This window comes from Mesocricetus auratus, unplaced genomic scaffold (assembly GCF_017639785.1).
Source record: "Mesocricetus auratus isolate SY011 unplaced genomic scaffold, BCM_Maur_2.0 Super-Scaffold_6730, whole genome shotgun sequence".
Classification (NCBI taxonomy): Eukaryota; Metazoa; Chordata; class Mammalia; order Rodentia; family Cricetidae; genus Mesocricetus; species Mesocricetus auratus.
The window spans coordinates 14,365,656-14,651,320 of NW_024429184.1; the positions used below are offsets into that span (position 1 = coordinate 14,365,656).

The window sequence follows — 285,665 nt, forward strand, 5'->3', positions numbered from 1 at the left end:
GGCAGGGATTGAGGCTTCTGATTACCCCACGTGTAGCCTTCACCACCTTCAGCGTTTACAGGACACTGGAAGCTGTTGATGCCCATATCAGATCTGAGGCCCCTCCAGATAAGAAGTGCCTGTCTCTGGAATCAGGAGGTTCCGAGAAGGAACACCCTGTCACGGGAGCTCTACCCTGGGTGGAGAAAGGTTCTACATCAATGCACAAGCTCAAACAAAGACACCATTTTCATATTCCACTAGTGCACAGCAACATACTGAACATGCTGCCCATGAACATGCTAAAAAAGGTACTAACTCTCACCAAACACCTATTCCCACAAACACCGTGCTTGTCGCTTTTACATACAGTCTATCTTGTGCACTGGCCATTATCTTTATTCTCCTTTGACCCATGAGAAAACCGAGACTCCGAGAACGCAGTGGCACAGCCAGTGGAGATTGACGCACTTCCCAGGGTCTTCTGCTTGCAGAGGGCTGCCTGCTGGGCGCTTCCTCCAGGCGCCCCTTCTCCCATGACCTGAACTCTGCTAGCCTGTGATCATCCCATTCCCTGACCTAAAAATCATCTCCCCTTTCCCACCTGTTGCGAACCTCGCCTTCCCTCAACCTGCCCGCACACCAGCTCCTCCAACTCTCCAGGGCGCATCCATAGTCCATTTTCACAAGCCGCAGCGGATGGAGCCCAGAAGCCCATGGTGTAATTCTGTACTGCTCACAAGAACCTCAGCTGGGGCAGTGAGGGAACCTGTCAGTACTTTTCCTCATTTCTCTGCACTGAGTAGTGAGAAAGTACCCGAGAGCCAAGCACTGAAGGAAGAAGAGGATGGACTCAAGCTCATGGTTGAGTACCTCTGGGGTGATGAAAAGGCTCTAGGCCAATTAGTCTCAAACTCCAGTATCACCGGGAAAAGACAAACTTGGGTATCACAGCCCCACCCAGGCACAAGCATCCCCCAGCCTTCTGGCATCATAAAGTGTGAAACCTAAAACCAGGATGTCTAGGGAGGAAATCAAGCAAAATTGCTTCCATGAGATGTCTCTCACTGGGGAGACACTAATTGCAGCACAAAGACAAAGCTTGCCTTCCTCCGCACACGGTCAGCTGTCTCAACTTCGCTCTGGCTGCACCCGAGCGCACCAGTCCTGGAAGTCAGGACCTGTCCTTTCTGAACTGTGGACCTCTCCGGCCCCGTGGTCCCGCCACACCCACCAGGGAGCTCTTAGTTTAGAGTGAGTCTCCATGTCCTGCATGGGAGAGCATCTCAACCTCAACCTTAGGCTGGAAATAAACATCCGCAAGCAACCTTCAGGGCCCTACAACACAGCATTATCTCCCTCCCTCAATTTTGTGAGGTTTTTGCAAAAAATAACCGCCTCACAAACAGAAACATTTCCTGATCTATAAGCCACTTTGAAAACAAATCATTATGCTGTTGAATATTTTATGATGGGCCAATGCACCGGAGGAGGCAAGGCATGCTTTCACCAACCCTGCAAATGTCTATTTTGAGTCTCCTGGAGCAAACTCCAAATGCTTCCTTTATTTTCCAAACACCAATTTGTAGGTGCTGGATAGGTTCTTGATGAATTAATGGCTCCGCCCAAACTGACGCTCCATGGTAGAGCTCAAAGAGTCCCCTTCTGTAGAGCTTCAGCTAATCTATCTCAATGTACATCTCATCAACACTACTTCCACTCTCCGTGAGAAAGGTGCCAAAACCCCGTGGACTTGCCCAAGGTCACACAGCCTGATGGCCCCGGGACACCTAGTCCCCTTGGAGCGCCTCCGTTTCCGGAGGCTGTCACCACACCCGTCCTAAAGCTCAGCCAAGACTGCTGAGAGTTATTGACGTGACCCTCTCACCCCAATACTGACTTCTGGGTGTTTCCAACCTTCCTCTCCAAGCCCCACGAGCCCTGGAACTGAAACCCTCTCCGGGTATCCCTCCACTCAAAACAGAGCAATACAGACCTGACGCTTCAGCTGATCGACCTGGAGAACAGCTCAACCCACTCTGGTCCAGGTGTGGCCGTGGAGGTCATCACTCTGGTCCAGGAAGGGCTCATCTGAGGTCACTCAGAAAGTTGGCGCTGGCGGCGGCCGCACCTGAACCCAGGTCTGCCTCCCGGCTGGCCGCTCCTCCCACTAACTACACTGTGCAGACCTCGGAAACTTAAGGCACGCGGGTCCCATGTAGAGTGAACCGCTGCAGGTCCCAAGCAAGCCGGCGGCCAAGCCACGGGCGCGGGGAGTGAGGACGCGAGGAGCAGCGCGGGTCACCTGGAAGCGCAGCGTGGAGGACGGCGCGGAAGAAGCCGAGGGGCAGCTCCCGGAGGCGCAGGCCTGGGATGTGGGGACTCGGGACCTCCCCAAAACTTTGCGGCGGCGCGGGGGCCTCGCCCTTACCTGCAAAGGAGGCGCCGCCCGCGTGCACGCGGAGCCGGCGGGAGCAGTGGCAGGGGCGCCCCGCCCAGCGGCGGCCACGGTAGCGGGCCGGGCTCGGGCAGCGGCTCGGCTCGGGCTCCGCCTCCCGCGCCGCGGCTGCAGACGGAGGGGGGAGACGCCGGGCCCGGCTGCGCCCGCGCCGTCTGGCGGCGGCAGGTGCTGAGGCTGCAGCTGCGGGGCCGCCAGCTGCCGGCGCCGCGACCCCCGCCCCGGGGGAGGAGCCCCGCGCGCCGCCCAAGCGGGCTCCGGAGGTCCTGGCCCGCCGCAGTGGGCGGTCCTGCTCCCACCCGGCCCTGCCTCCTCTGGCCACCTCTAGCTCACCCGCCCGCCCGGGGACACACAGCGTCCCCGCGGGGCACACTGAGGCCAGGAGGGGAAAGGGACACCCCAAGGTCATTCAGACCCGCGGCCAGAGCTGGAACCCAGAATGATCTCTTTCTAACCTCTGTCTTCCCAGCCCTCCTACCTCGAGGCAGGAGACCCTGGTGAGCACAGAGGACCTTTATTGTTCCCTATGTCTCCCCACCATTGGTCCCCAGTCTCTCCTGCAGAGGGAAGTGGAAGGGAGTGGGCTCTGAACTCACGCCTCTTCTGATCCGCCTAGCCAAGTCACCCAGGTCCTATGTCACCACCATATAACCTCTCTCCACACACAAGTCTCTAAGATGCAAGAGCTTATGCTGTGCTAGACAATGGAAGCGTGGCCTCCAGAAAAACATGGTCCTTCTTTCCTAGACGGTACAGCCTAGCCAACTTAATAAAGTGCTGATCTGGTGTCCACCCATAGCACACCCAGCCCGCTGAAGGCCTGCTAGAGGGCATGCTCTCTGGACTACAAACTGGACCGCCGACTGGAGTTGGCCAATAGAGTGTGGAAAGGCTTTCTAAGCAGAGAACCAGAGCAAAGACCCCAGGATGTGGCAGGTTTCAGAAACAGGGGCACAAGTGGAACTGAATTGAAGAATTAGAGGAGGCTGTTCCTGGTTAATAGCTATCGGATTTTGTTATTGGTGGTGCCGGTTCATGGGAGGAGTTTTGACGATGGAAGGGGCTCCAGCAGGTTGTCAAATTTGACCATTCTGCAAATCAAATGGAGCATAGACAGACGGGATCCTCAAACCAAGGTCGGGTTGAGGAAGCAACAGATCAGCTCTTGACCCTTGGAAACTAGTCGTGCCTGGACACTCCAGCACCCAGCAGGTCCCTAGCTTCCAACCCCAAGTCCAGGCCACTCTCTCCTGAGCAGCTCCGTTTCTGGAAGACCCATTTCCATGGGTGGATGCTGCTCTTTCCTGTTTCTGTTCTAGACAGGTGTACAAAGTCATGCCCCAGGGTAAGCACCACTGCCGGAAGTGGGTAGAAATGGGAGATTCAGAAGCCGTGGTGGGTACAAAGTCAGCTTTAGGAAAATTAAATATATTTCACAATAGCCTACATACCTACAATTTATAATAAAGTCTAATTGAATGACTATGCCATAGATGAAGATCGATAACTACATTATGCCCATAGCACAGATTAAACACCAAACAGGGCTCCTGTCAGACAGGAAAACAGGAGCTCAACCCTGTTGTGCAGCAAGAACAAAATTTTCCCATCAGGTCTGATCCTGTGCGTCCCAGATTTCCCAGCTGCCTAGGTCAGAAGAGTCCTTCAAACAGGGCTACATCTGGCTTCAGAGACTCCACTTCTGAGTGGGTCACCATCCTGGCTGCTCTTCTCCAATAGCCTCTGAGGGTGTTTCTCCCTAGTCTGCCAGCCTGGTAGACCCCACAGTTCCTACTTGCTGCTTGACTATCTCTCTCTTTTCACTCTGTAGCACAATTCGTTTTCTTGATTTTATTAGAACCTATTTGTCGTACAAAGCGAAGGGGTTCATTATGACATTTTCAGCCAAATAGTTCATGTTTACCATATTCACCACCTCCTCCCTGTCCTCCCTTCTAGTGGGTTCTCTTTATCTCCCCAGATAGTCTCCCATTTTCTAGTCTGTATGTACATATGGAATCTAAATCACACACACGAGAACACATTGCCTTCTGCATCTGGCTTCTATGGACTAGTGACTCAAGTCCAGCATTCTTTTGTGCTCCAAACCCAGACAGGCGAATGACTGCCTGAACACCTCCCATCTTCCCACAAGCACCAAAGCCAAAAACCGAAGGGGCGTTCTATTCTTCCTGTACATCATCCCTAAGTGGTCACTAGGTCCCGCCCACTCTCTCTCCTTGACATCTCTCACACACTACTCCTCTTCATCCTATTGCCCTTACTTCAGTTTATAGCCTTCTTTTTTAAAGGATTGTGCGTTTGGGTTTGTTTGTTTGTTTGTTTGTTTGTTTGTTTTCTGAGACAGGCTTTCTCTGTGTAACAGCTCTGGCTGTCCTGGACTCATTTTGTAGACCAGGCTGACCTCGAACCCACTGAGATCTGCCTACCTCTGCCTCCCACATGCTGGGATCAAAGGTGTGCGCCACTGCCCAGCATTGTAGGATATTTGTACAGTGTGTGAAAATGTATTGCTGTGATTGATGTAATAAAAGGGTGAATGGTCAATAGCTGTGCAGGAAGTGTAGGCAGGCCTTCTGGGCACAGGGAGAGGAAACAGGAAGAGATAATCAAGAGCAGAGAGACACCAACAAGACACGGAGGGAGTCGGACACACAGAATGAACCGTAAAAAGCCACGAGGCAAAATGTAGATTTATATAAGTGGGTTAATTTAAGTTATAAGAGCTAGTGGGACAAGCCTAAGCTAAGGATGAGCTTTTATAATCAATAAGAAGTCTCCCTGTCCTTATTTGGGAGCTGGCGGTACAGAGAACGACTCATTGCAATTGGCACCCAATGCACACACAGAGCCCACACTCTTCACATTCAGAGGTGTGGCACTGGAGCAGCCAGCACACTGGGTAAAAATGCCTGCCGCTCCTCAGAGCTGGGGCAGAAAGCACAGCTCCCACCCAGTATCCACTGACATGAGGTCAGGCCCTCAGAGAACCAAGGGGGCGCGGCCAGCAGCTAGAGCCACAAGATGGCTGCTTAGCAGCTTAAGATTTGTCTCCAGGTCAGAAAATACTGCAGTTGCACAGAGAGTCAGGTCTAGACTGAGAAAATCTCTAAACAGATATAGTATGCTTTAAAAATGTGCTTAGGTGCTGAAGAAAGAAAAGAAAGTGGGTATAGACCGTCATAAAATAGTTTAAAGATAATAAAGTGAAATTTGTTTGTTTGTTTGGTTGGTTGGTTTTGCTTTTCAGGACAGGGTTTCTCTGTATTGTTTTGGAGGCTGTCTTAGAACTAGCTCTTTTAGACCAGGCTGGCCTCGAACTCTCAGAGATGCCTCTGCCTCTGCCTCAAGTGCTGGGATTAAAGGTGTGCACCACCAATGCCTGGCTTAAGGTAAAATCTTTAAAAAGAGAGAAAGGTAGTATTTTAAAATGCCACATAAAGATGGGAAATACACAGGGTGTCTTGATCCTGTATGCTGTTTTGTTGGCACTGAATTTTTTGAATTCAATAACAGCAACAAAAAACCTACTGCTGCTAAGAGACACTGGATTATAAAAGAGACTCCTGAATTAAATCAGCCTATATACTTTAGGGATGTCTTGGCCTCAGAATGTAAGCTGGGAAATGTATTGTGTTGGGGGAGAAGTTATACTTTTGTTTCCACAGGAAATGAAAACGCTGTGAATTTCTTCAAAGTTAACAGAGAGCAGATTTGATCGGGGGAGACTTCCTGAAAATCTTGGCTACAGACATAAAGAAATAAACCAAGAAAAGCTACAAGAGAGGTGGTGAATAAGCTGACATGGGAACAGCTCTGAGACTGGATGAGACATGATAAATCTTGTTGGCTACAAAATCCTCATGACTATTCATATGGCATGGATAGAGATTTGGTTATACAGTCCAAATATGAAGTTGACAGATGCCTTTTACCTGCCCAACCATTAAAAAATCATCTTTAGCTGACTTGTACACACAACATTCCATACTTGTGTTAATTCAGATATGTATGTTACCTTTAACAGTTTGTGTGTTTCAGAAAGAAAAAAAAGACCAGCCGCCAACAAAGACAAGTATCCCAGGTGATCCAGCTTCTCAGAATGCCTGTTGCAGTTTCCTTAAACGTATGCATCCAGAACAACTTCAAAAATGCAAGCTGAGATGGTCCAGCCTCACAGACTATCCAGTCAAGGCTTCAGATAAGCCCTACACTTTCCTATCACATAGACTGGACAACAAATAATATAGTTGGTTTTCTCAGGACTTGATCATTATCCCAATTTTCTTAGGGTTCCCTAAAAATGCCATTGACCCCCAGACAGGAGGAACATGATGCCCATATTTCAAAGAGGTGGGGTGGATAGTTTTTGGCCATTTGGTGGGGTATGGATGTTTGTGGTCATTTAGGGAGGTTGGCTGCAAATTGTTGCTGATCATGGTAAGGGAGGAAACTAAGCAAGGGAAGTTGGGTCCAATGATCTCTTTCTGAAGGCAAAAAGGGGGCATGTAGTATAGAATGATGAGATAAAAAGGTGTATTGCTGAATCTACTTTTGAATAACCACTAGTCTCAAATATTTTACATTGGTATGAGTTTTTGTATATTGATACAAATTAAGGTTATTTTGGTATACTGCATGATAAGGGTTGTCCTTCTATATATATGTTTCTCTTATTGGTTGATGAATAAAGCACTATGGCCAATAAAGCAGGAAATATAGGCAGGGCTAGGAGATAAGGAGAATTCTGGTAAGTATAGGCAGACAGCAGATGCCATATGAGACTGGGAAGGTAGGATGTGCCGGACCCTTCTCCAGTAAGGTAAGACCATGTGGAAATACTTAGATTAATAGAAATGGGTTAATAAATAAGACAGAGCTCGCCAATAAGAAGCCCAAGTCACCAGCCAACAGTTTTATAACTAATATAGCGTCTGTGTGTTCATTTGGGGCTCAAGGGCCACAGGACAGACTGAGACAGAAAGCTCTCATTACAACTGTATATATGTTTCTACTCTTGTTTAAGTTATTGTACCTATGCCACTCATTTTAAAGTGTAATGTATAATTAAGAAATACAGGTTAGTAGTCATCTATAATAATCAAATTTGCAATTATGTTAGGTATGTTTTCAAGGTCAAACATATATTTTAGATAGACAAGTGGTCTTCAAACACTTCAGAGAGCTACAGAATACAGCATTTAAGATGTTTTAATAACCTAAGGCTTTTCAAGACAGTGAGACATGTCTGCTCCTGGTAGCACCAATTTACTTCAAAAAAGTATGATGGGCATTGAAGAACCTCCATATAGAGTTTGATTTTATTGTGATAAAATTAGCCACTGGGCAAAAAACTACCTTTGCCTCAACTGCTGACAGTATGCTGTCCAAACTGGACAAGTGGAACGAAAAAGAAAATGAATGCCAGATTTTGCCAAGACAAGGTATGACAGTCCTTCAAAATTCCTGCTTCAGGTAGTGCACACCTTTGATCCAAGCACTCTCAGATGGCAAAGGCAGCCTAGTCTATGAAGCAAGTTCCAGGACATCCTGAACTGTTACACAGAGAAACCCTGTCTTGAAAAACAAACAAAAAAATCCTGCTTCACAGAAAAATTTTTCAGATATGCTAGGCCTGTAGGTTGAAGATGGATGCTCAAATGTTGCAGAGGAACCAGATGTCTCTATTATTCTATAGTTTGGGAAGTTATTTGCTCTGCACTTCCTGTTTACTCAGATAATATTATATCCTTCTTGGGTCTTGGGAGCTGAAGATCAGTTAGTTATAATTGCAGTTTTCAGTTTTACAGGCTTGAGAGACATAAAAGCTTAATTTGTTTATCTAAGAAAATGTTTTAAGTCTAAAAAGATAGTTTTGGGTTGGTAATGCAAGTTAAGATAAAAAGTAAATAAGGTACAAACCTTTGGACTCACCATACAGGATAGATAATGGAATATTTTCTCTGAATTAACCAAATACGGACAGACTGGACATTGCAAATGTAAGTCTTACCTGATAATTGTTCTTATTGTATATAGTTTTACTATGTTATAATTAAAAACTTTCCTTTCTATTTAGACAAAAGGTGAGAAATTTGGGGGGAATATTTGTATACTGTGTGAAAATGTGTTGCTGTGATTGGTGTAATGTAAAGCTGAATGGCCAGTAGCAAGAGAGGTAGGGGGACTTCCGGCACAGAGAGGAAGTAGGAGGAGAGGTAGGTGGGACTTCTGGCACAGAGAGGAAGTAGGAGGAGAAAGCCGAGGCTCAGAGAGACATCAAGGAGACATGGAGGACATATAGAATGAAATAAAAGTAAAGAGCCACCAAGCAAAATCTAGATTAACAGAAATGGTTCATTTAAGTTATAAGAGCTAGTGAGAGAAGCCTAAGCTAAGGCTGAACTTTCACAATTGGCAAGAAGTCTCCATCACATTATTTGGGGGCTGGCAGTACAGAGAAAGACTCTTTACAATGGTGTGTGTGTGTGTGTGTGCGCGTGTATGCATATGAACATGCAGATGCCCATGGAAGCCAGAAGCATTGGCTTCTTGGAGGTGGAGTAACAGGCTGTTATGAGTCACCTGACATGGCTACTGGGAGCTGAACTCAGATCATCTGTAAGAGCAGTGTGCACTCTTAACCACCGAGCTGCCTGTCCAGTCTTACTGCTTCTTACCAGGGTTGTAGTAATACCTCCTAAATCACCACCTTCTCCTTCATCCTTCTTATACTGCCACAGTGTCTAAACACAATCTAACAAATCCCCTCTCCTAAAGATTCCCCTGATGTTCCTTCTCTATCTATTGACTCTTTTTTTTTTTTTTAAGATATGTCTCTCTCCAAAGCCCTGATTGGTCTAGAGCTCACTATACAGGACAGGTTGACCTGGAACTCTCACAGATCGGCCTGACACTGCCTCCGAAGTACTGGGATTAAAGGTGTGCACCACCACACCTGGCAATTAAGTCTTAATGCCCGACTACACCTGCAGGCCCATCTGCATACGCTGCACACCTGCCCACCAAACACTTAGGTTCCCAGGCTACATCATGAAATAAAAGGCATGACCTTGTGTTCGCTTCAGCTTCACATATACTAAAAGAATGAATAATATAGAGGAGATTAGCATGGCCCCTCCAAGAGGATGACACAAAAATTCATGAAGCATTCCATTTAATAACAAAAAGAAAAAACACCAGTTTTGTGTTAAAAATGTGACAAGATCCAGGGCATCTGGGTTCAAATCCCAACCCTGTGTAATTTTGGAGAAAGTTCTAGAATCTCAGTTCTGGGTTTCTTCCTCAGGAAAGGGAATATAACAGGAACAACTGCAACCTGGCAGTGACCCACATTCAGCTGTGAGGCAGGGGCATGGCCTGTGAGCCAGCATTGTTAGTGATGCGTATAGCCTTTAACTGCTTGCAGCAGTGTGGCTTGTTCTGCTTACCCCACAGAGAAGGGAGCTGAGAGGCCGATTAGAGCAGCTGCCCTGAGACCCACGTGGGGTTCAGAATGTCTCACAGCTAGAGACTTGGCACCAGTGCTCACCACCCACTGGAAAGCCTCCTCAGTTCCCCCCGCCTGATACACAAACTCATCCTTTGACTATTTTCTGCTTCCTCAAGCCCTGCTAGTCTCCATCTGTGCAGCTGGAAAGTGCACATCTGTCAGGTAAAGCCCCCCCACACGCTCATTACAGTGGTCTGCTAGCATGTCTGTCTTCTTGGGACACCCTTGTGAAAGATAATGCCTTATTGAGTTTTGCCTTCCTAGTATGCCATAAATACTTCTGAGTGAATGAATAAATCAGCAAATAATATATATATACATATATTATATATTATTTATATATATATATTCCGAGTATATATATACATATATACTCGGAAAGAGTCTTGCCCTAACAGCTGTCATTTCAATATAAATCACTCAGTCTTCTCTGTCACCCAAAGGAGACATTTTTGATGAGAGGACGGCATCAGAAATCGCCGTGTTAATACACAGCCACACACAGCAATACTGGTATTTGGTTGTGCCTTTCCCTCTCAGATGTCTCTGCCTTTTTTAGAGACACCATATAATAACCCATAATGAGACTCTGTGTTGCATCCTAATAAGACTTCCTGACTAAAACATCTGATGTTTTAACTTGTTTCCCATAAATACCATTTCAACTCAAAGCTTGTTCTCTCGATGGCAGTGAGGGTGTCATTTGTCATCAGCTAAGTGCCCATACCTTCCCTTTATCTGTATTAATCTCCTTTGCATTCAAATACTCCTAAGAGCCGACTTAATAGTGAGCTTTTCTACCCAATTTCCTCCTTAGGATGCCCAGCTCCTCCTGACTGCACGTATATTGTTCCCAAAATAGAATAGTTCACTGCTTCAGATTTCAGTTTTACTGTCTACAGTGGTTTAGGACACAGAGTATTCTTCAAAATAGTCAAATCACTTAGGGTTAGAAAAACAAACAAACAAAAATCTGACCCCACGATTTCAAATGGAGTAGTATTTTAAAATTAGACATTACAAATGTTTAATTTGTATGCCAGAATGCAAGTATATTGATAGTTTTAATCCTTTCATATCAAATGCTGAGAAGCAGGATGGGTAAAAGAAATCACAGTGGCTTGAAGCAGGACAGAAAGAGATGTGGCATCGTGTCTTCCCCTGCATAAATCCTCTCATGTTGGGGAACTCAGTGGAAAGGAGAAGTGGGGTTCAGTGATCTGCAGGTCTCTTCCAGGTCTAAATGGCATGATTCCTCAGTGGGTTTCAAGAAGTCTTTCATTCACTTGGTGAATGCCCATCATGGACCTATAAGCCCTTTGAAGTGGGATGATTTTGGATAACTAGATCCTGGATGACTGGATAAGAAATGGAATAGTTTGGCTAATATTCAAATTCTTCTTAATGAAGAACTATAAAAAAGGCAGTTGCATTGGGACTCCTGTTGTAGAGTGTTAGTTAAAGATGTTACATTTGTTCATACTGTGAAACACTTGTTTAGTGTTGTAAAGATGTGTTGCATTCTTTTATGTTGCATCTGTTTAACTCTGTGAGGCTGTGTTACTTTGCCCGTCTAAAACACCTGATTGATCTAATAAAGAGCTGAATGGTCAATAGCAAAGCAGGAGAGGCTAGGCAGGGTTGGCAGGCAGAGAAAATAAATAGGAGGAGAAATCTGGAACGAGGGGATCAAGGAGCAAGAAAATAAGAGGCCAGCCACCCAGCCACACTTCCAGACAGAATAACAAGGAAAGAAAAGATACAGAAATAGAGAAAGGTAAAAGCCCAGAGGTAAAAGGTAGACAGATTAATTTTTTTAAAAGCTGGCTAGAAAGAAGCCAAGCTAAGGCTAGGCATTTATAAGTAATACGTTTTTGTGTGATTTATTTGAAAGCTGGGTGGTGCTCCCCCCAAAAAAAAAAGAGCCAAAAGAGTAAAAGACCAAAAACCAAAATACCAAAACCCAGAGTCTTGTGAACTAGACCAACACATTGTTAAGAGAGCTGCGGGTGACCATTGGAAATAAGACCTGTCCCACGCAGCATCGTGAGCACACCTCTGTCTTGCACTCACAAGGATGAGGGATAAGAAGCCTAATATCATAACACCAAAGAGACACCCATATATAGCATATCCCTTCGCTGCCATGTGGCAAGCCACTGCTCTGGGCTACAGCGTCTCCTCTGTTAAAAAAAGAACAGTGTCTGATGACTGTCCAGACCCTGGGAGCCCTTTGCTGACTGATATTTGAGATTAAGGAGTCTAGAGTTAACGTTATTCAGTCACGACAAGAGGTACTGCTGTGCTCTGCAGACGGAACCAACCAGGCAGCTGCCATGAAGACTGTGTGATAGCCTGGAGATAAGGAATTATTGCTCTACCGGGGGAAATGTTGACATTAAATGCAACAGTTGTTATCCCCCAGATTCAAGAATGAAGATGCAAACATCCCTGCTCACTTCTGAAGAATGAGTCATCTAGTCATAAAGTCCTAAGAGCTGGACTAGAGAGCCTGTTACCGTTTGAATGGGAAATGTCCCCATACAGGCTCACCTTTTAAATGCTGATTCCCCAGCTGATGGTACTGCTTGAGGGGAACTTTAGAAAGTAGGTCCCTCAGTGTGGCCTGTGGATACTGCAGGCTGGCCCATGGTTCCAACATGCTCTCTGATGTCTGGTCCACAGTGATGTGAACAGCTGTTTCCACCACATTTGTGCTGCGACAATCCACATCATTCTACCAAGCACATGAGGCCATGGGCAGAGCCTTATGAACCACGAATTAAAACTAGCATTTCCTTCCTCATGTAGTTTCTGTCTGGCATTTTGGTCACCGGGATATAAAAACAATCAGTCCAATATCTCTTATTCAAGACAGGTTTTCTCTGTCTAGTCCTGGCTTTCCTGGAACTAGTGCTATAGACCAGGCTGACTTCAGATTCAGAGATCCACCTGCCTCCGCATCCCCAGTGCTGGAATGAAGGTGTGTGCCACCATACCTGCTCATTATGTCCTCCTTAGTAGATTGCGGAGTCTTCTATACCCCCGAACCTTCCTAATCGTTTACTGCAGTCACACACTCATCATGGCCCCCTTGCACTTCCTTTTCGTTGGTGGGTCTGGAGCACACATCTCCTTTCTGGACTGCTTCCTTAGCTCTTATATAAACCTGTTTGTGTATATTTCTTTCCTTGATGTTCCTTGATAATACTGGAATCCTAATCTTTTGCTAATGCAATGGACTTAATGACTTGGAAATAGAGGGAGAAATCGGGACATTTACATAGAATTGAGAATGACTCTCACAAGTTAAAAAAAACTTCAAGGTCTTTATGGCCTTCACCAGGTGCACTTTGATCTCATTCCTCCGGTGATAGGTTTGGGGGGACAGTGTTGAACAGAGGAATGGATCCAGCATCTCCTATGCTGGTTTTTTGTTTTTTTTCTCTTGGTAAGATTCCCTTTACTCTCCTAGTTTGGTGTTTGGGATATCAGCTCCCAGGAATGCATGCCCTAGAGGCTGTGACTGTTCTCTTGTGTTCCTAATGTGATTTTGTCCACTTCCCACAGTCCTTTTACTACAGGGAGTTCTACTCTGGATATACTTGGTGGTGACAAGTTCATAACACCAGCCTTCTCCCTACAACCTCCAGGGACGGATGCTACCATCTCCCATCAATGCTTTCATAACTCCTGTACTTCCAAGGAATTCTGCAGTTGTCAACACCCTACGTCAGAGCTGTCCTCTCATCGCGGTCTTACCAGCTCCTTGAGTGACTTGGGACAACCCCCCCCCACCCCCTGTCTTGCAGACGAACAAAGGAGTCAAGTTCACAGGGGTCAAATGTGTGCATGGAGTTGCAGAGCTTGCTAATGGGGTTCAGATCCAAGTTTATATGAGCAGCAGGGTTCTTGTGCAGGAAAAAGATGACTGTAACCAAATCACATTATGGAGACATTCCCTAAGTCACCTGAGAGTGACCATCCAGAGGCTTCTCTTTAGATAGGAGGTTGCTGCCGACAGCTGAGCTCATTGCTGAGGTAACTAGAGAACTCAGGACACAGGAGCCTGTAGCTGGGGACTACAGGACATGTGGGGGGGGGGTGCCCAGGGAGGTAGTCAATGTAGAACCATGAATTTGCTGCTCTACCATCCTGTGTAAAATTTCATGGTGAATCAAGGTCCAAGACCCTAAGCGATGGCTGTGGTGTTTTGTGTATACATGGTCCCTGCTCATATATGTGGATACAAGTTCCCTGTTGGTGGAACTGCTTGAGAAGGATTAGGAGGTGTGGTCTTGTTGGAAGAGGTGTGTGCCACTGGAGCAGGCTTGGAGGTTTCAAAAGCCTATGCCATTCCCAGTCAGCTGTCTCTGTTCACACCTGTGGGTCTAGATGTAATCTCTCAGCTACTGCTGCAGCGTCATGCTCTCCACCATGAGGGTCCTGGACTCTAACCCTCTATAACAGTAGCCCCACATTAAATGCTTGCTATTATAAATTGCCTTGGTCATGGTGTTTTATTACAGCAACAGAAGAAAGAAACTAAGACAGTGACCTACCTCACTAGCATGTTAGCAGTAAAAGCTGTCCATCTTAGAGCAGCTTGAGGTGGACTATTATCAAGAAAGGAGAGATGGCTCTGTCCTCTTGTGAACAAATATGATTCTACAGAGACCCACCCCCAAGAGGGAAATGTTACAAGTAGGTCAAACTGCCTTTCCCAGAGCCACTACTAGCTGGCACAGCATCTTTACAAGGATTAGAAAGGGTATCCAGGGACTGGAGTGCTGGCTCGATAGTTAAGTCCTCTTGCTGTGCTTCCAGAAGATCTGGCACCCACGTGAGGTAGGTAGCTCACAATCACTTGCATTTTTATTTATTTATCTATTTATTTATTTTATTTAGAGACTGGGTTTCTCTGTGTAGCTTTGTAGCCTGTCCTGGAACTTGCTCTGTAGACCAGACTGACCTCAAACTCACAGAGATCCACTGCTTCTGCCTCCAGTGAATCCAACCCCCTTCTTCTGGCCTCCATAGACATCCACAGGCATCCCACCACACACACACACACACACACACACACACACACACACACACACACACACACGGTATGTACACACATAGGCACATGTACGCACATAAATGAAGAAGAGAAGTCATTCACTATCACATGCCTTTGTGAAAATGAGCTAATAATGTAATAATGCCCCCTTCCTTTGGTCCGATGCTTCTCCGCCCCAGGGCACCCAGCTAGGCAAGCACACTGTAGCTCCTGCTTCTGCTCTTGACCAGGCACCCTGTGAAGCAGGCGATACAGTGGCGCACAGCATCCAGCCCCTCCCCATTCATTTAGGTGCTGTCTGGAGACCCTAGAGGTCTCTCCTACTTCATCTCAGCCTGGTGAGTCCAAAAGTCACCTTGTTACCCACTAAACCACCGAAGAAGTAGCGTCTTTCTTCCCTTTCTTGATTCTGAGAGCACACCAGGCCGGCCGGCACAGGCACTGATGGGAGGAGGCGCGGTAGAGCAGACACCACTGAGGAGAGTCAAGTCCTTGAATGGATACCATCAAGCTGGTAACCAGAGGAGAGGCAATAACCAGAACCACATGGATATAGGTATTCTGTCTCGTGAGAAGAAAGAACATTTTGGTTTGGTGTTGTTCTTAAGACAGGGTCCCATTCCACCCAGGCTAACCTGGAATTTGCTCTATAGCCAAGGCTGATATTGAATTTGTGTTGTTTTCCTACTTCTGTCTCCCAAGTGCTGGGCTTATAGACAGGCACCACTATGCCTGGAAAAAGATACATTGAAAACAAACAAACAGCAGGGCCGTTGGTGGCAAAGACTTTAATCCCAGCACTTGGGAGGCAGAGGCAGGCAGATCTCTGTGAGTTCGATCTACAGAGTGAGTGCCAGGATAGGCTCTAAAGCTACACAGAGAAACCCTGTCTCGAAAAACAAAACAAAACAAACAAACGAAAACCAACAACAACAACAAACAAACAAGCAAACAAAATACCAAGAAGAGTTTCTAAAGAGACTCAAATAGAGATGGAAAAGAAATGATCGGAGTGAGGATGCTGGGGGATGAACTTGAGTTCTCTGCAAAACCAACAAGTGTTTTAACTGCTGAGCTGTCTCTCCAGCCCCCTACAGCTTAAATGTAAACATTTAGGCCATTCGTGGTGACACAAACTATAATTCAAATACCCAGGAACCTAATGATCACGAGTTGGAGTTAACCTTGAGTCACCAAAATATAAAAATAAAAATTCACCACTTCAAACGTGGAAGTGAAAATCAGAGTGGACACCACTAACGACTAATTCAGTGATCTGGAAGGTGGAAAGGAGAAGCATCCCACCGTGCAAACAAGGACAGTAAGTGCAAGCATTGACAATACTCTGCAGCTGGAGACCCACCAATGACAAGAGTCTCAAATGGGGCAAAACTAAGAAGGACACAGAGCTGTCACGAAGAGGAAAATGGAAGCATTTTAAGAAACAGGAGTTACCAAATAAAAATGCATTGTTTTGCTGTGTTATATTAATTGAAAACACAACCCTAGGATGTCTAGTCCCAGATAAAATGAGAGAGACACCTTTTTCCTTCTAGATACAGCTAAAACCCCTAAGTATAATATGTAAAGAGCACGTAGAAATGTTAAACATTATAAAGAGAAGGCAAAAGAGCAAAGAACTTCAGGACTCAGGGTGATGAATTCTTTCCTACAAATCTCAGACAGAGCACTAAGGAAACCAACAAGCAGGAAACACAGGGGAGGAGGGGTGGGGGAATGAGAAATAAATACACAGAGACAGAGACAGGTCCTGCGCTCTGTAGCCAAAGAGATAGGAAAGGAAACCTAACAAGACAGAAAGATTAGTGACACTCTCCCCATTCTAGATAAACACCATGGGGAAAGTGGCCCACAACCCTCTCCTGCGTCTCTCCACACTAGTCGGTGGGAACTTCACTAGCCTTGCTATGATTAGTTCCACTTTGCACACCACATCAGGGTGCTCTGGCGGGGCAGCCGACTTCCCCTCCCGCCCGGTGACAGTGTGGTGATGTTCTTTCCCTGACAGTCAATTATTACCTGCTACAGTAGAGGTAAGATTCAGATCTCAGGATAAAACTTGAATGTCCAAGATCTAACTTTAAAAAAAATCAGCCCCAACCCCACATCTGACAGAGGGCTTATCTCCAAAATACACAAAGAACTCAAGAAACAACACATCAAACTACCAATAATCCAATCAAAAACCAGAGAATTCTCAACAGAAGAATCTCAAATGTCAGAAAGACACTTAAGGAAATGCTCAACATCCTTAGTCATCAGGGAAATGTGAATCAAAACAACGCTGAGATTCCATCTTACACTGATTGACTAAAATAAAAAACACTGGCAGCTTATGCTGGAGAAGATGTGGAGTAAGGGAAACACTCCTCCATTGCCAATGGGAGTGCAAACTTGTACAGCCACTGTGGAAATCAGTATGGCTATTTCTCAGAAAATTAGGAATTAATCTACCTCAAGACCCTGCATATACCCAAAGGAGGCATACTCACACCACAAGGACATTTGCTCAACTGTATTCACAGTAGCATTATTCATAACAGTCAGAACAACCTAGATGTCCCTCAACAGAAGAATAGATAAAGAAAATGTGGTATATTTACACAATGGAGTAATACTCAGGGTAAGAAACAATGGCATCTTTAAATTTGCAGGCAAATGGACAGAACATAAAAAAAATCATCCTGAGTGGGGTAACTCAGACCCAAAATGGCAAATATAATATATATTCACTCATAATTGGATACCAGACGTAAAACAAAGCATAACCAATCTAAAATCCACAACCCCAGAGAAGCTAGAACCCTCTTCCAGAAACAGATGGAAGCAGATACAGAAATCCACAACTAACCATTGGGTGGAGCTCCCCGAGTACAATAGAAGCAAGGGAGGAGCAATAATATAAACAAAGGAGTGAAGATCATATTGGGGAAACCCACAGAATCAGCTGACCCAAGCTAGTAAGAGATCACTGACTCCAAACTGACAACTGGAGAACCTGCATAGGACAAACTAGGCCCCCTGAATACTGGTGACAATTGTGTGGCTTGGACAGTATATGAGGCCACTGGCAGTGGGTCCAAGATCTAAATATAATGCATAAATTGACTTTGTGGGACCCATTCTATATGGAGAGACACCTGTTCAGCCTCGGAATGGGAGAGTGCTGTGGTCCTGCCTCAACGAGATGCTGGGACAGACTTAGTTAACTTCCTAAGGGAAGCTTTACCCTCTCTGAAGAGGTAGGTTAGGGAGAAGTAGGGGGAAGCAGAAGGAGAGGAGGGAGAGGGAACTGGGATTGGAATGAAATCAGTCAATCAATCAATGTTACCTATCATAACAACAACAAAAAAAAGACGGGTTTTCAGCTGAATAAGAAAAAAGACAGCAGATGCCAAAATGCACATTTGCTAGGTGTTGGGATTATCATGAAAATGTTCAACATACACACTTAAAACTTCTCTGTAAAATAATGAAAACATACAATTCCAGCCCTTTTCCCCCTATCCCTAGGGAAAAAATAAATACTGAGATCCAAACAAATGTTACAGAACTGGAAATTTTACTGGTAGAAATTATAAATTCTGGCAGGCATGGAGAGAGGGCTAAGTGTCCACACTGCTCTCCCAGAAGACTTGAGTTTGGTTCCTAGCACCCATATCAGGCAGTTCACAATGACACGCAACTCCAGCTCAGGGAATTTGACAACTTCCAGCCTCTGAAGGCAACTACGTTCATGTGCACTAACTGCCCCCATACACATAGTTAAAAATAAAGTAATTTTTAAATCTTTCTGGGAGATGCATGCCTTTAATCCCAGCACTTGGGAGGCAGAGGCAGGCAGATCTCTGAGTTCAAAGCCAGCCTGGTCTACAGGGTGAATTTCAGGACAGCCAGTGCTGAAAAAAATAGACAGAGGAAACCCTGTCTTAAAAAAATCAAAAGAAGCCAGGTGGTGGTGGCACATGCCTTTAATCCCAACACTCTGGAGGCAGAGGCAGGAGGATCTTTATTAGTTCAAGACCATCCTGGTCTACAAGAGCTAGTTCCAGGACAGCCTCCAAAGTTACAGAGAAACCCTGTCTTGAAAAACCAAACCAAACCAAAACAAAACAAAAGAAAAAAAAAAAAAACAAGCAACAATAACAACAAAAACTGACTGACTGGCCAGGCTCAATAACTGAGTAAAAATAATAAAGGGTAAAAAAAAAATCAGTAGATCAATAGTTGTAGGGAGAGATCTTACGTATCCGTAGTGCTAACCACGCCCATGTGGGTGTGTTCATGGAACACAGAACGCATGGGGAATAAAGGAGCTGGGGAAGGAAACACTCTCTCTTTGGGTTTCAGTTTCAGCCTGCAGAGCAGCATGTGGACTTTTGGTTCTAGACTTTCTTGACTTCTCACGTAAGTGATTTCTCTTTGAATAAAATATCATAGAACATCTCTGTTTTGTGTAGTTTAATATTTCTGCATTATCTGGTGTAAGAAGTGGGATTCACAGGTATGTAGATCTCTCCCTACAAATAGTCTTTTTCCTGAGCAATTCAGAAGGAAATAGAATGAAGAAGAAAAATAAGTGATAGATAGATAGATAGATAGATAGATAGATAGATAGATACACACACACACACATACATACATACATATACACATACATAGGTAAAAGCAGAATTATGCTAACAGTCACAAGATCAGATTCCCAAAAGGAGTAGACAGGGGAGAACAGTGCTGAAAAAGAATCCTAAGGAATACCTCTTGATAGGCTATGTATGGTGGTGCATGCCTATAATCCCAGCACTCAGGAGGCTGAGGCAAAAGATCACAAGGTTGAGGGCCAACCTGGGCTACACAGTGAGTTCAGGGCCAGCTTGAACTACAAAGCAAAACTATCTTTTTATTTTATTTTTTATTTTTTGGTTTTATGAGACAGGGTTTCTCTGTATTGTTTTGGAGGCTGTCGGTCCAGCCCGGCCTCGAACTCACAGATATCCACCTGCCTCTGCCTCCCGAGTGCTGGGATTAAAGATGTGCATCACCACCACCTGGCTGACTATCTTTTTTAAAAAAATCCTGAAACTCCCCCAAATTTGGCAGAAGACAGCCTACAATCAAGAAGTCAATATCAACCCCACAGGGATAAAACCAAGAAACCTATTTCAGAATATCACAGTTACACTGAAAATGGAAACCAGAGAAACAGTTTCAACACTAAGAGGTCTGACACAGGGATGTCAGTCAAATGACAGTGGTATTCTCAGATGAATTATGGTAGCCAGAAGAAGATGGCACAGTAATTTGCCAGTGTAGAAGGATTTTCATACCCAGGAAAAATATCTTCAGAAATGAAGGCAAAGAGGAGGGTGAAGTAGCCTGGGGATCATAGACCTCCTGTAGAGGATGATTACAGGAAATCCTTGGGATAGAAAGACAAAGATAAATGAAACAAACTTGAGTTATCAGTAATGGAGAATGAATCACAGCAAGGGTTAAGAAAAAAAAGTACTGGACAAGGGGCTGGAAAGATGGCTCAGTTGTTAAGAGCACTTGTTGCTCTTTCAGAGAACCCAGGTTCAGATGCCAGCCTGCTCATGATGCCACACATAAACGCAAAACACTTGTATACATAGAATAAAAATATAAAAATAGTGGCTATTGTCGTATGTTTTAATTTTCTTCTTGACTTTTAAGTCAAGACAGTCCTGGTTCTGGGGTAGAGACAGGAAGATCCCTAAGGCTCACTGACTGGCCAGCCTACTTGACAAGTTCCAAGCCCCCAAGAAACCCATGACAAAGAACAAGCTGTCTGGGGTCTGAAGAACAACAGCTGATTGACCCATGCCCAAAACACCTGGGTTCTGTCCCTAGCACCACATGCACCAGATGTGGTGCACATCTGGAATCGCAGGACTCGAGAGGTGGAGATAGGAGGGTCAGAGGTACAAGGTCACCCTCAGTTACATAGCAAGTTTGAAGTTAACCTGAAATAAATGAGACCCTATCTCAAATATAAACTATATTGAAGAGAATTTAAAAAGCTGAACACCAGCAATGATTTACTCAAAATATCATTTGGAAATTGCATTGGAAAAATTTTAAAAGTACTGATTCCTAATATTTGTCAAGAATTGTTCTAAGCAATTTTTTATTATTTCATTTAAGAACCACAGGAATTATATATAGTTAGAATTTTCATATTGTTTTTGTTTTCATTTTATGTGTGTCGTATGTACCTGTTCATGGTGGCACAGGCACAAGTATGTATCATCTCTCATGTACATGGGAGCCTGAGGATAATGTTGGGTGTCTTCCTCTACTCTCTTCACCCGACTTTCTGAGACAGGGTCTTCTCTGTATCTCTAGCCAGCCTGAAACTCATGCTATAGACCAGGAGAATCTCAAAGGCAAAGAGATCTGCTTACCTCTACCAGTTGAGCACTGGGATTAAGGAGGAGGCCACCATGCCTGGCCTAGTCACCTTTCTGTCCCTTCCTTCCTTCCTTCCTTCCTTCCTTCCTTCCTTCCTTCCTTCCTTCCTTCCTTCCTTGCTTTTTGAGACAGGGTATCACTATGTAGACCAGGCTGGCATCAAACTCAGTGATGCACTTGTCTCTACCTCTGAGTGCTATGATTAAAAGCACATACCACTGCTGGGTGTGGTGGCACACAACTTTAAAACCCTGGACTAAGGAGGCAGAGTCAGTGGGGTCCCTGTGAGTTCCAGGCCATCTGGTCTAATTTAGAGTGAGTTTCAGGACAGCCAGGGTTGTTACACTGAGAAATCCTGTCTCAAAAAACAAAACAACAAAAACAAACAAAGCATACACAACCATACCCAATCCACTCACCTTATTTTTTGAGGCAGGGTCTCTGACCTAACCTAGAGCTCACGGATCCCGCTAGGCTCAGTGACCAATTAGCTCTATAAAACCATCTCCAACTCCCCTAGCCCCACCTCCCACTCCAGGGTTACAGACACCACCACACCTGGCATTTAACGTGGGAATCCAAACTCTGGACCTGGTGCCTTACCAACTGAGTCATTCCCCCATCTTAGAGATATAAAACCAGTGCCAACCTTACAGAGGTGATTCAAATAGTAAGTAACTGAGTTCCTTCTGGCTGTCTACTGAAGGATACTAAAGAATGAATCTGAGTTAACCATCTGAAGAGAGAGAAGATGTACATCTTTTGGGCAGAGAACAAAGAACCTATTGAGGACAGAAAGAAACCTCAACTGTGTGGCATGTATTTTCAATATTTCAATAATTCTCACAATTATTAATTTGCTCAAGATCACCCAGCCAGCAGGCAGTGGAGTCACAATTTAAATATGGTTCTCACATGGCACCCTCATAGATCAACAGGCTAGAATGACCTTGAGGTATATTCCCATAGTATTGTCACTGTCATATTAGCTGCCCTATAATGACCCAGAAAGTAAGACCTCAAAAAAAGGGCTGGAGAAACCATCCAGTGGTTAAGAGCACACTATACACCAGCTGTGGTGGTGCACACCTTTGGCGGATCTCTTTGAGTTCAAGGCCAGCCTGTTCTACAGAGCAAGTTCCATGACAGCCAGGGATGTTACACAAAGAAACACTGTCTCAAAAAACAAACAAACAGGTGCTAGAAAGGTGGCTCAGAGGTTAAGAGCACTGGCTGCTCTTCCAGAGGTCCTGAATTCAATTCCCAGCAACCACATGGTGGCTTATAACCATCTGTAATGAGATCTGGTGCCCTCTTCTGGCATGTATATGTAATAAATAAATCTTTTAAAAAACAAGCTAACAAACCAAATAGCACATACTACTCTTCCAGAAGACCAGAGGTTTGTCCCCAGCACCCATGTCAGAGGACTCACAGGCACCTGCAAGTCTAGCTCCAGGGGCTTGACACCCTCTTCTGACCTCCATTGGCACCAGCATGCAGGTGCACAAAGACACACACACACACACACACACACACACACACACACACACACACAAATATGTAATCCATAAATAAAAATATGTCTATAAAAAAGGAAGTCAGGAAGAAAGAGAGAAAGGAGGGAGGGAGGAAGGAAGGAAGGAAGCCCTCCTAGAGAAAACGCCTTATCTTGCTCTCTGGGTGGGTTAGCCCAGCATACCCAAGCCTGAGTGTCTCCACGATCAAAGAGAACAGGGCTGCAGCCGGATTTCTCTAACTTTGGTAGGGAGGAGTCAACTACAAACCTGAATGGACAGAAATGGGCATGTGAGCTGGTTCTTCTCCTTAACCCTAAGTTCTGAGAACTGGGCCCTGTCCCTCGGTGTGATTAGTAAGTCTTAAAGGCAGGGATGGGGGTGTGGATTGGTATTTCTCTCTAAGTTCTGAGAGCCTGCCTCAGGGAGACCCCGACATGGGGAGCCATTTCTCGGTGTTCTCTCCTATCTTCTGTGTAGGACAGAAGAAAGGAGGGTGACCTAGATTTTCCTAAAAACAAGGCTTTGTTCATGTTTTGCCGCGATGTACTGTGACACTGTGTTTCAGCCTGTTCTTTGAATCAGAGGAATGTTCAAGAAAGGATCTGGGCTGCTGGGTCAGACATGGCTTGAATCTTAACTCAAGTTCTTTCCAGCATGTGTCCTTGGACGGATGTGGGCTCCGTTTTTTTCATCATAACAGAGATAATGCTGATCTCTGGGTGCTGTGAGGGCTCAGGAGGGTGCCGCACACACCCTCATGAGATCTGGGACGCCTTATTTAGCTTTTTCAAACTCCTGGGTCTGCTTTGCACAGTGCTTAGTCTTCCCTCCCTTCTTCTTCCCTTCCTTTTCATGTACTCTTACCGGTATTAAAAGAGATGGAGCCTTCTTGCAAATCAGTCCTAATGGTTCCATAACAGAACTGTTGGTTTATGAAAGAGCACACACTTATCAACGACAGTGAAGATGTACTTTTAAAATGTCAGTACTGGCCAATGCCTGTTACACATGCCGTTTTGCATTGAAAACAAATAGTAAGTGTTCACAAAGTTGTGAGAGGCAGCGGACGACGCCAGTGAACCAGTGTTTTCCAGACACCAGCAGAGTGGTTAGCGTATGTACTCACCCCTGATGTGACAGCAAGGACAGGACCTGCCCAAGCTCAAGCTGCACAAAATCCCAGCACGGCATAAAGTCCGGTCACCAGGAACGTCTGGCAATTGATAGCTTTGATGAGAGGGTGAGTCCGTTTTCCTTAGGGGTGTGATGGGGAGAGGGGGACCACACTCCAGGGGATGACCCCTTACTGGAGTTCTACAAACAGAAAAAGGATGGGAGTCACATTAGCAGGGATGGATCTGGAGGAGGTGGGGAGAGAGGGTGAGTATTATCAAAATGCATTGTTTGAAAGTGAAAAGAAATATTTAATTTAAAACTTAGTAATACTTCGTGTATCCTCCAGAAGTTGGAGGTACCAGCTGACTTTCCAGAGCCTAGGGGATATCAGGGCATGCTTTCCCAGAGGCTAACGTCGAGGCAGACTTCCTATAATGGACCAGAAATTCCTGCCATTTCTCATGAAGCTTAATGGGAAAACATTTCAGAGCATATGCTACTATGTCAACTGATACTAATTTCTCCATTAGTGCAGCTCACAGGGAATTTCAGCCTAAGCCTAAAGCAAGGCCACTTGGGAATCAGAACTAGCTACTTATAGCCTCACCCCTCCCCACAAGTCTGTTCCGTTTAGTCTTCCCCTCCTCCACCAATCCAATCAGGAAGAGAAGGGTCGGGTGCGTCAGGGATTGTTGGTGCACGGCTGAACTGCAATCCTTTAAGGCACACCACTTGGATGTCCTTCAAAGCCCTTGTGCAAGCAACCTCTCCTTCAGCTTTTACAATACTCCCCATACTGTTATCACACTTCTTAGAGGGGCAAGGCGAACATGCTCACGTGTAGAAGCAAGGGAGCGGCCGTGTCCAGCCCACTGAGCCCCACCTCACGCTGCATGGGTAGAGGCGTCCACTTGGCCTGACTGGGGCCCATGCATCGCCCTGCTTTGTTGGCAGGAACCGAGGTGTGAACCAAAGTAAGCACATGCAAGTTCATTTACCTAAGTAAAGTTGACTAGGTGCTTATGACCAAGGCTCTGAGCTAGCTCACTGGGGTAGAGTAGTGTCCTGGAAAGAAAATGGGGTTTGGATTCATGTGGCCTGTGTAAAGGTCACAAAATGCTAACTACTGTCGCTGAGAGGTGTTATGGAGGACACAGAAACCGATTAGACATGGCTCTGGCCTTTCAAAGGCCGTGATGAGAAATACAATGTGTGCTTTCAGGTAGCTGTCACGGAAGCAGAATACAGCCATTGTCATCGGTGGGACAGCGACACTGTGGCCAAACCGCAGTTGTGGCTCCCAGGATGGGGAGCTGATTCACCAGGTTACTAGGGGGCATTTTCAGTTTTCAAAGGCAACATGTCAATACACAAAATCTACTGAGCCTGTGCGTGCTAATAGCTCCAGGGACTTCACCATTTCGACACTGGGTCATGCCTGTCTTTCCTGTGCCATTGTGTCTCTGTAAAGCTGGATTTTTTGTTGATTGCTATGACAGAATGGGACAGGAAATAAAAGCAAGAGCCAGTCAAGCTCTGGGGTTTAGGAAGGTATGTTGCTCTGACAGATACACAATTCCGTTTGTGAATGGCAGGGGTGATTTTAAAGTGAGACAAAACAGGCTGGAGAGATGGCTCAGCAGATAAGAGCAGGTTGCAGAGGTTGCTGGCTCCATTCCAACAACCTGTTTCTTACTCCAGCCCTGAAGGACATTTGCCCCCATGTGCCGGTGCTGCCCACCACACACAAATGCATACGTTTTTAAATTAAAAAATGAGATGAACAATAATGTTTTCAATGGATTGCACTGTTTTCTCTAACAGTTACTAGGACTTAAATAAGTTACGATGAAATTGTCTAACTACTTAATGTATGAAACTGCTAGTTATTCTTGTTTACTCTGAGATGGGGACCCAGGATTCTGAAGATAGGGAACTAACAATCGAGGCAGTCGGATGTGGTGACACACCACACCTGGAATCCCAGGACACGGGATTTGGAGCAGGAGGATCAGCTCAAGGCCAGCCTCAGACACATAAGCAAGTCTGGGGCCAGCCTGGGCTACATTAGACCCTGCCACAAACAACAGAAAAGGCTTTAAGGCAGGTGACTGACTGAAGTGAGGTGCTGGAACACACCATCGCACCTCTGCCCCGGGAACTCTAAGGCCTCACCAAGTGGAGCTCTTCCAGAACTGTTGGTGAGCACAGGAGGTTCAGACCTCATTCTCTTGCTATGAGGAGCAGGCACAGATTAGGAGGACACCGCTCATACAGCTGTCACAGACAGTGCCCTCGGCCTCCTGTACCACAGGCGGAGGTTGCAGCCCTTCTTTGGAATAATTTCAGCACGACAAAATGATGCTAAGTACAAGAAATGTTGTTAAATGGGATCCACTTTTGAGCATCTGCGGGCAGACTTCCCAGCGTGACAGGTGGACAGCACTTGCCTGCTACCGTAAAGGTGCTTGCTGGCTGGACCACACAGGCAGGGCTGCCTGGAGTCTTTTCATTGAAAACACAGAGCTGATGGGACAGCTCCACAGTCGTGAGAACTTGCTCTTGCAGAGCACTGATGTTTGGTGCCCAGCCCCGCAGAGTAGCTCTCAGCCAGGTCCATAGGAGCTGAGGGTCTCTGACCTCACAGGCTCCAGGAAAGCACACAAAAAATAAAACTTCTTTAAAACTAAAAACAAAACAAAAAGCCCAGAGATGCTGTGGTCTATTTAAAAGCTAGCATCCAATGGCCTCTTTTCTCTTCCCCAATCCATTTCCACTCATCCTCTCTCAGGGCGACTGTTTGCCCTACAGCATCGCTTTACCCTTGCAACTGCCCCATCGGAGTATCTTTTCATCCTGAGAAGTCTGAAAGGTAGAGGAATGTGGTGATACAGCTCGCATTTCACAGATGCACAAAGCGAGACCTGCAAAGGCTGACTTGCAAACATTTGCCTACTCTCTCTACCAGTTACTGAGAAGAGGAGAGGCCTTTCCTCAATAAGCAAGCATGCTTCTCACTATGACAGTTCAGATGTGGAGTGTGCCCCGCAGGCTCACGTTTTGAACACTTGAACACCTGCTGGTTGCAGCCTTCTGAGAGGGTGCAGGCCAGCTCTGCTCCTGGCCCAGGCTCCCTGCTTCTGGGTAACAAGCTGCACCTCAAGCTCCCACTGTCACAGACGAGGTACCACTCACCATGCCTTCCCCACCATGATTGACTGTGTCCCTTGAACCGTGAGGCCAAATAAATCCTTTATCCCTTAAGCTGATTGCGTCAGGTGACAGTCACAACCATGAAGAACACAAACCAATGCACCTAACGGTGGCACCAGCTGGCATAACACATTAGAGGGTGTGGTGGTTTGAGCGAGAGTGGCCCGCCCATGCTCGTGTGCTTGATGAATACTCAGTCCCTGGTTGGTGGACTGTTTTGGGAAGGATTAAGAGGTGTGGTTTGCCAGGGAGGGATATGAGGTTTCAAAAGCCCATGCCAGGCACATTCTCTCTGTCTCTGCCTCCTACCTACAGATCAGATGTGAGCTCTCAGCCTCTGCTCCAGCGCCACGCCTGCCTGCTTTTGGTCATACTGCCCACCATGATGGCCGTGAACTCACCCTCTGAGACTGTAAGCAAGCCCCCAATTAAATGCTTTTCATAAGTTGCCTTGACCATGGTGTCTCTTCAGAGCAATAGGAAAGTAGCTAAAATAAAGGAGCCCTCCCAGCCTACAAACCACAACCCCAGAGAAGCTAGAGCCCTCTTCCAGAAACAGATGGAAGCAGATGCAGAAATCCACAACTAACCAATGGTCCAGGCTCCTGGAGTACAATCGAAGTGAGGGAGGAGTGATAATATGAACAAAGGAGTCAAGACCATGATGGGGAAACCCACAGAATCAGCTGACCCGAGCTAGCGAAAGATCACTGACTCAGGTCTGACAAATGGGGAATCTGCATAAGACTGAACTAGACTCCCTTAATATAAGTGACAATGGTGTGACTGGGACAAAATATGAGGCCACTGGCAGTGGGTCCAAGATCTAACATTAATACACAAAAAGAGGTTTGCCAGTTTTCTTACTGTATGGAACTGACAGGTTTCAAGACATAAAGTTCCCACCAAGAGGAATTTAGGGTAGAGTGAGCGCTGACTCTCCATAGGCAGTGTGAGCCAGTTTCCACATCAGATGTCTGATTAGAGCTTCCAGATGTCAAGTCACCACCTGCCCTGGTCTATGGGATCAAGTCACCCCCATGTACTCTGTCCAAATTACTAACTCCTGGAATGATATTTTGTGACTGTTTGCAGACTATGATTAGTCAGTGGACCTCCATTGAGTCAATGTTCAGAGGGCACCCAAGATGTCTTCTGTGTTGTGGACAGCAGTTCAGAGTGGCTTGATGAAGTTACTATACTCTTAAATCGATGGGTTTGCAATGACCAAAATGAGAAGATCAACAACCAATCCATCTGAGAAATGATCAGGGATGACGGGAGCACTCCACCAGTAAAGGTGCCTGCCCCTGAGCCTGAGGACCTGAGTTCCATTCCCAGGATCCACATGGTGGAAGGAGCCAACTGACTCCAGTCTCATAAAGTGTCTGTGCACAAGTCGTCCATACACACACACACACACACACACACACACACACACACACACACACACACACGTGGAAATAAAAAATGTTCAAACGACAGGACATAGATAATTTATAGTGAATCGATTATGGGGGGGTCTAGTAGCTGTGGAAAGTCCCAAGCACACTCATAACAAGCAGGGGCTGAAGAGATGGTTCAGAGGATGCAGACTCAAATCCACTCGGTGGCTCATAACTGTCTGTTACTAGCTCAAGAGCACTCCCCTTTGGGGCTTACAGGTACTGCATGCAGGTGGTACACAGACATACCTGCAGGCAAAACACCTATGCAAATCAGATCAACTTTTCTTCAAGTAAAAGAGACATGAGTTGTCATATGTTATCAGTCATAACAAAGATCAAAAGTATCCAAAGCCACACTGTATTGTTGGGGATCTGCAGACACCAACTCCTGTTTACTTTGCTGGTGGGAGGGCAAATTGATAAGATCTCTATGGGAGAACAATATTATAGTACACCATTTAGAAAACACAGAAAACTGTAGAAAAGAATATTCAGTCTTACCACAAGTCACCATTTTTCTATTTTATTTTCTTACAAAGTTGAGTGACAGGCATCGTTTTACATTGGAGTCTTACGGCTGAATATCATAAACTAACGTTTCTTTGTAGTAATGTTTTTTTTCAAACAGATGATTGTAATATTTCATAATGGTCTTTCATAGAGATATATTATAGATTCAACCATTCAACTATTTTTGATATTCTTTTCTACTTTTCCCTAAACAGCACTGTGATAAACATCTTTGTTCATATCAACATCTGCTTTCCTGATTATTTTGAAATAAATTCTAAAGGCAGAATTCCTGAGTCAAAGGACCTATTAGCCAGGTGGTGGCTGCTCAGGTCCTTAATCCCAGCACTCGGGAGGCAGAGGCAGGCAGATCTCTGAGTTCTAGGCCAGGCTGGTCTACAGAGCTAGTTGGAGGACAGCCAGGGCTACACAGAGAAACCCTGTCTCAAAGTTAAAGTGTGTTCCAGTAGGGATATATGAATTTATTGTGCATGTATTGATTCCCATTTCACATCATCTTTGACAAGCAGGGCATTATCATTTAAAAGTACTGGTAATTAAGTAGGTACAAATGAACTCATACATTTAATTTTTTATTTATACATATTTGATTACCAGTAAAGCTACATGCTTTACTGGTCTTTACGTGCTTAATAATGTTTGCAATTCTTTTAAAATTTTATTTTATTTATTATTTGGGTTTGGTGTGTGTATGTTCACGTCACAGTGTGCATGTGGGTGTCAGAAGACAACTCTCAGGAGCAGGCTCTCTGTTTCCACAATGGGATCAGGGGGATCAAAGGCGGGCCATGAGGCTGCCACAGAGAGTACTTTTACCTGCTGGGCCATCCTGTCAGCCCAGGATCAGAAATTCACCTGTGGAAGTCTGTAGTCCAATCAGGAAGCAGACAACAAGGCACGGAGCAGTGAGGGATGTGACAATAACGCGTTACTGCTAGCTAAGTGTCAGTAGCATCAGTTACTTCTCTTTTCTTTCTTTCCTTCTTTCTTTTTTTTCAAGACAGGGTTTCTCTGTGTAGCCCTGGCTGTCCTGGAACTCTCCATGTAGAGCAGGCTGACCGCAAGCTCACAGAGATCTGCCTTTTCTTTTTTTTTTTCCCTTCTCTTTTTATTCCCACTTACTTTTCTATCGCAGTAATAAACACCATGGCCAAGGCAACTTAGAGGAGAAAGGTTTATTTGGCTTGAGGTTCCAGAGGGGAAGAGACTGACACCGCAGGGAAGTGTGGCAAGAAACGGGCATGGTGACTAGAGCTGGAAGCTGAGGGCTCACGCCCTGAACCACAGGCAGGAAGCAGAAAGAGCAAATTCAAAATGGTGCCAATCTTTATCGCTCGAAGCCCGCCTCAGTGGCACACTTCCTCCAACAAGGCCACACCTCCAAAACCTCCCAAACAGCACCACCAACTGCAAACCATGGGTTCAAACGCCCCAGACTATGGGGGACACTTCTCCTTCAAACCACTACATAGTGGCCTGTCTGTTATTATTGCTGTTGAGTTTTAGGTCTCTCAGGAAACATTCTCACAGGTGTCATGATGGTTGTTTATAAGTACCTATAAGTATGTTTATAAGTTTATAAGTTGTTGTTTTGTCCATGGAGCCAACAGTGAGGAAAGAACCCACAGGTGTCTAAACAGTTGCTTTTGTGTTAAAAACTGCAGGTTTTTCACGATCCTTCAGGAGGTGAAGAGAGCTGGACAGGGTCCTGAGATGAAGTTATTAGACCAGATTAATTTAATATTAAGTGGTGTTTAATATTAAGTGCTCTCTAGTAGTTAGAAAATTAGACCATCTGAAAGGGCCTGGAGGGACACGTTCCATTTCTTTCTGTGTGAGGCCAGGTTAAGGGCCAAGAATTCTACACGCTGTTTGAATATGAAATGGGCCCCTTCCCCCACTGGCTCATAATCTCAGTGCTAGGCCCCCCCAGCTGGTAGTGCCATTTTTCAAGGTTATAGAAACTCCCACCAGTGAGGCCTGGGCTGAAGGACTTAGGTGACTGAGACAGGCATACTACTTATTATCCCAGACTGCTCCTTGTTCTCAGCTTGCTGTTCGACAGCGAGTCAACCAGCTCGCTCCACGACACGGACCCACCACCATGGAGTCTAATTCATGGAGCCAAAAGTCCACGACCAAACCTTCTGAAACTGAGTCACAGTAAACCCTGGCTCCTGTGGTCTGGTCACATCAGGCACAAGGGGCATCCACTTAGCTCTGGGCTGGAGTTGGAATGCCTGCGTGCTGCTGTTTGCCCAGTCTCCATCCAGACTCGCTTGTTCTGGAATTTGAAGCAGTCTCAAATGTCTCAAGGACATATCCATCACTGAGATTCTTGGGGCAGAAAGCCTTAGCTAAGGTTACTGTTTCTGTTTTCAAGGGAAACAACTCTTTGAGGGACGGGGCAAGTTACAGCTATAAGTCTGCAATGGCCCCTTAGAAGACAGTACCCAAGCAACAACAGCTGTAATGGTGACCCTTATCCAAGGAGATCCACTCAGTCAGTTTCAAGTTCTGATGTCCTGTGGTAATTCATGGAAAGTCCATCTGTGCATTCTAGGCTAAGACAGGGACGGTCTGGAACAGGTGATTCCACAGACCATAGCCTGTGGGTGGTTACATAGGCTGTTCTCAATAACCAGAAGACAAACCTGACTTCCTGCTTGCCTCAGAGTGTATTAGTCATTCCGCCTTTGCAATGTAGGACACACACCTTTGGTTTGCTCACAGGTGGCCCTGAAGCTCTAAAATGTGGACCCAAGTAGCAAGAGTTGAGAATGTTCTGCTGACACAGAAAAGAGCTGTAGAGATGGGGTCTGGAATGGGAGGGGGTGCAGAGAGAGTTCTGGACAGCCAGGGCTGTTTCACAGAGAAACTCTTGATGTGGAAGTCCTGTGTATCTGTCAATAAAGCACTGTTGGCCAATAGGGAACCAAGATAGGTGGGACTAGGAGTCCAGGAGGACTCTGGGAAGGAGAAACATAGAGTCAAGATGTAACGCCATGGGGTAGGAAGCCCGGAAACTTCTCCGGTAAGAGAAATACTTAGATTAACAATTATGGGGTAATTACTTAAGTCAGAGCTAGCCAGTAAGAAACAAGCAAGGCCAACAGCTTCATAATTAATATAGCCTCCTGTGTGTTCATTTGGGACTGATGTGGCTCTGGAACCAGGCTGGCGGGAAGGCTTCCCTTTACAAACCCTGTCTCGAAAAACCAAAAAGAAAAAAAATTGATTGAGCCAAAATAAGACAAGAAGATTTTAACACAGGTATGACATGGGATTGGGGAGTTGGCTCGGTGGGTAAAGGCCTGATGTGTGAGCGTGAAGACCTGAGAGCAGAACAGTAAGGGAGGGGAACGTCTCATTAGCCAAGCAGTTCAACTCTTAAGTGAAAAGGAAGTACCAACTAGAGTATCAGGACTTTGAGAACTCGAAGTTGCTGATATCACACGGGGAGACACAGCTTAATGTTATCCGCCCTTCACTGCAAGAACATCACTGCATTCAGGATGATGCCACTAGACTGAACCCAAGTCCAAAAAGGCCCCTGGGTTCAGCTGCCAGTTTTGCAGGAACTATAGAGGGTAAGGGAGTGCTGTGAGCCAGATCACGAGAGTGAAACCAGCAAAGCCAGGAGGCTGGAAACCACAGTTCCAGTGGTTCAAGTTTCCCAGCAGATAAGCTAAGAGGCAGAGACAGAAACGGAGCAGGGCTGGGGGAGGGGCTGACTCAGTGACTAGTGCTCTGCCAGGGGACCCGGGCTTGGTTCACAGTGCCCATCCCTTTGAGCAACTTTTAACTAACTGCCTGAGACTCCAGCTCTGGGAATGTCTTCCAACCACTTACAGGAAGTCACAGAGATACACAAAGGAAAGGAACAAGGAGAAGCTAGTATCTTTAAAAAAGAGCTAGAATGCAATTGTCAACTTTTAAACTTTTGGGTCAACCTCCAGCACGAATACTGTATTCATGTCCTTTCCATCCTCCCTTCCCCCTCTAACTTCTCCCGTGTCGTCCCCACCCCTCCCCGCTACATTACTTCTCAAATCCATTACCTTTTCTTTAGTTGTTACATATATGTACATATATTAAAATGCAGTGTCTGGGGACATAGAATTGGATGATGAAATTAATAAGAAACACAAAGAATGATCTCAGATGAGAGGAACCAGCCAACAGTGGTTTGTGCCCAGAACCCAGAGTTTACGAGGCCAAGACAAGAAGATTGCCATGAATTCAAGACAGCATGAGGTATAGAGTGAGCTACAGAGTGAGAAACTGCCTCAAAAATAGATACCTCAGGAGAATACTTTCAAAGAGATGAAGCTGCTGGCTAGAGAGACAGCAGTGGTCAAGAACAAAGACTGTCCTTCCAGAGGACCCACACAAAATTCCCAGCACCCATGTGATGACTTACAACAATCTGTAACTCCAGTTCTAAGAAGATGATGTCTTGTGGCCTCCAAGGGTACCAGGAACACAGGGTATACTCAAACACATAAAAAAAGGAAGGAAGAAAAGAGAGAGAGAGAGAGAGAGAGAGAGAGAGAGAGAGAGAGAGAGAAAAGAAAAGAATAGAAAAGGGCTGGGTAGTAGAGGCACACACCCTTAATCCCAGCACTCGGGAGGCAGAGGCAGGCGGATCTCTGAGTTTGAGACCAGCCTGGTCTACAGAGCGAGTTCCAGGGCTACACAGAGAATCCTGTTTCAGGGGGAAGAAAGAATAGGGAAGCGCCAGCTTCCTTGATTTTCATCCTTGCACACTAAATGCACACATTGATGATCACACTGCACCCTTTAGTTATCCGCATCCAAACAATAATAAACAATACAAAGCATATGCCCCACTCTGCCCTTCGGTAGCTGTGGTAAACCCCATGGCTGGGGGAGAAGGATTGCTTACAGGTGCCATCATCCTGAAGGGAAGCCAGGGGCGGAGCTCACGCAGGAAGCTGGAGGCGGGAGCTGCTGCAGAGGCCATGGAGGGTGCTACTTTCCGGCTTTCTCCTCCTGGCCTGCTCAGTCTGCTTTCTCACAGAACCCGGGACCACCTGCCCAGGGGTGGGCAGCACCACACACAGTGGGCTGGGTCCTTCCACATCAATAAGCAACCCTGAAAATGCCCGCAGACCAATCTAATCTGATGGAGACAACACCCCAGCAAAGGCTTCCTATTCCCAGGGAACTCTGGTTTGTTGACAGATACTAGCCTGCACAGTACACACAGTGATTTCATTTAATAACATTCAAAGCCAGACAAAGCTGCATCTTCTTCGGGTAAAGACATTGGCTACATTTAGGAAGGAGGCAAAGAGTTCTCAGTTTAGCCGACTTCTTACCACATTGCTGGCCACATGAGTGAATTCTTTCCATGAGTACAGATGAGAACAAACTGATCCACCGAGGCTTGGTGCCACCATGACTGACTCTGGATCATCTGTAACCCGCTGACCCTCAAGTTTCTGATGAAGTGCCTGTGCTGAGGCCTGGCCCACTTGTCCTCAATGGCTCATTGGCACCTGCTGCTGGGGGTTGAACTAAACTAATCTCTTCTCTGGGAAGCCAAGGGTACCGAGCACCAAGACCCCCCTCAAAGTCATTTTATCCTCCTGTCCGCACACTGAGCTGAGTTTGTGGGGTTACTGAGCTGAGTTCCATAGCTCCTGTGCTCTGGTCACAGAACCCAACCGCAGAGTTCCACATGGCAGAAACTTCAGCAGGGTGAATCTCCCTCGCCAGAGCCATCAGGGACAGATGCTTGGTCTGTTCTCAAGCTGGTGCCTCCCCGTTGTGTTCTGAGCCACCCTGTCTCATCTCCGCTGTGGTTCTGTCTGCTCTGGTCCTCAGGATTTCGCCACTATCAGTCACGTTTTGGCCTCTGAGCTGTTCTCTGATCTGGAATTTTCAGTCTGGAGTTTGTAGTCCCAGCTGCTCAGGCCTCAGGGCTGGTTCAGTTCACCCTTGAAATAGTTGCGTTGGCTTTAGATGTCCCTGAGAGCACTCCTGGATCTTAAAGGGCTGAGGACAGCTAAAGCCACCTGACTCGGTCTCTCCTCAAACCCAGACCGCCAGGGCCTGTAAGGTGGCTCAGCAGACAAAGGCTTGCTGCCATGCCCTACAACCCGTGTGTGCAAGGCATTTGGGCACGCTTGGTAATAATGAACAATTTTGAGAAAGAGAGTGAGACTGTGTCTCAAACAAACAACTATGAAGACGAGTGTGCATTTGAGAACAAAAGATGTAAAGATTGCTGAGAATTCACCCTCAAATTCTCTACACTTCGTCTCTGCATCAGGTCAGGCCACAAGAAAGCTAAGCATCTTGCTGCTCCATAGAAACAATTTCATAGAAGTTTGATTTAATAAAGAGCTCCTATAAATAAATAAGGACCAGCTAACTATCCAATAAAAATGGATAAATAATTCACAATAAGACTTCTAAATGAATAAAAAGCCCGTACCTCCCTCCTGCCATCTCCTCTCTTAGCAGGCCCATTTGGGTTTTGGGCCCTTTAACTGGTGAGGGCTGGGACAAATAGGAACATTTAACTTCAAGGAGCCAGCATGAAGCTAAATTTCTTACATGGAAATGAGAAAAACTGGAGAGGGTCCCAAAGCATAGAAAGCCAGAGATAGCAAAATAAGTATTGTGAATGGGACAGGGAAAAGGGAACTGTACAGGGAATGTAATAACATTAAAAGCTAATTCAAGCCAAGCATGGTGTGTAATCCTAGCACTCTAAAAGATGAGAAAGGCCAGCCTGGGCTATATAGCAAGGTTGTCTGGGGTGAAAAAAGCTGATGGGGCTGGAGCTGGCTCAGAGTTTAAGAGCATATACTCTTGTAGAGACCTGAGTTGGTTGCCAGTGCCCATGCCAGGGGGCTTACACGTGTAACTCCAGTTCCAGGCAATCTGATGCCCTTTGCTGGCCTCTGAGAACATTTACACTCTTATGCACATCCCCCCCACAGACACAGACACATAACTAAAATAAAATAAATCTTTTTTAAAAATAGTAAGGGGCTGGGGAGATGGCTTAGCAGTTAAGAGCACTGGCTGCTTTTCCAAAGGATCCAGGCTCCATTCCCAGTACCCACATGGCACTTAAAACCATCTGTAATTCAACAGTAACCAGGTTACCACACGCATACCCGGTACACATACATGCAGGCAAACACAAAAGTCATTTAAAATGTTTTGTGGTTATAATATTAATAATAATTCATGATTCAGTCACGCTTACTTTGCGTGTACAAGTCTGGCACAAGATTCGAAAAAAAACAATAAATATAACTTATATCAGGAAGCTAAAAAAGAAAGAAAACCATATGTTCATCTCGACAAAGAAAGGGAATTTGATAAAATTTAACATCTGACAGTCTGGATCTGAATTGTCCCGAAGGCCGTGTGTCAAGGCTTTGGTCCCCTGCTTGGTGCGGTGATCAAGTGTTGGAAAGCTGGAGTAACAAGAGCCAGCAGGTTTTAGGTCACCAAGGGGATTTAATTAGGACACCAGTCTCTTCCCTCTTCTCTTTCACTCACGTCCTGAAGGAAATAGCTCTGGTCTGCCATCACTCTTACCAGATATACCTCAGGCCTAGAACATCAAAACCAATCAGCAACAGAGAGAAACGCCAAGATGTCAGTTCTCCCAGATAGATGTATGTGTAGGACCAACACCCTTGCCGGATTCATGTAGAAACCATCAGATTAATCCTAAAATATGAAACTAGAAATTGAAACTTCTTTTTTAAAGACCAAAGTTAAGGGCCAGGAGATGGCATAGCAGGTACAAGTCCCTGTGCAAAATGCATGAGAGCTCAGAGCCCCCCAGAAGCCACACAAAGCAGTTTGTGGTATCGTGATCTCATCACTCCTGCAACAGTGGAAGAGGAGACAGCGTCCTCCGTAAGCTCACAGCCAGCTAGCCTGGGGCACACAGAACAGCAAGGAAACAAGTTCTGAAGGCAAGGACCAACACCATAGGCTGTCCTCTGACTCCATGTCATATCCACATGTATGAATATGTACACATACACCCATACATACTAAAAAAATAAATAAATATTTTTAAAGCTAGGAGTTGGACATGGTGGTTGTCTTAGTTAGGATTTCTATATAGCCACATTCTTCCATCCTTGACTCTAAAGCCAGAACCACATGGCCAAAGCTGCCAAGTTCTGTGGCTTGCTGGGGCTGGAACATGGCCCCCTCTTTCAAATATATCTTCACAAGATTTCTGTTTTCCATGGTTTTCTTCACTGCCTAAGCTTGGTTGTTCTGGAACTTGCTCTGTAGATCAGGTTGGCCTTGAACTCAGAGATCTGCTAGATCTGCCTTTTGAGTGCTGGGATTAAAGGTGTGTGCCACCACACATCTAAACTTTTAATCCCTTTTCACAAATTGGAAATTTAGCTGGGTGGGATCTTTCCCTGAGGTCACCATTCCCTTTATTCCATCTCTTAATCTGTTTGTCTCCTTGAACACAGGGTTTAGCTCTATTTCACTTTATGGTGCCCCTTTTCCTAACCTGTAAATTTTGTATTCTTATTTGCTCAGCTTGCTCCTTTTCATTATAAATCTCCATCAAAGTTAACAACGATAACCACACAACAGAGTCTGTACTAGGCTCTTTTTTTTTTTTTTTTTTTTTTTTTGGTTTTTATGAGACAGGGTTTCTCTGTATTGTTTCGGAGGCTATCGGTCCAGCCCGGCCTCGAACTCACAGAGATCCGCCTGCCTCTGCCTCCCGAGTGCTGGGATTAAAGGCGTGTGCCACCACCGCCAGGCTTGTACTAGGCTCTTTTGAGATTTCGTCTGCCAACGGAATTAATCCCAAACCTTCACTTCAGCCTCAGGCAGACTTTTCAGGTAAGAGCAAAAAGCAGCCACATTGGGCACCAAAATATCCCAAGACCAGTCTCTAGGCCACACGCTAACTTTCTTTTCCTCTGACGTCTCTTGAGCCAGGCCCCCATGGTTCAAATCACCCCCAGCACCACTGTCTTCTATGCTCCTACTAGTACGGCCCCTTAAACGGCACTTCACTAATCCACAGCCCCAAGGTTCACATTCCTTCAAACAAAAGCATGGTCCAGTCTATCACAGCAACACCCCAGTCACTGGCACCAACTTCTGTCTTAGGGTTTTTATTTCTGTGAAGCGAAATCATGGCCACAGCAACTCTTTTAAAGAAAAAAAAACCCACACATTTAATTAGGGTGTCTTACAGTTACAGAAGCTTATCTACTATCATCGTGGTTCAACATGTTGGCGATGGGCATGCAGGCAGACACGGTGCTAGAGCCAAGTTTGGTACAACTTGATAGGCAGATGCCTGGAAGTGGTCTGGGTCACTCGTGCTGTGGCGTGAGCACATATGAGACCTCAAAGCCCTCCTCCACAGTGAGACACTTACTTCAAAAATGCAATACCGACTCCAACGAAACCACAATGCCTAATAGTGCCACTCCTTTGGCTGACTTCATTTCAAACCACCTCAGCGGTACACTGCTACAACGCCAGGCCTTGTGAGGGGGAGGCAGGAAGATCAAGAGTTCTAGGTCATTCTTGGTCTCGTAGTGAGACAGATCAAGGACAGACTGGGTTTAATGAGATGCTATCTCCAAAGACAAGTAACAGCAGCAGCAACAACAAGTTGGAGGACTTATACTACCTGAATTGTAGACTCACTATAATACTGAAGAAATTGGGAGAATAAAATGTCAGGGAAGAGTTAAACATCTTCATAAACAAGACAGAATGGAGTCAGAGATGGGCCTCCATATGTGTTTAGTTGGCTTTTTAAACAAAGACAATTCAATGGGGAAAGATAACCTTTTCAGCAAATGGCTAGACCAAACAGCAACAGCTCAACGCTTCCTTGTAGCACAAAACAAAAGTTACCTCAAAACAGAGCATAGTCTAGGCTGGAGAGACGGCCTGGGGTGAGGAGCTCTGGCTGCTCTAGTCCCAGCACCATGTGGTGACTAACACCTAGTGTAAGTCTAACTTCAGAAGACCTGGCACCCTCTTCCGCCTCACTCCCAATGTCGGTCACATGGTGCGCATACACACATGCTGGCAAAACACTCATTCACATAAAAATAAAAATATATAACTCAAAACATGTTTAAAAAACATAGTCCTAATTTTAAAACTGAAAATGATAAAACCTGTAGAAGAAAACAGAAAATCTTGTGACCTTAGATGAAGCAAAAATTTCTTACAAAGAATGCTGAGAAGAAAACCCATGAGAGGAAAACTGATAAGTAGGATTTAACTAAAATTGAGATTTCCTGGTCTCTGAAAGACCCCGATAAGAGAATGAAAATAAAGTTATAGTCTAAAATTGTTTCAAATAAAATTCTAGCACAGGACTTATACCCAGAATGTATAAAGAACTTTCCAAGCTCAGTGGTAAGGAAACAACACATTTAAAAAATGGATAAAGGATTTGAGCACAGGACCCACCAATGAGGTAACAGAGACAGCAAATAAACACCGAAGATTCTCAAGTCCTCAGTCAGCTGAAATGCGATGCTGTGTCTGTTGCAGCACCACGAATGGCTGTGCCACACACCGGTGCAGACATGCTACAACTGGGGCTCTAGCTGTGGGGCAGCAAATGCAGCCACCCTGGGGAGGGCTCTAAAGTTTCTTCAAAACTGAGAAGAGAAGTGAGGCTGGCCTGGTGGGTCAGAGGGTAGAGGTGCCACCAAGTCTCAAGACCCGACTGGATCCCCAAGACCCGAGTGACAGAAGAACACCAGCTTCAGGAACTTGACCTTCGACCTACACACACACCACACACACACACCACACACACCACACACACCACACACACCACACAAACACACACACACACACATACCACACACACACCACACACATACCACACACACCACACACACCACACAAACACACACACACCACACACATATACACACACCACACACACTCCACACACAGACACACCACACATATCCACACACCACACACACAACACACACACTACACTTACATACACACACACAACAACAACAACAACAACAACAAAATGTTTAAAATTTTTCCAAAATTTACTTTCCACACAGCTTGTCTTAGTAAATAACTGGAAGGGTATCTAGACAGACAGACAGACAGATAGATGAGACTAGGGAGATGGTTCAGTAGATGATGTGCTTTACTGTGGCATATTATTTTAGCTAAGCAAAGATGTGTTTCATTTGTTTACGCCATGGAATATTACTTTATGTAATGGTGTGTTGTATTTGTCTATGCTGCTTTTGTTTAATGGTGCAAGGATGCGTGTTTAACTATGTAAAGATGGGTTGCATTTGTTTCCCCTTGCCTGCCTAAGGCTCCTGATTGGTCTAATAAAGAGCCGAATGGGCTAGGCAGTGGTAGAGGCAGGTAGATCTATGTGAGTTTGAGGCCAGCCTGGTCTACAGCTTGAGTTCCAGGACAGGCTTCAAAGCTACACAAAGAAACCCTGTCTGATTCTGCAGGACACAGAAAAAAATGACTGACAGACTGCCAATGCAGATGGACAGTTTAAAATTTCCTGCTTTGCTGAGAAGTCTTCCAGACACACTGTAGCCTATGGGCTGAAGATTGATACCCCAACATTACAGAGGAACTTCGGGTGACTGTCCATGTAGCGAGATGTCTCTGTCAATTCTAGTGTTTATGTATTATCCTTCTATGGTCTTTGATGGAGTTGAAGACAGCTAGTTATAGTTATAGTTTTCCTTAGTTATGATAAAAGATAAGCTACATATAAGACTTTAGACTCACACGGATAGGATAGATGATAAAATACTGTCTTTAAATCTTACTAAATATTTTTTTTTTGGTTTTACGAGACAGGGTTTCTCTGTATTGTTTTGGAGGCTGTTAGTCCAGCCCGGCCTCCAACTCACAGAGATCCGCCTGCCTCTGCCTCCCGAGTGCTGGGATTTAAGGCGTGCGCCACCACCGCCTGACCAATCTTACTAAATATTAATGGACAAAATATTGTAACTGTAGTTTTTGCTTGATAACTGTTCTGTTATATATAATTTGACTATATTAAAGTTAAAACCTTTCTTTTTAATTAGACAGAAAAGAGAAGATGATGGGGGAAGTCCTGTGTATATGTCAATAAAGCACTGTTGGCCAATAGGGAAGCAAGATAGGTGGGACTAGGAGTCGAGGAGGATTCTGGGAAACAGAGACACAGTCAGTCACAATGTAGGACATGGGAGAAGCAATATGTGGGCCCTTCCTCCGGTAAGCGAAGACCACATGGAAATACTCAGGTTAGCAATTATGGGTTAGTTACTTAAGTCTGAGCTAGCCAATAAGAAATCATAGCAAACGACCAACAGCTTACCAGCCAATAGTTAGGCAGGAGATGGACAGGCGGGACTGGCAGGCAGAGATACATTGCAGGAGGAAGAGAAGAGAAGACAACGCCCCCAGCCAGCCACAGAGAAGCAGTGAAAGTAAGACATACAGCAAGAAGAAAGGTAAAAGCCCCGAGGCGGAAAGTAGACAGAGAGAAACAGGTTAACTTAAATTAAAAGAGCCAGCCAGAAGCAAGCCTAAGCTAGACTGAGCAGTCATAATTAATAAGATATCTCCATGTCATGATTTGGGCTAGTTGGTGGCCCAAAAGAAAAAACCTCGTACAGTGCTTCCTGGGCAAATGTGAAGACTCAAGTTCAAGTCTCCTTTAAAAGCTGAATGGGTGTGGTGGTGGTGGCCTGCCTGTGATTCCTGCTCAGGTGAGGCAGAGTCAGTGAGCCCCCAAAGCAAGCTGGGAGCTCTGAGTTCCCCAAAGACTGCTTTGACATAGAGGTAGAGAGCAGTGGAGAGAGACAGGAGCCCCCACCTCCCACCTCTATATGAATGTGCACACGTCTGTGAACACGCACACACACTCAGCACACATGCATAAGAGATAAGACAGACTGAAAATAAAACAGCATAAACCAAGAAGGAAAAGGATGAGTTTCAGAAAACAGAAGAAAGAGCTCAGACAGCAGAGAGTTGGAGGGGAGTGGACAATGGCAGGACCAGAAGCAGGCAGCATATCTAGAAAACCACTGTATAGATGAGCTGCAGGTATATCCGTTGACTGCAATAGCCCTGTTGTAGAAATCTGGGTTCAGGAAATTTGATTTGAGTTTGGCCAACATCCTCTCCTTGGAGGACTCACTCTTTCCTTATTCAATAGTAATCTTATTTACCTGAGTGTTGTTGGGGCAGCTGAGCCACCACCTGATGAGCACAGAACTCAGTCTCAGTGTATAAACTACAGCGCTCTGGCCTGCCACTGTGACTGGTTCAGGTGGGCATGGTCCCAGGCAGCGTTCCCCTGAACTTCTTTCTTCTGGTGCTGCTAAGGAAAAAGCAAAAGGGGCTGGAGAGATGGCTTAGCCATTAAGAGTACTGGTTGTTCTCCTCAAGTACCCAAGTTCAATTCCTAGCACCCACATGGTGGCTCACAACCACCTGTAACTCCAGTTTCAGGGACTCTGGCCTCCCATTCTGGTCTCTGGTGCACCTATAAACATGCAGGCAAGACACCGGTACACATAAAATAAACAGATAAGGCTTTTAAACGCCTTGACTCTGGTTTCTGACATTACCAGCCCCCAGTCACTGTAGTTATTTGTAGGAATAACTACCAGCACATGTGTAACGCTAGAAAAGTGAATGCTGGTTTGGCAATAGAACATTGTTAAGTTATCACACAGCCATTAAATGGTACAATAGACACTATTACAAAGAACAATGCTATGGTAAATGGTCTGAGAGTATTGTAAGTAAAGACTGTGTGCAAGTCTATAATCCCAACACTCAGAAGCAGAGGCAGGAGCATTGCTGCAAATTCAAGGCCATCCTGATCTACACAGTAAATTCCAACTGGGCACAAGCTATACAGCAAGACCCTGTTTCAACAAAACAAAACAGAAGTCGATACTAACACAGTTTATAATGCTGCTTTCAGAATTTCGAATAGCTTCTTTCTATGCATATGAGTACAAATGACCAGCAACTTTATTTTTCTTATTCTTCTTTTATAGATTTATTTTATTTTATTTTGCATATGTTTGCTTTCAAGTATGTAGGTGCACCACCACGCGTAGCTGATACCCTCAGATTTCAGAAAGGGCATCAGATCCCCCGGAAATGGCTTACAGAGGGTTGTGGGACACCATGTGGGTACAACCACTGCTGTGTAAAACACTGTGACCAGAAGCAGCATCTTACAGCTTACAGTCCATCACTGAGGAAGTCAGGGCGAGAGTCCTGAGACAGGACCAGAGCGGAGACCATGGAGGAGCGCCTCTCTCTCCCTGACTTGCTTAGCTTGCTTGCTTATATACCCCATACCTGCCCAGGGGTGGCACTGTCCTCAGTGGGCTGGGCACTCCCATATCAATCATTAACCAGGAAAATGCCCCCCAGACCTGCCAGCAGGCCAATCTGATGCAATCATCTTTCTTAATCAGACATGCCTAGGTTTGTGTCAAGTTGACAAGAAAAAAAAGGAAGAAAGGAAGAAAAGGAAGGAGGGAAGGAGGGAGGGAGGGAAGGAAGGAAGGAAGGAAGGAAGGAAGGAAGGAAGGAAGGAAGGAGCGAGCACATGGGTCGTCAGGCTTGATGGCCATTGCTTTAGCTTCTGCACAATCTCGTCGGCCTGGGAAACTCTTCACTTTACTGCTGTGAAGATATTTGTCTCTTGTGACAGACTGACAAGCTGCTCTCTCTCAGTTAACCCGAGCTATCTAGCTCTTCATGCATCTCTTTCACCTCGGCTGTCAATAAAGCAGGGTTTGCTTTCAGTGGCTGGTGACGGCGACTCTCTCTGCTGGTAACAAGCTCCATGGGTTCACCCTCCACCTCTCCTTCACACCCCTATTTGAGGCTTCCCCGTCTCCGGAATGTTCTCCCAGTTAAATTCACTATGACATACAAAACCACATCGTCTGATCACAACCCAGCCTGGCTGCATCCCTCACCCCGCCCCCCACACTCACACACACACTCACACACACACTCACACACACACATACACACACACACACACACCCTCCTGTGGCTGGTAAAGATTTTCACACCCATTCCCAATGTATTTTGCATTTTAATGCCTGACCTCTTCCCTTTAACTATTTTTTTAAATCAGCTTTTGCTGAAGTACAATTTACTTATCACAAGTCTATCCTAAAAGCCTTAAAACAACAACAACAAAAACCCAAACAATAAAAACAAAAACCAGGGCCTCATTATCCCAGGCTGGCATCAAACTTGCTTTGCAACAAAGGCTGACCCTTAACTGCAGTTCCTGCCTCCCAAATACACAGCACCATACCTAGTTAGGGGCTATTAGGCCTCCAAGCAAACATGCTGTCAGCTGACCTACATGCCCATAAGTGCTTTAGCATGTGATGTACTTTCCCTCCTTTTCCACTCAGTGAGCTCTTCTCCCTCCCTCCCTCCCTCCCCCTCCCCCCTTCCCCCCCTACCCCTTTGTTCTGCTTCTTGCCTCACTGTATTCCTGGCTGGCCTGGGACCCAATACATACACTGACCTTAAACTCACAGAGATGCACCTGCCTCAGCCTCCTGAGAGCTGGGAGTAAAGGTGTGCGCCACCATCCAGCAGCCTCCTCTGCTTTTTAAAGAGCCAGGCCGTGTCACCTCCTCCACAAAGGTATCTATGAAGCCCAGGCAGACTGAATTTATCCTTTCTGTTACTTTCTACTTGCCTCCATTAGAGCACTTAGCATGTTACATTGTAATTGTTGGTGTTACATCCTCCAGAATGTGCCCACCATGGGGTCAAGGATGTGAGTCTGAGGAGTTTTCAACCCACTACACCGTCTTCCAGAATGAGTCACTGATTGGAAGTAAAGCTACCTAGGGGAAGCTGCTCCTGCCAGCAGTGAAAGGCACCTCTGTAAAGGACCTGCTGGTCCCTTCCTGACTGAGCGTGAGAGACGGCCTGGGCTGTCGTGTACACTTGTGAAGAAAAGGAAGGAAGCCACAGAACATACCAAGGGCTAGGCTGTTCCTTGGAAGACAGACCACAGGAAGTCCTCAAATATCTAAAGATGTATCAGTGGTCGCAGGGATTGTTCACAAGAGCGCTTAATGATCTTCCAGAGGCCCCCAATTAAGTTACCAGCTCCCATGTTGGGTGGCTTACAACCACTATTTAACTATAGCTCCAGGGACTCTGACACTGTTTTCTAGCCTCTGCAGGCAACACCTGCACATACACACACACACACACACACACACACACACACACACACACACACATTACTTCTTAGTTAGGGTTTTATTGATGTGAGTAGACGTCGTGACCATGGTAACTCTTAGAAAGGAAACATTTAGTTGAGGCTGGCTTATAGTTCAGAGGTGTAGTCCATTATCATCACGGAGGGAAGCAGGCAGCACACAGGCAGACATGGTGCTGGAGAGGTAGCTGAGACTTCTACATCTGGATCAGCAGGCAGCAGGAATTGAGAACAACATAGGGCCCCGCTTGAGCATTTGAAATCTCAAAGCCCACCCCCCCCCACCCCTGTGACAGGCTTCCTCCAACAAGGCCGTGCCTCCTAATAGTGCCACTATGAGCCTACTGGGGGCTTTTTCATTCAAACCATCACAGATACATACATGCATACATACATACATACATACATACATACATACATACATACAATTTTAAAAAACAGTAGAAGTTGTATTAGGAGCTAGAGAGATGGCTCAGCAGTTAGGGACACTCACTGTTCTTCTGGAGGTCTAGAGTTTGGCTCCCAGCACCCTGAGGAACCCATAAGAGGAGCAAATTAATTGGAAAGGCTTAGAAAAGAGATAAGAAGAGGAAGAAACAGGTTGTGGTGGTGTACCGGAAGCAAAGACATCACCAAAGCGGTGCTTACACCTGTGCTTCAGCCTGGAAACCCTCTCTGATACGGAAGATTGGCACTGCTCTCTTTCTGGGAGCGTTTCCTGATACACGTTTCACCTTTGTTTTCGTTTTCCAGTGATGTCTCATTTTAGATAGTTTCATGGGCACCAACATCTCACTGGGTTTTGACTCTTTTCCAGGTTTATTTTTCAGTCTGAAAGTTCTATACATATGCATGGAAATATGTTCATTCCATATCATCAAGTAAAGCATCCAAAGTACAAAGAAGTTGCTGCCATACATACTTAGGGAAAAGAATTCTTAATTGTGTGAACTCAGGTGTGGAATCTCAAAAACTTCATGCTTTTTTTTCCCCCCCTGAGACAGGTTTCTCTGTATAGTTCTTACTGTCCTGGGACTAGCTCTGTAGCCAGGCTGGCCTCAAATTCAGAGATCTGCCTCTCTTTGTCTCCCAAATACTGGGATTAAAGGTGTGTGACGCCACTGCCCAGCTCTTAATGTGTATTTTTGTGTAGTGTGTTTCATTTCGGTTTTGGTTTTTTTTTTTTTTTTGAACTCACATTTCACCCACATAAAGGACTGAGGATATGGGGGCTGGAGAAGTAGTTCAGTGATTAAGAGCACTGTCTGCTCTTCCAGAGGACCCTAGTTCCATTCCCAGCCCCCACATAACAGCTCACAAATGTCTGTAACTCCTGTTCCAGGGCATCCAATGCCCTCACACAGACACATACACAGGCAAAATACAAATGTACATAAAATGGAAATAAATGTATTTTTTAAAGAGAACTGAGGATGTTTGTAATAAGCTAAGACAATTCAAAATTAATTTGCAGGCTGGGGTGGTGGCACACACATTCAGTCCCAGCAGTCTTGAGGCTGGATCTCTAAGAGTTAGGCCAACCTGGTCTTTATAGTGAGTTCCAGCTCAGCCAGAGCTATATAGTGAGACCCTGTCTCAAAATAGTAGTAGCAGTGGTAATAGTAATAATAATAACTAATTATTTGTAGCCAGCTTACAAGGGCAATGAGGCATCTAAATGCTTGATGAACTATAAAAACAGATGAAAGTCTTGAATTGCCTCTAGGTTTATTTATGCAGAGGAATAAGACTGGTCAGCATTACAGAAGTACTAAGCTGAGCAGAGTACAGTGTTACATGCCCATGATCGCAGCATGCAAGAGGCTGACGCAGGAGAACCAAGAGTCTGAAGACAGGCTGTCTCCACATTAAGGCATTGGTTTTTATAGTTGCTTTTAAAAGCACTAAACTGCAAACTAAACATAAAAATTCTGCTTTTTCCATGAGACTTGATTGCCTTTGGAAAAGCATCAGACATCAAATGTTTTCTGAACAAACTCACAGCACGCATGTAGTGTGTCTCTGGAGAACAGGACCCGAGCCTCTCCTAGGAAGCAGCCCCAGCTCTGCCCTAGTCTGGCTTCTGAGAATTCGAGGCTCAGGGTCCCGACCTCTGCCTCGGTTCTCTGTGCCTGTTGTGTAGACGCTTTGATTGCTTAATTTACGGAACAGAAATAGACGGACTCCTCCCTCAGAATTACCTATGGGGGAGGGGCTTCCTAAAAGGCAGATTGCCGGGCCCCACCCCAGAGCTCCTGATGGAGCACTATCTATCGAATCCCTACCAGGTGTTGATGCTGGCTCCGGGACCACACATTCACACTCTGGAATCTGGCTTAAACTTTGTGCCATGAAAAAGAACCTTGAGCACTAAAGAGAAAGGAGCCTGCAAAGACCTCCACTAAGCTTATGAGGAAGCCACGGGAGCCAGTCTCTTCTGATGAAATCAGCTCCAGGCAGAAGCTACAGCGGTTGCAAGTCCAAAAAGGAGCAGAGAGGTCTGATGAGCACTTTGTACCTATCCAATTTGTTCTATTTAAACCCAGTCGCTAATGATCAAAAGAGAACTCTTAGACCGCGAGGCTAATTAGTGAAACAAACTCTCTAATCTAAACCTATTATATGTTTGTTTTAAAGTTTTCGTCTCTCCTTCCTCCCCCTTCTTCTCTGTGTCTACATCCTTCAGAGCAATTTGCAGGAAGATTTCCCCAAAGACTAAGAAATGTTTACAAGTTCTCTTTTGTCCCGAGTCCAAGCATCTTCATATTTTCCGGTAAAACACCCTGCGGCTGCTGCCCCATCCATTACCACAGAGGCAGAGGAAGAGAAGGAGGCTCGGATGGCGCTGGGCGCCCCACTCCGGGCCAAAGCTCAGTAATCTTTCTGTAGAGTCTCAGTTCACAGCAAGTTCCTGGTAAGATGCCCCGGCAAAGGGCTGCTAGTCTTGAAGTTCTTTTCTTCATTTGACTCAGTTTCCCCAGGGTCTGCCTCAACAGTAACTGCCAATCCTTGTTTTCCTGGTTGGTGTCCTGTTTCTTGTCTGATCTCTATGCCGTTGTAAATCATGGTTCTCTGGGTACCTGGTTCTCATCCTATTCATTGTTTAGGAATTCCGTTAATGTTAATCTCATTGAGCTGAACTTAGGGCCACTTGGGTTGCCAGTAACCTTCAGGGCCTCGAGGTCTTGCCATCACTCTGTGGCCAACATACGCTATAGATTTTCCCAGGCAAAGCCTGGCAACTTCACCACAGCACCAGAGTACCATCCTTAGCCACCCAGCACCTCCAAATGAAAGAGATTAGAGTAACGTACCAGATGAGATAAATTTTAGTTATTTGAAATGAAAATCCAACAAAAGCAGAGAACTGTACCTTTTTTTTTTTCGGACAGGGTCTTGCTATGTAGCTCGGGGTGGCCTTATACTCACAATCCTCCTGCCTCAGACTCCTTAGTGCTGTGCCTGTAGGTGTGTGCCCCTGTGCCCCGCTAATACTTAAGGCTCGCTAACACAGTGATGTGGCATGGTGCCAGAGATAAAAAGAACAAAAATTATAATTTTGTGGGGAGAGCTGTTTCGGAATTTGAAGGCAGAGACTGGAGGAGAAAAGGAAGCAAGGAGGTGTCCTGGCATCAAACATGGCCTTTGAAGTCAGGAAGTGGAAGGCAAGAAGCATTCTGCAGTTCACGGGTCAGGCCAGGGACTTAGGATAGGACGCCAGGGTTTCCCGTGGGACTGCGAGAGCTGGAACAAGTCACCCTGGGGAAGTACAGAAAAGGGGTCCTGGGAGGTGGGGGGCCTGGCAACAACTACACAAGTCTAATTATGCACAGCGCTGTATTATGTGAAAGAGAAGAGAGGCCAATCCAGTGAGCTGCTGTCTAAACCAGTGTTTCCCAGACTCGGTCTGCATGGAATCTGCAATTCTTGCTAGAACTTGGCCCCAGAGCCCAGGCCCCAGAGGTTCTGCTAGAGTAGGTGAGTAGCAGGACGCAATGTTTGCATTTTCAGCACCTGTCCTTATAATGCTGCTGGTTTGAGGAGCAACCACACAGCCCACATAGTGCTCCCAACTCAGGAAGTACCTGTGTGGAGGACTCGTCCCCACCCGACTCCCTGAGATGGATGCACAGGGGAAACAGACATCTCACCACCACTTAGTTTTCTTTTCTCTGTGCCCTACACCTGCAGTGTCTTCAGTCCTTTCTAGAATATCTGCCACTCCTAAGGCTAACATGACCTCTTGCCAGCATGTTCCAGTAACTTCCTTCATGATCTCCTAGCCCAGTGGATTTCAACATTTCTGATGCTGTGACTCTTCAATACAGTTCCTCATGTTGTGGTGACTCCCCCAACCATAGAATTATTTTCGTTGCTATTTCATGGCTGTAATTTTGCTACTGTTATGTATAGTAATGTAAACATCTGTGTTTTCTGATGGTGTTAGGTGACCCCTATGAAAGTTGTTTGACTCCAAAGGGTTCGTGACCCACAGGTTGAGAAACACTGATTTAGAAACTGCTTACAGTTCAGGAGTGGTAAGCTGTGTGTTAGCTTCATTTATTTATGCTCATGTCTAAGACCAAGGAAATGAAAACATGCCTGAGTGAGCCAAACTCTCTCTCTTTGATTCAAAGCAAGCAAGATACAGGGAGTTCTCTGCCTGCATCCCACCCAACAAACATCTCCACATCAGAGACACAAAGTCACTAGGGATGTGCTAGGGATGGAACGGCCCTTCTGCCAGCCCCTGAGGATCAAGCCAGGGAAAGTAATCACAGTTCGAGCTGAGTCGTCCACACATGGCATTTTGAGATTTCAAACTGCAAGGAAGGGCTTGTCATCTCCTCCAAATCAGTGTATGTCAGTGTTCTGAAGGAAACCAGATGTTTCTGGGTAAGGAATTTGAAGTTCAGACCTCGGGTGTTTGTCAAAGTTACTAACCAGGTATCACTCCAGAACAAGAAGTCCTTTGATGAGTCTGATTACAGACTCCCCCATTTTGATCCAGAGGACTGTATTGTTGAAGGATAGAGAGTTTCATGTAACCCATTCAAAGTGGCAGTGGTGGCTCACACTTTTAATCCCAGCACTTGGGAGTGTTCAAGGACAGCCTGGGCTACAGAGCGAGTTCCAGGACAGCTAGGACTGTGATGCAGAGAAATCCTTTCTCAAAAAACCAACCAACCAACAACAAATACAAACAAGTAAACAACAAAGAACAAAGTGGCTCTGTGAGTGGGAGCGGTCATGCCCGGACAGTGGGGAGGGGAGCGTTCTTGGAAGTCTTTTCAAGTCTCTTCAATGCCATGACTGTCTAAGCGGCCCTCTGGGCCAGACTGTGCCGGCAGGGTGCGGGACAGCAAAAACAGAAAAGGAACAAAGCTCCAGTCCTTTTAGTGGCTTACACCAAAAATTAACTTGAAAAACAGTGCTGCACCCTGCTCCTTTTCAGGATGACCTTAGAGAACAGATTGAACTAATGTCATCAGTTTACAAATAAAGTAAAATTCAACAGTTAAATCACGCTCCCAAGCTTGTGCCTCACCTTCCATTATTTAGATTTCACTACTGACTTTTATCATCAAGTGTATGATCACTACCTCTGTCTAAAATCCCCAGGACTCAAGAAGCTCCAAGACTTCAGTGTATAAAATACGACATAACCAAATCCTCTGATTAACTCCCATTTGGGTCCCTTTCCTTCCCTCGTGTACATAAATATACACATATAGAATTAAAATCTTCAATATTTACTCTTTTTTAAATACTTGTATCTTTTGTTAGCGGACAAGGTGTTAAGCTTCACCATGTCATTTTCAGATATGACTTATTTTATTGAGCCTCTTTCTCTGCCTCTTTTCCCCAGTAGCCATTCTCTGCTTCCATGTTCCGTGTTCTCTGACCCTCCCCACTCTTCCTCAACAGCTTTTCCTCTCCTCTCATGGACCCTTTCCTAGTTTCATGGCCTGTACCCAGATTCATACCCACAAACGCACATATCCAAACATTAGATTTTCAGATTCACATATGAGAGAGAGCATGGGGATTTTGTCTTTCTGGGTCTTGGTTATCTCACTCAATTTAAAGATTCATCCATTTCCTGCACGTTTCATTATTTCATTTTTATTTGTGGCCGGATACAGCTCCATTGTGTAAATGTTCCACATTTTCATTATCCATCCATCTGTCGATGGACATCTAGGCTGACTCCATTTCCTTTGTTATTGTGAATAGAGTGGCCATTAACATGGATGTGCGAGTATCTCTGTTGTAAGATACAGAGTCCTTGAGTTACATTGTAGGAATGGTATAGGTGAGTCATATAGCAGTTCTATTTTTGCTGTATTTGTGCAGAGATCACTCATATATTTTGTTTCTCTTGCTCTGCACCGTGACACCTCTATAACTGTATTACCAGGTCACCTCGCCAAGTGAGTTTGGCCAGTGAAAGGAGCCGGTGGGATAGAAAAGGGTGAAATCTGAGAGACACAGTATTTCTTATTTCCTCATTGCCTTTCCCATACCTCAGCACCTGCTGGGTGACCCTCCTGCTGGGCCCGGCTCTCACCGGAAACCGGGAATGGTGTCCTACTCTTGCTGTGAGGGTGTCTACGGCTGTGAAGAGACACAGTAACTCTTAGGAAGGAGAACATTTAACTGGGGTGACTTACATCTTCAGAGGTTCAGTTCATTATCATCATGGTGCGACATGGTGGTGTGTAGGCAGACCCGGTGCTGGAGAAGGAGCTGAGAGTCCTATACCTGGACTCGAAGGCAACAGGAAGTGGTCTGAGTCACTGGGTGTGATTTGAGCATATACGAGACTTCAAAGCTAGTGCCCTGGACCCTGCCTAGGCCTCCAGAAATAGTTCCTTCTTTAAAGTCCTGCCAAATCACCTCAGGTTCTTTATCCTGTTGAGACTGAACTACAAACACTTCTCATAGCCCCAATCCATAAAACTAATTCTACTGCCCGGTGGACAGCAGTGCCATTTGTTTCTGTCAACTTGAAACAGCTACAGTTGTTTGGAAAGAGAAGATCTCAAAACGGCCTCCATCGGATCGGCCAGTGGACACATGTGGGGCATTTCCTTCACTGCTGATTGATGGAGGAGAGCCCAGTGCATTGTGGGTGGTGCCACCCCTGGGCAGGTAGTCCTGGGGTGTATAAAAAAGCAAGCTGAGTGAAGCCGAAGAAACGAGTCAGTAAGCAACTTTCCTGCATGGTGTCTGCTTTGGTTCCTGCCCTTCACAATGAACTACAACTGTTAGGTGAAATTAACCCTTTCCTCCCCGAGTTGCTTTGGGTCAGAGTTTTACAACAGCAATGGAAGACTAATTGCCCACAGCCACAATTCGCTAATTCCTCCCTTTTGATGTTTGTCACTCCAGCATTTATTGACCACAATTATACCTTGGGCCCTCCCTATATGTCCCAGACCTCAACTTGTGTGATAGTCTGCCTCTTAACCTGCTCCCATCTCTTGAGCCTTCCATCCCCAGCCTATAGTATCACAGCCAGCTACCGGGCTGAATCTCCCACCCCGCGTTCTGATCACATGACTCCAAGTGTCTACAGGCCAAAGCTCCAAGTCCCCAGCACAGGCTGCATGGCTCGTGCCTATGGGCCCCGCTGTATCCATTTTCCTGTGTTTTGGTGCCTCTGGTTCCCAGCTCCCACCAAAACAAGACTTCTGTTTTTAAAGGGATTTGGGGAAGGAAGGGAGAGATTTTAAGGGGGTAATGGAAAGAGAGAAGGGTCGATAGAGTTCTTGTGATAATAAAGCAGAAGGGACTAACGGGCGGGACCAGCTGTAGCAGGAGAGGGGATAAAATAAAAGCAAGTATGACTCACATCTGAGGACACCATGGTGAAGCCCATTAATGGATGCTAATCTTCATTTTTGTCCATGTTCCGTTCCCTCACCTACGTCTTTCTCCGAAACTCTTCTCACTGTTTTATTATGTGCGTGCCTACGTGCATACATGAGCACCAGAGGTCAACTCAAGAGTCCACTACTACTGCGGTCCAACTTATTTTCTGAGACACAATCTCTCATCAGATGTGTAGCTCATCATTTTGACCAGGCTGTCTGGCTAGTGAGCTCTAGGAACCCGCCTGGCTCCCTACCACCCCCCAGCACTGGGGTTACTGACCCTTGCTGCCACACCCCACTTTTACGTGGGTGCTGGAGACCTGAACTCCTCATGTGCCCCTTATGCACGACAGCCACTTCGCTGACTGAGCCGTCTCTGAGGCCTTGGATGTTTCTATTTTCTTTCTTTTTTCATTAATTTATTTTTATCTTATACTCATTGGTGTTTTTGCCTTCAAGTATGTAAGGGTGTCGGATTCCCCTGGAACTAGAGTCACAGACAGTTGTGAGCTGCCACGTGGGTGCTGGGAATCGAACCGGGGTCCTCTGGAAGAGCAGCCGGTGCTCTTAACCACTGAGCCGTCCCTCCAGCCCTTGCTGTCCTATTGCACCTAGCACGCCGAACCTCAGAGTACAGTGTTCTGTGTCCATCCTGCCTCGCACCCACCCTACGCATCTTTCCCTCCTGTCTAGTTGACGGTGGTGCCTCCAACGCACACGTGCAGCACAGTGCAGCATTGGTCTCAGCTCGTGTGTCCCGGATGAATGCACCTAATTTAAGAGCCTCTCAGCACCTACTGTCATTTCTACCTTGTGGTCGGGCTTCTAAATATCTGAAGGGTCAGCCGGGCGGTGGTGGCGCACGCCTTTAATCCCAGCACTCGGGAGGCAGAGGCAGAGGATCTCTGTGAGTTCGAGGCTGGGCTGGACCAATAGCCTCCAAAACAATTCAGAGAAACCCTGTCTCGTAAAAACCAAAAAAAAAAAAAATCTGAAGGGTCTACTGAATAAACAAGATAATGAATACTAAGTGGACTGCATAGAATCTGTGATTTGACAATTTTACACGACTATTTGACTATTTTACAAAATATATATATATACATATATATACATATGTGTGTGTGTATGTATGTAATTTTGTCATTCGCCATTGGGAAAAAAGCTCTCTTTGGGGAAAACAGTGCCACATACATAAGCATTTTTAAACCAAGCATGCCGAAGCTGAATGAGGGCCTGGAAGACGTTTCTGAAGGACAAGTATATTTGTGCAGCTTTGAAACATCCTGCTTCTTTCTCATTTCCTATCAGTTAGTCCCATCCTCTCCTTGCATCCAATTTTGTTTAATGAGGCTACTGCAATGTATTTATTTTTGAGTGATTGAATTTAGAAAGACATTCATCTAACACGCAATTGCTGCTGCAAGCTGAATCGCTGAATCATAGCAGGGATGACGGCATTAATCTGGGGACAGCTGTTTCTTATCATCTCGCACATAGAAAAAGCTCAGGCCAGGCTGGAGTTCCTGCCTCAGGTGCAGGAGAGACCTGACAGGCTCTGAAGCAGAGGTTGGATGTGAGGGTGCACACCAGAAATCCTAGCGCCTGGGAAGTGGACATATGAGGATCAGGAATTTAAGGTCAGCTACATAGTGAGATGTAGGCCACCCTGGGTGAGATCCAGGAGACCCTGTCAAGACAGGAGCATCAAGGAAACAAATACTTCTGGACAGGTGGCAGCTGACAAAAGTTCCTTGAGGGACTACACTTAGATTTTCAGAGCGCTAGTGATGTGTGAGGGTTGTTACTGATGGGAATGCTTGATAATCTAATTATGTGGTAGCTTGATAAGAACATCGGAAGCATTTGGGCAGGTCATTAACCTTTTGATAAGTCCCCAAGCCTGCTGTCATTATTTGCAGCTATTTAAAAACAAGGTGGGCAACACTGGTGCACATTTGCGTGGCTCACCACAAGCTTCCACACATTCCATCTCAAGATAATTAAGCAGCCGCCCACACGCCCAGAGCTCACAGCCGGCTATGATTTGCCTCTGTCCCCCGCTCCGTGTGTTAGAAACTTAATCGCCAGTGTCAGAGTGAGGGAGCCGGAGGCCCCCGAACAGATGAACGTCCTTATCGTGAGTTTTCTTGAGAGGGGAGCCACACTGTTATGGACGTGGATTTCCTGTGTGCTTCCTCTTTCACGCGTTTCTGCCCACTCCCTGCTGCTCTCACCGGGATGCGACAGCACGAAGACTCGCCAGAGGCAAGCCCTCACGCTTGGATTTCCCAACTTCCAGAATTATAAGAATTATCTTCTTCATAAATTGCCAAGTCTATGATATCCTGTCACAGCAACACAAGCCGCACTGATACTGTCAGACTGAGTACGGCGCCCAAGGTTGAGGATTCCCTTCCAGAAACAACCTTTGCGGTCTTGAGGCAGGAGGTTCCTCCCAGGTTCTAGAAATCCCTGTAGCCCATGCCCAGCTTCTCCTCTGCCATGGTCTGTTCTTTCCGTCTTTCAGAGCTTGAAGGTGCTGCCCTCATCAGCTCCAGCAGGAGCCCAAAGCTGCTCCGAATTCTGGGAGTGTCAGCCCAGGTCCCTCACTGGCTGTTTTGTAGAACTGCTCTTTCCTGGTAACTTCCCAGAGCAAGAGTCAGACCAGTCCCTGGGGCCTCAGCTGCAGGCCACACAGTTCAGACTCCCAGTGGCCCTGGGAGTGATGTGGGCTTATGTATGTCCCTTACATGTTGGGACCAGGAGTGGACCTTGGCACACTAGCTGCTGCCTCCAAGAAATCCTCTTTTGACCTTTGGCATAACCAAGATATATGGTGAGAGGGTTCAGTGGGCAAAGGCACGTGCTTGGTGAGGCTGGTGACCTTCATTCAGTCTTTAGAACCTATGGAAAAGTTGTTCTCTGACCTCCATGGCATCTGTGCTCCTATGTGCCTGGACACACATACATACACACACACTCACAGACACATACATAGACAGACACACAGACACACACAACACATGCACACACATGCATGCACATGCACGCCCACACAGACACACACACACACACACATGCGCGCTCACGCACACATGCCTTTTAAAAGTCGAGTTTGAGTCTAACACCCTGCCACAAGTCACTCCTTATCGAGTGAATGCCTGACGACAGTCTGACCTAATTCAGGTTTTCTCTGTCCCCTTCCTCCTTTCATATTCCTGATACCAAACTTTACATATGAAGAACCCCTTGCTTCTTTTCCATTTTTCCTCTACATAAATCTCTGGCTGTCATTTTAGACCTACGTGAGAAAGGGCTGGCATCTTTTTTTAAATACCAAAATAGATAGCAAGCAAACTAAAAAGAAAAAAATCCAAGCTGATAATAAATAATGAAAATGTTGGATGTCAGTTTGTCTTAAAAAGCTTAGGGGTTTTGTTTGTTTCATATGAAGCATGGAAACAAGTCCTCTGAGAAACAGTTCTTCTAAGTACGGTGGTAAACACACTCTGAAATACTAACTGAGAGGAAGCAGTGTAGCCTGTACTTATGGTACACAGGCCTGGTGTTGGAAACAGCTGAGGCAAAGCAGGGGCCAGCAGCTGACTTCATTATCACCAAGAACTCAGCATTCCTATGCCATACTGTTGCGCAGCATACACACATACATACATATATATATATTCTATTTTGAAAAGTATTTACTTAGTTTGAATAAATTAATTGCAAATAAAAACGAAGCTCCAATATATAACCTCAATAGAAATGACAGGAGCAAACACAACACAGGACTCAATTTCCTTGCATTAGTCACAAAGCATGTGGCCAAAGAACTTAAAAATCTATTAAATTTCTTTGAAAAAAAGGGTTAATAAGCAGCAGTTACTGATACATCACAGCTAACTTATAATACAAATTTCTTGACATCCATTCCCTGAGTGAACCCAAATGATCATTTTAAAAACAAGCAATTTTGACAATCAAATCAAATAGAATAGTTCATGGCTTCTAAGTGACAGTTTTTGGTTTTACTTTCTAAAAATTCAAAACATTGATGTAGTAAGACAGAATTGCTTTGAGCAGTCTCACACAGAGCCAGAGCCTCACAATTTCAGTTAGGCTGGCCCGGAGTGCTCAGGTCACAGGCACACATAGGCTGGCCCGTGAGTGCTCAGGTCACAGGCACACGTAGGCTGGCCCGTGAGTGCTCAGGTCACAGGCACACGTAGGCTGGCCCGTGAGTGCTCAGGCCACAGGCACACGTAGGCTGGCCCGTGAGTGCTCAGGTCACAGGCACACATCCGTGTCTGGCTTTTGCATGGGTGCTGGGGATTTAAACTAAAGCCCTCATGCTTGCCCAGCATCTGATTTTTCTTTTCTGAGACAGGGTTTCTCTGTAGTTTTGTAGACCAGGCTGGCCTTGAACCCACAGAGTTGCCTGCCTCTGCCTCCTGAGTGTTGGGATTAAAGGCGTGTGTCGCCACCACCCAGCAACACAGCAAGTGATCTTGTCCACTATGTCCTGCCCCTCGTGCTGTTTTTGTTTTTGAGGCAGTCCTGCTTTGTAGACCTGGCTGGTCTGAGGCTCACAGAAATCCTCTTGCCTCAGTCTCCCACTTGCTGTGATTACAGATGTTCTCTCGAGAATTTCTGGAGTTTCTGTAACATTTTAATTCAATCATATGAAAAGGATGCAATAAAACAGTGATTGAGAGGAATGCTCTGAGACAGCTTCACCAGACAACCGGCACATTTAACAGACTTTCTCAAGCATCATGTGACAGTTGTTAACTTACAGAGCCCTTAAATAATTATCTCAGGCCAGAAGGTGGTAGCACACACCTTTAATCCCAGCACTCGGGAGGCAGAGGCAGGCAGGATCTCTGTGAGTTCGAGACCAGCCTGGTCTACAAGAGCTAGTTCCAGGACAGCCTCCAAGTCACAGAGAAACCCTGTCTCGAAAAACAAAAACAAGCAAACAAACAATTCAGGTACTTTCGTTTTGTTTTCTAAAAGTAGTCTTTATCACCAATGGCTGTCAATTATGTAGGGTTTTCTTTATGTCCAGCCCTGGACTGAGGTATTGGTGGGACGCGTTATGTAACTCTCGGAGCAGTCCCTGTAAAGAATGGACTGTCTGTCCCCTTCTACACAAGAAGAAGCGCGCCTCCTTGACAGGCCCCTGCCTTCGCCTGTGGGCCGGGGAGGCTGCACTCGGGTAGCATGCTTGGCTCTTGGGGATGCCAGTGCCCCTGCTGCTTCCGCAGGCTGCCTGCTCTGATCCGGAAGCGCAGCGTGACTGTGACACTGCCATTGTGCCATTTTGTGAGCCGTGGAGAGGGAAAGACTTGCAGCCTCATCTGGAACCTTGGGGACATCTGCCTGGTGGTAAGTGAAAGGCCCCTCAGTCACAGTGGCCCTGTGTCAGCTGCCAGCCGTCTCCTAATCCTCCCCTTCCTGGGGGAATGTGTCCCAGCACCGGGGGATGAGAGTGACAAGTGGACCCAAGAGTACCAGACTTTCCCCTCCTTACTAGACAGACAACAGATACCTTCCGTCTACCAAGGCGATCCGAGGCAGCGTGGCAGGGCCCGCGTGTGGCTGCCCCGGCCTGTCTGCTCGTGCTCCTCCGCCCATGCAGGAACACATTTCCCTTACCATCCTCTTTCCTCTCCCACAAACATTTGCTGAGCAACTGTTGGGCCCCATGGACCAGGTATAGGAATGCGACAGCAATGAAGGTTTGGTCCTGCCCTCAAGGATTCTCAGTCTGGTAGATAAATCAGAAAAATAAACGTGTAATTAGCTTTTCCCTGGAGTTCTAGCTACTCAGATGGCCAAGGCAGGAGAATCAGTTGATCCCAGGAGTTCAAGGCCAACCCGGACAACTTACAGATGCCGCGTTTATAAACACATACATTCATGCATACATACATAAGCATCTGATAGTACTGGGCCTTGAGTAGCACAATGGAGACAAGCAAAAGAGGGGATACAAGTGACAGAGGATGAAGTGGCAGGGAGCATTTGCCAGAGAGAAATGAAACCCTTCCGAGTCTTCCCTGTTGGAAATAAATTGTATCCCCACTCCAACCTGAATTGTAATCCTCTTCGGATTTCTGACATGGAGCCCTGGGGGCATCGTAGCATGCGTTAGTCGCCTTGGGCTACGTTTATTTCCCATTCCATACCATGCATAAGTGCTGTGCTGGGTCGAGCTGTGTGAGTGGAAAATGACAAAGCCAATCCCAGAAGCAGAGAGCCGCTGGATGAAGGGACAGTGGAGGGCGCTGCGGGCACAGACACAGCCCTGGAGGCGGCAGCCCCACGTGGGGTGCTTAGAGGAAGACTGGGATTGCAAATGAGCTTTGAGCGAGGCTTCCGGGGTGCATGGGGTCCACGGTGTGACAGGTGGTGAAGGCTGGAGTGTGGGGTCCACGGTGTGACAGGTGGTGAAGGCTGGAGTGTGGGGTCCACGGTATCACAGACAGACCTCAAGGAAAGCCTGCATAGACTCATTTGGGTGGATAATGGGTTTTGTGATGTTGATAATACATCTACATTTACTGTGTGGGCCATGGTAGCAGCAAGTGGGGGAAGTATGTGCCCAGGTCTGTTTTGCACAGATTGTGACTGGGAAACACAACACAAGATTTCCTGCCTGGGTTTCACGCATGTTTGTGAACATGGAAACACGTTAAATAATTACTTTCACAGGATGAATTTCTGCTTTGCAGGTGTTTTATTCTTGCTGTTTGACCCTTGTCACCTAAGCCATCCAAGTTCAAGGCACAGGGCATCCCTGCCCAAGTCTGTCATTGTCTGGCATTCTGTGGCTCCTTAGAACAGTCCTCAGTTGCCTCACGTGCCCTTTCAATGGGTCTGCAGCTGTCAGTACTGACAGACTTGATTTCCTTTCTGGAGCTGACTGGGACTGACCCACCCTGTCCGGCTAGCTCTGTCATCTGGAGCATCACCCATAGACTGAGAAGATTCCAGAGCACGCCGAGCTCCAAGGTATGCAAAGAATGGGCCCTTCTGGGAAGCCCTGAAGACGGAGGACCCCACGCGCAGCAACTGTCAGTGAACTCACTCATGCTCTCTCCAGGCAAGCACTTCTAAGAAGAGCTGGGAGAAAGCATAAACTGTTGGGGCTGCCTAAGTGCGACCAAAGTTCTGGGTGAAGCCTGATGTTTATGTCAGGTGTGTGTGTGTGTGTGTGTGTGTGTGTGTGTGTGTGTGTGTGTGTCTGTGTGTGTCTGTGTGTGTCTGGGGGTGTGTGGGTGTGGGTGTGGGTGTGGGTGTGTGGGTAAGAGGACAGCTTCTGGGAGTTGGTTCTCTCCTTCCACTGTGTGGGCTTCCGAGAGTTGAATCAGACAGGCTTGGCAGCAGGCACCCTCACCTGCTGAGCCATCTTTTAGTTAAGGTGAGGCTGGTAAGATGACTCAGTGGGTAACAGGGCTTGGTATGCAACTCTTGTGAGCCCTCGATGGAAGGAGAGAGCCAACTCCCCAAAAGTTACCCTTACACACACACACACACACACACACAGATGCACACACACATGCACACACACCACACTCACACATGTGCACACACACACGTGAGCACACACGCACAGATTCACACATGCCTGCACTCACACAGATGTCATACACACACACCTACACATACAATAATAAAATAATAAAATAAACATTTGAAAAATGGTCAAGATAATGTATTTGGCAAATGACCCATCTCAGAAAAGGAGCTTAAAATGATGGAGATAATAAGGCCTCCTGAATCCAATCAAGTGCTTAGATGGGACTGAAAACAACTCCAATTTAACCATGATAATGGCTAATTTTCCTGAGCATTTCCTAAGTGCAGACAGCACTGTACCCAGACTGGTCAGCATATTTTCTTTTGTTTTGTTTTGTTTTGTTTTGGTTTTGGAGACAGGGTTTCTCTGTGTTGTTTTGGAGGCTGCCCTGGAACTCGCTCTGTAGACAAGGCTGGCCTCGAACTCACAGAAATCCGCTTGCCTCTGCCTCCCGAGTGCTGGGACTAAAGGCCTGGGCCACCAACGCCTGGCGGCCAGCGTATTTTCTAAGCACTGTCCTTATATTAATTGGTCTAATCATCACAGTAGCCCTGTAGGAGACTTCCTGCACCTCACGGTAGGCAGGTGTATTTGAACCCAGGCAGTCTGACTGCCACACTATGAAATGCAGCCCTCTCCTACTTTCTGAGTTCAGAGTGCCTTGTGCTCTCTTTGAACTAACCGTCAGGACTGAACAGTCTGAGTCCTTCCTGTAAGTGGCCCGGGGTGACCTGTGAGAATGGTTCACTGCTCCCTTTATCCAGAAAACTCTATAAAGTCACAAATGTATGTAAATGAAGAATTCACATCTTCATGTTCATTTTAATGACACGTGTGAAACTGCCCAGGCTATCAAAGCTATGCATATCTGAAAAGCCACCAAATATCTGCACACTGTCACTTTAAAACTCCGTGTTGTGCCGTTCTTGAGGTCTAATGGTGGAGTTAGAAGGAATGCCGGGCCGAACAGTAGAACTGAGCACAAAGAGTGCTGAACTTTTGATGAACATGCTTGAGAAGGCAGAGGCTGATGCTGACTCTCCAGCCACTGAGCATCTCCAGGTGACCCAAGCACCCAAGACGCATGGCTGAACTTGAGAAGCATGGTCAGGTTAACCCACGGGTGAGCCCTCCTGCCTTACAGAGTAAGGTTTCAGGGATAGCAAGCTGCCCCTCCCTAAGGAGGAGGCTGCACCGAAGCAGACTACATCCCATGAGAAACTGCACAACAAACATTTTTGACACCAGAATAAATCTAGCATAACAAAAATGCAAATAAAAGGAAAAAAGTTCAGATTATGACATCTTTTTTTCTTATAGATTAAATCGTTGGGGTCAGCACAGCACAGCGTCATTATCTTGAGGTTTTGTTTTTGTGTTTTGTTTTGTTTTAAACAGAGCTGCCTTGAAAACCCAGTCCCATCACACATCAGTGTCCATGTTATGCTACTGAACAGCTAAGGATTTCAATTAGAGTAAGAAATCCCTAAGCTTGTTGCAGGCAAAATGAGGTTCCTAGTCCTGCATCTGGTACAGCGTGGGTGTTCAGTAACGACCCGCGTCTGTGCTGTTTGGGGAAAGCAACAGAGGATGTCCTAATTTATCCAGAGAGCCAATCAGCCTTAGAGTCACTGTAGCATACTTCGGTTCTCTCTCTCTCTCTCTCTCTCTCTCTCTCTCTCTCTCTCTCTCTCTCTCTCTCTCTCTCTCTCTCTGTCTCTCTCTGTAACAGGATCTGTTTATGTAGCCCAGGCTAGCCTTGAACTCATGATCCTTCTACCTCCCCCTGTGCTGGTTTTATACCAAGTACCTCCTCACATGGCCACATGGCCACCCTGTCCCTAGCTGTTGTCTCACAGTTGGGACAGATGCTCCAGTCTAGGATTTGGTTCTTATTCCTACTGTGTCTGGCCCTGCTGCCCTCTGAATCTGTATTTTTGGGGAACAGGGATAGGACTGCACCCTGTTAACTAAACCCTAGTCTCTCACAATTCTCATGCCAAGTTTCAACACTTTATGTCTGTGCTCGTCCTTCCTATGGCCAAATTCAATGAGTGTTGTACTTTCAATTAGGGGAATTAACAAACAGACAAACAGACAATCCCTCCCAGATGTGTGTCAGCATACATCAGTAATCCCATCACTCAGGATCCTGAAGCTGAAGGTCTTCAGTTTGAGGCCAGCCTATACCGCATAGTAAAACCCTGCCTTAAAAGCAAATAAACAGCCAGGTGTGCTGGCACACGCCTTTAATCCCAGCACTCAGGAGGCAGAGACAAGCAGATCTCTGAGAGTTTGAGGATAAAATCTCGGACATGAGTGTTTTAATTACAAAGAAACAGGTGAATGGAATGGGGACTGATCATTCCGACAGAGGTAAGTAAGACTGTCCTAAGCCACCTGAGGCTCAGAGGGGCCTAGAATCCCCAGGCTGTAAAGTGTTAGCATCAGTGAGCAATTCTGAAAGAGTTAGAAATGAGATTGTCCTCTGAGAGTTAAACTAGAGCATCAACACAGAATCGGTTAGAGCAGGGATCGGCTAAGTCTCCTTAAAGAAGCAGAAGTTCTTAGACTGGGAAAATTTGATGAAATCGGAAGGAAGGCTCGGCAGATCCCACAGCAGAGCGGCTGAGTTCGAAGGAGGTGAAGATGGTAGCCGTGGTGATTCTGAGATGAGTATCTTCCCATTACAGAGATGGAAGCCAGATGCCTCAAAACGTTCTTTCAATGTTTTCCCCATTTTAGTCCAAACTTACCAAGCAAGCTAATTATAGTTCTAATTCTCAAACTATGGCTTTAGATCCACCTACAGGACACGAATACATGGGCCAGTGGATGTGGGTGTCCTTTCCCAGTTGAATTTCTTACTGTGACTTGGCAAGCTGACAGATGATTGGAGGAGTATTCATCCAGAGCTGGAATGCCTCGTCCTAAGACTGGAGCATTTGATTTTCTTTTCCTTTAGGAAGCTGGTATCTAGGTTATAGACAGCCACATTGGAAACTTAAACCACTAGGTACTGATGAATCACATTTCTGAGCCGCCTGGATCAAAAGCCAGAGTCTGGATCCTGTGGTGTCACAGAGCAAAGTCATTGACATAATATTCTACAGTGGAACCTTTGGGGAATCATTCCAACTGGCCTTTTCCTGGGGCCATTCAGTCCTTGTCATCATTCACACTGGTTAAAAGTTGGATTGAAAATGGGTGAATAGCCAGGCGGTGGTGGCGCACGCCTTTAATCCCAGCACTCGGGAGGCAGAGGCAGGTGGATCTCTGTGAGTTCGAGGCCAGACTGGACTGACAGCCTCAAACAATACAAAGAAACCCTGACTCAAAAAAATTGGTAACAAAAAAGAGGTACTGGTATTAAGTAAAGAAAAAAAAAGACAAAGGTATATGGAATAAAAAATTTTTGTTTACATTTAAATTCTATTTTGTGAGTCATCTCTAAAAACTTTTGGCCAAAAGCCTGGCCTCTCCACCTTACATCTACAGAGTTACAAGGAGTAGGTACAGCTGTACCCCATGACTGTAGCTCAAATGGAGGAATGATAAAGAACATACAGGACTTTTAACCTTTTTAGTTCAAGAATTGGCTGGAGTTGTTCTTTTACATAGATTTCAATTAAGGAAGCTTCACTGCAACAGACTAATCATGACCTAGGGAAAAAGGATGACTAAAAGATGCATGTATGTTCTGAATGTATGGTGTGGCCACACCAGTATGTATGAAATGTGATTATGAATGCGTGAGTGTGAACTCCTTATATGATTAAAAGGATACTTAAATCCCTTCAAAAATAGTTAAGAAGCTACCTAGATTGCTTTAAATATAGCCAAAAGGAACATCCAGCCAGTCTGTTAATGTTTTAACAGAAAAATTTAAGATGTAAATGAGGCCTTGTCAGCTAGTGAGAGCCCTGCAGGTTAGATTGGGAAAGACTACTCACAGACTTCCAATAATTTTCAAAAGTTATTTGGACACAGTATAGTTTACAATTTTTGAGTGATTTTTAGAAGTTTTTGGGAAATTTAATGGCTATGTCCCTTTTAATGGGCATCTACAAATAATCTAAGTAGTAATCCCAATTTACCTAGATAGTTAACCAAGGAGGGTAAACAAATCCTTCTACTGTTATGGTCCAGCTTCAACAGTTCAAAAAAAACCTTTTTTAGAAAATAAAAAAGGGGGAATAATGCCCCCAGTCCCCATATGACTCATCAAATAATACACTCCTCATTTAAAAATTTTATAATGTGAATGCCAGTGAGCTTCAGACAGATTCTGGCATGATGGAACTTGAGCAACCATTGCTCAGGTCAAATGGAGACATCCATGCACTAGACAGTGGAGAAGACCCTAATTTGGGGTCGAGGGCATGTTTGTGTTTTCTTGCAGGAAAAGAATAAAGCTTCGGCAGCTGTCAGACCATTTAGTGAGATGCATGGAGCAGAGAAAAACTGGACCTGAGACCATGGGAGCCTACCTAAGCCAGTCTGAGTGAGATCTCCTAAATCAGTGTTCCTGACCCTTGATGTCATCGAATCTACAGCCCAGGAAAGAAAGAAAACAGTCGGTTCGAGATTTCCAGTTTCTCAACAGACCTGCTGCATCAACCTTCTGGACCCATGAGTTTTCATTGTGAAGCCAACAGAGAAAAAAGGACCCATTTAAAACATTTGGACATTGGTATGGACTATGATGAGTGACAAAAGCCTCTTTTCAGTAATTGAACAGGACATGGTCACTTGAAATATCAGACTTGGTGGTTCCTGTATCTGGAATCATGCCTAGGCCAGTGCATTTTTCTGGAGAAATGCAAATTGTCCTAATGCGACAAAAAGGAGACTTTGACTCAAGTCGCATAATCAGCTGACGTTAAATCAACAAACTGCATCACCACAGGAACAAATTGGTACTCTGTGGATAGTGCAACAAGCCTATTGTTCATATTTTTCATAATACTACATGTGTAACATCAATGATTGTACCTAATGTATCTGTGCAAGTGCACTTTCTAAATGCTTTCCTGAGCAGATCTTGAAACGATTGTAAACTTTATCAAATTGTAAATGTAAATCACATGCGGGTTACCCTTGTAACAGAATGTAAATCACGTGCAGGTTACCCTTGTAACAGACGAAGGCTGGTAGAATGTTATGGCCCAGATCTGGTGATGGGTACGGTGATGGAGAGGCGCTATGTCAATGGGGGTCCTAAAAATGGTGGCAGTGGCAGTAGGCATTCTGGCTTTATGCTGAGCTCAAATGTGCCTTGTTCCAGAGGCAAGAGATCCGTAACCAAGTATTACTTAGCCTAGCCCATGGCAATCCCGATAGCCGTGAAGGTTGGTTACAGATGATTTAAGGTTGGGGTGTCTCCGACGACGGGCAACCTGTGGGGAAGACCCCTCCCACCTAAGACAGGGGTTCAAGGTCCCCCAAAGACGGGCAAGGGAGGGTGACCCTACTTGACCTAAGCCAGGAGTGCCTCATTTGAAAATAAAAAGGGGTGAATTGTGGGAACACCAGACCTTGAGCAGAGACCCACTTCCCCTTCTGCCTGGGAGTAGGCAGCTGTAAGACAATGTTTACTAAAAAACATGTTTACGAAAAAGAATACAATGCCCGGAGCAATAAGTTCCTGGAAAAGGCCTTCCCACGGAAACCACCCTGACCTCGACCTTGTCCAAAGACTAACCGCACCTTCAAACCCACACACATCCACCTCTGGTGTCAGAGCAGAACCAGCCATGGGAGAGGAGAGAGCAGAAGCTTCTCTGGTGGGAGCCTTTCTTAGGAAGTTCTCTTGAACCTTTTTGGAGTCTGTTTAAAGTTTTCTTTATATCGTTGAACGAGTCTCTGTGTTGTCAATCCCCGACACCCTCCGCCCGTTCTCGGCCTGTGTCCGAGACACCCAACAGAAGAAATGAACCTGCCCTCCCCCATACAATTCAGGAATCCCTCCAAAGTGAGTCAGGCCCCTCTCCTAGAGATTCCAGCATGCCCTCCCCAATGTGGTCTTCCCGTTCTCCTCTACACACACTCTGAATTCTGAACTTGGTTTCTTTGCTATGCTGTTCATCTGCGTCACAAATATCTCCCTCCCCTCCGTCCGCAGCCTTGCACACCAAATGCCATGTTCACCCGAGGCTTGGAACCGGTGGCCTCACATCTATTTCCATAATTGCTGTCCCATCCCACGAGTTCCTTACCTTCCGCCCAGTCCACTTGCTGTCAGAGTTTGCTGTGGCAGACACCATGAGCAAAGGCACATCGGGAAGGAGAGAGTTTACTTCAGCGTATGGTCTATGGTCATCACTGAGGGAAGCCAGGGCAGATGTTCAAGGCAGGAGCTGATACAGAGAGCGGCCATGGCGGGGTGCCACCTCCCACAATGTGGTAGGCCCTCCCATGGAGGGGTGCCACCTCCCACAATGTGATAGGTCCTCCTCAATCAACCAGCAATCAAAGACTGCCCCCGCTCCAGACTTGCCTACAGGTCAATCTGATGGAGACATTTTCTCAGCTTGTGTCAAGTTGAGAAAACAAAAACAAAAACAAAAGCAACAACAAAAAACCCGACCAGCATTTGCATTTTCTATCTTTCTTAAGTACTGCTGTAAGGACATAGTTCCCAAGAATTGCCAAGATAAAAGTCCCTGTTCTGTTCTGAATATTCTTCTTTTAAAGGAAAATCTTCCTGGAAAGTCAGATTCATTCAGTCTTTCATTTATTTAGTCAGTCACTTAGCAGTTATTTCCTGAATGCTCGAATGCGCCAGGAAATGAGATCTAATAGCAGAAAAGCCTGGGGGGGGGGGCTCTTCCTTCATGCAGCTTGCAGCCTGTAGGGAAGTCAGTCACCAAGAAACCATAAACTGCAGCTGTGAGAGTATCTGTCACCGCACACAGCACTGGGAGATGATGGAAGAGGCCTTCCCAGGACCAAAACCCAGAGGAGTGAGGCCAGAGGGAGTGGGGGGAGGGGAGTTGGTGAAAAAGTGTGAGCCGCACACTTCTAGTGGCCTGTGTCACCGAGCTCCCTCAGTGCCGGGACTTCTAGTGGCCTGTGTCACCGAGCTCCCTCAGTGCCGGGACTTCTAGTGGCCTGTGTCACCGAGCTCCCTCAGTGCCGGGACTTCTAGTGGCCTGTGTCACCGAGCTCCCTCAGTGCCGGGAACACATTTACAAATCTCTTTCCTCTGTTTTGTAGTCCAGGCAGACCACTCCACATACACTAACAATTCTCACGGTAGGATACAGTTTGCTGTCTTTCAGCTTTCTTAGTCAGAGTTACATTCCCATTAAACCATATAGCCGATTTGTTTCCAGCTAATGTCCTCATGTCATTCTCAAAGAGAACTTGAACATCATGTTTTAGGAATTCTTATCTACCATCTGTGAGGCACAACCATCTTTGTCTTGTTAATTGCTGTATTCCTGGTGCTGTATGGGTGCCACATGGTAGATGCTTAGTGTGTACTCACGAGAAGGAGGGAGGACATGTAGGATGGATGACTGTAGACCAGATGGATGGATTTCATTGTTTCAGAGAGAAGAACTCAAAAGCATAAAGGTTGCCTAGGTCACATTTAGGTTCCTCTGTCACTTAGGACAATGTCCTATGCAGAGTAAATAATCAGTCAGTGCCAGTGGTTGCTTTATCTTCCAGCATCCTTCCTGTTCTTGAGATAACAACTGCCTCCCCACTGCTTCTGGCTTCTCCCTCTGGACCTGTGACAGAAACTCCACATCCTCCACCCCAAGTTAGCCCTCTGACACTGGTGACACAGTGGCTAGGTTCTCTGGGGCCACTTATACACAGAACAGCATGCCAGTGTGGGCTCAAGCATTTTGAAATACTCTAAAGTACTCCTCACATACTTCAATGGAGGACACACCCATATAACCTTGTAGGGTGTTATAAACTCCCTCTGGGAGTCACTGTGCAAACAGGTTCTCTCTCTCAGTCAGGAACCCAGGCCGGAACTGACAACGATAACAATAATTACTGTTTACTTCACAGTTAATTATACTTTACCTGTTGATCCACATAACACAACTGGGATGTATGAGAGTTTCCTGGCCTATAAATGGCCAAAGGAAGAAGGGAGAAGGTCTTAAGGGTCTATGCACGCCTGTCGCAGATGCTGAGGGGAGAAGTAGTGTGAGAAAGTCTCAGTACCCTGAGAGCCAAGACCCAGGCTGACACATCTGCAGTCACCACTGGCCATTCTTGGCTGAGTGAATCACTTGGGTCCAACCTCATTATAACCAGAAACATGAAGTCCTGCATCTTCTAGGGCAAGGGGTCATGGGAGAAGGGCATGCAGCTCAGACACTGAGGGTGTACAAGGTGCCAACTCTATGCCACGGCCTGTGTACTATGTCAAAAACTATTCCCAGGACAGAAGCCAGTGTTAGCTGAACGTAAGTTTTGTTACACATGGATTTTATTGTTGTGGGATTTGCCCTAGTCTTCTCAGAATGGGTACACTTGGCTCACAAAATAAAGAGTCTACTAAAGTAAATGCATGGATTTTCTCTTAAGGGTTTCATTTTTATTGTAAATACACAAGACATTTCCAGTTATTTTTCTTGAAAACCTTCTCTTTACATTGGATTTTCAAGTGGAAGGCTTTCTCCAAACATTGATTTTGGGCTGTGTTCTCTCTCTGTCTCCCCCCCCATTTCCGCCCCTCTTCTCTGAGTGTGTGGGTCTGTGAGTGTGGGTATGTATGTTTGAGGCAATGTTGATGTTGCCCAGGTTAGCCCATCATTTGTTACATATACCAGGCTGGCATCATCAGGTGTTCTGTCTACCTCAACCTCCCCAGTGCTGGGATTATAGATGTGAACCACCATGTCTGGCCAAGCAGATTCCAGTCATTTAATAAACTGGGGACATTCACATGTGGACTTCTCCCAGAAGAAAACACAGAGTCAAGCCAGAGAAACACAGTAGGTAAAGGTGCTTGCCGCAAAGCCTGACATCCCGTTTTTGGTATCTGAAATCCACACAGTGGAAGGAGAGAAACAACTCCAGAAAGTTGTTCTCTGACCTCCACATACATGAATTTTAAAAGAAAATAAACTCATATATGAGCAAAAGATTGCATACAATTTCAGGATCCGTGAACCTACAGATAAAAACATCTAACTTCTCACATACATTGTTGGTGGCAATGAAAATTGGCACAAAGGCTTCAGAGGAAAAGTTGGCATTATCAATATTACAAGCACACACACACCCTTTGACCTCTACTTTTAAACATTATCCTGCAAATATATTTTCACATTGGCAAATGTGTTTCCCATGAAGACAACTGCTGCAACATTATTATAAAAAAAAAGATGGGAGACAAATTCACTGCCTCTCAATAGAGGACTGGTCAAGTATATTTAGTATACCCACAGACTGAATACAATGAATCATTCTTTCTTTAAAATGAAGTTTTAATTGTGTGTGTGTGTGTGTGTGTGTGTGTCCATGTAGTCCATTTGCTTGGATGTATATGTGTTTAGCGCTAACCATTTGGGATTGGGCAACCTGTCAAGAGCCTTATCCCTGCAGAAGACTGATCCTCCCTCCCTGGGCAACCACTGGCTGTACCTGTTCATTCAGGAGCTTTGTCAACTTTTCCCTGTCCAGTCCCAGTGCCCTCTTCTGACATCCGTGGGTACCAGGCACACACATACAAACATACAGGCAAAACATTCGTATACATAAAACAAAACAAAAAAGCTTTTAAAAAATAAATTGGTAGCACTAATAGCTTCCAGAAAGGAATTGGTGGACAGAATTGAAGGAAAACTCTTTAATTGTGAACTATATTCCATATGTGAAGTTGTGTATAAAATATTCACACAGATTAAAGGAAAATAACAATCAACCACTTTTGTGCCTGCCTCTTAGGTTAAGAAGTAGCATAGTGCCATCCCCAGAGCTGCCCAAGAGTCCGTCTCTCATCACCTCCCTGAGGAAGACTTTCCGAAATTTGCCTGTTCAATTCGAATGTTTTAGTACAAGTAACACACTAAAAATGCATATCTGTGTGTGTGTGTGTGTGTGTGTGTGTGTGTAGGCCAGAGGTCAATGTTGGATTCATATCTCAATTTGTCTCCACTTTATTTTTAAGATGGGGTGGGGGTTCCTTCACTGAACCTGAGGCTCTCTGATTGGCTAGACTGGCTGACCTTTGAACTCCAATGACCCTCCAGGCTGTACCTCCCAGAGATGGAACTTCAGTACTTTTTACAGGAGCACTGTGGGTATGAACCCAGGCCCTCATGCTTGTACAGCAGATTTCACATCTAAGCCTTCTTCTCAGCCCCTAAAAATTCAAATTTGAAAGCCCCCGAATTCCACGTCTCAAGATGGTGACTGAAATGTATAGAAAACATGGTGTACTAAAAATACAAACTCCATGTAAGAACCATGAATGTGGGCATCCTAAATTGTAGGAAATAGGCATCATATCATCCAGTACATACATGTATACATGATAAAATCATATGTATCCTACAAATGTGTGTATATATGATGCAGAAGAATTGTGAAGTAATAGAACTGATGTTGTTCAGGACTTAATAGACAGATTTACTGGAAGTCACTAAATCACACAAAGCAAAACTTAGCTGAGGGCACATTGCCTCCATAATACCCTCAAAATAAGCAATGTGCTAACCAGGACTGTCAGACATGGCAGAAATTTAGGATGCCAGGATGCTAATGTTTGTTCACCAACATTGACCTCCACTGAGGCTCCATCCCCATAAACAAAAGGAGTTGGCCCTGAGGTAGCAGCCATTAGGCCCATCCCCACATCAAAGAGCATACCTCCACAGGCAGCTCAAGGGGGCAGAGTCACAACCAGGGTTAAGTCCTAGTCTGCCATAAAGCCCCCAGTTCTCCTCTTGAGAAAAGCACAATTCTTCCAGGTGGCAAGATGACCCCAGGTAACAACTCTCTGAAGGAGAACAACACTGGCATCTCATTAGCTTATGAGGCCAGACTTGCAGTCTTCGGCCTCTGTTTAACTTGTTCAAAGGAGGCAGCAGCTATAGAATGCTGAAGCCTAAGGCGTAGGAAATCCTCTGTTCAAGGCTGCCTCCTCTTTGGGCTTAACCAGAGCCAGACACAAGCCATATTAAGGAATTTTTTCCTTTATTCCTCTCTAAGTATGTGGGGGTGATTTCTCACTGGGAAGGCATGTTAACTTGATAACAATACTGGCTATATATGCTAAACCTAAGTTCTGTAGTTGAAGCTTCAGAGGTTATGCCTGACGTTGCCATTTAGTATTTGTGTAAAATCAAGAGAGTCTTACTTCCTTCTTTTATTCAGTCATTCAACAAGGTGAGTGCTCGTCTATGCACTAAATGCTCTCTGGCCACAGGGGATACCATGGTAAGAAATCAAAAAAAACCCCTGCCCAAGCAGCTCACCATTCTGCTGGAGGGAAGCAGACAATACATAAGAAAGCTACATGATGGCCGGGCCGTGGTGGCGCACGCCTTTAATCCCAGCACTCGGGAGGCAGAGGCAGGCGGATCTCTGTGAGTTCGAGGCCAGGCTGGACCGACAGCCTCCAAAACAGAGAAACCCTGTCTCGTAAAACCAAAAAAAAAAAAAAAAAAGAAAGCTACATGATGAGTCTGGGGAACTCGTAGTATGTATTGGGGAACTGGAAACAAGAAACCTGTAAGCCAAATCAGGTATCTGAGTGGACCGGTCTAGGAAAGTGACATTGGAATTAAGACCTGGGGGTGGGGGGTGACTAGTTCAAACCCTGTGGCTATGGGAGTAGAAACAGATCCAGGCAGAGTGACAGAGGGAAAACAGAGGTGACAATTCTGGGACAGGAGCAGACTTGGCTTTCCCAAGGAGAAGTCAGGCCAGAGTTGCTGGAACCAATGAGGGAGACAGAGCGAGCTGAGGAGGTCAGAGAAAACTGTGACGTCAGATAAAGCCCCAGGGATTTTTAACAAAAATCCCTGCTGCTGCTGTGATGAGCATAGGCGTGGAGGGCCCGAGAAAGTTACTTCCATCATCCAGGTTAAGACAGAGAGGTTGGTTTGAGCCAGGGTAGGAGCTGGGTGGGGGTGGGAAATGGGGAGGTCTGTCAGAGTCCGAATATAGTTTGACAAGATATGCTGACCAGTTTGGAGGTGGGGCATAAGGGAAAATGCTGAGTCAAAAATGATTCTGAAGATTTGGACCTCAGCGGCTTAAAGGCAAGAATTGCCATTACCTGGCATGAGGACATCTGAAGGGGTGTGGATTTGTCAGAGGCAGGAGAATGAGAAAGGAAATAATAGGAGTCAAGTTTGGGGTAGTTTTGGTATTTACATTTATTTACTGTGTGTGTGTGTGTGTGTGTGTGTGTGTGTGTGTGTGTGTGTGTGTGTGTGTGTGTAAGTCGCCCACATGCCCAGGGCACTCACATAGATCTCAGAGGACAACTAGCAGCCATACACTCTCTCCTTCCACTATGTGGGTCCTGGGCATTGAATTCAGGTCATCATCATCAACTTGGCAGCAAATGCCTTTTCTGTTGAGTCCTCTCACTGACCCACGCTTGGGACACTTCAAGATTGTAACATCCAAATGAATGCATAAACAGAGACATTGCAAAGACAATCGGGTGTTTGGTATAAGGCTGAGGTGTGGTAATACCCATCTATAAAACTGGGATATAACACATAATACCCATGTCATAAGAATTATGGGAGAGTTAAGAGAATGCCTAGAAAGCTCTCAGGGCAGGCAAGGCCTAGAAAACAAAGATGCCTAACGTGCATTTTAGCTGTTTTTACTATAGAGTTTTGGATCTACTTGCCCTTGGACTTGGTGAGATTGTTTGTTTTCCTGCTGGTGCTTCCAGCGAATGACTTGTAAAAGAAAGCAGGAGTCTCTGGGGTCACTGCAGCGTCTTCAGAACTGGTTTCCAGGCACAGCTAACATGTGGAAGGGATTGCATGCAACTGAATTCTTCACAGGGGCGCTACACCAAGCTTCCTAAACAACCAGTGTGGAACTTGACTGACCCAGAAATTATGCACATTTTGGTGAAGGGTGGAGATGGAAAACGAGACTGTTCATGAAGGGAAAACAGAATACCAGGAAGAACCCTGGGGAAGATATTCCCAGCGAGCACCTGTGGTCTTTGTGACACAGGAGGTTGAAGAGGAATAATCCCTGGGAGCCCACTATCCTGTCTAGACTTTAATCACTGAAGATGTTATTGCAGGTCACAAATTTATCTGGCTTCTTCTAAAGTTGGTTCACAAAAGTTATGACCTGCATTGTCCTGGGATAGCAAGCTTCTTGGGGGAACTTGCTCTCTTGTATTAATTTCTTCACCATTCTTTAGCTGTTCGTGTTGGAAAGATAGACAAAAGCTGTTTTTTTTTTATTATGCAATGTAAGATCTTTGAAGCCAACAAATGTTTTAACATCACAACCTAAACCACAGGGTTCTTATTTTTATGTCTCTTTGAGTTCTAGCCATAAATCCATGAGTGTGTAATTCTCTTCTATGTCTATGACAGGCCTGGTGCTAAATAATTGTCTCCTAATAACCCTGTTGTCTGTATCTGTAGCTGAAGGAAAGGGGAGGGTGGCACAAACAACGCAAAATGTAACAAACTAGATGGCAGTGTCGGGTAAGATCACCCTAAATTGAGCCAATAAAACTAAGCTGATGACAGAAACAATGATTTGTATCCTGCTTCTGATCAATTGACTTACGTTTTAGCTTTCTATTTCTGTTCAATTGACTTGTGTTTTAGCCTTCGGCTTCCACACAAGCTGAGGTAGGAAAGGACAGGGTTCCTTTTGCATGCAGGCATCGTGGTGACCGTGGAAGCAGCTAGCAGGAAGCACTTAGACCCCAGCGTCTCTTTATTTTTAAATCTTAGAACGCAGGCCTGCCAGGAAAAGACAAGTGTTTCCGTTGCTGTTCATAGGTATCCTTATTCCATAATGTTCATCCAGTGGACCTGAAGATTCTCCAAACCATCTCTAGCTTTCAATTGGTGGTCAGTGAGATAAACATTTAAAAGTCCACTGAAGGCAATAATGCGACCTAGAATTAGTCTCCCCATACAAACTGGGAGCGAGGTTCTAAGGGCATTTGCAGAGTCCTACAGCTAGCTAGGTGGCCCTGGTCATATCAGAGTGGGGAAGAATAGGCTCTATCTAATTCTGTGCTTGTGCACAGTGCAACATACATGGTCTGGTGTAGAGTGAGCTCCCAGGGTGTGATGTATAATGACCGAGTTGCTTTTGCACTTCCCTGGACTCTGGGCAATTAAGTGCTCCTGGCTTTCCTCTCCCTTCTAGTGACCCGAGGGAAATACTGCCCATGACCCTCCATTAGCATGTTAGACTAGGTTTCTGCTGCCAGCCCTTAGGGACTGGCTTGCAATCTTTATCTCCCTAGTGTGCTGCTGAGCCCAACAGAACCTACCATAACTCTAGGTGCTAGGTCAGGGACGAGGTTGAATTTGCTGGGTTCTGTTCAGCTTTGGAACATGCAATCAGGCCCCTTGCCTTCCAGCCTCAGGTTGTGTGCTAGAGACACAGACATTGAGTCATACACAAACTTGAAAGATTATGACAACATCTAGGTATAGTGATTGGTTGTGAGAGCTCTCCAATTGAACTACCTAGTCTGTATCCTAACTCTACAAGCTACCCCGATTGTCTTCAGGTGGACACTTAACCTTTCTATCCCTGGGTTTTCCACTTGTGAATACTTCCAGAGTATCATCGTGATCACTATAGTCAATGATTTTGAACCGTGCCTGGCACAGAGCTCTCAATTATATTAACTATTGCTAGTTGCCTATTTTGACTCCTCTTTCTAGGGCCTCGAGATGACTCCATTTTCTTTCACTCTTGGTTCCAGTTGTTTTCTCTCCCCATCCCCAGGACTTTTTTATTTTGCTTCTGGCCCACATCGGTGTTGGTCCTCTAAGAGCGACATCCAGCCACCCTAACATTCGGCTGGTGTCTTTTCTACTAGAATTCAAATTCAAAACCTTCAAGATGACAGGCAAGTGACTCACATGAATCATACATAACTATTTTTATAAAGAACACCGGATCTGAAAGGAGTTGCCCGAAGCCAGGAAGCTTTAGACCTCTGTACTGCCAGTTCTTTCAAAAAGGTGGAAATTCTGCCGGGCGGTGGTGGCACATGCCTTTAATCCCAGCACTCGGGAGGCAGAGGCAGGCGGATCTCTGTGAGTTCGAGGCCAGGCTGGTCTACCAAGGGAGTTTCAGGACAGCCTCCAAAACAATACAGAGAAACCCTGTCTCGTAAAACCAAAAAAAAAATGTGGAAATCCAGATGCCAGGGAACAGAAAGTCTTCACAGAATTTTTAGCCCATGATACTGTCCGTGATGACTTATTCATGTTATTTCAGAGGTTTTAACTACCCTGGATATGATATGGTCACAGAGTTAGGCAAATCGTCTCTCATTTCTTTCCTTTGTGAGACAGAATGTCACTATGTAACCCAGCCTGGCCTGGGACTTGCTATATACTCGAACTCACAGTTTTCCTGACTTAGCGTACCAGTACTGAGATTATAGTCCTGTGCCACTATGTTGAGCTAAATATTGACTTTCCTTGTACTTCCAAAAAACCTTTAATGCACTTGCCAAAGCCATTACAACCATCCTTAAAAACTTAGAACCACCACAGGCTGAAGCTGTTCCAGTCCTGGGTCCAAAAGTGTGAAAGTCAGTGCATAATAGAAATACCTGCACATCCGTGCTTACCATGGCTCTATTAACCACAGTCAAGCTACGTGATCAGCCCACTTACCAGGCAATCACACACACACACACACACACACACACACACACACACACACACACACACATTGGAGTTTTAGGAAACCAAGAAAAACAATGAAACCGTCTTTGGGAAAAAAAATGATCGAAACTGAGGAGCATGCTGTTAAGTGAAATAAGCTATCCTGAGGAAGATACACACCCACATGTTCTCCCCTTAGAGATGGAGACGTGGAAGGAGAAGATGGACCGTTAGCAAAGGAAGAAACTCAGCAGGAGGCAGGAGACCGCACTAGAGAGTAATGGGGGTGGATATGATCAAAATAGTGTATAAAATAAAAACGAAATCCATTATTTTGCACAGTCAATATGCACAAATATAATTGTTATTATAAAAATAATAATTAAGACCCATTTTTAAGCTACTTGTAACCAATGATCAGGTAAATTTCAAAATAAATAACCTTTTTTAAAAAATTCTAAATTTTTTCGAATTCTAAATTTCTATAACTTGGTTGTTCATATCCTCAAGCTACAACTAGCCATAGGTCACGGTTTCAACGGTTCAACTGAAGAACACCCAGCCATGTTCCAAGCGATACAATACATAAACTTCAGTATGCAACTGGACAATTTCAGCGTTCAAAGCAAATGCTTAACATTCTCAGCTGATACACATACAAACTTCTCCCAAATGTGATCGTTATATTATGCACCACACATCTGCCACTCAGTCCCTAGATAGCTTCTTTCATTCAGACTCCAGTTAGAGTCTTAAGACACCATGGTGAATGGTGTGCAGCTGTCCTCAGAGCTCCCTACGTCCAGAATGCCTAGCATGGTTTCCTGTTGCTGAAGACATCTGCCAACTTGGAACCATTGGTCCGGTTGCCACAGGCTCTCAAGACACACTTACTTGCTTGCTCCCACAGCTGTCCACAGACTTCACGCCGATCACCAATCGCGAGTCCTGGAAGGAACTTCAGAGACTGCCCAATCCAACCCTTCATCTTACAAACACGGTCACTGGAACCCACAGGAGGTAGACACTTAGCCGAGGTCACTCAGCTCATTGATCCAAGGGCTCAGGACAGAATTGCCCAACTGGAGATTCGCCTCTTGTGTGTCATTCTTCTCCCAACCCGTCCTTCTGCTCTCCACCCTCGCTGGCTGTTAAACACTTGGCACAGTCCACACCCTCCTGGGGTGTGCCGGCAGGCTTGCCAGTCCCGCTTGGAGTGAGCAATCCCGGCTCACCTGGAGTGAGCAATCCCGGCTCACCTGGAGTGAGCAATCCCGGCTCACCTGGAGTGAGCAATCCCGGCTCACCTGGGGCTCTTCACCCACAAGGGGATGAGTGCGGAAGTGTAAACGCTGTGTAGGTTTTCGAGAGATGTTGTGGTCTATCCATCACTGTGCCTCGTCTGTCTGTCATGCTGAAAAGCAAGATGCGCCCACACGTTGTTTATGGCCTCTGAGACTTTTCAGTTCTCTCCTGCAAATTCCAGTGGGCTTACAGTGAAAACTTCAGCACTGGCCCCTCCATCGTTTTGTATAACAGCAGACTTAGGAGACACTGGGCACTTACCATTTGCTAAGCACTCGGCTGGCTTTGGAGACACAGCAATGAGAAGGCATTATGGTGGGTGCATTCATACTGAGACAGGATTAGGCATAAGTCTTATAGGCATAGAGAAGCCGTCACGGATAAGCATACAGGAAGGGCAGATTCTTCATCCCCTCCCCCCTTCTTTTCCTCTTCCTCTCCCCATCACCTCTGCTTCTGTGTCTTGGGCTTCTTCTTTTTAAGGTATTTTTAAAGATAAGGTTTCCCTGTGTAGACTTGGATGGCCTTGAACTCATAGAAATCAGGAGGTGTTGGGGGGGGGTGACAACTCTGCTCCTGTGAATTCGTGAATGCCATTATAAACAGGACCTTCAGGAGGGGCCTCTCTCTGGCCTCCCTGCCCCTTGATGTGAGCATGCAGCCAGTCCACCAGGCTCGCTGCCAGCGCTTTGATCTTTTGCTCCTGTCCAAGACAGAGTAAACACCTGTTCTTCATAAATTACATAGTTTCAGACGATCTAGAGTAGCGGCCCTAAGAGGGCTAAGATGGAAGGGAAGGTGATTGGTTCCACATTGAAAAGGTGATGTGTGAGGTACTCGTAGGCCGGTGGACAGGACAGTATGGATAGCCATCAGATGAGCCGGGTGTGATGATACTCCCACACAATGCAAACACTTGGCAGGTAGAGGCAGGAGGAACAGGGGTTAAAGGTTAGCTTGGCTACATGAGATCCTTACCCAAAACAAATCAATGAGTACATTGGTTGTATATGCAGGTCTGTGTTTCTGGAAAGAAATGAGCTAAAGTCATGTGGCAAATCACTATTAAGGATGGCGGTTGAAGCCAGGCTAGACTGTATATTTGTGCAGAGAGGAGGATCCAGGAAAGGACCTAAAAGCACACTGAAGAAATGACTAGAAGGACACGTGTAGGAAAAGGCTGCAGAGCATGGTTGGAAAGATCAGAGAACGCGGAGAACAAGGAGAGGAATGCTTTTTGGAAAGCGTTGTGTAGCCTGTGGTGTCTAAAGCCAACGACAAGCTGAGAGCTTCAAAAGTCCTTCAAGGTAAGCACTTTCAGAGAGAGGATGGACCCGCAAACCAAATCTGTCTTTGAACTGCAGAGGGAACAGAAAGCAAGGCTTCGAGGCTATTGGCATATGTGATTCCTTCAAATGTCCTGTGAACTGGAGGACAGTGATAGCCGGCGCTGGAAAAATGATAACAAATATTGTTGTAAAAACGATCCTTGTTCCATTTTGAGTGTGACTGAGCCATGATTCATTTTCCTTACTGAAAAATTATTTATTAGTAGTAGCTATCACTTATTAAGGGTCCACCATAAGTCAAGCACTTTAAAAACAATATTTTATCAAGCCCTCTCAACAGCACTTTGAATGGATACCACGCTCCTCTGTTACAGATGAAAAAACAAGAGCATAGGAAGGCTCATATCTGACACAAGCGTTCAGCTTCACAGAGGGGCAGAATGGAAACCCAGCCTTTACCTCAAGAGTCTGCCCTTCCACTGCGGAGACACCCCACCTCTGCATTTCATAGACTGAAGATCAAGACTAGAAAGGGTGGCCAGAGAATTCCATTTGTCGTGGGGAGGACCATGGACTAAAGAGATGGATTCCCAGGCCCACACTCTTGTTCCACATTTCTGGGTAGGAATGGAGAGTTTCTGGCTTCGAATCCCAGAGTCCCAAGTAAGTCCCTTTGAGGCCGTGTGCATGTGCACCAATGTGTGTGTGCGAGTGTAGATGCAGAGTATATCATTGTTAAACAGGAAAGTTAAGGTTGTAGGCTAGAGGCATGACTCAGTGGTAAAGAGCAGTGGTTGCTCTTCCAGAGGACCTGGGTTTAGGTCCCAGCATGGTGGCTCACAGCTATCTGGAACTATCACAACTATCCAGGGGATCTGATGGCCTCTTTTGGCCTCAAAGGGAAGCAGGCACACAGACAAACATGCAAGCAAAACATCAAAACACCTACACAAACAAAAAGTTTAAAAAGAGAAAGCTAAGGTTGTGCATAAGGGAAAACTACAAAAATCTACAAGGATTTTGCAAAATGTAGTTTATCCTGGAGAAGCATGTTTCAAGGGAGATTCCAGTCTCCTTATGGAGACACAAGGGAAGTTGGGACAATTTCTGGCAGACAGTTAGGAGGATATAACTGGGTGAATAGCATGGAAAGACACACAGAACTTGTCCCAGAGAGTTGGGGAGTCCCCAGAACTGGAGGTGCTCACACAAAGGCAGGGGTGCTGAAGTCAATAGCCAAGCACCAAAGACAGCTTACACTGTGTTTCCCATCTGAGCCGGGAAGCAAGGCTTCGCGTTAGGACTGGCCTTTGTTCTACCCTGATGGGTTCCAAACATCATGAAACGGAATGACCAGCGTGCTCTTCCCTTCACTGTCTGTGTAATATGGAGCAACTGAACTCTGACATGCTGGGGAGCGGGGAAGCATTTGTATATATTTTGATTGTGCTCTAACAAATAAAGCTTGTCTGGAGATCAGAGTGCGGAGCTAGCCACGCTAGTTAGCCATAGGGTCCAGGCAGTGGTAGCACACACCCTTAATCCCTGCACTTGGAAGACAGAGGCACATGAATCTCTGTTAGTTCAAGACCAGCCTGGGCTACATGAAATTGATCCAGTCTGAAAAAGAAACAGAGTCAAGTGGTGGCAGCTCACACTTTAATCCCAGAACTAAGGAGGTGGAGACAGTAAGGGATATGGCTGGGCAGAGAGAGGAGCATGAGGAAGGCAGAGACAGGAGCTCAGATCATTCAGTCTGACGATTCCTAGAGACAGGATCACCACTTCGGTCTGAGGATTCAGTAGAGGTAAGAGCTAGTGGCTGGTTGCTCTGCTATTCTGATCTTTCAGCATTAACCCCTAAATCTGACTTTGGGTTTTTATTATTAAGACCAATTAGAATTTGTGCTAAATGTGTTTCTTTTCTAAGATGAGACAAGTAGTGTTTGCCTTTCATAAGACTTGTTTTTGGTTTTTCGATACAGGGTTTCTCTGTAGCTTTGGAAGTTGTCCTGGAACTCACTCTGTAGACCAGGCTGGCCTCGAATTCACAGAGATCCGCCTGCCTCTGCCTCCAAAGTGCTGGGATTAAAGGCATGCGCCACCAATGCAGCTCTCATAAGACTTGTTTGTCATGCTCTAAACATCAGAGGGAGAGTGTGGGAATGGAAACTTGGAGAAACTCTGAAAGGGTTACTATCAATATAACAATAGCGGCTGTGGTATTATAGGAGATTGCTTTCTTCCTTTCTTAATTCCATATTATTATAAAACAAATATGAGGGGCTGGAGAGGCCACTCAGTGGTCAAGAATGCTTGCTGTTCTTTTTTTCTTCAAGACTGGGTCTCATTATGCAGCCTTGGCTGTCCTGGAACTGACTCTGTAGATCAGCTGGCCTTGAACTCACAGAGATCCACCTGCCTCTGCCTCCTGAGTGCTGAGATTAAAGTGTGTGCCACCACACCTGGTGGCTTGCTGCTCTTATAGAGGCCCCGGGCTCTGTTCCCAGCACCCACATGTGGTTTGACAACCACCCAAAACTTCAGTTCCAGGGGATCAGAGCCCTCTTCTGGTATCTGAGAACTCAAGGCATGCACGTGATGCACATACATGCATGCAAACTTGCCAAACACTCATGCACATAAAATAAGAATAAATATATCTTAAAGTAAATAAATATGTATTTTTGATTTAAAAATGAGAGATAGAAAGCATCATATGGGTTTTATATAATTATATTGTTATAGATAAATAAAAGCAATGAAATTTAAAGATCATAGTTTAAATTGTTTTCATTTTATTTTTATGTGTATAGGTATTTTGCCTGCACCACAAGCACACAGTGTGTATATATACAAGCATTCATACAAAGAGTAGAATCCCCTAAAACTGGAGTTACAGGTGTTTACCAGCTACCATGTAGGTGCTGGGAATCGAACAAGGATTTTCTGGAAGAGCAGCCAGTGCTCTTAACCACTGGGTCATCTCTCCAGCCCCAATAATACTGTTTTCTTTAAATGTGTATGTGTATATGTGTGGTGTATGTATGCATGTACATATACATACATGTGTACTTATGTATACATACTATGTATACATACATGCTTGAGTACTTATGGAGATCAAATGTCAACACTGGGTGTCTTATTGCTCTCCTACATTTTACATTTATTTTTTATTTTCAGGGAACAGCTTGTAGGAATTCTTGCTTCTACCATGTGGATCCTGGGTATCGAACCCAGGTCACTAGGCCATCCTGCTTGCCCTCTCAACCTTATTTTCTAAGACTGTTTAAGACTGGATAACCAACAAGCCCCAGGAATCCTCCCTCTTCTCTGCCTCCCAATGCTGGGGTTCCAGACTTGTGTCACCACACCCATCTTTTATATGAGTTCTGGGGATCCAAACTCAGGCCTCCATGCTTCAAGGTAAGTTCTTCACTCACTGAGGCATCTCCCCAGCCCTAGGGGTCATTCTTGACTCCTGCAGATGACTAGCTTTTCCATCAACAGATATCTAGAGAAAGGAAATATGGAGCACACACACACACACACACACACACACACACTGGACTTTTGTTTACCATAAAGAAAGGTGTCTCTTAGGAGAGTGAATGGAAACAAAGAGCATCTAGTTAAGTAAGATAGGACACACTCAGAAAGACAAACGTGAAACTTCTCTCTCTAAAGATACATACATACATACATATGACATGAAAGTAGAAAACAGACTATTTTATTTGGGCAGGGGAAGGGGCTAGTTTGACTGTGGGCACAGGAGAGAGCAGTGGGGTAACGCATTGTAATAGTAAACAATACATTTAAATGAAAGTGTCATTATAAACCCTTTTCTTTGTATGATGAATATGCACTAATAGGGCTTCTCTTAAATTAAAAAATATGTTGGGCAGATCTCTGTGACTTCAAAGCGAGTCTGGTCTAGTTGGTAAGTTCTAGGTCAGCGAGAACTGTATTGTGAGACCCTGTATCAAACAATCAATGAGAAAAGCGGATTGGCAGATAGCTCAGTGGGTAGGGGCGCTTGCTGCCAAGACTGAGGACATGAGTTTGGTCTCCAGGACCCTCAGGCTTGGCAGACATGGCACTCACACACTGCACCATCTCACTGGACCCCTATTGTCCTCAGCCAAACAAAACCAAGTTTACCAAAGCTGTAAGAAATAAGTCCTTATATAGAAATATAATAAATACTATTTGGAATAAATTTCTTTTGGGGATTATTTCCTTTCAGCCTAATGCATACATTGCTATTCACTCACTCATTCATTCATTCGTTCATTCACTCAATGGGTAGTAAGTTTTTAATCACATATAGACACTGGGAATCTCTAGTCTCACTCTCCCATTCTAGACCCTGCCCAGATGTTCAGCTGGGCACCTGGTCCCCACTCCTCCCATTCCAGACCCCATCCCTCAGCCGCCAGTTCCTCCCTTGAAGTTGTGCAAGACCACGCCTACAGGGTATTTAATACCTGGTCACCAGACCTGCCATGTGCTCTCTCTCCTGCCTTCCCAGGAGTCACCTGGGAGTTGCTTCGCTCTGTTTATTAAATAGTCTTATTAATTCTGTTTGATTTGGCTTGTTGTATCGGCAGAGGATACCCAATAACCGGGGATCCAATACTTATCAATAAACACATGCCCTCAATGGTCGGAGGACTTGAGAATGACCAAATACACTCCTTACACTTGTGCTTCCAGGGTTCTTGGAAAGGGACCATATGCTTATAAATCATTCAGATGGTGAAGGCCTCACTATGAAAACAAGAGCAGAGTGTTCTATAAAGAGGAAGCCGGTGAGGTGAAGTCCATCAAAACTCTCTTCATTCTTTGAGGTTCCAAAGGGCCCCTTCCTGGAGATGTAAATCTCTCACTAGGTAGCAATATCTGGAAGTATGATGCCTTATCTATTGGGTGAGGGTATGAGCATCTATCACAGAGCAATCTCCTGGTTACTGTTGTTTGATACAGGGTCTCATTACACAGCCCCTGCTGGCCTGGAACCACTATGCAGACACAGATGTCAGATCTGTCTGCCCCTACCTCCTGAGGCGCACCATCACACCTGATCAGAGAAATCTCCTTAAACATCCTTGTTTGTTTGTTGCTGAGGGCGTGAGTATAGAGGTCTTTTCATCGTGTGGGACCTGGGTCATCAGGCTTGGCAGGAAACACCTTCACCTGCTGAGCCACCTTGCTGACCCACATGGCACTCTTTGAGAGCCCAAGCCTCTCTTCCTTGTCCTGAATTCTGTTGATTCACTTTGAGTCCTGAGTAGACTTCAAAGTCAAGATTATTTTTATGATTTTGATTTTGATTTTCTTTGGTATAGGGGTCTCATGTAGCCCGGGATAGCCTTAAATTTGTTGTGTAGTAGAGAATGAACTTGAACTCTTACTTACTCTTCCCTCTCCCAGCTTCTACTACTAGGAGTAAAGGAATGCCCCCACCACACCCGGAAAATGTCCAGGGAGTGCTAGAATGCTCTCCTCTCCTGAGGAATGAGGAAGGATAGACATGTAGCAGAATAATAACTCAGTCCAGATCAGCTGCCAGCATGGGTGTGGGAGTGTGGAAAGCGTTACCCTCAGCCTGCTGCAGGGTAAACCCTGCCTCTCCAAAGATGGAAAGAGCCCCCATTCCTGCTGTCCTCATCTCTTGGGGGAGGACTGTCAATGAAATCACTCGTTCTAGCGGGCTATGATGGGAGGAAACCCAAAACTAGAGGTCAGAAACTCACCTAGGTCTCTCTTTCCTTAATTAGCTCCTCTCTGGGCCGCAGTTTCCCTGTGTGTTAAGTAGAGAAGCTGAACTGTCCAGAGAAGTCTACAGTTTTCTATAGACCACAAAGCACAGGCTCACTGAGATTTCATATTGTGTTCTTTCCTTGATCAAGAATCATCAGTGACTCTCTGGCCATGCACATATAAATGCCTCCCCAGTGATGGAAATATAAAACATTTAATTCCCTTACAGTTTGGTCGTACACTCCAAACACTTACATGAGAGTTGTCTGGGAAATTGAGTCAAAGGAAATGGCTCCTAAATCCCTCCTGGGATCTAGATGGAAAACAAGACAGGCTATGATGTCAGCTGCTGCTTCCTCTGTGATCAAACTAAGGAACACAAACACCAATATTAAATTATGTGTGCATACTTCTTTATTTTTGCGTCTCAGTGCACTTCACAGGAAATCCTTTGCCCTTAGCCTTTGGTTCATGTTATAGAAAGAGGGGAAACATGGTGAGCTTGGAAATATAGCATTTTAGAGTTAGAAGTGACTTCAAAGATGAGACTCAAAGCATTCGGCATCCAGATGAGGGAAAAATAATGAGGAGTTGAAGATGTGAAATGACACCATCCAATGATGTGAAATGACTTCTGGAAGCATCATGTTTTTTAATTTGCCTCACCTAAACCCTCTGTGTATTGGATGACACCATCACCTATATGCTATATAAATAGATATATAAATAAGAGCCAGGCGGTGGTGGCGCACACCTTTAATCCCATCACTCGGGAGGCAGAGGCAGGCGGATGTTTGTGAGTTCCAGGTCAGGCTGGACTGACAGCCTCCAAAACAATACAGAGAAACCCTGTCTCGTAAAAACCAAAAAAAAAAAAAGATATATAAATAAGCACTATTTAAAAGCCTAAAATGGGGATCCTGTTTTTATGGGTGTTCTCCAAGACAATTAGAGGGGCCATGCAAAGGGGAAAGGCCAAGTTCACCATGATGTGTGTCCTGGACGCAGAAACAATCCCCCTAGACCTGATGCACACTAGTAAACTGGGCTGCACTAGTCAATTAATGCCTCTCGGTCACTTGAGGCACCAGACCTTCCTAAGGAATCTTCATACAAATTACACTGCCCTGGGGCTGAAGAGGTGCCTCAGAAGCCAACAGCACTTGCTGCTTTTGCAGAGGACCCAAGTTCAATTCCCAACACCCACAAGGAGGCTCACAACCATCTGTAACTGCAGTTCCTAAAGATTCAACACCTTCTTCTGACCTCCTTGGGTACCAGGCACACACATGATGCACAGACATCCATGCAGGAAAAACACTCATAAAATAAAAGTAAATAAATCTAAAGCAGGCGGATCTCTGTAAGTTCAATTCCAGCCTGGTCTGACATAAACAGGTGCCTCTTGAATTTAACAACTCAAGTCTCTAAAAATCTACACTTTTTTCAATAAGCATATTTTTTTGCTAATTTAATCCATTCTGTGAACCAAAAGGAGTTCAGTATAGGAAAAACAAAGTATTTCCACATCTAAACACAGTCTAAGCTACTAGATATGTAATTATTTCCTTCCCAATCTGTTTTGCTCCACTTTTCAGATGGATGAGATCAGCTTATTGATTTTTGTTTGTTTGTTTGTTTTCAGTGACAGGGTTTCTCTGTGTAACCCTGGCTGTCCTGGAACTCACTTTGTAGACCAGGCTGGCCTCAAACTCAGAGGTCCACCTGCCTCTGCCTCCTACGTGCTGAGAATAAAGGCGTGAGCCACCATGTGTGGCAAGCTCTGATTATTGTTCAAACTGGCTGTTTTGTTATCTGTTTTAGTTTGGTTTTATTGATGTGGTAAATGCCATAACCAAAAGCAACTTGGGAAAGAAATAATTTATTTCAGCTTACAGCTGTACTCTGTCACAAAGGGAAACCAGGGTGGGAGCTGGAGGCAGTGACGGAAACCGAGGGCCTGGAGGAGGGCTGCTTGCTGGCTTGTTCAGCCGGCTTCATCACACAACCCAAGATCAGCTGTGAAGGAATTGTACTGCTCACAGTGGGCTGGGCCCTCCTACATCAACCTGTAATCAAGAAAATGCCCCCACAGGCCAATCTGTTGGAGACATTTTGTCATTTGAAGTGCCCTCTTCCCAGATGACCCAAGCTGGTGTCAACTTGACACAAAATCTAGTCAGCACACTGCCTGACCACAAGTGATGATATTTCAACATTCATACTCTCCAGACTACTCTGCCCTCAGTGATGCAATTAGAATTCAAAACACACGATCTTTCCAGGCTCCTTCCGAGGGAACTCACTCGCTCAGCAGGGCTTGGCTGGAGCTTTTCCTTGGGAGTCAGCCCCTCCTACACTAGAGCTGCTCCTGCTGGTCCACTGTATGAATTATAGATGCAAGTGTTCATTAAAGCTCGAATAAGCAGACGAGGGATTTTTTTTTCTCCCTAACCCCAGGGTCTTACACGCTGTCAATCAGGAAGGTAGACAGTTATGCTAACACTATCAATTGCTCTCATAGTAAATGGTTGTTCTTTTTTTAACCCCAAATTCATTGTTGCTACACAACGCACCCTCAAGACAAGACAACCTGGCATTGAATTATGTGAAAAATTCAGCTTCTGATTTCATGTCTGAGAACTTAAACAGTGCACTTGGTTTCCTCTCATCTGTACAATGTTAGTCAAATTAAATGTGGCTCACACTTGTGATATTCCAAGGTCTGCATCAGAATATAAGAGTCATCTAACTCCAAAAAGGAGGATACGGAAACGATTCCGGAAATGTTAAAGCTTCAGTCTCTGGGGTTCTAGATGTCAATAAGGTATGAAATGCACTAGCTGAGGACGGTAACCTTGAACTCTATTTTTTGGGGGAGGGTTGTTGTTTATCTTGGGGTTGTTTGTTTGAGACAGCCTATCTAGCCCAGATTGTCCTTGTATATGACTTTGTAGCCCAGGCTGGGCCGCAAACTTGCAGTGACTCTACAGCCTGTCTCCTGAGGGCCGAGAGCCTTCCCACCTTGACCTTCAACTGTTGATCTTCCGCCAACCCTGTGCTGGGATCACAGGCGTGCGTGCACCTCTGTGCTGGCTAGGTTTTGTCACCTGGACACAAACTAGAGTCACCTGGGAAGAGAAAACCTCAATTGAGGCCTGGTCTCCACCAGACAGGCTTGTTGGTGGTTTGTGAGGGGCATCGTCATAACCACTAATGGACGGAGGAGGGCTTAGCCCGCTGTGGTCCTGAGTTGTAGAAGAAAAGTAGCTGCTGGGACCAGGGCAAACTAGCCCGTGAGAGGAGCACCCCTCCTTGGTCTCTGCTTCTAGCTTCTGGCTTGAATTCCTGCCTTGGCTTCCCTGGATGATAGATTGTAACAGGTTAGGTGAAATAAACCTCCTCCCCAAGTTGCTTTGGTGGTGTTTATTACTACGGAAAACAAACTAACAGCCCAGGCTTCATGCATGCTAAGTAATCGATATGGAAAATGAGCTACATTGGCAACTAAGTTTTTTCTGGCTAGTGTGTTTTAATTTTCAAATCTAGGAAATGAAGATTATAATGTGCAATTCACGAAGTACTGTGTCGGGTACTCCATAATGCTAGCTACTATTATTTATGGTGTTACATATGCACAAGCCTCCCTACTAGACAGCATAAAACAACTTTACTGGTAGCACTGCCGGTTCCAGCCCCGCGGTCGACTACCTAAGAAACCACCGAGATCCACCAAGGTTCCAAGATTTGAGACTTCGGCCGCCCCCTTCTGGTCTCCTTGCTTCATACGCACGCGGACTGGATGAGGATTGACCCTTGCAGGTTCCCGTCACAGGACGGAAACGAGGGTGGGACAGGAAGTAGAGTCTGACTGAGTTCGGGTGGAAGGCGGCCACAGGAGGAGAGCAGGGTGCAGCGCCTGCAAGCTTTGGAGAGAGAGCCGCAATGTTCCGGATCGAGGGTCTCGCGCCGAAGCTGGATCCCGAGGAGATGAAGCGGAAGATGCGCGAGGATGTGATCTCCTCCATTCGGAACTTCCTCATCTACGTGGCCCTGCTGCGAGTCAGTGAGTGTCCTTCGCGCCGTGGCCATGAGGCCACGCGTCCACCCCAGCCCTGCACGCGGCCGTGGGGCCTTGAGTTGTGCATCCTAGGGAGGGCGGGGCATGCATGCCCAGGGCGGCCCGACCGCGTGCCCTCTGGGGGTCTGCGGGTCCTGAGAATGTGCCGGGGGATCGTGGTGGCCGGGGGCGCGTGGCTAGGTCACCTTTGCTCACTTAGACCTCCGGGAGTTATCCGGTGAACCAAACCCTGGTTTGGCCAACCTAGAGACGGTCCCCGGGAAGTGGCTGACCCAAGGTCATCTGGAGATTGAGAATCAACATGAGCTAGAATTCCGAGCTCTTAACTCGGTACCACGCACTTTCTTTCGGTGCTTGCCTTTGAAATCCGAAAAAATGTGCTTTCCTTGTGTTTGTTTGTACAGAGGCTGAAGTAAGTAGTTGGTTTTCCTTTTCCTGAAAGATGAAAAGAGAAAGGCGCTTGTAGAGCTACTGAGATTTCACCACTGGCAACAACTTAATTTCCTTACTTGAGCGTTGTTCCTTTTGCAAGTGAGAGCTTGAGTTCAAGGGGCACACCAGGGTTAAAGACAGACTAACAAAGTAGAAAGTGGATGGTTAACTGGGTTAAGGCACGTGCCGCCAAGTTGGATCCACAGAAGAGAGCCGAGTGATTGTACTCTGACCTCCACATCTGCACCAACGTGTGCACGCACACCAGAATACACACAAATAAATAGCAAAGTGCATTTTGTAGCCCTGGCTGTCCTGGAACTCGCTCTGTAGACCAGGCTGGCCTTGAACTCACAGAGATCCGCCTGCCACTACCTCAAAATAAGGATTGCTTGTTTTTTAAACAATTAGTTCTCGACGGGCATTGGTGGCGCACACCTTTAATCCAGGACAGCTTCCAAAACAATACAGAGAAACCCTGTCTCAAAAAAAAAATAGCAAAAACCAATTAGCTCTCTAATGATATAACAGAATTGACTGACCCTCACGCCCTCCATACAACATCCTTCTCGTTGTTCGGTGCTTTGCATTTACCAGCATTTTTAGAGTTAAGCGGCGCCTGGGATTCACGGAGGTGGAGGGCTCGTTCATTCAGTGCCGTTTTCTCCCGGTGTTGCTGGCCTCTCCAGGAGAGGGCATCATGGAGATCAGAAACACCCAAGTCATCTTGTTCATCCGAAGCCTCTTGACACTGCTTCTCAACCTTTTCTTAGAGAAGAGCTGCCGAGAAAGCATTAGCTTAGTGATCTGTATCTGATGTGCACCAACTTAGCACTCTTCAAAGAGTCCTATTTGTCTGCTAGTCTTGTACGTGAGCCACATGCCAGCGTGCATCTGCACAGTCCAGAAGGGGCGTCGGAACCCCTGGAACTAGAGTTAAACAGGCAAATTGTAAGCTGCCAGGTGTGGGTGCTGGGACCAGAACTCTGGTCCTCCTGATTGACAGCAGACAGGCTTTCTGCTGGGCTGTCTCGGTTCTAGTAATGATGTCACTTAGTGTCCCAGACAGTTCTGTGTGTGCCACTTAACAAACCAGCAGAGTAACTGGTGTGACCTGAAGGACGCAAAGGACAGGTAGTCTCTGAGAAGACCCTGTGCTTTCTGCCAGTTGGTTGCTTGCCCAGGATTGAGATGTGAACCCAATGCCCATTTGTTTCCGCTAGACTTTTGTTCTGTTTAGGTCAAAATAACTCCCCAGAGCTAGAGATACACCTTGGTAAAGGGCTTGCCTGGCCTGTGCAAGGCCCTCGGTTCAACTCCCTGCACTGCAAAGTCAAAGGTCCCCACGGTAAGGGACTGATATTTACAGCCGTGGAGGAAAGGTTGGGGGGGGGGTTTATGGTGGAGAACTGAGTGACACTGGAATGCGCTCAATCACTGTTTAGGAGTTGTTGCCAAAACCATATTTCATAAAGTTTCTTTTACACCCAGTTGTATAATTCTGCAGTATAGCCTGTGGACTCAGAATAAAACCTAATTTGGGGTTTTTCTTTCAGCTCCATATATCTTAAAAAAGTTGGACAGCATATGAAGATTGGAAGCACACGGATGCATGGCATGAAGAATCTGGTGACAGTTTCTCCTCCTGTCTGCAGATGAATCGGCCCAGAAAGGTGTAAGACTGATTGAATAGACATAAAAACTCTACTTGTTAAGACCAAGTCGGGCCTTGAGAACTGATCTTCGTAGCTGAAATATAAAACTCTTTGGGAAGTGCGAAATGATGTCTTGTGGTCTGGTTGCCCTTGGGCCTGTGAGAGCCACCTCTGTGAGGGTTGATGGAATTGTAAAAACTATCAAACTCTAAGGGGCTTATGTCTGAAATGGTACTGTCTCGGCAGTCATTTCTGTTTACAACTTCTGTATTTGTGAAGAGTTTGTTTGATGGAAGTCAGCATACACCCACAATGACATTTAAGCACAGAACCGTCGGTCTATATTTTTAATAAACACTCTGATGAAAAAAGCTTAGGTTCTTGGGGGGTTTTTTTGATCCCACGTTTTGCTGGTGATGGCCATCCCTGGTAAAACCGCTGCAACACTGAAGCTATTGCTCCTGTAGAGAGTTTCCTTTGAACTCTATGTGGCAGTGTGCTTTCTTGCCAAATTCCTAATGGACTGAGCTCACTGCTTGATGCTGAAAATAGAACCACCATGAATGGTGGGAAAATGCTGTATTTAAAATCAAATATATTTCTCTGGGTTTGTTGGCTGAAGGGGGCAATGTTCCAACTATCTATGCCCACGTTTTACCGTGGTTTTTTAAGACTGTTTGTGCTTTGTGTATATGTGTCTGCCTGCATGTATATATGTGTACCATGTGGTGCCCCTGGAGACCAGAAGAGGACATTGGATTCCCTAGAATCGGAGCTGCAGCCCCACCAGCGTGTCCCCTGGTAGCATGCTGCTGCGGCCGCCGTAATTTCTGGTTTAGTTATTGCCCGCTTGCTACTGGCGTATTGACAGGACTTTGTTCAATCTTTATACCCATCGTGCATGCTTGTCACTGTCTCCCTGTGCGTAACCCAGTGTGATTTTGGCTGGACTGATGGTTTTCTTTTCCTACACATTTTTTCTTTTAACCCCTAGGCTTATTTTTCCACTAAATGAACTAACCTTTCACCAGGTACCAAAGCTGTTGACATCATTTGGTGTGATCAGGTGCCATCTTCCCTAGGGAGTCTTCCCAGAGCCTTTGCTTCTCTGACTGTATGGCTGTAACTTGAGGACAACCTTTTCTTATCCCAAATTGAGTCTCCTGTCTGCTAATGTTTGCTTTCATGGAACCCTGGCTGGTGACATGGAAGGTAAACATTTTTAGACCTTTCTGACCTGATAGTTGCTTTTTTTCTAGTCTCACCTTTTTGCTGAATGTAGAGCTCTGGCTTGGAACCTTCATACTTCAGTATTTTAAGGCATTGAGACATTGGCTGTGGGTTTGAGTCTTCTAAGAAATGAAGCCATTCTGACTCCTGGTCTCTCTTTGAGGCCTGATTTTTCTCTCTGAGAACCAAGGATCTGTTGTCCTAGTCTTCTATTCCACAGTGACACACTCTAGTATGTGTTTAATTCACTGTACTGGGCACTTGATCGCTGTGTTAAAACTTGAAACATATCATCCATTAGTTCTCATGAGTTTTGTGGTTTATTTGTTGGTTTTTTGTTTTGGTTTGGGTTTTTTGAGACAGGGTTTCTCTGTGTACCCCTGGCTGTCCTGGAACTATGTAGACCAGGCTGTCCTCAAACTCAGAGATCTGCCTGCCTCTGCCTCCCAAGTGCTGGGATTCGATGCTTGCACTGCCCTCCCCAGCCCCCCTCCCCTGAAATTTTGAGTATTTTTTTGGTGGTTTCTTTCCCTCCTCTCTTTGTAGAGACAAATAACACAACCGTTATGCTTTCTTTGTCCTTCATAGTCTGGTGTCTAAAGTGGCTTTTGTCTGTTTTTCATGTTAGGAGACTGAGTGGGTGGAGCTTGATGGCCTTAGGCTCTTAAGGGAGATCTTTGGAGGTATTTAATTGGCAAGAAGGTATGTGTCGATACTTTAGGTATTTTCTATTAAGCTGGTCATTCCTAAGAGAACATGCTTCCGATCTTGTACGTGAAGAAGGTAGGCCTCGCTAGGATTCTGGGAGTCAAGTGATGGGTGAGGGCTTAGGTGAGGCCCCAGGCAGAGGGAGATGGCCACCTTGTAGAGGTTGCTTAGCCCACACCTGAGAGCTTAGACCTTCCCTGGCTAGTTCTTAGCTTAGTGACTACCATTTCCGAGACTGTACAATGGGATTCTTTTTTTGTTTCATTTGCTTTTCCTACTGCTGGCTTTTGCTTTCCAGCTTTCAGCTGCTGTTTCATGCCCTCTCATTTGAGATTCTAACTTTAACCTGGACAAAACCCTTTACTGTTATCCACTGGAATCTCAGGCGAGTGCGTGTGTTCAGCTCGCCGCCTTTACCCACACAGCACGCGTGTTTTTAGCCTGTTACTCGGTGTTGTGTGTAGTAACCTACATCCCCTCCTTAGCTGCAAGCATGCAGTTTGTAACACCATGGTGTGAACACTGCCCCAAAGAGAAGTACATTGGATTTTGGGTCCTGGTCCCGGGGCTTGAGATGCTGAACCTCTGAATTCTTTTTCAGTTGTGGAGTAGTAGAATGCCGGTCAAGGGGAATAACTGGCACTTGGTAAGCAATAATTACTGATGGTTGGTCTGATTGCATTTGCATTGGCGGATGTGATAGGTGGCATGCCAATCCTGATGTGTACTCAGACTTCCGGAATTATCAGGCACTAAGTAGACAAGCGTGGTGGCACCCATCTGTAATCCCAGCTAGAAGGATTTTAGTTTGGGGCCCACCTAGGCTGCCTGAAAACAAACAACAAAAATCACTTAAATTCATTACCAAAACATAACCTTGACCAGTCAGCATCTTTTAACAAATGGAGGAGTTTAGGATCAAGTTTCAGTGTGGCATTTAAACAGCTTTCCAAGTCTCGGGGGACTTTTGATATTTGTGTGCTTTTCCTAAAGGAAAAGTGTGGTTGCTGCTGGGGATTCTAGTGTGAGTTCAGCCTGAAATAAGAAAGTGTGATGTGGCCAGGCGGTGGTGGCACACGACTTTAATCCCAACACTTAGGAGGCAGAGGCAGGTGGATCTTTGTGAGTTCAAGGCCAGCCTGGTCTACAGAGCAAGTTCCAGGACAGCCAAGGAAACCCTGTCTTGAAAAAAAAGAAAACAAAATGTGATGGTCAGTTTTCAGTAAGTGGCTTGTTTTAGCCTGCTGCTACATGGTCCTGGTGTACCTTGAACTTTGAATCCTGCACCTCTGTCTTCCAAGTGCTGGGTTACAATTCTGTGGCCAGCCTGTAGTAGCTTTTTTTAAATTCTGGCTATACTAAGAGTGTTCAGTGCTTGGAGCAGGCAGTTCTAAAATAATACATTAGAAAATATTTCGGGGCTGGAGTGATAGCTCAGTGGTTAAAAGCATTGACTGGGGACCCAGGCTCAATTCTCAGCCCCAAATGGTAGGTGTCAACCTTCTGTAACTCTGTCTGGGAGTCATAATCTAATGACATCCCTGGACACAAAACCTACACGTGATGCAGACAAAACACTCATGAGCATAAAATAATTTTTTTTGAGATAGGGTTTCTCTGTGGCTTTGGAGGCTGTCCTGGAACTAGCTCTTGTAGGCCAGGCTGGTCTCGAACTCACAGAGATCCACCTGCCTCTGCCTCCCAAGTGCTGGGATTAAAGCCGTGTGCCACTAACACTTGGCTACAAGTAATTTTTTTAAGGAAAATATTTAGACTGTGTACATAGTTGGAGTATGTAAAGAAGATTTGCATTTTGTAAACATGAAATTGAGGACATTGGGGGAAATGGGGAAGAGAAATCTTAATTCCTTCTAATTAATAAGGGGGCAGGACTTCTGCAGCTAATTTAATGCTCTTCATTGCTAACAGTACATTAAGAAAACACTTTCTTTGCCCCTTGCAGTTGGGATAGCAATAGCTTTGCTACACTCAGTAGTTCTTGGTTGACAAACATGAGCCTACGTTTGGAGTGAAAGACAGGTGCAGAAATCTGAACTATTTGCTTGCTCGATTCAGAAAAGAAACCAGCTGACATTTGACCTTTTTTTGTCCTGTCATGCTTACTTCATAATATCTGCATACAGCGCAAGCCATCAGAAAGACCACACTTGGCAGGACTGGCTAGCTTTGCTTTGGGTTGAATGGTAAGTATTTCAGACCTTCGGGCCTGCACGGACTGGTGGTCCAAAGGAAGACCTGCTACAGATGGTCAAGACAGTGAGGCAAGTTTCGGAGCTGTGGTAGAAAAGAACACAAACACAAAGTTATCACTTTGATTGGCACTTTCCAAGTTCCGCGTGAGAATAGCAGCACATTTTATTTTACATGCATTTGGTTGTTTTTTGAGGCTGGTCTTAATGCATCCTCGGTTGGCCTCAAAGCCACTCTGTAACCAAGGAAGATGCTCTTGAACTTCAGATGCCCTGTTTCTTCTGCCTCTCAAGTGCTAGGATTACTGGCATGTGCTACTATCCCTTGATGTTGCAGTGCAAGGGCTAGAACCCAGGACTTCACAAATCCTAAGCAAGTGCTTTACAAACTGAGCTACAGCCCCAGTCCTAGTATATTCTAAACACTCGTGTTTGTTTGTTGAAAAAGAACTCTATTACAAATGCACCTTTGCTGTGAACTATGAATAGTGAGTAGGCATCAGAGCCATACACCTGCAAATCAAAGAATACATGCTCAGAGGGAGTTGGAAGGGTGATTATATCCTGGCACACTGGGTAGTAAGCTCTGAGTGAGAGGAGAGGTTCAAGTCTAATAAGGAAAACAGCACCTGTGCTGTTACATAAGTTCCAGACGTCATGTGCTGAGGTGCCTTCCAGAACAAATGGCACACTAACGTCACCTGGGAAGCTTTTAACAAAGGCCTCTCAAAGCAGTCACTGTGGAGGAGACCAGAAATCTGGTTTTCATAAGCATTCAGGTGATCTCGTCTCAGGATCTGCTCTGGAGAACTGATAAATTTCTATTGACTTACGGTCTTTTCCAGTTATAAAATTACATGATTGTTCAGAAATAAGCCAAAGGGAGAACTGAGTAGTTGCGGATTTCATTAGTAAAACTGTAGCATGAAGGACTGCTGGGTAGGACTGCACACACCTGTGATCCCAGAGCAAGGTGGGCAGAGGGGGGCTGGGGGGTCTGCACGATTGAGTCAGCCTGAGCTGCCTAGCAAGACAAAATAAAAAGGTCCTCTGCTCCGACAGCGGCTTCAGGGTTAGCCATCTGGCCCCAGATGTGTGGGGTGATGGGTACTGGAGACTGGAAACCAGGCTTCTAAAGAGACGGCTGCAAGTGCTCAGCCCACAGACCGTCTTAGGTGCCCGAGAAGCTGGGATTGTGTTGTCTGTTTAGGCAGGGTCTTCCTACCTAGTCCTGGCTGTCCTGAAACTCACCACATAGACCAGGCTGACCTCAAACTCACAGAGATCTGCCTGCCACTGCCTCCCGAGTGCTGGGATTAAAGGCGAGGGTCACCATGCTTGGGTGAGAAACTTTTTTAATGCATTTCTTTATCGCGTATGTGGGCACACTGAGTGCAAACACTTGTGGAGGTGACTTTGTGGGGCTGGTGTTCTCTTTCCACCACGTGGGACCCGTGGAACCTGAGCCCCAGGATGGCCGGCAAGCACATGGACCTCGGTTAGAGCTGTTTTTACAGATGGAAGGGGTGTTCTTTTCAAAGAGTAATTATCCCAGAAGGCAGAGTAGGAGTGCCACGTTGAACATGAGAAGGAGGATGCCTTCTTGAATCCACAGCTGTGACCAAGACAGGCTGGGCCAGGGAGGGAGCCTTCCACTTGAAATTAATGTGGATACCCTCTGGGAGATGGCTAAATAGCAGTAAAAAATTTGCATGGTCTTTTCCCTGATGGGGGAAGTCCTGTGTATGTGTCAATAAAGCACTGTTGGCCAATAGGGAAGCAAGATAGGTGGGACTAGGAGTCAAGGAGGATTCTGGGAAATAAAGTGAGGAGCATCATTGAGATCCCTGGAGAGAGGGTGCAAGTCTGGCATTCTCGGAAAAATAAGTCCTTATAAAAATACATATTGGTGGCTGGGCAATGGTGGTACACGCCTTTAATCTCAGCACTCAGGAGGCAGAGGCAGGTGGATCTCTGAATTCGAGGCCAGCCTGGTCTACAAAGCCACACAGAGAAACCCTATCTTGAAAAACAAACAAACAAATACAAAAATATGTATTGGTGATTATGGGTTAATGGTTAAGTCAGAGCTAGCCGATTAGAAACCGTAGCAAACGACCAACAGCTTCATAATTAATTTAGTGTCTTGTGTGTTATTTGGTGACTAAAGCGGCAACGGGACCCAGGCGGGAATCCTGCAACTTTTCCGTTTCCAGAAACTGCTTTATACAAGTTCTGTTCCACATTTCTCTGTTACATCTTAACAAAAGAGTTGAATAAATGACAACTTGAATTAAAGGGGAAGAATACTAACGTTGTGGGTGCATCAAGAGGTAGGAGGATGACCAAGAACTCAGCCATTGTCTTTGTTAGGGTTCCTATTGCTGTGAAGAGACACCATGGCCACAGCAACTCTTATAAACATTTACCTGGGGCTGACTTACAGTTTCAGAGGTTCAGTCCATTATCCTCATGGTGGGAAAACATGGCAGCATGCAGGCAGGCATAGTGCTGGGGAAGGAATTGAGAATTCTATATCTGGATTAGCCTCTGCCTCCCAAGTGCTGGGATTAAAAGGTTGGCACTGTAGGTGTATCACTGTGAGTTCAAGGATACATAGTGAGACACTGTCTCAAAGGAAAAAAAATAGAAAAAAGAAAAAGAAAGAAATGTTTCAGGGGATCCAGCAGACATTATGTCACCCTCCCCCATCATTTAATTTCCGATTACCTCATTATGTAAATTCCTGTGAGAACCAAGTGCAGATGGATGGGAGAAGATGGGCGTCTTCGGCTGGGGAAGCAGAGAAGGCTCTGTTGAGAAGATACAGCAGGTGGGGACCACTAGCACTTTGCCAGAGAAAGAACGGAGAGTGAGAAAGCTGATGTGGAGGTGTCTGAGAAGGACTGGTGAGCAGAAGAGCCCTCAAGGCCTTCAAAAAATGCTGATCTGGGTTTTCAAGCTTCACTCTCACACAGATCCCATGTTGACCTCTGCTGGCTGGTGTGTGCACTGCAGTTCTGGGTCCCACAGTAAGCCACCACCAGGCTGGCACCGCCAGATCGGCCCGCCTCTGCCTCCTGAGTGCTGGTTGATTGAACTATAGGCGTACACCAGCACTGCTGCCTCACCCACGGTTCTATTAGAGACTGTGATAGTAAATTTGAAATGAGACAGTTCTTCAGGCCAGTGAGATGGCGGGAGAGATGGCACTTGTTGCCAGCCTGAAGGTCGGAACTCAACTTCCAGGACCTAAGTTGTGGAAGGAGAGAACTGACTCCCAGTAGTTGTCCTCTGACCCCCCCCATGCCATAGCACACCCCCACACGCATACAAACACAGAAACCCATGAAAAGGGAAACAAAGCGGAAAACACCATACACTTCCCCTACCCTGCTTTGTGGCCTCCCCAGAGTCTAAGCAGCTGCTGCATCCGTGTTACAGGGTTCTAAGTATGTGTGTATGGTGCCAGCTGTCTACATTAGCGCAAATCCACAAAAAACACGGAAGCCACATGCAAAGCTACTGAAGCATTAGAACATTACAAAAGCATTCACACACTTTGTCTTTTTTTTGTAAGAATGTGTGTGCAAACTGGATGTTGGTGGTGTACACCTTTAATTCCAACACTCAGGAGGCAGAGGCAGGCAGATCTCTGATTTCATGGCCAACCTGGTCTACAGAGTGAGTTCCAGGATAGGCTCCAAAGCAATTCAGAGAAACCCTGTCTCAAAAAGAAAAAAGAAAGAAAGAAAAGAAAAAGAATGTATGTGCAGGGCTGGAGAGATGGTTCAGCAGTTAAGAGCACTGACTGTTCTTCCAGAGGACCTGAGTTCAATTCCCAGAAACCATATGGTGGCTCACAACCACCTTGAATGAGATCTAGTACCCTCTGCTGGCCTGTATACAGAAGGCTGTATACACAATAAATAAATTTTAAAAAATTAAAAATCTTAAAAAAAAAGAATGTATGTGCAGAAGCTGGAGAGATGGCTCAGTGGTTAATAGTACTTTCTACTCTTGCAATGAACCAGAGTTCAGATCCCAGCACCCACAATGGATGGCCCACAACCATTCTGACAACCACTTCTGGCCTCCAGAACACCTACACACACTGACACATAAATAAAATAAAATCTTTTAAAAAAAATAGATGTTTGTACCGTGTGTGTGTGTGTGTGTGTGTGTGTGTGTGTGTGTGCATGGTTGTGCAAGTGTGAATACAGGCCTGAAGTTAAAGTTGGGTACCATCTTCAATTGCTCTCTATCTCATACGCTGAGGCAGTCTCACTCGACCTGGTACTAGAGTTTAGTTCTGCTAGCTGGCCTGCTCGGGAGAGTCTGCACTCCTGGGCAGCAAGTGCTTCACTCTCCAGAGCCATCCTCCTAACCCATCTTTTATTCTGATACAATATTCCTAAAGTACCTCTTGAGAAATAAGACACGGACTAGAGAGATGGCTCAGCGGTTAACAGTGTTTACTGCTCTTTTAGATGACCCAGGTTTGTTTCCAGGCACCCATTCACTGCCAGTCTAACTCCAGTTTCAGGAAATCCAGTGCCCTCTTCTGGGTACCACAGGCAACTGCAGGTGGGCACATACCCACATACAGACACTTTCACACACCCAAAGTTAAAACAACAAACCTTTAGAAATGAAACATGCAAGGCTTGGCATGGTGGCGCACACCTTTAATCCCAGCACTCAGGAGACAGAGACAGTGGATCTCTGTGATGCGAGATGAGCCCTGGTCTATATAACAAGTTCCAAACCAGGCAGAGCTACTTGGTGAAACCCTGTCTCAAGCAAACTAAATACATCAAACAGGCTCCTGCGTCGGATTGTAGCTCAGCAGCCAAGAGTCTGTGTGGTGTGCTCCACACTCTGCTTGATCCTCAGCACCACAGAAAGGAGGAGGAAAAACCAGCTATTTCATTCTGCTAAAGCTGCAGACAGGCCTTAAGATACCTGCTAGTCCACTTTTTCTCAGTCGCATTAGTAGTTTTCATTTCCACTCCTGTCTTTAAAGACCAAAAATGAAAATGAGAGGTTTACGTAGAAGAGGACTAAGGACACGAGTTTCTGCTGGACCAGAGGATCAGAGCTCAGCTCTCCCTCATTGATCGTAGAAAAGTTGGTGTAAGTGGTGGCTAGGAGTCTGTAATACAGCATTGGAAAGACAGAGATAGAGGGTGCCAAGAGTTCAACGGCCAGCCAGTCTAACCTAAACAGTGAGCTCCAGGTACAGCACAGATGCCATGTCACAGAAAATAGAGGGGTAGGTAGCACTGTGGCCAGGGAAGCAGGTGGGCTAACTGTAGACCTTCACCTCTCCCTCCTCTCCTCCAAAACCAATCCCGTCTCGCCCCCAGCTCTGCAGCAGACCACTGTCTGTGGCCTCTCCTCACTCTTGCCCCCATTTCCAGGGACTAAACAGATCCTGGTGGAACACCCTGCTTGCCTCCCTCCCTAAATCCCCACCCCAGTCTACCACTATTCCTAAGGGTCAGCTTTCAATACCCAGAAACATATCTTACTTAGAATCTCAGCGGCCACACCTATTAGGATCCCAGAAGAATTTCCCATCAGGCAACACACAGCCACCAAACTCTCCTAAGTTTTTTTTGTTTTTGCTTTTTTGGTTTATAATGTATACAATGTTCTGCCTGCATGTATGCCTGCAGGCCAGAAGAGGGCACAAGATCTCATTACAGATGGTTGTGAGCCACCATGTGGTTGCTGGGAGTTGAACTCAGGACCTTTGGAAAAATAGCCAGAGGTCTTAACCACTGAGCAGTCTCTCCAGCCACACTCTCCTAAGAACCAGAGAGGGCAACAGAAACCAAGGGATAACACATGGACCTAGCAATGACAAAACCAGATATCAGCACCTAGAACTACAATCTTCCCAACCCCAGATGCGTAGATGTCATTGTAAAACGCAATAAAAGCCAGGACATTGTGTCTCCACTAGATCCCAGCAACCCTGCCACAGAAGGCCCTGAGTATTCCAACATAGCTGAAGCACAAGCAAAAGACTGTAAAACAGCCTTTGTTAAAGAGGAAATGAGTGAATCCCTTAAAGGAATCTATAAAAACACAAACAGTGGAGGAAAATAAATAAAACCATCCAAGACCTGAAAGTGGAAATAGAGTCAATAAAGAAAACCCAGGCTGAGGGAAATCTAGAAATGAAAAGCTTAGGAACTTGAGTAGGAACCTCAGAGGCAAGCCTCACCAACAGAATACAAGAGATGGAAAAGAGAACTCAGCCATCAAAGGCAGGATAGAAGAAACAGATACGTCAGTCAAATAAAAGGTAAATCTAAAATCCTGACACAAAGCATCCAGGAAGGTCAACTCTAAGAATAATAGGAATAGAGGAAGGAGAAGAAACCCAGGTTTAAGGCACAGAAAATATTTAAAAAAAAAAAAAAACCAAGGAGATGTCTTCAAAGTACAAGAAGCATACAGAACACCAAATAGATTGGACCAGAAAAGAAAATCTCCTTGCCAAACAATAATCAAAACACTAAATCTATAATACAAAGAATATTTAAGGCTTCAAGGAAAAAGACCAAGTAATATATAAGGGCAGATCTATTAGAATTACATTTGACTTTTCAGTGGAGACTCTAAGAAACCTTAGATGCCAGCTTAGACTATTATACCCAGCAATACTTTCAATTACTATAGTTAGAGAAAATAAGACATTCCTTGATAAAAACCAAATTTAAGAACTATCCATCTGCCGGGCGGTGGTGGCGCACGCCTTTAATCCCAGCACTCGGGAGGCAGAGGCAGGCGGATTTCTGTGAGTTCGAGGCCGGGCTGGACCGATAGCCTCCAAAACAATACAGAGAAACCCTGTCTCGTAAAAACCAAGAAAAAAAAAAAAAAAAAGAACTATCCATCTACAAATTCAGCCCTACAGAAGATGCTAGAAGGAAAACTCAAACCTAAAGAGGTTAACTACACCCAAGAAAACACAAGGAATAATCCCAGACCTAAACAGCAAATCAAAAGGGGGAAAACACGTACATATAAAATCACAGTCGCAAAACAACAAAAAGATAAGAGGAATCAACAATCATTGTTCATAGATATCTCTCAACATCAAAGGCTTCAATTCCCCAATAAAAAGAATGAAAGTTATATGGGCGATGAGGCGCACGCCTTTAATCCCAGCATTCAGAGGCAGAGGCAGGTGGATCTCTGAGTTCGAGGCCAGCCTGGTCTACAGAGCAAGTTCCAGGACAGCCAAAGCTACACAGAGAAACCCTGTCTCAGAAAAACAAAACAAAATCAAAAGACAAACAAAGACACAGACTAACAGAATAGATGCGAAAACAGGATCCATCCTTCTGCTGCATTCAAGAAACACACCTTAACATCAAAGATAGACATTACCTTGGGATAAATGTATGAAAAAGGATATTCCAAGTAAATGAACCGAACAAATAGGTTGCTTGTAACCATTTTAATATGTGACAAAATAGAATTCAAACCCAAATTGACTAGAAGAGGTAGGGAAGGACACCACATACTTACCAAAGCAAAAATCTGCCAAGAGGACATTGCAATTCTTAAGTCTACGCACCAAACTCAAGTGCCCCCAAGTTCATAAAAGAAACACTGCTACAGCTTAAATCACATAGTGACCCTGACACACTGATAGAGGGAGACTTCACATACCCCACTCTCATCAATAGACAGTCATCCAAACAAAAACTAAACAGAAACGCTGGAGCTAACAGACATTACAAACCAAATGGGCCTAACAGATATTTAAACAACATTTCACCAAAACATGAAAGAATAGACCTTCTTCTCAGCACCTCATGGGGCTTTCTCCAAAATTGACCACACATAAGCAAGTCTCAATAGATATGAGAAAATGGGAAAACACCCTGCTTTCTATCTGATCCCATGGATTAAAGCTGGATATCATCAACAACAGAAAGTTTGCAAACTCTTGGAAACTGAACAACTCACATCTGGATGAAAAATGGATGGAGACAGAAGTTAGGAAAGAAATTACTGTGTTGGGTAGTTTTATGTGAACCTGACACAAGCTAAAGTTATCTGAAAAGAGAGAACTTCAACTGAGAAGACACTGCCCTAAGATCTGCCTGTAAGACATTTTCTTCATTAGAGACTGATGGGCCCAGTTCGTTGTGGTGGGGCCATCCCTGGGCTGGTGGTTCTGGGCTCTATAAGAAAGCAGGCTGGGCAAGCCATGAGGAGCAAGCCAGTAAGCAGCACCCCTCCATGGCCTCTGCATCAGCTCCTGCCTCCAGGTTCCTGCCCTGTTTGAGTTCTTGTCTTGACTAACTTCAGTGATGAAGAGTGATATAAATAAAATAAACCCCTCCCTTCCCCAAGTTGGATTAAGGCGCTTCATCACAGCAAAAGTAACCATAACTAAGAAAATTAAAGACTTTCTAGAGGTGAATGAAAATGAATACACAACATACCCAAAACTTATGGGGCACAATGAAGGCAGTTCTAAGAGGCAAGTTCATAGAATTAAGTGCCTACATTAAAAAAATAATTGGAGAGATCTCCTACTAGCAACTTAACAGCACACGTGAAAACTCTAGAACAAGAAGAAATTACACCTAAAAGGAGAAGACAGCAAGAAACAATCAAATTCAGGGCTTGAATCAATAAAATAGAAACAAACAAAAACAACACAAATAATCAATGAAACAAAGAGTTGGTTCTTTGAGAAAAACAGTAAGATTGACAAACCTTTATCCAAATTATCTTAAAGGCAGAGAGAGAAGATACAAATTAACAAAATTAGAAATGAAAAGGGGGGCATAACAACAGACACTGAGGAAATCTAGAGAATCATAAGGACACACTTTAAAAAAACTGTACTCCACACAATTGGAAAATCTAAAAGAAATGGGTAACTTTCTCATTACATACCACTCACAAAAGTTAAATCCAGGTCAGATAAGCAATTTAAACAGACCTATAACACCTAGAAAAATAGAAGCAGATAGAAGCAGTCATTAAATGTTTCCCAACCAAAAGAAGCCCATGGCCAGACAGTTTTAGTGCAGAATTCTACCAGACTTTCAAAGAAGTTAATACCAATACTCCTCAAATTATTCCATCAAATAGAAACAGAAGAACATTGCCCAATTCATTTACATGACCATAGTCACCCTGAAACCCAAACCACAAAAAGGCCCAAAAAGAATTATGGGCTGGAGAGATAGTTCAGTGGTTAAGAGCACTGACTGCTCTTCCAGAGGACCAGGGGTTCAATTCCCAGCACCCACGAGGCAGTTCACAACTGTCTGTAGCTCTAGTTCCAGGGCACCTGAAATCCTCACACCAATGCACATAAAATAAACTTTTTAAAAAAGAAAAAGAATTACAGGCCAATTTCCCTTATGAACATAGATGCAAAAATACTCAATAAAATACTTGTGAAACAAATCCAAGAATACTTCAAAAAGAACATCCACTATGATCAAGTTAAGCCTCATCCCAGAGATGTAGGGATGGTTCAACACACATAAATGGATAAATGTAATCCACCATATAAATAAACTGAAAGACAAAAACTACATGATCATCTCATTCGATGCAGGAAAGCCCTTTGACAAAATCCAACACTCCCTGATGATAAAGGTCCTGGGAAGATTAGGGATACTAAGGACATACATTTAAAAAAGGCAGTTTACTGCAAGCCCACAGCCAACATCAACTTGAATGGAGAGAAACTTAAAGCAATTTCACCAAAATTAGGAGCATAACAAGATTATCCACTCTCTCCATATCTTCAATACAGTACTTGGAGTCTTAGCTAGAGTAGTAAGAACTGAAGATGATCAATGGGGGTACACATTGGGAAAGAAGAAATCGAAGCATCTTTATTTATGATATGATAGTATGCATAGTGACCCTAAGATTTCCACTGGGAAGTTCCCACAGCTGATAAACACTTTCAGCAAAGTAGCTGCATGCAAAAGTAACTCAGAAAAGTCAGTAGCCCTCCTATACACAAATGACAAATGGAGTAAGAAAGAAACCAGGGAAACAACACCTTTCACAATCGCCTCAAATAGTATAAAAATATCTTGGGGTAACCCTAAACAAGCAAGTGAAAGACTTGTATGATGAAAATTTCTAGTCATTAAAGAAAGACACTGAAGAAGATATCAAAAGATGGAAAGATCTCTCATGCTTATGGATAGGTAGGATTAATATAGTAAAAAATTGGTTATCCTACTAAGAGCAATCTACAGATTCAATGCAATCCTCACCAAAATTCCAACACAATTCTTTACAGATCTTGAAAGAATAATTTTCAGCTTAATATGAGAACACAAAAAAACTCAGGTTGGCTAAAACAATCCTGAGTAATAAAAGAACTGCTGGAGGCATCACTACCCCTGATTTCAAGTTGTGCTACAGAGCTAGTGTAGTAAAAAGAGCATGTTGATCAACATGAGTTGAAGGCTCAGACCAAATCCCATACCTATGGACACCTGATTTTTGATAAGGAAGCCAGAAAAAAAGACACACTAGCAAAAAAAGATGGTATCTTCAACAAATGATGCTGGCCAAACTGGATGGCTTGCGTGTAGAAGACTCCAAATAATTCTGTGCTTATCACCCTGCACAAAACTTAACTCCAAGTGGATCAAAGATCTCAACGTAAAACCAGATACACGGAAGCTGACAGAAGAGAAGGCAGGCCTCTGGTGGCAGCCGCAGGGCACACCTTTAATCCCAGCACCTGGCAGTCAGAGGCAGGTGGATCTCAATCTACCTCAAGTTCCAGCTATACCATGTTCATTGATAGTCTATTCATAACAGCCAGAAATTAGAAATAACCATAGAACCACAGAGTGTGTGTGTGGAGTAAAGGACTAAGTATGATACATCTCCCCAGGAAACGGAAATAGAATAGATAGTTAAGGATCAGTGGGGGGGTTGGAATGGGAGGCGCAAGTGGTGATGGGGAAAGAAGGGAAATGAGGAGAGAGACAGCAAAAAGTAAGGTCCATTTGAGTGGTAATATGACAACCTAATACAGTAGAAGTGACCTAAAATATAAGTATATATGGAGGCAACCTAAATGAAATTGCCAAATAATGGGGAGACAGAGTCCCAATTGGCCATCTCTTATCACCAAATGAAGCTTTGGGAATTGAGATTGAATTACATCTAATTGAGTCGTGGGAATCCCCAAACAACCCAGGATGTTGCCAAGACTCTAAGGCTTCTCTTTACAAACTGACAGCAAGACCCCATTGCTGAAGACAAAACCTGCACAACTCATTGAATGTGGAAAACTCTAGCTAGTGCCTGCAAAAGCCCTTGCTCTGACATTCTAGCAGCTTTGATACAGGAAGGTACTCTGCAGGCCACTAAAAGAGAAATGTAAGCACCACGCCAGCTACAGACCCTTTATCTACAGGTGTGCTGCCTGCCAGACATCCTGGGACAATAGAGGCACGAAGCTTGTGGGAGTGACCAACCGGCAGCTGATTTGACACAGAACCCATGCCTGACATTGCTTGAGTGACAAAGAACCGGAGACTACATATAGCCCAGGGACCTAAGGTAAAACCAAATACTACTGGTCTTTTTTTTTAAAAAAAAAAAAGTAGTATAAAATGACTCCTAATGGTTTTCTGCTATACTTATAGATCAATGCCTTGCTCAGCCACCAGAGAAGTTTCCTTTGGCAGCAGAGGGGCACAAATACAGAGACCTACAGGCAGACATTATTCGAGAGTGAGAAACCTTAGAACACTCAGCCCCAAACAGGATGTGTACACCAAATTCCTCACCCAGGGCCCAGGGAATCCTTAGCAGAGGCTGTGGAAAGAGGGTGAGAGCCAGAGGGAATGTACAAGAAAGCAAGGGCCTCTAAACATGGTCAAAGCTCATATGAACTCAGAGAGGAGGCAGCAGGCACTGGTCTGCACCAGGCCCTCTGCGTGTATATCACGGTCTCTAGACATGGTCAAAGCCCATCTGAACTCAGAGAGGAGGCAGCAGGCACTGGTCTGCACCAGGCCCTCTGCGTGTATATCACGGTCTCTAGACATGGTCAAAGCTCATATGAACTCAGAGATGGAGGCAGCAGGCACAGGTCTGCACCAGGCCCTCTGAGCGTTTTTATGGGATTCCTGAGGGTGAGAACAAGTGGGTCTCTGACTCTTTTTTGTTGCTGTTGTTTGTTTGTCCAACTCTGATGTGGGTAGCTTTTGTTTTATCTTATATGTTTTTGGTTTGTTTGTTTTTTGAGACAGTGTTTCTCTGTATTGTTTTTAAGGCTGTCCTGGAACTCGCTCTGTAGACCAGGCTGGCCTCCAACTCACAGAGATCAGCCTGCCTCTGTCTCCTGAGTGCTGGGATTAAAGGCGTGTGCCACCACAGCCCGGCCTCTTATCATATTTTATTTTGTTATGTTTTTATTATTATCCCTAATGAGAGACAAAAGGGAGTGGATACGGATAGGAGGGGAGATGGGGAGGAACTGGGAGGAATGGGGGAGGGGAAACTAATCAGGATATATTGTATAAGAATAATTTATTTTCAATAAAAGGGAAGAGGGGGAAAGGTGGAGAGCAACAGAGAAACATGCTCAGTGGTGACCCCTGCCCCACCCATGCACATGCACAAACACGCACATATACCACATGCAGAGAAGGAAAGAAGAAAATCATACAGCAGATGCATACTATTTCTGCCTTTGAAACTGGATGTTCTACTGACAGCCGCCTCCTTATGCAGCCACTCAAAATGTTTATTTTCAGCTCCCATAGAAATTCAGTTAAGAAACTGATACAGAGACATCAATACGTAATGTAAATATTGTGGATTGTTGGAACACGAAGATAGGAATGTGGAAAGAACACTAGAATCTGGAGTTCACAGTCCTGGGTAACAGCTTCAGCACTTTAATATAAATTTTGTGAGTCTGAATTTTTAGCTGCAAACATCAAAATCCAATTTTGGCAGTCGTAAGGAAAATATTTCACTAAAAAGATAAAAGGAGCTTCAGGATCACCAGAGAATCAGGTTTCCTGGGAGATGGGGTAACTGGAACATCTCTGTCTGTCTGTTGACCATTAGGTGCCACCACCTACTCTGAGGGACGCAAGCTCACAGCTTTCCTGACGGCTGATGATGCGCTACTTCAAGTTGCTGACAATGTTCCAGAGACATTGTTATGCGGCATGTAGGTCTCAATTCTGTAAGGGGAATATTTGTTTGTAAAATTAGAACTGCATGGAAAGACACAGAAGGCATCTAGAGTCTTCACTTCCATAACAAAAACACACAGTTTGTTTCTCACCCAGCCCATCGGGGATGATCCCCAAGTGTAGGAAGGAAGTTGACATCTGCAGGTGGCCAAAGGAGATGACAGCTGCTGTGTTTTTGGAAAAATGACTCTGCCTGAGTCTAATCTTTCTGTAAAGAAAAGGTCCACATGGCTGAGGAGACTGTACATTCGCTTCTCCATTTGCCATGAGTAGGATTTATGTGCCGGGCTGCTAAGACGAGCATGCCCACTGAGGTCAAATGAAGGTGAGAAGTCAGCTGACAGCAGGGACAAACACGGCGCACATGGTGGGATGGAACCGGGTACCCGACAGAGAGGGCAGGCACACGGGAGCAACCGACTGCTGACAAATGTTCTTGTACGCCAACATACATGCAGCCAGAGCACCCATACCCACAAAATGAAAATACATAATCTTAAACAAACACCACTGTTTTGACATAAAAGCCCCTCACGTGGCACGTGGCACCTGTAACTCTGACGGAGAGGACAGGCAGCATGTATGGTAGACAGTCCACCATTCTCCTTTGGAGGTCCCAACTCTTTTACAGAAACGCCAAAACAAACAGTGATGTTTGATGTCACAAATGCAGGAACTCAGGGTTTTCATTGCTTATTGAAATCCATATCCAGCCTGCTGGTTTCATACAATGGGGTACTTTCCAAAGGATTAGACATGTGACTGGTTTACCAGTCATCAAAAGCAAGCAACATCACCAAGTTTATTGTAGTATGAGTTCATCCTGTTTTTTGCTGGACTTGACCTAAGCGTGGCCTTTCCACTATATCTGTGGGCCTGGTGCATAGCTCTCAGTCTTTAAATTGTTTTTAGGTCCAGGTGTTTGGTTTGGGCTTTAAACAAAGGAGGAGTTGAGGGCTGGGGTGTGGGTGAAGGGGAGAGCACTTACCAGTATGTGCAAGACCCTGAGTTTACTCCAACCACTGGAACACAAACAAATAAAAACCCCTACAGTTTCAGGAACGTGGGCCTCACCCCATCATGTCAAATTCATCATATAGTAGTGATAGATGAAACGTGTGTTTTAACACTTTTTTTTTTTTCTGAGACCTAGGATTTGCCAGAAGTCAGTAGAACCACCGGGGTCTGGTGTAGAAACTTCTCAACATTCTTGGTGAGTTAGGTTTCTGCACTTACAGTCTCTTCTATAATGCAGACGTCTGAGTCCAATGCCTTTTTTATCTTAAACTTATTTTATGCATATATGTGTTTTCTCTGTGTGTATGTTTGTGCATCAAGTATGCCTGCTACCCCCAGGAGACCAGAAGAGGGTGTCAGATGCCCTGGAATTTGAGTTACAGAGGGTAGTGAGCAGTCATATGGGGGCTGAGAATCTACCCTGGGTCTTCTCCAAGAGCAGCCAGTGCTCTCAACGGCTGGACCGTCTCTCCTGCCCCACCCCCACCCTTACCCCACAGATGCTGATAAGCATCACAAACTTAAGAAGTTCACAACTGAGTTATTGGTCCTCTGCCTCTATGTTCCCCTTACAACAGTCCCGTTTCTGCAAATGGCACCTCCTGGATCTGTGGTAGTCGCTAAAGCTAGAAGATTGAATCTCCTCCAGTTTTTCCAGAACAACCCAAATTTGACTGTGCTACAAAACCGTCTCAGAACCGCGTGTCCCCACATCCACGTCAGCACTTCAGCGGTGTCCAAACACTCATGTTCTCCACCCCTTCAATGGCCTCCACGCACATAAAAGAAAACCTTTATGGGACCTTCTGGAATACCACCCTTTGATATAAGACAGAGCTGGGGTGGATGGGTGCACACGGCTGGAGAGGCAGCTTAGTGGCTAGGAGGTGTATTTATTGCTCTTGCAAAGGATTCACTTGTTGGCTCACAACTCCCTGTGTCCCAGTTCCAGCGGATCCAGCTCCCTCTTCTGGCTTCCAGTGGCCCCTGTAAGCACAGGGTGCACATAAACCCAGGTGCACACCCATACACATAAAAATAAAATAACAATACAACTTTGTTGTTAAAAAAAAAAACCACAACACTCTGTTTCTCTAAGGAGCAATCTTGCTTCCCTTGACTCACGAGCTTTCTCACTAAGGCTTTCCCTGCTCCTTTCCACACAACTACTCTCTTCAAGTTCCTCAACCCCGGGTTTTAAACCTGGGCCCCTTTCACGTAGTCCACATAACTTTAAACACAAATGAACTTAAATAGCGATTTGTGTTTACCGTCACCATAGAATGGATTTCAGAACAGGAGCCATCGCAGTCTCGTGCTCTTGGGTCCATAACTAGTAGTGGCAGCAGCAACTGCTACACATCATTTACAGACATCATGCATTGTTATACCAAGAGCTTTCCATGTAACCGTCCCACGGCCCCAGTGTCCTTCCTTCCTGACTTCTAGCCAGGGTCTGTCTGCTCAGCCGGTTAACCCAGCTTCTCTGTGCTCATCCGCACGGAGCTCAGGGGGCTGTCAGGCTAATGGTGCAGGAAAGGATCGGCGTTGACCCCTTGGGATCCTCCTGCAGTTCTCTCCCACGCATGCTAGTCCTGCCCCTTCGGAGGCCACGCTCGCCCCACGCGGAGCCCCCGAGCTCCGCCTCGCCTCCAGTCTCCCGGCCGCGCGCTCACAGCCGAGCTCCACCCCCGCATCACGTGACGGCGGTCGGGGGCGGGGCTCGCGGCGAAGTCGGTCCTCCTGGCGGCGCGCCGCAGTCCTTGGGCAGCCCTGCGGCTTCCAGGGCGTCGCGGCCGCGGCCCCGCAGCGCCGCTCCCAGAGGTAAGAGCGCGGCTTCCTCCACGCTCCCCGGAGGCTTCCCGGGAGCCCGCTGATGCTCCAGGCCACCGGCCTTTCGGTCCTGCCGCGGGCCAAGCCTGTGGATGGGGTGCGGGGACCCGGCTTGAGGGAGTGCGGGGGTTGGGGGCTTGCCCCCCCCAGCTCCAGGAGAGCCGTGCCTTGGTCCCCACTCCTTCCCCGGAACCGCCCGCGGTCGCCTTCGACCCTAGGGTTTTGCGAGTGTGCGAGAGAATTAATTCTCCTTTGCGGGTTGAAGCCTTCAGCTGGGATGTCAGAGCCAGTGTGCAGTCGGGCACCCAGTGGGTCTGGTTTTAGCAAATCGCGGAGACTCGGTTTCTAAAATCTTTGGAAGAAGAGGGATAACCCCTGCCCGGCCCCCCTCCTGCACCGAAGAACTGATGGCAAAGCCATTCGATGCGCCAGAGCTCCCGAGTTGGTTTTAGTCCCACCGCCCACTAGCCAGCAACCTTGAGCCACGTCGATGGCGCTTCTGTTGAAAGTAGAGGCAGTACTTCGGCCAGAGGTTGCTGTGAGGATTAAGCTGAAGAGATGAGCACAGTGCGGGCCAGAGGGCTCCTTAGAGCATGCTCTCGGCATGAGCATTATTAAAATAGCAAGCTAAGGAGGACTCCAAGAGAGACGTCTTTCTTGCCGTAAGCGCGCCGTCCACTCACTGTGTATGCGATCCTGAAAACAGTGCCGGTTTTGGCTGTAGAACCTTCTCCCTTCCCAGGCCCCCTTTGCCTTCTGTTTCCCATTGGCATGTGAACCTGTTGTTCCTACCGAATGAGTCAGGCAGGATGGGAACGCTAATTTACTTGAGCAGATGGGTATCAGATTCCCTCTGAGGGGAAAGAAAACTGCCAGGCTTGTGCTCCCACCAAAAAAAGCACAGTGGAGTGATTGACTGTCTCCTGGAAGATGCCTGGGAACCCATGTAATCCAGCTGTCTCCAGCACATAAGGAAACGAGCCAGGAGGAGGCCAGGACTTTGATTTTGCTCACACTTCAACACTGTTGGCTCTGGGTAGTAGTAGAAAGAATGCGAGCGCTTCCCCATGCTCATTTATCCCGGCTGCATGTTTGTACGTCGACAGGGAGCTGGATGGAGATAAAGCTATGGACCAGACAATGGTGTCTGCCCCCCCCGTGAAGCTGTCTCCATAGCTGACTATGTTAGTTTGAGATTATATAAAAGTCTATTTTGTGCGTGCGTGTGTGTGTGTGTGTGTGTGTGTGTGTGTGTGTGTGTGTCCCTCTGCTGGGTCTCAGTATGCTTTATGATAACAAGTTCCAGCTCCCAGGGAGCTAGCCTCACAGCAGCTGGCCCCAGGGGACCTGCACACCAGAGAGGCTTGAATTGTTTCATGAACCTTGTCAGGTCTCCCGGCCTGGTGGAAGCTTGGTGAGATCTCGAAACTGGAGCAAATGGTACTTTGTTGAAGCTTTTAGGGACGGATTTCCTCAGGCCTAGAACGCCTGCGTTTCTTTGTTTCTCTGGTTTCTGGCCTCTTCTTGTAAAGAGAGCAGCCTTCAGCATAGTGCCTTCATTTGGTTTCCATGGTTATCAGGGGAATTACATTTTCATGATAGCACCAGTAGCTATGGAGCTGTGTGGCCAACCACCAGTCACTCTCCCGCCAAGTCCTCTTTCTGGTTTTGTTTTTCAGCTGTAGTGCCGACATCGTCTCCCCTCCTTTCTTCCCTCCCTTTCGTCCTTCCCTTCAGCAGTGACAGTATGAAGGGGGATGGCAATAAGAACAGTCAAAAGAGAGACAGACCTTGGCCTGGGAGATGGTAGGATCTTTTTTTGGCCCAGCCCACCGATGGCGACGCAGTGCTGTGGCTTGGCACTGAGGGCGTTGGCAGGTGTGAGGGGCAGGCCAGTGGCCCTCTGGAAAGGGTAATGGTGAGCCAACTTGAGCTCTCATAGGCACAGTGACAGAGCCCTGGGCAACGAGGAACACCTCACCCGCCTTTCAAAGGAGATGAGGAAGAAAGGTGTTCCTTTAGTGGACCCCAGTCAAAGATAGCACCGTAGCGTTTTGTTGCCTGAGTTTGCCGTAATGGGTGAACCCTCTCCTCGAGTCACTTATCATGAGCTTTGTGCTGCTGCTCTCCCTGTTTGCCTGACTTGTTCCCATTCCCCTGACATAGCATGAAGGGCTAGAGAGACACTTGTTTGGGATCCATCTATTTCAGATTAGATATTTAACCTGTGTGTCTCCTTTCTCAAGTTGGGCACTAGTGCAGTCACACATTATTTTTCCAAGTACCCTCCCAAGTCTTCCAAAACCCTCATTAGTGAGGCTTCTAAGCCCTAGAGGGGCTTCTGTAGCCCAAAGAGGTCCTCTCAGAGGAGTGAGAGCGGTGAGTGGTGTACCCAGATTGTTACCTGGCAGCTGTGCGGTGTCGCTGTGGAAGAGGTGCTCTGCACAGCTCAGGGATGTGGTAGCTGCTGCTCAGTGCCCTTAGGGCTCCCCTGCTCGAATCTGAGGTTGCAGCTTTTTTTAGTTCACGCTCATGTGCTTAGCTTTGTGTTCCCCGAAGTCCCGCTTGTTGGCCCTTACCTTGAGTCTGCTGTTTGGCTGGCTTCTAGCTTTCTGGGGTCACCGTAGATCACCGAGAGTCTCCTCTTTCCAAGCCTTTTATCTGAATTAAAGAGCTGTATCTCCATCCTTCCCTCCCTCCCTCCCTCCCTCCCTCCCTCCCTCCCTCCCTCCCTCCCTCCCTCCCTCCCTCCCTACCTCCCCCTGAGCTTAACCCAAGTCCTTTTGGTAAACCGGTTCCGCCTTGTCCCCAGGGTCTTAGCTAAGCAAGTTCTTACCTAAGATTCTCAGGGATGGTAAATTTCAAGAAGATGCCACCCTAGGACTTTGGGTACCTCTTCAGCCTTGTTTTCTAAGTATAAGAGGGGTGTTGGTGATTCTTGGCAAAGCACACATCTGTTCCCAGGTGACTGTTTCCACTTGCAGTCCTAAGAGGTTAGGCAATTGCAAACATCCCCTATTAAGACAGGGTGGTGCATGCTTGCAGCCCCAACTCTGTTGTGTAGGCAGGAGCGTCAGAGTTTGGGTCCACCTAGGCTATATGAGACCTTGTTTCCAGAAAAAGGAAAGGAAAATAGGCTTTACTGGAAGTGGAAATGTATTTGGCATATACTCTGTTAGGGATTTGGGAGGCAAGGTTTCAAATTAAAAACAAAGGAATGTGGTTGGTAGGGGGACACTGTATTTCTTGAAAGGCTGAGGCAGGAGTGTTGCTTGGACCTAGAAGTTAGAGTCAGTGGCAAGATCTCAACTTAAAAACAAAAGGCTGGTTACAGTTGTTTGGGTTTTTCTTTTTATGACAGTTCTTGGGTTCTTTCAGTTTTTCTAAGAATCAGTATATTTATCTTTGTTTTGAATGTTTTTTACTCTGAAAGATAAAATATACAGATGGGGTGCAAATGTACAGTTTAGCAAATAATTAGGAGGGAAATGACAGTGTAAACACTGCAGCCTCAGGAAACAGCGCATGGTCAGGGCCTCCTTCAGACGTTAGCCTCCTCCCTGAGAAGCTGTCATGCTGACCTGCAGGTGGCCATCATCAGTTGTGTGGGTGTCCCCACACAGTGCCACTGGTCACCCTGTCTGCATCTTTCGTTTTGCTTCTTTTGCTCTGTGTATCACTTGGCATGCAGCCATGTGGTAGCCTCATGTCCGTCGCTAACGGTAACGTGCTGGTGGGAATAGGTCACAGTAAGTTCAGTTAGCATTGGATGGACACTGGGTTGCCAAGAACATTCTCAGACACACTCTGTCTCTTTTAAATGGTGTTTACTCGTTCGTTTGTTTAGTGGCAGGGGCGTGCACACGTTGGTTCTCCTTTCATTGAGCAGGTCCCCGGGATGGAACTCAGATCATCAGTCTTGCTCCTGAGCATCTCTGAACACAGATCATCAGTCTTGCTCCTGAGCATCTCTGAACTCAGATCATCAGTCTTGCTCCTGAGCATCTCTGAACTCAGATCATCAGTCTTGCTCCTGAGCATCTCTGAACTCAGATCATCAGTCTTGCTCCTGAGCATCTCTGAACTCAGATCATCAGTCTTGCTCCTGAGCATCTCTCTGGCCCTCCTCGGGCATACTCTGTTGTGCGTCTGAACAAACTTATTTAGGTTACATTCATCTGCATAGAGTTGCTTTGTTAGAGATGGTAGCATGTCCTCCCCACCCCCACCCCAGACGTACACAACTTGATTGGTTTGCTTCTTGATACAAGATCTTAACTGTGTAGTTCAAGCTGTCCTGGAACTCAGTATGCAACCAAGACTGACCTGGAGCACAGAGCAATTCCCCTGCCTTACGCCTGTAGCCTGGATCTACAGGTATGAGCTATTATGCCCAGCTTCTAAATTTCTGTCTTGCTAGCATTTTGTGAGTCCTACTCCCAGTCCTTGGAGATTCTTGCATCAGTCAGTTTATTTAACTAATTCTTGTGTGTATAATATCTCTTGAGGCCTTAACTTGCTTTCCTTGGTTATTGCTGATATTGAGCACTTTTTTATGGCTAATGGGATAGCATCTTTGTGAAATGCTCAAGTCGTCAGGCTTGCTCTTCAGTGTGGCTCCAGGTTGGCAGGGTTGGCAGGCACTTTATTCACCGGTCCATTCAGCAGGTCCTGCAGGTTCTTTAAGTTAAACACACACTAGATCCACATTAAATGAAAACATGCAGTGTTTGTCTTTCTAGGTCTGGGTTGCCTTGCTTAGTATAATTTTTTTCAGACTCATCCATTTACTTTCATTGTCTGTAGGTGCCATGTTTTCATTATTGATGGACATCCAGGCTGTTTCCGTGTCCGTTCTGTGGTCAGTAGAGTAGCAGTGACCATGGATGGGCAGATATTTCTGTGGTAGGGTATAGAGTTCTTTGGGTGTGTCTGGGATGGTATAGCTGGGTCGTGTGGCAGGAATATTTCTAGCTCTTTGAGGAACTCCCACGTTGATTTTCATAGCGGCTGTACCACCTTGCTTCCACAACAACAGTGAATGAGGGCTTCTCTCCCCATACACCCTTGCCAGCATTTGTTTTTTTACTGTTAGCCTTTCTTACCGGGGTAAATGAAATGTCAATGTAGTTTTAATTTGCATTTCCCTGATGGCTAATGCAGATGTTAAATACCTTAAAAGTTATATCTTAGACATTTATATTTAAGGTGTTTTTAATATTAAGCTGAGGTGATGATTTAAATATATCCCACATAGTCTCAGGCATTTAAATACTTCCCCATCTGGTGGCACTGTTTGGGGAAGTTTAGGAGGTGTTTCCTTGTTGGAGGAAGTCTGTCACTGGAGGTGGGCTTTGAGGATTTAAAGACTCACACGCTCTGCTTCCTACTTGTGGTTTAAGATGTGAGCTCTCAACTTGCTGTTCCAGCCAGCACCCTACCATTGCGGACCCCAACTCTGTGGAACCCCAAGTCCAAATAAACACGCTGTAGTTTCCTTGGTCATGGCGTTTTATCACACTGGGCTTCACTGTGTATCCCAAGATGACCTAGAATTTGCTATGTATACCAGGCTGGTCTTGAACTAACAGAGATCTACCTGCCTCTACCTCTCAAATGCTCAGATTAAAGGCAGGAACTACCATGAGTGCAAAAATGTCATTGTCATCACAATCTTCTTATCATCTTCTGTTACATTCAGAGAGAGAGAGAGAGAGAGAGAGAGAGAGAGAGAGAGAGAGAGAGAGAGAGTGTGTGTGTGTGTGTGTAAGTATAACCACATGTGTGGAGGTCCAAAGACAGTTTTCAGGAGAGGGCTCTCTCCTTCCACCTGTGGGTTCCAAGGATGGAATTCAAGTTACCAGATTTCATGGCAACAGCCCTTACCTTCTAAGCCATTTTCCTGGCCCTTGTATTTCTTCTTTGGAGAAGTCTTTTTTTAGTTTTTCAAAATTGGGTAATATGTTTTCTTAATGTTTAGTTTTCCTGAGTTCTTTGTATATTCTAGACACCAATTCTGTGTCAGATGTGTATGGCAGAGATTTCCCCTCCTCCACATTCTGTAGGTTGCCTCTCAGTTGATTAACAGTTTCCTCTGCAGTGTAGAAAGAAGCCACCGGGGCCCCATTTAGAAAATCTTTACCTAAGTGTGTGTGTGTGTGTGTGTGTATGTATATATATATATACATATATATGTATATATATATATATCGGCAAGTATACTCCCTACTCTCCTTGTGAGTTTTCAGAGTTTTAGGTCTAACATTGAGATTTTGATCCATCCAGACTGTTGTGCAGGGTGACAGATAAGGACCAACTTTCCCCCCAAGACTCAGAGGACATCTCAGAAGACTTTGGGGAGGACCAGGGTGAAATAGTTTATTCTGGATATGACAGGACTCATGTGTGCATGGACCTGCAGCAGCACTGTTAACCTGATAAGGTCAATGTAATCAATATTCCATTGTGTAGTGGGAAGGGCTCCAAGCCTGCACCTTTAGCTGAGGAGCTATTCACAGTTGATGGCTTCTGGGGAAGGGTAAGTCAGTTTTCTTTTAAAAAGTCTTGAAGCCAGGCTGTTGTGACACACACCTTTTATCCCAGCACTAGGGAGACAGAGGCAGATGGATCCCTGAGTTCAGGGCCAGTCTGGTCTACAGAGCGAGTTCCAGGTCAGCCAGGGCTATGCAGAGAAACCCTGTTTTGAAAAACTGGAAAAAAAAAAGAAGAAGAGGAGGAGGAGGAGGAGGAGGAGGAGGAGGAGGAGGAGGAGGAGGAAATAGCTTCTGATAGGTTTGTCAGTGGACTGTTCCACACCCATGCATGTGTGAGAATACCAGACTCCCAAGTGCTGGGACTTGCCTTTTTTGAAAAGAGAACAAGGAGTTAGGTGGAGGTTAGAAGACTTATCTGGGAGGCATGGGGTATGAACATGGTCAAATACATTTGTCTTAGTTACTGTTCTGTTGCTGTAAAGAGACACCATTACTAAAGCAGCTATGACAAAGGAGAGCCTTTAGTTGAGGGCTTACTGTTTCAGAGGGTGAGTTCATGATCATCATGGCAGTAGATAGTGGCAGGCAGACGCGGTGCTGGAGAGGCCGCTGAGAGCTCACATCTCATCTGCAAGTTGCAGCAGAGGGAGAAACAGACACAGAAAAAAAACACACAGGGCCTGACTGTGGCTGGCATGGGCTTTTGAAACCTCAAGCCCATCCCCAGGGGCACACCTCTTCCAACAAGGCCATGCCTCCTAATCCTTCCTAAACAGTTCAACTAGGGACTAAGCAAATACATGAGTCTGTGGGAGCCATTCCCTTGCAGACCACCGCAACACTATATACATGTTTTAAATTCTCAAAGAATTAATAAAAATACTAAAAGAAAAAATCTCAGGCTAGCAAGATGGGTGAGCAGATAAAGGTGCTTTCTGCCAAGCCTAACACCCAGTCCAACCCCTAGGATGGGACTCACTACCACAAATTGCTCTCTAACCTCTACATATATGCTATGACAGATGCCTCCCTCCAAAATGAAGTAAATAAATGTTTTTTTTAAAAAGAAAGAAAATCTTTGTCTCTCTGAATCCCTGTCTTGCTCACTCTAATTTGGCTGCATTCTTCAGTCCCTCAGGTGATCTCTCCTGAGTTTCCCCCTTCCTGACAAGGGGCATGGACAGTTTGTCTTTGAGTCAAATCTCTATTCCGTGTGGGTAAGTCCTGGCTAAGTCCCGTGAATGTCAGCCTATCAGGACATACTAGGCTTGGTGTCACAGTCCTATAATCTCAGCTGCTTGAGAGGCCTGCCTGGGCAGCAGAGAGAGCTCAAGAGCAAAGAGGAGGATCACAAGTTCAAGGCCTGCCTGGGCAGCAGAGAGAGCTCAAGAGCAGCCTTGGCAATTTAGTAAGACCTTGTCTCAAAGGAAGGGGACTGGGAATGTAGCCTAGCATGCACAAGGCCCTAGGATCATTGCCAGTACTCAAAAATGAATGTATAAAAATGAGAAGGAACGGCTCCTGGGGCTTGCATGTGCAGTAGGAAGTTTGAGGTCAGTCTAGGCAATACAGCAGGGTCCTTTGTGAGAAAGTAAAAGGCTTGGTAATGTGTGTAACTCTGTGGTAGCAAGCTTGCTTAGCATGCCCAAGGCCATGGGTTCACTCCCTAATGGTGCCAAAAATAAATAAATAAATCATACGGAGTAAAAGCGAGAAGGGGGTGGAGCAAGTCATTGGTGTGGCTGAAGGCCTTGTGGCTACTATGAATCCAGACTTTCCACCATGTTCTGGAAGGCCCCAGCATTAGGTCCTTAAGTTCTTGCCATGCACTCTTAGTTGTACTTGAAAAAGAAAAACAAAACAAAAAATATCTAGAATTTGATATTCAGAACTTGGGGCCCATGCCCCCCCCCCAGTGAATTTCTGCTGCCAATGCTGTTGTAACCATCCTGTTAAGAATAAGAGAACTTACTCTCATTTGATGGTCAGGACCCAGGAACCCCCTTACCTCAGTTAGAATAAAGAATTATTGGGACTGGAGAAATGGCTCAGTGTTGAGAGCTCTTGCTGCTCTTTCTGAGGACCTGAGTTCTGTGGCTCTTATTAACTCCAGTTCCAGAGGATCCAGCGCCCTCTTCTGGCCTCTTCAGGAATCTTCTCTTAAGTGCACATACTCACAGAGAGACAGACACATAATTAAAATAAAACTCTAAAAGAAAAGGCAAAACAAAAACCCTTGACAGCGTTGCTAGTGAGCAGCTGATCACAGGCCAGGGAGGTGGACAGTCAGCGCTACTCCCTCTGCACCAGATGCTCCGGTTTCTTCCTAAGGAGCTGAGGAGAATGACTCAAAATGAGGAAGGCATTGGACTTGGGAAAGCATCACAGGAAAGCAAATCTACCACCTGCTGTGTGTCAGGCTCATGGTAGCTGCTTCCCAAACACTTCCCCCCACCTAGCAAGTCCCCAAGGTAGTACTCCCTCAGTTTTACAGATGAGGAGGGCAGCCAGAGAACAGTCTGGCTCCACTGAGTGTTTAATGCCACCAACAAAGTAGCAATCACTTGGTGTGGAATCGCCTCAAGCTGGGCGTGATCTTTGAGAAGTGGCTGGAGCTGTTTGTGGCTGGCTGGGAGGCAGAAGGTGGCTATCTGGTAAGGTGTAAGTTGTTGGGCCCTACTGGCCCTGCAGGTAAGGTGCCCTCCTAGATTTTTGGAGATTTTGATTTGCAATTCTAAGTCTTTAGGCTTCCTAGCAGAACGCTGTCAGTCCAAGTTAGACATTTGATGATGCCCAATAATAATTGCAGGACCACTGCCCCAAGGAGAAGATGGGACGTCTGAGTAGACTTCCTAGGGGAGGCCTCACCCTCTCCGGGGAGCAGATGGGAGGGGGGAGGGGGATAACAGGAGGAGAGGAGGGAGGGGAACTGGGATTGGAATTAATGAAAAAGTGAAAAAAATGCAGGACCAACTTCATCTTTGTTGTGGTTGGTGAGTACATGAAGGCTCCTGTGCCATCACTAGCCATGAAACCCAGCATTGTAAAAGGGACCTGGGCAGCAGATGGTTGTACTCCAGAGACTTTGGACTTAGCCCAGGCTAGGAATCCATCCAGATATGTTACTGCTAGAGACTGGGCATGAGGTTTGCTTTGCAGTTTGTGTTGTGAGCGCTCACCAAGGTGACAGAGCACTTGAATAAAGTAAGCCCTCAAAATACCTTCCTGGTGGGTGTGGCTGACCACACCCACACTCAGGGAGGCAGAGGGAGATGGGTCTCGTGAATTAGAGGCCAGCTTGGTTTAAATATTGACTTTCCAGGCTAAATGGGGCTATGTAATAAGACTCTGTGTCAAAAAACAAAACAAGAATAAACAAAACCCCCCAAACACTCCCTTCCTCGACCTTTCAGGGTTGTTTATTACGTTTGTGAGAATCAGGGTTAAGGGCCAGTTGAAAGGATTCCCTGATGCATGTCCCCTCCAGTGAGCAGGCCTAGGCTAACAGAGAAGAGTGACAGGGGGCCCTGCATGGCCTGAAACACTTAAAGCCCCTGGCTTTGATGAGTGCAGTGTTCTGAACATAGCATCTGATTCCAGCGCTGAAAGTACCGTCTCTGAGACCAAAGAGAGCTGAGGCTTGAAGAAACGATAGAATGCCTAGCTGAGACATTTGCCACCCTCAGAGCTTTAAGGTTTTTTTTTTCATTTCCAAAGTCTGTGGATGTGTGTGGGCACAGGCCTGTGGCTCAGATTTCAACTAAAATCCGCAAAAGTGGAGACATCTCCTTTGATTTGGGGTTTTAAATCATTAATCTATTACAGTTGCTCTGCTGTACAGTTTGTGCTTTGTATGCCTCACAATGTGGGTGGAAAAATCTTGTTTTCCCTCGACATGGACACTAAAGGTTTGAGCTGCCCACATCCTTTGTTCTTATTGATTTTTAAAATTAAATCTGATCTCCTAGCACTTGGAAACTAAGGTGCCCTCCTGTAAGTAGGCAGCAATTAGCTTCAGACTCACTGTCCCCCTGTTTGCCACCACCAAATGCTGGAGTTGCAGCTGTGTGCACCCTGACGGGTCACTTTTGTCATTATCTGATCATAGAACATGAAAGCAGAGTTCAGTCACTGGGCCTGAAGGTCAGCCAGTGAAGGGGAGGTAGGGCCCAAGCTAGAGTGTGGAGCCATAGGCCCTTCTTGAAGGGGTCATTTCACCGTGGTATGTAGAATCTTCTGTGCAGGACTTAAGAAAGCTCCCCAAACTAGCTAGTGGCTCCAGTTGAGGCGTCCTAGGACCAGCTGGCTTTTCTGACTGACCCTGGAACTCTATCAGTCTAAGAATGGCTTTTCCTCCAGGTTTTTCTGACCCCCGGTTTCTGTACAAGCGTTCTTCTGGTCCTTGACTGGTGGCCTTACTCCTGTTCACATTTCAGGCACTCACTCACCCATGAAGCTCGCTTGCTACCCTGATTCTCTCTCTCTAGGAGTGACTTGGGCAAGTCCCTTGTCATCTGAGTCCTCTCGGGCGGAGTTCCTTCATACATCTCCACAGTGAAGACAGCATTCCTTTAATCAGGAGCTTCTCAGCTTAGAGTCCACACAAGTTCCTTGGTGATCTTGTTAAGATGCCCTATCTGGGACTGGAAAGATGACTGAGCAGTTAAGAGTGCTTGCCGCTCTTGGTTGGGCGTGGTGGCACGAGCCTGCAATCCCAGGACGCAGGAGGCAGAGGCAGGCAGGCCTCTGAATTCCAGGCCAGCCTGATCTACAGAGTGAGTGCCAGGACCGCCAGTTTGGAGACAGAAAAACCCTGTCTTGAAAAATTAAAAAATAAATAACAAATTCCTGGCTACTCTTGCAGAGACTCTGAGATTCATTTCCCAGAACTACACAAGAGCTCACAACCACCTGTAAGTTCACTCCAGGAGACCTGACACCCTCTTCTGGCCTCTGCAGACACCTTCACTCATGAGGTATATTTTTATACAAACACACATACACACATAAACAGATACAAATAAATCTTTTTTAAAACAATGCCACATCTGATCGAGTATGGACATGGTGACACCCAAGAGTTAGTGTTCTTACAAACCTCTAGGTCCTAGGAACGCCTTTTTGAATTGTATCACTTCAAAGAGATATGAAGAGAAAAAGATGAAATAATACATTGGGAAAAATAACATTTTATTTGAGACAGGGTGTTGCTTGAATGTAGCTTAGGTTGGCCTAGACCCAGTGATCCCCTCAGCCTTCTCTTGGTGGGATTTCGGGTGTGTCTGTTATTCTCTCAACAAGGTTTTCCTTCTCTCAAGACACTGAGTGCTCTTCCATTCATACTGTGTTTTGCTGTGGTTTTGTGATGGATGGCATTGTTTTGGTTAGAGGGCATAGCGGGTTTTTTGTTTGTTATTTTATTTTGGGAGAGGGGTTGGTAGATGAATCTTTGTGTTCTGTGGGGTAGGGGAACAGGACCCTTATCTGCTCCCCCACTGAACCATGCAGCTACCACATGGTCTTAGACACGGCGAGTGTTGAACACAGGCTTGGGTTTTATTTCCTTGTTACACAGGCATCTATGAGGCAGTAGTTTGAAGTCTCAGCAGTGTCAGTTCAGTAACAATTTATTTATGCAGTGGGCAGAGTTCTGGGCCGATCACACACAGTAATACAGAGTTCCTGTTCTTCATGTGCTCACATTTCACTCAGGAACGATAACAAGAGGAGGAAGTCTCTAGTCTCTGTTTTGGTGAGTGTCTGTCTAGGTGGGCACTCTGGGGTCAGGAACTGAAATGTCCCAGGTTCTGAGGTCTGGATTGACAGAAAGCAGTGGGAAGACAGACAGCAAAACCAAAGAGCAGAGCCTTCAGGCTAGCACTTTGCATGGGGAGAGCACTACAGTGCCCGAAGTCTGATATGTCCACTTTGTCCTCTAAGACCTGTTGTATGTCCTGTACCTGTCATACCGGCTGAGGTCACCAGACTTTTCTCTGTCCTTCTTCTGTCAGTAGAATATCATCTCACACTAGGCCTCTATTCAAGGGCACTTCCCCAGAGACTGTCCCTGACAGCCTGTCTAAAATAGTCCCTCACAGTTGTTCACACACACACACACACACACACACACACACACACACACCCCTCCTGCTCTTTTCTCTGTAGCGTTTGTGTTAACATTTGCTTAGTTTCTTGCCTGTCTCTGAGGATAGGGACTTTGTCTTCTTTATTGCTTTTCAATACTTGGAACAGTGCCTGGCTCAGAGTGGACAATCAAGTATTTGTTAACCAAACGTCACTTTTCTTTTTAAGAAATTGTCAAAATCTGTACACTGTGGCAGAAGAGCCATCTGGTGAGGTGTTTGTCTTGGTTCAGGGGCCTGCTCAGAGCTGCAGTCCTGGGACAGAAGTGCACTCTTGCTGAGAGCCACATCTGGTGGGCTTAGCTCCTAGCAGGAGGCCGCTGCCCCTCTTCCTGAGCCTGGGGATACCAAGTGGCCTGGACGCGTGTGGCTCTGTCCAGTGGGAGGGTGGAAGAGACCACAGAAACCCTGAGCTCACCTCGTAGGGACATGTTAGACACGGAGGTGTTGGGAGCCTGTCTCGGGACCTCCTTTCCCACACTGTTTTCCAGTTCTTACAGACGTCATGCTACAGGGCTCTGGGGACTGTTGTTGCTGTTTAATTCGGTGCTCAGAGGCCCCGGGGGCAAAAAGGAAAGGCAGAACTTGTAGATCATGCTTTTAAAAGTGTTACCTAGTTAGAGAAATCCCCTTGCTGCATGGCTCCCTGTGGACGAATGTGAAGGCGGCATACATAAAGCCAAATAGAACACCAGGGACGTGACAGTGGAATGCAAGGGGACCCTTACCTGAGCTCCGGGGGGCCCTGGAGGAAGAACTATTGGCCTCAGCTTCATTCTAGATTCAGACCCACTAGTGAATCTGGAGGAAGGGTAGAAACTGGCTGTGTCTCAAGAGACCAGCAGCTAGACTGTTTCCTGAACCTCAAACCCAAAGCCCTGGTGGGTTCTGTGTGAGATGTGGTCTTTGTTTTCCATTCCTATAACACAATATCTGAGCACAGATGATTTAGAGAAAAAAGTAAGACAGATTTACTTAGCTTTTGTCCAAGTGCATGGACACATGGGATGTGCCTGTTCCTAGGTGCTTGAGAAGCTGAGACAAGAGGATCAGTTGAGCCGGATAGCTCACCTTGTGTACAAGATCCTACTTTAAAAAGAGACCTAAGAGCACAGTGTCAGCATCTGCCCCAGGAAAGGCCTCTTGTTCCGCATTAAAACGGCAGAGGCCTTTGCATGCCGAGATGGCTAGGGAACGGTCCCTAATGTCACCGTGGGCATCCTACTCTGACAACCTCATCTAGTGGTAATTGGCTCCCAAAGGCACCTCAGGTGCCACTGACATGGCTTTGGAGATTAAGTGTCTAGCACATAGATTCCCCCCACATTCTGAGGGGAGACGTTATCACTTAATGTTTGCAAAGTGGTGAGTTCCCACCTTCACCGTTGCACTTACCTCCTCTGGATCTCCTTAAAACACAACTCGGCTCAGGCCACGCCCCTCCTGAGAAACCTGTGCTGGTTCCAGCTGCTGGGTGTCACTCGAGGTCTCTGGCCGTGTGGACTGTGTAAGAGTATAGAATGTGAGTGGTTCCAGGGAGGCAGAAGTGAGACCAGCTGAGGAAGGAACTAAGAGTGCTTCCTCACTGAGGTCCCTGAGGAACATCCACGGAATGGGCAGCCTCGGGGTTCCCAGAGGCTTTGCCTTTAGAGCAGCTGTTCTCAACCTGTGGGTCTTGACCCCTTTGGCAATCTGCTGTCTCCAAAGATATTTGCATTTTTATTCATAACAGTAGCAAAATTACAGTTCTGAAGCAGCAATGAAATGATTTTATTGGGGCAGGGGGGTCTCCACAACATGAGGAACTGTATTAAAGGGTCAGCATTAGGAAGGCTGAGAACCACTGATGTAGAGCTTCCCTGCTCTGCTAACTGGAAAGGACTGGGCTTTCCTATAGCAACAGACTGGCCCCAAGGTCTCAGCACCTCCAAGGTCTCAGACCAGGACTGAGAGCCACCCACCTCTGCCTCCTGAGCACTGAGACAAAGTGTGCCTCCACTCCAGGGTTTTTATACTCTTTGATTCCTTATTCACGTTATTACTAGAATTTCTGTGTAGAGATTTCTAGATCCACCTCATTATGCATGGAAGGGGATCCTCAAAGCTTCATTTATATGGTAAATTTACGTCTGGTTGAGGAAACCTGGGGTGGAGACTTGACGGAGATTCACCTGTACTCATAACTAGTATAGTAAGCCTGTATTTTGTGCTCAGTTTTAGATGGGTTTTGCCGTAACTGAATCTTTGAGCCTTCGTAACTGAATTGGGGCCTAGGGCATTCTTTCTTTAACAGGCTGCTATCATAATGATGAGAAACCCTCCTGGGACAGAAATTGGTGTGCTGGTGCTGTAGTATATCACATGGGCCACACAATGAGTTGTCTGGGTCACACACTTTTACAGTAAGCTAGGTTGAAGCTGTACTTAGCATGAGCAGTGGCTGTAATTTGGGTTGTGATTTGGATGTCTTTTAACATCTCTCCTAGGAACGGAATATTAGCAATAGGTCGCAGAGGGACCCCCCTGGACAGACGTGGCAGGCTGTATAAATTAGGATTAAGCTCTCACTCTGGAGCACTTGTCTTATGTAGAAGGAAAGGACTCACTGGATGAGGCATTTTGGAAAGTGCACCCCTACCTAGCATGCAGTGCTCCTGAAAGGGGAGCACACAGTTAACTCGGGAGAAGCAGTATGAGAAAGCGGGGTGCCAAGGCTAGGAGACCAGGGGTGTACAAGAAGGTCAAAGCCCCAAGAATGATCAAATGCTCTCCCTAGATGCAGCAATTGGTCCTGATTCAGATGATCACAGGCTCTTAGAGATGTTTACGTGATGAATAGTTGCATATTTCAAACGAGAAATTTATGGGGATGTGGAAGCTCTGGTGCTTTCAAATTTAAGTCACAAATAACAAAGAACGGTGAAGTGAGAAGCAGCTAGGAGAGTCTTTATAGGGAGAGAGAAAACAAAGAAAAATGGGTGGCAGGGGACCTGTTAAGTGGGAGGAGCCTGAGTCTGAGATAGGAAGCAGAACTGTGCTGTGTGGGTGTCAGAGCTCGGTAGAAAAAAGGAGAAAGTGAGATCCCAGGGGGTGAGGCAGGAGGTTGTAAACTGAAGTCCTGCCTGGCAGTTTAGTGAGACCTTGTCTCACAGTGAAAAGCAAAAAGGGGCGAGGATATGAGAGAGAGAGAGAGAGAGAGAGAGAGAGAGAGAGAGAGAGAGAGAGAGAGAGAGAGAGAGAGAGAGAGAGAGAGAGAGAACGAGAACTATCTTGGTATTAATAACAGAAATTGGATGTGATAGGCTTATGCCAAAAAGGAAACTATTTACTTATTTATGACAGAAGTCTCATAGCCCAGGCTGGCCCTGAACTCCTGATACTCCAAGTACTTGTATTAGAGTTCTGGGTGACCCATTCTAAATGGGAATTTGTTAGAGGGGCTTGGAGATAACAGCACTCAAAGGCCCAGGGTAAAGCTGAGCATTGAAACCGGCACCATGACGTACAGAGAAACTGTCCGTTGCTTGCAATGCTCTCTCGAGTTCATTCTCTCATTGCAGCTCAGCGTCTACTTCCTGTCCCCCATGGAAAAATGATTGCCAGCACCTACTCAGGAGTTTATTGTTAGGAAAGAAGTGCTGGTGTCCCGTCATCTAAGAAAGAAGTCAACTGCTGGAATGTCAACTCATGTTCATCTAGAGAAGGTCTCAGCGGGCCATTTGTGTCTGTTACAGCCCATCAGATGCAGCCAGAAGGCTGGGTATCATTCTGTTATGTACTTTTATTTTTAAAGAGACTCCTGACTCTGTAATCATGTGGTATAAATTGTTGGTGAGAGGGAAGGATATTTTCCAAAGAAATCAAGGAGGCAGACAGTGGGGCATCCAGCCCTGTAGATGCTTAGGATATGGTTACATCAGGGAGTAGCTGAGCAAGGACCAAAACCCACACAGCCTTCCTTAGGGAAACACAGTGATTATTTGATCTGGGAGTGATAAAGGAAAGACAAATAGGTACTTAGTTCTTGTTTGTATTTAGGGCATGTAGACTCCAAGCACCATTGTAGCCAAAGATGGCCTCCCTCTGGATGAATCCAAGCTCCATTTGGTAGATCCCAGTGGTATCCCAGGAATCTGGATTCCATACTTGCAGGATACATGCACCTGTCATCGGGCTCTTTTCTTCTTTCTTGTCTCCATAGTTCATCTCTACTCCTTCCTGCATGGTTGTTATACTTGTAATGATTTGAATGAGAGTAACCCTCATGAGATCCCCTGTTGGTGGCACTGTTTGGGGAGGCTTAGGAGGTGTGGCATGGTTGGAGGAAGTATGTCACTGAAGGCGGGATTGAGAATAAGGGTGTGGAAAACAGCAACTCTCAGAACTGTTCAGACCTTGGGGATCCAGCTCAGTATTATCAACTAGGCTCGTGACCTTTCAGTGATACTTTGGCAAAGAACAAGGCTGGTCTACTAGTGTGACCTGTTAAGCTCCACTTACATGTTTAATGGCTTTTCTGATCCAAAATTCCAAAGTCTTCCACATTCCTCCAAAAACCAACATGGTCAGGTCTGTCGCCACAGTGGTGCCAACTTCTGTATCGGCTGCTTTTTCTTGCTGTTGTAAGACGCCCTGGCCATGACAAATGACAGAAGGAAGGGTTTATCTGGGCTGTGTTGCAGAGGTTAGAGTCCATCAGTATCATGGTACGGAAGCAGGCAGGCAACAAATGGCAGCTTGAAGTGCAAGAAGGATACAGAGAGGGTGAACTCAAAATGACACAAATCTGTAAACTCTCAAGCTCACCTCTAGTGACACTTAATCCTCCCCAAATGGTGCTACCAACTCAAGACCAAGCATTCAAAAATCTGAGCCTATGGGGCCCTTTCTTATCAGACTACCAGATTCTTCTCCCTGGCCCCCACAGGATTAAAGCCATATCAAAATATGAAATACATTCAATCCAGCTTCAAACGCCCATAGTCTTTCAGTCTCAACACTGTTTAAACGTCCAAAGTCTCTTCTGAGACTCATGCAGTCTCTTAACTGTAACCCCCCAGAATCAAATCACATACTTCCAGCATATGATGGCACTGAGTATATATTACCATTCCAAAAGGGAGGAAAGGGAGCGTGGTGAGGAAACACTGGACCAGAGCAAGCCTGACACCCGGCAGGTTAAACTCTGAATCCTATAGTTGCATGTCTGATGTCAAAGGGCTTAGGTGGCTCCATCCTCCTGTTTTGTTGGCTGCAACAGTATCACAAGGTTTTCTTCACAAGGTGGGGACCCTGGTTGCCGGGAGTTCTGGGGTCATATTCTTAGAGTACCTGACTGAAGAGACAAGAGACTAACCTCCTGATGGCAGGATAGATGAAAACCTCCACAGTCTGTAATAGTGACTTTTCTTGTCATTCTGACCAAATACCTGACAGAAAGAACCTAAAAGAATTACTTATTTTGGCTCATGGTTTAGAGTTGGCAGTTGCTTTTAACTATATGTTGTTGGAGGCTGAACAAATGGCCCATCAGTTAAGAGCACTGGCTGCTCTTCCAGAGGTCCTAAGTTCAATTCCCAGCACCACACGGTGGCTTACAGCTAGCTATCTGTACCCATCACATCAGTTCCTCTTCTGGTATGCATGAAGACAGCTCTCTCATATTCATAAGATAAATCAATAAATATTTAAAAGAACAAGAAAACCTATATGTGATTGAGCAGAATATCAAAACAGAGTATGGCAAAACAGGGGTTTGTCTGTTTGTCTTGAGACAGGGTTTCGTTATGTGGCCCTGATTGTCCTGGAACTCTCTGTAGCCTTGAACTCAGATCCACCTGCCTCTGCTCCCAAGTGCTGGGATTAAAGGCGTGCGCCACTATAGCTGACTTATTGAACAGGGTTTTGTTGTTGTTTGGTTAGTTGGGAGTTTTTTGCTTTCGGGTTTTTCGGGGTTTTTTGTTTTGTTTTGTTTTGAGACAGGGTTTTTCTGTTTAACAGTCCTGGTTGTACTGAAACTCACTCTGTAGACCAGGCTGGCTGGCCTTGAACTCACTGAGATCTACCTGCCTCTGCCTTCCAAGTGGTGGGATTAAAGGTGTGTACTACCACTACCTAGCCTAGAACAGGTTTTTAAGAGTATATTTATTTTTATGTGTAAGTCTGTATGTATGCATGTTCTTTTTTTTAACGATGTGTTTATTATGTATAAAGTGTTCCGCCTGTATGTAACCCTGCAGAGGGCAGCAGATCTCATTATGGATTTTAAGCCACCATGCGGTTGCTGGGAATTGAATTCAGGACCTCTGGAAGAGCAGCCAGTGCTCTTAACCTCTGAGCCATCTCTCCAGCCCATATACATGTTCTTGTATGCTATGTGAGTGCAGGTGCCTGTGGAAGCCAGAAGAAAGTGTAGAATGCCCTGGGGGTGGGATTACAGGTGGTTGTCAACCATCTGATGTGGGTTTTGGAATCTGAACTCAGATCCTCTGGAAGAGCAGCAAGTGCTTTTAACCACTGAGACATCTCTCTAGCCTAGAGCGGGTGCTTTTACCTTATGACGTATGGAAGCAGAGAAAAAGAGTATTACCGGAAGAGACCAGCGCAAGATATATCTCCAAGGACATGCTGCCAGGCCCTGCTTCCGTACTAGACTCTACCTTTCACTACTTGCCACAGTGCCATCATAGAATGAATCTGTTGAGGGACTAGCATGCTGAGTAGGTCAGAGTTCTCCTGACCTTCTTATCTCTGGAACTGCTTCACTGATCACTTAGCTGTTTCTTCATCTAACCAAGTTACAATCAAAATTAGCCATTACCGATTCTCCTTGAGGAAATGGAACCCTCTGATTGGCTGTGTCTTGTTCACTTGCTCATCCCTGGGGTCAGGAGGTGTTATTTTTAAAAAGGAAACAGTAAAAAGGGAGTAGACATAATCTCCTTCTGTGTCTTTCTCCCAGGTGACCATGGAAACGGGCGGCCTCCCCCTGGAGCTGTGGCGCATGATCTTAGCCTACCTGCACCTGCCTGACCTGGGCCGCTGCAGCCTGGTGTGCAGGGCCTGGTATGAGCTGATCCTCAGCCTTGACAGTACCCGCTGGCGGCAGCTGTGTCTGGGCTGCACTGAGTGCCGCCACCCCAACTGGCCCAACCAGCCCGATGTGGAGCCTGAGTCCTGGAGGGAGGCCTTCAAGCAGCACTATCTTGCCTCCAAGACCTGGACCAAGAATGCGCTGGACTTGGAATCCTCCATCTGCTTCTCTCTGTTCCGCAGGAAGAGGGAGCGCCGCACCTTGAGTGTTGGGCCGGGTCATGAGTTTGACAGCTTGGGCAGTGCCTTAGCCATGGCCAGCCTCTATGATCGAATCGTGCTGTTCCCAGGTGTGTACGAGGAGCAAGGTGAAATCATCCTGAAGGTGCCAGTGGAGATTGTGGGCCAAGGGAAGTTGGGCGAGGTGGCCCTGCTTGCCAGCATTGACCAGCACTGCTCAACCACACGCGTGTGCAACCTTGTCTTCATGCCGGCCTGGTTCTCACCAATCATGTATAAGGTGGGTGCACCTCAGATGCCATCCGGTCCCGTCCCCACAACCTTGGCCTCAATAGTGTGTTTCCCTTTTGGGTTAGGGTTGAGAGGTTGGTAGTTAACTCCTGTGCACATAGTCCCGAGAATTGAACTAGTTGAGAAGTGGGCCATGGGTCAGTACAGAATTATGTTTTGTACCTTATTTCCTTCAAAGCCACATTAGAAATGAGAGATGGGCCGAGGACAAAAAGTTTTATGCCCAGTGAGATGGCAGAGTGGACAGCATGGTGGCAGGACACTAGCTGCTCACAGCAGCATGCCCAGAGAGCCGGCAGTGACCCTCGGTACCAGTACCCTCACCCCGTGCCAGAGTCTCTGCTTCTCAAGGGTCCCTGGAGGGACAGTCAGGAAATACTAGTCCAGCTGCCATTCATTAGCGAAGAGCAATTGTGTTCTTTTTTTAAAGATTTATTTATTACATATACACCAGATTGAATTGTAGATGATTGTGTGAGCCACCATGTGGTTGCTGGGAATTGAACTCAAGACCTCTGGAAGAACAGTCAGTGCTCTTAACCTCTGAGCCATCTCTCCAGCCCCCAAGCAGTTGTGTTCTAAACGCAGCACTTGTGGAGGAGCGGGTGACCTTGCAGAAACGCACGGAGCCTGTACACGGGCTAGAAATGTTCCTGTCGCACGCAGCCAGGCTTGTCTCTGCTGGAATGATCAGGGTGTGCTTTACATGCAAACAACCTCACTTCCTCCTCTCCACAGCCCTAGCTTTATACATGAGGGAAACTGAGGCCCAATGATAGCAGCATAACCAAGGTTTCAGTCTTGTGATCAAAGCCTTATTAATAATCAAGACAACCTCCCATCTAAGCAGACATCTGTGGGGATCGGTAGCTATGGGTCCATTGACCACGTGAGGGGTATTGGCTATGATTCCCTTGGGCAGGTGAGGGGTATTACAAAAGTCAGAGACCAGATGCTAGTCAGTTTCCCAGGTGGGTAATCAGCTGTAGCTCCTCAGGAGACAGGTCTGGCTGCAGGCTTCTTACAGCCTTCTGGTTAGTGCTTCACATTGTGAACGCTAGGTCCCTGTTAAAAGGGCAGGAGGTCTGAGATGTCCTTGCCTGGAAACCGAAAAGCTGGGACAATTTCACAGAAGTGTTCGGTGATCTCTTAAGAGAACTTGTACACCGACTGCATCCCCAGGAAACCAAGAGGACTGAGTAGGGAAGAAGGTTTCCCTGGCAGCACGGAAGGCTGTGGAGCCACACGGAAGCACCTAGAGTACCTGGGGTCAGGGACGTCACCTCCTCCTCTGAAAATTGTCAAGGCTATCACTGATGGAGAATGTTTTTAATTGCTCAAGGGGTAGGTCTGCTTGGGTTAGACTCATGAGACGCTCCTTTGTTTTACGGTGGAGATGTATCTGGTGGAGTTTATGTGAATCCAGAAAAGGGTGCAGTCTGACCTCCCCAAAGCTTGTCTGTCACTCAAGCCCAGGGTCCCAATTGAATTAACAGGCTCAGTGCTTTCCCGTCCTACCCCCAGACTCCTGAGGGCCTTGTGTCTTTGACCTCTGACCATAATAGTTAACTGTCACTGAGTGCCAGCTTTGTGATATATAAACTAGCAAGCCCCTTGCTACAGACAGGGAAACTGAGGCTTAGAGAGGCGAGGCCATTTGTCCTGGCTCACACACATGACGCGGCAGAGCATACTCCACCCCTGGCAGCAGTCCCCGTCTTTTCTCTGTGAAGATAAGACCCGCCATTCGCTCTTCTCCACCACACGCCATAGCTGCACAGACTGCTCTGTCCTAAAGCCTGTGGCTGGGCCAACCCCAGAGCCTGTCCCAGTCAAGGCAGTGCTCAGTCCCTTCTCGCATGACCTCTACTGTGGCCTTTAGAAGGATAACGGATTTAGAAGGATGCAATGATTGACAGTTTTTCTTGTGCCTCTTTGATGCAGACCTACTCCCAGTTCCTTTGAGTGACAGCTGACGTAGCAGCCTTTTACAGAAGGGTAGGACGTGAAACCGAGGGCCTTTCTGTCTCTGCCCTCCTAGAAGAATAGCTTGGGTGATGACCATCAAAACAGAAGTTTGGCTTCTTACCGTGTCTTCTCCTTCTTGTCCCCCAGACCACATCAGGTCACATCCAGTTTGACAACTGCAACTTTGAGAATGGACACATCCAGGTCCATGGCCCGGGTACCTGCCAAGTGAAATTTTGTACCTTCAAAAACACCCATGTCTTTTTGCACAATGTGCCCTTATGTATGTTGGAAAACTGTGAGTTTGTGGGCAGCGAAAACAACTCTGTAACTGTTGAGGGTCACCCATCGGCAGATAAGAACTGGGCCTACAAGTACCTGCTGGGCCTAATCAAGTCCTCTCCGATCTTGCTCCCTACAGAACACCGTGATTTTTTAATGTCCTTGGACCTAGAGAGCCGGGACCAGGCCTGGAGCCCAAGGACCTGTGACATTGTCATCGAGGGCAGCCAGAGTCCTACCAGCCCAGCCTCGAGCTCTCCAAAGCCAGGCTCTAAGGCTGGCTCCCAAGAGGCAGAAGTGTGCAGCGATGGGGAGAGGGTGGCCCCCACTCCAGAGAGCAGTGATGGTGGTCTGAGCCCCAGCGGTGAGGACGAGGACGATGAGCAGCTCACGTACAGGCTGTCCTACCAGGTGCAGGGCCCGCGCCCTGTCCTGGGCGGCTCCTTCCTGGGCCCTCCACTGCCAGGAGCATCCATTCAGCTGCCCAGCTGCCTGGTGCTGAACTCACTGCATCAGGAGTTGCAGAAGGACAAGGAGGCCATGGCACTGGCCAGCTCTGTGCAGGGCTGCCTCATCCGCAAGTGCCTCTTCCGGGATGGGAAGGGTGGCGTCTTCGTCTGCTCTTACGGCCGAGCCAAGATGGAAGGGAACATCTTCCGGAACCTAACTTATGCAGTGAGGTGTATCCACAATAGCAAGGTACTGTCCCGACGACGGGCACGGCAGACTCAGGCTTCGCTGGGCGACCGTTGCGGAGAGATGAGTCATCCTTTTCGGGGGGGGGGGCTCCTGGGACTGTGTGGAAAGGGGGTGATGAGCTATTTGCATTTTTCAATGATTTTCAAGCTTATTAGATATACTTGACTTCCTGTCCATCATCTGAGTTGGATAAGACAAACTTCTTCCCATTTCTCAGAAAAGAAAACAGAGGCACAGAGAGGGAAGGAGTCTTACCTGGAGTCATTGAGCAAGTGTGAGACAGAGCCCAGGTCTTGTATCTCCATTTATGTGTCATTCTCCCTGCAGACATGTTCCCTAGGAGTTTGTAGAAGAAATAAGTTTGCTCGTTTGGTGTCTGGTTTCTTCCCCATAGGGCAGAGATTTAGAGACACGTTCACTGCCTTCGTTTTAGAATCCAGTGGGATGTTTGGAAGGGGGTTTCTGCAGGAGTAGGAGGACTAGAGCAGAGGGTGTAGGGTAAGGGGAGCATGTGTGCTGGGGAGAGGGGGTACATTCTAGAAGCAAGATCATCCTGTTCTGGGCCTGTTTGTGGGGTTGATTTGCCCACGCACCTGGAACATGTTGAAAGGTTGTGGGGCTGAAGAGATGGTTTAGTGGATAAGAGCACTTGTTGCACTTCCAGAAGTCCCAGATTTGGTTTCTAGCACCCACGTGGTGGCTCACAACCATCTGCAACTCCAGTTCCAGGGGACCCAAAGCCCTCTTCTGAACCCCATGGGCACGGCAAGCACATACATACGTGCAGGGAAAACACCCATACCCATAAAATAAATCTTTGAAAAACACTAAGACAGTGCTGCAGGGAGCAAGCAGAGTCATCTTGTCCGGAGTCTAGAAAGGTGGGCATCACCCGAGGAGCAGCCTGCCAGCGCTGATGGGATTACTGCCTTGCGGGCGGAGTCACCCTGAGTGCTGAAGAGCAACCTCCATGTCTGCTGACAGAGGGTCCTGAGGGGTGGGCAGAAAGAAGCTTAGCTATGCAGCTGGGCTGTGACCCCAGCTCCCCACCGTTTCACTGTGAATTACCTGCACTTGGATACTGTGGAAAAGAGTGTTTCCGTGTGGCTTCTCCCTGAGATCTGAGGGTTCAGTGCTGTGACATTAGCAGAAGTGCTCATAAACTGGTTGATAAGCATTATACAGAGTCCATTGTGGGGCTTAAAGGCTTCTAGAGTGGTTAATTACAGTTGTATTTTAAGTTACCAAGCCCACTCCTAAGGAAGTTCTTAGATGGTGTTACCACAGAAACACAAAATACTATATTATAAGGAGAAAATAGATTTTTTTAAAGGAAGAGGGCCTAGCATGGTGTGTATATCTGGAATCCCAGTACATGAGAGGCTGAGGCAGGAGGTCCACCACAAAGCCAAGGCCAGCCTGGGTTACATAGTGAGACCTTGTGGAAGGAGGCTAGTTAACTTTCACAGGTCCATGACAAAAGGATCAGGTTTGGGCCCTCAGAGAGGACTTCTCTCTTCACACAGTTATTGATGGCATGGCTGTGGAACAAAATGCTGGCCCTGCTGCCCTTGCTTCCTTCAGGTGTGGTGAAGATGATGACAAGGTCACATGCAGAAGCATGAGGTTGGTCATGGAGGTGATGCCTGCAAGTCCAGCACTATGGAGGTTAAAGCAGGGAGGTCACAGATTCAGGGCCAGTCTCGGCTATGTATCTAGGCCCTAATGTCAAAAAAAGAAAGAAAAGAAGGGGAGGAAGGAAAGAAAGGGAAGGGGAGCTTAAAAGTGCACCAGGTACATAGCAGGCACTCAGTAAGCCATTTTTTTTAAAGGTGACAGCGGTCTAGTTGAGGGGTTCTCTGATAGAAGTACCAGCGGTGTGGCATAGGAACCTGGAAGTGCGGGTGCTTCCAGGAGCCAGGACAGGTCCTAAAGTAATGCCCTTGACTCAAGCTGTGCGGGAAGAGTAGGAGTTGGCCGGGAGAGCAGTACAGAAGGTGAGGGAGAGAGCCTGCAGGAGGGACACAGCACCACAGGGAGTGGTGAGCTCCTCAGCAGCTGTGCTGGGAGGGGGAGGTGGGATGGGGAGGTGGCAGGAGGAGTCCCGGAGGGAGCCTGGTAGAGCTTGGAATTCTGGAGGGTGGCTGAGAACCACGGAGTGGCCTTGTGGTCAGATCTGCCATACAAAACTCACTCTGTGGGGCTCCTACAGATGGAAGGGAGGGGAACAAGGCTGGAGGTAAGGAGGTAACTATGGTCCAGAGATGGAGAGGAGGGCACAGGCAACCTGGGAAAGGAAGGCCAGGGGAAGGATAAGCGAGAATTGAAGCCTAAATTTCTGGCCCGAGTGCACCAGGCAGTGGTAGAAGGAAACATGGAGGTTAGGGTGTAAAAAGAGAGTTGAGACAAGTGACACCTGACAGAGGTGCCATCTTCTCAGCCTGGCATGTGGAGAGGCGTGTGCTGACGTGCTGGGAGCACTCCGGAGCCATGGTTTGTGCAGGTCGTGGTTGGAAGCATCAACAAGGACAAATGAGAACTTACACAGCCTTCACCGTAGCTGTCTTGAGCAGTTGCCCCAGGACACATTTGGCAGGAGTCATGTGGCCAGAAATTCCTAGTTAGTTTCTAGCAAAGAACCTAGAAGCTGATTTTCAGGGATTTTGTCTAAAAAGGAAAAAAGTCAACTTGTGCTTGGAAGCCACCGTTATGAGTGCTGAGTGGCGTGAGCACTGTTAAGAGAAGCTTTTTCTTTTGCTAGCCGCTTTGGTTTATCCCCCGCCAGTCACCTGGGCTCTGCCGCGCCAGCCTGGTTTTAGATCCGCTTGAGTCTCAAATAAACACACAGGAGGCTATATTAATTATGAAGCTGTTGGCCTTGCTTGTCCCTTACTGGCTAGCTCTGCCTTAAGTAATTACCCCATAATTGTTAATCTAAGTATGTTTCTTACCGGAGAATAGTTCCCGGCTTCTTACCCCTATGGCGTCACATGTCGACCCTCTTGTCTTTCTCCTTCCCAGAGTTCTCCTGGACTCCTAGTCCCTCCTATCTAGGTTTCCTATAGGCTCAACAGTACTTTATTGACAAATGCACAGGACTTCCCCCAACAGCTCCTCTTTTCTGTTTAAACAAAAAGAAAGGTCTTAACTTTGACATAGTCAAATCATATATAACAGAACAGTTATCAAATAAGAACATAGTTACAATATTTTAGCAAGATTTAAAGAAAATATCATCCATCCCATCCTTGTGAGTCCAAAGTTCCATATGTAGCTTATCTTTTATCATAACTAAGGAAAACTATAATTATAACTATCTGTCTTCAACTCCATCAAAGACCACAGAAGGATAATATATAATCACTAGGATTGACAGACACATCTTACTGCCTGGACAGTCACCTGAAGTTCCTCTGTATTGTCGGGGCATCCATCTTCAGCCCATAGGCCACAATGTGTCTGGAACACTTCTCAGCAAAGCAGGAAATTTCAAACTGTCCATCTGCATTGGCAGTCTGTCAGTCATTTTTTTGTGTCCTACAGAAAGTCCCGTAGACACTTTCATGCAGCAGGAACCCTGTAAGACTGAGTTTAGTAGTCACATCCCTATGGGTCCTGCATGTCCAGATTATACAACAATAGTCAAACAGTCTAGGCAAGAGCAGTTTCTTGACCAAATGGCTAATCTTGCCATGTTGAAAGCAAACTCCATAACAAGTTTCTTCGATGCCCATCTTCCTCTCAGACGTAACTGGTGCTGCCAGGAGCAGACATTTCTCATTGTCAAGAAAAACCCTAAACCATTTTAAATGCCATGTTCTGAAGGTCTTTGAGAGGTTTGAAGACTGTCCATCTCAAATATATTTCTGTATATCTAGAAACCTAACTTATGTAACTAGAAATTCTATTATAAGTAACTATCTATAGTCTGTATTTAATTATGCATTACGTTGTAAAAGATCAATATAAGCACAATACTTAATCAAGAGGAGAAATATAAGCATCACAAAATTGACCTTGATTTTGTCTCAATAAATGAAAAACAATACCCATACCATAATTCCCCTTTTTACCATTACAAAAGATTGGCTGTGATCACTAGCCAATTATAAACAATCCCATTTAAATGAAAACAAAGATTTATAAACAAGATGGGAATTGGGACGTCGCTCATTCCAAACTGCTTCCTGCTGGAAGGGGGCGCTGTTTATACCATGGGGATCATGACAAAACTCAGAAACCTGTATAAGTCCATATTTTCGGGGTCTGTAAGACTGCATCATCTTCGCTGTTTCGATTGTTGGAACACCTGGTCCACTGCTTCCGGGGATCTTGGTTCGTCAAACCACAAAAGCCTGGAAGGAATCCTTAGCTTTTCATTTTCTGTAGAAACATAAATAAAAACTCCTTTTCCGAGTAACATATCCTTATGCTTAAATTTTGAAGTCAACGTATTTTCAAAAGATATAAGTTGTATTAATTTAGCAGCATTTATAATCAAGTGTACTTTAGTAGCAGTTCCTTCCTGAGCAAGCAAAAAACGGAGAATAGTTCCAGGCTTCCTACCCCAATGGCGGTTACATCTCGAACCCCTCGTGTTACTCCTACCCAGAGTCCTCCTGGACTCCTAACCCCACCTATCTAGATTCCTATTGGCCAGACAGTGCTTTATTAGCATAAGACTTCCCCAACAAGCACGAGCAGGAGTTGTAGGTGGGAGGGCGGGGCTTGCTGGGCAAGTTCCTGAATTGGGAGTCAAGGTCTTGATCAGTGGCCAGAGGGCTACCGTTCCCTGGTCCTAAAATATCCCAGCAGGATGACAGCTGGAGCCCTGGTTGCTTGGGGCTCCAAGAAGCCCAGTGTTTTGTGTAGGCTGTAATTCCTAGTTGGAAGTCAGGTGTCTTATATAAGACACTAGTAACATTTAGTATTGCATTTGGAAATGGGCATGCTCCTGTGGTCTTCCTTGGGTCAGACTTGGCACAGATTGAGCTGGTTTGGATGGTGGTGGCGTTGTGATTGGCTTCTGTTTTCGTCGCCTTTGCCTTGTGCTGTTTACCTCTGGGTCTTTGCTTTGTTCCTGCCCTGTCTTCCACCCTCCCAGTACTGCATGACTGGTATTTGTCAGCCTGCAAAGGAGAGCCGGGCAGTGACAGTTCCCCAGTGTTGTGTTTCATCTTGGTCTGGGTAGGTATCATGTCCTTTCAGTGGTCTTTCTCATCCCTAGCACCAGGGGATTTCCTAGCGGTCTGGGACCAAGCTGACTTTCCTCCCACTGCCCACAAGTTACAGACAGAGCCTGAGTCTTGAGCCACCTGTCACTAAATTATCCCAGGGGTATCTGTTAAAGCATTCAGTTCTTGTGTCCCAAAACGAAGAATGGAACCAGGGACACATGGTTGGAATTAAAAAGTGTATGTTCCATAAGTGCTGAGTCACGACCACACGAACCCTTATTTGCACTGTCTCTCCCGTGTCTGTGTGTGGTGGGGCTTCTCTCGAAAAGTGTTCTATTGTATGAAGCCCGGGTGGGGAAGGGCCTCCAGTCTCCTCCTGTCAACCAGCTGCACACCCGGGAGTAACACTAGCTCTTTCCTGCACACCCGGGAGTAACACTAGCTTTTTCCTGCACACCCAGGAGTAACACTAGCTCTTTCCTGCACACCCGGGAGTAATACTAGCTTTTTCCTGCACACCCGGGAGTAATACTAGCTTTTTCCTGCACACCCGGGAGTAATACTAGCTCTTTCCTGCACACCCGGGAGTAATACTAGCGTTTCCCTGCACACCCTGGAGTAATACTAGCTCTTTCCTGCACACCCGGGAGTAACACTAGCTTTTTCCTGCACACCCAGGAGTAACACTAGCTCTTTCCTGCACACCCGGGAGTAACACTAGCTTTTTCCTGCACACCCGGGAGTAATACTAGCTCTTTCCTGCACACCCAGGAGTAATACTAGCGTTTCCCTGCACACCCGGGAGTAATACTAGCGTTTCCCTGCACACCCTGGAGTAATACTAGCTTTTTCCTGCACACCCGGGAGTAATACTAGCATTTTCCTGCACACCCAGGAGTAACACTAGCTCTTTCCTGCACACCCGGGAGTAACACTAGCTTTTTCCTGCACACCCAGGAGTAACACTAGCTCTTTCCTGCACACCCGGGAGTAATACTAGCTTTTTCCTGCACACCCGGGAGTAATACTAGCTTTTTCCTGCACACCCGGGAGTAATACTAGCTCTTTCCTGCACACCCGGGAGTAATACTAGCGTTTCCCTGCACACCCTGGAGTAATACTAGCTCTTTCCTGCACACCCGGGAGTAACACTAGCTTTTTCCTGCACACCCGGGAGTAACACTAGCTCTTTCCTGCACACCCGGGAGTAACACTAGCTTTTTCCTGCACACCCGGGAGTAATACTAGCTCTTTCCTGCACACCCGGGAGTAATACTAGCGTTTCCCTGCACACCCGGGAGTAATACTAGCGTTTCCCTGCACACCCTGGAGTAATACTAGCTTTTTCCTGCACACCCGGGAGTAATACTAGCGTTTTCCTGCACACCCAGGAGTAACACTAGCTCTTTCCTGCACACCCGGGAGTAATACTAGCGTTTTCCTGCACACCCGGGAGTAACACTAGCTCTTTCCTGCACACCCGGGAGTAACACTAGCTCTTTCCTGCACACCCGGGAGTAACACTAGCTTTTTCCTGCACACCCGGGAGTAACACTAGCTTTTTCCTGCACACCCGGGAGTAACACTAGCTTTTTCCTGCACACCCGGGAGTAATACTAGCTTTTTCCTGCACACCCGGGAGTAATACTAGCTTTTTCCTGCACACCCGGGAGTAACACTAGCTTTTTCCTGCACACCCAGGAGTAATACTAGCTTTTTCCTGCACACCCAGGAGTAACACTAGCTTTTGTTTTCCCACTCTGCTCCTTCCTCCACTTACCCCACTACTTAAGGCAAGTTCTGTGGGAAGTCCAGGCCGGGTGTGCTGACTACATTTCTGTCAACATAAGCTCGAGTCATCAGACAGTAGGGAACCTCAAGGGAGAGAATACCTCTATGTGGTTGGGCTATAAGCAAACCTGTAGGGTATTTTCTTAATTAGAAACCCCATTCTGAGTATTTCCAGCCCTGGGCTGATGGCCCTAGGTTCTGTAATAAGAAAGCAGATTGAGCAAGCCACTGGGAGCAAGCCAGTAAGCAACATCCCTCCATGGCCTCTGCATCAGCTCCTGCCTCCAGCTTCCTGCCCTGTTTGAGTTCCTGTCCTGACTCCCTTTGATTATGAACTGTGATGTGGAAGCCAAATAAACCCTTTCCTCCTCAACGTGCTTTTGGTCACAATGCTTCGTAACAGCAATAGAAACCCTAGCTTAAGACAATGGGTGTGGCACCATACTCAGTGTCTGCCCTGCTTGCCCCCAAGCCTGTCCTGTTCTATTATACTTTGGTAGAGTTTTGTTTTTGAGACACAGTCTCACTGTGTAGACACAGCTGGCCTCCGAAGTGCTGGGATTGCAAGGGTGTTCATTCCTCCACACCCACCTCAGCTAGAATTTTACTATAATGAAATGTATATTAGTAGAATAGTTTATCTTAATATAAAATTATTTAAAACAATATGAGTGTGTTTATATTTATTATGTACAAGAAATTGTAATAGGAAACACATCCCTTTCTGTAGGAGCTATGTTGTGTTGCCTTGTTTAAAGAGCTTCTTAACACCCAAATTTCTGACACTCTAGTTTGGTGTAGGAGGTCTTTCTGTTGTTCCACTGCTCCCCCAATAATGACATGAAGACATATTATTAATTATGAAAGCTTGACCTTAGCTTAGACTTGTTCTAACTAGCTCTTATAACTTAAACTAACCAGTTTTAGTAATCTGTGTTCTACTGTGTGGTTTTTAACCTCTCTTTCATTTTGGATGTTTGGCTTCTTCTGTATCTTGCTGGCATCTCCCTTGTGTACCTGGATTGATCTGGAGTTACTCTCTGTGCCAGGAAGTCCTGCCTAACCTCTCTTGCCTAGCTATTGGTCTTTCAGCTCTTTATAAAACCAATCAGGTACCTTAGGCAGATACATATCTTTACAGTGTACAAAAAAATTATCCCACAACATTTCCCCCTTTTGTCTAATTAAAAGGAAAGGTTTTAATTCTAATACAGTAAAAATTATATACAATAAAAATGATTTGGGACTGGAGAGATGACTCAGTGGTTAAGAGCACTAACTGCTCTTCTAGAGGACCTGGGTTCAATTCTAAGCAACAACATGGTGGCTCTCACATGTTTGTAACTCCAGTTCCAGGGGACCTGACATCCTCATATAGACACACACACAGGCAAAACACCAGTGTACATTTTTTAAAAGAAATGATTATTAGGTAAGAATTAAATTTACAATGTTCAGTTCATTTGTATTTGGCAAATTCAGAGAAATTACTCTTATCTGTCCTAGCTTGATGAATCCAAAGTTTTATACCTAAAACCACTTTCAATCATAACTTGTATTACCAACCTAAAAATATCTTTTTAGACCTTAAAACATTTTCTTAGATAAACATGTGTCTCGGTCTTACAAACTTTACATCTCTCTTGTGAGTTTCTTTTTTGAATTTGCTAACAAGGAAAACTGACTGTAATTATCTGATCTTCAACCCCATCAGAGACCAGAGAAGGATCTAATATTACCTGGGTAAACAGGAGGTGCAGAGCAAGCAACTTCCAAAACTCTACAAACAATGGAAACATCTGTCTGTCTAGACAGTCACCCAAGGTGCCTCTGCAACATTGGGGCATCCATCTTTGGCCTAAAGGCCTAGGATATCTGACTTTTCTGTGAAGTAGGAAGTTTGGAAGACTGGCCTACCTTGTCTTGGCAAAGTTTGACAGTTGTCTTCTTTTGTGTCCTGCTTGTCTAATTTGGACAGCATACTGTCAGCAGTTGAGGCAAGTGCAGTTTCTTGCCCAATGGATAACTTTGTCACAATGAAAGAAAATTGGTGCTTCCAGGAGCAGACGTGTCTCACTATCATGAAAAGTTATTAAATGTTAAAACATCTTAAATGCCATATTCTGTGGATCTCTGAAGTGTTTGTAGACCATCTATCTATCTAAAATATATCTCAGACATTGAAAACATACCTAATATGACTAAGCTTGATTGTTATAGATGACTAACTACTGACCTCTACTTTTTAGTTATTTTAAATAGTTGATAGTAATAGCTTTCAAGGACTAGAACTTTACATTTATTAAATGAGCTACATAGGTATAATACCTTAAACAAAAGTAGAAACATGTTCTAACAAAAATAACCTTATATTTTATGGTTATCAATTTACCCATATCCGTACCAATGTAAAATACTTTATTCATTCATTCCTATATCCCCACTGTTAGGATAAAGCTCGAGAGGGTCCTTGCATGGGGGGACCATGGCAGGCAAGGGTGACCCAGGTGGGGGACAAACACGCCAAGAAGACAGAACTTAGTGAGGAGCTTCATTAGAAAGGGGAGGGGGGGGGAAGGAAAGAGAAAGGAGGTAAAGAGACAGAGACAGGACAGAGGAAAGGGCAGAAGAGGGAGACAGGAAAACTCCTGTCTGCCCCAGGGGAACCGTGAGAAGGAGAGAATGGGAAGAGAGCTGGAAAAGAGCAGAAAGAGAAGAGGGCAGAGAGAGAAGAGCCCGACAGAGAACAGAGCCAGAAAAAGACCGTGAGCGGGTGGAGGTCTGTCTTTTAAAGGGGTCCTTTGCATCTGCGTGCAGACTAGAACTCATGGAACCCTGGGCTGACCAGGGTCCTGCCCGAGTGCATTCTGCCAGGTGACAAGGGCAGGCCAGCATAGCGCCTGAGTCCTTACACCCACCCTCCATTTTCTCTTCAGAAAGGGATCCCTGAATCTAATCTCCTTTGTTTAGTTTTTTTCCTGACCATGACCAATAACAACTTGTAACTAACCCTCTAAATGATGATAAACATCCATAACCCACTAAATGACCAAAAGTCACTCACCCCATCTTGGGAATGTGGGCGTCAATTCTCTAGATTGTTTCCTGTTGCCTGGATGTGATGGTATCTTTAGGGGACCCTGAGAAAATTGGAATAATGGTCAAGTCCTGGGAGAGCTAGCATGATCATTTGTTGTCCCAGTTTCTATGTAATGGGAAAGTGCAGAGCTTATCTGAAGTCCTGGCGAGACTGGTCTGTGAGGCTGGACCATCTCAGCCAGCAGCTTTGAAGTTGTCACCTGGGTCACCTGGGTCACCTGGGCTACTTGTCTCCATTGGTTTCTGGTTCTTTTTTTCTTCTGAAAACACACAAACTTTTAAAGACAATGTACATATCTCCATTAACACAAGTATGGAAGTATGCTAAATATTATTTTCTGTTTTCTATTTGAGTAGGTAAAAGGCATCTGTCAACTTTATAAGTCTGTTTTAACTCCATAACCAAGCTGTAATATAAATCTCCATCCATGCCATATAAAAAGTTGGCAAGCAAGTCATGGGGTGTCATCTAGTCTCAGCTGTTACTATGTAGAGGGATTAGCGTATATGTCACCTCTCATAGTTTTTCTTGGTTTCTTCCTTTGTGTCTGCAGCCAAGATTTCAGGAGGTCTCCCCTGATCAAATCTGAGGCCTATTAATTTTGAAGGAATCCACAGCTTTTCATTTCCCATGGAAACAAAGGCATAATGTCTCCCCTAACACATTTCCTGACTTCTACTCTGAATTTAAGGCATCCTTAAATATAAAGGCTGGTTTAATTTAACGGTTTTGGTCTACACCTAATGTCTTCCAGCAGTGTTTGTCCTTCTTTCATCAGCATTCAACAAATTCAAAGTCAACAAAGCAACATACAGGAGCCAGATGCCTTGTGCATTTTCCATCATTATGTGCCTTATTCCTTTTATATTACCTTACTTTTAAAAAAACTACATTAGTTTTAAATTATTTTTTCTTTGATTGTCTATACCCATTTTCTCTTCTTTTTTTCCCCCTCCAATATCTAAGCACATTTTGAAGTACCTGTTTGGAAGTTTTTTTTCCACCAAGACCTGGTTTTTGTTGTTAGTTATTTTTTCTTGTTTGTTTGGAGGTTTGTTGTTGTTTGTTTTTGTTTTTTGCTCATCTACACTGTTTCTCTGACTGCATAAACCAAAACTTAACCTGCTAGGTCCTTTGCTGTACAGCTAGCTTAGCAAATGGCGATGGTGGCTGGCGGCTGGCTCCACCCACTTTGGGTCCACTTTGCCCAGGTCTGGGAAGCTGCTGTGTCCACGCTGCAGCAGACAGTTTCTCTGTAGTAGTCTCCTGCTGGTAGTGTCCCATTCAAGTGCTCTGCTACATAGCAGGGCCTCTTAAAGGAGCCTGCAGATGCCAGGGAGCCACTTCTAACTCTGCGTTCAGAATCTTTTTTTTTTTTTTTTTAGCTTTCTCGGGCCATATGCGGATTTACGTGCCTCACATGGGGCTCCAACTGTAGGAAGTCTTTATGTCGGCCGCCAGCTTCCCAATAATGACATGGAGACTTATTGTTAATTATGAAAGCTTGGCCTTTAACTTAGACTTGTTCTTAACTCGCTCTTATAATTTAATCAGCTTTTGTCCATCTTCATTCCACCATGTGGCTTTTCCCCCTCTCTTTTATTTTGTATGTCCATGTCTCACTGGCATCTCCTCCCACCTAGATTTGTCCTGAGTTCCTCTTTCTGCCTAACCTCTCCCGCCTAGTTATTGACCATTCAGCTCTTTATTAAACCAATCAGTGCCTTAGGCAGAGACACATCTTCACAGTGTACAAAAAGATTATCCCATGACCGTTTGGAGTTTCAGTACTTTTTGTATACTAGTAACTATACCAAGAAAATGCATAGTTATCAGGAACAGGCATTTTTCTTACAAAAACGAATTTGTATATGTGTGTGTATGTGCAGGTGTGGGTTGAGCTCTGGTCCTTTTATCCATGCAGCAAGCACTTTACTGACTAAGCCATTTCCCCATCACTTAACTAATGTTTTTGGTTTTAAATATTCTCCCTTAACCACTTTTGGTTTTCCGTTTGTCTTTTGTTTGAGACAGAGTTTCACTGTATAGCTCAGGCTGGTCTTTAGTCTATCACCTTCCTTCTCTACTTCCCCAGTGGTGGGATTAAAGGCATGCATCACCATACTCAGCTCTAAATAATATTTTTAAATTAAGAATTGGCCATTGGCCAGAAGCGATGGCACATAGCTGTGATTCCTGGCAGAGTGAGTTTGAGGTCAGCCTGGGCTGCATTAACACTTTTTTTGAATGCAAGATCAAGAGCATGAAGTTGGAAGATGAGTGAAAAAAAGAAAGAAAGAAACAGGAAGGACATGCCTGCCCCTGGGTATGCTGGAAGGACAGTTTATTGTAGATAACAGGGAGAGCAGAGACCTCTGGGAGAGTCCACAGTGAGGATGACCCTGAGTTGGACCATATGAGGAGAGAGGGGCAAGCCAGGAGACCAAGAGGCCAGGAGGGTACAGGGTGGGCCAAAATGGAAAAAATGCTGGGTAACCAAAATGTCTGGATTATATAGGGAAGGGCAGCTGGGGGAAGGGCATCCCAGCCTCTGGGCTGGAGAAGTTTAGGGTAGAGGGCAGGGTATGCCAGCCAAAAGGATCCTGTAACAGTTGGGAACTGAGGGATGCTGGGAGAACCTGGTGGCCAGGTCCACTTGGTATGTTAAGTAGGCACCTCGGGCCGGGCATTGGTGGCACACGCCTTTAATCCCAGCATTCGGGAGGCAGAGGCAGGCGGATCTCTGTGAGTTCGAGGCCAGCCTGGTCTACAGAGCTAGTTCCAGGACAGCCTCCAAAATAATACAGAGAAACCCTGTCTTGAAAAATCAAAATAGATAGATAGATAGATAGATAGATAGATAGATAGATAGATAGATAGATAGATAAAAGTAGGCACCTCGGTTAGCTCCTTGTCCTGAGTTTGAGACCTAACAAAGAGCTCTTGGTCTGTAAGCATCTCTCCATCCCATCATTTATTATGAGGCTTGAGCCCAGCCCCAGGCTTCTGAGTTTTAGTAAAGCTCTGGCGTGAAGTAAACAGCCCTCAGGGCAGTGTCCCACTGGATAGGGAGATTGTGTCCTCTGAAACAAGAGTGGAAAATGGGGTGCACAGAGAGGCACCCCTCTTTCCAACTGGGAACTGCTGGGACCATGTGGGAAGGTAAAGACTTGCATGTTCTTGTAGGGTTTGTTATTATTACAACACTGTGTGTGTAGGGTATGTGTGTCTGTGTGTGTGAGTGTGTGTGTATGAATGTGTGTGTGGTGTGTGTAGGGTATGTATGTGTGAATGTGTGTGAATGTGTGTGTGTGGTATGTGTGTGAATGTATGTGTGTGTGAATGTATGTGTGTGTAGTGTGTGTGGTATGTGTGTGTCTGTGTGTGTGTGATATGTGTGTGTGATATGTGTGTGAATGTATGTGTGTGTGTGTTCGTGCATGTGTGTGTATGCGTGTGGAGGTCAGAGTCTCTGGGGAGTTGGTTCTGTCTTCCCACTATCCTGGGAATTGAACTTCGGTTGTCAGGCTTGCCAGCAAGTTCATTTACCCACTAAACCATCTCCTCTGGTAGATTTTGACCACCCTTTGACACCTCCCCTCCAAAGAAAATTTTTTTCATCTCCTGTTTAGATCGTCATGCTCAGGAATGACATTTACCGCTGCCGGGCGTCAGGCATCTTTCTTCGATTGGAGGGTGGAGGCTTGATCGCTGGCAACAACATTTACCACAACGCAGAGGCTGGCGTGGACATTCGGAAGAAATCCAACCCACTCATCCTGGTACTTTTCTCTGTCCTTTTGTCGTTCAGTCTGTCTCTCACTTTTTAGAAACCTTGTCTGAGGATGTTTAAGTATATCAAATTGGTTCCTTTTTTGTGTGTTCTCCTGACTGTCTTTCTGAATGTATTAGTGATGACTTTGGGGAGGTCACTTCCTGAAATCATCACACCAATAGATAAAACGCTGAACAGGAAAATTCCTCAGAACCTCCTAAGAACTCATCTCCCTGGCTTTGAAACTGATTCTCATGAAGAGGTGTTATCTTTCCTACATGATGTGTGACTCTAAAACCAAAACCGACCTGCTCAGTGCATTCTTTGGAGAAAAGGACAAGGTACTTTACCCTCAGGGTGGTTTTGTAAACGTGAGAGCATACGGAGTTTGGTTTTGCGGGTTGGTAGGAGGATACAGACAGGTTTTCTTGCCATTCAAGCTGGCCTCAAACTTACTACATAGCGGAAGCTGACATGAACACTTAATCCTCCAGCCTCTGCCTCCCAAGCTCTGGAGAGTATAAGCATGGCTTACAGTTAGGGTTTTTCCAGCATAAAAACTACATAAAATCCTTGAATACTGGGCTGGGGAGATGGCTCAGTTGATAACATGCTCTCCATGCAGGCATGAAGTCCTGAGTTCAGGTTTCCAGCATCCACATGAAACATAGGCACGGGGCCTGGAAGGTTGTCTCAGAGGTTAAGAACTCTTGCTGCTCTTCCAGAGGATGGGTTCAGTTCTTAGCAGCCACAGCTAGGAACTCATAACTTCTGTAACTCCAACTGCAAGGAATTGGCTACACCTGCATGCATATGACACATATGCACTGTGTGCACGTGCACACACACACACACACACACGAACTTAAAAGAAGGAGAGGCATGGTGCTACACCCCTGTAATCCTCGTTTGGGAGATCCCTGGGGTTTACTGGTCAGCAGGTCTAGTCCAGTTGGTAAGGTCCAGGTTACCTGAGAGGCCAAGCCTCAAGGGATAAGTTACAGAGTAATGGAGGAGGACACTCAGCCTCAGCCCCTGGCCTCCATGCACAGCCCACATTTATACATGTGCACAAGCACATGTATACTGCACACACAAAATCCTTGCTTATGTGACCAGTGTATGAGACATTGGTTCCCTCTGTTCTGACGTTTCCAGAGACTTCCAGAAACTGGGGAATTGTGAGTTTAGAAAGGTGTGTGTGACGCTCATCTGTGTACCATATGCTTGTAAAGCTCTCTGTACATGGTAGTCATGACTGGAGTCTGCTGGCCGTGGGGTGGGCGTGCCAGCGGCAGAGTGGGGTCCCGGTGTAGTGAGATGAGGTGGGGTGGTCCTGTTACATATACCTGCCCCTCTAAGCTTTTCAGTCTTTTGGTGGACATCTCGGGCAGTGGCTGCCTGTGAGCTAGCCAAACCCTGCAGAGATCTCAAAAGAGAGCAAGTTAGGGAAGCATGTAGCCCTGTAGCCTGCTGTGGTGGTTACCTCAAAGTCAAAACAAGGACAGCCAGGCAAAGGTTAGCTGAGCAGGTATGGAGTGAGTGCGAGGCGTTTCTAAGATGATGCCCTCCGTGAGCAAAGGAAGCTTTGAACACTCTAGAAAACACTCCAGGAACGGGTACACTCCCAGGCCAACTCCCCTAAGGACACATTTTATTTTAAGGTCATAATTTAAGAAGAAAAGATGGTAAGCTCACTTTGGACACACTTAGCTCAAGGCCGTGGAGCACATGCTCAAAAGGTTAAAATGATGACAGGAACACCTGGACATGCTTTGATTTCACCACAATCTGTTGAAGATAAAGGAAAGAATGATCTGAAGGCACATTAGCACAGGAGTTTTCCTGCCTTGATTAATGGCCAATAGCAAGATACGGTTAAGGCTTTGTGACGTCATTGTTTGTCTGGTTGGTTTGGGTCTGAGTTTTGTTTTTTGTTTTTGAGTTTGTTTGTTTTTGAGACAGGGTTTCTCTGTATTGTTTTGGAGGCTGTCCTGGAACTCGCTTTGTAGACCAGGCTGGCCTCGAACTCACAGAGATACGCCTGCCTCTGCCTCCCGAGTGCTGGGATTAAAGATGTGTGCCACCAATGTCCGGCTGTTTTTTGTTTTTTTAAACGGGCTTGGTATACAGCTCAAGCCAGCCTTAGACTGAGATCTTCCTGCCTCAGTGCTGGGATTACTGCTGTGCCCAAGCTGGGCAACCTGGATTGTTCGGAAGAGTTTGTAATCTCAGCACTGGGGAGGCAGAAATAGGCAGATCCCTGGAGCTCACTAGCCAGCCAGTCTAGCCTGCTTGGAGAGTTTCAGTCCAATGAGAGACCCTGAATCAAAAAAACAGGCTGGGTAGCTCCTGATGCGTGGCACGAGAGGTTGACCTCTAGCATCCACACTCATTCACACGCACATGTACACGTAGACACATGCACACACTTATACTTCCACACACATAGTTAGAATGAGAAAATTTTGCCAAAATTTTGTGAACTTAAATTATTCAGTCTCTAACTCCCCTAAGAGACAGCAAAACGAGGGTTCAGATCATCTTTGTCACAGATATTTTGTGCAGGCCCGGGCCTGTTCCCCATTGTACACAGAGGAGCAGAAGTGAGTCTCCTCAGCATCCTGCACAGACAGACCTCTGGTCTTTCTCCACGAGGCAGGGAGCCCCTCAGCCCTGCATCCTCTCACCGGTCTCCCCTGAAAGAGGACCAGAAGCTGATGGTTCCCATGCCTCTGTGGGGGTGGCCTCCACAGGACTGCCGTGGGCCACACTCTCTTGTCCTGAATTGACGCCCTTCCCTGAGGAGTGGGCACATGTCCAGGCGGGTGTGGCCTGGCTAGATGATTTTGTACTGGGCTTGGGGAGCTCTGGAGAGGCTCAGACACTTTCCGTAGCCTCCTGCCTTGGGAAAAAAGTGCAGAACCCTCAACGGCAAAGGCCACGTAGCCCTGCCCCAAGGCTGCAGGGAGCACTCATCCGTCCTCACACCCTGCCCCAAGGCTGCGGGGAGCACTCATCCGTCCTCACACCCTGCTCCAAGGATACAGGGAGCACTCATCCGTCCTCACACCCTGCCCCAAGGCTGCGGGGAGCACTCATCCATCCTCACACCCTGCTCCAAGGCTGCGGGGAGCACTCATCCGTCCTCACACCCTGCCCCAAGGCTGCGGGGAGCACTCATCCGTCCTCACACCCTGCTCCAAGGCTGTGGGGAGCACTCATCCGTCCTCACACCCTGCTCCAAGGCTGTGGGGAGCACTCATCCGTCCTCACACCCTGCCCCAAGGCTGTGGGGAGCACTCATCCGTCCTCACACCCTGCTCCAAGGCTGTGGGGAGCACTCATCCGTCCTCACACCCTGCCTGCTGTTTGCATGCACACACCTGTGTGAGGAAGGCAGCTGCGCAGCTTAGTCCCTTTGCTGTGTGCTAGGCAACTTCTGAGGTGTTCTTGTCGTGGCGCGCCCACCCTGGTGCAGCTGTGGAGTGGTGCTTATGCACTCTCTGCACCCTGACGTGTTGGATCCGCCTGCCATGTCTCCCTTTTACTTGCAGTGTAACCAGATCCACCATGGTCTTCGATCTGGCATTGTTGTCCTCGGCAATGGGAAAGGCGTCATCAGGAACAACCAAATCTTTTCCAATAAGGAGGCTGGCATTTATATCCTGTACCATGGAAATCCAATTGTGAGGTAGGCACTGCTCTGCCCAGACTGTCTGGCCCTTCCGAGGTCCCTTACTCCCCTCCTCTGTGTCTTTCTTCCATTTGAAAGCCCGTTTGTTTACACCCTAAATCCACCCAGCAACACAGCTGCCCTGGTGCTTCTGACTTCCCTTCCAGAAGGCTAGCTGTGCACAGGCATTCTGCTGGGCCGACACTACTGTGCACTTCTAACAGAGGAAACAAAGGCAAACACTGCCGACTGCTCCTTGGGAGCTGACTCTAGTATGGAATGAGTAATGGCAATTGCCAGTAAGCCTGACAAACTGAGTTTGATCCCAGGGACTCACAAGATAGAAAGAGAGAATCAACTATGGCAGGTTGTTCTCTGAACTCTATAGGTGTGCTGTGTACAGACACAAACAATGAATGAATGAATGAATGAATGAATGAATGAATGAATATGTAAAAGAAGGTGACCCTGGCCTCCACATGATGCATGCTATGACCTTTATGTGCTGTAGGTCATCAGTGGGAAGGGAGCAGCATTATTGGGTGTGTCTGCCTTCCTAGCAGTAGCGTGGGGCTGTCGAGAGGAGCGAGTCATTCTAAGAGCACGTAGGGAAGGCCTCACACTGAAAGACCTTTCGAGTTGACTTCAATGGCTGGGTAGCTCATGGAAGAAAACTTGACCAGCATGCACCAGGCCCTTGAAGGTTCAGTCTTCCACACTCTAAAAGAAGAGGAGGACTTGAACTCGCGCCATTCCTAAAAACAAGACAGCAAGAGAGGTGACCACAGCACAGAGCCAGGGGCCCCTCTGCAAGAGCAGGAAGCGCTCAGCACCTCTCCTGTCCCCGTTAGTGCTTTAAAATCGAGGCTGTCCCAGTGAGCCAGTGCCCTGCGGGCATTGGAGCATGACCTCTGTCCCCAGGGTATACATGGTGTCTCTGCTGCAGCATGCGTGTGGAAAGAAATGCCAAAAGCCATTGTGTGATAGAGACAGGCCGGGTCGGCCACGCTCAGGAGGGTGCACTAAGGTTTGGAGCAGAAGCGTCAGTTGCGTCCGGCTTTAGGAAACCTGGTGTCAATCAGTGCGCAGCAGATGCACTCTGTGGCGCTCCCCCTGCACTTTTCCGTATGAGTTTGTCTAAATGTTGTTGCCTAGGTAAGTACCTGTGTCACTTGGGGAAATTCCGGGTCATAGCCAACTCATTGTTCTCCATGCTTTATCTGGTCCTTCTACTTTTAGGCAGATAGTATCCCATTGCTGAAGACAGTCTACATAAACATTTGCTTGTGCTGGGAAACCATTAAAGAGTTTCAAATGAAGACTCACAAGTCATCCTGAGGGGATAGGCTGTGCTTTTATCCCTCCACATTTCTTTGTTTTAGGGGGTAGGGTCAGGAGAGGGGAGGGGACACAGCAAGAGTCCAAGAGTCCCAACTGAGGCATCAAAGCACTAAAAACTGTAGTACTCTAATCATTCTAAGAAAGCTTGGTACAGCATCCTAGGAACTCTTCATACTGCCAAGACTTGCCCTGTGACACATGCACCATGGTGACATGTGTGTCAATGGTTTGTGTGTTAACTGATGCAGTGCAGAAAAGCCATAGAGAGTTGGCTATCGTTGTGCTGAAGTCCAGAGTTGTGAGTTTTAGTTTTGGGTCAAGCTATCCCAGGGCAGATAAGGATTTCCAAATGCTTAGCTTACGGGATTTCAAAGGGTGGCTGTTCCCTATGGACATGGGCCACTGGGAAACCTACTAAGGAAGGCCGTGGGCCAGTGTGATGGGTCTGTGGGTAAAAGCACTCACTATGTAAGCCTGACCTGGGCTTGATCCCTGGAACCCATAGCGGAAGGACAGAACCAACTCCCAAAGGTCATTCTATGACTTCTGTATGCATGCTGTGGCATTTGTGCACATGTGCACACGCACACACACACACACACACACACACACTCAAACAAGTAACATTTTGAATGTTTTAAAGAAAGTCACCTTGAAGCATGATGTAGGTGTCTTGGTCTCACATCCTTCCCTGTCTTGTATTTTAGCGGAAACCACATCTTCAAGGGGCGCGCAGCTGGCATCGCAGTGAACGAGAATGGCAAGGGCCTCATCACAGGTACGTGACAGGAACTACTATAGCTATAGCCAGCCAGTACAGGTGGCAACCAAGTCACCATCCCCTGGCGTCACCCCCACCAGCTTCAGACCCTTACACCACTCCTTTGCTTACCCTAGACCTCCTTCTGTGATTAGCAGGTGGTCCTTCAGGGGTACCAGTTCTGCCGGGGTCATGTTTCTCATGGGAACTCCCAGCATAGCATCGGGGTAGTGCCATCTCTGCCAGCTGCTGGACAGCTGGCTCACACTTCCAGCTGCACCAATTAAACGGGTGTCTGCTCTGCAAATCTGTCTGCCCAGTTCTCGCATGTCTGATATGTCTCCGCTCATGCCACTTCCTGTGGGAAGCCTGCCCTAGCTCCCCTCCTCTATAGATGATGCCCACTGTGCCAGGACACCTCCTCTGCTGAACATGTTATAGAATTTCTTAGTTCTTCGTTTTGTCACATCTGCCTGGTATATCATTGGAACCTGGAATTTTTTTTCTTGTTTTTTTTTTTGAGACAGGGTTTCTCTGTGTAGTCCTGGAACTCTCTCTGTAGATCAGGCTGGCCTTAACCGCAGAGAGTTAATCTGCCTGCCTCTGGGATTTAAGGCATGTACTACCACTGCCCAGTGTGGAGCCTGGAATCTTGATTGCATGTAATCATCATTTACCACATACTCATAACTCAGTTGTAGACCACTTGCCTAGCATGTGTGTGGCCCTAGATTAGATCCTACCATTGAGAAAAAGGAAAACAGACAAACAAAGCCACTTGCCGAACACCCGCTATGTGAGCCCTTGTCCCAGTGCTGGATATGGAGTGAAAAGGAGACAGGCAGTGACTCTGCTCTCAGGGATTGAGTTTTGAGGAGAAAGCATATAAATATGTAAAGGCATATGTAGACACCCAAGTAAGAGTGACAGTCATTTGCATAAGGTGATAGAAGGCTGTGCAGACATTGAGAGCATATGATCGTGCTAGACTTCTCTTCAAGGATGACACATAATTCAGATCCTGAGCAACAGAAGTCTAGTGAAACAGACTTTCACACCTAAGCAGGACTGCTTGTAGGATGGAGTATGAGCAGAGGGTGAAAAGTATGGCATAGGGTTGCAGAGGCAGAAAGGGCCCATCACTTACTTCAGCCAGTCAGTGATGGCATGCCCCTTTAATCCCAACACTCAGTTGGGAGGCAAGGCAGGTAGATCTCTGTGAGTTCAAGGCCAGCCTGGTCTACAGAACGAGTTCCCACACAGCCAGGGCTACACAGAGGAAAAACTGTCTTCAAAAAAAAAATTAAAGAAAGTATTAAAGAAAAGAAAAGGGGACCCCAGTCCCTGTAACCTGTCTACTTTGTGCCTGTGCTGAGGCAGCAGTGTCCAGGACTCCCCTTCTGATGTCCTAGGAGAGAAGGGGCGGGGCAGGGCAGGGAGGTCAGAGTGTAGGCCTAGGCTGAGGGCAAGCATATGGGGGTGGAGCTCTTCCTCCTTGGTCTCAAGGCTGCTGGGTAGAGTGGGTGTGGAGACACAGGAGCGTGCAAGACAAGCAGAGCCTTTGTCGTTGGGAGAGCAGGCGAGTCCCTGAAGCAGCCGCACGTAAGCTTCGGGGTGCGGACTGCTGGCAGCCCAGGTGTGAGTGTCCTGCTCCGGGTGAAGGCTGGGAGTGCTTTTTTTTAGCTGTCCTGTCATCATGGCCTGCACTGGAGCGGCTCTTGGGTACTGACCTCCCCACCTCTCCCCACAGAAAATGTCATCCGTGAAAATCAGTGGGGAGGGGTAGACATCCGCCGCGGCGGCGTCCCTGTCCTCAGGAGCAACCTCATCTGCTTTGGCTACTCAGACGGCGTTGTCGTGGGTGATGAAGGCAAAGGACTGATAGAGGGAAACACCATCTATGGTGAGAGCATGTCCCCGGGCAGTGTCTGCAGCCCAGCATGCCCGGGACGTGGAAGCCCAGGTTTCAGCTTCCGCTAGTGGGTTCTGAGAAGGTCGTCACCTCTTCCAGGCCTCAGAGACTCCTTTGTAAACAGATGTGTGTAGTGTCCGGCCTCTGAGCAGGAGGGGCTCCTCCGACATCTCCCGACCCACTTTGAGCCCACAGGTCAGCAAGCAGTGTTCTAGCCCCGTGTAAGATAGTAAAAGGTGGGGTGTTGTCTGCTACAGTGGCCCACACGAGCTCCAACTCATGGGCATCTGACTCCTCCCATCCCTTTGACGCAAACAATGGAAAACTCAACAGAAAAACAGGGTTATTACAGAAAATACTGTTCTCGCCATGTGACTTTGTGCAAATAAAATCTGTAGCTGGGTTACTCAAGCCCAGCTGTGAGCGTTGTCACATTTAACCTCCAGTTACCAACCCCAACTTACAGATGAGGGCAGAGGCACAGAGTTAGGTAAGTCACTCAGGGTCCCAACCAGGAAATGGCAGGGCTAGGTTCACACTGAGCCTGCTCCCTTGGTGACCCCTTTGCACTGCCCCAGGGACTTGGCAGTTCTCAGAGCACTTCACGTCCTAAGGAATGATCCTAGATAGTGAGGTGAACTGGCCATTGTCCCTTGTGTACAAAGGAGATTCCCATAGCCAGGACTCCGAGGTGACTCTCTCAGGACCTTTTATTTCCCCCCTCGGGTCACACTGGGTGCTGCTTCACCTGCTCTTGGGTGTCGGTGACAGGCTCCTTTTCACTGTCCCAGCTAACAAAGGCTGTGGTGTGTGGATGATGTCCTCCAGCCTGCCCCATGTCACCAGCAACCATGTGAGCTACAATGGGCTGTATGGAGTGGCAGTGTTCAGCCAGAAGGATGGCTCTGGCGAGTTCCCTGGGGGCCATGGGGCCCAGGAGAACTTCAGTGAGGACGGAGATGCCATCCTCTGGGAGACAGAGCTGGAGAAGGAGGATGACCCACTGCGCAGGTCCGTCACCATAGCTCTCGTGGAGTCTAACAGCATTAATCACAATGGAGGTGAGTGTACCCCAGCCCCTGCGGTCCCTTCCATGGTCCCAGTGTCCTGGGCTCTCTGCACTGCTCCCAACCTGTCCCTCTGGCTTCATTAGCTGCTTAATGAATAACTCAGCCCCTGGCCTTTTCCCCAAACTCAAATCCCTTTCTTCTTACCTCTGCCCCTCTGGCTTCACTAATAGGCTGCTTTTGCCGGAAATTCCCACACCAACGAAGACTTCCTAGTTGCAAACACACTCCCTCACCCTTTCTTCGTTGGATTTATGCCCTAACCCATACCCAGTGACGTGGGATCATAAACGTCTTAGAGACGTCTTATAGAGCTTTGCTTTCTGTATAATTTCAGATGGTTTTGTTTTTATGTGTTGTATCTGCATGTGTATCTATATACCACATTCATGCCTAATGCTCATGGAGGTCAGAAGAGGGCCCTGGGTCCCTCTGGAACTGTGGTTACAGATGGTTGTGAGCTACCGTATGGGTGCTAGGGCCTGAACCCGGGTGATCTGTAAGGACAACAAGTGCTTTGACCCCTGAGCCACTCCCCAGCTCCATCCAACGGCATGTTTTCTGGGGTGAGATCCCAAGTGCGGGTGGAATAAAAAGATAGATTCGTGGGCCCTGGAAGGCTCTTTCCTCTGGAGTGACTTGGAGCAGTGAGATCAGTAACAGCAGCCCCAGGGGAGTGAGTTCTGCCAGCACACCCCAGTAGAGGACTCCTTTCATGAAGCCCGGCTGCCTGGTGGCACAGGCTAAGCCGTGTAAGGTGACTCTTCCAGGCGAGGGAAAACAGCCCAGGTGCCACCAAGAGGCTGGCTCAGACTGCTCTTGAACCAGCCCAGGTCTTGTCTTCTGCCCTACCCCCTCCTGGCAGTCCCCTTACTCCTACTGCAACCCTCCTGCCCTATTAGCATGAGGCTGTAGGAGACCTGGGGCTTGGGCCAGAGGACTGTTGAACCTAAGGAGTCTTCTTACAGCCTGTGGCCCTGGCCACCTCAGCAGGGACTCCGTGCCTCTTCCCTGCCATCCTGGAGCACACACTTCAGGCGAGGCTGTTCCTCCTGACTGGCATTGTCGGGGTTGACCCCGGGGTCACCTCTGCTCTTCCCACTCCATACTCTGTAGCGTCAGGACTCTTTGTGCAGAGCAGCGAGGCCCTGCAGGTCATCACCAATGTGATCCATGCCAACGGGGACAGAGGCATCACCATTGTTCAGAGCAGCCAGCTCACGAGGGTGGCCAACAACAGCATCTCCTGCAACCGGCAGAGTGGTGTCAAGGTTGAAGCCCAGTGCAAGGTGGAGCTCCGGGGCAACGGGATCTATGACAATAGAGGCCACGGCATCATCACCAAGGGTGACAGTACTGCCGTGGTGGAAAACGACATCATTGGCAACCGGGGCAGCGGACTGCAGCTGCTGCCCAGGTCTGACACTAAGGTCAGTGTATGACGTGTATGTGCAAGGTGCCAGCAGGGCTCAGGCCTGCACACTTTGCTGAGAAACAGAACCCTCAGCACTGTAAGGAGAAAAACGTGGTCCACAGCGGGGGAGCTTTCACAGAGGGGAGCATATAGGCTGGGCCCCAAAGGATGGACAGGAGAGTCATGGTGCTGGGAGCCTTCCGGGTGTCTTCTTAGTCTCTATGTCAAAGTCCCGGCTATCTCAGCTCTTTCCCTGACAGAAAAAGCTTGCATGGACCTTCTTGTCGTGCGGTATGTACTTGCCAGGAGAGCCCGAGGGCCTTCGCACACGCTGTGGTCTGTGTGGGGAGTCTTCTTAGGTATTCGTAGCCTGCCTGTTGCATTTTAAAGAAGACTTGCTGAGTTGCCCAGGCTATTTGGCGTGCTCTCTTTTGGACTTTTGGGGCACAACCACCCCAATATCTGGAGCGCTTGGCAGTGCTTACTGTTTTCTTGCCTGTCCTGGCACATGACACTGAGCTCTGAGCACCTTTAGGTGAAGCACTGCATGGTGCCAGGGCTTCACGGTAGAACCAGATAAGCCAGTTCCCTGTGAGTATCCAGCGGTTCTCAGCTGTGCGGCTTCACAAGGTTCACAGTGTGCAGCGTGTGGGCAAGGGATAAAGAACGGGGGGGGGGTGGCTCTTCTGAACCCTTGGGAACAGAGCAGGAGGTGCACTCTGCGGGCTCAGTCAGGCTGCAAATAGGCATGGCTTCTGGCACAGTGCCCTCCTCTGATAGGCCTTTACATGCTATTCCTTTTTCTGGAAAGAACTGTCCCAGCTCAGCCCTCCTGCAGCCTGTTGGTCAGCCCTAGGACACAGTGGCCCCGCCAGGCCGCCCTCTCTGTGCTCCACCAGAGCTCCTCTTGCTCTGTGCTGACTGCTCTAACACACTTGGACTCTGTGGTTATAGCAGTCATGCAGCGTCTACCAGTCTGTGACAAGCCCTGGCTGCTTCTCCCAGGTACTGAAGAACCGGATCCACTCCTTCCGTGCCTACGGCATTGCAGTGCGGGGCCGAGCTAAGGCCCTGGTACAGGAGAACATCATCTTCCAGGGCAAGACCAATAAGACCATCTTCCAGCAGATCACTAACAACCGAGAATGCATCATGCAAAACAACAAGTTCCTGGTCTTCAAGAAGAAGTAAGTCCGCCATGGAGATGGTACCTGGGTAAAGTTGTGAGCATTGCTGTGTGAGCATGGGGACCTGAGTTTGAATCCCAGCACCCAAGCAGATACTGGTTATGTTGTCTCGAGCCTGCTCCTTCATTTAGCTGAGAGTACCATGTAGTTGGCCTGGTGCATTGCTTGTGAGCACTCTTTCTGTTGCAGTGGGTTTTATTATGCATTTGTATACATGTGCCATTAGTACATTGCTCTCCCCACTGCTTGTCCTTATTCCTGCACCCCTCTCCTGGCCACCTCTGTCATCCCAAAATAGTCCCCCATTCTTTTTTGTTTGTTTCTGTTGTGGATAATTTATTTAGTCACCTTAGCCCTCTAAGATAAGGAATACAAACAAAACTTTGGCAAATGGTTCATGCTTTTAATTCCAGCACTGGGAGGCTGATTCAGGAGATCACCAAGTATGAGGTCAGCCTGAGTTACGATATCTCAAAAAGTGTGAAGATACATTTGATACTGTGACTAACACTGTCTAGTTGTCAAGGCCTGAATTTCACTCAGAGATTGGCAATGTTACTAATTTTGTGAGTGGTCTGTGGGAAGCAGTAATTGTTTTAACCTTGTAAATGTTTGGGAAGATGTTGACCCTGAATGTCTTAATGAAATTCCAAGTTCAGTATTATTCAGATTTACTGGAATATAGCTTTGTTCATTTACTGATGCCTGTCCCTGCTTTTCACACACAATTGCAGCACAGTTGTAAAAACACGACAATGTAAACTGTCTTAGGGTTTCTTTTGCTGTGAAGAGACACCCTGAACATAGCAGCTGTTACAAAGGAAAACATTTATTTTGGGCTGGCTTACAGTTCCGAGGCTCAGGTCATTGTACTCATGGTGGGAATCATGTCGGCAGACATTTATTTGGGGCTGGCTTACAGTTCCGAGGCTCAGGTCATTGTACTCATGGTGGGGATCATGGTGGCAGACAGGCAGGCGTGGAGCTGTAGAGGGAGCTGAGAGTTCATCTGGTTTCAAAGACAGCAGGAAGAGAGTGTGAAACACGCTGGGCCTAGGTTGAGCATCTACACCTCAGAGCCCACCCTGAGTGACACACTTTCTCCAACAAGGCCACACCTCCTAGTCACACCAGTCCTAATGAGCCTATGGGGGCCATTTTCCTTCAAACTGCCACATTCCACTCCCTGACTCAAGAGGCTTGTTGCCATATCATAATGCAGAGATGTACTAAGTCAGACTTTAAAGCCCCCATAGTCTATGACAGCTTCAACTCTGTTTCAAAGCCCAAAGTCTCTTCTGAGACTCTGCAGTGTCTTAACTGTAACCCCCTATAAAATCAAAACGAAGCTGCAGATCACATAGTTCCAACATTTAATGGCACAGGATATACATTACCATTCCAAAAAGGGTGGAAAGGGAGCATAGCAAGGAAATACTGGACCAAAGCAAGACCAAAAACCACCTGGGCAAATTCCAAACTCTGCATCTATCTCCATGTCGGATGTCAAAATGCTCTTCCGATCTCCAACTCCCTTCATCTTTGTTGACTGTAGCACACCTCTGTCTCCTGGGCTGTTTCTACTCCGTTAGCAGCTTTCCTGGGCGAGTACCCCACAACTCTGGCATCTCCAACATCTTGGGGCCTCCCAGATTCACCTTCACAGCTTCACTCCATGGCCCCTCTAGGCCTCTACGCAGGGACAGATCTGATACAAAGCCTGAGTGGCTTTCCTTAGTCTCAGAGGGAGAAACTATAGCCTGTTTGTCTATCCTTGACTCTAAACTCAGAACCATGTGGGTAAAGCTGCCAAGTTCTACTGCTTGCTGGAACTGAAACATGCCTTCCTTGTTCAATTAAGTCTTCACCAGATTTCTGTTTTTGATGGTTTCCTTGACTGCCTAAGTTTGGCCATCCTGGAACTTTTTCTGTAGACCAGGCTGGCCTTGAACTCTGAAACTTGCCTGCCTTTGCCCCCTGGGTGCTGGAATTAATGGTCTTTAGTTCCTTTTTACAAGTTGGAAATGTAGCTGGATAGAATTTTTCCCTGAAGTCACCGCTCCCTTTGCTCCATTTAATATCAAGCTTTTCTTTAACCTGTTTGTCTCCTTGAACATAAGACTTAGCTCCATTCTCCTTCCTGATGCCACCTTTTGCCTCAAGCTGTACATATTTTATTTTTCATTGCTCAGCTTTCTCCTTTTCCTTATAGATCTGCATAAGAGTGAACACTAATAACTACATGACACAGTTAATACTAGGCTGTTTTGAGACTTCCTCTGCCAAATCAACCAATCCAAAACTGTTCAATTTAGCCTCAGGCAGACTTTTCAGACGAGGGCAAAAAACAGCCATATTCTTAGCCAAAGTGTCCTAAGAATGGTCTCTAGGGTACTTAGAATATTCTCTCTGAACCGTCTGGAGTCAGGTCCCCACCTCAGTATCCCTGTCATCGATGCTCCTACTTGTGTGGCCTATTAAGCTCCACTTAAAGTGTTCAACTGCATTTCTAATCCATGGTCCCAAGGTCCACATTCCTTCAAACAAAAACATGGTCTGGCCTATCACAGCAACACCCCAGTCCCTGGTACCAACTTCTGTCTTAGTTAGAGTTTCTGTTGATGTGAAAAGACACCATGACCACAGCAACTCATTTTTTTAATTAATTTATTTATTATATACACCTCCAGGCCAGAAGAGGGCACCAAATCCCATTATCGATGGTTGTGAGCCACCATATGGTTGCTGGAGATTGAACTCAAGACCTCTGGAAGAGAGCAGCCAGTGCTCTTAACCACTGAGCCATCTCTCCACCCTCCCCCCACAGCAACTCTTTTTTAAAATTATTTATTTATTATGCATACAGTCTTTTATCTGTGAACATGCCTGTACCCCAGGAGAAGGCATCAGACCTCATTATAGATGGTTGTGAGCCACCATGTGGTTGCTGGGACTTGAACTCAGGACCTCTGGCAGAACATGCAGTGCTCTTAAACTCTGAGCCACTGTTCTGCTTGATTCTCCCTTTTTCTGTCAGCCCCCTCCACAGCAACTCTTAATTGGGGATGACTTATAGCTCAGCGGTTTAGTCCACTGTCGTCGTGGTATGAAGGGTGGCAGAGTGTGGTCGATGTGCTGAAGAGGCAGCTGAGAGTTCTGCATCTAGATCTGAAGGCAGCCAGCAGAGACCGTGGGGCACACTGGCCCTAGCTGGAGCATAGGAAACCTCAAAGCCCGCCCCCAGAGACACTTCCTCCAACAAGGCCACACCTCCTGTTAGTGCCACTCCCTATGGACCTGTGGGGGCCATTTTCTTTCAAACCACCTCATAAACCCAAGATATTTGCTGTCTGGGCCATTATAGGAACTTCATAGACCTTTGGTTTTAAACAGCAAAGTCCTAAACTTTCTGGAATGTTCTGAGCTATTCCAAGACAGCTACTATCTGGAAAACTGCTCTTACTTTTTAATTAACAAGTACCCAGCCATATGTAGTGCGCAGCTATCACCTAACACCTCTAAAAATGATAGCTGGAGGTGCAGCTTAGTGGCCCTGGGAGTGAGTCCATTGCAGCCCTGTGCTCCAAAGCATAGCTGAACTTAAGCTTTCTCTGGGTACCATCGTGGCTCTCAGTAATTCTCTAAGACAGTTTTGACTTTGCCTTCCCATCTGAGCTGAAGTATTTAATTAGGCCTCCATCTGAAAGGGACTGCTTACATTACTCAGAAAAGCACCTGAAATCCTGATGGAGTTTTTACCCGACCACACTGCTGTGGGTCACTGCCTCCCTATGGGAGTGAGGACCACCCTACTTTGAAGTCATTCTGGGCTGGCGTCTCCGGAAATAGACAGCTGGCTATTCTGCACATGCTCAGAGCGCCACAGGATACAGCCAGGTGGAGGCCACCGAGAGGCCCGTTTGGAGTCACCTGTCTCCTCTGGTCTCACCGTGTTCTCTTTCCTCCCTTCCCCATCCGTAGGATGCCTTCCTCCTCTTCTCCTCACATGGTCCCTTTTCTTGTGACGTGACAAAGTGCCTGTCGAAGGAGGCCTAAGGAAGGAAGGGTTATTGACCTCACAGTGTGAGAGCAGAGTCCTTCACAGGGGAATGCCATGTGGGGAGTCAGGTGTAGCTGTGTCTGTCAGCAGGAGCATGAGACAGCTGTCACATCCTGCCTGCTGTCAGGAGGCAGACGACAAATGCCACTGTTCTGCTTGATTCTCCCTTTTTCTGTCAGATCTCAGCCCTTAGGATGGTGCCACCCACATTCAAGCTGTGTGTGCCATACTCCTCAGACTTTCCTGGGAACACCCTTCCTCAGATAGACTCAGATAGGTCTGTTTCCTAGACTTTCCTGGGAACACCCTTCCTCAGATAGACTCAGATAGGTCTGTTTCCTAGACTTTCCTGGGAACACCCTTCCTCAGATAGACTCAGATAGGTCTGTTTCCTAGACTTTCCTGGGAACACCCTTCCTCAGATAGACTCAGATAGGTCTGTTTCCTAGACTTTCCTGGGAACACCCTTCCTCAGATAGACTCAGATAGGTCTGTTTCCTAGACTTTCCTGGGAACACCCTTCCTCAGATAGACTCAGATAGGTCTGTTTCCTAGACTTTCCTGGGAACACCCTTCCTCAGATAGACTCAGATAGGTCTGTTTCCTAGACTTTCCTGGGAACACCCTTCCTCAGATAGACTCAGATAGGTCTGTTTCCTAGACTTTCCTGGGAACACCCTTCCTCGGATAGACTCAGATAGGTCTGTTTCCTAGACTTTCCTGGGAACACCCTTCCTCGGATAGACTCAGATAGGTCTGTTTCCTCAGACTTTCCTGGGAACACCCTTCCTCAGATAGACTCAGATAGGTCTGTTTCCTAGACTTTCCTGGGAACACCCTTCCTCAGATAGACTCAGATAGGTCTGTTTCCTAGACTTTCCTGGGAACACCCTTCCTCAGATAGACTCAGATAGGTCTGTTTCCTAGACTTTCCTGGGAACACCCTTCCTCAGATAGACTCAGATAGGTCTGTTTCCTAGACTTTCCTGGGAACACCCTTCCTCAGATAGACTCAGATAGGTCTGTTTCCTAGACTTTCCTGGGAACACCCTTCCTCAGATAGACTCAGATAGGTCTGTTTCCTAGACTTTCCTGGGAACACCCTTCCTCGGATAGACTCAGATAGGTCTGTTTCCTAGACTTTCCTGGGAACACCCTTCCTCGGATAGACTCAGATAGGTCTGTTTCCTAGACTTTCCTGGGAACACCCTTCCTCGGATAGACTCAGATAGGTCTGTTTCCTAGACTTTCCTGGGAACACCCTTCCTCGGATAGACTCAGATAGGTCTGTTTCCTAGACTTTCCTGGGAACACCCTTCCTCGGATAGACTCAGATAGGTCTGTTTCCTAGACTTTCCTGGGAACACCCTTCCTCAGATAGACTCAGATAGGTCTGTTTCCTAGACTTTCCTGGGAACACCCTTCCTCAGATAGACTCAGATAGGTCTGTTTCCTAGACTTTCCTGGGAACACCCTTCCTCAGATAGACTCAGATAGGTCTGTTTCCTAGACTTTCCTGGGAACACCCTTCCTCAGATAGACTCAGATAGGTCTGTTTCCTAGACTTTCCTGGGAACACCCTTCCTCAGATAGACTCAGATAGGTCTGTTTCCTAGACTTTCCTGGGAACACCCTTCCTCAGATAGACTCAGATAGGTCTGTTTCCTAGACTTTCCTGGGAACACCCTTCCTCAGATAGACTCAGATAGGTCTGTTTCCTAGACTTTCCTGGGAACACCCTTCCTCGGATAGACTCAGATAGGTCTGTTTCCTAGACTTTCCTGGGAACACCCTTCCTCGGATAGACTCAGATAGGTCTGTTTCCTCAGACTTTCCTGGGAACACCCTTCCTCAGATAGACTCAGATAGGTCTGTTTCCTAGACTTTCCTGGGAACACCCTTCCTCAGATAGACTCAGATAGGTCTGTTTCCTAGACTTTCCTGGGAACACCCTTCCTCAGATAGACTCAGATAGGTCTGTTTCCTAGACTTTCCTGGGAACACCCTTCCTCAGATAGACTCAGATAGGTCTGTTTCCTAGACTTTCCTGGGAACACCCTTCCTCAGATAGACTCAGATAGGTCTGTTTCCTAGACTTTCCTGGGAACACCCTTCCTCAGATAGACTCAGATAGGTCTGTTTCCTAGACTTTCCTGGGAACACCCTTCCTCGGATAGACTCAGATAGGTCTGTTTCCTAGACTTTCCTGGGAACACCCTTCCTCGGATAGACTCAGATAGGTCTGTTTCCTAGACTTTCCTGGGAACACCCTTCCTCGGATAGACTCAGATAGGTCTGTTTCCTAGACTTTCCTGGGAACACCCTTCCTCGGATAGACTCAGATAGGTCTGTTTCCTAGACTTTCCTGGGAACACCCTTCCTCGGATAGACTCAGATAGGTCTGTTTCCTAGACTTTCCTGGGAACACCCTTCCTCAGATAGACTCAGATAGGTCTGTTTCCTAGACTTTCCTGGGAACACCCTTCCTCAGATAGACTCAGATAGGTCTGTTTCCTAGACTTTCCTGGGAACACCCTTCCTCAGATAGACTCAGATAGGTCTGTTTCCTAGACTTTCCTGGGAACACCCTTCCTCAGATAGACTCAGATAGGTCTGTTTCCTAGACTTTCCTGGGAACACCCTTCCTCAGATAGACTCAGATAGGTCTGTTTCCTAGACTTTCCTGGGAACACCCTTCCTCAGATAGACTCAGATAGGTCTGTTTCCTAGACTTTCCTGGGAACACCCTTCCTCAGATAGACTCAGATAGGTCTGTTTCCTAGACTTTCCTGGGAACACCCTTCCTCAGATAGACTCAGATAGGTCTGTTTCCTAGACTTTCCTGGGAACACCCTTCCTCAGATAGACTCAGATAGGTCTGTTTCCTAGACTTTCCTGGGAACACCCTTCCTCAGATAGACTCAGATAGGTCTGTTTCCTAGACTTTCCTGGGAACACCCTTCCTCAGATAGACTCAGATAGGTCTGTTTCCTAGACTTTCCTGGGAACACCCTTCCTCAGATAGACTCAGATAGGTCTGTTTCCTAGGCTATTCTTGGCTATCAACTAACTACATCTTTTTTTTTAAGATTTATTTATTTATTTATGTATACAGTATTCTGCCTGCATTAGGCCAGAAGAGGGCACCAGATCTCATTACAGATGGCTGTGCGCTACAATGTTGTTGCTGGGAATTGAACTCAGGACCTCTGGAAGAGCAGCCAGCACTCTTAACCCCTGAGCCATCTCTCCAGATGACTACATCTTAAATTAACTAAAATCCAAATGGCTGGGTACACCTGTAAGGAATCTTTTCTTTTTTTTAGTTTAAATTTAAATTAGAAACAAGGTTGCTTCACATGTCAATTCCAGGTCCCTCTCCTTTTCCCTCCCCTCCTCCCGTGCCAGGAATCTTTTCTTAATTAAATCTTTTGAGGTGGGAAGACCCACTGTTAGTCTGGGCCACAGCTTCTGGTGACAGTCTATATAAGGACATGGAAAAGGAAGCTTTTGCTTTTTGCCTTAGCGCTCACTGGCAAGTCCATTCCTTCCCTGGCATTAGAGCCTATTTCTTTGGGGTCTGACAGACACTGAAGAACAGCTGAGGTATCTAGTCTCAGACTGAACAACCACTGGATTGTTGGACCTTCTGTTAATAGATGGTATTGTTGACTAGCTGGACCACAGTCCTTAAGCCAGCCCATTAAATCCCCATATATATGTATGCATGTGCATGTGTGTGAGTGTGTATGTATACATATGTGTGTATACATACATATATATATATATAGAGAGAGAGAGGCCACAAAGGAAATGAAGATATATATATATATATACACACACACACACATATATATATGTATATTCATTGTATTAAATTCAGTCTTCTAGAGAACCCTAATACATTAAGCAATTCTAATCTAGTCATGTTGACAATGGAGACTAGTTATCATAGTCTCTTTTCTACTTTTTTTTTTCCGAGGCAGGGTTTCTCTGTCTTGTTTTGGAGCCTGTCCTGGAACTCACTCTGTAGACCAGGCTGGTCTCGAACTCACAGAGATCCGCCTGCCTCTGCCTCCCGAGTGCTGGGATTAAAGGAGTGCGCCACCACCGCCCAGCCATAGTTGTTTTTATGTGTACATTTGAGTGCCGCATGTGTGTCTGCCTCATGTGTGTGCCTGGTGTCTGCAGAGGCCAGAAGAAAGTTGGATCTCCTGGAAGTCGGTCTTTTGTTGTCTTGTTTGTCTCTATAGCCCTGGCTGTCCTGGAGCTCTGTAACCAGGTTAGCTGGAGTAGCGGGATTAGAAGAGTGCGCCACCGTGTCCTGCTTCACTCACTCCTTTTCACGTCTAGTAGGTTCTACGCACTGATGCGGCAGCTTGTTTGCCTGCTCATCGCCTGAGGGCTTTAGGTGGTTTCCAGTTTTTTGTGATGAGAAATAAGGCTTTTGTACCATTCATGCTCACAAAGCTGGTGTGTTGGGGTAGGAGGGGGGAGGTAGAGATAAAATCCACTGATTCATATTCAGATCCAGAAACTTGGGGAAGTTGAGGGCCGCAGAGGAAATGTGACCAAGATTCCGTGCAGAAATACAGCAGAGATCTATCTGTCCCTTAGTTTCTCACTCCACCTGGCTGTGCTGTCACTGACTTAGGAGATAAAACCCACACTGAGGTTTCAACTCTGAGATGCAGAGAACTGGAGCCAAAGGTGGACACGGGCATCCGCCTGGCACTCAGCCTCAGGGCTCACTGGCTGTCCCTCTGCACCCTCAGGTCTGACACTTGGCGCCTGGTGAATCCACCAGCACGACCTCACCTTGAAAACTCACTCAGGGGCTCCTCTGCAGCCCACGGTGGGCAGAAGGTGACAGCCATGGCGACCAGGATCACAGCCCGTGTGGAAGGTGGTTACCACAGCAACCGCAGCATCTTCTGTACCATCCTGTAAGCAAGAACACCTGCCTCCGGTCCAGGCCCCCGGTGGGTGCTCAGAACGAGAGGCTACACCTTGGATGGAGGTTATGCCTAGGAAGACTCCCAGCTCCATCCCCGTCCCACACACCACCACTCCTGAAAAGAGGGTCCTAGGCCTCCTGGGGACTAAGATCAAGGTACCTCTAAAACCCATTAGCTCCACAGCCTTCAGCAGGAAGAACCGTGGAGTCATCCCCCCAGGAGAAAAAGGAGTAGCGATTGGGCATGTTTCCAGTGGCCCCAGCACTTGGAGGTCTGGAGAGCTGGGCGGGCTCAAACAGCACGTGTAGCTTGTAGGTCAATTATCCCGAGCTACAGAGAACCTCGCTCCACACAGACCAAACCTAGCCGCCTCTCAGGGAAGAGAGTACTTTGATCAAGGGAAGAAACTGAGGTGAGGTGGAGACACTGCCCCTTTCCTGGACCTGCCCCTCGTGGTCCCCCCCGGGGTCTATACCAACCTCCCAGCTGCTTCTGGGGCGGCAGTGTTTTCACCAGACAGTTCTTAGACTGGCACATGGCCCTGTGAGCAAGGATGGGGATTAGGGGAAGGAGCTCCTCCTGGAAAGCTGCCCCAGGAACGAGAAGGGGACGTGCTATAGATAAGGGGACGGGTGGCTGCCTTCAGCTGTGCAGGCAGGTGCTGGGCTGGGCCGAATGGGGACGAACAAAGCTCCACCGTCCTCACGGAGTCCCCCAAGTTCAGAGCATTAGCTCAGCGCCTGCCGGGATTCCGATCGTGTGGACACACATTCCAGCTGCCCCTGCGAGCTCCAGCCTGTGTGACGGAGGTGTCCTCCGCGTGTCCATACCCTCAGATGACCGGCTGCCTTGACCAGCCCTACCACATCCCCACTCTGTGCCTTGGCTCGCGCGTCTTCTTCCTGGCATGTCCCTCCCAGTCATGCCCGTATGTGCAGACCCCACCCTTTCTCAAGGGTTAGCTCGGACACTGCCATCGCCACGTGACCCTCCCCTGCGCCAGGTGATAGTGTTACCCACCCCACCCTGCTCCCTCTCAGGGCACTGAGCACTTTCTGGGTCCATACCCTGTCCTGCCCCTTTACCCGTGAACTCTGAAGATAGTCACCTTTGTGTGTCCTTCAGTCCCAGCCAGAGCCAGCCAGGGTTGAGTCAGTGATGAGAAGCTCCCGAAGGCCTTCACTAGACTGTACTGTGAATGTGAAAGCTTTGAGAGCCAGGCAGGCTTGGACCCCACCGTGGAAGGGGCTGCACGCAGGGCCAGCTGCGCCTTGATGACCCCTTTGCCACTTGGCCTTTACTGCGGGGCCCTCACCAGCCTTTGGGGTCACTGTCCTGCACTGGCCCAGATCCCACGCTGGTTCTCTGAAGCCCTAGGTGCTGCTGTGTTGGGCGGGTGACTTCTCTCTCCCTAAGCACTCTGGGACAAGAACACTGGTCTTTCCCATGTGTAGTGCTGTCCATTGCACTTGTTTGGTGGCCCCGATGTGAGTCGCTGTATAAAATGCTGCCTTTGGTATTTTGTAAGAAATGATTTTTCTGTGAACCAAGTACTTACAAAAATCTCAATAACCAAAATAAAGTTCTATATATTTTAAAGGATGTGCTTCCGGGGTCTTAACTTGGTCCACACATTTGCTGGCGTTCCAAGTGACCAGCAGACCTCCCCTGAGGTGCCATTGAGACTGCAGAACGTGGGACTCCATCCTGTCAGCTTGTTCCCACCATGGCTCAGAGTTCAAAGCCGAAGGGCTGTATCTCAGGACCTCTATATCATTCAATAATAGTAACTCCAGCCCTACCCAGGGCCATTCTGAAGACAAACGGTGACTCTACCTCCATGTGGTCACCTGGTGAGCAAAGGGTTTCGGAGGAAGAAAGGCCGTGGTTATCCCTTCCTGATTTGGCTCTGCTGTGCTGTAGGAGGTTGTTTATTTAGATCCACTGCCAACCTTAGGGCTGGGAGCCTCCTCAGCCCCGCTCTGCTCGGTCCTCTCTCCTACTGCAGGGCCTGTCTAGGTCCTCCTTATAAACCTTCATCCTTTAAGCTCAAAGTTTAGCCTGATGTGATCCTTTGACCTGAACTTCCCCTACCCTCCCAAACCCTGCACAGAACCAGCAGGAGAAACATCTGCTGTTTGTAACCACAGAACACCAAAGGAAGGAGATGGACTCAAACCTGGACCATCGCTTTAATTTCTGCATGAGAGGCACACCAGGGATGCTTCAGGCACGAAAACCATGCTCAAGTAAGGCCTGGGGGTGGAGTGCAGCAGTCCTAGGCAGGTCCAGGAACCACAATCCTCCTGCCTCCGTCTCCTGAGTACTTGGGTTATGGGTAAATAGCACAGCTTCCAGTCTGCCTCCCTTTCCACAGCACAAGTGGGAGTGCGCAGAAGCGGCTGTGATAGGACCAGAACAACCCATCTGGAGAACTTCTAGGTCATCTTCTTCCGCTTTGACTGGCGATCCGAGGTCTGGGGCGGAGGCAGGGGGACAGACAGAGTGCCCAGTCTGTGATCCTCTTCTCTGCCGTCTGCCAGAGTCACCTTTCTTTTGGAGACGCTCAGCCTCATGGCTTTTGCGATCTCAATCATCCTAAGGGACAATCAGCACAAATGGAGGGTACGACGCTCCGTCTGACAGGAGCAAAGCCTGCTGTGCTCTGGACCATGCAGCTGGGTCTCTGCCCCCCCCCCCCCCCCCCCCGGACCCACGGAGAACCCTCCCCGGTCACAGCAACTCAAAGCACACAGGGCTATTCAGAACAGAGAGCCGTGGGAGGCTCAGGCCTAACGCCCAGGCACACTCTTTGGGAGTGAGATCTTGAAAGTCATTACTTCTCCCGATCTTAGATTCTTGTTGTTTTTGAAATCAATGAGGGCCTGTGAATGAGTTCAGTGTCATGCCTTGCAGAGAGAAGGCACTCACCAATCACTCATTCATTCATTGAAAACTGAGATTTTTTCTACGAGACACCAGTGTCAGCAGGGTCTCATGCTCTGGGCAGGAGTGGGAATCCACCCAGGTGGCTGCAGGGCCCAGCATTATTCTACTATGCTCACCTTTTCTCGCTGAGTTTCAAGTCTCCCTGCAACAGTGTCAGGTCAATCTGGAAGTTATTTATGTGCAACGCGAGTATGATCGCATACGCAGTGATCTTGGCCTTCATAGAACTTGAAATTAAGTTCCGTAGACTGCAGAGTCAGTGGCAATAAAGGAGAAATGAAGTTAAGTTCCAAGTGCTCAATAAGAACACCAGCGCCTGGTCCTCTACAGTCATGTTCCCAGTTTGGGGAGCGGGAGCATCAAGCCATATGACCTGTTCTTTCCAAAGTGCCCAAGTCTCACAGTGACCATTGAGTCAACCATGTTTCCCCTAAGAGACAGAGAAAGCCCTGCCCACACTTGCCCTAGGTGGTGCCGTAGCATCACACTCATGAAAGTCCTCTGTATGAGGCTGTTACTGTCTGTTCTGCAGCCTGCAGGAAAACCACCCCAAGCCCAGTGCTGCCCCTGCTGTTTCCAAGCACAATCGGGAGCAGAAAACACAGCCCCATCAAACGAAGCCAGGATGCTCCTGGAATTTCTAGGTCACCATGCTGGCTGCTCTTTTCTATAGCACTGTAGTCATCAGTAAGCGTCACTGCGGGGTGCCCCACAGCCAGACACAAATGCACACTCCCAAGGGGACGGTGTATGACCTACATGGACCTCTGGACACGGAACTGCACCCGAGCCCCCGCCCTTCCCTGCCACCCCCATCTGCTTTCTTCTTTGTAGAGCCAGACCCTGACCTGCCATTGTTGTAAGTCAAGCAGGTGAACTGCTTCAGCAGCTTGCTGTTGATGATATGGGGGATCCCAGGTCCTAGGGCGCCTAGAACACAAAGTTGCACTGGGTCATTTTCCTGGAAAGCCCATAGGCCACACATCCACAAGTGGGTGGGCGGGGGCTGTAATGACCAGACCACAGAGAAACAGGGCCCCAAGATCCAAATCAGCCACTTTCAGGTCAGACACACACAAGAGGTGTTTGTGAAGCGGGCATGAAAAGACAGAAAAAAACCGACTGATGAGGACTGAGAACACACAGCAAGATACTGGGAAGTAAAGAGATTGCAGATGGAGCCAGTGAGACGTTTCAGTGGATAAAGATGTCCCACCAGATCCCATCCCCAAGATTCACATGGATATAGAGAAAGAAATGATTCCAAAATTGTCATCCGACCTTAGATACACTTAGGCGTGTACCCCACACACTTAAGTAAATCGAGGGTGGAAGGCAGGAGACTGGAAATGAGAGTTAAGGAGAGGCACACCTCCCTCCTTGGTGCCTTTCACAGTGGCAGCGAACAGACACACCCCATGCGTCTCCTGCTGGCTTTCCAACTTGGGGTGGGTATGAGTATGTGACCACCACATACGGTTCTAGAAACAAGTGGAGCTGGAATTTTAAACATTACAAACTGACTCAGTGTGAAATAAACTGTCACAACTCCCCACACCCGAAAAAAGAAAGAAAATACCAAGCATGGTGGCTCCCAGCTCCCATCTCAGCACTCAGAAGGCAGAGGCAAGTGCATGTCTGTGAGTCCCAAGTCAGCCTGAACCGCACAGCGAGTTCCAGGCCAACCAGGGCTGCACAGTGAGCCTGCCTTAGACAAAACAGCCTGCCCCAAGCTTCCTCTTCTGGTTCCTCCTCCTTAACTGAGGTCTGTTCTAACAGCCTCGCTTAAATTACTCATCTCATTTGACCTGGATACTGTGTTTTACCCAACAAAACAGAAGCAGTGTGTGTGCTCTCTGGAAGCCCCATCCAACCCTGTCCCCATTTCTAGAACAGAAGAAAAAAGCACAAAGAAAGGCGAGCCCTGCGAGGCTCAGGCAGGCAGCGGGGTCAGGAGGAAGGGCAGGCTGCACAGAGAGGGCCTGGACAGACATCCATGGGGGTGACGTGAGAACCACGGACAAGTAACCTCTGGAAATAAGCAGGATAAAATGCCTGCGGGGGCTTACTTTTTCCCTTTATTACTTTCTGAGCTCGAAATCTGATGAGGGCATCTAGAAACCAGATGCTTCGGGCTTGCCGGTCTCGACTCTCCTCGTTTGATGGTAAAGACTTCAGCATTTCTATGACGAAGGAACAGTGTCTGAAACAAGGAAGGGAAACAGCTGCACATGAGGGAAAAGCAGGCTGTGAGGAGGCACCACCAGCACATTGTCCCCGTGCCCTCCACATACTCTTGAGCAAGCTGCTAGGGAGACTAGCCCCAGCAGGGTTCACAGGTTTTGACTGACAGACAAGGTAGAGCAACAGTGGAGGATAATTCCTAAGACCAACCTCAGACCTCCGCATGTACACGCACCCCACACACACAATCTAAGATTGAAAAGAGCGCTGGCTCTCACTGCTCTTGCAGAGGACCTGGTTTCTTTGACAGCGCTCACTGCTGTAACTACAGATCTAGCAGATGCAACGACGTCTCCTCTTGGCACCCATGCCCACATCAGATACATATAAACATGCACAATCTTATAAACCAGAAGAAAGGAATAATTAGTAGAAAAGGCTCACGACTAAGAAATAATCTAACCATCATCTTTTTAAAAAAGTTGTTTTAGTCGGGTTAATCTCTGTTACTTAAACTAAATGTACAATATTTAGAATATGCATATTTAATTCTAGAAACGTTTCCGAGCATGCTGTCACAGCTGTCACTGTGATTGGCACCCATGCCAATGCCAGGCGCCAGCCTTTGGGCATTGCCAGTGATAATCAGCATCAACACAACAGTGGGGTCTGGAGCTAGCTTTGGTGCCAGGCCCTGGATTGCAGGACCCTGCCACCATCTCTCCAGCTGTAGGCTCTACACACGAGCCAATCCTCTTCCTTGAATCTGCCCACAGCCTGAAAGCCTAGTGTCAAAGGTCGCTCCTCCATCCCACAGCTGAGCAGACACCTCCCCACTGACTCAGAGTGCCATCAGCAAGGTCTGTCTCTGTGTCCGACTCCTCTTTCCCATCCTGACTCACAGATGCTCCCCCTGCCCACCTGTTCTCTTCGATCATCTTCAGTATGTCTTCTGACGTGACCTTTCTGAAAGCTTCTGATGGGCTCTCAAGAGCATCATACTCAGCCTGGGACAGAACTGGTTGCAGGTTAAGAACATGATTGACCAAAATGGAAACCACTGAGCCAAGTCATCTCCGGGGCCTCATTTCCCAGGTAGGAGAGGCTAAGGCCCATATAGGAAGCAGGGTGGGGTGCAGAGACCAGACTCTTGGACCCCAGCCTAGGGGTCACTTCCTGCCTGAACTGCTCCCCTCCCCTTCATTACCAGAGCTCTGTTAGCATTCTCCAATTAGCCAGACCCACTGAGCAGTGGAGTTCTATATTCTAACCCTTCTTTCAGTATGTCTGCTCTAGACTTTGATACCAACCAACTCTAAGGTTATATTCTGACTATTTGTGGAGAATGACCCCCACAGGGCTAAGCTGTGCCCATTTGTCCTGTTACTGAATAATGGGCTTGAGTCCCGGGAGTGGGTCCCTCCACTGATGAGGAAGCTGAACTGATCTATCAACCTCTTGTTAACAGCACTGGGACAGGGTAAAAGCTTTGGGTGTTGCACTTATTAACGTCACAGGACTATGACCACCCTTACACAGCCTGGTTCTGCCAATGGATACAAACATCTTAGCCTGCAAATTAGGCACCTTTCCAATGCAAGGATACTGTCTTCAAATCTGTACACGTCTTCAGGCTTGGTTGCATCAGCATAGCAGGGAGGAAGGTAGAGGGAGTCATCTTGCAAGTCATCCTGCATGGCATCGCTGACCAGAGCTTTCAATGGAGGGAAACTGATGTGAGTGTCACCCCGTCTGGCTGCAAGCTCCCTAACACTCCATGAACCCTATGCAGTGGAGACCACATGGTCCAAAACTCAAATCTGAGATCTGAACTAATGCTCCAGGAGTCCCAGCCATGCAGAAGGTGGATACAGCGTGTTTGCTCTCAACTAACTCAGAATAGAGTTAAAGAGAGGCGTGCCAATAAATAATCACTACACATCAGAGAAGCTACAGCCATGCACCAAGAGCAAGGCTTGCACATGTTCCTTCCCATGCCTGAGGACAGGACAGTGTCACAGTTTCTAGTGCCTCCACAGTCATTCCTGAGCAGGTCCTCAGCAAGCAGCAAGAAGGAATCCAGCCTTCAAGGCCACCACTTGCATATGGAGGCGAGTGACGGATCTCAAGTCTTTGTGGGCACACTCTTTACCCATGCTCCCTCTGCTTACCATTCACACCCTTTGTATCAATGATGTTCTCTGCAGCTTTAGTAACTGTGAGATTCAAAGATTCGCTGCCAACTTTGTTCATTCTCCGCGAGTTCAGAGACCGCTTCTGCTTGGTGCTTCCAAAGGCTTCAATGCAAGAATCCAACTGTGTAAGAAACACACCCAATCAGTAAGGACAGACTGGGCAGCACGACTGTTCCATGTATGTAAGCACAAGCATGCTCTGGGCTCCCTGAGCCAAGATTACATCACTGTCAACCAGGCTTTCTCATACCTGTCCACCTCACTGTTCCACTTCAGAACGGGGGTTTGGTGTACTGACTCCCAGTACACATCTATAGTTAGTTTTCCATCAGGACAAAAAGACAACCTGACTAGAATTAGGGCTGGTAAATCTGTGGCGCACAGCCTGCCAATCTGCCACCTGCTCCAGTAAGGGACATTGTTAATAAAACACCCATTTCCCTGAACCACAGAGGACTCTTCTCTTGCAACGGTCCAGCAGCACTGAAAGTTCAGTCTGCCATCCTGGGGTGAGATGACTTCTCTAAGAATCCTTCCTCTACACTGAGAAGCTCAAAGAACTTACTTTGTTTACATGAGATTCCAGGTATAACCATCTTCTACAGTGTGGACCAAAACCTAACACATTTTCTGCTACACCTCCATCAGCCCAGAGAACAGGGTGCAAACACCAACATTAGCTGTGTTTACCTGGCCAAGGCAGCAGCAGGCCTGCTCCCTGGAAAGCCCACATTCAAGAGGGCTGTGACACTGATGGGGAGACCAGGCCCCGAAGGAGCTCCCTTAACTGCCACTCACCTTTTCCCTGAAAGTCTTGGTCTGGTTCTCCGGAGGGGGCTCCTGCTCAATAGCATCTTCTAAAGAAACACAGGAAGAAAGCACACCATAAGAGACCCACAAAACACACGACAGGAAGAAAGCACACCGTGAGACTCACAAGTGAGTATTTTACTGTTTTTTGTTTTGGTTTTGTAAATGGGACCTCAGTATGTTGCCTAGGATGGTCTTAGACTTGTGAGCTCAACTGATACCCTGGTCTCAACCCCACAAGCAGGGGGCACTGCAGCCGACTGTGCTCAGCTCTGCAAGGCCTTAAAATATTAACAGCAGTTAGTATTTATTTAACATCTAAGAAAAACAGATTTCCTTATTCCGAGATTTCCCTAACATGAATGTACACTGTGAATACTGACTGTATACCTCAGTGCACACGTAAGAGAACCGGGTAATGGGTGTCCTCTGCTCCAACCTCTTAGTTCACAAACAGAGGAAATGAGGTCTGCAGACACAGTGACTGGCCCAGGCATTTTCAGGCCAGGCCAGAGGGAACGGAAACCAAGTCCTTGACTCTTCCTGTAAGTAGATTTGCTTGTCTAGTCAAAGACCTAAAGGCAGGTGTAAACATAATGTGGATTTTCACTCTCCAACTTCCCTCAGAGTACTCAAGGAGTGAGCAGCATAACCCGGTGGGCAAAAACTCTGCAATGGCCTTGTACAACAGCAACGACCTGGTAAACCCCAGGCTGAAGAATCAGCGGAGTCATAATGAACCATGAAAAATAATAAGTGACTATTTCATGGGAACATAGATTTAGCTTATTCCACATCCCATGCTCCAACATAGTAACTTCATGAAGCTTTCACAGTGACAGAAAAAAATGAAAGACAGAAATCAAAACACTTCTCACTTACCTTGATGGGTATATCAGTTAGATGAGTTACAGAAAAGTAGCAAAAGTGTGATTGGGGTTGCCTTTAATCCCAACACCCAGGAGGCAGAGGCAGGAGTATCTCTATATGTTTGAAGCCAGCTAGGTCTATATAGCAAGCTTCAGCTAGGAAAGGCTACATGGTGAGACTGTGTCTCAAAAAAATAAGTAAAATGAAGCAAGAAAGGAAAAAAGTGATTATCTCTGTTAGAGGCCTCAGGGGCCATCTTACAACAGACTTTCTTAGCTTTTGAGTTGGTAGACACTCAATTGCCTGTTCACACATACCAAAGGAGTAGTCTATTAACCAGGTGGATGTTAGGCCAAATACAGAGGTAGGCAATGGTTTGCTATTAAAGAGATTTAAAATGACCCAAGGTAATTTGGCCCTGGACTTGACATTCCAACCTCTCACATCACTGAAGTTCTACTCTGGAAATCGGCATCAGCATGTGTAGCTTCTTTCCAGAAACTTCCTCTCACAGCAAGTTTTAAAACAATTACATTTGGGGGGTGTTATGAGAAAGAAAGCTTTTCATGTCTGCCATACTGTTTCAGTACATGCTTCTCACATGGTTCATTCATGGTGATTCCCCAAAGAAATACTTGCTTAAACACTAATATCAAATGATTTAATCAAAGTTTTATTCCTAGCCTGACTTAGATATCAGCATAAAATACAACCACAGAAGATGGCCAAAAAATACAGGGATAATAATGAACATGTAGCTCCAGTGTACATCCATGTACATGGACCCCATTAATAAGTATTACCCCAGACTTACACCCAGAATGCCAGAAGGGAACTTCAGCTAGTACATGAAGCTCTTCTCTGAAATGGTTTAAAGCTGGCCAGCTATCTCTTACCTTGCCACTGAACAGATGAGCTAAGTTATTAAAGATTATAATGCCCATGCGACTATACTCTGGGTCTTATTCTGAAGATCAGATAGATGTAAAGGGAGTTAGAAAGGGTTATGAAAATCTCAAACATTAATTAAACGCAAGATGATGCAGTTAGTCTCTGGTATCTGAAAAGTCTGAGTTAGCTCAACAGCAGGTCACTGGCTCAGCCAGGTTTCAGCACTGTAGAAGAGGAATAACACGGAAAAAAAAAGCCAGGTTTCAGCACTGTAGAAGAGGAATAACACGGAAAAAAAAAGCCAGGTTTCAGCACTGTAGAAGAGGAATAACACGGAAAAAAAAAAGCCAGGTTTCAGCACTGTAGAAGAGGAATAACACGGAAAAAAAAAAGCCAGGTTTCAGCACTGTAGAAGAGGAATAACACGGAAAAAAAAAAGGCCAGGTTTCAGCACTGTAGAAGAGGAATAACACGGGAAAAAAAAAGCCAGGTGGTGGCGGTGGCGCACACCTTTAATCCCAGCACTAAGGAGGCAGAGGTAGACCAATCTCCTTAAGTTCAAGGCCAGCCTAGTCTACAGATCGAGTTCCAGGACAGCCAGAACTACACAGAGAGACTCTATCTCAAAAAAAAAACAAAGAAAAAAAAACCAATTAGAGTACACATGAAGTAATCATGGTGCTTATGAAAGGTGTTCAGAATAGTGGGGAGCACACAGCAAGGACCCAAAACTAAATCTGTGCATGTGTTAGCCAGACTTGTAAACTATTTACACAGAATACAAATGTGTCTCGTCTAAACACCTCAGAGTCTGAAGAGATGACTCAGCAGTTAACAGCACAAGAAGCTCTCAAGAGGACCCAAGTTCAGTTCCCAGCATCCATGTGACAGCTAACAACCATGCGTAACTCCAGTTTCAAGGGCTCCAACTCCTCTTCTCTGGCCTCCATGAGCAATTCATACATGCGGTACACAGACACACATGCACGCGATAAACCATACAATGTGTTAGAGAGCTTGCTATCCACACATGAGGACCTGGGCATGAATCCCCAGAGCCCATGTGAAGTTGGGCACGGTAACACGCATCTGGGATCCCAGAGCTCCCATGGTAAGATGGGAAGCCGAGACAAGAGAACCCCAGATGCTCAAGGGGTAGCCTACCGGCCTACTCAGAGCCAACAGACACAGTGTCTCACACAGGTCGGCCAGGGCAGGAGAGGCTCTGCTCTGACGTCCATAGGTGTGCTGTGGCATGTGAACACCTGTACTTCCACACAAGAAGAATTAAGAAAAGTCTGTGGTGGGAAAGAATGTACTATGAGATACCTCCCTTAACATTCTGTACTGATGACTATTCATCTTGCTTTAAAGGCTGGTTTCGGAGACAACATCTGTAAATGCTGAAGAGAACCTCCCTCACTCCAAAAAAGGTAATAATTAAATATATATATATATACATATATAAAACTTTTCAAATAAAAAAAAAAAGAAACAGCCGGCATTGGTGGTACACACCTTTAATCCCAGCACTTGGGAGGCAGAGGCAGGCGGATCTTTGTGAGTTCCAGGCCAGAGTGGTCTACAGAGTGAGTTCCAGGACAGCTTCCAAAGCTAAACAGAGAAACCCTGTCTCGAAAACCCAAAAAGAAAGAAAACAAAAACACTTGGCAAGAAGGCACCCTATTATGTCTGAGGAGAAGCTGTGTTTGCCAAGCAGACACCAAGTTCTGAGTTCACGCCCCTTCATCACACAAGCCTGCATGGTGGCATGGTGACTCAGCACTCAGCTGATGGCAGGAGGACCAGAAATCCAGTGTCATCTTCAGCTACCCAGCAAATTCAAGGGCAGCCTGAACTACATGAGCCCTTCTCTCAAAAAGGTGTATGTGGGGGAAGCCATTTAGAAAACAAAAATGAACTAATCCAAGAAACCCAGACGATGTCGCCTTTAGCTGAGTACTCATTTCTGGAACCTACCAGCAAACAGTGGCTGCATGTTGAACAACTCAGCATCATACACTTCCATCTGGCCAGAGGTCTTATTCAGAACTCCCACAAAGTGTCTGAGTGAAAGGGAATAATACAATAGTAGTTTAGTCAAAAGGTCGTTATATTTACACAATCCTCTCTCTGCTATTTTCACATTCCTAGCTTCTCTCAGTCACTTGCTCACATGTAACAATAATCCCTGCACGGAGAGGGAGCAGTAGGTGAGGAAGACGGAGGAGACATAAAATGATTGTGGCCTGAAAAAGCCACCAGACGGTTCTGATAACCAATCATCCTTAAAACCCTCCTGAGGTAATAAGAATCTAGAATAAGAAACAAATACAAGCACGCCTTTAATCCCAGCACTCCCAGCACTCAGGAGGCAGAGGCAGGAGGATCTCTGTGAGTTCGAGGCCAGCCTGGTCTACAGAGCGAATTCCAGGACAGCCTCCAAAACACTACAGAGAAACCGGGGGGGGGGAGGGGGGGGGTTTAGCACACTGTGTTACTGAGGGGTGTGGCCCCCAGGGACTCTGAAAGGCCTTCACTGTGGTGCCATCATGAGATCCCATCTACACCGCATCAGCCTGTGAATTAAAGACTCCTCAGGCTGGATGATGCTGTTACACAGAAGACACCGGAGGAGCAAAGGGCAGAGTTGCCAAAGTCATTCACTTCACCAGTGACATTGCTGGAGGGCTGCTCTGTTCCAACCCAGTCGCCCTGAAGATACCAAATCCTCTTGTCCCAAGGCAAACCTGAGGCTTGATCACGTTCTAAATCAGCAGACATAGATGTCTTTCGGGATAGGACAGTCACACATAATGTCATAATAAATGAGGTCTTTAGGAACTTGCCAAATGCAAGCCATCTCTTCCTTTCTAAGAGTGTCTACACACCGAGTATATGGAACTTGTGAGTTTAGAAACACAAGGTCTTAGCAAACCTGCAGATGTCCCCAACTACCTCTAAAATGAAGAATGAAGACGGTGACGTCTCTGTCACCACTACAACCCTCCTACACCCTTGTCACAGCCCAGTTGTCCGTTACCTGCAAAGAGTGTTGCATTTGAGGGCGCCAGTCCCAAAATTGTTTCCAACGTAGGAAAGCCTATCGGTCTCAGCTGCCTGAAAAACAAGGGAGTGTCCAAATTACAATCAGCATTGGAGGGCATGAGCATGGATTCCTTTTGACATGGGCAGAAGCCTTAGAATACAGCATCAAAATGACCAGCCCTAGATATCCTCCAGGGGGTGATCTACCCCGGCATCTCTACAGAAATCTAGGGTGTCTCTGGGGGACCCCAAATACCATAAGGAAGCTTCAAAGTAATAGGTAAAGTTCTGGCGGGGAGTGACCCCCGGGACTGCTAGAAATTAAAAAGCTTCAGGCTGGGCGGTGGTAGCACACGCCTTTAATCCCAGCACTCAGGAGGCAGGGGCAGGCGGATCTCTGTGAGTTCCAGTATAACAGAGCTACACGGATGAATCCTCTCTCCCACACATGTGAAAAGTCATCGTTTCACCCAAAATCTTGCACCGGGGTGCAGCCTCAGTCCCGTTTGCTACTCCTCCTTTTCTCCCACATCTGCCTTCTGGGTCCTGCAGAGCCCAGACAACCTGTACAGCTGCAGCACTTACCAGGATCCGCTGATTCTTCAGCCTGGGGTTTACCAGGTCGTTGCTGTTGTACAAGGTGAAGCGCATGTTGCCTGGATTCCGCAGCTTCCCGTTGGAGAACTGGACTGTAAGTGTAACCCAAGAAGGAGCTGAGAGTGGGACCAGCAGAGAGTGGTGGCGAGGAGCCGCACTGTGGTTGGGAACCCACGGCGAAGGCAAGAGAGCTCGTGTCCCACTTTTAGGGGGACTGAAGGAAGTCCTGGTCCAGTACTAAAAAAGGAGTTGGGGAGGGGGTGGCCTCTGGGCAGAAAATGACTGAGGGAATGTCATTAACTGGCAGAAGAGAGAGGAACTCTGCCCCGTGGGGAGGAAAATGGGTGGATGAGAGACCTGGTGAAATGGCCAAGGCCTGAGAAGTGACCTGGATGTGAAGTCACGACAGGGGAATGGGAGGATGGCAGTGGGCAGGAGGGCGCCGTGGTGCCCAGACCAAGGGGATAGGGCTCCGCGGAACTCCGCTCCGGTCCCGCGGTCTTTACCCAGCACGGCTTTCTGCCTGTCGTCAGGATCCCCACAGTACTGCCACCTTGCACTCTGTAGCTCCTCTGTCTCCATGTCTCCACTCTGGCTGTCCAGCCTGGAAGACTCCAGGGTAGCCATGAGCTCGCCGGTTCACACGCGGACGCATACACCGGAAGTGACACTTTGGGTCCCTCCCAGAGCACGCAAGCCGCGAAACCACGCCCCCTCGCTCCGTCCCGGACCACTCTTGGCTCTTTCCGCGTGGCCACGCCCCCCGGTAGGAGGGCCTCTGCGAGACGCGGTACCTGATTGGCCCCCCCGTTCAGTCACCGCTAGCCAAACGCCGTGGAGCTGCCTCTGACTTAGTATCTTCTAAGTAGAGGACTGTCTTTCTTCCCACCTTACCAAGACCCGAAAAGGCCAAGTGGGAATTTAGAATACTCAGACATGAAGTTCTAGAGCGCCAAGCAGATGTGGCAGAGGGACAGCTGCTGCTCGGTAGAGCTTCCTGACCACACAGTTGGAGAGCTAGCCCTATACATCTCCCACCATGACATCTCTGGTGGAGGCGTTAATGTTGTGCCCTAGCCAACTTCAGGAGGCTAGAGCATAAGGAGAGACACAGAACTCGGGCCATCTGGACAAAAGCTTTTGAAGTGGAGCAGGAGAAAGTCTTGGCTGACGGACAGATTGGACAACCCTTTTCCCTGTGGGGGGCTATCATAGCAAAGGGCCAGAGCCCCTTTGCCCAATACAGGTCATGGCTCATTCATCTCTGCTCTCCAAAATACTGTCTTTTGAGAACCGCATTCCCACCTCAACACCCAGACAATTACAGTGACCCTAATGTCTGCATGATCCTTTGCCACGCTTTCCTAATGACTCCATTATAAAAACTGCTACATTGTGAGCCCGGGGTGGTGGCTCACGCTTTTAATCCCCAACGCTCAGGAGGCAGAAGCAGGCAGATCCCCGAGTTCAAGGCCTGTCTGGTCCACAGAGTGAGTTCCAGGACAGCCAGGGCTACATAGAGAAGCCCTGTCTGGGGGGGGGGGGATCCAAGAACGATTCCCCCTGAGCATTTAAATTGTCCACCTGATAACCCACTCACCACTGAAGACTAGACTTTCCGATGGGAACCTTTTGCCAATAGGACATCCTCACCGAAAGTCCTCTGCATTGGCTGCTGGGCTACTGGTGGGAGAGTGAAGATGCCCGGAAATATCACGGGCAAGACAGGCATTCTGTCCAGGAAAGGAAGTTTTACAGATGGGGAGCTGGATCAGAACTGTAGTGTATCTCAGTGTTGTTCAACTAGTTAACAGTGACTCAAGATACTCAGACAACATATGCATACGCGTACATTAAATAGTAACTGATATGGGACGGGATGCTGGGAGCCTTGTTCAAGTAGAGATGTAAAGTCAAAAGTTCACAGTGGCCTCGTTTGGGTTAAAAGCATGGATTACTAAAAGTACACAAAATTTACCATAAGAGTCTTTACTTCTTAAATTTAGTCTGAAGACCCAGAGACACCTGGAATTCTCTGTCTTTTTAAGCCAAGGAAAATTTAAGGCAAGGGCTGTGCATTTCTCCTTTTTTCAGGGCAATATCCCCATCTGCTGGTGCTTCTGGATATCGCTAATGAAGGTGGAAATGCAAGGGAGATCCTGGTTTGAGGCGGTTTATCCAGAACTCCAAAAACAACTTTTTTAAATCTATTTTCTCATTTTCCTTTCTTGTTCTTCTTCCTCTCTTTTTCTTCTATTCTCCTCTTCTGTGTTGCCTTACTCTGTATTCTCCTCTATCCTTCCCTTCTCTTCTGTGTCACCTGAAGCGGGCTGCAAGAACCCCTGTAGACAGGGCTCAGTAAGGCTGGCTTCATAGTGGGCAGGGTTTTGTTTCGTTTTGTTTGTATGACGAAACTACCGCAGCTTCAACCTATAGCCGGAGCTGAGATCTCCAGGGCCGTGGAGAGACCAACCAGTTGATCTGCCGGAGCCTTGGGAAAGTCTCCTCCTCCTCTTTTTTGTCTCCCTGCTCCTTCCCATCTTCCATGCTTTCCATTCCCCTGCCTCAGCAACTGCTTCCAGCCTCTCAGCTGTGCCTCACACACCAGCATTTGAAATTTTTTTTTTATCCCGGTTACCTCTGTGAGCCATACGTCAATATTCCTGTATCCGATGTCCCACGTGCATCTCGGGCTAGACAGCATGGAACAGAGTCCATCCTCTACATACCGCCATGTGCATTGTTTGTTTACTTGTTTGTTTACAGACAAGGTCTGGGTATATGCCCCTGGCTGTCCTGGAACGAACCACAAAGACCAAGCTGGCCTCTAATTTGGGGCAATAGTACCTCTGCCTTCTAATATTTAACTGATTGTGTTCATTTCTAAGTATTTCTACTTCTTGATGAGCTTTGGGATAGCAGTAAGCAAAACAGTAACTTTTCTTTGATAGGTTCTTACTTTTTTTTTTTTGGTTTTTCGAGACAGGGTTTCTCTGTATTGTTTTGGAAGCTATCCTGGAACTCACTCTGTAGACCAGGCTAGCCTCGAACTCACAGAGATCTGCCTGCCTCTGCCTCCCGAGTGCTGGGATTAAAGGCATGCACCAACGCCCAGCTTGCTAGGTTCTTACTTTAATTACATGCATTAAGTAGCCCAGCTTAACTCAGAACTTGAGATCACCTTGCCTCTTCTGTGGATAATCAGGGTTATAGGTGTGTACCAACACACTCAACTAATGATAACAAAGAAGTCACTTTGCTTAAGTCACAACATTCTTGTTTTATTTTTTAATTATTATTATTTGGAGACAGGGTTTCTCTGTGTAACCCTGGCTGTCTTGGAACTTGTTCTTTAGACTAGGCTGGCCCCAAACTCAGAGATCTACCTGCTGCTGCCTCCCAAGTGCTAGATTTTTATTTTTATTTTTTTGTCTTTTCAATATTTTTAAATAAAAGCAAAGATTCACGAACAGTGAGGTAGCTCAGTGGGAAAAGGCAACTGGGTTCAATGCCCAGGTCCCTCACAGTGGAGGGAGAGAAGCAACTCCAGCAAGTTTTTCTGCTGTGTGCTGAGGTACATGGTGCACACACATGTGCACCCACATTTGCACAATAAAATAACAGTAATAAAGGATGACAAAAATGTAAGACAAAAACAAAGAATCAGAGCTCTGTGTCAAAGCTTGTTAAACATAGTATTCTCATTTTCCTGACACTTATTAAATTATCCAAACAATTATTAAAGCAATGCATATTAGATGTAGAATAATAGGAAATACAGAAAATACAGAAAGGATAATAAGATTGTAATAACACCTGATCCCACAGCCCTTTTAAGACAGCCATTGTTAACATTCCGTTTCATCCCTTGGGTTTACCTCTGTGCTATGTACTTTTTTTTATTCTTTTTGAGACAGGGTCTTACTGTATAACCGTGATTAGTCTGAAACTCACCACATAGACCAGGCTGACCTCAAATTTGAATTCATACAGATCCATCTGCTTCTGCCTCCAAGTGCTGGGATTAACTTGTGCAAGCTACCACACCTGGTTGTAATTTTGGTATTCCATTGTATTCAACTCTGTATGCTCTCTCTTTCTTTTTTCTTTTTTTTTTCTTTTGGTTTTTACGAGACAGGATTTCTCTGTATTGTTTTGGGGGCTGTCGGTCCAGCCCTGCCTCGAACTCATAGAGATCCGCCTGCCTCTGCCTCCCGAGTGCTGGGATTAAAGGCGTGCGCCACCACCCGGCTCTGTATGCTGTCTTAAAAAAAAGATTGTACTTGGGTGAGGGATGGTAGAATATACGCGACATGAAAGAATGGGGAGAGAATATTGGGAGCTAAAGGTTCAATCTGGGATGGGGACTGGAATGAGGGAAAGGAAAGGCCGAGCCTCAGAGGTTAAGATAAACGAAGGATGTATGAAGAAGTCTTAGAAACCCTATTAGCTTGTGAGCCAACTAGAACATAATTTTAAGGGTTTATTTGTGTGTGTGTGTGTGTGTGTGTGTGTGTGTGTGTGTGTGTGTGTGTGTGTGTGTGTGTGTGTGCCCCTCTGCCTATTGTGTGAAGGTGCCTGATGAGGCCAGAAGAGGGTGTAAGGGCCCTGGAGCTGGGGGTGAGGCAGTTGTGAGTCACTTGGTATGGGTGCTGAGAACCTAGAGTCCTCTGCAACAGCAGCAAGTGCTTTTAATCACTGGCCCATCTCTCCAGCCCACCAAACTTTCTTTTTCCTTTTATTTAATCTTCTTTTTTAAAACAATGCTGCTCCTGGAAGAGGGATTATTGGATAAAAATCTCAGTGCCTGGCAACAGCAGGTCAGCCTGGTCTACATAGAGAGCTCCGGGCCATCTAGGGCTACATAATTAGACCCTGTCATTGAAAAGTCCATCCCTGAGTGGGGAAGGACCCTCAAGGCTGAGGAGCTATTCACAGTTGATTGGCTGCTGGAGTACGGGGTGTGGAAGAGTCACTTTCCTTTAGGATTATGGCTACTGGTAGCCCAGTGCATATTGAACTGAAGAAAGCAATTATAAAAGGAGGACATCTTAGGAGATGAGATGAGGTTGTCCTGGGGGGAGTTGGGGGAGGACATGAGTCATGGATAGGATCAAGATAAATTGTATACATGTATGAAATTTGCAAAAAATAAATACACATCAAAATTAAAAATAAAAAACTGTGCTGGATTCAGTGTCTTATACCTGTAATCTCAGTTCTACAGGCTGGGAGTGGGAGGGTCAGCTGGGCTTATGAGAACCTCTCAGAGGCAGAGAGAGAGAGAGAGAGAGAGAGAGAGAGAGAGAGAGAGAGAGAGAGAGAGAGAGAGCGCTCAAAAATGACAACTGAAAGTTGCTACAGTGGTTACACAGCCAAACCCATATGTGAACATTTTGCCATTATGAGCATTATTTTGGTGATCATTTTGCACAGAAAACTTAGCAATTTTTTCTCCCCCTTTCATTTTTCTCCCTTCATTCCTCCATCCCTCCTCCCTCCTCCCATCGTCCCCCCTTTCTTTCTTTGAGACAGGATCTCCTGTTGCCTAAACTGGGCTTGAACTCTTGATTATCCTGCTTTTGCTTTCAGATTGTTGGAATTATAGGTCAGCATTGCCACACCCAGACTAGGACTTTCATTAACAATTCAGAAAAAATATTTTTGAAGATTTTTGGGGGGTTTTGTTGTTGTTTGTTTAATGTACATTGGCGAGAAGGTTTTAGGGAGCCAGGACTGAAGGTTTTCTACCACTGAGCATCCAAGCTCTGCCCCCAGCCCCCAGTGCAAGTTATTGGTCTTATTTATTTTGGGGGTGCTAGGGATGGAGCCAAGTGCATGTTAGGCAACATTCTACCACTGAGTTAAACCCCCAGGTGACCTTAGGTTTTTTTGCTTTTTGTTTTTTTGTTTTTTTTAGATAATATCTCACTCTGTAGTCCAGGAGGGACTCAGACTTCTAATTCACTTGCTCCCAGAGCTCTGTGATTATTACAGGGGTGTAAACCCATCGAACCAGGCTGGTTTTATTGTGGATGTATATGATTTCACCAATGACAGGAAGGCATTGTATGCATACTCCACTATTTAAAACCCTGTACACACATTTAGATGGTATCATTCTTTTCTTTCAGCTACATGTTTCACAGTTTCTATATTTCAGTTGCCTATGTTTTTAGAAAGAAATCGCCAGCAAGATGAGCATGTGTGTTTTACATTTTGAGACATTTCTTCAAAGAGCATCAATGATAATAGGAGGGGACCTGATTTACAAGTGTTTGTTTTAAGACAGGGTTTCTCTGTGTAGCTTTGGAACCTGTCCTGAAACTCACTCTGTAGACCAGGCTGGCTTTGAACTCACAGAGATCTGCCTGCCCCTGCCTCCCGAGTGCTGGAATAAAAGGTGTGCACCACCATCGCCCGACTTCTACATGTTGTTTTTTTTAACCAGTTGGAAGATATGAAATATTTAGATTCAGAATTACCTTAAGATCCACATATGCAAAAAGCTTTCTCATTAGTGTCTGACTTACAGTCACAATTCCACATTGTCTTAGTTTGTATTGTAGTCACTTGGGAGTAAGGAACTGAAGTTGAAAACTTGTCTACATCAGATTAGACTGTGGGCAAGTCTGTCTGACTAATTAGGATCCCACTTCAGCTTCTTGGGATTTCGCTTCCCAAATGTACAAGTTGGGAATTACCTCCCCAGGGCGCTGCATGAGGGAGCCCGGTGGGGACCAGCATCAGACACCCTGGTCGCCGCTAGACCAGCTGTCATCACCAGCCAAAGGAGGCACACAGGGCTGGCAGTCTCCATTATGATTGGCTCCACTAGACGGAAAACCCTAGCTTTGCTATCCATGGTGGATTTCGATTGGGTGTGACACAAAGTCGCTTCGCTACAGTTCAAACCTGGTGTTGCTTAGTGATAGATCCCGCCTTCGAAGGCCTTGAGAACCACTTTACATGCTGTAAAGCAAACTGTGATTGGTCAGAGCGCTCACGGATGCTTTGGTAGTAAACACAGCCCGCTCCTGGGACCGCGGATTGGTCAGATTTTTCAGACGCCACTCCTGGCCGTGGCACCGCCCTCCCTCCTGCTGATTGGCCATGGGCTGTTTGTGAGGGCGGGGATATGTACACCTCACATCCGTTTACTGTGGGCCGCCGCCGGGTTCGCAAAGAACGGCGCGAACCGGCCGAAGGAGCCGGGAGCGGGAGGCGGGGCGGGCTCGGGGGCGGGGCGGGCGGAAGTCCCAGCCGGGAAGCCAGTCTGGACCTTCCCGCCTCCTTCCGCAGGGTCGGTCCGAGCGGAGGAGGGTCACCGCCTCCTCCTGCGCGGAGAAGGGGGGCGGAGCCCGGCTCAGGTGAGGCGACCCTAGCAGCTGGAGTGGCCTTGGCTGGCGCGCGCGCACGGCGCGCTCACGTGCAGGCGGTTGAGCGCCGGGAGCGCGCAGACACGTCCCGGTGCCGCTGGTCCATCCCGTCTTGCTGCCGAGGGGTATTGTTACCCTTCGCCTCGGTGGGGCCCGGCGGGTGGGAGCCGGGCTCTTGTGCGCAGGCGTCCCCTGTGTCCCGACGCCCGGCTGTCTGCGGGGTGGGGCGGGGGGCTGGTGCCCCGCGGATCTCCCGCGGGAGATGGAGCCTCCCGGGATGCTGTGGGAACCGGCTCCCGATCTGCATCCTCTCGGGATGAGCCGAGCAGTCGCTGCCCAGTGGGATGGAGGCGAGTGGCTCTCTTGCCCCTGTCCTGGGTCCTTCTGAACGATGAGGTTTCGTTTCATCTGAGCAAGGCCACAAGCGGCCGACTACAGGGGTGGAGCCAGCGTTAGGGAATGCCCCAACTTGTTAGACAAAAGTGTTTAGTGGGCATTTATTGAATGCCTACTTGTTACAGGCTTCGTGCGAGGAGCTGTGGGATGCTGTGGTAAGAGACAGCCGTCTCACCTTCTCCCCCGGGGACCGACTTGATTTGCACGTAAACAACAGAAATAAGGCAGTGGGTTAAGGGGGCTTGGAGGTTCGGGTTTTTGTTGTGTTTTTCTAAAGTGCCACTCACTATGGTCAATCTCTGTCCTAGCATAGTGGAGGGTACTGTAGGAGCCACATTTTGGTTTTTTTAAGTTAATAAAACAAACTCGTCACTTTCAAGGCTTGAAACAAAAAACATTTCCAAAATGTGTTCTTGTACTGTTGAATTGCAGTAAGACGTTAAGTCTTTGTATGAGATGCTGTGCTTTCCATGATTTTAAAGGTAGACCGTGCACTTCATTGTTTTACTAGAGATTTTGTTTTCATTTGCCAAAAAGTATTGTGGTTGGCAGTAAGCTAAAGTTGTGTCAAGGGGAGAGGACAGATGGGTAAAGGGGAGAGTTTTAGAAAAAAGCCCCTAAGCTAAAAGAAGGCTTTCCACTGATCGCTTTAACCCTTCTGGAAATCTCAGCAAGCTTGGGAAGACAGACCTGGTCACTGCCGCAGACTTGGTGACCTGCCAGGTAAAGTTAGCAGATTAAGGACTTGTTCTGGGCTCTTGGGTTTTGCTAAATAAATGAATCAAGACTTTTTGAGTAGTCTGTTTTCTGGAGAATTGATTCTTTTTCCTCTCTAAAAGTTGTGTGAAAATAAAACTTTGTGTCTGTTGGGGGATGCTGGCCACTTTTATTCTGGGTAATTAATGTGTCTCTGGTGGAATTTTGCTGAATCGATGAGTAGAGAGATTTTGGGGAAAAGCATTTTATAGATGGGCATTTTCCTAATTTTAGGGGTCAGTGTGTTCAGAAGGGACTGTTGGAGACTATCCAAGTGGAAGGATTAAAATAATTGGACGGTAAAATGCGTGCATTTTAGTATTGAAAGCTCTTAGCATTAGTTCTGTTAGGGGCTTAACAATACCCTGTGTTCAGTGGGAGCGACAGAGGTCTGGTGCTGACAGCCCTGAGTCTGCTCCAGTTTTCCCAAGAAAGGGGGAAAAGAGTCCAAAATACAGATTCCATGTCGACTTTCAACTCATCTAATTTTTTGAAAATGTAAATCACCTGTAAGTACGTCTTACCTCTGTGGTTTTGAGCACATGACTGTTCTAGTGTACTTGTCCTTTATTAAGTAGGGATGTTGTCTGCTGGAGGCTGAGTTCCTCAGCGGAGCAGGTGAGATGAAACGTAACACTACACCGCACCTTTTGTCTGGCTGAGGTGAACGTCTCATATGCTCAAGACCAGATGTTTCTGAGAAAACCCCTGCTCTTTGGTTTCCTGGGGGTGCCTTTGATTTCATTTATTATCACTGTCTTCTAAAAGGTTTTTATTGTGGAAACTGGAAGGATGACTTAGCAGTTAAGAGCATCGCCTGCTCTTCCGGAGGACCAGGGTTTGATCTCAGTACCCACTGGAGGCTCGCATTTGTCTGTAACTGCAGTCCAGTGCCCTTGCCCGGGCTCATGCACACGGTGCACAGGCGTACTTGCAGGCAAAACACCCGTATGTGTAAAGTAAAAATAAGGGAAACCTTTCAAAGGCTTTTGTTATTGGCCTGAACAGACTAGAAAGTATGTTGGAACACTGACTTGATTGTAGCACAGAAGAGACGATAGTTCTTAGTATTCAACCTTATTTTATCTGTAATTTTCCTCTTGGTGTAATACATTTGAATATGTTATGGTTCCAGTAGTTCCTTGATTCTAAAACTATCTTTTGAAAAAAATAGTTAATTTTTACGTTATGTACATTGGAATTTTGTCTATGTGTTTATCTGTGTGAAGGTGTTGGATCCCTTGAAATTGGAGTTACAGGCAATTCTGAGCTGCCATGTGGGTGTTAGGAACTGAACCTGGGTCCTCTGGAAGAGCAGCCAGTGCTCTTAATGGCTGAGCCATCTCTCCAGCCCTAAAACTTGTTTTATTACATTTTACTTTCTTTGAAGATAGGATGGCATAAGTAAGAATCTTACAGCTTAACTGATGTTTATTCAGGTATGGGAGCTTTCACCTTCAATTCCAGCACTCTGGACACTGGGGCAGGAGACCCTGTCTCAAAGAATAAAGTCCACAACTTTCTTCTTTTCTTGTGTTACATAAAATAACTTAGTTTATATACACTGGCATTTTAGACTTAATAAAATGTGGGGCAATTAAAAGACCTGTCCTCAATTAGTTCACCGTAATTGCAATCAGTGAATTTTACAAATTTGCCTTGTGCTCTTGAGAAGTTTGTTACTAAGAAGAGCTTATTAGGATGGGTTCTTTCTTATATAAATGGAAGTTAACAGACTATTTTACAAACTTCAATGAATTAGTAAATGGTGGTGTGCTTTTTGGAAATTATACATGATACTCTGTTGCTTTTTTAAACTCAGTAAATGGGTTTACAAATCCTTTATAGTCAACTTCTTAAATTTAAAATGATTAGAGTGAATTGCTTCCAGGTTTTCCTGTATATGATGTTGTTAACATGGTATAATTGATTTTTCAGTATATCGTAATTATTCAGTCATAATTTATAACCAACTCAGCCATTATCTTTCTCTGAAACTGTGAGGCACTTCCCTCTTGTAGTCCTGTTTTAGTCTCTACTCTGGGAGGTGGAGGAACAATGACAAAACAAAACCTGCTTTTTCGTCCACCCAGAAATCTCTCCTCTCCCTCTCTCTCTCTCTCTCTCTCTCTCTCTCTCTCTCTCTCTCTCTCTCTCTCTCTCTCTGTGTCACACTCTCTGTCACTCTCTCTCTGTCACACTCTCTGTCTCTCTGTCACTCTCTCTCTCTGTCACACTCTCTGTCACACTCTCTCTCTGTCTCTGTCTCTGTCATTCTCTCTCTCACACACACACACCTAGCACAGCAACACACATTGCAGTCTATTGAACAGATGGGCAGAAGCAGCTCAGCATAGTCAAGTACTGAACACTGTAACTTTTATAACTGGCTCCTACTGCTTTGAAACTGAACTCAATAATAGGAAATTAATTCCTCTTTCTTGTCTATTTTTACTACTAGTAAGGGACTATTATCAGAGATTTAGGGCAGAAGCCCTCTAAGAGTCCCAGTAGGCTGGTCCCAGCCACTTGACCCAGCATGCCAATCAAAGTCAGCTGGTGAGGGGTGGAAAAGCAGCTTTAGGCAGTGTGATCCCATGGGGAGGGCACACAGGTCCAGTAATCTCAGGTCTGCCTCGTATCAAGTGACAAGAACTTGAGATTTTCTAAGAAGGGAAACAGGCTGAAACGGAAGCTTTGCAAAGCTTATGGAGCAGGTCATCTTGGTCAGGCCAGTGGCCCCAATCCCATCTTGGGGTAATTTGCTCCCATGTGGAGCTGATCTTATCATGGGGAAATCTTTTTCTGCCATGTTAGCATTTTTGGGGTTAGTTCCTTTTCCCTGTCCTAAAGATGATTTTTGTTTTGTCATATTCCTAGAATCCAAGGTAACTGCAGTACAAAAAGTTAGAGAGGACAGAATTTAGAGAGGGACAGAATGGAATCAGTTGGTCCCCAATGTTTAGGCATTGGTGTCTTCTTAGGAAAACCTCCCCCCAAGAAATAGAATTCCAGACAAGTATAGTGATGTGCACCTTTAATCCCAGCTCTAGGGAGGCAGAAGCAGGTAGATGTCTGAGTTCGAGGTCAGCCTGGTCTACAGAATGAGTTGCAGGTCAACCAGGGCTACACAGAGAAACCCGGTCTGCAAAAAAAACAAAACAAAATTCCTTCCTTTACTTTCTCTTTCCTTATGTTGAGACAAGGTCTCCCTCTGTAGCTCTGAGTAGCCTGAACTTGCTGTGTAGATCAGGTTGGTCTTAATCTTGTGCCAGCCTGGTGCCTCTCTGCCTTGCCAGTACTAGAATTATAGGTGTATACCTTGGTGTCCGGCAAGAAGTAATTCTGTTAGGAGTAAGGTGCAATGAAAGCTGTTTGTGTGTGCATGCACACCGCTGTGCGGGTGTCGGTCAGACGGTAACTCTCGGGAGTCTGTGCTCTCCCTCCACCTTTGCTTGGGCTCCAGGAGTTGAACTCTGATTGTCCAGCTTGCACATCAAGGACTTTTACCTGCAGATCCATCCTGCTTCCTCCTTCCCCATAATTGAGGCAGGATCCATGTAGTCCAGGTTGGCCTTGTGTATTAGAGAATGGCCTTAAACTTCTTATCCTCCTGCCTCCATCTGCTGAGAGCCGTGGTTATGTGTTCTCCACTGTATCCACTTTTTAATGGACTATTTCAACCTGTAGTTTTAGTTTACGTGTATGGTGTTTTTGTCTGCTTGTTTGTCTGTGTGCCGTATTGGATCCGTGCCTTAGGGGAGGAAGAAGTTGGAATTCTTGGGATTGCAGATGATTGTGAGCTACTGTGTGGGTGCTGGGAATCTAACCCAGGTCCTCTGGAAGAGCAGCCAGTGCTGGTTAACCACTGAGCCATCTCTCCACCCCTACTTCTTAGTAGTTGTATTTTAAATTTATTTTTATTTTATACATGTGGCTGTTTTTGCCTATACTTAATGTCTGTGTATCACATTTGTGAGCAGGCCAGAAGGCGGTATTGAGTTCCCTGAAATTTGAGTTACAATTTTGAGCCACCACGTGGGTGCTGGGAATGGAACCTTTATTCTTATTTTTTAAGGTAGCATACTTGTGTCTGACACTATACAAATTCATACCAAGACCTAGCTTCATTGTCAGTGTTGTGAGACATTGGAGGTAACCTTTCTATTTTCACATTTCACCTACTATACACACTGCTTTCCACTTGTTAGAGGCTCAGTTCTGTGTGCCTCATTTCCACTAATCACCTGTGACTGTGAGCACTCTACCACATGCGTCTGTGCTGGGCAGCATTTTACCTTGAACAAGTTAAGCACTAAAACATGAGGCAGTTCTAGGGAGACAGCTCTGTCTGTAAAGTGCTCGCCATGCAAGTGTTGGCACTGAGTTTGCTCCCAGAACTCAAGTATTAAACATAAAGCTTGTGTAGGAGCACATGGCTATAACCCAGTGCTGGGCAGCTGGGGACACTTGGGGTTACTGACTAGCCAGCCTAGCCTGATTCTAGCTCCAGGCCAAGAGATAGTCGCATAAAAACAAGGTGACTGACTCCTGAGGGATAAAATCCAAGGTTGACCTCTGGCCTACACACACCACACATGCACACGCACTTGAACATGCAAACACACAGAACATTAAATAGGTGGATTTGTTCCCAGAAGTGTGTGTGCCTTGTGCTCTTGAGGTCCTAGACTGTGTCACACTCCGTGCTGTGGAGTGTTTTTCCTTGTCTCTTGGTGCAGTGGTTAGGGTCCCTCAGGTAGGGGTGCAGTGGTTAGGGTCCCTCAGGTAGGGGTGCAGTGGGTAGGGTCCCTCAGGTAGGGGTGCAGTGGTTAGGGTCCCTCAGGTAGGGGTGCAGTGGGTAGGGTCCCTCAGGTAGGGGTGCAGTGGTTAGGGTCCCTCAGGTAGGGGTGCAGTGGGTAGGGTCCCTCAGGTAGGGGTGCAGTGGTTAGGGTCCCTCAGGTAGGGGTGCAGTGGGTAGGGTCCCTCAGATAGGCAGCCACCCTTGCCCTCGTTCTAGAGTTGCCATTCCCCATCTTAGTCAGGGAATGAGAAAACCACTTTATTTAAAACCAAAGACCCAGGGCTTGAGGGACTTTCCTGTGTGGAAACCGTTCACACATAGGCTTTGGTCTTTATTTAGTATGTTTGGAGACATTTTCTTTCTCTATTTTGGCTGATTTTAGAGTTAGTTGTTGATCTCAGAAAGCTGACTATTGAGTAGTTATGCTGTTTTGTCTCATTTAGATGTGGCCAGAGTTCATTTAAAATAAGTTGTCATTATATTACTTATCAGTTGTTATGGAATTGCAGGGAACAGTCCCTGTTCTCAGTAAGCTGTTTTAGGAGAAAAAAAATTGAATTTGGCTAGGACTATGTGACATTTTTTCACTCAAACTCAGTTTCAGATTGGTTTACCCCAAAGTCTCTGGGAAACAAGGAGGCAAAGTGATGATAAAGGGTTTGGCGTGAGCTGCCTTCTCAGCCAGACTCACCTTTATTTAGTTGGTGATGGGCTGTGTCTAGTCTCTAAGACATCCCTGGGTAGAGTCGGGAGATGACGTCAGCCACGCTGGCGGGTAAGGCCCGGGTGCACCGATGCAGCCTTCCCTACCTCTGCTTTGTTGTCCAGTCAGTGGGAGAGTGGCTGGGTGAGCCACAGCTGTGCTGGGCCTGACTAGGAGCCAGGTCTGATGTCCAGTGTCTGAGCAGTGGTTTGGGATAAGAGTGCTTACTGTGCAGACTAGGGAACTGAATTCCATCACCAGAACCCACCCACAGAAGGAGAGTGCTGACCCCAGAAGTTGTCCTCTCTGCCTTACACAGGCTCATGCAGGAGGGATGACTCACACACTGAAAATAATATATATATATATATATATATATATATATTTATATATTTTAAAGACCTGTCTGCTCAAGTGGAACCTTTGGTTTTCTTCTCTGAAATTGATTTTCAGCTATACCTTCTCTATAAAAATGGAGGAAAGATGCTCCTTAGTTCTCTTGCTGACAGGATTTTTTCTTTTTCTTCTTTGCCCAGCTCTACAGTAAACATTAAAAACTCCTCAGAAGCCTAATATGCCTCCTGTACACAGTTTCACCTGGCAGACGAGCAGGAAATCATCTGATAGGGTGGTAGATAATATTTGAATGTGGGTGTGCTGTTCTTTATGAATTAGGTATGTTATTGAAAAGCTTGTGAGTATACCACTATATACATCAAATGGTTGTAAATGTATTACTAGCTGGCTTATTCTCCCAAGCTACAAGCAAGTATTTTATTGGGCTAAGTAGAATGTGAAAAAGTCACTCTATAGAGAAAATGGCCCATTTTTAAGTATTCACACTAGTTTACTGAGCAGAGGTGTTAATGCATTTTCTTCATTTTTTTTTTTTTTTGGTTTTTTGAGGCAGGGTTTCTCTGTGGCTTTGGAGGCTGTCCTGGAACTAGCTCTTGTAGACCAGGCTGCTCTTGAACTCACAGAGATCTACCTGGCTCTGCCTCCTGAGTACTGGGATTAAAGGCGTGCGCCACCAACGCCCAGCGCATTTTCTTCATTATACTTAGTTTTGACATTACTAAAAAAATGTTTCTGCATATAATAAGTGTACTATACACCCACTGTGGGTCAGAGGCACCAAGTGATAGATTGTTGTACCTCCAGCCAAATAGATCTAGAGTGAATCCTGTTTTGACGTCTATTTAACAAATGTGAGCCTTTCCCTTTAGACAGTCTGTTAAGGGTAAAACTTTCTCTTCTCCGTGCGAGCTCTCACAACTTTATTCTATTTATGTGTACATGTGCATTCCTGCTGAGGCTCAAAGAAGGCATTGGATCCCCTGCAGCTGGAGTTACAGGTGGTTTTGAGCTGCCCAGTGTGCCAGGAACGAAACTAATGTAATGTCCTCTGTAAGAATAGCATCTCACCAGCCCCTTACAGCTTTTGGACTGGACCTCAGAGTCTGTTAGAGTTGCTTAATAGTTTTGAGCAACAATGATCTTGAGTCCCATTGTTCTTCTATCAGAACATAGAATGGCAGATTTTATATCTTATAAACCAGGGGGATTCTAGGAATACCTCTTTTATCCAAGAGGTGTTGGTCATACTTTATTGAGCCGGTATGTGGCTCATACCTTGCTATGGAGGCCGGGCTGGTCCAAAACTCACTTTATAACCTACACTGGCATCAAATTTGCAGTCTGTCTGTCTCATATTCCTGAGTGTTGAGATTACAGATGTGCTCCATTATGCTTGGCTCCAAAAAGGGATTTTCTTGAAAATGTTTATTTCTGTTTTATATGGCTGTCTTGCCTGCATGCATATCTGTATACCATGTGTGTGCCCTGGTTCCCAGGGAGGCCGGAAGAGGACATTGGACCCCTGGAACTGGAGTTGTGGATGGTTGTGAGCTGCCATGTGGGTGCTGGGAATCCAACTGGAGTCTTAACGGAAGAGCGGCTAATGATCTTAACTGCTGAGCCATCTCTGCAGTTCCCCTCCCCTGTTTTAAGATATCTGTTAATTGGATTATTCTGGGAAATGTAATTTGAACGTTATCTTTGGCTTCATGGCAAAGATCCAACATAAGCCAGGTGCTGTGGTTTGGTTGTGGCTTAAATGTGTTGCCTAGAGAGTCATGTGCCAGGAGTTTGGCCCCAGAGGAGTGATGTTAAGATCGGGCTCTCTGGCGTTCTGTGATCTCTTCTTGCTTTCTTCTTACAGATGTGATGCCGTCTGTGGTGAGGTGGGACAGCTGACGGAGCTGCCATCAGGTATTGTGTATGTAGACTTGCATATTTCATCATAGCAATGGATTGGCTTTAGTCATGATTGGACCTTGGGTCTTGATATCTTCAGGGTGCCTTCTTTGAGCACTGCTTGCTGTTGTGTTGGTTTTGGGTTGGTAAAAATGGCCACCCTCAATGATAGACTTAGATCTCCCTCACAGATTCACATTCTCCCTCCCTCCCTCTCCCTCACTTCCCAGTGATCTGGGTACAAACTCTTTGATAGCATCAATTAGAAATTCACAGAGCAGACTCTAACTTGCATGGCTTGGGTCATATAACTCTCCTCTGAAACAATCTTGGTGAGGAGTGCAGTGAGTACCAAGTTGGTCTGGCCGCCCTACATCATCTTTCAGAGCCTTGGGCAGTTATGGCCTTTACTACATGAATCAAGAATGGGTCAGAAGGGACTGGGGTGTGGCTCACACAAAACCCTGGCTTTGATTCCTAACACTGTGTGCCTTAATCCCAGCATTCTAGGCGTAGAGGCAGAAGCATCAGAAGTTTGGGGTCATTCTTGGCTTACAGAGGTAACTTAGCAGGTTAAGAGTGCTTTCCATTCAAGCATAGGAACCTGAGTTCAAATCCCCAGAACCGTGACCTGAGTTCAAACCACAATGAACCCTCATAAAAGGCCAGCTGCAGTCATGGTGAAATAGCATTGTGGTGAATGGAGACACGCCTACTGAGACTTGGTGAGACCCTAGCTCCAAATTCAGTGAGCAACCCTGCCACAAAAGGAAGCAGACAGAGATCAGCAGATCGGGACATCCTTCTTTGGCCCCCAGAGCGCGCTCACACAGGCACATTGACCACACATACATATGTGCTTATAACACACACACACACACAGGCAGTAATTTTTGGTTGCATGGTGAGTTTTAACCCAGCTACCTTAGAATGTGTCTCAAGAGAAAAAAAGAATGGGGTAGAAAGCAGTTTCCTCCAAAGACTAGTAGACCTACAGACAAACCAGAAGAGCCCTTTAGAGATACTATTTAAATGCTGCTTTGTGAGGAAGTATCTGGGAGGACTCTGGTCAACTGACCTTCAACTAGGCTTCCTGGAAGCCTGGTGGCTGGGTTCCAGGAATAAGCAAAAAAGAAGAGACAAGAGCTACCTTTTTTTGTTGTTTTTCAAGACATGGTTTCTCTGTGTAGCCCTGGATATTCTGGGACTCACTCTGTAGACCAGACCGGCCTCGAACTCACAGAGATCTGCCTGCCTCTGCTTCCCAAGTGCTGGTGTTAAAGGCGAGCACTACCACTGTCCAGCTAAGAGCCTTTTTATGGCCTACCTACAAGTTACATAGTGTAACTTTTCCTGTAGAGACTTACCTGGCTTCAAGGGGAGGTTGGGAAGGTGTTAAATGACATTGTAAGAAAGCATGTGGGGTTGGAGATCTTCGTGTTGCCAGCCATTGTGACTCAGAATCCTCTACGTGCATTGCCTTGCTTCAGGTAACTAGTTTTATAAAGAACATGAAATATAAATTAAGCTATGTATGAATGCTATTCTCGGGTGACCCTGTTTTGTCTAATGATTTTGGTTTGCCCCATTTTCAGCTCGCAGGCATTCTTCCTTCCTCGTAGCCTCTTGGGTTCTTGCTCACTGGTGATGATCTTAGCCCTCTTGATGCATTATTTATTAAAGGGACAAATCAGGACCACCCTTTTGTGACAGAGAGGCCATTCCTCCTGGCTCACCCAGAGCAATGGGATGGGGTGGATTTGTTTGCAAGTTCAGCATGGAGGTGCTCTCCCTGGAACCTTGGCCTTAAGCAGGCGTCAGCACTGAGACACACACACTGGAAGCCATTGCTTACAGGGAGGCTCCTCAAGGCGATGTCCCCTTGAGCTATAGTGACTGGCTTTGCTTCAGTCCCTCAGAGCTCCTGTCAGTGTCATTGTTCTTCATTTCCAAGCCTGAGTGTTCTGCCTCCTAATGAAAGACCCCCAAGTGAGGAGACCCTCACTCAAGTCTCAGGATAAGCCGACGCCCCAATAATTCAAGAGAGACCGTTCTTGATGCAAGCACACGAGGTTTATTCGGGGAACCAATGCACTGGGGCGGAACTCATGACCCTCCAAGGGGCAGAGGAGTTCGACCCCTAGTAGCTGCAGTCGGGGGTTTTTAAAAGGGAGAAACCGAATGGGGGAGTTAGGCAAACATCATAAAGGATGTAAAGTTAAATGATAGCTTATGTCTTAACAGGAAGGTTATCTCAAGCAAGCATTCTTTGGGCATTGTACAGTTAAACATTGAGCAGGAATGTGGTGAGCTAGTTCCTGCATCAGGGAGGGTTATTTTTTAAGTTTATCTTGAGGTCTCCGGTTTCTCAGGAGAGGGCAGAAGGGCAAGTCACTCTGTGATGGACTAGTCACTAGGGGTCTAAAAATATTGCGTTGGGATCTCTCATTCCCCACTTCTTTTAGTAAGCAGTTCTAATCATAGAACTGCAGAACTAAATTTCTGACTCTATATAATTTGCATTGCCCTGTTCTAATCTCTGATACTGTTGGCGTAGTATAAGAATCTGTACAGCACTAACTCTTTGTCTAATAAAAGCAATTAATCTATTAATTATGCAAGGTCCTATAGTCAGCAGAAGAAGCAAGATCAGTAAGGGACCCATCAGGGCAGAAAGCAAGTCGTCATCCATGGCGATCTGCTGAACCAGCCCTCGTACCAGTTTTGTGTGGCCTCCCGGTCTCGGTTGCGTTTTTCTAATCTTTCTCTGAGCCTGCTCATAGAATCTCTGATGGCTCCAGAGTGATCAATGTAAAAACAACATTCTTCTTTAAGGGCAGCATATAGTCCCCCTTCCTTAAGGAACAGCAGGTCTAAGCCTCTTCTATTCTGCAGAACTACCTCAGACAGGGAGGTGAGAGATTCTTCTAACTTAGTGACAGAGCTTTCTAGCGCTTTGATATCCTGTGTCATGGCAGCCTACAGAGTATTCAGGCCATGTTGGAGGTCTTGGGGTCCCTTAACAAGTGCTGTAGTCCCGGTACCAATTCCTGCTGCTATGCTCAAACCCAACATTACTGCTAAGGTGAGGGATACTGGTTCCCTCTTGTCCCTTCTTTGCTTATAATCACAGGCATCTATGGCTGTCTCCTCGGGGTGGTAGTAAACACGAGGAAATAGCTGAACCATAACACAAAAGTCTCTTGACTGGTTAAACACAACAGTAGAGACACAGGGGGTAAGCCCAGTACTACATGCCCACCAGCTATTTGAATCAGGTTAAAGAGTCTATCACCAGTGATAGGGGGCAGAGTGAAGGTTTCTGCAGTGGGAATTATCGTCCCATGGGGTTGGGGCTCAGATACGAAGGAAATCAGGACTAATGGGGGAGGAGGCGGTGGTAACACCCGTTGGGGAGGTCCTTGCTCTGGGAGTACCTTATCAGGTCCTATGGGAACCTCTGGAGGGCTCTCAATCTTGAGCCTAATCTGGAACGAAAACCGTTATCCTATCCTGACATATAGAACCTCAGACCCCAGGTTCGCCCCTTGGGCCAGGCAGTAAACTGCTTCCCTGGAGTTGTGAAGGTGACACTGAGAGAGTCTAGGCCCTTATTCTTTCTAGCGACAGTAATCAAGTCCCATAGGGATGTGGGATGCCAGTGGGCATCTCCAGTAGTTTCACATCCCCATTGTTTGCAATAGAATGTCCCAGTCCTCCACATCTATGTGTCTCTGACCTAGATCTGCCGTCTCTAGGGCAAACATAAAAGGAGGTCTGCTGAAGTCTTCTCTGCATAGGTCTATCTTTACATCCCGGGGAATCAGCAAGGTGCTGGCCCTGTGAAACTGTCCTTGATGAAGGGACCGTTTAGTAAATGCACCTCTTGTAAGGGTATTTCTTCATGAGTCATCCCAGGAATGTCCCATAAGTCTAACCCTGCCATCAGGGCACAGATTTCAGGAAACAAAGAGGGCCGCCAAGTACCAGGGGGAGCGACTTTAAAGGTGGACCAGGCTACATCCGCAGTTTGTGATAGTACCTGCCAGGTTAATGCTTGAGGAGCACAGGGATTTCTATTCTTCTGTGGTGAGCAGGCGACATAAACGCAGCGTAAGAGGATCACCAGTCCGTTCCAGCTTCCAGGAGTCATCTTGGGTTGCAGGAGGGGCCGCTTTGACGTGGGATGCGTGGATCCAAGCTGGGATGCCGTCAACCTTGATGGTGGTGGGACTTGTCAGGAGCACCAGGTAGGGTCCCTTCCATCTGGGTTCGAGGTTGCCTGATTGATGATGCCAGACCAGGACAGAGTCTCCCACTTGGAACTTACGTGGTACAGCTGTGGTTCCCCGTTCATATGCTCCTTTTAGCTGTTCCCAGGTGTCCCTTCTGACCAGTTCAAGAGCCTTTGAACGAGTTAACAGGGGTTGGGAGAAAGAGGCATCAAGATCAAGTACCCCTCCTGCTTCTAGCAAGGGGGGTGGTCCCCCATGGAGGAGCTCGAATGGTGTGAGTTTAAATTTCCCTGGGGTCCTTCAGAACAAGGCGAAGGGCAGGAGGGCTGTCCAGTCCTTTCCACCGGTCTCTAAGGTTAATTTAGTCAAGGTCTCTTTTAATGTTTTATTTATTCTTTCTACCTGTCCTGAGCTCTGGGGTCTATAAGCACAATGTAATTTTCAATTAATCCCCAGTTGGGTGGCCTGTCCCTGGCTTACCTGGGCAATGAAGGCAGGGCCATTGTCTGATCCAATTACCTTAGGGATGCCGAATCGTGGGAAAATCTCCTCCAGTATCTTCTTTGCTACTACATTGGCTATTTCCCTCTTTGTAGGGAAAGCCTCTACCCATCCTGAGAAGGTATCTATGAAAACTAATAAATAATTGTTACCATATTTTGCTGGTTTAACTTCTGTGAAATCAACCTACCAGTATGTTCCTGGCCTGTCTCCCGGGAGGCATTTGCCGGGGGCACCTAGGTGATGTCCAGCATTGGTTAAGGCCACCTTGGAATTCTGAACTACTTTGGGAGTTAGGCAAACATCATAACGGATGAGAAGTTAAATGATAGCTTATGTCTTAACAGGAAGGTTATCTCAAGCAAGCATTCTTTGGGCATTGTACAGTTAAACATTGAGCAGGAATGTGGTGAGCTAGTTCCTGGATCAGGGAGGGTTATTTTTTAAGTTTATCTTGAGGTCTCTGGTTTCTCAGGAGAGGGCAGAAGGGCAAGTCATTCTGTGATGGACTAGTCACTAGGGATCTAAAAATGTTGAGTTGGGATCTCTCACTATGTCTCTGAGCCCTCTCAGCGCTTTCTAATAGTTTTCTCGTGTCAGGGGTAGGCTCTGTCTGCTGAACATACGCCTTAACTGATAGGCAGTTGTGACTGCAGGCAACTATATTTTAAAACCTGAATTAGTTGATCAGATTAGTTTCAGTGTGGTTCAGACTGTCATCAAAAAGCAAGGGCTGGACAGATGCTCAGTGGTTAATATCATTTTTTTGTTTGGTTGGCTTTGTTTTACCAGACAGGTTTTTCTGTAACAGCTCTGGCTGTCCTGAACCTCCCTCTGTAGACCAGGCTAACCTCGAACTCATAGAGATCCGCCTGCCTCTGCCTTCCATGTGCTGGGATTGAAGGTGTGTGCCACCAGTGCCCGGCAGCATTTTCTTCTTGTTGAGGACCAGTTTTAGTTTTCCAGCATCCCATAATGACTTGAATGATCCATAACTCCAGTTCCATCGGATTTAGTGCCCCTTTCTGGTTTTCAAGGGTACCAGGCATATATACAGACAAAACACTCATACACACAAAATAAAAATAAATCTTTTTTAAAACGGGGGAGAGGCAGTAACTCATAATAGCCCAAGATTATTTTGTCTTTTGATTTGCAACATTCCATTTCTTCACACCCATCCCTTTCCTTGATGGTCCAGTCAGTCTAGACAGCCCTCAATGCAGATGTGGCTTCTCTTTCTTCTTTTTTTTCCTCTGTATTTCTCTGTTTTGGAGACTGTCCTGGAACTCACTCTGTAGACCAGGCTGGCCTCGAACTCACAGAGATCCGCCTGCCTCTGCCTCCCGAGTGCTGGGATTAAAGGCGAGCACCACCAATGCCTGGCTCAGATGTTCCTTCTTAAAGAACTTGGTGTTGCTGTTATTATGGAAGGGTATTGAGACTCAAAGAGACCCCTGCTGCTTGAAGAAATTAGGAAACAGAATGATAAAAGGAAATGGGTTTATTTATAGTTGGGTCAAACCAGGGAAAGAATCCTACCATCAGCTTTCCTGAACAGTGCTGTATACAAGTTCACAGGAGATGACACCAAGGCAGATGACGCACTCACGTTAATGTAAGTCGTCAGCACTGCAGGAGTCTTCCCGGAAGACAGGTACTCCTCAGGCTGGTACCACAGCGTGGCACTTCCTTTTTGCCGTCATGGTGCTCTGCTCTTATTTTTAGCCAAATGGAGGCACACAGGGATTTATTCTTATTTTATGTGTATGGGTATTTTGTCTGCATGTGTGTTTATGTGTGCATGCCTGATGTCCTCAGGGGTAGAAAAGGGCATTAGTTCTCCTGAAACTGGAATTACATGTTGGTTCTGGGAATTGAACCTGGGTCTTCTAGAAGGGTAGCAAGTGCTCGTAACCACATAGTTATTTCTTTAGCAGCAACACATGCGTGTGTGTGTGTGTGTGTGTGTGTGTGTGTGTGTGTGTGTGTCTCACACACCAACATGTGTATGCAACACACACATATACATTTTGACAGGGTCTCACTGTGTATTTCTGGCTGGTCTGAAATTCAACTATGTAGATAAAGCTGGCCTTGAATGTAGAGAAATCTGCCTGCCTCTGTCTCCCAGGTGCTAGGATTAAAGGAATATGCCACTGGGCCTGGCCCCTAAGTATGTATTTAATTAACATATAATCATATCACCTCCACCCTGTGCTGGGGTCCGGTCTGTATCAGCCCCACACTGCAGAGACATCTGTTCTGTATCCCCACACTGCAGAGACATCTGTTCTGTGTCCCCACACTGCAGAGACATCTGTTCTGTATCCCCACACTGCAGAGACGTCTGTTCTGTATCAGCCCCACACTGCAGAGACGTCTGTTCTGTATCAGTCCCACACTGCAGAGACGTCTGTTCTGTATCAGCCCCACACTGCAGAGACATCTGTTCTGTATCAGCCCCACACTGCAGAGATATCTGTTCTGTATCCCCACACTGCAGAGACATCTGTTCTGTATCAGCCCCACACTGCAGAGACATCTGTTCTGTATCAGCCCCACACTGCAGAGACATCTGCTCTGTATCAGCCCCACACTGCAGAGACATCTGTTCTGGATTGATGTCTTTGGGGCTGCGATTGGAACCAGCAGAACAGCCCCAGGTCCGATCCTGAGTGGGGAAGTGTGGATGCTGAGGTAGGGGATGGGGCAGAGGAATGCAGGACAATGAAAATGACCCAAGATAAGGGTTTAAATAATAGTGGCTCTTAGGCCAAGCCCACATGCAAGTCTGTGTGTGTGTATGTGTATGTATGTATGTATGTATTTATATGTATGTGTGTATGTATATGTGTATGTATGTCTGTATGTGTGTATGTATATGTATGTGTGCATGTATATGTATGAGTGTGTGTGTACCCCATGTGTGCAAGTGCATGCACATAGAAGTCAAAAGAAGATGGCATGTTTCATTCTGTCTCACTGCTCTGAGATAGGCCTCTCGCTGAACTGGAATCTTGCTAGGCTGACTGACAAGCGAACTCTTGGAATCCTCCTGTCTCTGCTCCTTGATGCTGGGGTTACAGACAGGAGCAGCCATGCCTTTTTACGTAGTGCTAACTATTCAAACCCAGGTTCTCATGCTTACACAAGCGCTACTATCTACTTAGTCACCACTCAGTTTCTGGAGTCTGAAAAAAATTTACATGTTTTGTACGTGCATGTGTATATGATGTTTGGGCCACAGCACATATGTAGAGGTCAGAAGACAATGTTCAGGAGTCACTTTTCTCCTACTACATGGGTTCTGGGACTCAACTTAGGTTGTTAGGCTTAACGTCCACATCCTGCACGTCGCCCACTGAGCCGCCTCACCAGCCTCTGGAGTCCATTCTTGAGTTTAATCTCGAGTGGGTGATGTTCTAGAATCTGAAAAATAACAGTATTTAGTTGTTGTTTTGTTAAGTTGTATTTGTGTAGGATGTTGCTAGAAAATAGTATAAAGATTTACAGGGTAAATACAAACGTCAGCCAGTAAGAGTACGTATTTTAAATGTATTTTAATTTTTAAATTATATTTTACTTATTGTCTCTCTGTCTCTCTCTCGTGTGTGTGTGTGTGTGTGTGTGTGCGCGCGCGCGCGCGTGCGCGCATGCGTGTCTTACATAGGTGCTGTGATAAAACTATGACCAAAACCAGCTTGGGGAGGAAAGGGTTGCCTCAGCTTGCACATGACACTCATCAGCAAGGGAGGCAGGGAGGGCGGGGACAGAAGCAGAGGAACACTGCTTACTAGGTCACCCTCTATGGCTTGTTTAGCTTGGTTTCTTACACAACTCAAGATCATCCGTGTGGGGGTGGCACACCCACAGTGGGCTGGACCCTCCTACACCAGTCATTAATAAAGCTAGGGCAGAAAGATTGTTAGAGGAACAGGAAGCCTGCAGTGAGATTGTGCCTCCTAGAAATGTCAGAAACTATGCTCATAAATCCTCAATAGCATGACTGCCTCAGCACAAACTGGACAAAGACAACAACAGTAAACATGTTAAGGTGTGGGGAAAGCCCAAAAGGCCTCAGCCTTGCACAAAGAACCGCAGGCAGCTAAGGAAGGCGGGGAGTGGAGAAAAACAGTCTTCCCTGGGGAAGAGCACATTAAATTGGTTATCCAGTACCAAGTGGTCAACTCTGAAAACTTACACACAAGTAACATTATACAGACTGAGCACATTGTGTGTATGTATATACACATACATATGTGTATGTAACAACAAAATAGACAGAGGGGAGAGAGAGAGAGATTGGGAGGAGGGATATATAGAAGGGTTTGGAGGGGCAAATGATCTAATTATATTGTAATCTCAAAAAGGAAATAAGTCCTAAAAATGTCCCACAGATATGCTCATGGCCCAATTAGTTGGAGGCAAGCCCTCATGGGGTTCCTTCTTCAGGTGACTCTTTTGGGTCAGGTTGACAACCTAACCAGCACGGGTGTGCTGCATAAGGACCCTGCTCAGTCACCTGCCCAGAGCACCCCAGTACCCAGGTTCCTTTGCCTGTCTGTGATGTGACTTTTACTGTCCCGGCACCTGTCCTGCTGCTGGGGACTGAGACAGAGGCCAGAATCTTGGGCTTGAAGTGTTCTACCATTGACTAAATCCCCAACTCATCTACACTTTAGTTAGGTCATGTAATGTTTTAAAGAGGCTTGGGGGTGGGAGGACAGCATTTGAGGCCTTCCTAGGCTATGAAAGGAGGTCATTTCTTTCTTTTCCTTTTTTTTTTTTTAACTCTCTATAGCCCTGTCTCTTGCTTGACTCTGTCTCCCAAGTGCTAGGATTAAAGGCATGCTACCAAACTCGGCCCTGTTTCTTGAAAAAAAAAAAAGATGCATTGGTGTCCCATCTTCCACTATTATTTAAACCCTTGTCTTGGGTCATTTTCATTGTCCTGCATTCCTCTGCCCCATCCCTACCTCATCCCCTATATCAGCTTGTACGAAATCCTCAATAAACGGAGCTTGATCCGCCATGCTGTCTCGGTCCCGTTCCTGTGTCTCCTGCCCCCCCCCTGTGTGTCTCCCCCAGGACAGCCCACATTGACTTGTCCCCACAGATCGGGGCACCCCAGTAGCTGCTTGTTAAAGGTCTGTGGGTCATGGGAAATTCTCTGCAAAAGAGTGCTCTTGGAGTCGGGTTCTGTTTGTGTGTTCTCTGGAGAAAGTAGTGTTGGCATTAGACCTTGACATTTCAGTCAATGACCTTTTATAGAAAAGTGGTGGTTGCTTCTCAAGGCTCTGCTGACATTTTAAAAAGTACTGCTGCTTGTTGAAAAGGGCACTGAATAGAATCCTTTTGTTGTAAGTCTAGGTTGAAGCTGGGTGTAGTGGTACACACCTTTGATCCTGGTACTCAGGAGGCAGAGGCAGGCAGATCTCTGTGAGTTCGAGGCCAGCCTGGTCTAAAGAAGGAGTTCCAGGATCAGCCAAGGCTGTTACATAGCGAAACCCTGTCTCAAAACAGACAAACAAACAAAAAGTCTGGGTTGAAATACAGTTTAGTGAGAAGTAGTAATTACTTCCTGTGAGGTTGCTGAAGATTAGGAGCAATGCAATAAAAAATTCTTAGGGCTTGGGAGATGGCTCCGTAGGGACAGTGCTTGCTGTGCAGATGGGAATGCCAGCTGGTCTGGCACATGACTGGGGAACAGGAGACCCCACAATAGAAGGTGAGGGCCGGCACTTAAGTGCTCTCTGACCTCCACATGTCTGCTGTGGTGTGTGCCTCATGTATGGGAACACAGACGTAGATGTAAGACGAGTAGTACTCAGCACAGCGACTGGCAGGCGTGCAAGCACAGGACTTGAGAGTAGCTGCTACCACCGTCATTCCGGAGACTCAGGCCACTGGCTCTGTTCTTTCTCTACAGTAGGAGAGAATGCTACCTGCTTTTCTCTACAGGGTCCAGGTTTGCCCCTTCTCTCAGTTCCTAATGCAACTCTGAGCTTGTGTCAGTTTACTCTGGAAGGCAGGGGCACCCTACCTGTGCTCAGTAATTACACTGTTTTGTTTTGTTTTTGATCTTTTAAGAAAGTCACACTATGTAGTCTTGGCTAGCTAGGCTGGCCTGGAACTCATAGAGATCTGCCTGCCTTTGTCTCTTAAATGCTGGGATTAAAGGGCGTGTCACCACATCTGGTCCAGTAATTACATTTTATTTAATCTTCCCAAAGTCCTAAGCCCTTGGCCCTTGGTGAATTAGGTGCAGGTCTGGGGTAATGTGTGCTAGCTACCACTCTTGGTGGACTACGGAACTCTTGATAGTGTGACAGATAAGGGAAATGTGTAGTTGGGTATAGTTTGCTATCAAAGGTTTAAAAAAAAAGGAAGGGGTAGGAGATGGCTCAGCAGGTAAGAGCGATTGCTGCACAAGCATAAAGGCTTGAGTTAGATCGTTTGCTCCATCACTTCGGTAACAAATCTGGGTGTTGTTATTCATGTCTGTAATCCTAGCACTGAGGTGGGTGACTTACTGGCCATCAGTCTAGACCTAGCTTCAGTTTCAAAGGAATGCTGGGGATGGTGATAGAGCAGAACACCCCACATCCTCTGCACCCCACATACTTGCTCCCCCACAGAGAGTCATAAGGTAAAAGACTATGACTAATACAAGGCCATCTGCTGTTGTCGTAGTTACTTTCCAGGCAGATCAAAGTGGCACAGTGCCCTCAGTTGCTACAATAGACGGAGTTGCCATGATCTGGTCAACTCTGGCTTGTTTAGGAAGACCAGGGTTCAGAGCAAGTGAACTTCTTGGCTAATTGCCCTCACCTGCAACTCTTATGAAATGCTGTGTGGCGTTTTTGAATTTGGAGATTGCAGTGATCCTAGGGTGCAATACCTTTGGAATGTCAAGGATCAACTATGCTTTTAAATTTGTGTGTGTGTGTGTGTGTGTGTGTGTGTGTGTGTGTGTGTGTGTGTGTGTGTGTGTGTGTGTGTGTTAGGTTGTCAGAAGAGGGTGTCAGATTCCCTGGAGCTGTAGTTGTGAGCCAGTCCATGTGGGTATTGGAAACAAGTCTGGGACGTCTAGAAGAACAGCAAATACTATCACTACTGAGCCAGTCCATGTGGGTATTGGAAACAAGTCTGGGACGTCCAGAAGAGGAGCAAATACTATCACTACTGAGCCAGCTCTCCAGCCCCACTCACACCTTGTTCTCTGTGACGTAGCTTCACACTGGTGAAACCACGCAATTCTCAACACTCAGCCACATCAGAGCTAACCCATCCATTTCCCCTGGGAAGAATGCTTCAACTTAACTGCTCCAGACTAGCTTGCCATGTTGAGGTTCTCTGTTTTCAGACTTCTCTCTGTCTGCTACTGTGTTTGTTACCCAAATTTGTAGGGTCAGAGCCTGGAGCCTGTCACTTGGCCCCAATAAGTCAATTAAAGAGAATAGTAACAGTGATAAGCAGAGAAAGGAGATGTATTCACCATGACCACATTGGGAAGAGGAACAAGAGGTCCAGTGACCTTCCAAGTCTCTGTTAGGGATATTGACACAAGGTTAGAGACAGGAAACGTAAGAGGTACCCTTTGGGTTCCTGCTTCTCTGAAAATGCCTTAGTTTACCATCATAATTGAGTAATAGTCTAGTAGTAGACTTCTCTTGGAAATAATTTTACTGGAGAATTTTGAAAGAATTATCTGTTAGCCTTCAATATTGGTTTGAAAGAGTCTGATGCTAGTTTTATTTGTAAACCTGTCACTACTGTCCCACCGCTGACTCCCAAGCTCACCCTTTTTTAATTTTAGATTTTATAACATTGTTTGATTATTTAGGTGTTTGTGCATGTTTGTTCAGAGGACAACTTGAAGTTACCATTTCTCTCCTGGGATGGAATTCGGGTCCTCGGGCTTGGCAAGCAAGTGCCTCACCTCCTGAGCCACCTTGACTGCTCCTAGGTTACTCTGTCTGTGAGTTTCTGAAATCTCCGTTGTTCAGTTCTGTTTCTCCTTTGTTTTACTGTGAGATTTGCTGTTATTTTCTTCCAGTTCTATTAACTTACATTTTTTGCCATTTTTAATTTCCAGTACTTTTCTCCATCCCTTTCCTTTCCTTTCTCCCTTTCCATTCTCTTTCCTTTCCCTCACCCACAGGCTGGCTTTGAACTCTCAATATTCCTGCTTCATCTGCCTGGTGCTGAGATTACAACCATGTGCTGTCATGGGCATATGCTTTCTTGTTCCCAGAAGAAGCTGGAGAACCAGTTGCTTTTCTAGAGGATCCAAATTTAATTCTCAGTACCATATGAAAGCTCACAACCATCTGGACTCCAGGTCCCGGCATCCACTGCCTTCTTCTGGCCTCCACCACACCAGGTGGACACATGTTTACACAGACATACGTGCAGCAAAACACCATTCACATAAGATGACAGTAAAATCATTCTTAAAAACAGCTGGAAGTGCTGGCACCGCCTTCAATCCCAGCACTTGAGGGCAGAGGCAGTTGAATCTCTTGAGTTCGAGGCCACCCTGGCCCACAGAGCAAGTTTCAGGATGGCAAGGACTACACAGGAAACCCATCTCAAAAATCAAGGAAGGGAGTGAGGGAAGGTGGAGAAGGAAGAAGGAAGGAAGGAAGGAAGGAAGGAAGGAAGGAAGGAAGGAAGGAAAAGAAAGACTTATCTCACAGATGTGCTATCTCATCTGAGGATATTTTTTGACCTCAGCTTTTCCTCCTGTATCATTTCTGTCTGGTCCAAATGTCCCCTGTGCGCCTCTGTTTGTTACTTTGCCGTCACCATCATTGTTATTCCATGCGTGTATTGCCTGCGTGTATGTCTGTGGACCACGTGTGCGCCTGGTGTCAGTGGAGCCCAGGAAAGGGGAGCAGATGCCTGGAGCTGGAGCTGGAGACAGCTGTGAGCTGCCCCGTGGGAAGCAAGCCTGTGCCCTCGGAAGAGCCACCTGCGCTGAGCCAGTGAGCCGTCTTCCAGCCCTGGGGCGTTGTGTTTTGTTATAGAGTTTTGTTCTCAGCGTGTGCTGTTCCTTCACGTTCATGGTAGGAGCGAGCCTGAACTGATGGGAAGCTGGGTGGATGGTTGGCCTTGAAGATGGATTTATTTTGCTGGGACCCAAGTATTTTGTTGGGCTTTCCAGCTGTCTTACACATAGAAAACTCCAGTCTTCTTGGGAAGTGAGAGCCTGGCTGCTGTCTCCTAGTCTCTGAGCAGGTGGGGGGAAGGGGTAGAGGTGATGGGGGAAGGAGGGGAGGGACTGTGTAGACTCTAAGTCACCACTCAGCAGGTGCTCCCCAGCCTGTGAGAGCTCCACCGCAGCAAGCCTTGAACACTCCCCCCTTCTGTGTCAGATAGGAGCCCTGTGCCTGTCCCTGTTGCAGCTTCTTCCGCAGCGGTACCCAGAGTTGTCTATTGTTAGTCTGTTCTACCTGAGGGTCAGTTTGGCTTAGTGGTTCTGGCATGCTGGGTGTTCTGTGTAAATGTCCTGTCCTGGGCTTAGTGATTAATCCATTCAAATCCCCATCCTAGAAGCCAGAAGTTTCTCCCCTGAGAGGAAAAATAGCCTGTTCTGTTTCAGCCGTAGAGCTGTGGGGTGCAGAAGGGCCTCATTGGCGTTATTGACTTGTCTGTTAACCACTAGGGAGGGCAGGTCCCATGCTCTAGTCAGAGGTAGAGACTTGGAATAGATGGGCAGCTATAAAGTTCCTAGGAAATACAGTAATTTCTTAAATGAAAATAAGCAAGTTCTTATTTCAAATAATTCCAGGAACTATGCAGATGTTTACTGGGTCCAGACTCAGCATTAAAAGGCACCGAGGCCCTCTTTTTCTCTTTTTTAACTTGTTTTATTGAAAACTTTCAAATATACGTAAATATATACTTTTAAAGCAAATTTACTTTTTTTTTTTTTTTTTTTTTGGTTTTTCGAGACAGGGTTTCTCTGTATTGTTTTGGAGGCTGTCCTGGAACTCGCTCTGTAGACCAGGCTGGCCTCGAACTCACAGAGATCCGCCTGCCTCTGCCTCCCGAGTGCTGGGATTAAAGGCGTGCGCCACCACCGCCTGGCCAAATTTACTGTTTTTGCTATAAATATTTCCATCTCTTATAAAAAGAAATCATAATACATGCTACCTAAAGGAAAAATTACTTAGTTTTATTGAGCACAGGTGATATCGAAAGCAGTCATTTTGCTTACTTTTGTAGGTGCCCTATAGTTCTTGAAAACATTTGGGTCACGCTTATTTGTGGCCTTTTCTATTATATTTTTAAGGTGCAATCTATTAGACTTTCTTGCATTATAATGTATTACTGTAAAACATCTTATTGATCATGTAATCCATGCTCTTGTAGCAAATTTGTGAGTTATGCTACTGTGACCGCAATTGAACTTGGTAACATTTCTGTCACGCACACTGGGATCCAAATCCCAGCCCCGGGATGGTATGAGTCACCAATATTTACTTTTGCTGTGCCCTGATTGTTTTCTTTTTTCTTTTTAGTTTATTTATCTTTATTTCATGGGTATGAGTCTCTGCCTCCACATATGTCTGTATACCACATATTCAACATCCAGAGGCCAGAAGAGGCCATCAAATGCCCCTGGAACTAGAGTTACAGCGGTTGGGAGCCACCATGTGGGTTCTGGGAATTGAACTGGGGTCCTCTGGAAGAGCAACCAGTGCTCTTAACTGCTGAGCCACCTCCAGTATTGGCTTTATACTTTAAAACAACCCCTCCAAAAGCCAGTGTCTTTGGTGCTGGTGTCAGGCTGCAGTAAGGAGTGGGGGGGGTTGGTGTGTGCTTTCGGCTCCCGTCTCTCTCCAGCTAGAATTCTCCTCTGCTGTTGATCCGCCCTTTTCACCAGGGTTGCTAAGGCTGCTGGAATTTCTTGGCATTCGCTGCTCTAGGAAATGCTGAATGCTAACAAATTTCAGTGGGGCAAATGGGCCTCCTCCCACATACTGGGCTTTTCTAAGGAGACCCTCGGTGTCCTAAGCAAGTTACAGTGAAGGGCTAAGGGATCTCATGTGTGTACATGGATTTGGAGCTTTAGCCGAACGGACTTTTGCTCCTTAGTTGACAAGTTCTTGCATGTAGGCCCTTTATTAAACATCCTAAGCTATAAGAGCTCCAAATGTGGCCAGCTATGCTTTAAAGTTGTTGTAAATCACCTTTTGGTTTATTTTGTGTGCATGCCGTGTGCATGTCACCCGATTAGGAGTTGGTTCTCTGGGACCCAAGGGTGGAACTCAGTTTGTCAGTAAGTACACTGACTGCTGAGCCATCCTGCCAGCCCCACGCCTCTCTTCCTGCATTCTGTGTGCTGAGGCTGAGGTAAGCTTTGTTAGGTCTTAACCCTTTTTTCCTTGTGTTTTGTATAGGACAATGGATTTTCCTGGTCACTTTGAGCAGATCTTTCAACAGCTGAACTACCAGAGACTTCATGGGCAGCTCTGCGACTGCGTCATTGTAGTGGGGAGCAGGCATTTCAAAGCGCACCGCTCCGTGCTGGCGGCATGCAGCACGCATTTCCGGGCTCTCTTCTCTGTGGCTGAGGGAGATCAAGCCATGAACATGATCCAGCTGGATAGTGAGGTGGTGACGGCAGAGGCCTTTGCCGCCCTGATTGACATGATGTACACCTCCACCCTCATGCTAGGGGAGAGCAACGTTATGGACGTCTTATTGGCAGCCTCTCACCTGCATCTGAACTCGGTTGTTAAGGCTTGTAAACATTACCTGACGACAAGGACGCTGCCCATGTCTCCCCCCAGTGAGCGCGCTCCGGAGCAGAGCGCTCGCATGCAGCGCTCCTTCATGCTGCAGCAGCTGGGACTGAGCATCGTGAGCTCGGCCCTCAGTTCCAGCCAGAGTGGCGAGGAGCCACCTGCCCCCATTAGCTCATCCATGCGCAACAACCTGGACCAGCGGACACCCTTCCCCATGAGACGCCTTCACAAGCGCAAGCCGTCTGTAGAGGAGCGGGCCCGGCAGCGCCTCCGACCCTCCATGGACGAGGCAGCCATTTCAGATGCTACCCCAGAGAGCGGGCCTTCGGGAGTCCTTTCTCGGGAGGAGTTCTTTTCACCAGATTCTCTGAAAATTGTGGATAACCCTAAGCCCGATGGGATGGCTGACAACCAGGAAGACAGTGCTATGATGTTTGATCGGCCTTTTGGTGCCCAGGAGGATGCCCAGGTGCCCAGCCAGTCAGACGGCACTGCTGGCAACATGGCCTCCCGCGCAACTCAGGTGGAGGCCGGTTTTGAGCAGGAAGCTGTAGCTGAGAAGGGCAGCTTCCAGTGTGAAAACCCCGAGGCCGGCCTTGCGGAGAAGGAGCACATGAGGGTGGTGGTGAAGTCCGAGCCGCTGAGCTCTCCCGAGCCGCAGGACGAAGTGAGCGATGTCACCTCCCAGGCGGAAGGCAGCGAGTCTGTGGAGGTGGAGGGCGTGGTGGTCGGGGCCGAGAAGATAGACCTCAGCCCCGAGAGCAGCGATCGGAGTTTCTCGGATCCCCAGTCCAGTACAGACAGGGTCGGGGACATCCACATTTTGGAAGTCACAAATAATCTAGAACATAAGACCTCTTTTAGTATTTCAAATTTTCTCAGCAAGAACAGGGGGAGTAACTTTAGCACAAGTCAGAGCACCGACGACAACATCCCAAACACCACCAGTGACTGCCGGCTGGAGGGTGAGGCCCCTTACCTGTTGAGTCCAGAGGCTGGGCCTGCAGGCGGGCCTTCCTCTGCTCCCAGTTCCCATGCAGAGAACCCATTCAGTGAGCCTGCAGACCCCCACTTTGTCAGGCCTATGCAGGAGGTGATGGGCCTGCCGTGTGTGCAGACCTCAGGCTACCAAGGAGAACAATTTGGGATGGACTTTTCCAGGTCTGGCTTGGGTCTCCACTCTTCTTTTTCCAGGGCAATGATGGGTTCCCCAAGAGGAGGAGCTAGTAACTTTCCATACTACCGACGCATAGCTCCCAAAATGCCGGTTGTAACTTCTGTCAGGAGCTCACAGATGCCTGAAAACTCCTCTGGTTCCCAGCTGATGATGAACGGGGCCGCCTCATTTGAAAGCGGTCACCCTTCCCAGCCCGGCCCTCCGCAGCTGACCAGGGCGTCCGCCGATGTCTTGTCGAAGTGCAAGAAGGCCTTGTCGGAGCACAACGTCCTGGTTGTGGAGGGGGCTCGCAAGTACGCCTGCAAGATCTGCTGCAAAACCTTCCTGACCCTGACAGACTGTAAGAAGCACATCCGAGTGCACACGGGCGAGAAGCCCTACGCCTGCCTCAAGTGTGGCAAGAGGTTCAGTCAGTCCAGCCACCTGTACAAGCACTCGAAGACCACCTGCCTGCGCTGGCAGAGCAGCAACCTCCCCAGCACCTTGCTCTAACCATCTCCTCGTGAGGCATCGTGGGACAGTTGTGCACCCAGATTAAAATCGCTCTTGGCAGGCAGCTAATGCCACTGGACCTGAGGCCTCGGCTGGCCAGCGGCTCCTTGCATCTCAGCCAGTGGCTAGCAGAGAGCTGTTAGGTGTAGTCCTGACGCCGAGAAGTCACTCTTAGTGTAGTCCTGACGCTGCAGCACTTCTGAGTGAGGTATGCACCAACTCCTTCCTTAGGGTTGAGGAATGCAGTCATAAAGTAGTTTGTCATTGGTGGTAAGAGTGTCATATTTTAAAATGGAACTATTTAACACTATTTTAAAGCCCTGTGAAGCAATTAATTAAATTCCCTACATCCTCTGGTGGGCTGCACAGCAGTGCAAAGCATGCGTGTAAGCAGTTGACTTGGTGGTAACTGAACAAAGGCCCTGGAGGACAAGCCTGTCGGTCACACTGCTTTAACGTGTCTGAGCTAGTCCGAGGCTGCAGAAAGTACTGTGTCCCTTTTCAGTCTGAGTTGCAGTCTCTGACTGCCCTGACGGTGCTGATACTAGGTCCAGGTGGACACGCCCTTGGACTAACAGGTGTATACACCTTTGAATCATCTCTGTGGAACCGGTGTTTTTATTAACTTTTCTTCTGCTTTTAAAAATAAAGTTGTAAGTGGAGTATGTACTTGTAGGGAGTGACAGTGAGGTGTTTCTGTGCGTGCTGTGTTAGCAGTGTTTTAATCAATGTGTTTCCCATGCAGTAGTTCTGTTGGAAGTCAGCAGGGACTAGTGTCCGTCTTCGTTCTGGTGATATGGGGTCCTGTTTTGTGGGTTTTCACGGTGCATTTGTCTTTTACTCCATCCAGATGTCCAAACCAGCCCGGTCTGGCTGGTCTCGCCACCCGCCATCACCTGCTCTGCTCTGTCACTTCTTACTCCCAAGCCCCATAGAGCCTCTCTCCCAGGCAGAGCCAGCGGAGCCAAGCGCAGCAGCCATGGTTTATACCTCAGCTGTCAGTGGTGCCGCTCCTTTAACCAGTACTCGGCGTTCCGTCATCTAAACCTAAATGTGGTAGTGGTAGTGTTCATAGCTCTGTGCTTTCCAGGCTTTGCAAGAACTAGGCAGCCCCCACACAGCATAGAACTCACCAGAAACATTCAAGGTTCTTGGAGAGGCGTTCAGTTCTCTGTCCAGGACCTCTGCGTCCTCCTTGCTGTCATGGCGCCTGTTCTGGCATGCACCCAGGGGACAGCACAGGTCCATGCAAGTCTGTAGGCTCATTTAGTTCAGTCATGGACAAGAATTCCTATTTTTCTCATACCTTTTCTCAGAGATGCCAAACCATTGTACACAATTCAGAGGAATTCAGTTCTTTAGTGTAGAAAACTGCATATTTATGTATTTCCTAAAACAAATGACTGTGTGTCTTCTCTTAAGCTAGTGTGACCATGAATCTGTGGATAGACCTGTAATGTCCTAAGAGGGCATGCCACCTGAACTGATTCCCAGGGAGGTCAGCCCAGATGGAAACCCGACCCTCTTCCTGAGCAGGTGCGTGGGAAGACCAGCGGAGGCAGTGGGGTCACTTGAGGATTGCCGTGTGGCTCGTCGGCAGTCTGTTGAGACATGATGTAGGTGCCAGTGGGGTGAGTCGGGGGCAGCATGTAGAACCAGGGATGCCGGCTGGGTGAGGAGCCAGTGTCACAGGCAGGGAATGGCGGTCGTTCTTCCTTCTGCCTTAAGGACGTGGCGCCTGGCGTCTGTCCCTCACTCAGCTTGGGTATGAACGGACTTTGCTTTGGGGCCTGCCTCTCTACTGCTGGACGGACCTGGGATCTCATCTACCTCGTTGAGTCAGTCTCTACGTGTGAGGAGCAAGCTTGCAGGCCAGTGTCCTCCAACATGCTGCAGCACTTAAAGGTTCCCAAGGGTCCCTGGGGACTAGACCAGGGCTGCTGTGACCTGGAGTTCTACTGGGATTCTAACTGGCACTGGGGACCCGACTTTTGATTTGTAGCCTTAATTATAGCCCGGCATAATCATGTACAATCTTCTGGAGATGGCGTCAAGTATAGAGGCACCCTGTCGGTGCCAATGCTGGTCAAAACAGATTTGGAAATAAAAAAAATTGTCATACTCATGCCTCTAAATACGTGTTCACCTCTGTCTAGGTTAAGGCCGAGACACAGCAGGGAAGTGCTTCTCCCCGGCCCACCTGTCTGTGCCGTGCCTGCCTGAGGGGAGGAGTGAAGGAGGATTTAAAGGAGCGTCTACTGGGGTGCAGAGGGAACGGGTGGACACGGACCCCGACCCTGGGAGTCCTCCTGCCTTCTCAGGCTGACCACAGTGCTGGCCTTGCCTCCCCTGGCTTGCAGTTTCCTCCCCTCTTGTCTCTTCTGTCACCACGGTCTAGGTGTTGGTTTCAGGTTCCATGTTTTTCTGGCTCTGCTTTTCTTTCCTCAGTGAGGGGAAAGGCAGTTTGGGTGAGGGGAATGTGGGAAGCAGAGTCAAGGCAGATCACCAGGCGCCTGAATAGACAAACCCAAGGATGCTCCTTTTATTAGTGCCCCTAGTCACAGGCCCAGCTGCTGTGTCAGGTTATTTAGTGCCAGAATCACAGGCTCTTGGCCTGGATGCGGCAAGCCCATTTGCCAGTCCCCACATCCTCCTGGAGATGTAGTCGTGGAGGCTTCCACCAGGCTCTTTCCTGAGTCCCAAAGTCCAGCAAGATGTCTCCAGCCCACGAAAGCCCCTCTGGCTACAGCTTGAGCTCACTGGGCATCGTCTCCCCTCTTAGGCCAGCCAGCAAGTTGTTAGCAGCCAGCAAGGACATGGTGTTGCGAGTTTTGTAGGTGGCGCTGCCGATGTGAGGTAGGATCACTGCGGAAGAAAGAAGCATTGGTCCCAGACTACCAGTCAACAGGACAAAGGTTCTATCTCGCTACCCATCACTGCATCCTCCGCCGCGCCCTCCAAGACTGAGCTTCCCCATGAACACCATTCCCTCAGGTTCAACGGAGCAAGTCCTGAGACCCAGATCCAAACAAAAGATTTGAACCCTTAAAAGGATGGTAGGCAACAGGGAGTCTTGTTGCCCATCTGGATAGTGAAACTGGGCACCTGCTCAGGAGCCCAGCCTTGCAGGCACTACAGCCTGCACCCTTGAGAGTGATGGCACAGGGCTTCTGAGCTGAAGTAACTCCACGATAAAAAGCTGGGCAACACTAGGTGCTCTGTCCCGGTGCTGAGCAAATGAGAGCTGCCTGCCTTCCGGAGCTGAGTGGGGACAGAGCCAGCTTTCCTGGCTGCGGACTGTAACCCTGACATCACAGTCAGTGTTCCTAGCAGGCTGGCACGGGGGTGGAGTCAGCAGGATTGCCAAGAGCTGACATAATGGGAGCCTTCACTGAAGAGACAGCAAGAACCTGTTTGGGCTTCCTCTCCAGAACGCAGAGGGACACCCGTAGGCCTGATGCCTCCCGTGAGTCTGGAGACAGAAACACCACCATTTCTTGAAGAGGGAGCAGAGGCACCAGCATCGCATTGTCAGGGCTCGTTAAGGGCGGTCTCGGGCTACAGTCCAGATCTGCAGAAGCCCTTGGGGCACGACCTGGTAACCAGTGACCCAGTCCCTCCAGGAGACAACAAACTAGACCCACTGTACTTGCTGACAGAGCAGCAATAGCCAGAAGCATGCAGGGCCCTCGGAACAAAGAGAAGGGAGACTTAAAATGCCCAAGGCGGAAGAATGGCCCAAACTCAGAAGTCTGGGGGCACTGATGGCTGGTGAGCCAAATATTGGAAAAACCGAAAGCTGGACTCTCCAGCCACAACATGAATGAGCTGTTGGCTGCTAGAAGCTTCCTGTCTGGTACCAGTTGTAAACACTGGTGGTGTCCTTACTTTTCCACGCACTGGTAATAGCCAGTTATCTCCATGAGTAGCTATAGGAGTGTGGTCAGCCTTCCTTTAACAAACCCATTTGCTTCTTGGGTCTGTCTCCATGGGGATGGGGACTTAGTTGAGCATCACACTCCTGTTAAACACCAGTCACTAATAGCCTACACACTCCTAGTCCCTGGCTGTGTCCTCTGGGCTAGCATTGCCCCCGCTAACTCCATAGCCAGGCCTCGACTACTCAACACTCTGTAGGGTAGCTGTACATTTGCACTGGAAACTGCTCTTACCACAGTTCTTCAGGGTTAGCAGTGGGTGATTTGGAGGCAGTGGTTCCGGAGTGGTCACGTCTAGTCCTGCTGCTGCCAGCTGACCACTGGTTAATGCCTGGTACAGGTCATCCTGGTTTACCACATCTCCCCTGGAAGGGACAGGTGGTCATCTGGGGACCCAGACACACCCTCCACCCAAGCTACCTTTAGGGCAGAATGACCCACAGAATGTATTTTTCCACTCATCACCTGGCACGGACTTTTTTTTTTTAAAGATTTATTTATCATATATACATTGTTCTACCTGCATGCCAGAAGAGGACACCAGATTGAATTGTAGATGGTTGTGAGCCACCATGTGGTTGCTGGGAATTGAACTCAGGACCTCTGGAAGGGCAGTCAGTGCTCTTAACCTCTGAGCCATCTCTCCAGCCCCCTGGCACGGGCTTCTAAGGCTGGTAAACGTTAGCACACAATGGGAGTCTGCATATAAATGCTAGTTCTGACTTGAGCCCTGCCACTTATTAGTGTGACAGAGCTAATGAACTTTCCTGGGCTCCTGAGGAAACCCTAACTTCCTGGAACACTGGGGTTGGGAGTACTTCGCAGACTCTGAAGGTCCCTCTGTAGGCCCCACCCTTTGTAGCTGAGGGAAGTGGGCCTGCTGGGAGCCAAGCCCTGAGCAAGGTTAGGCTGAGCAGGGGACCTGAAGGCTGACTCATCTTCCTCATCCATTTCTCAAAGGGACAGAAACCCAGGTCACAGGGGTAGACACAGCCCTCAACAGGAGTGCTTGGGGACCCAGGGAGGAGGGCAGCCCTCGGCTACCTGCTGATGTTGATGAAGACAGCTGTGCTCTTCATCTTCTGGAAGAACTCCTTGTTGCAGAGCCCCCTGGTAGCAGGTGTTAAGGAGCAGGACACGACAATGAAGTCAGACTCTGCGGCCAGCTGAGCAATAGGCACTGGGGGAGGGGAGACTTTATCAGAGGCTGAGTACCAGCGAGGGACAGCAGAGGACAGCGACATGGGTAGCTCCCACCTCACACAAAAGAAACTCCCAGGATGCCAGGCATGACGGCACACACTAGGAATTCCAGAGGCTGAGGCAGGAGGACTACCTTAACTCGGAGCCAGCCAGAGCTACACAGTGAAACCGTCTCCAGAATCAATGGGCCAGGGAGGTGTCTGTCAGTAAAGTGCCCCGTACAAGCATGAGGACCTGAGTTTGCATCCCCAGGACCCACCTGAGAATCCGGGCAAGACTAATTCCAACCCCAGAGAGAGAGCGCGCTCACTGGCCTCCCACTCTAGTGAGTTCTAGGTTCAGTGAGACCAAGTCTCAAAACTATGATGGAGGAGCTGGAGGACGGCTCAGCACTTAAAACGATCACGAGAGCCAGAGTTCGGGTGTCCGCACCCACATAACATCCAGAGTATGCCTGTAACGTCAGCTCTGAGCAGGCAGAGACAGACATCAATTGCTAGGACTTCCCACCTAGATGAGAGAACTCGAGGTCTAGGACACATGATGGAGGTCTGTGCTCATGAGTGGCCTTCTGTGTCCCAAGCAGAAGTCCCCAGACACCTCATGCTCCTGCATTCTGCCTATAAGTGACACACCACCACCACCACCGCCACCAAGCCCAGATGGACTCCAGGAGAAATCAGGACTTTACTTACCAAACTCTGCCTGGAATTCTGCAGCTTCCTGAGGCCTGGGCTGGCGCCCCGTGTAGAGAAATCTCTGGACACCAAATGGTTTCAGTCGCCGAGCAATGGCCTGACCTAGAGGCAAGGAGTCCACAGCTTGCTCCCACCTTCCCGAGGGCAAGGGCAGGTGACCCTTCGAGGTGGATGCTTGTTCTGTCGCAGTGGAGCTGGGCTACCCCAGTAACCAACCCCTACAGTACCCTGTTCTCGTGGATTTAGGGGCAGTGCCGCACACTGTAGGTGGACTGGTTTACCCTGGCTTCACATGGTTCCACTCATCCCAAGGGCCATTTGCTGACTTTCTCCAAGAACTGGTGTGGCACCTCTGAAGATAGGGGGTCAAGAGGTCCCCTCTCCTGAACTCTACCTCTGTAAACACAGCCCTGCATCTTGACTTTTGGTGGCATTGCCCAGCTGCCAACTTGTCCCACAAGACTTACAAGAGTTTTTCACACATGCTGCTGCCAACAAGCTTGGACACTTTGGTCCTCAGAACACACCCCAGGTTGTTGGATTCCTCCAAGAAGCTCCAAGGATTGCTGGCTGACCAGACAGGTTACCTCATTCTCCACCCCCTGGCTGCCTCTGTACATGCAGGATGGCAGCACCCTAGCCTCCTACCAGGCTTCTGAGGTGACGGCACTGAAGGGGAGGGGACCCTCAGCTGCAACTGCAGAGTGGGAAATAGCCTGCCTTCCAGAACCAGGGTCCAGAGTTGGTACAGGCTTTCCCACAGGAAGCTGCTTCCCATGGCTAGCCCAGCACCTTATAGTCTTTATGTTCATTAGAACCCTGGGTCTCTACAAATTGTCCCTGTGAGCTCTTGAGCTTGCGTTGTTTTCTTCTTGTAGTCACACAGACGTCCCCTCCAAAGGACACCCATCGTCCAGGCTTATGGCACCGGAGACTCAACATAAGGAAAGTTGGGAGCAGGGAGTGGGGCCTCACCTATGCGCCCCAGCCCCACAATGCCAACAGTGCTCTGCGAGAGTCCGTAGCCGCACATCCATAAGGGCTTCCATGAGCTCCAGCCGCCGCTGTGGGGAGATGGTGGGATTAGCCCGACCTTGGGAAAAGACAAGCGGAGCCCACACACTGAGCCCTCCTGGCCTTGGTCTGAAGCTAGTCCTGCCTCCAGGTCATAGGCAAAAGTGGCTGACAACAAAATGGCTCTTTTGAAGCTAACGGGACACAGCAAGCGGGGCTACCGGGAGCTTTAGAAGTACCCCTGCTTGTGTAGATGGGGAACCCTGCAGAAAGGTCACGGTGTCGCTGCCTGCCTGAGGTTGCACCGCCAGGGAATCGCGAGCAGAGACTGCAAACTTAAGATCTGGGCTTTCAGAACAAGTTCTAGAATCACTCTAGAGCAACCCAAAAGCTGCCCTCCAAGGTGCATCCTGTGGCCCTGTGTGGGCCAGACCCAGCTTCTCACCCAGAACCCACGCACCTAACCGGGCAAACGTCTTTCCCGCTGCGCCCAGTGTCCCCCCACACGATGCCCTTGGGCGCTGTGGGAAAGCTCCCTGTTCCTCACACGGAAGCGCCACGATGGTGTAGTGTAGGCAGCGTTGACTCGCAAAGCTGCTTCCAGGCCTCCAGCGCGTGCGCTCCAGCGTGGCAGGAGTACAGCGCCACACTCCTTAGCTACCGGATCCACTCCACCGTGCCCAGGTCAGCAGAATCTGCCCCTCCCTTAGCCTCGTCTCTCACGACTTCCCTTCCTGCCCGCTCTGATGCAGCTCTGCCGCGAGCTCTAACTGTTTCAGCTGAGTGTTCTCCCTCTAGAGACAGAGCAGCGCTGAGCCAGGCTGAGTACTCGGGCCCTGCCGCTTTCCCACCCGGCACCAACTTACTTCTTTACTTCCTCGATGGCCTCTGGCAGCCGGCGACAAGTGGTGAGCAGCAGGGAGACAGCAAGCTCTGCGGTGGCATCTGTCAGGACACCTGGCGTGTAGCCCACCCGGATGCCCCTGGGAATCAAACATCTGGAGGTAACAGCGGCCTCAGGCACCTTCACCGGTGTCTACCGATGGGTCACTTTCACAAAGCTGCTTTGCTCCTACTGCCAGGGAGCTCAGAACTGCAAACGGCCCTCAGTCTCATCACTGTCCACCGTGGGGAGTATGTGAAGACCGGAAATCGGGGCTCAAGGCCTGGAGTGAGCAGCTACTTAACGGTCCTGATCTCTTCATTGGAAAGGGAAATAATCACGCTTGCTTCTTCTACTTCCAGGATATCAGGGAGATCAGAAGAGAGCAAATATGGCAGGTGTGTTCGGAGGTCAGAGGTCACCCGTGCCTTCTGACCTCCTGGGTTTTCGTGGCTTGTGCGTGTGTGGATGACTTCAGTATCAGCCACGGCACCGGACACATGGCAGGAGCAAGCAGGGAGCACTTCTTTCCCACTCTGGCTCCGTCCCCACACCCCACCCCGCCCCACTCCCACCTCCCCACTTCCCCAACCCCCCCCCCCCCACCCCCGCTGTATTTACCGCTTCTTGATTTCATCCAAAGCCAAGTGGTCAACCCCCACAGACAGGGTGCTGATGACTCTGAGGTTGGCTCCTGTTGTATAGAAAACACATCTGTCCTCATGGGATTCAGCCCAGGCTCTGGGGACGATCCCGGGAACACCTACTCATTATTTCTTAGATGAAGGGGAAAGCTGGTCAACCTCTGCCACCGACAAGCGGAGGCTCAGTCCCAGCACACCTGGGTCTCTCGGGACTCTACCCGTGCCTCCGAAAGTGCTGCGGTGGCGGCTGGGATGCGGCCTCTGCAGGTCTCTCCTCCACCACTAAGCATCTCGGTGAAGGCCAGGGCCCCGAGTGGTTCTGCACTGAACCTGGCAAGTCCTGGAAGCACAGCTGGGCACACACGCATGCTGGTGCCCATCTGTGCTGGGTCCTCTGTCCTGCAGCACACAGGCCCAGAGAGAGCTCAAGGTCACAAAGCAAGCAAGGCTGTGGCACGGGTGTGTGTGTGTGTGTGTGTGTGTGTGTGTGTGTGTGTGTGTGTGCGTGTGTGTGTGTGTGTGTGTGTGTGTGAGAGAGAGAGTCCACCGTACCCTCCTCCACTCCCCAGCCCACTCGTGCCAACACGTGCCAGGTGGAGCTAGTGCTGGGAACGCCCTCAGAAAGACGGGGAAGGCTCAAAAGCCAGCTGCAGCAAGCCGATGTGCTCACAGGGTAAGACGCCGGCTCAGCACATACCTGCAGCGTCCAGAAGTTTCTGGTCCACACGGTCAGCCAGGCGGCAGAGCAAGCCATGGGCCCCCACCACGCTTTGCTCCAGTTCCTTTCTGGGGATGGGGTCGTCCGAATCCCACAGCTCCACCTCACAGCTGAAGGGAAGGGAAACCCCTCAGAGGATGCCGGAACCTCCTAGATGCTATAGCAAGCAGAGCCGGCAAACACGGCCTTCCACCTGCTACGGCCTTAGGCCAAAGTTAAGATCAGGTATGGGGAGGGGGCCTCAGAACTACTTGGAATGTAGTTGGGGCCGGGGAGGAGGGGCTGCCAGAATGGGACAAGAGCTGAGTGCCCCACCTCCACGCCAGGACAGAGCGGAGCTTAAGCAGAAAATGGGGAATGGCCTAGGCACCACTCTCAATCCCGGAAAGAGCTCTCTCCTGTCCACAGGTGAGTCTCCGGGCAGCCAGCTGTGGAGAAAGCTGGGGGAGGGCGGAGAAGCAGGGGTGTCCCACGTCAGATTAACAGGGCTTATCTTCAATGAACAGTTGCAGCTGTGAGTTCACAAAGTACAAAATACAAGCCCTGTGGACTTCCCAGCTCAAGGCTGTCTAGCCGTGGGAGCACTACAGTGTTCTTTGGCAGCCCCAAGTGTGAGGTGCTCCCCCAAACCCTTGCCACTGTGTGTGTGCAGCCCTGGTGTGTGCACTGAGGACAGTGGCTGGCAGGTCCCCAGGTCCACTTGTCCCAGCACTTCAAGACCCAAAGCGTGTCCTCAGGAAGTTTATACTATGCCAGAAAAAATTCAAAACAAACCACATCCCCCCCAACCCGTCAGAACTGACTGCATAAGGGGTCACACTGTCTCCCAAACTAACAACGGTAGTGCAAAGCTGTCAAATAAAAGTGATCAGCGGGCGGTGGTGGCGCACGCCTTTAATCCCAGCACTCAGGAGGCAGAGGCAGGCGGATCTCTGTGGGTTCCAGGCCAGCCTGGTCTACAGAGTGAGTTCCAGGACAGCCTCCAAAACAATACAGAGAAACCCTATCTCGAAAAACCAAAAAAAAAAAAAAAAAAAAAAAGGGGGGGTGTCAGATTGCAGCGGGACAGGACTGAGTATAAAGGGCAATTCTGCCACCGGGAGCTGAGTGACCCTGGGGCAAGGTACGAGCCCAGCTAGCCTGATTTTTCAGATCAGCGATGTAGGAATTCTAAGGCTGACTTCACAGTGTTGGGGCTGGGGGGGGGACGACTGAAAGTTTGTGTTCACAGCTCCTAGCAAGGCTGGCGACCACAGAAGGTTCAAAATGGGGGGGGGGGTCAAAAGGCCCTGTCGACCATCCAAGGAGCCAAGCCAATTACTGTCACAGTACCTGACCCCTCCTGCCAGCCAGCTAACCTCAGAGTGAGAAATCCATAGTCTTTAGGCAACCTCCCTTCCCAGAAGGCTGGAGACCAACAGCCCGGGAGCAAGCTGCACCCGGGAGAACTTTTCTCTAAGAAACTCCGAGCCCACCCGCTGCGGACACAGCAGGCGACACCTGAACAAAGCTCCAAGCGCCAGCCCAGGCGCTCAGGTCCCGGCTCCACCTCTCCCGCCTGCCAGACACCGGGCCTTGGGAAACTGTCCCCGGCCCTGGGGCAGCTCCGGAAGCCCCAGCGTGTCTGGAGACAGCCAAACCCCCTGAGCAGGTGCAGGGGTGCCTGAGTTTCGGGGACACCCGCCCGGAGGACCGACAGGGGGCCGGGGGCTCGGCGGCAGTCCCGATCCAAACGCGGGCGCTTACTCTGCCGCCTTGGTGAGAACAGCCATGCCCTCGGGGGGAAGCGGGCCAGTGATGAAGACCTTCATGAGTCGTGCGGGTTTCATAAGATCCACTGCAGCAAACACGAACCTTGAGCACGGCGCCGGCGACGGCGACGGAAGTGGGGGCGGGGCCGGCGCTGAGGGCGGGCCGGAGGCGGGACTCTCGGCCACCCTGTGTGGGTGGGGCCGCGGCTCCGGAGACCGATTGTCCAGGAAAAGAGCAGTGGGTTTGTGTGTGCTGAGTGTAGGGCTCTGAGAGCCTTCGTGTGTGTGTGTGTGTGTGTGTGTGTGTGTGTGTGTGTGTGTGTGTGTGTGTGTGTGTGTGTGTGTGTGTGTGTGTGTGTGTGTGTGTGTGTGTGTGTTGAGAGCCTTCGTGTGTGTGTGTGTGTGTGTGTGTGTGTGTGTGTGTGTGTGTGTGTGTGTGTGTGTGTGTGTGTGTGTGTGTTGGCCTGGGGACTGCCAAGCATCCCAGGAGCCTGGGTGAGTGAGGGACATACTGAAGAGGGACTGTGTGAGTAGCTATGGATATGAGAGTTCCTCTGAGTATGCTGTCAGAATGGGGAGGGGAGAGAGCCCTGAAGAGCCATGCTAGGCGTGTTTTAGTCTCACTATCCCAAGCAGAGGCCTCTGATTAAAAACACCAAACTCTAAGCCAAGCCTGGCCTGCATACTCTCAGGAGGCTTGGGGAGACGGTCTGAATCCAGATATTATACCTTAATACTTAGGATAATTCCCTACATGAAATCCACAACTGAGGTGTGGAGTTTAACTCATCGCAGGCTGCTGCCCTGCTGGAGGCAGTTCCTGAGCAAGGTGGCGGGCAGACAAGCTTGCTGGGTGATGGGTAGAGCCGGGCTTTGCAGTTGGATGGGACTGAATCCGGATCTTGGCTCTAACCCTTATGGGCTGCTTGATGAAGTGGTGTGCGAGCCCTAACCTGCACCCCACCCCTATTCCTTCGGGCACATAGAGAGGGTAACACTCCCATTGAAGGTTGTTTTCAGTACGGGGCAGGGTGCGTGGCCTGGCGGATGCCCAGCTCAAGATGTGATGCCTAGCTAGCTGCCTGGGGCTAACGGTCAGCTCCACCACCATGAGCAGTTACTAAACTTCTGTGTGCCTCAGTTTCCTCCTTTGTAAGATGGAGATTTACATACCTGTTGGCTTGTTGAGGGTTAGGTATGTACTGTGCTGTAACAGAGACACTGAGCTAGGTGTGCTGATGTGTGCTTACAGTTCAAGCATTCAGGAGGCAGAGGCGGGATTGCAAGTTCAAGGCCAGCCCAGAAGACTTCGAAGCAAGAGGTGCAGATCCTGAAGGCAGTGTAGGAATAGCTCAGGGCCCCGGCCGCAATTCAGCTCTGCAGGCTTCTCAGTGACTCACTCTCAGGTCTGGGAGGGCCCTGAAGGCAGCACAGTGGTCTCGACCCACAAGGGCTCTAGTAGATAATGTGCACAGGGCTGACAGGTGTCAGCTGGGCCATCTGTGGTCTTTTTATGCTTGTACCCCGGCTGGCCTCTAACCCGCCATACAGCAGATGGCCCTGGAGTTTCTGGAATTGAATGCACCCAGAATCACTTTCTGCTCCCATCTGGGTTCCTGCCAAGGCTGTACTCTGCCACCCCAGCTCTAAGTAACACATTCATAAACGTCCCCCTACTGCCCTTTCTGTTTGTCACATGGCCACCGCAGGGAAAGGAAAGGTCGTGAGATGTGTCAAACATTGGCACAGAGTCCTGTTTCTGTGCCCCAGGCCAGGCCTCCCGGGGGGGGGCTTGTGGCTCTGCTCAACTCTCTCCATGCACTGAGGACAGGAGAGGGCAGTGGCACCAGACAAGCATGTCAGCGGGGTCATGGGTCCCTCCCTCAGGGTAAAGCATCTGGTTGACATTCAGAAGGTACTACGGGCTGTTGGGGTAGGGCGAGCAAGTTCTATAGGAATGAAAACAGAACACAAAGCCAGCCAAAGGCCCTGGACCCGGCCCTCAGCTTCAGAGGTTAAAGCCGATGACCATCAGACATTGATGCTGTTTAAGGAACCCCTAGTAAGCTCAGGACACCGAGGCAAACCCTTTCCATGGGAACACCCTATCCGCACTGTTTCCCCCATCTATAGGCCGGGAAGCTGAGGACAGGAGTGGGGGAAGCTGTTTGCTTGGAGCCACTAAGAGGCAGAGTTTGGACTCAAGCCCTCACCTTGGCTCTAGATCCCAGCTCTTCACCACTCAGGAAGTGTCATAGGAGGCGGGTACAGGGCGCCAGGGAGGGGCAGCTTTTCGCAACTGGCTTGGGAGAACCCTTGCAGGGGTAGCACTGGGATTAGAATCCAGAGGTGGGCACCAGGAGACCATGGGGAGTGCCAGGTGCCTGGGGCGCCCTAGCAGAGGCCAGGAGGGGCTTATGCCCCTGAAGCTCAGTGTGTGGTGGGCTGCGGCTGGCATTCCAGAGTCCTGGAACAGGAGTCTAGGGACACCTGGCCACCACTAAGGCATTGGGGGGAAACAAGTGTGTAATTCAAAACGACAGTAAGTATGGCTGTGTATCGTGTTTACGCAGGTTAACAACTGACCTGGGGTGGTGGTGCTTGTCTTAATCCCAGTGCTCAGAGGCAGAGTTCCAGGCCAGCCTGGTCTACAGAGTGAGTTTCAGGACAGCCAGGGCTACACAGAGAAACCCTGTCTCAAGCAACAACAAAACCAACTGCCATTTGCCAGCACCGGAAGTAACTCATCAGCCGCCAGCAAATGTATCAAATGTATCAGAAATACTAGACACATGAGCTTCTCAATCACGTTAGGTGAACCCGTTACCTAAGACTATTAAAGGAGTATCCCAATACTAAAATGTGACCGACATCCTGACTAGTCACCTGGTTACTCACCTCATCTAGGAAATTGCAAAACTGACGTAGCTTGTAAATTATTTTTATTATTTCTATGACTTTGTCTAGGCTTTGTCACACGTTGTCACTTTCACTTAGCCATATTGCAGAATGAACAATCTCCCAAACATGGTGGCTTGAAGCAGCAGCCGCCCTTTTTCCGGCGTGGCTTATGGTTTCTGGGGGTCCTTGGCTGCCCACGGCTGCAGGCAGATGGTAGGTGGGCTGAGTCACCTGAAGGCTTTCTCACACTTGTGTCTGGCTGCTGACGCCAGCCAGCAGCTGAACTGCTGGTACCAACATTTACACAGGACCTTGCTGTATATCATGGGCATCCTCAGGGCCCAGAGACTGGGCTTCATCCTGGGATTAAAGGTGTGTGTAGGGCTCGCCACCACCTCCTACTTTCTTGATGCTGGGATTAAAGGTGTGTGCCTGGCTTCTATGGCTTGTGGCGGACCTTTCTGAATCCTCAGGCAAGCTTTAATAAATCATAAATAATGTGTCACTACACCTAAGGCAGGCAATGCAACTTTAACTCGTCCGTGTGATCCCAAGGCTTGCAGTGCAGCATTTTTAAAAGGCCTTTCCACAGTGAGTTTAGTGTTTTAAAAAGAAATCTCATGCTTTCTCATTCTGGAACTTGTGTGGGATGTTTGATTGTTGTTGTGTTTGTTAGTTTTCTGAGATAGCTCTGACTATGTAACTCTGGTTGGTGTAGGACTACAAGGACCAGGCAGACCTTGCCCTCTGCCTCCCAAGACCCGAGACTATGGTATGTGTGGACACACCTATTGACTTTTATGGCTCTTGGAGTTTCCGAAATTTCTTTTTTTTTTATTCAATTACCAATTATTTAACATATCTTATAAAATAATGCTCTTTTTTTCTGCCTAGTTTAAAATGTCAGGGCTGGAGTGTGTCTCAGGTAAAGTGCTTTCCTGGCATTACAAAGCCCCAGGATCAGTCCCCAGCATCTTGTAAATTGGGTGTGGCACTCATTCTGTAAGTTCAGCACTCTGGAGGTGGAGCCTGGAGGACCAGAGGTCATCTTCAGCGACAGTAAATTAGAGGTCAGCTTGACACTGTCTCTAAATAAATACATAATAAACATTTGCTGCTGTTAGAAACTGAACTCGATCTCCTGGGATCTGTTGCTAAGCTTTACCCTCTCTTCTTCAAAGAGCTCAGTTTGTCACCTGTGTTACCTGGTACCACACTAGGTAAATTATTGTATGTTGTAGTATATTGAAAACATTCCAAGGTTATTTATTGACTATGCTGTGCAGACTAAATTCCAAAGTCTGATTGTGCTCGATTTGGATGTTGGACATGACTTTATTCATCTGCCTGCTTAGTCCATTAGCAATTTTAGTCATAAAATACATTTTATTGGAAATGGAGTTTTGTGACATAGCCCTGACTGATCCAACTGCCTCAGCCTCTGACATCTTAGAATTACAGGCATGCACCATCAGCTTAAAATTCATTTTAATCCGGGCAGTGGTGACATATGCCTTTAATCTGAGCACTCAGGAGACAGAGGTAGAAGCAGATGGATCTCTGTGAGGTCGAGGCCAGGCTGATCTACAGAGTGAGTTCCAAAGTTACATAGAGAAACCCTGCCCTTCAAATCATTGTAATATTGAATTCAGCAAATCTCTATGCAAGAAATCCTGAAAGAGGTGAACACCTCCCCTCTCCTGCCTCCCCTTCAAGGTAAATCGTTGATTTTTCAGGAAGCAGGCACAGCCATGCCTCTTTTGGGAAGCAATGGATTAAAGGCCCCTTCTCAAAATTCCTGAGGTTGGGGGATTGCAGGGTCAGAAGCTCTCCTGTCGACTGTGACTATTGTGAGGAGGCGACCCTCCCTGTGTGGAGAGCGCCTACGTACTGCTGGGAACCTCCACTTCCTGGAGCCTCAGCCCTGCAGTCACCAGGAACAAACTGCTGACAAAGAGGCCAGAGTTCCGGAAGACCGGAGCAGACCCAGGCGCCTGACTGTGGAGCTGAGAGACTCCAGGCTGTGGTCCTGGGGATGCCTGAACAGATTTAACGATGATTTAAGCGGGTGTGTGTGTATGGGTCTGTGTGTGTGTGTGTGTGTGTGTGTGTGTGTGTGTGTGTGTGTGTGTGTGTGTGTGTGTGTGTGTGTATGTGTGTGTGGAGGGAGGGTTGTTGCTCTGTGGAATCAGCCAGACTTTGGGGCTTGTGTAATTGCTGAGACAGCTCAAAGGACTCGGGCCACAGACCGGCTGGGTGACAGCAGGCAAAGCCCTTCAGTCTAATTGGGGGCAATTACTGTGATCTCTTCGTGGGCTGTGGGTGCCAAGCACTAGACAGGATTCTCAGGAGCCGAGGAGCTGGTGGCACAGTGGGATTGGCTTACACCGCACCCTGCTGGCAGAGGGTGGAAATACATCCTTGGCATGTCCCTGTCCTTGTTGGACTCTGTCGCCTCCTGGTGTTCATCCTCACAGTTTTGACGCATGCACCTGCAACCCCTTCGCTGCTGGCTGCCTCTGGGTTGACCTTGGTCAGAGGTGCCTGCGGACCTGACTGGGTTAAGCGTCCTGCTTGGTCGTTGGCGGCTTCTCTGGTCATCTAGCTTCTGTGAGATCCCCGGACTTGTGTCCACCTTACACTTCGGGAATCTGAGGCTTACAGGCTTGTACTAACCGGGTAGCCTCCTAGCCCTCCAGCAGCTGCCCCAGGGTCCTGTGTCACCTCCTCCCCCTCTGTCCTCAGCTCTGTCCAGCCTTTGTCCCACTGCAGGACCCCAAAGCTCTCCCTGTTCTTGCTCAGCACACACACAGGTATAGAGTGGCCGAGCTGGGGCCTTTTGCCTAGAGACACCTGGAGACCTAACACCCGAGGGCCCAGCTCAGAGAGTATAGTCCACTTTCCCAGCAAGGGGAGGGGCTGCCGGAGGAGCCAAATCAAAGATGCAGCCCAATACTAGGTATGTCCAGGGACCTATAAATGCATTAATAGTTCAAACCTCAGATCTAGAACTATGCACTGCCCAATTGTTTATTCAACAAATGATTAACAAAACCAACATAATTCCAGCGTTAGAGTGAATAACATTTACCACCTGCATGAATGTCAGTCATGCAAACTCTGCGGTAGTTTGAATGAGAGTGGCCTCATGTATATGTTTGCATGTTTGGAACCCAGTTAGTGGAATTGTTTGGGAAGGATTAGGAGGTCTGGCCTTGTTTGAGGTGTGTGATTCGGTTTGGGCTTTGAGGCTTCAAAAGCCCATGCCTGTCTGTCTGTCTGTCTGTCTGTCTGTCTCTCTCTCTCTCTCTCTCTCTCTCTCTCTCTCTCTGAAAGTCGCAGATCAGATGTATCTCTCAGCTACTAGTCCAGCATCAGGCTTGCCTGTACCGTGCTCCCCACTGTGATGAGCATGGCCTGATCCCCAATTAAATGCTTTCTCTGATAAGTTGCCTTGGCCATGGTGTCTCCTTACAGCAATAGAACAGTGACTAAGGCCAGGCAGTGGTGGCAGCGCACGCCTTTAATCCCAGCACTCAGGAGGTAGTGGCAGGCGGATCTCTGTGAGTTTGAGACCAGTTTGATCTACAGAGTAAGTTCTGGGACAGCCAGAGCTGTTACACAGGGAAACCCTGTCTTGAAACCCCCCTCCTCAACCTCCCAAACAAAAACAGTAACTAAGACAGCTAGTTGTTTATTCAACAAGTGGTTAACAAAACTAACATTCCCCCAACATGACACTAACCACCTGCAGGAACAGTCATGCTTACTTTAGCAGAAAGAGCCCATTTCTCCCAGGTAACACCCGTTCTGGGATAAAACTAGCTTTATTTGAAGTAGAATTTAAAGAGTTTTGTTGTGGCTGTGAAGGTTTTATTTTAAGACAGGGTCTCACGTAGCCTAGTCTGGTCTCAGACTTACTATGTAGCCAGTGATGGCCTTGAATTCCTGATTCCCCCTGCCTCCACCCACCAAGTACTTGGATTACAGACCTGTACAACCATATCTGGCTTGCCTTTGCTTTCATTTTGAGGCAAGTTCTATTTACCTGGCCCAAAGTCTTGATCCTCCTGCCTCACCCTCATGAGAGCTGAGAACATAGGTGGGGACTACACAGCAAGATTTAAGACCTCTAATTACGTCATCACTTTGTTTTACTATCATCATCATCATCATCATTATTATTTTGAGTCGGGGTTTCCCTGCGTTGCCCTGTCTAGATGGGAACGCACTATAGAGATCAGACTGACTTGTGACAATCCTCCTGTCTTTACTTCCAGAGTTCTGGGGTTGCAGGCTTTGGCTGTCACTACAAATCTTGGAGACACTAACCTTTTCAACAATGCTCTCTCCAGACACTGAGAAGGTGGACAGCAATTTGAACCAGAGGCTGACACAGAAAACTCAGGATTCCTTATGAGGCCTAGGGCAAGATGCCACCCTTCTTAGGACCTTGCTTCCTCGTTCACAAAGCGAGAAGCCGGTGCCTTGTAACAGAGATCAGCAGACTTCAAAGGGCTGGATGGTAAGTGTTTCCAGCTCTCAGGCCGTATAGTCCTGTTGTATCTCCTCGGTGCTGTGGTCATAGCTCCAAGGCTGCGAAAGACAACAGATGAGCATGTCTGCATTCCAATAAAACTTTATTTGTGGCTGCTGAAATCTGTGTCTTTCTCATGTATCACAAACTTCTCATTAGAATTTTTTTTCTGAGCATGATCCATTTTTAGTATGGGAACCCATAGGTGACCAGAGTTAGCCCACAGGGACCGTTTGTCAGCAAAGCTCTGGGATAGCTCTCCCTCTTCAGCACCGTATTAAACGGCAGATTCTGATTCACCGCATTCGGGGAGCGGGAACTGCTTTGCCTATGAGCTCCGGGCAGCTGCAGCTCCAGCCGCCTTCGGAATGGCGAGGAGACAATCATCGGTTCAGTTGGAATGGTTGATTTTAGGACCAGTCTGGGCAGGCAGTAAAGTTCCAGTCAAGCAACATAGAGACACCGGAGTGTCATCTAATTTCCTACCATTTTTGTGTCTCCATTCAGTTTGCCTCCTTGAGAGCTGGGGTCTCCCTGCACTGTTTTCCGGTCCTGCCCTACAGTCTCATGCCCTGCAAATATTTGCTAATAAACGACTGATATAGTTGGGGATGTCATCGCTCTATCGCCACCTAGTGGCCACCTGTCCGAACTGCGGGACTGGGGGAGGAAGATACAGATGTTTGACCAGGCTCCATCCTGGCAGCAGGTGGAGGTGGCTGTTGTGGACCTTCTTGTCTGTACTCTCTCCGCTCCGCCGGGGGGAGACACTTCCTGGAGGAGGTGAGCAGCAGGGGCAGAGGCTGCTGGCTTAGGCACGTGCCAGGAAGGGAGGATCAGGGACAGCCGAGGTGAGGCGGAAGATGAGGTAGAAGGAGAGGCCCCAGGAGGGGGAATTTCCAGGCCAGTCACTTCGAATGCATGATGAGGTCATTTAACCTCACCAAGGCCAGTGAAGCATGTGGTAGGATTCCCGTTTCCCACCGAGGATACTGAGGCACAGACGGCGAAAGGGCCTGTTGCAGGTCTCAGGTCCTCACAGGTACCGACTTGAATGAAGGCCGTCTTTGCAGATGGATAGCATGTGTGCTTAGGTTTGTGCCAGGGGAACGTGGTTTGTTGGTGGGTGCAGGGCATATGCAAGATGCCTTTAATGCAGACATGAGCACAGAAGCCGCGGGCTGGGGACAGAGTGCTTGCCTCGATGACGTCCAGCAAACAGGGTCGGAGGCTTTGGTCCTATCTAGACTACAGTTTGTTTACTTGAAGTTCACAGGCCCAGGCGAAAAGCCCGACCCTTGGCTACAGAGGGTAGCAGAGAGCTTTGTTGGGACGCAACAGTGCACCCCCTTCCCCCTCTGAGAACTGGAGAATTGGGTTTGGGTTTCGGTTCCCAGTGAGGCGTGTCCCTGGGGGCAGCGAGAGGGTATACAGTGCAGGTGGGGTGGGGGCTGGGTATCCCCAAGAGGGCAGGGAGCCAGCAGGCCCTGCCTCCAGGTTATCTGGATGTTTCCCCTCATCGAGGCAAGAGGAGAGGTGTGCGGCACCCAGCTCCCCCAGCCCAGCAGCAGAACTGGGCAGCCCCCCCCGCAAGCCTGTGCGGCCTCACAGCCCACAATGGAAGTCAGCTGCCCGTCTTCTGGGGAACAGGGGGCTCCAGCTCGAGAGACTCAGAGAGGTGAGGGAGTTATACTCTCTCAGACAGTGCCAGAGCCCCAGGCTCTGATATCCACCCCCAGCAAGCCTGAGGGTGAGCCTAGTTAGGATTCTCCCTGTTTTGTTTGTTGGTAGTGCTGGGGGTTAGACCTGGAGCCTCTTGCAAGTTAGGCAGGCACTCAACCCTCAAGCTACAACCCTAGTTCACTTTTTATTGTGAGATAGCCTGGCTCAGTTGCCCAGGCCTTGAACGTGCAACTCTTGTGCCTCTGCCTCCTGTGTAGCTGCGATTGCAGGCAGGCCTATGCCTCCAGGCCTGGCTGAAGTCCCGCTTTTGAGGTGAGGAAACTGAGGCTCAGAGGGCCACACCTTACACACCTGGCATCTCTCTCTGACCTCGGAGTTCTTCCATGCTTCCACTGTGGAACATGGGGCCAGCACAGAGCAACTGAGGGCAGGGGTGGAGCAGCCGTGAGAGCCCTGTCTGAGAGCCTGGCGCCCTGTCCAAGTCCTGTGGGCTGGACACTTGTAAACCTGTCTTGATCAACAAGATCCCACAAGAAGAAGAAGGAGGAGGAGGAGGAGGAGGAAGAAGAGGAGGAGGAGGAGGAGCCAGGCGGTGGTGGTGCACACCTTTAATCCCAGCATTCAGGAGGCAGAGGCAGATGGATCTCTATGAGTTCGAGGCCAGCCTTGTCTACAGAGCAAGTTCCTGGACAGGCTACAAAACCACAGAGAAACCCTGTCTTGAAAAACAAAACAAAAAAATCCCTGTAGTGGTGGATCCTATTCCCATTTCTAAATGAAAAGCTGAAGGGTTAATAGGGGACATGGCCGGCCTGAATCCTTGCAAGTTCCTGTGCAGAGTCCATCTGACCCAGGTCCCCAGTAGCTGCCAAAGGTCCTGTATGTGCCTCAGAGAGCTGACGCGTCTTTCTGCCAGGCAGAGTGTCAGCTGCCCCCGTAGCCTGGCAGTGTGCTTCAGGAAGACCTCAGGAGATTAGAAGTAGCTGGGTTCTTGGGGCTTCCTGGGGGGAGCATGATCCTTCTGCAGGACCTTCCTTGCCGGAGGTAATGCGGGATAGTTGATTCTGTGAGCTGAGACCCAGCAGTTCATTCTTACACATACAGTGCTGCTCTCTTCTCCACGATCCAGCTGCGGAGGGAGGGAGGGGAGCTGAGAGCCAGAGCCGGGCAAGCCATTGCTTGCACAGGGCCAGGGCTCAGCTCCAGGTCCTACAGACTCCGCACCATGGCTCCAGGAGCAAGGGTTGCTATGCAGGCTTGACCAATCATGGGCCAGGCCAGCAGGAGGCGCTGTCTCGTAGATCCTGGCTTCCTTGTCCACCAGAGAACCAGGATGGGGCTTTCCACTAGCAAAGAGTCCCCACAGGAGAGTCTGAGGGTCAGAGAGACACCTTTCCATCCTGATGCCACATAGAGGTCCCATTCTACCTTGGCACTGTAGAAGCGGCTTCTCCCAGCCTAGCAGCCACAGCAGGAAGGCCTGCCCCCAGCTTGGCCTTTCTGGTTAATTTAGGGCAAGTGTCTAACCTGGGGTCGCCAGAGCTGTGCACCCTAGGGTGCCGTGCCCGGGACCCAGCTTTCCTCCCAGCTCCAGCACTGGCCTTGAACGGCTTCAGGCTCTCCTCCACAGCAATCTTGTGTCTGGTTTTACTGTAGGAGAACTGCAGATAAAACTCATTTCAACAATCATCAGGGAGCTCAGAGGCCCTCGGGAGGCTTTTGGAGCTGAGGGGTCGTCCTGGAAGAAGAGTTCGGCTCACCAGACAGTCCTCGTGGTTCTTCCTCTCTGCGCAGGCCGAGGCCCCGCTCCCCCTCATCCCGCCGCTACCCCTCTGGTCCTCTGCTCCAGGCCGCTGCTGCCTGTCACCTCTGAGGCTGCAGGTCTTCCTGCGTCCACTCGGCCCAGCCCTGCTCCCTCAGAGCCCACACTCGTCCTTGGAGGAAGCTCTCCAGGGCTCCCACGTCCTCCGGGTGAAGGCCGGAGTCCCAGCAGAGCCTCGCGGAAGGTGTCCTCCCATCCCCTTCCTCCGCACGCAAATCCTCTGCACGCGTGTGTCCTACCTGGACACAGCTCCGCGTCCTCTGTGTCCCCGACCTGGAGCACAGCTCAAGTTCATCCACACAGGCTTTTGTTCACGGATCCAGAGCAAGGGCGAGACCTTCGCGAAGCTGCGTGACTGCGGGCCGTCCGCACCGCCGAAGCCCCGTTTCCCTGCTCATCCCCGTGGCTCTCAGCCCCAGCCTGGCCGAGCCCATTTCTTTCTTACTGTCTGCCCCCACCCCACTACTGACAAGGATGGAAACGCTGAGCCTGTCTTTGCTCTCCACTGCGGGTCTGCGACAGAGCCTGGAACCTCACGGAACCTGACGGCCAGCTAACGACAGCATCTTGTCTGTCATACGTCAGGGTCCCAGTGTACTCAGAGGGTGTGCCCTGGGCAAATGGAGTGGCATGTCTGGGTTTAAAATGGAAGTTCTGCCTTCAGTCTGCCTGTAGACGGAAAGTGACCTTGGAGAGATCCAGTTTTCATTTGGGGTAAACACCTCTACCAGGAAGCCTTCCGGAAGCTCTCCCAAGCCTCCAGCAAAAGTGGCCCCCAGCCCTCTTTAGCCTGAAACTTTCTTTCTTGTGGTGAGTATTAGGCCAGTGAGTGACATCCCAGTGGGCCCTTGAGTCACGGTCAGAGAGCACCTAGGGTCCGATTAAGCTCAGCTTCATGGAGCTCACAACCACCCCAAGGTAGTCATTGTCACCCCCATTTTACAGATGAGCAACTGTGGTTAGAGGCGTCCCCTGAGCTCCACGGCTGGCATCGCAAAGCAGCGTCTCCTGAGCCTGAAGGCTCGCCAGGGCTCCGTGAGCGCTTGGAGGCTGAGTGAAAAAGAAAATCTGAACTTCGGGGCTGAGCACCCAGCCATGCAGCGGCAGCTAGTGCAGGCCGGCACTTGCGACCGCAGCCGTGGGAGCCGCCTGTGAGCTCGTGCCTCCCCTGCAGATCATGCCTACCGGCAGCCCCCACCGGCCTTGGAGCTGTGCTGTGGAGAAAACTTTAGTGCACCGGCTGGCCACTCACGCTCTCCCGGGAAGCTGAGCCGGCACCAACTGCTTCTCCTCGTTCAGTCCCGTCCCTGCTCTCCTGTTACAGACCGTAATGGCTGCAGTAAGGTGTGTGCCTCAGTTTCCTCGTCTGTAATGTGGGGTGATTGTACCTGCCTGAAAGGGCCAAAGACCAAAGGAAAATACTATAAAAGTGTTTGCCACACCTGACAGAAAGCAAGTCCCTCCTCTGTGTTAGCGTGTGTTTGTGTCTGTGTGTATACACTTGTGTGCGTAGGCCGAAGGACAGCCTCAGATACCTGAATCAGAGAACTCAGGTGGCTGGGGGAGGAGGAGCCTGAGTTTGAGACCAGTTGGGTTAAATAGTGAACTGGAGGCCAGCCTAGGCTCCCCAGTGCGTTTTCACCTCAAACAAAATAAACAACAATAAAACCCCAACAACAAATCTCTGAAAATACAAACACATAAAGATGTTGACAGCAAGCCGGGCGTTGGTGGCGCATGCCTTTAATCCCAGCACTCGGGAGGCAGAGGCAGGCAGATCTTTGTGAGTTCGAGGCCAGGCTGGACCGACAGCCTCCAAAACAATACAGAAAAACCCTGTCTCAAAAAACCAAAAAAAAAAAAAAAAAAAAAAAAAAAAGATGTTGACAGCAGTGTGGTTTATAGTTGGGGAATCAGCGGACATACTCTACCAATGTGAAGATGATTTGATAATCATGTTGACAAGTCTTCAGCTAATAGAGACCATAGCTCGATTCTCTGAATGACTGGTGATGTTTACACAAGCGGATTTCTTTCTTTCTCTCTTTCTTTTTAAAATAGATTTATTTATTTCATGTACACTGGTGTTTTGCTTGCATGTGTGTGTGTGTGACATGTCAGATCCCTTGGAACTGGAGTTACAGTCAGTTGTGAGATGCCATGTGGGTGCTGGGATTTGAACCTGGGTCCTTGGAAGAACAACCAGCGCTCTTAACCACTGAGCCAACTCTCCATTCCCTGTGAACAGGTTTCGTAGCAGAAGGAAACATGGGGACGTGGTGACACCCATGCCTCTACTTCCTGTCTCTGACTCTCCAGCAGTCCTTTGATATAGGAGAGAAAGGGGTTCACTATTTATTCCCCTGTCCCATGGAGGGGTGAGGACTGAGCTGGGAGACACCAGCAGAGGCTCCCATGGGACTCCGGCTCTGGGCTGCCAGGCTGGTATCTCTCCTAAAGGGGAGCCCAGCGCAGTCTCTGAGGAGCAAGCCTGGGCAGGGAGACCAAGGGCAAAGCTATGGCAGACAGGCCGCCTGGGCCCAGCCTCTCCACCCCACCCAGGCCCTCTGGGTATCCCTTCTCCCTCCCCCAGGGAGCCATGGAAAAACCCAAGCCCACTGTCCTGAGCCTGAGCTGGATTCGCAGGAAGGGCCTGGGGCGCCCTGACCCACGAGACCCTTTGGGAACACCCTGGGGAACTGTCTAACACCCGGTGCAGGTGTGGGCTGGTGCTTTTTCAAAATTCTTTTTTAGTTGCTGTACGGAAATTTTCTGCTATGCAAACTTTGCTAGAAATCAAATGTAAGCAATCCTGCTGCCATTGCCCAGCATGGGAAGGAAACCCTACACTGTAGGGTCCAGGTTTGCCCACCTCACGGTAACATTCCCAGCTCTCCCCAGGGCTCCCCAAATTCCTCTTCAGTGCTTATCCGCCTACTTGATGTAGCCTTCTTTTCTTTTCTTTTCTTTTCTTTTTCTTCGAAACAGGCTGGCCCTGAACTCACAGAGATCCGCCTGCCTCTGCCTCCCGAGTGCTGGGATTAAAGGCGTGTGCCACCAACGCCTGACTCTGCAGCCTTTTTATACTACTTCCCATTGAAAGCTGTTTTTAGAGTGACATTTGTGCATGCTCTTTTGTGTGTGTCTGCGTGTATTGTGTGTATGTGCGTGATGTGAATGTGTGGGTGGGTGTGCATACCATACATGTGTATGGAGGTCAAGGAACAACTTTGTGGAGTACATTTTCTCTTTCTTCCAGGGATCAAATTCAGGTCACCAGAGATGTGTGGTGTCCTAGTTAGCTTCTCTGTTGCTGTCATAAAACACTAATGGAGAGCCACTCGGGGAGGAGAGGGTCTGTTTGGCTCAAGCTCACAATCCCTCCTGGAAAGAGATCAAGGCAGGGACTGAAGCAGCGGCCACGGAGGAGCAGGGAGGAGCACGGAGGAGCACGGAGGATCAGGGAGGAGCACAGAGGATCAGGGAGGAGCATGGAAGAGCACAGAGGAGCAGGGAGGAGTATAGAGGAGCACGGAGGAGCACGGAGGGGCAGGGAGGAGCAGAGAGGAGCAGGGAGGAGCAGAGAGGAACACAGGAGCACGGAGGAGCAGGGAGGAGCACGGAAGAGCAGAGAGGAGCACTGAGGAGCACTAAGGAGCACTGATTCACTGCTTTACTTCATTCAGCTTCCTTCTTCCTTCCTCTTTCACACCCCCCTTTTTTGTTGTTTGTTTTTTGAGACAGGGTTTCTCTGTGTAGCCCTGGCTGTCCTGGAACTCATTCTGTAGACCAGGCTGGCCTCAAACTCACAGAGATCCACCTGCCTCTGCCTCCCGAGTGCTGGGATTAAAGGTGTGCACCACCCCTGCATGGCTGTTTCTTCTTGTCTAATTTAATTTATTCCATTGTATGGATGCTTTGATTGAATGCATGTCTGTGTAACATGCGCATGCCTAGTGCCCCAGGAGGCCAGAGAGGGCCTTAGATCCTCTAGAACTGGAGTTATTGATGGCTGTGAGCTGCCGTGTGGGTGCTGGGAATGGAACCTGTCCTCTGCAAGAGCAACAAGTGCTCTTGACACTGAGGCACCTTTGCAGCCCCCCTTTTCAGACACCCCAGGCTTATCTGCCCGGAGATGGTACAGTCCCCACCCCATAGTGGGCCGACCCTTGTACGTTAATTAGCAATCAAAAAATAGCCCCCAATAGCCACGAGGTGGTGGCACACGCCTTTAATCCCAGCACTCGGGAGGCAGAGGCAGGCGGATCTCTGTGAGTTCGAGGCCTGCCTGGTCTACAAAGTGAGTTCCAGAGAAATCCTGTCTCAAAAAACCAAAACCAAAACAACAGACAAAAAAAAAAAAAAAAAAAAAAAGAAAGAAAGAAAGAAAAGAAGAAAACATCCACAGACTTGTTCATAGGCCAGTTTGATGGTGGTGACTCCTCAGTTGAAACTCCCTCCTTCTAGGTGGGCCAAATCGACACCCAAAGTTAGCCACCACACACGGCAAGCACCCTGCCCACGGAGCCATCTCACCAGTCTCTGGAGGCTGTGATTTGAGGTGGAATGTCATCCTTCCTATCTCGATAATTTCCTCATCAGTCTGATTATCTTTGCATGAGGGTACTATCTTCAGCAATTATACTTATGATTTTTTTTTGGTCTCTTTTCTTCTCTTCCATGCCAACAGCGTTACCCTCAGCAAATGCCTTTTTGTGACCATGCTAGAAAATCCCCAAAGCTGGATTCAGAGTGTGTTCAACCCACTTAGCCAACGGCTCCTCTGAAGTTGTTAGAAGGGGCTCCCTGAGGATCCGGACGTTCGAGTCTCCTCTCCCCCAAATAGGATGCTAGACAATTATTTAAATCCAAACCTTTGGGGTAGCAACTGAACATATGTTTACTGGCTTTTCCCTATCCAGAAATCTTCTTAACCAAACGATTTGTTTGTAGGTTTCTTTGAGCTTCCTAAACAGATAGTGATGTCAACTGTAGATTGGAGTGGCCTTGGACATGAGGGAGAAGCTGGCCTGCTGGAGAGATGTGCCTCCCCCAGAAGATGAAATTGAAGATATCCCCCAGAATGAAGAGATACCACAGAAATGTAAAGAAAGAGAAAATACAAGCTAAACGTGATGGGCTGAGTCGGGGACTCTGACTTCTAAGGAACAGGAATTCCAGGGAACAGAAGGAAGAAAGTAATTACATCTTTTTCATGTTTCTTAGAATTGGGACACATTATTTCTGAGACCAATGGATGGAATAGACTCACAAAAAGAAAAAAAAACCTTCGGGGCACTGGGGACTTAGAGAATATCCTTCAAGTCTGCAGAGCGTGGTGATTCAGTCAAAGAACAATGGGTTAGAATGGGCGAGTTAATTGCGCCAGTGGAAGCCGGAGCACAGTGAGGGAGAGTTTTGGATAGATTCATCATAAAACTTGGATCGGGCCAATGATAAATGTGAGCCAGTGGTCCAGGGAAGACAAAGTACTCTAACAGAGAAGAAACATGGTCTCCTGAAGCCATTTGACAAAAGGTTTCGTGGGGGTCAGTTCCAAATTCAGAAACTGTAAAAGCAAAAGCTGTGTATTGGTGGCCAGGAGTCAGGCGTGGGGACTCAGGCTGGGACAGTGCTGAATGAGAACCGAGAGCGTGAAGCTGCTCCAGTAAGCAAGACCAGGAAACCCGGCAAGTCACACCGCAGGGAGAAGCTTGGCCTCCGGGACAGCTTTACAGCCCTAGCCCTCGGTGGTGGCCAGGAGTGTGACAGTCTTTGGCAACTCCACCATGAGCTCTCACATCTTCACCGATTCCAGGTATTCTAGGGCTTTTTTCTTTGTTTGTGTGTTTGCTTTTGCTGTTTGTTTTGTTTTTCCCAGACAAGGTCTCACTACGAGGGACGCACGCGCTCCTGCCCCGTAGCTCGAGTGGCTTCCCCGCCACGTGCGTGGCTTTGAGAACGTAACATACTCCGCGGTCTCTAGTTCTCCTTTTGTACATTTATTGTTGCCTCTTGCCCGTTTTTGTCATGCTGAGTTCCTCTCTTTCACTCTTGAACGGTAAAGGCGCCTTTAAATAGCAGAGCTGCTCATCCCCGGCGCCCCACAAACACTTTCAGGGGTCCTTCTCCTTTCTACACGCTTTCTTAGTGTAAGGGAGTTTTCCTTCTCACGTAGCCCAGTCTCTCCTCTATGCATGCTTTGCCTTTAAGTTCTTTTTCGTGGTCTTCACAGGCACCTTCCTCTGGTATTACCCTACAGGGTTTCCCTTTTCCCATCTCTGAGATACCACAGCACGGAGGCCACAGCCAGCGCCTGTCCACCGCTTACCATGACGGGCACCAGCGCCTGTCCACCATCACTTACCATGACGGGCAGAAAGTATCAGTGGCTCAAACCAGAGAATCTCGGGGCAATAGCAGGGCACTCGGGAAGCTTTGTGCCCGCACCTGTTTCTTTTTCTTCCTGGGTGAAAGGTCAGACGTCACTTTCCAGCTTACCTCGTTAGACGGGGCCGTGTGACTGATCTGATCGTGGTGCACCGGTTCTCGGGGCCTTATGGCCCCGAGACTTCCTGTGTGATATCTTTCCTCCAGTCCAGTGCTAGGTGCTGGCAGGGCAGAAGACGGGAGGTGCTTCCTTTTGGAGCAGCCAGATGGGAGGCAGCGACTAACTGGAATCCTCCTGGCTCTGTGTGAATAAGTACTACACTTTTTTCACGGTCTCCCATTGGGGGACTTGGTGCGATGTCTGCTATGGCAGCTAGTGTCCCTGAAACCCAACAGCAGCCTTGAACTCACTGGCACAAGCTGTTCTGAACTCTGCCAAGTGGAGCCTGTTCTAGTAAAATGATGTCAGCTCTGATCATAGATCACTTTATAGATGCACTTTCCTCTTGTGCTTGTTGTAAAACTCAGATCGTGCAGTTAGGTGAAGTATGCGGAATTAATTGGGAAAACTTGAGCTTTCAGCTAAGCTCTGGGAAAGGTTAATGGCACTGGCGTCAGCTGGCAAAACCCGTCCTCAGAATGGCTGCCTGTCTCGTCCCAGCCCGTGCTGCTTTTTCTCTTCAAATTAACTTCCGGTATAGACTCCAGTGCGTTTCCCCAATTCCTAGATGAAGCACTAACGGCTCAGGCGACTGGGGACAAGTCTTCACGGAGGTGGCGCAGGTAAGCGGAGTGACGAGGGTGAGGCGCATGTGCAGTGGTGTCCTCTTGAGGGGCTACGGCTTGGGTGTGGTCAGCAGCGGAGCACCTGCCTAGCATTTGCAAGGCCCTGTGTTCTGCTAAGGGGGGAAGGGAGAGAGAAGGGGAGGGGGCGACAGGGGGAGGGGGAGAAAGAGAGAGAGGATGGTTACAGGAAGAAGACATGCATGAAGTTGGCTAATTACAAGCTGTGAATAGAATCTTCTGGAGAAACCTTGTACTTTCGACTTCTAGTCTCTAAAACTGGAATAAAATAATTTCCTGTTGTTAAAAGCCCTGACTATGGTGTTTTGTTACAATATTCCCCGAAGAGTAATATAGTTCTTTTTTTTCTGTAGTGATAAAATATAAACAATAAATAAGAAATCTACTTATAATTCTATTTCGTTGGAATAACCATTGAAAAGTTTTAACCAGACATGTTGGTGCACACCTTTAATCCTAGCACTCAGGAGGTAGAGGCAGGGGGATCTCTGTGATCTCATCCAGGTCAGACAGAGTTACACAGTGAGACCCCGTCTCAGGGAAAACAAAAACAAAAGCATGAAAAGTTTTGTTTCAAATATTTCCAAATATGGGGTCATTCTTTGTGTATACAATTTGAAATCTGCTCAATGTGTTCCATTTGCATGTAATAATTTTTTGGATTCTCAAAGTAGTACATGTTCATTATAAAATGTTTAAATATCACTAACAGGTTTTCTGCACTCCTCATAATAAGTTTCTCCACTGATAAAGTAAGCCAAATCAAGCCCAATTGGAAAAGTATAACAACAGATATATTGAACAAAGCAATTTCTGGGCAGGTTCACTAGTTGTAGAGATTAAGGTCGGAGAGGTCAAACACCCAGACTAAAGCAGGGAGACTGTATACGTTGTAGGTGAGGGGTGATGACGTGTTTGCCAGAAGCTGGGTTTGTGCTCAGGTCAAAAGTTGAGTGCTTAGGTGGGGACTTGAGTGGGTGTAGCATCAGGGGAGGAAGCTGCACTAGCCACCAAGAATGGGGAACTGGGCTTTTTGACACTTTTCTTCTGTTCAGAGACTCTCTGAGTGGGTGGGGTATAGAGAGAGAAAGAGAGACAGGAATGGGGTTCTCCTGACCATGCAGGGGTGAGCCAGAGGCTCCAACCAAACAATTGAACAACCGTAATATAGGAAGCAAAAGCACTTACATTTCTTCCAATATTTTTTTTTTTTGTTCTCTGTATAGAATTGTAGCTTGTCCTGGAATTTGCTCTGTAGACCAGACTGGCCTCAAGCTCATAGAAATCTACCTGTTTCTGTCTCCTGAGTGCTGGGATTTAATGCATGCACCACCACTACCTGGCTGTTTTTTTGTTTTGTTTTGTTGTTTTGTTTTTGCTCATGTTTGTTTGGTTTTTGAGACAGGATCTTTCTATTATGAAGGCTTGGTTGTTGTAGAATTTCTATGTAGACCAGGCTGGCCTTGAATTCACTGAGATCCACTTGACTCTGCCTCCCAAGTGCTAGAATTAAAGACACGTGCCACTGTACCCAGTTTTTATTAAAATTATTTGTTGTTATCGTATGTGGGTGTTGGGGAAGTCCTTTGTATATGTTAATAAATTACTGCTGGCCAATAGGAATCTAGATAGGTGGGGCTAGGAGTCCAGGAGGAGTCTGGGTAGGAGAAACACGAGGAGTTGAGATGTAACCGCCATTGGGGTAGGAAGCCTGGAACTATTCTCCGGTAAGAGACATACTTAGATTAACAATTATGGGGTAATTACTTAAGGCAGAGCTAGCCAGTAAGGGACAAGCAAGGCCAACAGCTTCATAATTAATATAGCCTCCTGTGTGTTTATTTGGGACTAATGCGGCTCTGGAACCAGGCTGGCGGGACGTCTCCTTCTCAAAGAAAAAGCTTCTCTTAACATAATGGTGATCAGGAGTGGGATCATGAATTTCCACGCAGAATGACAAAAGCTTTAAAGGAATTTTAGAAACAGAAGAACGGAGAGAAGCACAGATTTTTGGTAGCAGCATTTTTCTCAGGTGTGCTCTGTTTTGCTAGCCACAAGCCGAGATTCACGCAGCTCGCTTACCGGAGTCTTCCTGACTCGACATAAAAAGAAAAAAAAAAACCAACAAGGTTGTTTTAAGAGACTCTGCTAACGATTGAAAAGTGTGTACGTACAGCTGGAAGTGGCAGCTTTTGCTGGATGTCAGCATGGACTGAGCGGGTAAGCTGCAGTCACGCTTACGCCCGCCATCTTGAAACGGCAGTTTAAAACAGCCACAGTTTTAACAGATAAGACACGTGGCCAGAAAAACGTAAAGATTTACAGTAAAGTCAGACTTGGATAAAGAAAAACCTCTAAAGGTTTACAGTGTGTTTAAAAATATACGTGAGATTGAGAGAGAAAATGAAACGGCAAAGTGGTAAATAAATAGAAAAGCCGGCGTTGTGGTGGCGCACGCCGGTAGGATTTACTCCAGAGGCAGAGGCAGGCGGATTTCCAAAGAGAAACCCTGTCTCAGAGAAAAATAAATAAAAGTAAAAGAAATAAAGTAATAATAGATAAATAAATAAGCCACGTAAAGATGGAAAATACACAGAGAGTCTGGATACTGTACGCTATTGTGTTTTTCAGTTTTTTGCTTGCTCAGGAAGGAACAGCTGCTAAAGTACACTTGATTATAAATGCTGCTGAATTAATCCAACTTCTATCTTTTGAAAATGCCTTGACTTCAAAATTTAAGTATAAGGATATGTTACTTGGGAAAGGAAATTTTGCTTATGTTTCCACAGAAAATGAAAAGCTGAGGATTCCTTCCAGACTTCTGTGGTTTGACGAACCAAGACCCCCAGAAGCAGTGGGCCAGGCGTTTCAACAATTGAGACAGCTAAGATGATGGAGCTTTACAGACCCCGAAAATAAGGACTTATACAGGTTTCTGAGTTTTGTCATGATCCCCATGGTATAAACAGCGCCCCCTTCCAGCAGGAAGCAGTTTGGAATGAACGACGTCCCAATTCCCATCTTGTTTATAAATCTTTGTTTTCATTTAAATGGGATTGTTTATAATTGGCTAGTGATCACAGCCAATCCTTTTTAATGGTAAAAAGGGGAATTATGGTATGGGTATTGTTTTTCATTTATTGATACTAATTCAAAGTCAATTTTGTGATAAGTATATTTCTCCTCTTGACTAAGTATTGTACTTATACTGTTCTTTTAAAATGTAATGCATAATTGAATACAGACTATAGATAGTTACTTATAATAGAATTTATAGTTAGGTAAGTTAGGTTTTCTAGATATACAGAAATATATTTGAGACAGATAGACAGTCTTCAAACCTCTCAAAGACCTTCAGAACATGGCATTTAAAATGGTCTAGGGTTTTTTTGACAATGAGAAATGTCTGCTCCTGGCAGCACCAATTATGTCTGAGAGGAAGATGGGCATCAAAGAAACTTGTTATGGAGTTTGCTTTCGACATGGCAAGATTAGCCATTTGGGCAAGAAACTGCTCTTGCCTAGACTGTTTGACTGCTGTTGTATAAACTGGACATGCAGGACCCACAGGAAAGTGACTACTGAACTCAGTCTTACAGGGTTCCTGCTTCATGAAGAGTCTACGAGACTTTCTGCAGGACAAAGAAAAATGACTGACAGACTGCCAACGCAGATGGACAGTTTGAAATTTCCTGCTTTGCTGAGAAGTGTTCCAGACACATTGTGGCCTATGGGCTGAAGATGGATGCCCCAACGTTACAGAGGAACTTCGGGTGACTGTCCAGGCAGTAAGATGTCTCTGTCAATCCTAGTGTTTATATATTATCCTTCTGTGGTCTTTGATGGAGTTGAAGACAGATAGTTATAATTATAGTTTTCCTTAGTTATGATAAAAGATAAGCTACATATAGGACTTTGGACTCACAAGGATGGGATGGATGATATTTTCTTTAGATCTTGCTAAATGTTAATAGACAAAATGTTGTAACTGTGTTCTTACTTGATAACTGTTCTGTCATATACAATTTGACTATGTTAAAGTTAAGACCTTTCTTTTTGTTTAAACAGAAAAGAGGAGATGTTGGGGAAGTCCTGAGTATATGTCAATAAATTACTGCTGGCCAATAGGAATCTAGATAGGTGGGGCTAGGAGTCCAGGAGGATTCTGGGAAGGAGAAAGACAAGAGAGTCAACATGTGACGCCATGGGGGTAGGACGCCGGGAACTATTCTCCGGTAAGAAACATACTTAGATTAACAATTATGGGGTAATTACTTAAGTCCGAGCTAGCCAGTAAGAGACAAACAAGGCCAGCAGCTTCATAATTAATATAGCCTCCTGTGTGTTTATTTGGGACTCATGCGGATCTGGAACCAGGCGGGCGGGACGGCTTCTCTCAAGGAAAGCTTCTTGTAACATGTGGGGACACGTGTCCTTGTACACATGCGGACGTCAGGGACTCCAGGGGTAGAACTCATGCTGTTAGGCATGTGCAGTAAGGGCCTTCAGCTGCTGACCCATCTCCATGGCTGACAGCAGTCTTGTAGACGGTCTCATAGGAATGCACCATGTTATTTTACTTTTTTCAGAGATGAGGTCTCACTGTGATGCCTAGACTAGCCTTGGACTGTCCTTATCCCCGGAGCAGCTGGGGTTAGGCTAGCTTCACTGTGCCCAGTCACGGTTAATTTAGGCCTTTAATAGAAAGTTCTCCGTACATGCCACCTTTCTCTGCACCCACAGAGATCCATTCGAGGACTCTGCCCCCGTTTCTCTCCACTCCCTCTGTCCAGCACCCACTTGTCCTTCGACATCAGGCTTCCTGGGTCCTTACACACGGTCATTCTCCCCTCCCTGTTCCTCTGCCCCCTGCCTTCCCACAGCCACCTGGACACCAGTGGGACGAGCTGGCGGTGGCTCAGAAGCAGGGCGAGGCTGGGCTTGCCTGAGTTTTGTCATTTTTCTTTTGGTGCAGGGCCTATTATTTAACCTGTCCAAGCACAAATATTCTCATCTGTAAAGGGGGCTCGCAACTGTACCAACTTCCACGGTGGAGGTGTGAATTAAATGAGAGTCTCATCACTTACTGTGTTTTGTACAGTTCCCAGCTCCGCCGGCTCCATGGTTGGACCACATAGGATCTCAGTAACTCCAGGGAACTGACTAGACACCATGGGAAGCCCTGAGAGGAGCTGGTAGGCTGGCACTTCACCTCCAGCTGGTTTTCCAACCTTTGAGACGTGTGAGGCCCAGTTGGCCCAGGAACCCCCTGATAAGCTGGTCTCCCACACTCTTACCTCATGCCTGGCTCAGCCTCTAGACAAGAACTGGAAGCCGCAGAGGCAGCTGACTTAAGGATAGTTCCCAAGAGCTGAGAATGTTGCTCAGCTGGCAGAAGCCCTGGGTTTGAACTCCAGCACCAGATAAAGGCAGGATGGTGGTGTCTTAATCCCAGTACCTGGGAAATGGAGGCAGAGACTTCAAGGTCATAGTTGGCTACATAGCGAATTTGAGGCCAGCATGGGATTTATGAGACCAGGTGAAAGCTAACAAAATGTTTCCGTTCAGAAATATCAGCCATAAGGGCCAGACAGAGGGCTCAGCAGTTAAAAGCACCGGTTGCTCTTGTAGAGGGCCCGGGTTCAATCCCCAGCACCCACATGGCAGCTCATGAGTGTAGCTCCAGGTGCAGGGGATCTAACGCCTTCCTCTGGCCTCCTTGGGTACCAGGCACGTACTCGGTGGACAGACATACATGCAGGTAAAACACCCTACACATTAAATAAAAGTAAATATGTCTTAGCCTGGCCATGGTGGTGCACACTTTTAATCCCAGCACTTGGGAGGCAGAGGCAGGTGGATCTTTGGGCCAGCCTGGTCTACATGGGTAGTTCCAGGCCAATCATAAAAAGTATTACAAACTCACCTTCCATGCGGTCCCTGGGGAGTAAAGTTCAGAACCACAGAGGGTGGAGCAGCACACAAGGGAGGTGGGAAGGTGTTAGTTAGCTCTGTGAGGTGGGAAGGGCTTTGGAGGTGGGAGTGACCATACTAGCCTACCAGTAGAAATGTCGTCAGTCCCGCAGCCCGAACACTTGAGGACAGTTACATCGAAGGGTTTGCTATGTCCTTTTCCCACAGCTGAGAAAGAAAAATGCTCCTGGGGCTTTCAGGTTGCCCAAGCTGGGGAGTTACACGCCACCATACCTGGGCCCATGGGCACAGAGGACACGGAGGACATGGAAGACACACAGAGGACACAGAGGACATGTCCTCTGAGCTCCTGGCTGCTCCTGCGACCCTGCCAGCACCTGTCCACTGCCTTCCCTCCAGGCCTCAGGGGTCAAACAAACTCCCAGCAAGGATGTAGAACAGACCATCCACAGTTCCTTCCCAGCTCCGAGGAGCTCAGATGAGGATGGAAGTGGAAACAGGTGCTTTTTAAAAAGTAGAGAATTAAAAATTCAATCGGAAATCACACTCGGTATTCGAAGATTAAAAATGTTCTTTAGAAACTGGCTTATTAGAGGACATGCTTCCTGCGTCGTGTGGGAAGGAGGGGGTCAGGTCAGAGGGGCTCTCGGTAGGGGGCAAGCAGGTGAAATGATTATAAAATATGTCAAATAAATGGTCCTTTTTCTCCTGCCAGGAGATAAGGAAAGGTAATTTGGTCTGTGAGTTGCACACACAGAAGACGTCATGGTCAACTGCATTAATACTGAATACTTTGTCCAGAGTCATAGAGCTAAAAGAAATGACAGCATCTCGCTGCTGTGAATTCTGGCATGACTCTCAGCAAGATGTCCCCACCTGAATTCACAAGAGCCTGGGGCTGAAAGGCAGGGCCAGAGCGGCTTCCTCGGGGACATCCAGTCCCATCTCTGCTCCATCCGTGGCTCTGACTTTGGCAGGACACAATCTCAGTTGTTTCTCAAGACTTCCTGGGGCCACCTGTGCCTCTGGCCCCAGACTTCCCTAGGCCTTTTCCCACCCTGGATAGTTCTTGCTTAATGCACACTCACCAAAAACAGCATCTTCCCGGCGACTTCTTCAGAGCAGCCTCCATTCACCCCTGCTGTAACCTTTCTTTCTGTCTTCCAGGTCCCTGGGCACCACATACGAACTCTGAGTGGTTGCAATGGGTATAGCTTTCTCCTAACACATTCACGGCTTGCCTAGTTTAGAGATATGCTCTTGGTCTGTGTGTGTGTGTGTGTGTGTATGTGTGTGTGTGTGTGTGTGTGTGTGTGTGTGTGCTGCCAGTCAGTACCTTAGGGGTCATAAATTAAAGTTGGCTGGTGTCAATTTTGGAATGGTTTTTAACAAGAAAGTTTTTTTTCTTTTGTTTTTTTAATGGTTGCAAAGATCGAAAGGAGAACATTTTGCAACACTTAAAGATGATAATAGAGCAAGTTTTGCTGGAACGCGGCTCTGCTTACTCAATGCGCACAGTTCAGCTTGTGGCTGCGCAGCCTCTGGGGCGGGGCGGGGAGCTGTGAGGAGAACTTGCAGCCTGAGAAGGCTCAACATCAATGCCCCAGCCAGTGAAGCAAGCTCTGCGGACTTCTGGTCTTCAGAGCTTCTCTGTGGCAGCCACAGGGGGATTTCAGGTTGCTTTTGGGTGTGGAGAGCTGCACCACGCCGCACCTTAAAGATGGCGCCGGCTTCCGCCTTCCACCATCCCAACGGTGAGCGCTCTCAGTGATAAACAACTCCTTATTTGGCCTGCTCCCATCCCACCGGGATCACGCTATGATCATCGGATTGCTTACGCATGCTACTGAGCCTATGGTTTGAGCACACATGGCTGTTTAGGGTTGGCTGGCCTCGGCTACTTAAGGGCAGGAGGGGATCGCTTGGGGGCTGCCTCTGCATTGTTCATCAAGGTCCTGAATAAACCGCTTGTGAGGATTCCTGAGTTGCCTCTTCCTTGCTGGTCGAGGTGGTCGTGATATTTGGGTTTTAAGATTTGTTTTTAATTATGTGTATCTGTGTGTGCATGCATGCAGGTGATCATGGACACCACAGATATGCAATTCCCTGGGAGCTGGAGTTACAGGGGCTGTGAGCAAGGGCACTGGAGAGCAGGTACACACTCTTAATCACATGCCTTCTCTCCACACACAGGGAGTTTTTCAATGGCAATCTAAACAGACATCCCAAGTTATTTTTTTCTTGTGTGCTTTGGTTACGATTCATGTAATAAACACCGAAGCACCTTCTAGTTTGGGGATTGGGGAGATGGAGGGAATTCAGAGCTGTATCTCATCTTCTCATTGACGGGCAGAAGGGTTTGTGCAGTGGTGTAGACACCGCAGCACAGCGGGCATGTTACTAGGCTGTGTGCTTTGTAAGGAACACGTGAGGTAATGAAGAGAAAAAGTCTGCGTGGGTCACATTTTGGAGGTCTCAGTCCATGCCCTGTTTGTCCTATCACTTTGGGGCCTACAAGGAGACAGCACATGATGGTAGGGGTAACTGACCGTGTAAAACTGTTTGCTTCATGACCTGAGGACAAGAGAAAGAAAAGACAGGTGATGGGGGTCCTACAATCCTTTCTAAGGACAGGCCCCCAGTTAGGTAAAGACTTCCTACTAGGTACTACTGCCTAAAGTACCCCATCAAGAGTCCTTTGGGTGTCCTTTAAGAGCCATATTTAAGGGCTCAGAGGAGTGCTTGCCTGACACATACAAGGGTCTGGATTCAATACCCAACACTATAGAAACCAACTAATCAACCAACCAACCAACTCACCAACCCACCAACCAACCAGCCAACCAACCAACTCACCAACCCACCAACCCACCAACCAACTCACCAACCCACCAACCCACCAACCAACCAACCAACATTTGAAAATATAGTCAAGGGTCTAGGCCTATGGTAAATTTTAGCAAAACACTAGGAGATATACAAACCATAAAGATGGAGTGGTTCGCTCTGCCTTGAGAAATTGGAGAAGGCTTCTGAGAGGGGTGATGTCTGAGCATGGCAATCAATTGGAAAGGCTGTGTACCTTGTAAGAGGGACACCTATGTTACACAGTGCAGATCTGTAACAGTTCATGGAAGCCCCGTTGAGTGGGCCTTGGAGTAGACTTGGTTGCAGGGGAGAGATCATGGCTTGACAGAGCTTAGGCAATCAAGGAATCCATAGGCTCCTGGAAGGCAAAAGTCTGGCAGCCAGGCCTGGCTGGTGCAAGGAGCACAGGCAGTGTTACTGATCCTCAGAGCCTGTCTGAAGAGAATCAGGGCAGGAGGGCAGAGCCAGCATGGAGGAAAGGAGTGGCTCTCTCAGGAAAACTTGCAAACAGCACACACTCTTCTTCAAAGAGTAAGAAGAACCCTTCTAGGCAGGGCAGGCAGGAGTCTGTGACCTGGACACTGCCCCAGACTCTGGATGAAGGGTCTTGGCAATACAGGATGCTGCCGTGAGCAGCAGGCTGCCCGCTGCCCATCCTAGTCAGTAGGAACTGCTGACCTCTGGACCCAGAAGTGGAAGAGAAAGGTGGCAGCCCCTTCTGCCTCCTCCCAGGGATGGCCCTCAGAAGGCTCTCGGAGGTCACGGCTTGAGCCTTTTAGAAATAAGAGATTATAAATATGTTGCTTTCCAGGTTGCCCTGCTCAGCCTCCACCTACAGGAATTAAATTTGTGTAGCACATTTAACAGACAATGAACACCGAGCAAGGTCACAGATACATGTTGGGATTACGAGACAAGCACGGAGCAGGGACCAGCAGTCACCCACAGCCCTGTGACGGCTGCCACACGTACCGCTTGTGTTGCATGCACAGAGCTGACATGGCCCGTGTGCCACTGTGGCCTGCTCTGCACATGACGCCACTTCTTAAGTATAATATTTCAATTAACTCTCTAAGAATCTCATATAATGGGTTTTGATCATATTTATCTTATTTACCTCTGCCTCCCAACTCCTTCCAGATGCATCCAACCACTTCTGTACCCCTCCAAACTTCACATACTCTTAAGAAAATAAAAGTAAGCCCCAGAGTCCATTCGTGCTGTCCACATAGTCGTGCGTGTGAGTCATCCACTACCAGGGTTACGCTATCAAATAAAATGGGATCTCCCTCCCACGAAGCCATCAATAGCCAACAGTTAGGGGTGGGAGCTTGCATGAGTTGCTTTCCTGTTGCTAAAACAAAACACCACAGCCAATGCCACTTATACAGGGAAGAGTTTAGTTGGAATTACGGTTCTGGAGGTGAGCCCGTGGCGGTGGAGCATGAATACGGCAGCAGGAACCACGATCAGGAGGCAGAGGGCACACTGAGGATGGCAGGAAGCTTTGGAGGCCTCAAACCCTGCACAGGACGCCTTCTCCACCAAGGTCACGCCTCTTTATCTTTCCCGAACAGTCCCAACTGCATTTGAGCCAACGGCGGCCATTCTCATCCAGACCACAACAGGACTCTCAAACAGTGGTTCTCAACCATCCTAACGCTGCAGCAGTACAGTTCCTCACGTTGTGGTGACCCCAGCCATAAAATGATTTCCTTTGCTACGTCATAACTGCCATTTTGCTAGTGTTATACATTTTAATGTAAACACCTGTGTTTTCTGATGGTCTTAGGTGACCCCTGTGACAAGGCTATTTGACCCCTCAAAGGAGTCATGACCCCCAGGTGGAGACCATTCCTCATGAGTCTTTCCTGTCCCCGTGCTGCGGTTTTGGCTGGCTTGCTCTTGCCCAGGTCTCGTTCATGTCTATTGTGAGTTCTCGAGTGTAGTCTCCAGTCATGTCAGCGCTGGTGCTCCCCCAACTCTGGCTCTTACAGCCTTTCTCCTCTGTCTTCTGATATGGTCTCTGAGCCTGGGGGGTGGTGATATATGGGTCTCATCTGTAGTCAAGCACTGCACTGACACTTTCTGACCAGCTGTCACTTTCTGTGCTTATTAACACTTACAGCACAAAGAAACTTGCCTGATGAGGTCTGAGAGCTGCACTGACATATGGGTAGAGAAACCGGAATCTAGAGGCAGTTTGAGGCTGTGTGACAGAACTTCTTGTGGGCCTCTGCAGGACAGGCACTCCCATTTCTTACGTATTTAATGTATGTGTAAGACGATCACCTCCAACCTCATGTTCCAGGCCCCATCCAGCCACCCGCAAGATAGGAACCAGGCCATGTTGAATCAGCCAGTTGGCCTGCCAGCTGACCCATCACAAGTGTGTTGAGAACACAGTCAAGACTAGCTGAATCTGGCCAGCCCAGTGACCTCACCTGCCCTAGATACTCCTGAGCAGAGACACCTGTTGTTTAAAACAACCAAACGTCAAGCTGGACTGTTCTCCACAGTGGCTGCTGGATACAGAAGGGTTTTCTGATGGAGAGGGCTGCTTCCCTTAAAATGAAGAATAAAAATGTCCGCCACAGAGCAGAGAGGCTATATGCTCTGTGATAGCCCACACCTGCTCACTCTGCAGGAAATGATGAGTGGGAATACCCACGGCACAGGGATGGGTAAGCGTTGAAGGGGACAATTTATTCTCTGATTTCTCTCTCCCCCTCCTTCCGTCCTCCTTTCTTCCTCCCGCATCCCCCCCTCCTTTTGTCTTCCCTCCCCTCTTCTCTTCTCCTTTTGTAGTGCTGACATTTGAACCCAGGGTCTCACGCACAGTAGGCCCTGAGTTACGTCCACAGCTTTCTAAATTTCCATCACATGACTTTTATAAAAATGCCCTTTCATAAAATGAAGTGCCAGCTGCCCTGCTGGGTGTGACAACAGCCCGTCACTCATGCCGCCACCAGAACAAACTCCCATCTCTCTGAAACCCAGCTGTTGGCACAGGCAGAAAGATCCACTAGGTCACATCAAAGGTCAAACACCCTTTCACTCACCCCCGCTCCGCAGTGCTGGGCATCAGTAAACACAGTCGGCCTTCTCCGTTGGGGACAACTCACTTCCACACTGCAGCAGGCAGCAAAGCCATACGGAACTGGTCTACAGACCAGTGCCACATTCTTCCTGTACAGCGAGAGTATGGCCAGGCCAGCTGGCCCAGGGTACAGAATTGAAAGGGACACACTCTGGCTGAGCCTACTCTGGCAAGGCCAGGACAGCGAGTGCTTCTCTGGCTTGTGACAGTCCACAGCTCTGTGTCTGGGTGTCCTCACTGTCCTGCAGGAGAAGGACCATCATAGCATCTTCCCAGTGATGCTGATGGGCGCTGCCTGTTGTGTTAGGCTCTGGGAGAAGCACCTGGGGGAACCACCAGGAGAGGTGATCAAAGGAGCAGGGGAGCTCCCCAAAACAGTCACCATCCAGCGTTTCCTCAAGGGCCAATTAGCTATGCTCTGTCTTATTTGGGGGTGCTGGCCATGAGCTCCCCATTCCACACATGCTCTCCCTCTACTCCGGGGTAGCTGAAAATGGCTTAGGAAAATAAAGTCTCAAACTCAAGAATGGCAAAGAGAGATAATAGTCTCACTCCATCAGGAATCTAAGCTGGGCACGGTGTTGCATGGCAATTCAGAACACTCTTAGCGGCCATGTAGCATCTAGGCACCCCCGCAGGCTTAGTGCCCTGTGTGTCAGCTAGCCTGTCCCCTCTATCTTGCTAGGTGAGGATGTCATGAACTGCCTTCCATAAGCGTCCACCATGTCAAAATCACAGTAACCTTATAACCATTTGTCAAGGTCACTCCTCTGAGCATCAGGGAGGAGCCAGGGGAGAGCTGTTGACAAGTTCTCACCACCCCTCGACAGGCCTGGTGCCCAACAGCCAGCTAGACTGAGGACCTAGACCTACTTCATGACCCTTCCCACTACACAGATGAGCCAGGGTTCAGTCCTAACCACCAGCTGCCCTTCTTGGCCTCTCAAACATTTAAATTGGGCACAGTCTTTTGGGAACTGTAATTTTATTCTTGGAGACTGTACCATCTGATCTGAATACAGAAAACTGCACCACTGGGCCTGCCATATCTTTCGAACTGTCTGTTCTTTCTTACCAGGTGGTGGAGCGGCCTCTTCTTTCTGTTTATGGTCCTGGCCCACCTGAGGGCAGAATGAGCCAGAGAGAAGAAGCCGCTCCACCATCCGGTAAGAAAGAACAGACCGTTGGAAAGTCATGTTAAGACAAACCAGTCGGAGGATGGCCTGAATCCTACTTGATGTAACAGAAGTGAGTTTGCGTAGCCTCTGAGTGTCAGTTTGCTCATCCACAAGTGGCTCGGACACTAGGACTGGAGGAGAGCCACATGCCATGGTCATTTGGAGAGAACACCGCACGGAGCACTTCTGTATCGAGCCTTTGAAGTAGTGAACACAGAAATTACACAGTGTTGGTTTGGCTCACCTCACCCCCTCCCCCCCCTTCCTGTCCTTTTTGAATTGCTGGTATCACACACTTGGTCTTATGTGTGCTAAGCAGGAGCTCCTCCGCTGAGCCACACCCCAGGCCCCAGCCCTGTACGTTTGGGGTTTTTTGTTTTTTGAGACAGGGTTTTATGGAGCCCAGGTTGGACGTGAACTGTCTGTGTAGCTGTGGATGACCTAGGATTTCTGATCTGCCTCCCCCCTCTCCTGAGTGCTAAGATTACACAAATGCACCATTCATGAGTGCTAGGCAAACACTACTAACGGTGCTGCCTCTCAAGTCCTGTATTACAGTTTTACCTTCCACTTAGTAACATGTTCAGTAGACATGTATAGATTAAACCACGTCATCTAATGTATGTATGTAGCACTATTCGGGTCCTGTCCCCATCACATGCACAAATGACATACATGTTGTTACGGTCTCTTTACTTTCCTCTCATAGCATTTGCTGGGCTGGGTCCCTGAAGCTCCCTGGGGAAGACGGTGGTAGGATCTAAGGGGATCGATTGCCACCCATAGAGAACTTAGGGTTCTGGGGTGGCCACCTGCCTCAACTAGACAAGCCTGCCCCCTGGGGATGGAGCCTCTGTACCGGGGAACTAAGCAAGTTTGAATAGGACCAGGAGCTTGCATTAGGAGAATCCCCAGTGTTTTCTGGGCAGGAAGCGTGGATGCACTGCCTTTCCAACTCAGTGAAGGTGGAACCAGGCAAGGACAGGCCACTAGGGGGGAGACATTGGCAGTCGCCCAGCTTCTGTGGAGGAGGGGATTTCCCAGGTGTGTGTCAACAGTGAAGACCGCAAAGTGTCCCAGTCAGATGCAAGGAGCAAAAGGCACCACGATCCTGTGAGAATGATGGGCACAAGTGACAATCAATGCTGAGTGACAAGATTGGCCGGAAGCAGCCTACATCTGTGATAACCAGCTGCCATCTCGGCACTGGGAGGGTACAGAGCAAGACTAGTGAGGTGTTCCCTTCTCCAAAGAATGGCATCAGGGTTGGGGCAGGCGGAGGAGGTCAAAGGGCAAGTCAGAGGTCCCACCCAGTCTACTGGATCAAAGCCCACCGCAGCATGGACTCCGAAGGGGCATTGCTCCTGCCTGCCGGCTGCTTCCTTTCCTAGCCTCCTTGTTTCTTGGATGGGGAAAACTGTTTGGTCTCCCCCACCCCAACAAAATAAGGTTGCTGTCCCCTAATTGAAAACAATTATCTAATGCAAGCAGAGATCAATTTGTCCATTGGGAGTAAGAGAAGTGAGTATTTTGGGCAATTTCACTGCTGCAAATCCTAGCATTTTTGTTTGTTTGTTTGTTTTTGTTTTGTTTTCTGAGACAGGGTTTCTCTGTATTGTTTTGGAGCCTGTCCTGGAACTCACTCTATAGACCAGGCTGGTCTCGAACTCACAGAGATCCACCTGCCTCTGCCTCCCAAGTGCTGGGATTAAAGGCGTGCACCTCCACCTGGCGTTCTTAAGTAAATAAAAGCAAGAGATTAAGGCCGCTCTCTTTACACAAACCCGGGGAATCAGCAGACCTTCCTTGAGTTGCCCCCACTCATGGCTGGGGGAGGGGCTGGGCCACTGCATGATCCAAAAGGAAGGGTATCCTAACGGCTGTTTCCTGGAGGTTAAGACCTTGCTGGAGGAGCCTCTGAACGCCAGGGATGCTGGCCAGGGGCTTAGCCTGCAGGCACAGGCCCCTGTCTCCTTGGGAAGAGGGGAAAGAAACAGTTGGGGGGAGGAGCCTGACACGGGAGGTTGTTTTCTCCTGTGTTCTTCGTCCCAGGTGCTGGCATCTCGGGTTTTCCAGACCCTGAAACAAATGTTTAGTTCTCTAAGGCTCTGCCTCACTCGACTGACTGCCGGTTCCGGTTGCTCTCCCGAGTGTGTCTTGGTTTGGCTGGCATCCTTCCAACCTCGCTCTGTCACACTGGGTGGCAGGGCCAGCAGAGTTGGTCTCATGCCCTGAGTCCCACTGATTTCAGCTGCTTGGCCAGGAGCGCCGGCCAACCAGCCAGTGGGTAGCTCTGATTCACCTGCCAGGACCCGAGGGCTTCTGCGCAGGTGCCGGCCACGGGAATTGCAGGTGCCTGGGAGGGTGAGCAGGGATTCGGAAGAGCTCTTGAAGTCAAGTCTCCCACTGGTATCTATTGACCCTGTCACACACCATTGACCAAAGGAGGTCACAAGGTTAACAACAATGTCTGGGGGTAAGAGGGATGCCCCTCCCAGGGAGGCCTACAACCAGGGTGGGGATTCAGGGAGGGGTGAACTAGGCACCTTTGGCCTGCTCTAGTCCTGACTCTCCCCCAGAGCCCCACCTCCGCCCTCTGCTTCCCTAATCTGCTGGCCACAGTGCTCTTCTCAGGGACAAACCATGTCTTTACACAGCTTAAAGCCCTCACACCTTCCTCGGCTCAGTGGCCTTTTCCTATTTATGGGGAGCACAGACACTGTTGCTTATAAGAGATGTGATCTGAAAAGCACATTGCTAGATATTTCATCGTCAAAAACTCAGGTGACTGTATCATTGGGTCATAGAGTCATGTGACACCACTGTCTTACACAAGGCCAGTTTTGACCAAAAAGTCATTATGGGGCACATTGACTCTAATTGAAATTCAACTGTAAATAAATAATAAAACGGTCAAGACAGGGCCTTTCTCTGTGCAACTCAGGCTGGCTGTGGAGTTGCTATGTAACCCTGGCCTCCTGAGTAGAGGGATTCCAGACGTCTCTGGTTAAATCACTAACAATTTCCAAGGGCACAATTTGGATGGTGGTCCTGTAACTGAGTGGCTCTGGTTCTCCTTGCTTGTGGGGTCCTCCCTGGCTGTCCTTACTTACAAATGGCAACTCAGGAGCTCTACAACCTCAGCACAGGCAGGAGAGCCAGCCCTGCCCCTCGCCTGGTGACTCCGGTGCAGGAGAGTGGGTGATCAACTCTGTTCCCACCCAGGCTCAGATCCAGATCCGACACCTACTCCCTCCTGCTGGAGCATGAAGGGACAGGTCCTGTAGAACCAAAGCTGCAGGGTCTCCATGACACAGGACAACAGGATGGCTGAGAGGAGGCCTCAGCCAGACCAACGACTCATGGCAATGGACATTTGCTAGTGAATGTGTTTGGGCAAAGGTGTGCTGTGTGGCATACTGCAGCTTGCACAGTGGGAATTTGTTTTGTTTTTTTGGGGGGGAGTTGCGAGCTTGGAAGGAGGACATCTATGGATGGACAGGGTAGGGGAGATGAGTGAGATTGGGGTGCATGATGTGATTCACGAAGAATCAAAAAACAGAGTCAGAATGTAAAGCTGTGTGAGCAGTCCCCTGCAACATGTAGGCAAGAATGTCGCGTTTATACTCAAGCACCATGAGTAACTGCGTGAAGACATTGAGTGGTTCAAGGACAAATATCTCATACTTATTTATTTATTTATTTTAAGACAGGTTTTTTCTGTAGCTTTGGAGGCTGTCCTGGAATTCGCTCTGTAGACCAGGCTGGCCTCAAACTCCCAGAGATCTGCCTGCCTCTGCCTCCCGAGTGCTGGGATTAAAGGTGTGTGCCTCCAACACCCGGTTTTGTCTTTATTTTTTAATCATCTGAAGTAAGTTCCTTTACTGTACAATGAGAAAGGTTAGACTTAGTGACACATTTCCGGGGACTGCTCAATCAGTATCCTCTACTCTAGTGTCCCAGGGCAGCCCCACATTTTATGGACTGAGAGACTGAAGAGGGGCACCCCTCTTCATAACTCCTGCTCACTCAAACTGGCTTTTCCAAGCCCAGCAAACTCAGAGCAAGCAGGCTCCAAGTGCTGTTCCAGGCATGGAGTTCTGTGACTGGCCACCGCCTGTGTCTGCACTTCACTGGGGTGCCAGGCTCATCCCTGCCCATTTCTAACAAATGCTCTCTTCCCTCTCTGCTCTGGCTGTGCCCAGTGCTGGCAACAGAAGCATGACCTCACCACTCAACAGGAGAGGAGACAGACCCCCGGGAAACAGAAAATCCTGTTACAAAGCTTCCAGTGCAATTCATGCTGTAATCAAGTCAAACCCTGCTTCATAGGAGAGCAACAACATGCTTCCCAGAGATGGGCAAGAAGAAGGGGCTTGGGGACAATGGGGACAAGCAGGAGAGCATTCGGTGCCCACCCTCCAGCTTTCTGCTAGGAACATGCAAAGCCACATGGAGACATAGGTTTCCTGGTTTTCTCCCCCACCCTACATGCCTCTCTGGCCCTCCCCCTCTTTCCCTCTTGGGGAATGACCCCAGAGCTTTGTCCTTGCCATGCTCTGCTTCGGAGCTGTTGATAAGTCCCTAACCCTGACATCTGTATTTCATATACCTCTATAGCCCTTTCTGTAGTCTCTCTGGATACATACACGCAGTCCTCAAATCAACACACTGACCACAAACCACACAGCTCTATTCCCAGTTTTACAAAAGGTGATATCCTGGGTTCCATTTCTCAACCCTGACACTCACTGTTTTTAGCAGAGCACAGAGTTGGGTGAGGGGACCACAGAGGGAGGGAGGCTGGTGACAGGATGAGCTGGCTCCCGGGGTAGGTGACTATGAAATGACTACTGTCCCTTGCACCCTTCCATGCTGCAGCCCCTTGCTAGAGGGCTGGAGGTACACAGCCCTGCATCTTGATGGAGGGGTCTTTCCCGTCTTCCTTCCAGAGGCTTCTATGGGGCAGGCCAACATTTTTCTCCCTAACTCCTCAGCAGCTGGCCCAGGGTGGGCCCCGCTGATTTGCACTGGAGAAGTGGTGAATGCGCTCACTGTTGGCTGTGGAGAGCCAGTCCCCGGCGAGGCGAGGGTGGGATTAGAACATGGCTGGTGTCATTGTCCCGTCTTGCTCGGCACACCACAGACAGGCAGGTCATTTGCACACTCACTCCCACTTTGACAGCTGTTCTTATAAAAATGAGAAGCCCCTCTCCGTGGGAATTTACCTCATGCTAATTTGGATAATTGAAAAACCCACCCAAAATACCCCACTCAGAGGGAAGTTCTGCTAACTGGCAGGCTCGACTCTGACTCACTCTCTTGGTCCTCAGGCAGTGCCTGGCCTAGGGCTTTCCCGTGGGGGAGCGGGGAGGCAGAGCAGGTCCTGATCCTGGCAGCTCCAGGGAGCGGGGCCTCAGGCATCAGCCGAACCTGGACAGCCCCTTGCCGCTGCCTGTGGGCTCACAGGAGTTTAGCTCACCACCTTTGCCAGAGACTCTCTTGTCTGGGCTTAAGTGCTGCCCGCTCAGTAAACTGGGGCAGGAGGGTACCAAGGGAAGACGTAAAGCAAAGTGAGCCGCCACCTCTGAGAATCCTCCCCAGCCGGATCTCATTGAGAAACAAGGCAGGCAACGGAAGGGGAAACAGGCCACCTGAGAGTCCTTGCCCCCTGCCCTGGGTCTCAACCCGAACTTGCTCTGGTGTCTCCTTACTTCATGCCAACTCCACCTTCTCCAGTCCCCAAGGCTGAAGCTCCCCAAGGCCCTCGTTCCCCACACACCCGCCTGTACACCAGGCTCACAGTCTCGGGGCCCGTGTTGTGCCCTACTTACCCGTCTGGGTCCCCAAGTATAATGGCTTGGGACTTCAGTGTTGTCCCTTGGACCCGTGCATATGACCACATTCTGTGTTTTCCCTCACAATGCCTGACTCTCCTGTGAGGTCATCAAGAACCCAGGCCACCCGTGGTCAGCCATGCTGGGACTGTTCCTGCAGCCACACAGCTCCATCTGCAGGAGGGTGGCCCTGTCCGTGCTCTTGCTTATCCAGCATTCACCACACCCTGATACCCATCAGGACTGTCCGCCTTCTCTTCTGAGCGAGCCTCTGCTGGCCTGCTCCTGGGCATCGGACGAACGCAGGTGAGATGCTTCTCGGCGAGTCGTCTCCCCGGTGGTGCCTCATACCCTGTGCTAACTGTGGCCACATACAGATTGTAGTCACGGTGCATATTATGTCAATTTCTATCCCCTTTGCATTGCCTTCTAAAATAATTATTAAGATAAAGGTATTGTGAACAGAGTAATTTCCATATCCAAAGTTCATGTTTGGGATACAGCTAGGTAAATCAGGGCACACTGGAAGGCTAATGTGGTCTTCTCATATGTGCTGGGGAATTATCTGTCTTAGGTAACCCAGAGGTTGGGGCCCAATGGAGGTAGACAAGTGCATTGTGGGATGCAGCTAGAGATCTCAAGAGAAGGTCTTTGGGCCTAGATTAAAATGTAGGACATTTCTAGCAACTCAGAAGTTCCCTGGCACCCAATTCCAGTCACTCTGTTCCAGGGGAACTTCAGACATCATAGATTAGTTTTGGCTATTTTAAATTTGGCAGAAGGGTGTGTCTGATTCCCTTTTCTCACACTGTGTGTGAGATTCCTCCATGTAGTACAATGTTCAATTTTGCCGAGAACGTTCCATTTCAAGGACATATCTGAGTCTGTTTATCCATTAACCCGGTTGAAGGAGGGGCACCCTCATTACCAGCTGACCTGGTAACTTAGTGGCTTCTTTTTGCTTACTGAGTCAGTTATGATCATTTACTTCCCCATTCTCTTACAGGCAAACATTCTCACAGTTTCAATTGTGACAATGTTCTATGGACATAGTAGGTAATTCTTTAAGGGCTCTTAGTTAACCTTTAGGGTATGTCCTGGCAGTGAATACACCAGGCCAAAGACTCACCTTATATGACTCTTTCCACATATGGCAAATGGAATCTGCATTATCTGCCTGGCTGCCATAGCAACATACCACAGGTTTCAACCACAGAAGCCTGAAGTCATGGTACCAGCAGTGGTAAACTTATCTCTTTCTTGCAGATGGCAACCCTCTTGTCTTCTCTTCATATGGAAATCTCTTTGTGGTTCCAAGTATCGTCTCTCCTGGTCTCATAAGGACCCCGTACAGACTAGATTGAGCCCCCTATTATAGCTTAATCTCCACCTTAAAGGTGCAATCCACAAGTACACTCCCATTCTGAGGTACCAGGGAGTTGAACATCAACACAGGCATGTTCTGGAACACAATTTAACCCACAACCAAACAATTCCAGAGAACCCATGCATCCCCTGCTGTCACTGGGTTTGAGTGCAGCCCTCTTGGCTTCTAAGGCGGAACCACACTTTGTTAAGAAGGCATTTGTCTCTTATATACTAACCCCATGTCCTGTCTGTGTTTTCATGCCATCAAACCAACTATCCATTCCTGACACTGTGGTGTCTGAGATGCAGGCTGAGGAGCCTGGTGTCTTCAGCCCAGGGTTCAGGCTGGGAGTGGGGTATCTTAAGGCTCTCGGTGGAAGCAGACACCTCAGGCTGCTGAAGCAGGGGATACAAGGGCCACGTAATTATCACCTTGCAAAGTCAATTACAGCTCCATATTCTAAAGCCTGTTTTTAACTTCCCTAAACAAGTACATTTTAAGCTGGGTGGTAATTTGGCTCTTTTGTTAAAATTAAGTCCTTAAAGTAAAAATTAAAAGACAAAGTGGAAAAACCATTGGGCATAGAAAATCCACCCTGAGTTTAATAGGGTCTCTTAAGCCGAGGACTGGAGCAAGGTGTGGGGAGATGCTGTATGCTGTGGTCCTCGACGCTTACGTGTAAGCTTTCTAAAGAAGAGGATAAAGCTCTTCTTATTGAGGGGCCTGCTTCTGCAGTGCGGTGATTAGGAAACTATTGTTAAGTTCGGGCTCCTCCAACTTTAACACCTCAACTCCATGTTTGCAACAAAGCAGTAAAACACTCCTACCCATGGGTGCGCCTCAGACAAGCAGAGCCAGAAGAACACGTCTTGGCTGGTGCCCTGTGATGGATGTAACCACAGTGGGTTGAGTCTGCGGTGACCGTGGCCTGGGAATGGCCTCTGATACGCTCGTGTTTCCCAGGACGAGAGATCCTGAATAAATATTTCTGCGAGACCTTGGGGAAAGAGGTGCACGTGACTCCCCAGCTCTGAGGATGCCTGTGAGTGAACCTGCTTCCCCACTGCACCATCGGCTCCAGCAGGGGGAATTCTGGGTCCTGCCCCTGTCCTTGCTCAGTCTGGCCCCTTCCTGCCCACCGAGCCCACGCCTCACAAAGCCACTGCCCCTTTGTGCACATTGCTTCTCCTGCCCGGGGTGGCCCCATCCTGCTCGCTAGGAACCTGATGTGCCTTCCCGTCTCAGCAGTGGCACTGGTCCTTGCTTCCAGGACAGCAGCACACACCATGGTTTGCTTTCCTGTCTGGTGCTGGCATGTCTCTGTCATGGGTATTGTGTATGGATGTGCAGAGCCTGGAAGAGTGCTGATACTGGGGACTTAAAAACTGTGGTCTCTTATTAGTTGTTTAGGGTAGGAATGGAGAATTACGAAAAGAAACTCTGTTAACAGCCATTCATTTATTCCCAGTGACATCTGAGACAAGGAGGGCAGATGTGTGATTCTAATGACTTGCTAGGAGGTCTCTTTTGGTTGGTTGGGATTTGTAGGTGCAGTGCCTAGCTCCAGGCAGAGCATCAGGATGGTTCTATAAAACAGAGGCCAGGATGTTGGGGGTGGGCTGCATAAAGGCGGTTCGCTGGGTGAATGAAAACAAACTGTTATAAAATATTACCAAGGCCTCCGGTGAGGAAATGCGTGCATAGAGGGAGGAGGCCAGGCTGAGAGATAGTGATGGTGCCTGGAGTGGGAGGGAAATTTCCCATGGAACCTCTTGCCAGGTAGGGGAGTAGGGAAGATTGGCATTTCCAGCAGCAACCACAGGGACAAAGCAAATTCCCACAAAAGAGTATGTTTCTAGAGTTGGAACCCAAGGCAGAGAGGTGGGGGTGAGCAGCCGTGAGAGAGAGAGAGAGAGAGAGAGAGAGAGAGAGAGAGAGACAGAGAGAGAGAGAGACAGAGAGAGAGAGACAGAGAGACAGAGAGAGACAGAGAGAGAGAGACAGAGAGAGAGAGACAGAGAGAGACAGAGAGAGACAGAGAGAGAGACAGAGACAGAGAGAGAGAGACAGAGAGAGACAGAGAAACAGAGAGAGAGAGACAGAGAGAGCTGATGGAGGTTGGAACATTGTCTTTAACAGGGTCTTTCCTAATAACCGTCATTTTGACCAGCCTACAGAAGAAGCTGCTGTTCAGCCGGAGGCCCTGGGAAGGGCAAAACCCCTCCAAGTACTGCTTGAGTATCCAGGGATTGCCCACCGTGGAGGGAGAACACTGTTCCTCCCACCTGCTGCGTAGCTCCAGTGCAGACTGTGTGGGAACCAGAGCCCGGATGGTATGTGTGCTGTGAGCGGTTGCAGGTGCGGACACAAGGCCACGGATGATTTGCATGGGTTGGAGAACACATTTTCAGTTTCCTCCTCTCACAGATGGCAAATTTCACTTTCACAGCTTTTCTTTCTCCTTACTGCCACACTGGATTCCTTTTGGTGTCTCAGCCTGTGGTTGCAGTCTGACATCTGTGCTCTGTGATGTCTCTGCTTCACTAGCCACTAAGGCCCAGCTTCAGAAGCTCAACATACAACCATCGATCCTGGCCCCACTTCCCAGTCTCATGACAAGTCCCACATCGAGAGCCAAGTCTCATTCAGTGTGGGATAGGAGGCTGCATCTGGGTATTGGGTGGGTTCAGGAACCGGGAGTCTTGGAAAGCCCCCCAACCTATGGGATATTGTGCTGTGGCAGCTTGTTTGGCCTGGGGACCTCAGTAGGTGTCAAGTGTTGGGTGCTGGCCCCAAGAATTTGAGGTCTTGCAGGCATCACGTTTCCTTGGTCTGTACCCAGGTCTGGCACCTGAACCTTGTGCTCCTCTGTTCCTTAGTTCTATACCAGGAATCTGGAAATTGTCACTCCAGGGGTGCCCAGTGTACCTTGCTGAACACATGCAGCTCCGCTCGGGCCTGGGAGCCCATCCTTCTCCCTCTGGGTTTCCGTGCTACTGCCCAGTTCATGTTGTGTGGTTACTACAGGGAGCTACCACCTGAACAGGTTCTGGAGGCTCCATTCTGAATCTTTTCCATACTCCTGACCTGTCAAATTTTTCAAAAACTGTTTTCTGTTGATGACATACAGCAGGGAGAGGCAGAGGGCTCCAATGCTGATTGGACATGCATGGAGGGCACAGGGTAGCATAGGTCATCTTTGCAGTTTTGTTGCCGATAAGCATGTCACAGGTCCCAGTGAGGCTGAGAGCTCTGCCATCCTCATGAAACGGTGGTTACAGCCTGGCTTGCTGATGGGAAAAAAAGGACCAAGAAGTGACGGAAGCCCCCTGAAGCACAGGCAGGCGGGATTTCAAGCCCAGTTCTGGTGTGGGGATCCACTGTGACCCAGGAAGCCAGGGTTAATTGAGGCGAGAAACCAGAAAACTCCCTGAGCAGTCAAGTGCAGGAGGGCTGTCATGCAAATCCCCAGGGGGGATGATTAAATGGTTATAGGCACAGAAGAGAAGTGGCTGGTGACCCATGACTTGTCCAGGGTGCCTGTCGGTCCCCAAGTCTCTGAGGCTCCGCTGGGTGGGCGTGGAGGGTGGAGCTGGGGGATGAAAGGTCAAGACACAGGCGTCCTCTCAGAGAGGTGAACTGGGCCAGCGTGGCCAGTGATGGCTGCCGGGAAGCATGAAAGGGCGTGAGGACGGTTCTAGTTTTAGGGGGTTCTGCTAAACTTCTGCTGGAGGGCATGGGGTGATGGGAGAGGGGCTTTCTGAGGTGTTTGGTTAACCAGGAGCCACACTTCTGGTACCCAGGGTTGTGAGCATCCGCAGAGGACCCAGAGAGGGCTCCTTCTGGCCCCTGGCCCACTCTTCTCCACAGCCCCACATGGAGACAATGACAACTGTGCTCGCTCTCCTCTGAGTTTATATGTCATCGTGACTAAGCTTCCCTGAGGCTGCTGGGAAGGTGCTCTGAGATGTGCTTTCAGATGAACCCTGATAATCCGGGCCTTAAAACCAAAGCTCTCTGAGGGCAGGGAACCAGCCTGGGTGGGCTATGGCAGTCGGCACTGAAACACGGGGCTTCTCTCGTAAGCAGGGGGTGCTGGTTGGAAGAATGGTGTTTGCTTTTGCCCTTTCTCCCTCCCTCCTGTCTCGGACGGACCCCTGCATGTAAGGCCAGGCTCCCACCACAGAGCTACAGACTTGGAGCTTGAAAGGAGTTACAGGGTGCTCTGTGAACAGCGTTTTCACTCTGGCATTATAGGTGATGCAGCCTCATTCCCTGACAGAGTTCTCCTGAGCACACAGCTCTCCTGAGCACACCTTCTTTCTGAAAGGCTCATAGCACTAGAGTTCTTCAGTGTTAGATGTGCCATTGGGAACCTGAGAGCTCCCAACTCAACATTTTTAGACCCCTAGTGACTAGCCCATCACAGAGTGACTTGCCCTTCTGCCCTCTCCTGAGAAACCGGAGACCTCAAGATAAACTTAAAAGATAACCCTCCCTGATCCAGGAACTAGCTCACCACATTCCTGCTCAATGTTTAACTGTACAATGCCCAAAGAATGCTTGCTTGAGATAACCTTCCTGTTAAGACATAAGCTATCATTTAACTTCCTCATCTTTTATGATGTTTGCCTAACTCCCCCATTCAGTTTTTCCCTTTTAACCCCCCCCCCTGCAGCTACTGGGGTCGAACTCCTCTGTCCCTGCGAGGGTCATGAGCTCAGCCCCAGTGCACTGGTTCCCCGAATAAACATCGTGTGCTTGCATCAAGAATGGTCTCTCTTGAATTATTGGGGCGTGGGCTTATCCTGAGACTTGAGTGAGGGTCTCCCCACTCCAGGGGGGTCTTTCAGTTGGGGGCTCGTCTGGGATTTGCAACCACCCAAATTCTTGGGGACCCCTCTTGGAGGTAATATTCTGTCTTTGTGTTTTTGTCTGCCGGCTGTCTGAATCTGGTACTTTTGGTTTGCAGTTGTCCACGATCGTGAGAGAATGATCTCCCTATCTGGGATGGAGAGGAGAGTTATCAACAGATGTGTCAGGAGATAACCAACTGTCGCCCTGGGAGACGTCCCAGGAGGTCTGAGGGAAGTCCAGGGATGACCGGAGATTTCCTGTTTGGGTGCCCAGGAGAGACTTTGCGTCCCCTCGGCCGTCTGATTCTGCTTCCTGGTGTTGAAAGTCCCACAAGAGGCAGGCTCTGGTTTTGGCTTTCTCTGTCTTTCTGAGTGTTCTGTTTGTCTTCTTTTGTGTGACTTGGACAATGGGACAGACTGTCAGTACCCCTCTTGGTCAAACTCTCGACCACTGGACAGAAATTAGAACTAGGGCATGCAACCTGTCTGTAGAAGTTAAGAATGGACCTTGGAGAACTTTTTGTTCTTCAGAATGGCCAATGTACAACATTGGCTGGCCTCTGGAGGGTACACTTGACCTTACTGTGATTTCTGCCATTAAGAATATGGTTTTTCAAAGGGACCAGGACCTCACCCTGACCAAGGACCTTATATTTGTGTCTGGGAAGATCTGGCACAAGATCCTCCATCCTGGTTAAAACCTTGGACCCAGAAAAGTAAGCCAGGCTCCCGAGTCCTGGCGCTCCACAACACGGAGAAAAAAACGAAAGCAGAAATGGCGGAGTCTAAACTGCCAAATAAGACTCAAGCCTCGGCTCCTCCTAAGATATATCCCGAAATTGAGGAGCCTCCAGAATGGCCTAGTATCCCACCCCCTTATCCCCTCCTGATACCCCCTCAGAATCCTCAACAGGGTGCCGCTGGAGGAGCAGCAGAAGGACCGGCCGCCAGGACCAGGAGCAGACGTGCCCAGAGTCCTGAGGGTCCAGATTCAACTACAGCGTTGCCTCTGTGTGTATACGGCCCCCACCAGCAAACCCTGACCAGCTGCAATTACTCCAGTGTTGGCCCTTCTCTTCGGCCGACCTCTACAATTGGAAATCTAACCATGCCCCTTTTTCAGAGAATCCCTCGAGCCTTACAGGTCGGATGGAGTCCCTCATATTCTCTCACCAGCCTACTTGGGACGATTTGTCAACAGCTTTTGCAGGTTCTTTTCACCACCGAGGAAAGAGAGAGAATACTTTTGGAGGCGTGGAAGAATGTGCCTGGAATCAATGGTCAACCAACTCAACTTCAGAATGAAACAGATGCAGGCTTCCCCTTAAATCATCCCAACTGGGACTACAACACAGCTGAAGGTAGGGAGCCGCTGACGGTCTATCACCGGGCTCTGGTGGCAGGTCTCAAGAGAGCCGGCAGGCGTACCGCTAATTTGGCCAAGGTAAGGGAAGTTCTACAAGGGGAGAAGGAACCCCCATCTGTGTTTTTAGAACGTCTCTTAGAGGCTTACAGGCATTACACTCCCTTTGATACTACTTCCTAGAGTCAGCAAGCAGCAGTGGCTATGGCTTTTATTGGACAGTCTGCCTCTGATATTAGAAGGTTACAGCGCCTGGAAGGTCTGCAAACATTATCTTTGCAAGACCTCATTAAGGAAGCAGAGAAAGTGTACTAAAAGAGAGAGACTGAGGAAGAAAGAAGAGAAAGAGAAAAGAAGGAAGCTGAGGAGACACAGGATAGACGAGATAGAAGGCAAGAAAGAAACTTAACTAGGATTTTGGCCGCAGTAGTAGGCGACAGGAAGCTCATAGGAAGGAAGAAGGAACTAGGCAGACAGAGTACCTGGACAATGAAGGGCCAAGGAGACCTCGGAACCCTGAAGGACCCCCTCGGCAGCCTTTAGATAAGGATCAATGTGCTAATTGTAAGGAAAAGGGGCATTGGGCAAGGTACTGCCCCAAGAAGAAACATAAGACACCCAAGGTCCTCACCTTAGAGGAAGATGATTAGGGGAGACGGGGCTCGGGTCCCCTCCCCCGAGCCTAGGGTAACCCTAACTGTGGAGGGGACCCCTATGGACTTCCTTGTTGACACTGGAGCAGAATTTTCAGTTTTAAAGAAACCACTGGGAAAATTAAAAGATTAAAAAAAAAAACAGTACCCGGGCGTTGGTGGTGCACGCCTTTGATCCCAGCACTTGGGAGGCAGAGGCAGGTGGATCTCTGTGAGTTCGAGACCAGCCTGGTCTACAAGAGCTAGTTCCAGGACAGCCTCCAAAGCCATAGAGAAACCCTTTCTCGAAAAACCAAAAAAAAAAAAAAAAAGCCTAGTAATTGGGGCCACTGGCCAGAAACCATATTATTGGACCACCGACAGGAAGGTTGATCTGGGAAAAGGTCAAGGAACTCACTCCTTTCTCGTCATCCCTGAGTGCCCCAAGCCACCACTGGGGAGAGATTTGCTGTCTAAGCTAATAGCCCAAATAAGCTTTTCCTCGGAAGGAACCATAGTCAATTGGCAGACTCCCACTTCTATGATCTTGGCCTTAAAGCTGGAGGAAGAATATAGATTACATGAGCCCCGCCAGACAAGACACTGGGGGGAACATGGCTAGAGAGGTTCCCCAGAGCATGGGCAGAGACGGGGGGGCAGTGGAGAGGCCAAACGGGTGCCCCCATCGTCCTAAGCCTAAAGACTGATGCAACCCCTATTGGGGTACGACAATACCCTATGAGTAAGGAAGCCCGAAGGGCATCAGACCTCACATCCAAAGACTCCTACAACTAGGTGTTCTGGTTCCTTGCCAGTCTCCCTGGAACACTCCACTGCTGCCAGTTAGGAAGCCAGGCACCAATGATTACCGGCCAGTACAAGATCTAAGAGAAATTAAAAAAGGGTGCAAGATATCCATCCTACTGTCCCTAACCCTTACAACCCGCTCAGTTCTCTCCCTCCTGACAGACGATGGTACATGGTTCTGGACTTGAAAGATGCGTTCTTTTGCCTGAGACTACATCCTACAAGCCAGGCGATCTTTGCTTTTGAATGGAGAGACCCAGATTGGGGACAGGCTGGACAGCTGACTTGGACACGTCTGCCTCAGGGATTCAAAAACTCCCCTACTGTCTTCCATGAAGCCCTCCATCGAGATTTGGCTCTGTTCAGGTCAGAAAATCCTCAAGTTACCCTGTTTCAATATGTTGATGATTTGCTCCCAGCTGCTGTCACCGAGCAAGAGGGCAGACTGGGGACTGAGAGATTACTGATGAGCTGGGTGAGTTGGGGTACAGGGCTTCAGTAAAGAAAGCCCAGATTTGTCAGACAGAAGTAACCTACTTGGGCTACACTCTTAAGGAGGGGAAGCGATGGCTGACCGAAGGTAGGAAAAAGACCGTGACACAAATCCCTACTCCTGCAACCCCAAAGCAAGTGAATTTCTAGGTGCTGCAGGGTTTTGTAGACTCTGGATTCCAGGTTTTGCCAATCTGGGAGCCCCCTCTCTACCCCCTCACTAAGGAGACTGGGACTTTCTCATGGACCCTCGACCATCAGAAAGCCTTTGAAGAGATCAAGAGGGCTTTACTCAGTGCACCAGCCCTAGCCCTGCCAGACCTGACAAAGCCATTCACTCTCTATGTAGATGAAAGGGAAGGAATAGCGCGAGGGGTCCTAACTCAGGCCTTGGGACCATGGAAGGGACCTGTGGCCTACCTGTCAAAGAAATTAGATCCTGTAGCCAGTGGATGGCCATCTTGCCTAAAAGCCATCGCCGCAGTGGCATTGCTTCTCAAAGATGCCGACAAACTAACTTTAGGTCCCCACATGCCCTGGGAAGCATCATCAGACACCGCCTGACCACTGGATGACCATCGCCCGCATGGCTCACTATCAGAGCCTCTTGTTAACTGAGAGAGTGCTGTTTGCACCCCCGGCTATCCCAAACCCTGCTCCTTGCTGCCAGAGACAGACTACTCATTACCGGTACACCAATGTTTGGACATCCTGGCAGAAGAAACCGGAACCAGGAAAGACCTCACTGATCAGCCATGGCCAGGGTGCCCTAATTGGTACACGGACGGTAGCAACTTCGTTGTTGAAGGTAAGCGGAGAGCTGGGGCGGCGGTAGTAGATGGAAAGCGGACATCTGGGCCAGCAGCTTACCCGAGGGAACATCGGCCCAAAAAGCTGAGCTGATCGTACTCACACAAGCCTTGCGGCTGGCAGAAGGAAAGGCTATCAACATCTACAAGGACAGCAGGTACGCTTTCGCCACCGCTCACATACATGGGGCAAAGCGGCCCCTCCTGCAACCCAAGATGACTCCTGGAAGCTGGAACGGACTGGTGATCCTCTTAAGCTGCGTTTATGTCGCCTGCTCACCACAGAAGAATAGAAATCCCTATGCTCTTCAAGCATTAACCTGGCAGGTACTATCACAAACTGGGATGTAGCCTGGTCCACCTCTAAAGTCGCTCCCCCTGGTACTTGGCGGCCCTCTTTGTTTCCTGAAATTTGTGCCCTCATGACAGGGTTAGACTTATGGGACATTCCTGGGATGACTCATGAAGAAATACCCTTACAAGAGGTGCATTTACTAAACGGTCCCTTCATCAAGGACAGTTTCACAGGGCCAGCACCTTGCTGATTCCCCGGGATGTAAAGATAGACCTATGCAGAGAAGACTGCAGCAGACCTCCTTTTATGTTTGCCCTAGAGACGGCAGATCTAGGTCGGAGACACATAGATGTGGAGGACTGGCACATTTCTATTGCAAACTATGGGGATGTGAAACTACCGGAGATGCCCACTGGCGTCCCACATCCCTATGGGACTTGATGACTGTCGCTAGAAAGAATAAGGGCCTAGACTCCCTCAATATCACCTTCACAAATCCAGGGAAGCAGTTTACTGCCTGACCCAAGGGGCGAACCTGGGGTCTGAGGTTCTATATGTCAGGATAGGATAACGGTTTTCGTTCCAGATTAGGCTCAAGATTGAGAGCCCTCCAGAGGTTCCCATAGGACCTGATAAGGTACTCCCAGAGCAAGGACCTCCCCAACGGGTGTTACCACCGCCTCCTCCCCCATTAGTCCTGATTCCCCGTATCTGAGCCCCAACCCCATGGGACGATAATTCCCACTGCAGAAACCTTCACTCTGCCCCCTACCACTGGTGATAGACTCTTTAACCTGATTCAAATAGCTGGTGGGCGTGTAGTACTGGGCTTACCCCCTGTGAAGAGACTTTTGTGTTATGGTTCAGCTGTTTCCTCATGTCTACTACCAGGGAGGAGACAGTCATAGATGCCTATGATTATAACCAAAGAAGGGACAAGAGGGAACCAGTATCCCTCACCTTAGCAGTAATGTTGGGTTTGAGCATAGCAGCAGGAATTGGTACCGGGACTACAGCACTGGTTAAGGGACCCCAAGACCTCCATCATGGCCTGAATACTCTGCAGGCTGCTATGACACAGGATATCAAAGCGCTAGAAAGCTCTGTCACTAAGTTAGAAGAATCTCTCACCTCCCTGTCTGAGGTAGTTCTACAGAATAGAAGAGGCTTAGACCTGCTGTTCCTTAAGGAAGGGGGACTATATGCTGCCCTTAAAGAAGAATGTTGTTTTTACATTGATCACTCTGGAGCCATCAGAGATTCTATGAGCAGGCTCAGAGAAAGATTAGAAAAACGCAACCGAGACCGGGAGGCCACACAAAACTGGTACGAGGGCTGGTTCAGCAGATCCCCATGGATGATGACTTGCTTTCTGCCCTGATGGGTCCCTTGCTGATCTTGCTTCTTCTGCTGACTATAGGACCTTGCATAATTAATAGATTAATTGCTTTTATTAGACAAAGAGTTAGTGCTGTACAGATTCTTATGCTATGCCAACAGTATCAGAGATTAGAACAGGGCGATGCAGACCATATAGAGTCAGAAATTTAGTTCTGCAGTTTAGACCCCTAGTGACTAGCCCATCACAGAGTGACTTGCCCTTCTGCCCTCTCCTGAGAAACCGGAGACCTCAAGATAAACTTAAAAGATAACCCTCCCTGATCCAGGAACTAGCTCACCACATTCCTGCTCAATGTTTAACTGTACAATGCCCAAAGAATGCTTGCTTGAGATAACCTTCCTGTTAAGACATAAGCTATCATTTAACTTCTCATCCTTTATGATGTTTGCCTAACTCCCCCATTCGGTTTTTCCCTTTTAAGACCCCCTCCCCACCCCACTGCAGCTACTAGGGGTCGAACTCCTCTGTCCCCTGAGCTCAGCCCCAGTGCACTGGTTCCCCGAATAAACATCGTGTGCTTGCATCAAGAATGGTCTCTATTGAATTATTGGGGTGTCGGCTTATCCCGAGACTTGAGTGAGGATCTCCCCACTCTGGGGATCTTTCAAACTCACCGGAGATGACTACTCAGTTTATAGTCAGCTGAAAGTCTTTATTCAAGCTAGCTGGGATCCAAGCATAGTCCTTAGTATTAGGGGAAAAGGGTTTGTAAAGACAAAAATCATCAAAAACAAAACAAAAGCCACAATATTTCTCTGGGTAGCTACAGGGGGAGATTTTGTGTAAGCAAGCAGTTTAATAGAAACTAGCATGAGTGGTTAGCTGGATGGGGAGGTTTGCAGAAGTAGAGTTTTTTTTTTTTTTTTTGCTTTTCTCCCTGAGACAGGGTTTCTCTGTGTAGCCCTGGCTGTCCTAGAACTCACTCTGTAGACCAGGCTGGCCTCAGAGATCCTTCGCTCCTGTCTCCCAGGTGCTGGGATTAAAGGTGTGCGCCACCACCACCTGGTCCAAGCAGACAGCTTAACAGAATTTAGCAGGGGCATCTTGTCCTTGGGTTCCTAGTAAAGAGTTGGGTAATTTTCCAAGGATTTTCCATCGAGAAGATCTAAGTCTAGTTAAAACTAAAATGGCCTCAGGAGGAATACAAGCGGGAGGCACCTCTGCACTCCCTTGCTTGTCACAGATGCTCAAGCTGAATGGTCCTTGGTTCCAGAGAAGCCCAGTATGGGCCATTCTGATTGGTCTCTGCATTATGAAGTACATTTTAAATTCTTTGTGTATTCTCTGACCTCCAGCAATAAGATCTGCTGGCTCTCATTTATTTGGCTGTTTTTCCTTGTTTGTATGTGTAAGCAAGGGTGCAGTGAAGCCACCAAACTAGGCTGGCCCAGCCTGGGAACTAGCATGGGCTTTGACCTGTTGGATGCATGAGATAAAAGGAAACTACAGGTCCTTCCTGGAGGCTGGGAATTGTAGGGAGAAGAGGGCAATGGCTTTTCCTGGCAAACAAAACCCGCCTTGCAAGGTTTGAGTGTTTACTGGGTCAGTGTTCACCGGCACTGAGCCCAGATGGTCATTTTGTGGGGTTGGGACCTAACCAGTGTGCAAATGATTCGGAAGTGAGAAGTGAGGGTTGAGACCGTGGAAAGAGTGAGGTGTGAGGGCCAGAGAGCAGCTCCAGGCTGAAGGTGGACACTGGTTTGTGATCTCAGCTTCCCTCTGGCTGCACACAAACAAAGCAAAAAGTAAAAATGAAGACGGCTCATAGACTACTAAATGAACCTTGACCTCACTCAGATTTTCCAGATTATCCTCAATTAAGTGAAAACAAAACATTAAAATGTTTCCAATGGATACTTTGCGAAAGTGCCCCCCCCCCGGTTTTTACCTTTGCATTTTGATCTATGTATGTACTATGTATGTACACACACACACACACACACACACACACACTCACACAAGTTTATAATCCTTTCATCCTGGCCCTTTGCTAACATAATTAACATTTTTTAGCAGTACTCCACTGTGAGCGGGTAGTGGTGACTGGTTGTGCTGGCTAGTCTGATGTTAACTTGACACAAGCTTGAGTTACCTGAAAGGAGGGAGCCTCAACTGAGAAAATGCCTCCATAAGACTGGACTGTAGCCGGGCGGTGGTGGCGCACGCCTTTAATCCCAGCACTCGGGAGGCAGAGGCAGGCGGACCTCTGTGAGTTCGAGGCCAGGTTGGACCGACAGCCTCCAAAACAATACACAGAAACCCTGTCTCGTAAAACCAAAAAAAAAAAAAAAAAAAAAAAAAGAAAAAAAGAAAAAAAAAAAAAGACTGGACTGTAGGCAAGCCTGAGGAACACTTAGTGATTGATGTGGGAGGGCCCAGCCCATTGTGGGTGGGGCCACTCCTGAGCTGGAAGTCCTGGATTTCATAAGAAAGCAGGCTGCATGAGGAGCAAGCCAGAAAGCAGCACCCTCCATGGCCTCTGCATCAGCCCCTGCCTCCAGGTTCCTGCCCTGACTTCCTTTGATGGACAGTGCTGTGGAAGTGTAAATCTCCTTCCCAACTTGTTTTTTGGTCATGGTGTTTCATCATAGCAATAGAACTGGGAAAATCTGACTTGGTTTTTTACTATGCTCATCAGAACAGCTGCCTCCCATTCTCCTTTTGGAGATGGGACCTTACTGTGTCTAGAACTGCGTGCTGGGAGTATAGCTGTGGACCATCATGTCTGGTTTGTGCCCATGCTGGGGATTGAGCCCAGGGCTTCATGCATGCTAGGCAAGTATTCTACCAATTCAGCTACACCCTCAGTCCTCTCAGGTCTTGCTGTTAAACAAGAACCAGAGCAGTTTAGACCTGAGCTACTTTTCCCTCATTATTGACACAAAGCTCTCCTGAGTGCTGTATCTTGCCTATGGCGTGGGAAACGGAGCTTCTTTTGGCATCGAGAATCCAGTTTCCTCCACTGCTTCAGGTGGGTCCCTCACACACAGGCATGGACCACTGCTCCTTCTGTAGGTCTCGGAGGTTGGCTCTGCAACTTTCCCCCAGTAAGTGATCTGCAGCTACTTTGGCTTTGCTGGACTCCAGTTCTCAACCAGAGACATTTCCCTTCTCTTTTTCCTTTTCCCCAAGAGAGGGTTTCTTTGTGTAGCCTTAGACTTGGCTGTCCTTGAACGCACAGATATCCACCTGGCTCTGCCAGAATTAAAGGTGTGTGTCACCACTGCTTTGCAGACATTTCCCTTCTTACTCTCCCTACTTACTAGGGTTTCTTGGAAATGTCTGATCGATCACATTTTAGGGGTTGGAGAGTTGGCTCAGCATTTAAGAGCAAAGGCTCTTCCAGAGGACCCAAGTTCAATTCCCAGCACAACTGCTGTAGCCCCAATTTCAGGGGATCTGGTACCTTCACAGATATACAAAAGCTTTTTACTTGGGGCTGGAGAGATAAGACTCAGCAGTTAAGCTGTCAACTGCTGTTCTCCCAGGGGACTGGGGTTCAATTCCCACACTCACATGGTGGTTCACAACTGTGTGTGACTCACTCCAGTTTGCAGGGGATCCAACATTCTCACACAGACATATATGCAGGCAAAAAATGTACACAATGCACATAAAATTTAAAAAAAAACATTGAACTGTCACGGTGGGCATGTGCAACACTATTCTCTCTGGGAAGAGAGTGAAACTTCTGGCCCAAATTACACACCACAGCTTCAGCCCAGGGCTCTGCACAGCATGGTGTGTAAACCACATCTTCCAACCAGTGGCTGCTTCTTTAAAATGGTGATATGCTCTAAGACTTGGGTCTATCTTGACGATGGTGCCTATAACCCAGTTAACTTTCTTCTTTCTTGGATAGCACCTGGCTGTATAGCCTAGGTTGGCCTCCGATTCAGAACCCCTCCTGCTTTATAGGGTTGAGGGTGTTGGGAATAGAGGCGTGCACCACCATATCTGGATTCCAGTGACCTACACGTCTCCACTTTCATTCTTCCTTAACGGACTTCCTCTGTTCTCACCCCACACTTGTGTATTTACTTACCCCCCAAAAACATCTTCATTATACTCTATGTATACAAATGTTTTGCCTGTATGCATGCATGTATGTATGTATGTACATCGTATGCATTCCTGGTGTTCTCAGAGATGAAAAGTGGACATCAGATCCTCTCAGACTGTGACAGACGGATGTGAGCACACATGTGGGTGCTGGGAATTGATCCTGCCTTGTCTTCAAGAGCAACACGTGCTCTTAATCACTGAGAACTCTCCAGGCCCAGCATGTTCCAGGGGATTCCAGTTTCTTACCTCTGGCCCAAGCTCCTTTACCTGACGTTATTCTACGAAGTCTTGATCGACTTGGCCGGCAGCAGCACAGCCAGAGGGACAGTGTGGACAATTCATACTACGGTTCACTGGGAACAGAATGTTCTCTCCAAAGGCAACAGCTGGCCCAACTACAGACACAGCAGTTGCATACTTAACCAAGAGTAGAATACAGTTTTAGAATCCAACATTATAAAAATTATCTTATTTTTTGATCCCACACCAGTTTATTCTGTCGGAGAGCTTATGTTTGGACAATGACATTTAAAAACTTTGTAATTATTAAATTATGTGCATGAGTGTGTACTGTGCATGCTGATGAGGCTGAAGACCTGAGGTGTTGGCCCCTGGAGCTGCCCGTCATGGGCTGGGTTCGAGACTCTGGCCTTCTGGAAGAGCAGTATTCGCTCTGGACTGCTGGAGTATCTCTCCACCTCCTGACATTTCGACTCCAGACTGTGGTGGATTTTATGACTGCAGTGACATGTCCAACCCAACTATGCTCTGCTATCTAAGTTCTCACTGTCTTTTATAACAGCAAACACATGCACTCACTGTTTCAGGCATTTTATTTTTCTTATTCTAACATCAGGCTTTTACAAGTGTAAAAAAGGTTCACGAGTACAAAAGATTCTGAATAGCTTTGTGCTATTCAAAAGATCCATGAAAACAAATTCAGTTGGGTACTATTCATCTCTATTTCTTGAAGTATGGCTGTAAAACAGTAAAAACAGTCTCACTGTGATTATGCTGAAGTTTGAGGATGCCTCCCACAAGTCTCAGGAAATCTGTCTTGGACACCACAGTGCAGACCCTGCACGCCAATTCTGCCATTGCCTCTCCTCTGCCTCCTTCAGGTTTCAATTAGTGACAGCTTCCTTTTCACAGCCAACCTTTGCTGTCTGTCCAGGGAAAGACTCCAACAGCTTCTGAAGCAAGCAAAGCTGGATTTGGATTTTCATTGATTTCCAGTGGTTAAAAAAAAACACGCTAAAAAGGTGCCGATTTTCTTATTAGTAATAATCTGTCTTCCAATGAGCTTTAAAGCCCTCAAACATGAATTATATCTGAAGAGCTTGTAATTTTTTCAAAGTATTTAAAAAAGGTTTCCTTAAAAAGACAGTTTTCCTACTTCAAGTAGAATTGCTATTGGAACTGAAACCAAGTTTACCTTCCTACCTAATAAACACTGCAAACACAGAATGGAGCTCTCCGAGGTCTCCGCTCAGCAACTCGAGGAATGGCTGAAATTAGGCAATCAAAGCCCCAAACCTCTCTTCATTTACTAGATAAGAGAATGCTGCCAGAATGGTGTAATGCGAAGACCAGGTCAGAGACAGCCTCACAGCTTCATTTTCTTCTTCCTTTGCTTAATAAGAAATAAGTTATCATTGCTGTCATCCTCCGTGCACTTCCTTTTCTTTGGCTTGCTGCGCTTGCTCTCTCGGAGAAGCCTCTCTTCTCTTAGCCTGTGGTAATGGGACGAGCGGTGATGGATCCTGGATGGCTTTTGGTCTGCGACAGTGCCAGAGGACTGGGCTTTGGGACCCCTAGGGAAGTCTTCATCCCTGTCGGCATGCCGGTCAGCCCACCCGTGCCTCCCAGCTTTTCTATCCCTGCTCGTTTCCTTTCGGGTTTCTTTACTTCCTCGAGGCCACCTGCTGCTCTTCCTTGAGGAATGGCCTTTTCTCATATCATGGTGGCTCCTCTCATCTGTCTCTCCCATGTGTGGTCTTTTGAACTGCCTCGGAAAATCTCCATTTTTCTGGATTTCTGGAAGACATAAAAGTATTTTGCCTCTTTAGTCCATGCAGAGTTCTTGTATTCTTAGAAATAACTCAGCAGACAGAGGAGGCAGACATCTAGAAATGTGACCATTCTAAAGAGCCCTAACAATGCTATTGTTAAAATGGGGAAATAGCCTCAAATCCTTTAGTATTTATGTCATTTATTCTATTCAACATATTTTTATAATGCCAAACAACGAAGACTAGAGCAGAACGCAAGGTCATTAGCTCATCTCTGTGGAAAAGAAAAAGCCATGTCTGACCAGCAGCTCAAGTTCCTCCAGTGACGAAGGGTCGGCCTGAGGGGACACTGTGAGGTAAGACACAGCAAACAGTCGTTGGACAGTCTCACATGACCCTTGAGGACTCCTGGCCACCTCTGGGAGGTGCCACACTCCCCAGCCCTCATCCCTCAGAGCGGCTGCTGGGTGAGGTGGGATCGCATGTGCTCCTGGACACACTTCAGAGGTTGCAGTGTCAGACGCTGCCACCTCTTGTTAGGACCTGATGTATCTATCATGAGCGTCTGAGGGAAATGCTTGTGACAGCAGTGAGTGGTGGCTGAGGCTAAAGTGAGATGTGAAAACTAACAGAACCTTGGAATATTATATAAGAGGTCAGTAAAAAGTTTCAGCTTAATTAAGCATAAAACAAGATGTTCCAGGGATCAGAGTTGAGCCTCAAAGTGGGTAAAGGCTAGGCTAGAGTTGTCAAAACTAAGCTAAAAACAACAACAAAAAATGATTTTTATCAGATTACAATTTATAAATGCTCATTGTAGAAAACCTGAAAAAACATAATTATAAAGAAAATACGTCAGTCAGGTAGTGCTGGCGCAAGCCTTTAATCTCAGCACTCAGGAGGCAGAGGCAGGCAGATCTCTGTGATTTTGAGGCCAGTCTGGTCTACAGAATGAGTTCTAGGACAGCCATGGTTAGAGAAACCCTGCCTTGAGAAACAAACAAACAAAAAACAAAACAAACCCCAAAACATTGGAGACATCAGAATGCAGCCATATACCCTGTAATTCAGCGCTGACACTGTCATGCTTTTCTCGGTAATCTTTCTAGTTTAGTGATGTGGTCACTCTTAATATGCTGTAATTTCTCTTCAGTAGAGGGTTGCTTTCTGGAGCTCAAGAAAGTTTTAGTTTTTGTAATTATTAAAAATGTTTTCTGTGCTAACCAATGACATCTAAAACAGGCAAAGACAGTAATATAAAAAGATAAATTAGGGAGCTACTGTGAAAGTGATCTAACCAGAAGCTGAACGACAAACCTTTCACTTTTCGCTTTATCCTCTGATCTCTTTGCTGGATCTCATATTTGTCATCATAGTAGTAGATGAAGGGAGATGTTGCAAACGTCTGGTTAAACATCCGCCTTTCTGTACATTCCTACAGTTGCATGGGAAAGACGGTGTCACAAGGTTGCATTGCTCAACAAACATTTCCACGAGATTTTGGGCTACGTTGACAGAGCTGAATTGCACACAAGTAGCACCACATACAGAGGCTGCTGGAATAGTCTCTTGGACTACCCAACACGACAGTCCTACTACGCTTCTATACGATTCCTGCAGACCTGTGTTTCTTCCCTTCCTGACTAAGGAACCTTTTTCTCTTTTGTACTCCCTGCTAAGCTCCTTCCCCAGTTGAGCTAACAGCCCTGAGGGATGGGTACCACTTCATTTGTCTTGTCCTCTGCTGGAGTTTCTTGCCATTATGTGAATTATCTGTCCTTTCTTGTCTGTTTTCTCCAGTAGCCTTCCATCAAATGTTCCTTTTCTTCTTCCTAGTGAGGTGGGTGGTGAGCTATATCTACTTAGAAAAATGCTCCTGGGTAATTCTACGAAGCCTCTTTTCTTTACTCCCTCAACCAAGTTGAGATTGTCCTTTTACTCATTTCCCAGGCCTGCCGCCCAATCTCTTTAGCTTTAACTGTTCCTCTATATACTAGGTGACACCAATGGACGCAGCATGAGAAGAGGGACACTCTCTTTAGAAAGGCTTTCCCTTGGGACCTTCTCCTCTGTCTTCTATCATCGTGGCTGGCTGAAGTTTATTTACAAATGTTAGCATGTCTTGGCCAAGTATTCAAGAAAACCAGATGCCTTAAACAGCATGTAAATACCACACGGAGTTCAGCTGGTTCACCATATAAATCAACAAAAGCTAAACTTAGGGTCACATCAAAAGTCCTAGTAATCTCGATACACTCAGTACCCATGCCAACAGACCCTCCAATTCTCCCATCCCCCTACCTTCTCACACCCCCCTGAACAGCCTTTTTTCCTCAGTGCCTGCTGCTGTCCTTGCCTCTCTAGCTAAAACGAATGAAATTAGGGAAGAACAATCTGAAGTGATTCAATAACAACATCTGGGGGCTGAATCTCTGACACTAACAGGGAGGGTAGCTTGGACATCTTCCACCACTGGGGTAGCCTCCTATCTGGATACTGTTCTATCTAGGCGGATGTAACTATAGAGCTATATTGTATCACAAATGTTTTCCAAAGCTACATGTAAATTATATTTTGATTATCCACATCACTGGTCT

At 47.5% G+C, this 285,665-nt stretch overlaps 7 protein-coding genes, 2 long non-coding RNA genes, 1 other non-coding gene and 1 pseudogene across 38 annotated transcripts in view; 6 read left to right on the plus strand and 5 right to left on the minus strand.

Annotated features, from left to right (window-relative positions):
- Frmpd1 (FERM and PDZ domain containing 1) overlaps window positions 1-78,013 on the minus strand; it is a 169,977-nt gene extending 91,964 nt beyond the window's left edge. Inside the window, exon 1 of one of the 4 annotated variants that reach the window (XM_021232300.2) lies at window positions 77,813-78,013. The gene's annotated coding sequence lies outside the window, so the exon portion shown is untranslated. Of the gene's footprint in view, window positions 1-1,975; window positions 2,343-2,410; window positions 2,506-24,132; window positions 24,275-77,812 lie in introns of those variants that run through there. The other 3 variants (XM_021232301.2, XM_005078749.3, XM_013119702.3) reach the window with 3 other exon arrangements.
- LOC121139034 lies at window positions 9,534-9,641 on the plus strand. The gene has a single exon (XR_005875891.1). It is a non-coding gene; the product is annotated as a U6 spliceosomal RNA (small nuclear RNA).
- An 11,118-nt stretch (window positions 78,014-89,131) lies between the features above and the next one.
- Tomm5 (translocase of outer mitochondrial membrane 5) lies at window positions 89,132-91,661 on the plus strand. The gene is made up of 2 exons (XM_005078750.4): window positions 89,132-89,347; window positions 91,351-91,661. The coding sequence occupies exons 1-2, from the start codon at window positions 89,227-89,229 to the stop codon at window positions 91,383-91,385; spliced, it is 156 nt and encodes a 51-aa protein (XP_005078807.1). The 5' UTR covers window positions 89,132-89,226; the 3' UTR covers window positions 91,386-91,661.
- Window positions 91,662-108,147: 16,486 nt separating this feature from the next.
- On the minus strand, window positions 108,148-114,375 carry LOC121137125. Its single transcript, XR_005874354.1, has 2 exons — window positions 114,271-114,375; window positions 108,148-108,829 (listed from the first exon to the last, which is right to left on the minus strand). It is a non-coding gene; the product is annotated as an uncharacterized LOC121137125 (long non-coding RNA).
- On the plus strand, window positions 111,584-170,657 carry Fbxo10 (F-box protein 10). Of its 2 annotated transcripts, XM_005078751.4 has the most exons (11): window positions 111,584-111,682; window positions 131,290-131,880; window positions 134,007-134,840; window positions 148,541-148,690; window positions 152,241-152,377; window positions 154,408-154,478; window positions 156,211-156,363; window positions 157,164-157,433; window positions 158,556-158,869; window positions 159,859-160,040; window positions 168,876-170,657. In XM_005078751.4, the coding sequence occupies exons 2-11, from the start codon at window positions 131,296-131,298 to the stop codon at window positions 169,048-169,050; spliced, it is 2,871 nt and encodes a 956-aa protein (XP_005078808.1). In that variant the 5' UTR covers window positions 111,584-111,682; window positions 131,290-131,295; the 3' UTR covers window positions 169,051-170,657. The 2 variants fall into 2 exon arrangements, with proteins under 2 accessions (XP_005078808.1, XP_021087935.1); XM_021232276.2 differs by lacking the exons at window positions 111,584-111,682; window positions 131,290-131,880 and adding an exon at window positions 132,912-133,235.
- A 574-nt stretch (window positions 170,658-171,231) lies between these two features.
- Polr1e (RNA polymerase I subunit E) lies at window positions 171,232-183,273 on the minus strand. The gene is made up of 12 exons (XM_005078752.4): window positions 183,109-183,273; window positions 182,591-182,694; window positions 182,001-182,077; window positions 180,938-181,023; window positions 177,185-177,243; window positions 176,363-176,507; window positions 175,798-175,905; window positions 175,113-175,209; window positions 174,077-174,210; window positions 172,856-172,937; window positions 172,124-172,255; window positions 171,232-171,656 (listed from the first exon to the last, which is right to left on the minus strand). Exons 1-12 carry the CDS (start codon window positions 183,227-183,229, stop codon window positions 171,497-171,499), a joined length of 1,305 nt encoding a protein of 434 aa, XP_005078809.1. The 5' UTR covers window positions 183,230-183,273; the 3' UTR covers window positions 171,232-171,496.
- A 6,584-nt stretch (window positions 183,274-189,857) lies between these two features.
- Zbtb5 (zinc finger and BTB domain containing 5) lies at window positions 189,858-219,184 on the plus strand. Of its 19 annotated transcripts, none has more exons than XM_040739055.1 (6): window positions 190,052-190,106; window positions 191,049-191,100; window positions 197,177-197,315; window positions 198,862-198,911; window positions 211,482-211,616; window positions 215,047-219,184. In XM_040739055.1, exon 6 carries the CDS (start codon window positions 215,051-215,053, stop codon window positions 217,061-217,063), a length of 2,013 nt encoding a protein of 670 aa, XP_040594989.1. In that variant the 5' UTR covers window positions 190,052-190,106; window positions 191,049-191,100; window positions 197,177-197,315; window positions 198,862-198,911; window positions 211,482-211,616; window positions 215,047-215,050; the 3' UTR covers window positions 217,064-219,184. The 19 variants fall into 19 exon arrangements, with proteins under 19 accessions (XP_040595006.1, XP_040594976.1, XP_012975116.1 ...); XM_040739064.1 differs by lacking the exon at window positions 190,052-190,106 and adding an exon at window positions 190,144-190,532; XM_040739052.1 differs by lacking the exons at window positions 190,052-190,106; window positions 191,049-191,100 and adding an exon at window positions 189,862-189,972.
- A 397-nt stretch (window positions 219,185-219,581) lies between these two features.
- Grhpr (glyoxylate and hydroxypyruvate reductase) lies at window positions 219,582-228,066 on the minus strand. Of its 2 annotated transcripts, XM_013119705.3 has the most exons (9): window positions 227,908-228,066; window positions 226,141-226,271; window positions 225,421-225,493; window positions 224,783-224,899; window positions 223,878-223,966; window positions 222,900-223,004; window positions 222,046-222,181; window positions 221,236-221,366; window positions 219,582-219,928 (listed from the first exon to the last, which is right to left on the minus strand). In XM_013119705.3, the coding sequence occupies exons 1-9, from the start codon at window positions 227,988-227,990 to the stop codon at window positions 219,807-219,809; spliced, it is 987 nt and encodes a 328-aa protein (XP_012975159.1). In that variant the 5' UTR covers window positions 227,991-228,066; the 3' UTR covers window positions 219,582-219,806. The 2 variants fall into 2 exon arrangements, with proteins under 2 accessions (XP_012975159.1, XP_040595036.1); XM_040739102.1 differs by lacking the exons at window positions 219,582-219,928; window positions 221,236-221,366 and adding an exon at window positions 221,455-221,672 and having other exon boundaries at window positions 227,908-228,058.
- A 37,001-nt stretch (window positions 228,067-265,067) lies between these two features.
- On the plus strand, window positions 265,068-272,062 carry LOC121138936. 4 transcript variants are annotated; one of them, XR_005875801.1, is made up of 4 exons: window positions 265,068-265,272; window positions 267,146-267,377; window positions 268,506-268,668; window positions 271,308-272,062. It is a non-coding gene; the product is annotated as an uncharacterized LOC121138936 (long non-coding RNA). The 4 variants fall into 4 exon arrangements; XR_005875799.1 differs by having other exon boundaries at window positions 267,149-267,377; XR_005875800.1 differs by having other exon boundaries at window positions 267,299-267,377; window positions 268,475-268,668.
- Window positions 272,063-272,299: 237 nt separating this feature from the next.
- LOC121138907 lies at window positions 272,300-274,502 on the plus strand (annotated as a pseudogene).
- A 7,369-nt stretch (window positions 274,503-281,871) lies between these two features.
- Window positions 281,872-285,665, minus strand: part of Zcchc7 (zinc finger CCHC-type containing 7) — a 174,133-nt gene continuing 170,339 nt past the window's right edge. For all 3 annotated transcript variants that reach the window (XM_005078888.4, XM_013119600.3, XM_040739121.1), the window contains exons 8-9: window positions 284,386-284,503; window positions 281,872-283,093 (exon numbers count right to left, since the gene is read on the minus strand). In XM_005078888.4, coding sequence (XP_005078945.1) covers window positions 282,663-283,093; window positions 284,386-284,503 — 549 coding nt within the window. In that variant the 3' untranslated portion in view covers window positions 281,872-282,662. The remainder of the gene's footprint in view (window positions 283,094-284,385; window positions 284,504-285,665) is intronic.

Bases quoted from the DNA above. Each gene is read 5' to 3' on its own strand.
- Zbtb5 (XM_013119648.3), top strand. From the start codon at position 212,408: ATGTCCCCTGTGCGCCTCTGTTTGTTACTTTGCCGTCACCATCATTGT. The intron at 212,626-215,046 runs GTGAGCCGTCTT...TGTTTTGTATAG, and splicing joins GAGCCACCTGCGCTGAGCCA to GACAATGGATTTTCCTGGTC.
- Grhpr (XM_013119705.3), bottom strand. From the start codon at position 227,990: ATGAAACCCGCACGACTCATGAAGGTCTTCATCACTGGCCCGCTTCCC. The intron at 224,900-225,420 runs GTAAATACAGCG...TTTGATTCCCAG, and splicing joins TTGGATGAAATCAAGAAGCG to GGGCATCCGGGTGGGCTACA. The intron at 219,929-221,235 runs GTAAGAGCAGTT...TTTCTTCCGCAG, and splicing joins GCTAACCCTGAAGAACTGTG to TGATCCTACCTCACATCGGC.
- Tomm5 (XM_005078750.4), top strand. From the start codon at position 89,227: ATGTTCCGGATCGAGGGTCTCGCGCCGAAGCTGGATCCCGAGGAGATG. The intron at 89,348-91,350 runs GTGAGTGTCCTT...TTTTTCTTTCAG, and splicing joins CGTGGCCCTGCTGCGAGTCA to CTCCATATATCTTAAAAAAG.
- Fbxo10 (XM_005078751.4), top strand. From the start codon at position 131,296: ATGGAAACGGGCGGCCTCCCCCTGGAGCTGTGGCGCATGATCTTAGCC. The intron at 152,378-154,407 runs GTAGGCACTGCT...CTTGTATTTTAG, and splicing joins CATGGAAATCCAATTGTGAG to CGGAAACCACATCTTCAAGG. The intron at 160,041-168,875 runs GTAAGTCCGCCA...CTGCACCCTCAG, and splicing joins TTCCTGGTCTTCAAGAAGAA to GTCTGACACTTGGCGCCTGG.
- Polr1e (XM_005078752.4), bottom strand. From the start codon at position 183,229: ATGGCTACCCTGGAGTCTTCCAGGCTGGACAGCCAGAGTGGAGACATG. The intron at 181,024-182,000 runs GTAACGGACAAC...CCTTTCACTCAG, and splicing joins AAATGCAACACTCTTTGCAG to ACACTTTGTGGGAGTTCTGA. The intron at 176,508-177,184 runs GTGAGTGGCAGT...TTTCTTACACAG, and splicing joins CCAAGACTTTCAGGGAAAAG to TTGGATTCTTGCATTGAAGC.